At 38.5% G+C, this 288,358-nt stretch overlaps 1 protein-coding gene and 4 non-coding genes across 6 annotated transcripts; 3 read left to right on the plus strand and 2 right to left on the minus strand.

Moving 5' to 3' along the window:
* The first annotated feature begins 4,394 nt into the window (after nt 1–4,394).
* Nucleotides 4,395–4,466, plus strand: TRNAA-CGC. Its single transcript has one exon. It is a non-coding gene; the product is annotated as a tRNA-Ala (tRNA).
* A 299-nt stretch (nt 4,467–4,765) lies between these two features.
* Nucleotides 4,766–4,836, minus strand: TRNAG-GCC. Its single transcript has one exon. It is a non-coding gene; the product is annotated as a tRNA-Gly (tRNA).
* A 36,776-nt stretch (nt 4,837–41,612) lies between these two features.
* Nucleotides 41,613–193,385, plus strand: GPD2 (glycerol-3-phosphate dehydrogenase 2). Of its 2 annotated transcripts, none has more exons than XM_036254911.1 (17): nt 41,613–41,745; nt 83,442–83,551; nt 101,248–101,419; nt 121,400–121,524; nt 122,829–122,926; nt 123,944–124,107; nt 156,347–156,511; nt 157,352–157,496; nt 165,266–165,459; nt 177,671–177,805; nt 178,077–178,252; nt 178,862–178,993; nt 179,909–180,067; nt 187,482–187,594; nt 187,700–187,778; nt 187,962–188,060; nt 190,882–193,384. In XM_036254911.1, the coding sequence occupies exons 2-17, from the start codon at nt 83,450–83,452 to the stop codon at nt 191,005–191,007; spliced, it is 2,184 nt and encodes a 727-aa protein (XP_036110804.1). In that variant the 5' UTR covers nt 41,613–41,745; nt 83,442–83,449; the 3' UTR covers nt 191,008–193,384. The 2 variants fall into 2 exon arrangements, with proteins under 2 accessions (XP_036110804.1, XP_036110805.1); XM_036254912.1 differs by lacking the exon at nt 41,613–41,745 and adding an exon at nt 43,219–43,871 and having other exon boundaries at nt 190,882–193,385.
* LOC118625985 lies at nt 116,820–116,926 on the minus strand. Its single transcript, XR_004958818.1, has one exon. It is a non-coding gene; the product is annotated as a U6 spliceosomal RNA (small nuclear RNA).
* A 44,699-nt stretch (nt 193,386–238,084) lies between the features above and the next one.
* Nucleotides 238,085–238,271, plus strand: LOC118625955. Its single transcript, XR_004958799.1, has one exon. It is a non-coding gene; the product is annotated as a U2 spliceosomal RNA (small nuclear RNA).
* Nucleotides 238,272–288,358: the final 50,087 nt, after the last annotated feature.

Consider the following 288,358-nt stretch of genomic DNA (forward strand, 5'->3'; position numbering starts at 1 on the left):
AAAATCAATAAAGACAAAATATTGTTTTAAAAATGAAACTTTATCGAGGTATAACTTACAGATAAAATTCACCCATTTTAGCTGTATAATTAAGTAATTTTGGGTAATTTAACTGAGTTGTGAAAACACCACCATACTCCAGTTTTGGAGTATCTTCATCACCCTGATAGAATCTCTTATGCCCACTTACCTTTAAACACACTTTTTACCAATTTTCCACTTGAAATTGTAAGCCAGCATGTGTTAATGGTATACCAACTGAGAACTCAGTGGGTACCTGCTGCTATGGAGAATTCATATACAATAAAATACAATGCCTAATATCGGGCAGTTAGCTAGTTGGTAAAACAAGATTTCTGTGAGAGACCACCATGAGAAAGTGTGTATCCTATGTGTAGTTTTTGTGAATGGGCCAGTATTAGAAGACTACAGAAACTCCTGTGGTTGAGCAGAGCATCTAAACTTGGAAAAATTTTTGATACTCCATACAGATAAATATTTTTTTTCTCCTGCCAGTCTTTCTATTTATTTATTTTTTAAGAACTTAAGTATAGCTGGTTCCTTCCAGTCTTAAAACACCCTTTCTTAGACTGATGGACCATTGATAGCTTCCAGAAGTATGGGCTTTTGCACATATCTCCTGAATGCCACCTTAAATATGTACCTCCTTCTGTTTCCATCTATTTGTAACCAGAATCTAAATGATAGAATTTACAACTTCCCAAGTAGGATCTAACGTACTGTTCAAGAAATACTTCTAATTCTAAATCCAAATTATGATCACTACATTTTTTCACTTTGGGTACTTATTGAAAAGAGGAGTGCTTGTTAACTTTCTTTGAATTAAATGTGACCTATAGCTTTCTTTGGCCCCCACGTTAACTATTGTGATGGAGAACTGCTAGGCCCCAGCCAATGTAGCTCAGTTGGTTGAGCATTGTCCTGTGCACTGAAAGGTCACCAGTTCAATTCCTGGTCAGGGCACATGCCCAGGTTGTGGATTATATGTTTCTCTCTCTCTTCTTCTTCTCTCTAAAATCAATAAAAAACGTATTTTTTAAATGACTGATTATGACCCTGAGGAGTAAAATAATACATTTCAAAATGGCATCTCTTCCTTTAGGTGTTGAATAAAACAATCCCACCCTTTTTCATCCAGGGAACCACAGCACGGGGTGTTCCCAGCTACAAGTGCAGCATACTTTCCTCCTATCCTTTTCCTAATCTCTTCCTGAGTCTTTCTAATGAATGGTTTCACTGAGATATAATTGACATATAACATTGCATTAGTTAGGTGTATAGCATAATGATTTGATGTATGTACATATTGCAAAATGATTAACACAATAACAGCCACCACTAGACATCACTTGTTGATATGCAAATAACCTTCAAGCAGAGGCTCTCGGATTTAGCTGCACTTTGGAATAAACTGGAAGTTTAAAAAGATACTGATGCCTACACCCACTGCTAGAGCTTCTGATTTAATTGGCTGAGTTTGGGCTCATGTAAGCATAAGGGTTTTTAAAGGCTCTGCCAGTAATTCCAATGTGCTGTGGGGAGTAAGAAGTACAGCGTGGACTAGGAATAAGCATGTTGGCTCAGAGCAGCGCTGACATAAAGATGCTCTATACCTGCTGAACAAAGAGTGCCAAGAGCTGAAGCAAGAATGGGAAAGGTACGGTGACAGAGCCAGAGATAAACGTTACCTGCCTCAAAATGAGGGTCTAAGGTCAGTCATTGTGAACAATGTGTGTAACAGAAAGAGAGAGACAGACAATAGGGAAAGTTTGTCCTCAACCAAAAGAGATGTGAGGAGGGTAGAACATAGAATTCGAGTTTTAAAAAATTAAATATTATGTTTTTATCCTCACCAGAGGACATTTTTGCATTTATCTTCAGATAGAGGAGGGAAAGAGGGAGGAACAGAGAGAGAGAAACATAGATGTGAGAGAGACACATCGACTGGTTGCCACCCACACGACCCCAACCGGGGCTGAGGACAAACTGCAATCGAGGTACGTGCCTTTAGCAGGAACCGAACCTAGGACTCTTTGGCCCGCAGGCCGGACTCTCACCGCTGAGCCAATCCGGCCAGAGCAAAACATTAATTTATTTTTAATTATACGTGGCATATAGTATTGTATTGGTTTCAGGTGTACAATATAGTGATTCAACATTTATGTACCTTACAAAGTGATCACCACAAGTCTGGTAACCATCTGTCACCTGATACTTAGTTATTATGATGTTATTGACTCTGTTCCCTATGCCGTACCTTACATGGCCAGGACTTATTTTAAAACTGGAAGTTTGTACCTCTTAATCCTCTTTTCCCTTCCCCACCCCATCCCACAGCAATGATCAGAACTGGAATTATTAATACTACATAATTTTGGACATTAGTCAGCCTCTCCTCGTCCGTGAGCAGAGCTGGGATAGTTTTATATACATACAGAATAGTTGCAATCCAACAAATTTTCCTGGAAAGACCCCCTAATCCAAAAGTGTGCCTCCTATTTTATCTTTCCCATGAACCACAGTGGCTGAAGAAACCCAGGGTTTTCTTTTGGGTTAAGCCAGTCTAGTAAATGAACTTCATATCTTCTGTTGGCTTTCGAGCTTGACCTCATTTTCTTGATCAAATGCACCTAGTCAGACCTTGGACTGGTAGAAATGGAGGAGTATGCATTTAAAAGGGGCCTTCTCTGGCTTTAACTCTGACATTTCAGAATTGACAGAGAAAGAAGTCCCCCAAAGGAAGGGGGTCTCAGGTAATGAACAAATTAGCCACAAGAAAGGAAAGGATCCTACAGAGGATGTCAAGGTGACCAGAGGCAAACCTGCTTCTTTTCCAGTTAACTTAATATTAGTTATAATTTGCACTGGTGACAGTCTTGGGATGGAGAAATGGCTCTGTCCATTTCCTGATTCAGTGTTAACTGATGCTCTTATTCTAGGGCCTCAGGATGATATGCAGGGGTTGGTTTGATAATGTTCTGGCTTGGAGCAGAGCTCCTTAATGACTGTCCAATGACATGGCTTTTTTTTTTTTGGACATTCCATATTATTGTACTATTAGCTCAGCATGTGGTTTGTTCTAGTTAAAAACAAAATCTGATTAGGAGCCACTATTTGTTTAAATTACTGTAAGCAAACACAGTAACGTTTATTTTTAATCTAAGAGTTAATTATGAAGCTTGTGGTTTACCCAGGTTTTTGAAACTTCTACTTTCTGCTCCTGCTTTGGGCTTGCTGACCATCTGCCACGAAGGGGGTGGACATTCTAGGGCCTAGAGTCTAGGCCCTCACTGTGCTACTTGTTGAGGTCAACCTAACCCGTAGTTGTTGGAAGTGACCTTGACCCAACTCCCCCGACCACAGATCTCTCCCCTGCTCCTACACGGGGGTCCGAGGCTTCTATCACCCAGCCTTCTCTTGTGCGGGGTGGTATCAGTTTAAACTGCACCGGGAAGGACCAAACACACATCATCTAACTATACTGCAAGTTAGCTCATGCCATTTACCTAGCCGGCAAACGAATGGGAGAAGCAATTTCAGAGAAAGAAGACGCGGTACATTTAATCATTTGGGGCTGCGAGGGCCATTAGTGGTTTGGGAAGTTTCAGAGGACATCCAAGGTGTTCAGTGACTTACATTACTATCATATCAAACAGTCAGATGGGTCCAAGATAGAAATATCAGACAGAGAAAAATACATCTTAATCAGGTCCCCCGCCCTGACTTCATCTTCATTTAACTAAACTACAAAGAGAGTAGCGCTGTCATTTTTCTTTCTTTCAGTTTAGGCCCCACGAAAAAGAAGAGCATGTGGCGAAATCATTTTCTTCTCCAAGAGTGTTCTTTTCCAAATGTGCAGGGATTTGGCGTGAACCTCTTTTTCCAGGGATCAGGATTTATTTCGGGGGTGGAGGTTGTACAGATGAACTCACAAGGTGCGCCCAGAAGGTCCCCACCGCTCTTCAGAAACGGGTCTCCTGGGCCCCGGGGAGACGGTTGCCGGGCGTCCCGCGTGCTGGGTCCCCGGCTGGAGTCGGAGTCTCAGGCCGCGGTAATGAGGCACCCGACCTCGGCCTCCTAGCTCTGGTGGGTTTCGACATGCCGGCCGGGCGGCAAGGACTGCTGCCGAGCTCCCCTTCCCACGCTCCGGGCTCCGGGAGCAGTGCTCAGCGGCGGCTGGTCCTCGCTGCGTCCGGGCTGCCGGCTGCGCGGGGTCCAGACGCGCCACGGAAAGAAGACCCGAGTCAGAGGGGGAGAAACGTGCTATGCAGAAGCTCTCACCAGAGATCAACTCCAGAAATGTTGATGAAGAAATGTGACCAGTGCTAAATAGAATGAATGAAGGTCTGTACCAGGAGAGGGGCTAGTGGCTGGGGGATGTAGCTCAGTGGTAGAGCGCGCGCTTCGCATGTGTGAGGTCCCGGGTTCAATCCCCGGCATCTCCAGAACAGCCGGCGGACTTTTTTTGGCTATTCATTTCCTACGACACAACTCGTTCCACGACCGTACTTCACTTTCGCTCCCCTGCTTTAGAAGGACGCCCCAAAACAAGCTAAAAGGGAGGCCGAAAAAAAAACAAAAGCTTACAAAAACAGCCCTTTCGGATGTTCGAAATAAAAGTGAAACTGAAAATTTGCCTTCACTCGTATTTCTTTATTTGTACAACGTAAACATTTCAACAACATTATTGAACTGTTTTGAACACCTGTGACGTGCAAATGAAAATGAAAACAAAAGCACACACTGCATTGGCCGGGAATCGAACCCGGGCCTCCCGCGTGGCAGGCGAGAATTCTACCACTGAACCACCAATGCCTACGACTGTGAGATGTTTCCACATATTCCTAAAAGAGATATTTTCATATGAGTAATGTTTCTTGTTTTGTTTTTTTGGTAATTATATAGTATTTATATATTCAATGTTAGAGAATGCGATGTAATGCTTAATTGTAAAAAATCGAGAACACATTAAAATTTACAAAAAAATTCTCATTTATTTATGTTGAACTTTATGAGGAGATTCGTCTACAGCTGTCCTTGGTGTAGGCAACTGAAAGTTTCATTATGTATGTAACAACTACCTAGCTGTATTTTCAACATTTAGATAATTTATAACAACTTTCTTTAAAAAAAAAAAGAAAAAAGAAATCATTTAGCTATTAAGACAAATACATGATGTTATTGGCCAGGGATTAGGAGTAAGGACAAGGAAACAGTGAAGGGGAACTGAGATCCTGAACCAAAGTATAAGGGTCAATTTTGGAACTCTATGATGTGAACCGGGAACTTTGAAGCATTGGTGATTCTTGCCAAGTGACCTAATTCTGTAAACTGTCCCTTCTTGCATTGTGAGTGACTTTTCAACACTAACAGTATAAGTCTGATCCTTTATCCTTAGTTTCCATGGAAAGTAAAACTGGAAATCATTTAACAAGGATAGATGGGGGGGAGAAGGTAAAACAAAAATAAAAAACAAAAAAACATTTATGGAACTGAATCTAAGTATAAGATAGAAGGCTCTGGATTTAGACACCATTGGCCATTTATCTCTGGGAAGGAAATTTCCAACAATTTTCAGGATCACTAAAAGCCAAGAAGGTTTTGGGGGGAAAGTATGAGAAAATAACAGTAAACACATAGCAGTGTCTATGTGCTGGCTATGTAAATGCATTACACATGGACTTCAACCCAGTGAGGTAAGGATTATAATTACTTCAACTTAATAATAAGAAAATTGAGGCTCATGGAAAGATTGGAACACATGCAGTATCATATTTAACATCTAGATGCTTAGCCACCATCCTGTTCTGCCCACAACAGCATAAATCACCGAGTACTTGCACCAGAAATACTGCATGTAGTTCAGGACATTATATATCAAAAATTGTAGAGTTAGAAAAAGATCATAAAAGACGACTAAAATAATGTAAGAATTTCTGTTAAAATTTATTTTTAAGGAATTTTTTGTATATGGATGCAGAAAAAAATTGAAGACAAATACATTACAGGATTATAAAGACAGAATATATAAAGAGATCAGGCAAGCAGGAAATCTAGATTGTAATCCTAAATAACCTGCTGAAAAACAAATTCAAATCATTTTACCTCTCTCTAAAACTCGGTTCCTTAAAAGGAGAAATGTGGTGTTTAAATTGCATTCCGAAGGGCTCTAGCTTTCCAGAAGGGCCTCGGGGCCAGTGGCTGGCAAGGCCCCACCTCCTCTGGAGTGGAGGGGTGTCACTCCCACCAGCTCGATTTTAAACGCTCTCATTTATTTGCATTTGTTTGGTGGGTTGCAAGTCTGAAGTAAAAAAAAAAAAAAAAAAACACAACAAAAAAGCAAAAACTTTCAAATGACCTGAACTAAATGACCTAAGTTCCCTTGAACTCCAAAATATTATGGTTTGAAATAAAATAGCAACCTAAAAAAAAAAAAAGAAACCCTCAGTGTGAGAAACACTTCCAAAAGTTTAGAACAGGTGGAAGGAATCAAATAAGAAGTATGATGTAATGGCAAACATTATTAGTTGCCTACCAAAGATCATTTTACTTTCTTTCTCACTAAAAATTGGGACCTTTCTACCTAACATCAGGGACAAATGGAGTCTACTAAGCCAGTCATCCCATTTTTCTTTCCAAAGAGTTATCTGGGGTGGGTATCTGACAGTTCCTGCCAATGAGAGGGCAGTATAGTCAGCTAGGGACTTCTGGGGAAAGATGAGAGATTTCTTCTGCCTTTTCTTTCCTGCTTATAACACTGCCATATGAGCCATGATACTTTTGGAGCTACCCAGACACCTTGTGACTTGAAGGATTACAGAGGATGACCCAGCAGAGAGATGAAAAGAGACACTACACCATCCTGGGGTGCTCTCCTTTCAGACTTTTGGTTAGGTAAGATGATGGAAGATCTTTATTGGCTAAGACTCATTGAGTTAGGCATTTTGTTACATGTAGCCAAAATCATGCAGGGTGTGTATGTGTGAGTGTGTGTGTGTTGGGGGGCTGTCCAGCAGTTTACACACTTTCTGATACAAGTCTGAGACAAATTTTCTATTCTGTAGAAAATAAATACCTTGAGATTTGGGTAAGGCTGACTTTCCTCCAAATCTGTAGGTTTTTGTTTTTTTGTTTTGTCACAAAGGAAGAAATATGAAGCAGGTCTAGCCAAATATTTCCCTCACCACTGTGTTAATTTAGAGATGGATATGTGACCATACCAGGGACAATCAAATCCTTAGCAAAATGTTCTTGCCAGAGCTGTAAATAAAGACTACCTTTCATCTGGGTGAACAGTCAGGTTGATTTTTGGCTGAGATGGCTAGTGCCAGCTTGCTTGTCCAACAGAGAGACAAACAAACATCTCTAGCATGGCACTGAGTCCCAAGAAGCAGCCATGCCTAACTGGAACAAATTCTGAATTTTGGTTTATGTAAATCAGTAAGTTGTCCTCAGAAAATAAGTTGTCTTTATTTTTATTTTTTTTCTTTATTGATTTTACAGAGAGAAGAAAGGAGAGGGAGAGAGATAGAAACATCAATGAGAGAAAACATCAACTGGCTGCCTCCTGCATACCCCCCACTGGGGATCAGACCCACAACCTGGGCATGTGCCCTGATGGGGAATCACACCAGTGACCTCTTGGTGCATGGGTTGGTGCTCAACCACTGAGCCACACTGGCCAGGCTATTTTTCTTTTATAAGTTAGTTTAAGTAGCATTTATATTCCTTGTATCTGAACAACACAAATTGAGAAACTATATTAGCACAAACAGTAAATTTAGAGAACTCATTACCCCAGAATGTGATAGAGTCTGAAAATATAAAAGTACAAGAAAAGTTTAAAGACGTTCATCAGTGGTAGAATTACCAAGGGACAAAAAACCCATGAGAAACGTTTGAAGAACCCATCCCTAGTTTGTTGGAATAATGTTAATTCTGTAGCAAGGGAAGCCACTGAAGATATTTTCCATCGGGAGATGGATGGGAGCATTTGAAGGGATGATCGGGCAACAATGTGGTGAAAGAGGTAAAAGTTTAAAGTAGAGAAATTCACCAAGAGGTGGTTATAATGGGAGTGGAGAGGCCATGAGATCCTGAGCCAGGGCGAGGACTCAGACGAGGGTGAGGACTCCGGAATGGCGAGGCAGAATGAGGAAGAAAGATGAAAATAGGAATCAAGCTTAAGTGAATCAGAGAATAATGGAACGATGTTAGGAAGTCAGGAGGAGAAAGGATTGGAAGGAACAGGGTGAAGCAAAGTGTTGCTTTTGGAAATCTTGACACCACCAGTAAGGGGAGATGCCTACAGGACAGTTGACATCAACATCTGGAGAAATCAAGGCTGCAGAGGTGGAGCTGGGAGTCAACTGCCTAGAAGTGAAAGGTGAGAATGTAGACATGGAGGAAATCACAGAAAGAGAAGACAGCAGAGGGCAGAGCCTTGGGAAGATCTATTTTAGGGAATGGAAAGAGTGGAGAAGCCACAGGTGGAGAAACAGAAGAGTAGGGTGTCATGGCTTCAGGTAGGCAGAGCCTGCTCCCCTTTTCTAATTCTCAGTAGAGTAACACGCCAGGGCAGATACGTGTATTATTATATCTCTCTGCATTCCTTATGTTTCACGTCTTAGATGCTGTGGCAGGCAGTGATTTTGTCATTGGTATGGTCAAGCAGGGAAAGACCACAAGATGATCAACAGTGCCTTCTGGGTGGCCCACACTAATACTTGCCCTAGTCTGCTGTGACCGCATGCTCTGGTGAGGTTGGCAGAAAGGCAGAAAGGAAGAAGGCTGGGAGTTTCGTGACATGTTACACAATCATCTCTTTTAGGAAACCCGGTCATTGTGACAGCCCAATGGGCAGGCAGGTGATTGTCAGTTGCATCATAAGGTCTTGGAACACTTGTTCAGGGCACCTAGGTTTTGGTTAGTGTTGGCTCACTGTGCAAATGTGGCCAGATTTATATCATCTAAAGAAAGCAAACCATTAAGAAACAGAAATAGTTTATATAATACACAGCCGCCAAAGCAATGACTTTTTTTTTTTTTTTTTAACTTGTGAGTGATTGTATTGATTTAATACACACAGCTTATTTCTGTCCCAGGTTACAAACTAGCCCTGGGGAAATGGTGGAGCTAGTCATTCGGATTGCCCTTTACTGGCTGGGAATTAAATCATTACGTATTCCATTTTAGAATCACAAGTAGTACCCCAAGGCCTACTTTCCTAAGGATGAAAACCAAGGCATGGAAATGAAGAATCCAGGTGTGATGTGCAGATCTTGAGAAGGCAGTGATTTTTCCTTGAAAACTGTCACTGCAAAATCATCCTGCTCATGATATGTTCATTCCTAGTTCTCCAGCGTGGCTCAGCTGGTAAACAAGTCTGATTTTCCCCTTTCAAAATGGCACTGAAGTTTGCTCCTCCTCCTCACGACCATCCCTGCTACCTAGTGCAGAGCCTCACCAGCTCATTCCCGAAGCCACCTGGGAAACCTCCGGTTGATTCCCTTTGCCACCCTGCATGCTGCTACCAGCTGAATTTCCTTCCTCTCCTACTCCGTCCTTCCCTTCCTCCCTTTCCCTCTCTGTGTCTTATTTCCTTCATTTTTGAAAATCAATCATTCCTTTATTGCTGGTTCAAGAATTTATTTAATTTCAAATCCACAGAGGCCTCAGGGTGGAGGAAATGTAGGTGTAAATTTCTTTTCCCCTTTTCTTGATACCCATTTATTTAAATACTTTAGCTGTGTCTCTTGGCTACCCACTATCTAACTGCAGAAATGGCTATTCCCACCCTTCCCAAGGGTTCTCTCCTCTTCTTCACAAATCATTGATCTTTTAAAATCTACTTGTTTTTTGCCTGGCTGGTGGGGCTCAGTAGTTGAGCATTGACCCATGCACCAAGAGGTGGCTGGTTCGATTCCCAGTCAGGGTGCATGTCCAGGTTGTGGGCCAAATCCCCAGTGGGGGGGAATGCAGGAGGTGGCCAATCTATGTTCTCTCTCACTGATGTTTCTCTCTCTCTCTCCCCTCTCCTTTCCTCTCTCTCTAAAGTCAATAAAGAAAAAAATTTTTTTAAGTAAATAAATAAAATATACTTGTTTTTATAAATAACCCATGCATATGGGGCAAAATTCAAAAGATATAAGAGTATGTGTTCAAATTTTGATGGTTGCAAGATAAGAGGTGAGTTGAGAGATGAATAAAAAAGGGGACAAAATTAAGAAGTACAAATTGGTAGTTATAAAATAGTCATGGAGATGAAAAGTATAGCTTAGATATTACAGTTAATAATATTGTAATATCTATGTAGGGTGTCAGATGGGTACTAGAATTATTGGGGGGATAACTTCGTAAATTATATAAATGTCTAATCACCTGAAACTAATATAATATTGTATATCAGTTGTAAGTGAAAAATAAAAATATTGTTTAAAAAAAATTGTATTCGTAAAAAGTGTGTCTTAATCCCATCCACCTTGTTCCTGGCTCCTTTCCTAGAGGCAACTTGTCATCAGCTTCCTGTGTTTCCCTCCACAGACATTCTATGTGGGTACAAATACTGCATTTTACTTTTATGGAGAAGTGATACATATGTGTTGTGCTCATTGTCTTTGCTTTCTTTCTTCTCTCTGTCTTTTTTTTTCCCCAGAAAAACTGGTCTTAGAAAAGTTTTCTTCTGAGTACACTTAGAGTTACCTCTTTTTTGTTAATGGCTCTGTCTTTATTTGTAACTGCCCTTTACTGACTAGAAATTAAACTTTATTTATTCCACCCTATAATCACACATAGTGCCCCAAGGTCAAGTTTCCTCAGAATTTAGAATGAAGGCCTGGAAATAAAGAATCCAGGGCTGTAATTTTAAGACGCATGAAGATGGTGAGAATGTCCATTGTACGAAGGTATCATAACTACCTTCATCGGTTCCTTAGCAGAGGACATTTAGTTTGCTTATGATCTTTTGCTCTTACTACCCAGAGCGGTCTATATTTTTTTAAACATTGCTTTCATTATAATACTCTTCTGCTCACAAACCTTGTTGGATCCCAGTTCCAATCACATTTTCTAAACCTTGCAAGTTGCAGGGTGAACTTCATGAATGTGCCATCTCACAGAGCCTCCCACTTGGTTCAATGCTCTGCTGTCCGCCATGTTGTAATTCTTAATTTTTTAATAAGAGACCCTGCGTTTTCACCTGACACTGGGCCCTAAACACTAGCCAGTCCTGGTTAGATTCTCCAGACTGCCCAAGTCCTAAGCCCATGTGACCTGTTGCATGGAGTCAGGCATTCCAGCTGCTCTCGGTGAAGCACAAAACACAGCCTGCTCATCCCTCCAGACCACGGCTTTGCCTAAGTCACTTTCTCTACCTGGAAAAGTTCCCCTTTTTCTCTGTGTATCTTTCAAAGCGGCATTTCAACTTGATCTCCTTCTGGGAAGACTTATTCAACAATTCCAGCCATCTTAGTTTTATTTTTCTGTCTGACTCCAAAGCTGGGCCTGTTCCATCCTGCACCTTGCTGCTTATCAATTCTGGTCTGTCCCTCACACCCTTCGATATTGTTTACGAAGTGTCATGATGTATTCATATATTAATATTAATGATTTAATGGTATTTACTATTATTTGATAGTCTTTTTAAAATAACAATAATATGTATGCAATGTTATTTAATAAGTAATGATAATATTTATTTAACTTATTTTCATAAAATGAGTCAGTATTTTCTCTAGGCCTGAGTTTCCTTGGGTTTAAAATGAAGCTCTTGTTCTAGATCTTCAAGGTTCTTCTCAGCACTAATCATCTGTGAACTTTTTATACTGCTTTGAAAGATGACAAGTGTGAGGTGGTAGAGAAACTATACAAGTTTTGGTCAGTGAAAACGCAGAGTTCTATTCTAGAAGAAATCATAGCAAAATGAAAGAAAAGATATTATAGATTTAGATGGCAGGGACATTTTTTTAAAGTTATTAATAAAATTCAAGTAAAAAAGGAGATATCACCTGGCCAGTGTGGCTCAATGGTTGAGCATTGATCCATGTACCAAGAGGTTGTCTGTTCGATTCCCGGTCAGTACACATGCTCAGGTTGTTGGCCCAATCCCCAGTGGGGTCATACAGGAGGCAGCCAATTGATGTTTCTATCTCTCTCTCCCTCTTCCTTCCTCTCTCTGTAAAAATCAATAAAGAAAAAAATAATACCAAACTATATATAAAGGAGATATCACTTTATACCTACTAGACTAGACAACATTTTAAAACTACACAATGCTGAGTGTGAACAGTGACATTGGGACATGTGACCCTAATATATTGTACTTGTAATCAGATAAACTTTTATATAGTTTTTTTGTTTGTGTGATTGTTTTTTAGTAGTCTCAATACAATATTGGATAAAAAGTTGTGTTCCCATATTCTGATTGACATTGGGAATTGCATATGCAAAGTAACTTATCAGTACTCATCAATCTATATATTAATGTTAATCAATATTTTTTTTATAGAAAACTCCAACTGAGCTCTGGACATGTTTAAAAAGTCTCTCTCTCTTTCTTATATCCTGGAATGACAGCACTAAATATACCATATTCAAACATTAGAAAAGTACCCCAAAAATGTAATGGAAAATAATAATAGTAACTTTTGGTATAATTTATTTGTAAAATGTTATGTGTTGAATTGTGTCCTTCTAAAAATTTATATGTTGAAGTCCTAACTCCTAGTACCCGTGAATGTGACCTCTTTTTTTCTTTTAATTTTGAAATAAGGTCTTTGGAGATGGTTAAGATGAGGTTGTAGGGTGGCCCTTAATTCGATACAAATTTGAACTTATAAAAAGGGAAAATTTGGACACAGAAATAGACACAGACATAGGAAGAACTCTATGTGCAGATGAAGGCAGAGATTGGAGCAATGTTTCTACAAACCACCCCCAGGAGCCAGGAGAAAGGCATGGAACACCTTTATCTTACAATTCTAGCCTCCAGAACCGTGAGACAATAAACTTTTGTTTTTCCAACCACATAGTTCGTGGTACTTTGTTTTTTTTGTTTGTTTTTTGCATTTTCAGATAGAGCGGGAGGGAGAGAGGGAGAGAGAGAGAGAGAAACATCGATGTGAGAGATACACATTGAGTGGCTACCACCCACACGACCCCAACCGGGGCTGGGGACAAACTACAACCGAGGTACGAGCTCTTATCAGGAATCGAACCCAGGACTCTCTGGTCCTTGGGCCGATGTTCTAACCACTGAGAGAAACTGGCCAGAGCTTGTGGCACTTTGTTATTGGCAACCCTAGCCAACTAAAATGTCAGATATCAGGAAAAAGAAACTTAGCAATTAGAATATTATAGTCTTACATTTTATACTTGGCAGAGACCAGTATATTTATTTATTACTAACATTAACTTCGTCTGTAATGTGAATTCTCACCCTAATCATTTTCTTAAATAAATTACAGTGTAGCTTCTTTAGAAAGGCACATAAATAATAAAATAATTGACTACCCCTTTTTTTAAAAATTTGCTTTTTGCTTTGGATACATTTTTAGACTAATTTATAAACTAAATTATATTGTTCTATTTTCATGATTGTCTTGGGGGCTGGATGCATTACATAAAATTAGTTCTTGTGAAGGGCAGCAGAGACAGGTGTAACAGAACGAGGACACAAAACTTTAGGGAGGGGATGAAATATTTTTATTTTCACTTTCAATCATGTAAATATCATTGCAAAATCTGTACATTTGTTTTACCAAACACTTCATTAATCGTCCTAGCTTTGTGAATTTTCTGATGTGCCCTTAATATCGTGTTCATTTATGAATGTGAGCCAAGTTTCCACATACGTCATCAGCATTTACTTTTTTTGTTTGTTTGTTTCCCAAAAGGAAACATAAGAAGGAGAAATCTACAGCTGATGTTTGAGAATGAGGCAAATGAAAGTAAGACATCACTGAGTATTAATTTTATGTATTTTGAACCATTTAAACATACATGGATAATAATATCTAATAATTGATGAACAAATCAAATTGTAAAATACAGATGTAAACAAAAACCAAAGAGCCTAACTGCATATAAAACATAACCACACATAAACAAAAGAATAAACTCAAGTGACATTTAAACATAGTACTTTGACTAGATATACTTAGGGACATATATTCTAAGGGGGAAAAAATTGCAAAATTATCTAGAGCTTTACATGGTAGATGTGTCATTAATGATGGTATTGTGTATTGTTTCTGGAAACTATTTTATGGGTATTTAAGATAATGCCAATGAGTAATATACTGATGTTTTATGGAACTAAAACAAAGTCAGTTTCTTACTTTGGAGAGGAAGATAAAAATATAGATTGGGGAGTAATGGAAAAGAACCTAGCATTACTGAATTTGAACTGGAGGTTATCACTAAAAGTCATAATAAAAATGATTATTCTTGCCCTGGCCGGGCATCACAGTTAGAGCATTTCCCAATATTCTTAAGGTTAGGGCACATACAAGAATCAACTGATGAATGTATGAATAAGTGGAACAACAAATCATGTTTCTCTTTTTCTCTCCCTTCTTCTCTCTCTAAAATCAATAATTTGTTTAAAAAATTATTTTTCTTAGTTTTGTCAACTGAAAAGACATGGTATTCAATTATTATAGCTCATGTCTTTGTCTCTAAAGACCTTCATGATGTATTGTGCTATTGTGGGGGTGGAGTAAAGAAAAACCCATTATAGAAAAGTATGTGTACTATAATCACATTTTGCAAGGAAAATAATGTATCTAATTGTAGGGAGAAGACTGTATGAAAGAGGAGATTGTGGATCCAGAATAGTGCAGGCTAAGTGCACACGCTGCCACTTACCAATCAGGTGACTGTGCTGGGTTACTTAACCTTTCTGCCTTAATTTTTGAAATCTATTAAACAAGGATAAGAGTAGTTCCAACCTCACTAGGTTATTTTAAGAAGAGAATGAGTTAATACATTTAAGCATTTAGAACAGTTCTTGGAACATAGTAAGGAGCCGGTAATGGTTAATTATTAGTATAAGCAATTTAAAATTTTGAGTGTTTGTGCACCCATTCATATTTTTTTTTGTGTTAATCTTCACCCAAGAATATTTTTTCATTAATTCTTAGATAGAATGGATGGGAGGGAGAGGAGCGAAGAAAGAGAGAGAGAGAGAGAGAGAGAGAGAGATAGAGAGAGAGAGAGAGAGAGAGAGAGAGATATCAATTGGTTGCCTCCCGCACAACCTCGACAGGGGCCAGGGATCAAACTTGCAACCCAGGTACATGCCCTTGACCAGGAATCAAACCTGAGACCCTTCCTTCTGTCGTCCGGTCAATGCTCTAACCACTGAGCAAAACCAGCCAGGGCCATCATATTTTTAAATTACTTTTGTAATAAATAAAAGCAATGTAAATTATTTTTTGAAAAACACAATTATCTGAACATCTTTAGTGGGAAATTATTAGTCATTAGTTTGAAGTTTGATGAAGCAGGTCTCAAAGTCAAATTGGGCTAGATGCTCTCCAAGAGTGTTCACCACAAAGCATTTTCCTTGATTGCTTTCCCACAGCTCAGCATCTGGTCTTCAGTTATGCAAGTTTACAAACTTAATTTTTTGGAATGATCAGAATAAAATTGTTTCTCTGAGTCAGATGTACATAAAACAAGAAAGGCAATTATTTGGTTTCTAACTTAAACTATATTGTTCTCCTTGATTGGCATTATCATTTATACATGACAAGGATACATATATGTATCCTTTATATATGATAAAATTATAAAGGAAATGAGACTATACTTTGATAGATATTGGTAAACATGGAGTTACAGCATGGCAAAATTATTGTAAATTCAAATGTTCAGTGGCATTGTATAAAATACACAATGTTTCCATCTTTACAATGGATATATATCCTTGTTATAGAAATTGAATTGGGTCCATGGACCGAACCCTTCAAGCATTAAATGAGACTCCCATGCTTAAATTGTACCTCTCTATCTTAAACCAAAGATCCTCAACCCATTCCCAGAAACACATTGATATATTAATAGCATTGATAAAGTTATAGCTGGTTCTAGCACGTCCTCTTTTTGCTTAAGAGATCTTTTTTGACTTCCGGTCAAGATGGCAGCGTAGGTAAACATAGTATCGCGTCCTCCCACAACCACATCAAAATTACAACTAAACTACAGAACAACCGTCATTCAAAACTGCCTAAAATTGCATTGAATGGGAGTCCTACAACTACAGAATTGAAGAAGCAGCCACATGGAGACTGGTAGGAGGGGCGGAGGTGGAGGGGTTGGTCCCACACTCACGTGTGGCGGATAAAAATCAGGAGGACACCTTAGCTGGAAAGGTCCTCCCTGAGGACTGAGGGGTCCCTGTCCCACACCAGGCGCCCTGCTCAGGGTTCCAGTGCCAGGAAGAGAAGTCCCCATAACCTCTAGCTGGAAAAACCAGGAGGAACTGAGGCTCAGAGAGGTTGAGGTAGCTGGAGCCCCAGGCAGCTCCTCTTAAAAGGCCGGCACACGGACTTATCGGACTCTCTCCCTCTAAGCTTGGAGGGGAGGTAGCTCGAGAGGCGCCAGAGACTTATAGGGAAGACCTGAGCTGTTTGGCATTGGAGCGAGGGCTGGAGAGGGGCCTTTCTCCAGGACAAACGTGCTGTTAGAGGCCTTTGTTCCTTTGGTGAGCCCTTCCCTGGGGCAGCAGACAGTCACCATATCTGGGACTCCAGCAACCTGGCTCACACTGGTTGCCCTGCCCTGGTGACTCCCTGAGGCCCTGCCCCACCCAACTTTCAGGCCCACCCAAGCTGTTGCCAGTTGCTTAACCATAGGATTGGCCTGTCTTGGATCCTGCTTCAGGTTTTTCCTAAATTCTTTCAAACAAGCAGCATCTGGCCTCAGATAGCCCATACCTCTCGTTAAGTAATACATAGATACAAACACAGGGAGGCAGCCAAAATGAGGAGACAAAGAAACAGGTCCCAAATGAAAGAACAGAACAAAACCCCAGGAAAAGAACTAAGCGAAATGGAGATAAGCAATTTAACAGAAACTGAGTTCAAAATACTGCTTATAAGGATGCTCAATGAACTTAGTGAGAACCTCAGCGAACTTAGTGAGGGCCTCAAGAGCGTAAAAAAGGACCAGTCAGAAATGATGGATGCACAGTCAGAAATGAAAGAGGCATTAACTGAAATAAAGAATAATTTACATAGATTCAATAGTAGAGTAGGTAAAGTCAAGAAGCAAACCATTGATTTGGAATATAAGAAAGCAAAAAAACACCCAATCAGAACAGCAAAAAGAAAAAAGAAGCCAAAAAAATGAGGATAGTATAAGGAGTCTCTGGGACAACTTCAGGAGTCCCAACATTCACATCTTAGGCGTGCCAGAAGGAGAAGAGAGAGAACAAGAAATAGAAAACCTATTTGAAACAATAATGGCAGAAAACTTTCCTAACTTGGTGAAGGAAACAGACATACAAGTCCGAAAGTTCAGAGAGTTCCAAACACGATGAATCCCAAGAGGCCCACACCAAGGAACATCATTACCAAAATGAAAAAGGTTCAAGACAAAGAGAGAATCTTAAAAGCAGCAAGTAAAAAGCAGTTAGTTACCTACAAGGGAGTTCCCATAAGGCTGTCAGCTGATTTCTCAAAAGAAACTTTTCAGGCCAGAAGGGAGTGGCAAGAAATATTCAGAGTGATGAAAAGCAAGAACCTGCAACCAAGATCACTCTATCCTGAAAAGCTGTCATTTAGAATCGATGGCCATATAAAGAGTTTCCCAGACAAGGAAAAGTTAAAGAAGTTCATCACCACCAAACTATTATTATATGAAATGATGAAGGGTCTTTTTGAAGAAAAAGATAAAATATATCAACAAGCAAAATGGAATCTACAGACAAAATGAATAGGCAGAACAGAAACATTCTCATAGATACAGAGAACATTTTGTTGGTTGCCAGATGGGAGGGGGTTGGGGGAATGGGTGAAAAAGTGAAGGGATTAAGAAGCACAGATTGGTTGCTAGAAGAAATAAACCACAGAACTTATATGTATAACCAATGGACACAGACAACAGTGTGGGAAAAGGTGGGAGGTGGGCGGGAGGGCGGCGTGGGGGGGTCAATGGGAGAAAAATGAGGAACATCTGTAGTACATTCAATAGATAAAAAAAAAAAAAAGATAAAAAAGGAAAAGAGAGAGAGAGAGAGATCTTTTTTGTTGCCTCTAACACAATAAAACCTGTTGGATGGCCAGACTGTTGTTTCTAGGTAATGCTGAGAATGCACCACGGATGGTGCAAGCAACAAGCAAAGCCTCCCTGACCAGGGGTGAAATCTCTTCCAAATACCTGTTGTTTTTTCGCAAGTACAGAGTACTCATGAAAAATTACAGTATAGTTGGTCATAGAAAGATCTCATTTCCCTGTGCTCAAACCTGCCCACCCCGTGCCCACTCTGCTGCTGTTGGCACTCCCCAGCATCTGCTCTCCCAAGAGCTGAATTTTAGGGCTGTGAATTCTGTGGTTTCCTCTTCTCGATTGCCTTGGACGTGCTCTTGGGAACGCCTGTCAAATTCCTTGTTTCCTGACTCCCTCTTCTGCGCATTTCTCTTCTTCAACCCAATGCTCCCTAGTCTCAGTTCAACTCCCCTTCAAGGAATTTGATTGGATGCCACTGGCCTAAGAGAGTAGGGCCAAGGCAATGCTTTATACAACTTTCTGTTCCCTCAGCATCTTGCACAATTTTAGTTTTCTGTATATGCTAATATAATGGAAAAATCCATCCTCTGAATTATTTGTAAATGCCTTGAGCTTTTTTCATCCATTCAGTTATCCTTGCAGTGAAGTTGTAAAAGTAAGATATCTCAATAGAAAGTTACAGATTTAACTTTGGTTGAACACTTAGAACCATTAACACATGTTTTATTTTTTATTTACACTCATTTATTGCAAGGGGCTGTCCTGCAAAGTCATATACTGTTAGACTCTGTTTTGCTCACACTCATGGCCATCTTATCTTCAGTTTATGCTAAAAAGGTTAATATTACTATTAGTTACTTAGAGACCTCTTCACTCTTCCCCGTTCCTCTATTATATGTATACAATGTTTACCCAAAAAGGATACTGTGCTGGTGAAAGGAATATTCCATCTGGTCAATTAACTGACTCTCTAATGCAGACTAATTATTTCCAATTTAATGTGATTTTTACTCATTTCTAAGACTAATTCTATGTAGTGGAAGAAAAGTAATTAAGTTGATGAAAATAAGTAAAACTACACTTAGTGTTTTTTTTTTTATCCTCACCCGAGGACATTTTTCCATTTTTTTGTTCAGGTAGAGTGGGAGGGAGAGAGAGGAACAGAGAGAGAGAGAGAGAAACATCGATGTGAAAGGAACACATCGAGTGGCTGCCACCCACACGACCAACCAGGGCCGGGGACAAACTGCAACCGAGGCACATGCCCTTAGCGGGAACCGAACCTGGGTCTCTCAGGACCGCAGGTCGACGCTCTAACCACTGAGCCAAACCGGCCAGGGCGACACTTAGTGTTTTTAAGAAACCAATTTTTTCAGCTTGAACTAACTGCAAAATAATGACCTCAAACCAGAACACTTTTAGTTAACAAATGAAAAAACTAGGGCTTAAGTAACTTCCTTAAAATCCTTCAAAAAGTACATAGAAGGTTGATATTCTGACCCCAGAGCTTTTACTCTTGACAGCTAGTCTATACATCATACCAAATTTACTTTGATTTGTGCAACTTTCCAGTTGTACTAAGTTATGTATATTAAGGGGGGCAACAGACACTTCTAACAATATAGCAATAGACACTTCTACCAGTTTTTCCTTTAGCACCAAGTAGCTGGAAGACATTATTAAGCTAGTAGGATGTCTTCTACTATGACTTAAGGCTCATCGAAACTGAAGTTGTTCCTCAGAAAGGTAAGGAATTCTAAATATAATTGCCATATTTTGACTCTGTGATCTTATATTATAAAACCAAGACATATAAAAACATTTGTCTGTTTAACTCACGATAAGAATTCTTCCCATGGAATTCTTCATGAGCTTAAGGAGTATTATACCAGAAACATAAGTTGAGTGAAAAGCCAAGTCCACTCAGATACTAAGTAGTTCCCTTGACTCAATTTGCCATCCTGAGTGAAAGTGCTTGCCTGAGTCAGTTGAGAACACTGGTAACCACCCAAAGATTCTACTAGCAGTTCTGAGTAAGAAAGACGTAGGCTTTATCAGTCTACCTTAGAAAGTACTGCAGACAACTGTGACATGGTATAATGGTTAAAAGTACAGGATCCGGTCAGGCAACCAAGGTTTAAATCCATCTGCATCTCTAACTCTTTCAACTTAGGCAAGGCATTTAGCTGTCTCAGTTTCTTCCTTGGTAAAATGGGCAGACAGCTGTACTTAGCTCATAGGGTTGCTGTGAGAATTAAAGGGACTAATGCATATAAAGTTCTTTCAGTGTCACAAACAATCAGCTTAGCTCAATAAATGTTAGCTATTAATAATAACAAATGAGAATCAATATTTTAAACGTGCTTATAATCAGTATAAACATGAACAACATGGTTATAACGACAAATAAACATAGAACGAACAGAAGAAACTACATACAGGGGTAGGCAAAAGTAGGTTTACAGTTGTTTGTATGGAAAATAATGTGATAATAATAAATAATAAAAAAATAAACTCTATGTTTTGTGTACTCACCACTGTAAACCTACTTTTGCCAACTCTTGTAGTAGCCAAAATAATTTTGTTAATCTAGCAAAAATGGCAGTTTTTAATTTCATCAATATTTTATAATCTTTGTTTAGAGTTTTTGGGGCTATGTTGGTAGAGGTAAAGTCCAAATTAATAATCATGACGGTCCTTTGTATTTATAGTATACTTATGGTCACTAAGTACTTTCATAGACATTTTGCTTTGCAAAAACTGGTAATAACATTTTCCTTGTGTTATTAGTGTGGAAATTGAGGGTTAGAAAAATAAAGATACTATTTTAAAGAGGCAGAACTGGGGCTGAAACATAGTTTTTTTTTTCATTCTAAGTTCTTCCATGGGGCCCGGGGGGGGGGGAGCATGTAGATAAAGTGCTTTATATACTTTACACAATTAGTGAGTCAGCAGAGAGTATTCAATTGGATTGAGTTTGGTTCAATAACTCAGTCACGTCTCCTTAAATAATTTGCAATGTTAAATGTAAAAGTTTTTATTCAAATTCAAAAATCACTTGGAGACAAAGTTTGATTATCCTCTTAAGTGAAGAACAGGATCTTTAGTCATTCTTGCTATTACTTAAATTTAAAAATTGCAATACAATTACAGAGAACTTATTATTCACCTATTCTCATCCTATAAATAAAACTGCTTTCAGAATTGATGTTTTAAAACTGCTTTCAGAATTGATGTTGTTGAACATAAATGACCTACAGTTTACTACTTGCCTATGTTTTTTATTCTTCAGATTTTACATAAACTGACAGTGAAACCTAACATTTCTGTAATAATTGATGCTGAACCTGGAGAGAAAATCAATGTAAGGTCAAGCATTCATATTAAAATTTAAAGCATAGGTCTATTATGTGGAAGTATTCATAACACTTCTTAAAGATATATCTAAATGTGTTTCTATCCTAAGAAATACCTGGGCCCTGACTAGCATAGATATTCAATGCTTTATGGAAAAGGTGCGAAGCAAATGATCTCAAGTTATTTTCTAGCTCTGAGGCTCTGTGACATTTCAATGGCTCCAGTAGCATCATATTATTTAAAGAGAAATCAACTTTATTTAAAAAGAAATCAACTTTTTACGTTCAAAGTGAATGAGATCTGAAAACTTTTTCAAAAGTAATTATATTTTTTAGTACTAACATGACTTTAATGTGTACTTACCTTTTAAATGATTGTGATTCCAATGATATTTGCATTAAAAATGGGGAATGTCATCAGTTATTCCACATATATTCTAAGTAACAATGACGGTCCCAGAAGGGATCAATAGTCCCTTCATCTATCTTGTTCAATAAGGACATAAAGGTATTATATAACATCTCACTAGATTCAATAATTATATTATTAAAATGATGAGTGCTCTTATTTGCTCCATCTTTTAGATACAATGATGACATGTGCTGTTATGCAACTCTGGAGGAGTACACCAAGAAGGAAGTCTAATGCACACTTTTCATTAATTACTTTAGTTGTTCATTCAATATTTTTTGAGGCTTTTATGTGCCAGACACTCTTTGAGTCACATGGACAAAACAGACAAAAACTCCTTCCCTGCGGCACTAACAGGGGAGATCATCAAGACAAAAAAATAGGACAAAAAAAAAAAAATGTGTGGTACTCTAACTGGTGCTAAGTGCTGTGAAGGAGAATAAACCACAGAAAGGGTAGAAGGTGCTGTTTTTTTAAGAAACTGCAGAGGTCCTCGGGTTGGAATGGAATGAAGGAAGGGAAAGTGATGGTAGATGAGATTGGGGGATAGGTAGGGAGGTGGTGGCCGTGGAAAGGACAATGGCTTTGGCTCTGAATAACAAGGGAGGCCATTCAAAGATTTTAAACGGAAGAATGGCCTGATTTGACCTAGCAGGATTACACTGACAGCTGAGTTGAGAATAGATTGGATGGGGCAAGAAAGGAAGCAATGAGTCAGATTAAGAAGTTTGAAATGATGATAGAGGCTGAAAACCAAGATGGGTAGCAGTGATGATACTAAGAAGTAGACTCAGTATATTTCGCAACTGGAATCAGAAGCTGGATATCTCCAACGCTGAGAAAAAATCAGGCCCAGACGTGCTGTGGTTTGACTAAGAACAAGTGGCCTGTTACCAACAGAGCTGACATAGGATCACAGGTCTTGTACCTCATGTTATATTTTCCCCCAAAACTTCATTGTGTGAGAATTGAAATCACTCATCCTTTGAAATCACACTGGAAAATTTAAAAAGATATATATTACTTAAACAAATGTGTCAGAATTCATGGCTTAAAATTAAATGAATATATTTCAATATCTCCCCATGTTTCATATCATTTTATCCTAAAGTTCAAACTAATTTGCCTGACACACTGGACAGGTTTGGTCTGGATTGATTTTTTTCTGCTTATCCAAGTAGTTAACATCTGACTCTATTCCTTCACCTATGCGTTGTTTTAAAAATGAGTCTTGATTGCTCATTTAGGTGCCAAATCCTGGAGTTTAGCTACAACCTCACTCCGCTGAAACCTCAACTTGGCTGTCTTCAGGCACTGTTGGTCACTCCTATGACACGGATACATCTCTCTCCTGAAATGTGTATCACCCTGAGTTACTTTTACTGTATAACTGCCCGGTTTCCTCATAACATTTTAAGGAAATTGAGTGTAGGATTAAATCTTATTTATCTTTGCATTTTCAGAAACTAACAATGTCTCATACACAGTAAGTATTCACTGCAGGGTAGATTAATCAAAGTTACTCAGAAGAATCTGGCCTTGGACCACTTCCCGTTTTCTCTTTGATCTAATTCTTTGTCAGGTGAAAGATTGATGTAAGAGGATCACTGAAAAGTTACAAACTATTATTTTATTAATATAAGTAATTAGGTAAACTCTGAGACTGCATAAAATTAAACATATGCCATATGAAAAAAATTATTGTTGATTTGATGATTTGGGGCAAAGTCTTATAAACAGGCAATGATTTTCCATTTGTATCTGTGTATTCAAATTCCTAAACAAGATGCTAAAAATAAGTTAGGATTTACTCCTTAGTTTACCAACTATTTATTGAGTACCAATTATGTCAGAATTTGCCAAAGATAGATGCTTTTTTTTTATCCTCGCTGGAGGACATTTTTGCATTCATCTTCATATAGAGTGGGAGGGAGAAAGGGGGAGAGAAAGAGAAACTTTGATGTGAGAGAGACAAATCAACTGGTTGCCCCCCACACGACCCCAACTGGCAGAGACAAACCACAACCGAGGCATGTGCTCTTAGCGGGAACTGAACCTGGGACTCTCTGGTGTGCAGGTCAACACTTTAATGGTAAGAATCTAAGTGCTGAGCCAAACTGGCCAAGGCTAGATGATTTTTTATTTAATTATTTTTTTCTTTATTGAGTTTTAGAGAGAGAGAGGAAGGGAGAGAGAGATAGAAGCATCGATGAGAAAGAACATCGATTGGCTGCCTCCTGCATGCACCCCACTGGGGATCAGGCCCACAACATGGGCATGTGCCCTGACCAGGAATCGAACCTGTGACCTCTTGGTGCATGGGTCCTCTTGGTGCATGGGTCAAAGCTCAACAACTGAGCCATACCGGCCACCCAGGCTAGATGCTTTTTTTTTTTTTTTTTTTTTCCATATAGCGTGGGAGGGAGAGAGAAACATCAACATGAAAGGGGACACATCGAGTGGTTGCCACCTGCACGACCCAACCAGGGCTGGGGACAAACTGCAACCGAAGTACATGCCCTTAGCGGGAACTGAACCTGGGTCTCTGGACCGCAAGCTGAAGTTCTAACCACTGAGCCAAACCAGCCAGGGCAACTAGATGCTTTTTTAAAACACATTCATGAGATGCTTTCAGGTGGCACATAGACACTTAAAAGTTTTAATTTATATTAATTTGTTTATATTAATGTTTAATTTATAAAATTTATTTCCTAGAAAAAAGTTAGATTAAAAGTAAATTACTTCAAAAGTAAGTTAGATTAAAAAGTAAATTGCTTTGAAGAAAAAATATTAATAACAAAGGAAGCAAAAATAGTGAGATGATATTGTAGTGCATTTGTTTGTTTTCTTTTCGTAATGCAAATGTGACTTAAGCTTTGATTGCCCAGGCATCCTTTCAAAGAAGCATCTTCTTCCTTCACGATGGTTATCTGGAATAAACTCATTGCCAGCCACTGACCAGGCAAAACACCAGGTCACCTTCTCCAAGGGAGGCTCCTTCCGTTTTAGAGATCTTAGTTGATTTCAAGAACTGACTATGTGGACTACCTGTTTGCTTTCTCTTCCTGTGCTTTCAATTCCTGCTGCGTGTTAAATTTATCAATAAGGAGTGAGCCCAGGAAACCCCAAGCTCCCACCCAATAAAAACAGAACCCCAGGCCCTAAATGCTCTCTCTGTGTGGCCCCAGGTGTGCTGTATCATGTCCAGGTCCTGTAAGTAACAAACCTCTATCTTTTCAAAGTTTCCTGATAGTTAGTGCTGAAGGAGGTTTTGCAATCATAATAACCACAAGAGCTAGTCCAGCTGCAAGACTGGTTATTGATAGGCTTGTTATCAGTGAGGTGCTCTCTGAGTCTTCACCTGTTGCTGGTGGAAATGGGCTTCTCACGATGTCAAGAGAAAAGGAATTTCCTGAGACTTGCATGGGAGAATGAGTGGTAGTTATTTTGTGGAATTAAACCCCAGCATTTCTAAGATCCCATCTCCCTCCATCCTACCAAGGAAAAACTCCTGTTCTGTCTTCAGCAGAGCTAGGATTAAAGCCATTGCTCAGTTTCTGCTCCGGATATGCACAGTTCAGTCCAGCATCTGGCTAGGTTAACTTGTTTTCCCAGCTGCACTCCATTACGCATAAGGTCTGCGAGGCCATGGGTCATGGGCTTCTAGGGTACATGGTGGGCTAGCACTCGTCACAGAACAAGCAAGTGTAAGGAAGCAGGAGGGAAGCAAGAGGAACAAGAGAGAGAGAATTCCTTTGTCTGCAGATTTTAACCTAAGATTTTGTGCACTTGTAGTGGCTCCATCCATTCTGGCCAATCCATGGTTCCCCAGGCTAGATTGACAGGCAAGTATTTTCCCTATATCACCCTGACTTACTGTGTATGGGCCCATCTCCCCCTTTGTCCAGTCCCTTCCCCTAGCGATCAGCAGGGAATGGACTGGTGGCTCCCTGGGGAGTGTGAGCTGTTGCTTCCTGGTGAAGCTGCCCAGATGGCAATGCTTATAATGTCTGGCCTTCCCTTTGCTTTTTCCCTATTGTTAATATTAATAAGTAGCTAATTACAATGTTAACGGGCTGAGTCCAGTACAAAATTTGTACAAATATTAAAAATTTGAGAAATATTATACATGAATATAAAATGGCAAACAAGAGATTTCCACAGAGCCCTTTTTCTCTGACCAAACAAATGGACCCTGAAGTAGTATAGCTGATAAGGAAGCTTAGTTTCATGAAGAAATAGCATCTCTTTCCAGTTTTAAGAAGAAAAGAATCAGCATTCCAAATCTTTTTCTTGTTGTTACTGTTGGCATAAATTTATACACCTGAATGACCTAAAGCTCCCTAAAAGTTCCCTTTTGTTGTTTTTCTTTTTCTTGACCTCTTTTGTCTTTTTTTTTTTTTTCCCAATCCTTACCCAAGGATATGTTTTTTATTGATGAGAGAGAGAGAGAGAGAGAGAGAGAGAGAGAGAAAACATCGATTGGTTGGTTGCCTCCTGTACATGCCCTGACCAGGAATTGAACCCTCAACCTTTTGGTGTATGGGATGATGCTCTAACCAACTGAGCCATCTGGACAGGGTGCCCTCTTTTGTCTTTTATCATCATTATTTGCCTTATCATCAACAAGAACACATTTGAAGAGACAGAATGTGGTTAAATTTGTATTACCAGAAAGGGAGATTGATCTTCTACCATCTCCTTAAATATTACCTGAGTATTTTTATAGAGAAATAAGCATCAATGTACCAATAAAAACTTATAAGTGCTCTATGGCTCTTTCTGTGTCTTTTATGTTATTGTTAATCAAAATCAAAATAAAACTTAGAGAATGAAGACAACTAAAGTTACATTGCATCTAACAAACTTTGAATTTTTCCTATTTGTATAATTGAAACACAAGGAATTATGAGATACAAAATTGTTACTGGATTCAACATATATTTTTCCCTTCAGGTTTATTGTAAATCCCATCATAAGGATCTGAAATAATTATTTAACTATTTAATGAAACTTTTTGCATCCTAACACATGTTCAGATTTGATTACAAGACGGTTATCTTCAGCCAGATTTCTAAAGAGAGTAAGACGGTGAATAATGCAAAATAACTCAATAGGATGCATTTCTACCAAGTTTGCACCTCTTAAAACATCAACTAATAATGCTAAATAAAAGCTCCATCATTGCCGCTATTTACTTTTAGTTCCAGCTGCATAATTTTACAATTTAAAACATTGATCAATAGAAACTGACAAGAGGAATAAAACCAAAACCAATTTTATTTCATTTAGCATCTATTGATCATACTTCAAGCTGTTTCAGTATTTTTTTCTGCAACTACCCATAAAGTCACTTATACCTAGAAAAGAGTTAGAAATTGATATATAAGCAGAAGGGGATAACTAGGGAACTATTAACAGACCATTTAGATCTCATTTTCTCTTATTACTTTTCCTGGAATGTTTGTGAAGGAGTCTTAAATGCCACAGGTTTAACCTTCTGGGAATTTTTTTTTTCCACCCAGAGTACTCAATAGATGCTGGGAAAAAGTTGAGACACAAGGCTTCTTGCTACATCTTTCTAGTATCCAGAATTCTAGGTCCCCTCAAAACCAAATGGGTAGGATTTCAACTTTTCATGGGAAACTTTTGTGTTAGATCGACTCCCAGATTATTTATTAACAATTATCCTACAAAACCGGGTTTATCAAAATTTAATACATACAAATCATCCAAGAAACTTGTTAAAGTGCAAATCTGTATAGTAGGTCTGGGGTAAGTTCTGAGATTTTGCATTTCTATGTGGTGCTTTTTCTGCTTATATAGGAACAGCTCATTGCATAGCAAAGGTCAACAGCAGATTCGTTCGACACAGCCCAGTCTGTTCAACACAGTGTAGTCTGAGGACTACCTACATCTGAATTAGCTGGGGATTCTCATTAGAATGCAGATCCTTCATCCCCAAACTGTTTTTACAGAGACAAAATCTCTATTGGTACCCTGTACATCTAGAAACAAGAATGTTAAAACAAGTTCTCTAGGTTACTTTTACATACATTTATTAAAACACAACAATGGAGCATCAAGCAGCCTGTCATTCTGTACTTTTCATGGGAGCAGAAAGAAGGCTGAGTGGGTATTGGTAGAATGGGCTAAGAGGGAACCGTGGTTTGCCTATGTTGAAAATTCTGTCTGATCATGTGGATCATGGAACTGTGCATACTAGCATTTCAGAAGTGCTCTAACTAACTTACAGTAAGCTTGAGAGTTGAAAGAAAAAAACCAACCTGTATTCTTTATATCCTTTATTGTAGATTACCTGCAAACTTCTCTTTTAAAATTACTGGTCCTTAAAATCAATTTAATCCCAAAGATACTTTGCTTTAGAGCAGTGATTTTCCACCAGTATGGCACAGCACACAGGTATACCACAAGAGGCACACGGGTATGCTGCAAGAATTTCTAGAACATGCAATACCTGACTACTTAGTGGGGGGCACTGACCTCTTTTCCGTGTGATTGTCAAATTTAAAAAATGACAACAGCCAACACAACAATAGTCGTCTGGTGTGAATGCGTCAAAAGTAGACCTATTGTTCCTGTCAGATTGGCAAAAAATATATTCTTTGGTGTGCCACCGAATTTTAGTAATTAATGTATGTGTGCCATGAGATAAAAAAGGTTGAAAATTGCTGCTTTAGCATGTGAACCACTTGAAGAAAATGAACTCCTTGTTCGTATTTTCCTCTCACTCCTCTATACTGAGCTCAAAAGAGTTAGGAGGCTTTAGATAAAAAATGAATGACAAAAATTTCTTCAAGGGTCTTAGGATTTGCAAATCAAAAACACAACTGGGCAATACCCAACGCTGCAAAGGAGAAAGAGAAGTTCGAGAGGTTTTACAGTAAAAGGCACACGTTTGAAAAAGTCAGTTCTGCATCGTAGCCCACAGATTGGCTCAGGATGGTAATCATCCAGAGGTCAGGTGCTCTGGATAATAAAATATTCTTTCTTAAGCATGACAGGTGGTTATCTATAAGAGATATATGGGGTGGGAAAAGGTAGGTTTACAGCTGTTTGTATGGAAAATACAATAATTAATAAATAATAACATAAGAATAAACTGTGTTTTGCATACTCATAACTGTAAACCAAGTTTTGACCACCCCCGTATACATCTCCAGCACATGAACATTCGTTCTGACGTCCTTCAGAGGTTTATTTGTAGAATTTAGGTACATCCCAGCACTGGTGCACAGCTGGATGTTCAAAAATATAAGTTCTTGTCATTCCATGAACCAAATGGTTGCCTTTTCTACTCCAAATCAGGGCACGTACCCAGGTTGTGGGTTGGATTGTACGGGAAGCAACCGAATGAAGCTTTTCTTTCCCATCAGTGTTTTCTTCTCTCTCTGTTTTCCTTTCTCTGTCTCTCTAAAATCAATTGAAACACGTTTAAAAAACAAAACAACAACAACAAAAACCCTTGCTTAAAAAATAAAAAGTGTAATTTCCAGACTAAAGCAAGAATAGAATTGTTCCCTCATGCCTTGGCCTACTTGATTTTAATAATTCAGCAGCATGGCCATAGTGGCTCCATCTCATTTCTCCCCCTTTTCCTCACATGTCCCTTCTACTTCTCCTTCAACACCCAGCTCTGGTACCGTCCCACCGAAAGCTGTCCTCGGGCAGGCTAGTAACAGGTGTTACAAGTTTTTTACATGTTCCTCATCTTTGACTCAGTAATTCCACTCAAAAGATATATCCTTAAAATCAGTTAGACAAGAATATACAGATATTTAAAGCAATGTTATCTATAATACAGATTGGAAGCCATCTTTGTAGTCCTTTATATTGGCTATTGGTTGAATAAATCATGGTATATCTTCCCCTCAAAATGCTGTGCGGTCAGTAACAATGATGATATTAATCTATGTTTATTGTCATAGAAAGATATTCTTGATATTTTGTTAAATGAAAAGACTTATAGAACATTATATTAGTAATAGAAATATTTAAAAGCAGTAACATATTTAGTTCACTGATGTGGGCTAAACTCCTAGTATAAAGAGCTCTTAATAAACATGTGCTGGATAGATGAAGCTGTTAAGTACTTTATACTGCCCAGGTTTGTTCTCTAATAATTTTGCTTTTATTAAATCATTTATCTTTACAACACTCCACTAATGTAGGTATCATTACCATATATTATAGATGAAAAAACGGATGCTCAGAGAGATTAAGCAGATTGCCCGGTCATGAAGATAATACGTGGTAAGACCTGATTTTGAATGATCTGATTCAAAGCCCATGTCTTCACATATTTTTTTGGCTTTCATTATTTTAAAAAGTTGTGATTATATATCACAAAAACATTCTTATAATGTTTATAGCAAGTTAGTGCAATAGTTAATTGTGATCTGAATGGTGGGATGATAGAGACATTTTTATCTTTTTTGTCTATATATTTTCATGTTTCCAAAGTGAATATGGATTATTTCTGTAATAAAATACCTACAATACAATGGGCCTTTTGAGTTGGTTTCACTACCATTAATGACAAAAGGCCTTCTTGGCATTTGTCTTTCTAAAAAAGAAGGAATACTTTTGTTTACCACGCTATGTCAAAACCCAGCTCTACATCTGCTTTTTGTTTTTTTCACTCTCTTATAGAAATTAGTGTTTCAAAGTTGTTCCCTACAACTTGACAAAGTTGGAAAATGTGTTTTATTCATCTTTTTTTTTTTTTTTTTTAAGATTAATATGGTACCTGGTGCACCAGACATATATCCAAAGAAATTTCTCTAATTGAAAAAGAGCTTCGAAGTAGTAAAATCACTGTTCGTCATGCTATTTTTCTTTGTCCCTTTCCTTGTCAGTAACTATTATGTGTTTGTCCCTGCTCTCTGCCAGGGCAGAGCAAGTCTCCACTGCCCTTTATCTCCTACCGCTAAGAACAGTTGCCACTAAGTGTAAAAAATCAAAACAAAGCACTTTCCCATCTCCCTGATGGAGTAAAAGCAGTGAAGCCCAAATAATGCTTAGTTACCAAAAGCCACGCCAGGTGTCTAATCGAAAGCGTATTGATTTTAGCTAGTAAATAGCCCTTAATATAGTTGGAACCTGGGTTGAATATGCAGCCTGGTAATTAGCTAATAAAGCAAACAAGAGCTAGAGAGAACGTGGCACAGTTGGATAAGCAGCAGCCTGTCATCCAGGAAGCTTGCCTAGGTCTAATACCCCCTAATACCTCCTCATAGAGAGGACTGAAATCACCTTTAAGACTTCATGCCTAGTGTTTTCAGCCATTAAATAAGGAAAAACTATAACCCTATCATAGGGTCTGAGATATAACTAAAAGCAGTTGTAAATGTTTGGCAAATAGTACATGCAATAGAAATGCTTCCTGAAGACAGATGTTGCAATTTAATAATCTGAAGTGAGGAGGTTTAATAACTATTTTAGATCATTAGGATAATGTTTAGTGCCCTAGGATAATTATTAAACAATATTCAGTTTGCTAACTCATCTGATACTCCAAAGAAATCCATAGCCTCATTAATTTTCACATTATCTGTCAACTGCTCAGGGAAACAGTAAAGTGGCAGAGGCCAGTTGGGAAAAAAGAAAAGCAAGAGTGAGAAAGGACCAAGTTAGCTAGATGTCACTTTGAAAAAGCAGAAAAATCAGGGAGAGGGGGAGAGAGCTAAGGTGTAATGGAAAAGGGTTGAGGTGCAAAGGCTCTAAAGCAGAAATGGGAAATTAGAGACCTGCAGGTCAGCTTCAGCATCCAAATGCATGGTAACAGGCCTGTAGAGGTTTTTATGTTGCCAATTTTTGTTTTTAAATTTGAATGTTAATATTTTCTTAAGTGGAAAAAGCATTTTATATACAAATTCCAGATTTACATTTTTTAAATTTTAATTCACACTGTCTAGTTTCAGCAAGCCTAATTAACTCATGACAATAATGGACAAGAGCTACATAAAGGCTGCCCCTTTTATTTTTTCTAAAGATTTTGATTATGAAAATCTCAAGGCTTATGCAACAACAACAACAACAACAAAAATCTATTCACATACCTCCACATTCAACAATTGTTAATATTTTGCTATATTTATTATATAAGTAAATATTTATATCTGTGCATTTATATTTTGCTGAACCATCTTCAAGGGGATGCATTACTTTATCTCTAAATACTTTAGCATACATTTTAAAAAATTAACAATAGTTTCCTACATAACTGCAATATTATCATCACACTAAAAAAATTCAGTTGTAATTTCCTAACGTCCTCTTTACTCAGTCCATGATCAAATTTCTCCAGTGTCCCCAAAACGTTTTCTACATTCATTTTCTTTTCAAGCTGGGAGCCAATGAAAACACACGCGTTGCATTTGGTTATGTCACATTAGTCACTTTTACTCAGAATCAGGCACCTGTTTCCCCTTTTCTTCTATGAAACATCTTGTTGACATGATTAGTTGTCGTACGGACGAGAATGCATATGTAAAGGCTTGATTAATTCAGGATAAATATTTGGGGCAAACATAATTCAGGGGTCATGAGGCAGACTTTGTATTACATCACGTGTGGAGGTGCATAATATCTGTTGCCCTACTTGGTAACACAAAGTTTGACCACCGGGTTAAGGCAGTGGACCAATTGGTCTGCTCTCTTCGAGATGCCACAGACCACACTACTCCCTATTTGTTTTACATCTAGCCTAATCAACAGATTTTACCTCGCCTGGGAGGCGTATATAAATGTCGACCTGAATGACATCACATGCTACAATTTGGGCTGTGTTGTAAGAGCACATAGCACTGTATCCCTGGAACAATAGATTAGTGCCTGGTGCATAGGTGATGCTCCACAAATATCCATCGATTCATTAGAGTTAGAAACGCCTCAGTTAGAGAAACGTGAAAGGAAGCAGGATGTGCAGGAAATTTCAGCACCCACGCTCTTGAACAGTGGTTCAGAGAAGGCTGTGCCCTGAGATACGCAGCGCAGACGGCCGGAGCTCCTCACGCTAGGGAATGGTTCTTGATTTGAACTGGACAGAAATGGACAAGCCCAGTGCAGCTATCAGCACAAGAAGAAAGAATGAGTTCAGAATTTGGTGGAACGCAAGGGTGTTGGTTACCTGGATCTCACATGCATGAAGGGTCCTGTCACAGGTTGGGTTTTCTGGAGGCATGCTGGAGGCGGCCAATCCATGTTCTCTCTCAATTTCTCTCTCTCTCTCCCTCTCCCTTTCTCTCTCTCTCAAATCAGTAAAGAAAATAAATAAATAAAAATAAGTAAAATATTGCTCTTATCTCTAAACGAAGCTATATGGACAGTTTTCTTTCCGCTAAGCATTAGTTGGCTAATTGTAACATTTCAAATATACTTGAATTTTTTAACCTTGTTGTGGCATTTCTTTATTTAAAAAGCTGAAAAAAATAAAATAATTCAGGAATCTCTCAAATTTTAGTAGGCTCTGGTATTGCTTGACTCTCTCACACCATAGAAAATTGAGCCCATTTACATGGATGTATATTGCTTTGGCATTGTCAATGAAAAATACCCTATAAAGACTAATAATGTACTGGGGGGCTATCTCTACAAAGACAGGTTGGCATTAGTGCCAAAGGGAAGTAAATGGAGGAAGCTGTATCAGTTTCCTATTGCAGCTATAACAAATTACTGCAAAATTGGTAGTTCCCCCGGCTGGTGTGGCTCAGTGGTTGAGCATCTACCCATGCATCAAGAGGTCACTGGTTCGCTTCCTAGTCAGGGCATATGCCCAGGTTGTGGGCCTGATCCCCAATGGAAGGCATACAGGAGGCACCCCGTCGTTGTTCTCTCTCATTGATGTTTCTATCTCTCTCTAAAATCAATATAGAAAAAAAAATTGGTGGTTCAAACAACAGAAATATATTCTTCTAGAGTTCTGAAGGCCAGAGGTCCAAAATCAGTATCACTGGGCCAAAATGGGTGTCATTAGGGCCTTACTCCCTCTAGGATCCAGGGAAAAATCCATTCCTTGTTTCTTCCAGCTTTTGGTGGCTGCTGGCATTTCCTAGCTTGTGCCTGCATTATTCAAATCTCTGTGTTTATGGTCACATTGTCTTCTGCCGTCCACGTGAAATCACCCTGTTACTTCTCTCTTATAAGGATCTGTGTGATTGCATTTAGGGTCCACACTATCATCTCAGGATCTTTAATTCAATCATATCTGCAAAGTATCCCCCCCACCCCCAAATAAAGTAACATTCATGGGTTCCAGGGAGGCCATTCAGCCTACCACAAGGTAGATTTTAAGTCTTTGCTTTAGCTGTGTAAGCCTGGGGACAATTTGCCTTTCACTTAGCCCAAGAGGAGGAAGAGAGGTTGTGTCTAGGGTAAGCATAATGGCAGGAAAGCTACAATTTCACCCTCAGTACTTAGAGACCCACTTTAGGAAGACCATCTTTGGGAGTGTAGGATTCTGCTCTTATTGCAAGACCAGAGGAGAACCAAGTTGAGAGTGAAGAGCACATGCTCAGGAAACTTTGCCTTCCTCCATATTTGACTACTGAATATATTTTTAGAACACACATTACCGTACACTTAACCAGAAAAAAATATTTTTAGATGCCCTGACACAGGTTTCTGGCTTCTTATCACATATCAAGTTGTCTCAGTTCTCAGAGACTTGGCCGGGGTAAGAGTTAGGCAGAAGGAAAGGAGATTACTTACAGTGTGGTCTAGAGAATTTAAAAATATAGACACTCCATTAAATGATCAAATTTCTCCTAGACGAAGTTTTCATCAAATCATTCTCTCCTTCTCTTTTATACCAGCCAAAAACGTATACTTCCATATGTAACTCAAAGATAATAGAGAAAAGATTCTCTACTTTTCTGTTGTTGTTTTTTTTTTCCTGGTAGAAGAGGAATGAAGGAGATTTGCTTCTGAGGCCAAGGTATTTGCTGAGGGAACAGCACTGGTTACTCCTGGCCTATGTGCTCTGTGTGTAAAGTGTCTTCCTCTTGGCTTGGCGGAAACTAGGTCAGTGCCTACATGTTTCAAGGCTGCTGAATTAAGACACAACATTGTCATTTTAAAGCTAATCATGCACAGACACAAACCCTGTCCATTGCTATTGTTGTCCTATTTTTGCTCATCAGATTCACTTATTTAAAAACAAATCCTATTAGACCATTAACAAACAGTGGTCAAATTTATTTTGAGCATTTACTGCTGAGATTCAAGCCATCTTTAGGTTATATAACAGGCATTCAGAGGTAGAACTGAGCAAATCTCCAGTTTCTTGGGCTGTTTACCTTGGCTCACTCACCTTTCATGGAATCACAACCAGGTTTACTCTCAAGAGCCCAATTCTCTGTTTTATTTCAGCTCCCACCTCAGAACCTAATTCTTATTCATGTTCTCTGCATGGGTTTCTTGGGACATTTCTACTTATTCACAGCCTTTCTGTTGCTATTAAATAGGAGGCTATGATCCAGAGACAACATTATTCAGTTGACATCATCAGCGTTTGCTGCTGCTTGTTTTCTGTTTTAGGACCAAAGTAGATGCCTTCCTAAGGAAGTTCACATTTCCTCTCCCATCTAAGTGAGTTTCTTGGTGCCACTTTATAGTGACGCTTTAAAAATTTACTTTAGAAATTCTTTCCCAGATTCTTATAAGGCAGAAATAAAACTTCAAGTACCCATTAAAAAATATATTTAGTATTTTTATTTCATCTTTTCAAGGATCATATATTTTCACCTCATTCTTGATCCTACATCTTTGAGAGTCACTGATGTGGGAAGATTTTCTGTCAGATATTTTTAGACATCTGTAATTCTGCTTTTAAGAAGTAACAAGTAGGTGGAATCCTACTAAATGAGCTGTTCTCATTTCAATGCCCCAAAGTCACTGGTTAGGTCTTGCTCAAAGATACGGTTTAAGGTTTTCCTGGACAGCATTGTTAATCTCTTAGAAATTCTATATTATTATTATTTTTCTTTGTAAGTAGTAAGCTTATAATCTTTGTTCAACTTTTGGTAATCTTAATATTCACAGCTATTGTTAATAATAAATAAATAAGATTATAGGTGCATAGTACTTAAATTATGTAAACTACTAAAATGCACCAGAGTAAAAAAAATATAACAAACCCCCACTTAATTGAAGCTTGGAACAAAGGTGTCTTGCGTCAATACTGGACCAAGAGTCAGAATGTCTGGGGTTTAGGGAAGGAAACTGACATTGGTAAAACTATTATTGACAATCTATATGCCAAGCATTTCACATGGATTATCATACTCAGTCCTAGTTTGGTCACTTACTAGTTGTGTTATTTTAGGCATGTTACTTAACAATTTTGAACCTCAATTGACCCATTTGTAAAAACAAAACAAAAACCTCCCCAAGACTCACAGTTACTCTGAGGATTAAAGATTTTATGCACCTTGTTAGAATTACTGTCTAGCAGAGAGAACACTGTGTGAATGTTCACTATTAACATCCTCACCGATGAGGAAACTGAGGTTCAGGGAAGCTGGAGAATGCAGTTCCAGTTAAAGAAGTTAGAAGAGAGTGGATTTGAAGTCCACACACTGTTATGTCTACCAAATAGTTTCTCATTTTAGTCTTGGCTTTAGGTTTAGCTACCTAAATAACCTTAGATAAGTTACTTAATACCTCTCAGCCTTAATTACCGCACTTGTAAAACAAAAACGTAGGTGTAAATAACATTTATAGTCCCTTTCAACCATATATATACATATATGTATATATGTATATATATAAAATGTAATGTTTTTTTTTTTTTTATTGATTTTAGAGAGAGAAGGAGAGAGATAGAGACAATGATGAGAGAGAACATCGATTGGCCGCTTCCTGCATGCCTCCCATTGGGGATCAGGGGTCCACAACCTGGGCATGTGCCCTGACTGGGAATAGAACTGGCGACCTCTGGGTGCATGGGTAAATGCCCAACCACTAAGCCACACCAGCCAGGCTCAATCCTTTTATTACATAAATTTTATAATGAGTTTTGGTGGCTAATGAATACTTGGGGAAAATTTGTTTCTTTCTTGTGGACCCAAAAGGTGTTCTATGGAAAATAACCTCACAGGATGATCTGATTATAAATTCTTAATGTCACCTGTAATTGGAAAAAAAAAAAAAAATTGAAAGAAAAAAAGAAATTCATGGTGGGTAGTCACACCGAGGCACAAAATTTTTAGTAAAAGGTTTATGTTTGCCTAAGCAAGCCCTGTCCATTGTTTCGGTGCATCTTGGTCAACACGCCTTTTAAATGCCTCTTTGTCAGACCCCTCAAATAAAACCACCCTCAAGAGAGCGCACAGTCTTGCTAAATATTCTATAATCCAATCCGTCCTGTTTTCTCTCACCTTCATGTCTTTCTTATGTTCCCTCCTTAATTTCAAATGCATAAAAGAAACTGCGAACTGCCTTCCTAAGAAACATTTTCTCAGGCTGTTGAGATCTTGCTTCCAAGTGGATATATCATCCTCTGTTTGGCTCAAATACATTTTTATAGAAATTCTATACATAAGATGTTCTTATGTTGATGCTCTAGAAATGGGCAGGGACTAACACGGTGGACCTTGGCACATGGTGTTTGGACACTGAAGGTGCCTGGTAGAACCACCAGTGGATGGTTCTTCTGTGTTGGGGAAAGTTCATCCCCAACAGTTGGGTTTCAGACATTTTAGCAGCAGGTAGCTTACTCTCCAGGCTTATGAAAGGAAGGAATTCTCACTATTTTTGTCACACTAGAATATGAAAGATAACCTAAATCCACCTGACAACACTACAAAAGCAAGATAAATTAATTGTGGGCAAATTTAGTCTTTGGTAAGACAAGAACAAATGGAAAGATGAAGCTTTTTAGACGATGGTGTCCATGTGAGGCTGAAAACCCATGACTGCCCTGCAGTTTTCTTAGGCACAGGAGAAAAACTTAGGTGGCACCAATGGTATTTGACACCCGCGTTTTGAAAGACAGTAAACACAGTTTCATTCCAAATGCTAAGTCATGCCTAAGATGACAAGGAGAAACACTTAAGACTTTAACTTCCTGGTTTTCAGTAGATGGCTTCTGCTGAAGTAATTACTTCATGTTTTTAAATTGGATTATGGTAAGTGCTTCTCCTCCTACACCCTCCCTCCATTTTCCATGTTTTTAGCCCTCAACCTATTTATTTGTTTGGTTTTGTTTTAATTCCACGAGCAAAAAGAAGTGACGTAAGTTTGTAGCAAGTGTATGTGTGTATAGAAAAGTTTTTTTAAAAAAATATTGTTTGTGGATGCAGTGCAATACTTAATTCTGTTTAGTTCCCAAATTAATACTTATTCCCCCCTTCCCACAAAATTATCTTAGTAATAAAAATAAATTGCTTAGTCACCTGGGAAATTATGCTCCTGTTAGATACCCCAAATCAGTAACCAAACTCAGTGGAATTCTTGTCATAATATGCAAGATATAAAGGCAGAGGCTATTTTAGGTACTGAATAGTATCATAAATTTTAAAACACTATGTGTAAAGCTAAAAGGAAAAAAAATTATATTTTATTCTCTCTAGAAAATACTGATGGAGTAAATAAGGAATACTTTTTGATTTCATAAGTTTCGGAGGGTCTTAAAGTAGAAGTGTCTTAAACCTTTCCATTTTGAAATTATCTAGTGTTCATCTTGAAAAACTAACAACTTTTTAAAAACCATTTTTGTCTTAAACGAAAACGGGTGCCTAATTTCTGTTGAATAATTAAAGTCAGCTATGTTTTCACACAATAAATACTTTACATTTTACAATTAAAAATTTTTTTTCAAGGCTGTAGTTAAGATTAGGTGTGTGTATGGAGGGTGGAGGTGGGTTGTTTAGAAAACAAAGATTCAGAGTAAACCGTAGGCTGATCACCTTAAGTTTCCTTATCTTTCTTTCCTAACCTCTCCCCTACAGAACTTCTTCTTTTGGTGCCTTTCCCAAATTCCAATGAATGCCTAGTGTCCTCATGCTTTCCTTTAGTTGTTTTGGACCCCAACTTTGGCGAGAGAGATCATGTCCAATGCTTCTGACTTTTTTCACCTCCTCTAAATTCTCTACCTCCTCCCATGCCCTATTCCATCAGGGTCTGACTTGGGTTAGACCATCACAGATGGTCATGGGTTATTGATGAGAACTGAATTCTTGCTGGATTGTTAGCTGGCAAGGTGACCTGGACTTGTGGGGAAATTACAGAGTAGACATAATAGTCCCTGAGCAAACTGTTCACCTAAGCATTCATTTAAAACCAATAAACACTTATCAAATATCTATTATGTTACATGCAGTGTGGTAGGCTCCAGAGTACAAGAGTGAATAACAGATGGTCTCCATTTTCCAAGCACTGAACTGTTCTGGGTGTATTAGGGGGAAAGAAATCCAGGACTGGCACCTCAATTCAACTAGAGTATTCTTCTGTGTTACATGTTGCTCTTCTAAATAAATGTTTGGGATTTGAACAAATATAAAAGCACTGGTCTATTACATTGGTTCTCAACACTGGCTGCTCATTAGAGTCACCTGGGGAACCTTTCAAACAGTGTTTCTCAAGCTTCAGTGTGCATCAGAATCACTGGAAAGTCTTGTAAAATCAGCTAGAAAGGCCTCAGCCATAGGGTGTAGGAATCAGTTAATCTGGAATGAAGTCAAATCTGCATTTCTATGAAGTTTTTAGGTGATGTTGCTGGCTGCTGGATCCCAAGGCTCTCCTTTGAAAATCACTGTTTTAAATGATAAGGACTTCCAGGTTTCATCCACAGATTCAATCGATGTGGGGATGGGATCTTGGCACTGGTCATTTTACACCCCCACCCCCACTCTAATGTGTATTTCTGAGTAGGAACAAACTTTCCTCTACCCTTCCAAGTTCTTCTGGCTGGTCTAATAATCAAATGGACAAGAGAGATTTATAAGAGAGAAATAATCAAATGTAATTACATACGTACCTTTGGGAACCCCACATTCATAAGAGGTTCAGAGACAGAAAGGGAAAATGACATGAGGATGACATCAGGCCCTTGAGATTTCAGAGAGGAGGAAGGTCATTTGCAGGAAGATAAGAAGAGCAGATATTTAGTAATTAAATAGATGTTTGCCCCGCTCTATAGATAAGATATAAAACCTTATTTCTTGTAATAACTCTTACTTTTTGCAAGGCCCCCAATTTAGATTATTTAAGGGAGAGGTAAAAGTTTCTCCATGAGCCCCCCTAGGGTCTCTATTGCCTCAGCTCAAAATAATCGACATGCCCAGATGGCACATTTTGGTGAGGCCTGTTCTAAACCCCTTCAGTCGCCAAGGTTGACAACCACTGTTCCACCAGCTACACTATGCATTGGATAGACTGGTTTCCTGAAGCTACAATTTGGGATAAAATGAACCTACACATTCCTCAGGGTCAATTTGAATAATTCTGTGGTATTTAAAGAAATCAATCTGTAAGAAGACTGGAAAAATCCACCACTGCGATTTTGGTTCAAAGAAATTTGGCTGCCTTCCTTTGGAAGAAGGCCTTTCCAAACCTCCTCTGGATATTTTCCAACACCAGGGTAGAAAGGATACTTGTGAAACGCCAGAGGTCTTCGGAGGAAAGGTTTTAAAGAAACGGGGTCCATTTGAACCCCATCTGCACCTTCCTTGGGTCCACCCGGTCTGGCCTAACACTTGTAGTTCCAAGGGAGCTGGGCATGCTCAGTGGGCAGGGTCGGTTTTGGGGGGTGCAACTGGGAAGCCTGCTGCTCTACTGCGGGGCTCTCCGCCACCCCCAACCTGTTCGAGGCTCGGCCGGAGGAGCCGGTGCTCAGCATCCTACCCCCTGGTGCTGGGCTTGGAACCCCGCGGGCCCCCGCGCTGACATTTGGGCGGGTCGGGAGGCCAGGCGCGCCTCCAGGGCGCGGGGGAGGGGGTGGAGGAGCCTGGCCGGGGCCCGGGATCTGACGCCGGGCCCCAGGGGTTCGCCCGCTCCCACACGCGTTTCCAGGCCCAGGGCGGCCTGGCCTCAGAGCGGGGAAGCCAGATTCGTGGGCGGGTGACAGGAAACCAGGTAAGCCAGCCCGCCGGGTGCAGGCGGGAGAGTCTCCTCTCCGGGCAGATGGCGAGGGCGGCTCGCATGGCGGAGGACGGCGCAACCGGACACCTCCACCATCTTTCCCCGGCCTCGCCTCGCCCAGGCTTCCCTGCCGGGCAGCCGCCTGGCAAGGCGGGGCGGAGGGTCTGGAGTGGGGCAGGAGCCGCCGCCTGCCGCGCCGGGACCCCACCCGGCGGGCCTCGTGTCCCCGTGTCCCCGCGCGGTCACGTTCATTGGGCGGCGGAGGCCTCGCCAGCTCGCCGCCCGGCTCCCCTCCCCGCGCCCGGGCTCCCGCCTCACTTCCGCGTTCCCTGCTGGGCCCGAGGGCCGGGGCCGAGGGGCTGGGCCGCAGCTCGCGGCGGGCGGTGGCGGCCGCGCCACCGGGCCACCCCGGGGCAGGAGGAGGAGCGGGAGCGGGAGGAGGAAGTGGCCGGCGGGAGGGGGCGCGGCGCGGGCGCGTCGGGTTACACTGGCTCAACCTGCCCCACAGTGACATCCCCGCGCGCCGGCCGCGGCTCTGATTCCGAGGGACAGCGACTCCGCCCCGGCCGCAGGAACCAGGTGCTCCTGCCCTGTCCCCTCGCGCCACAGGACTGGTCTCAGGTGTGTGCTTCCCGGGAGACCCCGGCCCCTCGCCCCCGGGTTGCAGAGGTCCCTTTCGACCCCGGCCCGCCCGCTCATGACTCCAGTGTTGGGGTGGCTGGTGGCGGGAATCTGGGGAAAGATTTATCATTTCTCCCCAACAACAGAAGGTGGACCCATTCTTATCTAGGGCTTCACTGTGTACACTTGGGGGTGAGGTGAGAGGGGGTGTAGTAATCCATTCGCCTCCTTAGTTAAGTGGCACGACTTTGGGGGGAGAGTTGGTATCTAACTGAAAGTTTTCTGCAAACTTTTGGCTTGTGGATGTCGCTCCTCTGGTAAGGATTGTTGCTCCTTTCTGAAGCAAGGCAGGGAAAGATTCTGGAAGGGCGCTGAGGCTTCTTTGAGGACCTTAGCTTCTGGAGGTTGTTCTGGGAGGAAGTGGACGAGGTACACAGATGAACTCAAAACAGCCTCCACTCCCCAAGGAATAACTCCTACCGAGCAAAAAGATTTGCAAAGAATGCTTGGCCGGAAGGTGTAGCCTATGAATGAAGCCCTGCTCTTAGCAGCTGGTCTCTAGACTGCCTTCCACCTTATGAAGAGGACCGTTCGCTCTCGAACAGCCCTCCGTAGGAGTTGCAAAGTAATTTACAAACACAAACTCTCATAAAGTCTTCGTGGCACGAGCTAACCCAAATTACACAACACATTATAAATATCATGAGAGGCAGCTATAGAAATAGCTAACAGCTAATTTAGCCAACTTACCCTTGTATAACTGGGTGAGGGAAAGAAGGGTAAGTTTCATCTAAAACAAAGCTGTTAGAATTTTGCATGTGTTCCAAGTTTAAGAGATGTGAAGTTTCTTTTTGGAGTGTGGAGAGTAATGGCAACTGCCCAATTGGGGCCAAACACTTCCTGATAGCTACTGAGCAGTGCAGTCTGAGTCCTACAGTTTTGGCTGGCCATCTGATGAGAGCTGGATGCCATTGCCCAATGTATACCATGTGTAGTCTGGGACACCTTATGATGTTTTTCTCATTGGGGCATATGTCAAGTTATAACACTTCCTTGATTTTACAAATCAACTCTTCAAATAATGCCCCAGTTCCTTACTGAATTATGACTAAAATGTGGAATTTTGGGTTTGAGAGCCAATACTGATAGACCTGTCCACTCTGGTATTTCACATAGTCACTTGATTTTATGAAAAAATTCTGAGCAGCATTAAAGCTGGGCTTCCTTTTCTCTCCCTCTGATTTATTAATAGATGCAGTGGCCTGGCTCAGTAATTGATAGTAGGGCCACAATGCTACCAGTCATCAGTGGACTTTGCACCCTGCCTATCCATTTAGTTTTTGCAACCATTTAATCTCATTACGGATATTTAAAAAATTTGACCCTTATAGTACATAAGTCATATCCGTAAACTATTATAAGTTTGAAATTATCCTGTTTGGTTGTTTTCTTTCTTTCATCACTAGCATGTTAGTTCTGTGAGAGGACTTGGTCAGCCTCATACACTTGTATTTCTAATGCCTAGAGTGGTGACCAGCATGTAATAAGCGCTCAGTAAATGTTTCCACAGTGAGTGACTAAACTGTGGGACAAACTCTAGCTGAGTGTAGTGGGGGGAAGAAAAACCAAAGACTTTGACCTTAGGTAACCTATTCACACTCACTGAACCTCAGTTATCTCCTTGGCAAAAGATGGATAATAATATATAAGATAATACATGTAAAGCTGCTAGTGACGGAACTGTCAGGTAGTAAACTTAAAAATATTGGCTTCCTTCCTTATATTTTTTCTTTTTACATTCATAAAGGGAAGATTTAGGCAAGGAATATAGTTAGCTAGATAATTTAGTTCTTGCATATTGTGCATAAATTATCCAGGCTTTCTCCTCTTTAATTTGGTGTGAATGCCTGGGTCATGGAGAAGGTGGTTAGTGCCAGGTATGGTTGTTAGAAAAGGGAAGTAATATCCAGGTCACTATCTAATGTCTGCCTTTTTTTCTTTTTAATGGGATGATGTTTCTGCTTCGGTTTTACAAAACTTGCTTCTTTCTGCTTATCAACACCCAGACTCACTAGGTTGTCCTAAGTGCAGAAGTAACACTTCAGAAAGAGCATTAGAAATCAAAGGTATGTAGCACTTGGCTTTATGTAGCACTTGCAGTTTTCTGTGGGCTTGTGCAGGATTATTTAGTAACTGTGCTAGGAAAAGAAAAAACATGGTTATCCTGCTTTTGAGAAGTTGGAGTTTAACAAGATAAAACGTTTAGATGTAAAGCAATTAGAGACCAATAAAAGATCTTGCATAATCATTTTCCCAGTGGTAGAGTGTCAGCATATAACTCTTGTGGTTATGGAAGGGAGATGTTAACACGGGAGCAAGTGCTGGAGACAACTTTGCGGTGAAGAGAATGTCACTTTAGCAATAGAGAAACTTAAAGTTTCCTGAAGATTACAGCAAAAGAAGATCATCTTTGTTTCAAGAACGTTTGCTGTTGTGTACTTCAGTGTATTAAAAAGCCAGCACAGTCATATACTTTCAAAAATGAACTATCTGTGGAAAAGTATATTAGAAACCTATAGTAAAATTCTGTATGTGCACTAAATAATACTTTTCACTATGTCTCTTGAGTTTTTTCTCCTAACTTTTTCTTTATTGATTTTAGAAAGAGAGAAAGGAGAAGGAGAGAAATAGAAACATTGATTGGCTGCCTCCTGCATGCCCCCCACTGGGGATCAGGCCCACAACCTGGACATATGCCCTGACTGGGAATCAAACCAGTGACCTCCTGGTGCATGGGTTGATGCCCAACCCCTGAGCCACACCAGCCAGGCTGTCTCTGAAGTTTTAAAGCTCAGGAATAGAATTGCCACTTTTAACACACTTGCGTTAGATGGCCTGTTATTTAGTCCAATTGAGTACAATGGGCAGTAGTTTTCATCTGAAGTTTCAGAAGAAAATTACTAGTCATTAGGTTTGTCACCTCCACAACTGGCTAATTTCAGGATTGTTATTTTGGGAGATAGGGAAAGACTGATCGAAACCAAGAAGGTATTATCAAGGTGGTTTCCCATGTTCATTAAAATACTTAGATAATTCCATCAGGACTCATCACCTTTGAGATAAGAAGAAAACTTGAAAGATGTGCCATATAGGAAGAAGAATGTAATAAAGGGCGTGTTGTATATTTCTTTATTTAGAATTGATGACATGACGGGGGAAAGAAATGTAGAAGAGAGAGATGATCGGATTCATCTCAGGAACATTTAAGGAAAAAGAAACTCAGGGAGCTGATGGTTTAAATACCTGAGGATGTTTAGATAATGTTTGTGGTCAGAATCTGTCCAGAACTCAAATTTTGTGTCCTGACATGAATCATGTGACCGTGATTTTTTTCTTGTATTCCAGGATTTTTATTTTTTGTTGGTTCCTCGGTTTAAATATTTCTTTCTATATCATGTCTGTGCTTGTGTTTCCCATTTTTCAGTTGAAAATTTTATGTTGGTTCTTTCAAAATCAGAGTTCTGACTTATGCAACAGACAAAACATGGTTTCTGAATTTAATTAGGTCAACCTTTGGTCCTATTAGTTTACTAAAATTAGTTAATAAAAAATGTTTCCCTCCTAACTAAATATTTGTTGTGAGATATGTCTTAACAAAACTTTAGAACATTATTTGGGGATGCCTTAGATTTTTTTTAAGCTTCATATTTTTGTTATTTTATTTTTATTTATTTATTTTTGAAATTTTTATTAATTTATTTTTGTTACAGATGTTTCTCCTTTTTCCTCACTAGACACCCTCCTCCCCATCTTGCCACCCCTCCCTCCAGCATTGTTGTCTATGTCCACTGGTTATGCCTACGTGCATATAAGTTCTTTGGTTTGTCTCACCTCTGCCCCTACCCCCTCCTCTGAGCTTTGTCAGTCTGAACCGTACTCCGTTCTATGTCTCTGGTTCTATTTTGTTCATCAGCTGTTTTGTTCATTATATTACACAAATAAGTGTGGTATTTGTCTTTCTCTGACTGGCTTATTTCGCTTAGCATAATGCTCTCCAGGTACCTCCATGTCATCTCAAAGGATAAGAGATCTTTCTTTCTTAGAGCTGCATAGTATTCCATTGTGTAAATGTGCCACGGTTTTTTTTTATCCACTCATCTATTGATGGACACTTGGGCTGTTTTCAGATCTTAGCAGTTGTAAATAGTGCTGCTATGAACATAGGGGTGCAGATATTCTTTCTGATTGGTGTTTCAGGCAAGCCTCATATTTTTAAAATAGTGATGTGTCCTCTGGTGGAATCTCATATTTGATTACCTACCTATATTCTTCTGTAAAATAATTTTTTAAAATATTGATTTTAGAAAGAGAGGAAGGGAGAGGTAGAGAGAGATAGAAATATCAATGAGCGAGAACATCGATTGGCCACCTCCTGCATGCCCCCCACTGGGGATCAGGCCCACAATCTGGGCATGTGCCCTGACCAAGAATCGAACCAGTGACCTCTTGGTGCATGGGTGGACCAATCCACTGAGCCACAGCAGGTGGACCTTCTGTAAAATATTTTAATATAGAGGAGGAAACAAACCCCATAAATGAACAGAGTGGCTACTTCCTGAAAAGGAGATTTCTAGAAGCTGCCTCTGTCAAACAAGATGGCCTCTAAGTATGACTTGTTGACAAAAGCTAAGAAAGCTTTGTTACTTACCTTATATCCATCAGTGACCACTATGGCCAGTTGGTTATACAGAATAGGAACAAAAGTATATGTTCATGGTAAACATTTTAGAAAAATTTTGGTTAAGATTCTATGCCATTATTATTTCACTGAAATATAATAAACTTCTAAATGTATTTGAAAAGTGGTAAAAATAATGTAGCTCAGAGTACTAGATTTTCAGAAGTCATTTTCCTTATTTAAATGGAATAAAGAAAGGATGTTTTGTTTCATTGTGCTAATGTCAAAACTTCTTTGATCATATCACTCTCTGTTCCACGTTTCTGTGGCTCACTCTGCCCTATTGGATCAGGTTCTAAATATTTGTCTTGGAATTATGGACTTTTCTAATCTTTTTCCCCCCTTCATTTTATTTTATTTTTTTCCATCACCCCTATACCTTCTTCCACCTCCACCCCCCTCCACCCCCCTCCACCCCTCCCCAAATTCACTACACTGTTGTTTGGTCCATGAGGTTTTTCTCTATTTTTTTTTTCTCTGCTCAATCCCTCCACCTCAGTTTCTTGCCCTATAATACCTGTGGTTCAGCCCAATTGGACTACTTGGGATTCCCTTAATCTGTCTTGTTCTCACTGCTGGCCCTGTGCTAATGCTCTTCCTCCCATGTCACCCTTCTGAAATCCTACCAATCTCTGAGTCCCCGAGTGTCTAACCGTGGCTGCCAGTTTCATGGTGCTTTTCCTTACAGCCCATCAGAAGTGTTACATACATTTTCGTTTTTCGTCTTAAATTCTGTTAAAAAAAAAAAGTAAGTATAGTTGGCATATTAGTTTCAGGTGTGCAATGTAGTGATTTGACACACATATACCTTACAATGTGATCACCACACTGTCTTGTCATCGTCTGTCACCGTGCAGTTATCACAGTGTTATTGACTGTGTTCCCTCCCCTTTACTTTTTCTACCTATCCTCCCACCCCTCCAACCTCCCCTCCACCACCACCTCCACCGCAGCCACCATCAGATTGTTCTCTGTTTTTATGAGTCTGTTTTTTAGATTTTACATATAAGTGAAATCATATAGTATTTGTTTTTCTCTGTCTGACTTCTTTCACTTAGCGTAATACTCTCTCTGTCCATCCATGTTGTCACAAATGGCAAGATTTTATTCTTTTTTTATGGCTGAATAATATTCCATTGTAAATATATACCACATTTTTATCCATTTATCTATCAGTGGACACTTAGGTTGCTTCCATATCTTGGCTATTGTAAATAATGCTGCAGTGAATATGCACATTTTCTAAACCCTTCAACTACTCTTTCATGGCCACTCACAGTCATTTATTCCTATGTGTAATAATTAAACGTGCAGTATTTCCTCTCCTGCAGAAGATCCTGCATAATAAAGGGATCTTACACAATTTTGTAGACCTCACATGCCCAAACCATGTGCCTTGCTTGTGCAGGATACCTAGTAAATAGTTGTTGAATAAATGATTGCCTCATAATCCACTCATCACTTAATTACTCAAGAAATAAGTGATAGAAATGTGTTGAGTGTGATTAGACAGCAGATAACACACAAGCAGGAGCATCTTAGATAATCAGTTAAACTAATGGATACTTTATCTTTTTGAGGCCTCCTCTTTCTCCCTACACATTTGGCATTTTTAATATATAAAGGATATTTAGGAGGAGGAACGGAAAACTGCATTGGAACCAAAGTTATGAAAGCAATTCCTGAAAATTGGTGGAGGGCTATACAAATGATGAGGTCATTTACTAACCACTGAGGGCTCAGCCATCTCTGTCCGAGCTCTTAGGACTCCTTCTCTTCACGCATGTCTCCCTTCTCTCTCACCTGCCCACTTAATCCAGTCTCTTCAGAAAAAATCCTGAACATTAATTTATAACAAGATGATTGATAAAATTAACTTGTCGCCCTGGCCAGTTTGGCTCAGCGGTTAGAGCGTCGGCCTGCGGTCCGGAGAGACCCGGGTTTGGTTCCGGCTAAGGGCACGTACTTTGGTTGCAGTTTGTCCCCGGCCCTGGTTGGTCGTGCGGGTGGCAACCACTCGATGTGTCCCTTCACGTCGATGTTTCTCTCTCTCTCTCCCTTCCTCTCTCTCCCTCCCACTCTATCTGTACAAAAAATGGAAAAATATCCTCGGGTGAGGATAAAAATAAAAAAAAAATTGTCACCTCCTCAATGGTTTCTGGATTCTAAGGGGACAAAACCCTGGGCACAATTTGTGTAGGATAGGTGGAAGGAGCTTTGGGGGAGCAGTGTTTACTTCTGTTCATCCCTAAAGTCTCATTATAGCCACTTGAGTGTGGCTTTGGTCAGACTCTGACATTTTCAGTTTCTTCCTCTGTAAAATGAGGTGGAAGGACTGTATGGAATTTAAAGCCCATAAAAAAGTAGGGAGTGTTTTATTACTCTTGTCCTGCCTAAGTGGGAGACAGTCTTGGCCATGGGTTCTGTTCAGTGCTGGGCCCTGCCCTAACCTAACCTCTCCTTCTGCTTCCCTGAGTTTGGGATTTGCTTTCTCTCAGAGTTTCTAGATGTAGCATTTATATCTGGGAGATACTGTGTTCCTTGATCTCCCTCCTGGCTTATGCTAATAGGATCTATCATAACAAGTATACTTTCACTTATTTCTTTTATTAATATATGCTGATATTAACCCCTTTCTCTCACTCTAGCTCACCATTAAATTGTTGGCATATTTATCTAAAAATATATATTCACAGAATTTTAAAATAGATATCTAATCCAACTCCCTTATTATTATTTATAATAAATAGTAAAAAGTATTTACTGAGCAATTACCATGTTCCAGGCTCTGTGCTAAGCACTTTGCACACATCATTTCATATATCAACAGTGGACCTTTTTATATCATTAAGGAAACAGTTTCAGAGAACTTAGGTGAGTCACTCAAAGCCACATAGTTATTTTCTGGTATAACAGAAACTGACTGTATTAAGAAATAGAATTAAGAGATAATCCTACTTGCATATCTGTAATGTATTTCCTGCTTTTTGTTACTTTGTTTTTTGTTTGTTTTTAATCCTCACCTGAGGATATTTTTCTGTTTATCATCAGATAGAGTGGGAGGGAGAGAGAAAGAGAGAAACATTGATGTGAGAGAGACACATCGACTGGTTGCCTCTTGCACAACTGGACCAAGGATGGGGCAAACTGCAACCTAGGTACATGACCTTGACTGGAATCGAACCCAAGACTCATTGGTCCACAGGCGGACGCTCTAACTGCTGAGCCAAACTGGCCAGGGCTGCTTTTTGCTACTTTGGATTCCACTGAACTTTGCCTTTTAGCAATTTCACTTTCTAATATGTTACCCTTTGGTTCAACAGTTTCCACCCATGATATTCTTTTTGATTTGACTTCTAGGAGCCCATGACATTGTTAAAATCCTCTTTAGTCTTAGTGGATGAGGAAAGAACCTACAACTTGATATCAGTTTGCTTTTTGCACTCCGTCACCTGGGCTTATGAATGGTATTGGGAAAATGAACCCGGTCGTGCCATTTGGCAGTACATACACATTTATGTTTTCCAGCTGCAGCCACGAGGCAGTTCTTGCACCTGTTTCTAGATGGCACCTTCTTCCATTTCTTGCCATAGTTTTTCTGAATCTTCAGCATTTTCTTTGAGCCTTTTACTCTGCCTGTGTGTTTTTTAAAATCAGATAATTGATAGTGATTAAAACCGACTAAACTGTCCTAACAGAAAGAGCTGAAAATAGATAAAAGCACAAACACAACAGATCATGTCTTGGTTAGTGAATAGCTTTCCTCCACTGGGTGACTCATGCATCCTGGAACTTTCATTTTTGTGACTGCCATTCCTTAGGGCAGTGATTTTCAACCTTTTTTTTTATCTCATGGCACACATAAATTAATTACTGAAATTCTGTGGCATACTAAAGAAAATATTTTTTTGTCACTTTAACAAAAAAATAGATATACTTTTGATTCCTACACACCAGATGACTATTGTGTTGGCTGTTGTCATTTTTTTTATTTGACAACCTAAAGGAAAAGAGGTCATTGCCCCTCACTAAATAGTCAGGTATTATATTTCTAAAAATTCTTTTGGCATGTGGATGAAAATTGCTGCCTTAGGGCTTTATTTTCAGCTAGTGGAAGGTGAAAGAGAAGCATATCCACTTTCTGAATGCTTAGTCTTAAAATGAATGTATCAGTTCTATTTACGTCCTATTGGCCAAAAAAAACAGGTGCACAGACACACTTGTTAGCAAAGGGAGATTAGCAAATGCAGTCTAGCTGGGAGCCCAGGAAGAAGAGAATATTGGTTTTTAGTGAAGCGTTAGCTGTCCCTCTTACAGTGTCCTTGTATCCTATTATTCTGAGAAAACATGGATATGTCAACTTTTAATATTTTGCGCTCCTTTCCACATCTATATATCCGAGTCTACCAATTCCATCAATCGTTACCAGCGTTGAGGTAGAGTTATCCAAAGTTGATGCTTTTCTAAATACTTCCCATCCCATCAGATAGCTTTCTCCATGAAATTTCTCCATGTTCACCTGCATTTTAAATATTTATAAGCATGCTCAAGATTCTCCCATCACCAAAACAAACCAGACTGAAAACCAGAACTATTCTTCTATCCTGCACCACCCTCTTGATGCATGTTTACTTTCTCCTTCCTTTCAAGCTATGGTTCCTGAAAACATATTTTATATGTTGTTTTTCTACTTCTTCACCTTTCATTTACTCTACAACTGTTGGAAATTTGGCTTCTACCATAGATAAATCTTGTTATGATTACTGGTGTCCTCCAGACTGGCAAATCAATGGGACCTTATTACTTGAAATGTTTGTGGTACTGCTCATCTCCTCCTTTGTGGAATTGAGCTTTCACTAGCCTACTATGATTCCTTTTTCTTGTTTTGAACTACTCCTTATGCATATTTCTGAAGGATCTTCTTCTTTATACTAGAGTTCCCAGGGTCTGTTCCTCAATTCACTGTCTTCTCATTGTAGATGCTTTCTGTACCATCAAATGTATCTGCTATATTCCATTTTAATTATTCCCAAGTCAACATCCCCAGCTACAGCTTTTCCTTGAGTTCACACTCAGTGAACATTTCTACTTGGATGTCCCATAGTCAAGACAAGACTCACCTCTCTCCCTGCTCTCCAAATGCTGTCTCTCCTCAATAATTGAAGAGCACTACCATGTTTTCCCCACCTATGTCATCCATTCATTTGTTAAGTTTATCCATCATCTAATTATATGATAGATATTTTTCTTTCTTTTTTTAAAATTTTATTTTTGTTACAGATGTTTCTCCTTTTTTACCCCATTGACACCCTCCTCCCGATACCCCCCGCCCCGTCCCCAGCTTTGTTGTCCACGTCCATTGATTATGCATACATGCATATAAGATCTGTGGTTTATGTCTTCCCACACCCCACCAACCCCTCTTCTGAGGGTTGTCAGTCTGTACCCAACTTCCGTGTTTCTGGGTTTACCCTATTCCTCAGACTGTTATATTCATTATATTCCACAAATAAGTGAGATAATGTGGTATTTCTCTTTTTCTGCTTGGCTTGTTTCACTTAGGATAATACTTTCCAGGTCCCTCCATGTTGTCTCAAAGGATAAGAGATCTTTCTTACAGCTGCATAGTCCTCCATTGTGTATATGTACCACTTCCTTTTTATCCATTTGTCTACTGATGGACACATGGGCTGTTTCCAGATCTTAGCTATTGTAAATAGTACTGCTATGAACATGGGATTGGTGTTTCAGGTTTTAGGGTATATTCCTAGAAGTGGGATCACTGGGTCAAATGGAAGTTCAATTTTTAATTTTTTGAGGTAACACTGTATTGTTTTCCATAGTGGCTGAACCAGCCTGCATTCCCACCAGCAGTGTATTAGAGTCCCCTTTTCTCCACACCCTCGCCAACACTTGTTTGATGATTTGTTGATGGCGGCCATTCTGACAGGTATGAGGTGATACCTCATTGTTGTTTTAATTTGCATCTCTCTGATGATTAGTGATGTTGAGCATTTCTTCATATGTCTCTTGGCCATTTGTATGTCCTGTTTGGAGAGGTGTCTATTCAGCTCCGCTGCCCATTTATTAATTGGGTTCTTTGTCTTCCTTTTGTTGAGTTGTAAAAGTACTCTATATATTTTGAAAATTAACCCTCTATCTAATGTATCATTGGCAATGATGTTCTCCCATACAGTGGGTTGACTTTCCATTTTGATGATGGTTTCTTTCACTGTGCAGAAGCTTTTGAGTTTGATGTAGTCCCATGTGTTCATTTATTCCTTTGTTTCTGTTGCCTTAGGTGATGTATCAGTGAAAATTCTGCTGCGTGTGATGTCTGAAATTTTGTTGCCTACATTTTCTTCTAGAATTTTTATGGATTCACGAGTCATATTTAAGTATTTTATCCATTTTGAGTTTATTTTTGTGTATGGTGTAAGTTAATGGTCTAGTTTCATTTTTTTTGCATGTAGCTTTCCAATTTTCCCAACACCATTTATTAAAGAGGCTGTCTTTACTCCATTATATGCTCTTGCCACCTTTGTCAAATATTAATTGAGCATATTGCCTTGGGTCCATTTCTAGGTTCTCTATTCTGTTCTACTGGTCTATATGCCTGTTCTTGTGCCAGTACCAGGCTGTTTCGATGATAGTCGCTTTGTAGTATAACCTGATATCTGGAATTGTGATCCCACCTACTTTGTCCTTCTTTTTAAAAATTGCTGTGGCTATTCGGGGTCTTTTTTGGTTCCATATGAACTTTTGAAGTGCTTGTTCTAGTTCTTTGAAATATGTTGTTGATATTTTGATAGGGATAGCATTCAATCTATAGATTGCTTTGGGTAGTATGGATATTTTAATGATGTTAATTCTTCCAATCCATGAACAAGGTATGTGCTTCCACTTAATTAAATCTTCCTCTATTTCTTTTTTAAATGTCCTGTAATTTTCTGCAAATAGGTCCTTTACTTCTTTGGTTAAGTTTATTCCTACGTATCTTAAATTTTTTGCCACAATGGTAAATGGGATTGTTTTTTTAGTTTCTCTTTCTGTGAGTTTATCATTGGTGTATAAGAATGCCATTGATTTCTTGACAATAATTTTGTATCCTGCTACTTGGCCAAATTCATTTATTAAGTCTAGCAGATTTTTGATGGAGTCTTTAGGGTTTTCTATGTATAATATCATGTCATCTGCAAATAATGACAATTTTACTTCCTCTTTTCCAATTTGGATCCCTTTTATTTTTTCTTCATGTCTGATTGCTGTGGCTAAGACTTCCAGTGCAATGTTAAATAATAGTGCTTAAAGTGGACATCCCTGTCTTGTTCCTGTTCTTAAGTAAAATGTTTTAGTTTCTGCCCATTGAGTATGATTTTGGCTTTAGGTCTTTCATATATGGCCTTTATTATGTCGAGATATGATCCCTCTATTCCCACATTGCTGAGCGTTTTTATCAGAAATGGGTGCTGGATTTTGTTGAATGCTTTTTCAGCGTCTATTGATATGATCATATGGTTTTTATTCAACATTTTGTTTATGTGGTGTATCTCATTTATTGATTTGCGAATATTGTACCAGCCTTGCATTCCTGGAATGAATCACACTTGGTCATGGTGAATAATTTTTTTGATGTATTGCTGGATTCGATGTGCTAGTATTTTGTTCAGGATTTTGGCGTCTATGTTCATCAGGGATATTGGCCTGTAGTTTTCTTTCCTTGTAGTGTCTTTTTCTGGTTTTGGAGTTAGAATTATGCTGGCCTCATAGATCAAGTTTGGAAGTCTTCCTTCTTGAATTTTTTGAAATAGTTTGAGGAGAATGGGTGTTAGTTCTTTTTTGAATGTTCGGTAAAACTCCCCCGTGAAGCCATTTGGGCCTGGGCTTTTGTTTGCTGGGAGAGTCTTGATTACCTCTTCAATTTCCTTAGTTGTTATTGGTCTGTTCAAATTTTCTCTCTCTTCCCGGTCCAGTTTTGGGAGACTGTGTGTTTCTAGAAATTTGTCCATTTCACTTAGATTGTTGAATTTGTTGCCATATAATTGTTCATAGTAGCTGTTAACAATCTTTTGTATTTCTGTGGTGTCAGTTATTATTTCTCCTCTTTTATTTCTGATTTTGTGTACTTGGGTTGTCTCTCTTTGTTTCTTGGTGAGTCTAGTGAAGGGTCCATCAATCTTGTTTATCTTTTCAAAAAACCAGCTCTTTGTTTCATTGATCCTTTGAATTGTTTTTTTGGTCTCTATGTCATTTATTTCTGCTCTAATCTTACTATTTCCTTCCCTCTACTTAATCTGGGGTTTTCCTTTTGCTTATTTCTAATTCTTTAAGTTGTGAGGTTAGACAGTCAATTAGAAATTTTCCTTGTTTCTTGAGGTAGGCCTGTAGTGCTATGAACTTCCCTCTCAGAACTGCTTTTTGCTGCTTCCCATAGATTTTGTGTTGTTGTGTGTTCATTTTCATTGGTTTCCAGGGAGTTTTAAATTTCTTCCTTGATCTCTTTGGTAACTCATTCATTGTTTAATTACATGCTATTTAGCCTCCATGTGTTGAAATGTCTTTGCATGTTCTTGTTGCAATTGATTTCTAGTTTCATGCCATTGTGTTCTGAGAAAATGCTTGATATGATTTCAATCTTCTTGAACTTGTAGAGATTTAGTTTGTGTCCTATCACATGGTCTATCTTTGAGAATGTCCCATGTGCACTTAAGAAGAATGTGAATTCTGTAGTTTTGGGGTGTAATTCTCTGTAGATATCTATTAAATCCATTTGGTCTATTGTTTCATTCAGAGTGTCTGTTTCTTTGCTAATTTTTTGTCTAAAGGATCTATCCAGTGGTGTCAACAGGGTGTTGAAGTTCCCTGCTATGATTGTATTGCTGTCGATTTCTACTTGAAAGTCCTCCAGAAGATTTTTTAATATATTTTGGTGCTCCTATATTGGGTGCATATATGTTTATCAATGTTATATCTTCCTGTTGGATAGATCCTTTCAATATTATGTAGTGGTCTTCTTTGTCTCTAGATATGGCCTTCATTTTGAAATCTATTTGATCAGATATGAGTATTGCTACCCCAGCTTTTTTTTGCTTTCTGTTTTCTTGGAAAATTTTTTTCCATCCCTTCACTTTCAACCTCTGTGAGTCTTTTGTTGTGAGGTGGGTCTCTTGTAAACAACATATAGATGAGTCATGCTTTCTTATCCAATCAGCTACTCTGTCTTTCTATGGGAGCATTCAATCCATTTACATTTAAGGTGATTATTGATATGTACTTTTTTATTGCCATTTTTGTTTAGTGTGGTTCTGTTTTTCTTCCCATTTCTTCTGCTAATTACAGCAATCCTTTAAACATTTCTTGCAGTGCTGGTTTGGTGCTAATGTATTCCCTTAGCCTTTTTTTTTGTCTGGGAAGCTCTTTATTTGACCTTCTATTCTGAATGATAGCCTTGCTGGGTAGAGTAGTCTTGGATTCAGATCCTTGTTTTTCATGACCTTGATTACCTCATGCCATTTTCTTCTGGCTTGTAGTGTTTCTTGTGAGAAGTCAGCTGAGAGCCTTTTGGGGTTTCCTTTGTAGGTAACCTGTTGCTTATCTCTTGCTGCTTTTAGGATTCTCTCTTTGTCTTTAATTTTTGGCATTTTAATTACTATGTGTTTTGGTGTGGGCCTGTTTGGGTTCTTCTTACTTGGGGCTCTTTGTGCTTCTTGAACTTGAATGCCTTCTTCCTTCTCCAAATTAGGAAAGTTTTCTGTCACTATTTCTTCAAATGTGTTCTCTAACCCTTGCTCATTTTCTTCTTCCAGGACTCCTATGATGTGAATGTTATTTCCAGTTGTCCTGCAGTTCTCTTAAGCTGTCTTCCTGTTTTTTAATTGTTTTTTCCTTTTGGTTTTCTGATTGGTCGATTTTTTTCTACCGTGTCTTCTAATTCACTGATCTGGTCCTCCAGTTCCTCTACTCTGCTCTTTAGACCTTCCAATGTGTTCTTTATTTCTGATATGTCACTCTTGACCTCTTCTCGGTGGTTTTTAATTTCCAATTGGTTTATTTTCAGCATCTCTATGTCCTTTCTCATGCTGTTGAGCTTCCTCAAGATCATGGCTCTGAATTCTATCTCTGTTAACTTACCTAAGTGCTCCCCATTGATACCATCTTTGGTGGAGGTCTCTTGTTCTTTCATTTGGCTTTTGTTTCTGTGTTTCACCATTTTGGCTATCACAGTGGGCTTTGGAGCCTGTCAAGTTTTCCCTGTGGGTGTTGGTGTTCTGCTGTTTGTGGCTCCCTCTCCTGGGTTTAGATGAGCAAGGGAGGACCCACATTAAACACCACTGTCATGTCTTACTTTCCTGGTTAGAGTTGCCAGCCCAGGAAAGGTACTGTTATCCTCTAGCTTTTTGCCTGGAGGCTAGAGTCCAGGTTTTTTGAAGAGTTTTGGGTTGTTATTTGATTGAAAAACTCCCTCAGGTGCTCAGCATAAGGGGATTTCCCGAGGGTGGGGCAGATGTTGGTTGTTAGTAACCTCAATTTGCATTTCAATGGCCAACAGGGTGGGGTTTAATTTCTGAGGGAGCCCCCCCTCTCCTCCCCCCCCACCGCCCGCCTCTCCCAGAGCACTGGGAAGGAGCAATATGGCCACTGTCCTGCGTGGCTGCAACTTAGAAAAATCTGTGAGTGCCCTCCAAATCCCAAGTGTCCCCACACAGTTCCAGTCCAGTCTGCCCTCCCTCTGCCAGAGCCCAAGGTGAGTGGCTGTGGCTATTTTAGCGTCTGTCCCGGCTCTGTGCTGTGGAGCCACTTGGGAGTGTAACTCGAGGGCACTGCTCATAGCTAAGGCCGCTGCTGAGCTGCAGACCGTGGGCTCCCAGCACTCGTCTTGTGCCTTCACAATCCTACCAGGATGGAGTCAGTGTCCCTGGTTATATGGTTCTCGCAAGCTGCTTTTCTGTTGCTTTTTTCCATCGATTTGTCTGTGTTTTAGTTGTAATTCCAGTTTGGTCCTGGGAGATGGTCTGTGTAGCTTCTATTCATTCCGCCACCATTTTGGGATCTTGATAGACATTTTTCTACAAATTAAGATTATAGAGGCATATAGACAGACATGGTCCCTGCTTTTGTACAGTTTACATTATGGGCATTGGGGATGAAATAATAATGATTAAATAAAGAAGATATATGAGATGATGATAGCTATCAGATTGTTTTGGATTTGGTTGGTTTGGGCCTCTCCAAGGAGCTGACATTTGAGCTGTGTCCTGAATGACCAGAAGGGGCTAGTTATGCAAAGTTGAGCAGAGCATTCCAGAAGAAAAGACAGCTGGTGCCAAAACCCTAATTGTATTCCTGATGAATTTTTTGGGCAGAAGAAGGTAAATAAACCTGGAATTTAGTGAGAGAGAGTGAGTGGAGTCTGTATTAGTTTCCTGTGGCTGCTGTAACAAATTATCACAACCTTGGTGGCTTAAAACAATAAACACTGATTCTCTCATAGCTTAGGAGGTCAGAATTTCAAAATCAGTATCACTGGCCAAAATCAAGTTGTTGGCAGTCCGTGTTCTCTTCTTAGGCTCTAGGTGAGAATCTGTTTATTGCTTCTTCCAACTGCTGGTGGCTTCCAGCACTTATTAATTTATGGGCTGCATTACTCTAATCTCTGCCTCTATGGTCACAATGCCTTCTTCTCTTCTGTGTGTGTCAAATCTCCCTTTGCCTCCCTCTTACAGTGATGTATGTGATTGCATTTGGGTTCCACCCTAAAAATTTAGGATAATTTCTCCATCTCAAGATCCTTTATTTAATCACATTTGCAAAGGGTTTTTTAATTTTAATTAAAAATTTTGGTTATATAAAATAACATTCACAAGTTCTAGGGTTTAGGATATGTATATCTTTTGGGGGCCACTCTTCAGTCTACCACAATGTACAAGAGAATCTTTAAAAAGTAGGCAAGGGCCAAAAGACCCCATAGATTTTTTTTTTCAGTTTTCACATTTTTATTGGGGACCACAGGGAAGGGTATCTCCTCCCTGTCAATGTAGGAGTTTACAGTTTCTTCAGCTACTCCAGTCTTGGGCCCTGTGGGTCTTGGGGATGGCTGGGCTCGTGGGGCATGTTCCCATCATTTTGGAGGACATTGTGTACCTGTAGGGTGTGACCAGGTAGATAATGGGTGCTGTAGTTGGTGTAGGGGCTGAAGGCAGCAGAATTATAATCCTGGCCATCTTGGTCTCACCAGCTGATCCGGTAGAGAGAAAGCAAAGTAAGACACTTAGATTTCATTCTATAGTTATATAAGCCATTGGATGATTATGGGCCAGTAAATGAAATGCTGGTGTTGCTATAAGACAGTGTCTTGTTTAACTTTCTTCTTGTAATATCTCTCTTAAAAACATCAAATGGAATTAATATAAATTTTTAATTAATTTTTCCTTAGCAAGAGAATATTCCTTACATATGAAGGAATAAGATTTTGTTGAGTAGAGTTGAGTCTGGAAGAACAACAAATCATTGTTATGTATAATATCCCATCTCTAACCAAATTTGTCCCCCTCGTTGTGGGTATTATTACTGCCCCATTCAGAATGCTTGCTATCAAAGACTGCTCTGGCTGTTTAAAGTGGATTGGTTTAGGGTAGGTGGGGAGGGAAGATTGGAAACAGGACTTCAGTTAGGAGTCTATTTTAGTTGTCCAACTGAGAAATCATAGTTGTATGTACAAGCACTGTGTTAAAGATTGAAACAAGTGGGTGGATTTAGGATATCTTTTTGAGATAGAGTTAGTTGACTGTATTTGCTGATAGATTAATTATAAAGAGAAAGGAAACAAGAATCTATACAGAAGCTTACTTTTGTTACTTGAGGAACTGGGCCATAAACTGAGAAAGAGAGAACTGGGAGAGAAGTAAGTTTGACTGAAGATATAAAATTCTGTTTTGGGCTGTGTTAAGGTTGAGACTCTTATTACTCCTTTCTTTGGAGATGTCAGACAGTTGGATAAGTGGAGTTTGGAGATTGTGGGTGGAGTTTTGGCTGAAGATATAGAGTTAGGAGCAATTTACATATTGGTTGTATTTGATACTGGATGGAATTACCCATAGATAATGTATAGATATTGAAGGGAGACATTAGGAGCACTGCATTATTTAGAAGAGAAGGAAGAGTTGCTGGTGGGATAGAAAGGAAATAAAAAGAGTATGGTATCCCTGAAGTTAAGAGTTCAAATATTTTTTAAAGCAGATGTGTAGAGGTTGCATTTGGTGAAATGAGGCCATTTGTGATTTTGACAGTCTTATATACAATTTAAGTAGAAGCAAGGATAAAATATTATTGGGTTTGGTTGTGGAAGTAGAGACAGTGCTTACAGACAACTCCTTAAACAACTTTTGTTGTGAAGAAAATTAAAGAATTGGAAAAGTTCTTGGAAGGAGATTCTGGTTAAAGGAGGGTTAGTTAGAACCAGTGAGTAATAGAATGAGTAGAGGAGTGAGGAAAAACTGATGAAAACAGAAAAGAGTGATGGATAAATGTTGGCATATGATTCCTAAAAAGCCAGGAAGTCAGGAGATCTAGGGCACAAGTGAAGAGGTTGGTGGTTACTAGGAACAGGGACAGTTCATTCATAGTTAAAAGGACTGCAGAGAGAATGGGTAGAGGCTGAAAGGTCATGGTTTGGGTGGTGAGAAGAGGGAGTTCTTACTTGATTGCTTCTTCTTTCCCAAGGACGGTAATAATGTTGGGGTTGAGAGGAGTGATACAGGGTTGGGAAGAAAGATTTGAAATGGCTATTTGAAACCTATCCTGGAAATGCCTATTAGAGATATGCAGAATTTAAATTGAAGCTACTTGTGGTTGTGTGTTTTTCTCCAGGCATTTCTTCAGCTTTGAAGGTGGAGGCTTAGAGCAGGCAAATGGTTGGGCTTAATATGAATATTAGCTAGGTAACTGAGAAGCAGGAAGAGAGGACTAAGGGACTGAAGAGTGCTTACAAAGGACAGGTTATAATGATGGACCTTGACCCTAAACTGGGAAGAAATGGAAGTGAGGGTGTAACTAATAGTGGAAGAATTTATAGGGTCAATGGCTTGGAAAGCCAGATACTGCCAAGAACATGCTGGGATAGAAAGAAATACCAGAATAGATGAGCTGGAAAAAGAGAAGATGGTTTTCATATTGTGGAATGATGCTTGAAGTCTCAGAGTTGGTGTAAATAATCAAGATGCCAAGTCAGAGTTTATAACAAGAATGTGGGTGGCTGAGGTAGGGTCAAAGAGATCATCAGAGGTGAGGTGGTTTAGGAACTGCAGGCTTCATGGAAATGCAGAAGATGACAAGAATTAAAAGAGATACAAGTTTGAAAAGGGAAACAGCCAGATGCCCAGGTCATCATGAATGATGGCAAACAGCAATAGATGAGTAGATAACTGTAAGAAGGGATAATGGGTGGTAAAGTCTAATGACATGAACTTGAAAACAAGTAAGGTTTTTGAAAGAGGATAGAGGTGAAATTGGAAGGTGAAAGGAGAGACGCTTAATCTATTTCCAGGCTGGGGTTTTTGGGATAGGAGCTGGGGAAGTATTTACTACTCAAGTGGAATGGGAATCACAGATGCAAGATTTTGGTCTGGTACAGGGTCCCAGGTACCTTTTGGGAAGCTAGGCATTAATTCTTTAATCACTTGATCATTGGAAAGTTTCAGGCAAGGATCTACCTCCATCTGGTTTAGAGACATTTTGGTATTTCAACAACTGGTACAACCATTCCTATTTATACTGGCTGAACATTAGACTCAAATGTGAATGTATAAACAATCTCCCCTTAATGGAATGCTGGAAAAACAGTGTTAATAGGCTTTAAAATTCAGGTTAAACCTTGCTTTCTCCATGTTTCAGGGTTTTGCCTGGTGAAAGGAATGTTCAGAGAACATGATGGAGTTTGTAGAGGGTAGAGAATGAGTTTCAGAGGACAGAACGGGCAGGGGGGCGGGCTGAGAAGGTGAGAAATGGGGCGGGTTGGGCTTCTGGTGAAGACTGAGCTAACGAGGATTGTGAGGCATGCTGGAATTGGTCCTGAGATGTTTTGGAAGAAGCCGGAGTGAAGACTTTGTGGTAGGTCCTGTTGGCTTGGTAGCCAAGGGTAAGCAAAAGGCTCCTCAGAGTTTCTGTAGCTCTAGGCTTCTCCTATGGCCTGGTGGCCAATTGGAGTACAAAGGCCTCCTTGGGGACTCTCTCAAGTGGCAGGAGCAGCAGGTGTTCTGAGGGCCTCTTCCTAGCCACGATGGTGGTGTGATCCCTGGGGACGTGCTTTCTCCTGTGTGGCCGAAACTAAGGAGTGCTGCTTCTGGAGGCAATCATCAGCAATCTTCCCCCAGATGTATGTAAACTCTTGTGCTTTCTACTCCACTGTCACTGTCCTAGGCTTAGTATATCCGGAGGAGTTTATGTCTGGATGTTTACATCCAGTCTCCTGATTTCCCTGCTCCCAGACTTGTCTTTTCAGTTTATCTCCGGTCACCGGCTTCAGGGGACTGGAAATGGGACAATGGTCTTTTAAATTCAAATGTGATTCTATCTAATTCTACTAGGATTGTTGTAAGGGTTAATGTAACATGTATAAACTGACTTACACAGTCCTTATAACACAGTATGTTACCAACAAATATGGTTAAAAACCTTCCTTGGCAATTTGTTGTCTACTGGACAAAGGCCGAAGTCCTTGGGATGGCATATAAGATCTCCAGAGATGTACCCCTGCTGCCTGTTCAGTCTCCTCATCTCCTTCCTCAGTTAGGACTACCACCTAGAAGCCCATGCTCGAGGCACATCACCGCCCCTGTTCCCGAAAGTGAAATACTCAATCATGCTATCATGTCTTTGCTCATGTTCACCTTGTACCTGGTGAACCTTCAACATTAGAGTTAATTATTGCTTTCTCTACAAACCTGTCCTGATGATGATTCCTATCTTCCCTTTCCCCCAGGGGTAATTACTCCCTCAGCCCCTTTCCAAACCTTATTTGTATCACTTGTATTGGCTTTAGAATCTTCTCTAACCTATGATTTTCTTAGAGACAGAAATGATAAATTACTCATCTTTGTTTACTCACAATCTACCATACTAGGGGCCCAATTAATATTTGTTGAATAAATGAAAATTCAGTACATATTGGAGTTTACATATTGTCTTTTTGTTGTGAAATCTAAATTATATTTTGTTTATTCTTTTTTTCTTTACTTCAACAGTAGAGGAAAATTTTCTGATAAGGTAGAAGATGAATGTAGAAGAAAATTGGTGACCATGAGTTAGGATGGGAGGCACACTTAATCCTGTTATTTTTCTTTTACCGAGTGACTTCTATTTACTTGAGTTATGTAGTGATTTTGCTCACAGTTGTTATTGTTTTATGCTGAATTGGAACCGCTAACAAAATAATTTATTTAATTAAAGTATAATTGGCATACAATATTATATTAGTTTCAGGTTTACAGCATAGTGATTTGATATTTATATACCTTGTGATGTGATCACCATACTAAGTCTAGTAACCATCTGTCACCATGTACTTATTACAATATTTTTGACTATATTACCTGTGCTGTACACTACATCTCCATGGCTTATTTTTTATTTTTATTTTTTTTTATCCTTACCCAAGGACATTTTTCCATTTTTTTTTTTTTTTCAGATAGAGTAGGAGGGAGAGAGAGGAAGAGAGAGAGAGAGAGAAACATTGACATGAAAGGGACACATTGAGTGGCTGCCACCCGCATGGCCAACCAGGGTAGGGGACAAACTGCAACCGAGGTACGTGCCCTTAGTGGGAATCTAACCCAGGTCTCTCTGGACTGCAGGCCGATGATCTGACTGCTGAGCCAAACCGGCCAGGGCTCCATGGCTTATTTACTTATATGTATTTTATTGATTTTTTTTAGAGAGAGAAGGGAGAGAGAGATAGAAACATTGATGTGAGAGAGAAACATTGATCGGCTGCTTCCTGCACGCCCCCTACTTGGCATTGAGCCTGCAACTCAGGCATGTGCCCTGACCAGGAATTGAACCGGAACCTCTCAGTCCATGGGACAACACTCAATCCACTGAGCCACACTGGCTGGGCATTTTTTTATAACTAGAAGTTTATACCTTTTATTTTCCTTCACCTTTTTCCCCTATCCCCTTATCTTGCTCCCCTCTGGCAATCATCAGTTTGTTCTCTGTTTCTATGAGTCTGTTTTTGTTTGGTTTGTTAATTTTTTTTAGATTCCAACTATAAGAGAAATTATATCATATTTGTCTTTCTCTGATTTATTTCACTTAGCATAATACCCTTTAGGTCCATCCATGTTGTTGCAAATTGCAAGATTTTAATCTCTTTAATTGCTTAGTAATATTCCATATTGTGTGTATGTATGTGTGTGTGTCCATCTTTGTCCATTTGTCTATTGATGTACACCTAGGTTGTTTCCATATCTTGACTATTACTAGTAATGCTGCAGAGAACACAGGGGTGCATGTATCTTTTCAAATCAGTCTTTTTGTTTTCTTTGGATAGATACCCAGAAGTATAATGGTAGTTTTATTTCATTTTTTTTTAAGAATGAGAAAGAGGAAGAAAGAATTAGAGAGACAGATAAAAACATCAAAACAGACAGACAAAAACATTGATTTGTTGTTCTACTTATTTATGCATTCATTGGTTGATTCTTATGTGTGCCCTGACCAGGAATCAAACCCACAACGTTGATGTATTGGGGCAACACTCTAACCTACTGAGCTACCTGGCCAGGGCTGGTAGTCCTATTCTTAACTTTTTGAGGAACCTCTGTACTGTTTTCCATTGTGGCTACACCAATTTACAATTCCACCAATAGAGCATGAAGGCCCCCTTTTCTTCACATCCTTGCCAACACTTGTTATTGGTTGACTTTTTGATACTAGCCCTTCTGACTGGTATGAGGTGGTATCTTTTTGTGGTTTTGATTTCCATTTTCCTGATGATTAATGATGTTGAGCATCTTTTTATATTTCTGTTGGCCATCTGTATGTCTTTGGAGAAATGTTTATTCAGGTCCTCTGCCCATTTTTAAATTATATTGTCTGCTTTTTGATGTTGAATTGAATGAATTCCTTATATATTTTAGATATAAATCCCTATCTGGATATGTCATTTATAAATATATTTTCCTATTTAGTACATTGTCTTTTCATTTTGTTGATGGTTTTCTTCATCAGAAATTTGAGGTAGTCTCGTATTTTTGTTTTACTTTTATTTTTCCTGCCTGAAGAGACATATCCAAAAAGATATTGCTAAGACTGATGTCAGAGAGTTTACTGCCTATGTTTTCTTCTAGAATTAACTGGTTTCAGGTCTTACATTTAAGTCTTTAATTCACTGTGAATACATTTTTGTGTATGTTGTAAGGGAGTGGTCCAGTTTAATTATTTTGCATGTTTCTGACCAGTTTTCCCAGCACTACTTACTGAAGAATATATTCTTGTATATATTGCCCCTTTTGTCATATATTAATTGACCAAATAAGCAAAGGTTTATTTTTGGGCTCTCTGTTCTGTTCCATTGGTCTGTATGTCTGTTTTTATGTGTGTGTGTATGTGCCAGCACCATACTATTTTGATTACCGTAGCTTTGCAATATAGTTTGAAATCATGACGTGATTCCTCCAACTTTGTTCTTCTTTCTCAAGATTTCTTTGGCTAGTCAGTCTTTTGTGGTTCCATTTACATTTTAGGAGTATTTGTATTAGTTCTCAGAAGAATACCATCGGTATTTTGATAAGAATTGCTTGACTCTATAGATTCTTTGGGTAGTCTGGGCATTTTAATGATATTAAGCCTTCCAACCCATGAGCATGGTATATATACTTCCATTTATTTTTATCCATTTCAGTTTCTTTCTTCAATGTCTTATACTTTCAGAATATAGGTCTTTCATGTCCTGTAATAATTAACTTTTTAGTTACAAACCCTAAGAAATATAAACATCAAACAAATGTAGTTTTCTCATCGTGTTTAATTATGATGACGTGGCAGTTTCCACAGCCTAGTTATAATTGCAGGATTGTTGTGGGGGACCTTTGGAACCTTGGTTAAAATATACAGTTTCTTTTAGCTCTCTTCAAATCTTGGGTTTCTTGATCCTACATGAACTAACTGATTTATAACAAAGAATTGAGAAAGTGTACATCAGCAATAAGAACCTATTAAGAGAAGAGTGGGAAGGACACATGTGAAATGAATGGCAGGAGTGAGTAGCGTCTTAGTGTAGATGGCAAGGGAATGATCGATGTTTAGGGGAGGGCAAGGGTACATGGAGGGGAGGTGGAGGAGTCTGTGGGGAGTGAAGGGGATTCTATGGGTAAAGGTGATTTGGGAACACAGTAGAGTATTGGGCAGGGTGAATATGCACTGAATGAGGGACCAGACAAGACCCATTTGGGCACTTAAGATGGGTTTACTGACTCTTGTCCCCAGGTTAACCAAAGTCATGTTATATGTTTTGTACATCTGACATCAAGGTATTATAACATAAGGGACAGAATTTAAAGAAATATCTGATTTCTTTAAAAAATATTGAGTCAGAGCTGATTGTTTTGATGGCATTTTGGTTTTGTATTAGTATGTTCTTTAAGGTAAAGGGTGTTCAGGGTTTGTGATAGAGCCAGAAAGCAATTTCTCACCCTCTTTGAACTAAAAATAAATTCCAAAAAATATTCTGAATAGAGAGAAAAAAAAACACAAAGCACTCATGTGGGTCAGAGTTGACTCAGTGACTTGAGTTAACTAAGGCCACAAACCTTTGCTCAAGCTTCTTATGGGGAATGTTTTAAACCCATCAACTGGACTGCCAGGGATAGACGATAGATGTACAAACATTGGGCTCCATGTGACTGAAGCCTGACCTAATGTGACAGAGAGCCAGCTGCCTCGCTCTGACCTCTGTAACAGGTAACCTGTGGCCTGGAGCTAGATCTGTGTTAGATATTGGGTTTTATAGTTTTATTCCCTTGAGTTTTTTTTGTTTTGTTTTGTTTTTTGTAGAACAAATAACAGTATCCATTCTCTTTGAGAGGATGTTTATTTTGGGGAAAGATGCAAGAGAAATGCCGGAAGAGGCCTGCCTAATGTTTTTTCAGAGAAGTGGTAGGATTTATTTCCCCAGCCTGTGAGTCTTAAGTGAATTTGCTTGGTCAGAGTCAAATGCTGCTTAGGCTAAAGTGGGGTTATGGCCCTGTGCAGACTGACTGCTTTTGTTCTCTCCTCCGACCACCGCAGTTTCCCCCATCACTCCAGTTGATCAATGCAAATGTGGGAGCCCATTGTGGGTGCTCAGTAATGGGAGTGGTTGATAAGCAGATGCATTTTTACACCTTATTTATGTTATCTCAAATTCTCGATATAACTTGTAAAAAGATGAGATTTTATAGATGAGAAGACGAAAGCTCCTAGTCACACAGCTAGTAAGTGGCTAAATTGGAATTCAATCTGGGGCTGTCTGCGTTGATGGCTCCTACACTGACTGCCTCTTGCAGAGAATGTTCTATTAATTGGTCAGTTGTTATCATTTGAATATACCAAGGACAGCAAGCACCCCATGACCAGAGGATCCCACCTCTGCTTAGAGGCATAGCTGTGTTCGTGCACAAGAGCACGGATTGTCACAGCACGGGGGACAGAAGGAATGTTGGCCCTAGATCATCTAGGATGGCCTGTACTTTTCAGATTGGTGGGCTTCCTTCAGGGTCTGGCATAGTGGATAACCCCCCCCCCCCCCCAGGGTGTATTGTTGGCTGAAGAGATTCAATGCTTATGGAGTTAACCTTGGGGAACACCAAATTATAGTAAGTTCCATCAGCTTTGCAGTCACTGGTTTGAATAGTTGTTGAGATTTTTGATGTTGTGTTAAACTTTAAATCCCTCAGAGAGTGTAATATGAAATAACTAACAATCCAAGACTAGTTTAGGTATAGTCTAACTTGGGCTTAAATAGTTATTGGGTCGGTGCTCAAGGCAAATTCATCCTAGTTAGTGTACAGACTGTCCTTCAGAATACGGTAGAAAATTTTGTGACATTTTCCAGTTCTTGCTCCAAGATTCCTAATAAATTATAAAGGCAAGCTATCTTTTTCCTTTCTGCTATATGGGTCTTTTACTTTAGTTCATTAAAGATGAGAAAAGTTGTGTAACAGGAAAATCACTCAAGTAATGGTCAGATGATATGGGATTTAGTCAAATGTCAGCTATCTATCTGCATGATGCTCTTTAGAATTTTTACTTTTTTCACTTTCTCTCTCTCTCTCTCTCCCTCCCCTACACACACACACACACACACACACACACACACACACACGGAGGACATTTTTTATTGCAAGAATAATCCATGCTCATTTTAGAAATTTAAAAATGATGCACCGAAGGAAAAAAATGAAAGTGATTTACAACCCTACCATTCACAGTTGAAATAGATTTTAAACATTTTTGGGTATAACCTTCTAGCCTTCGGGTGTGTGTGTGTGTGTGTGTGTGTGTATTCACATATACTTAAAATTATATATATACACACACAGATGCTGATTTATCTACTTTTGTTTTCTTTATAGTTAATTTTCTACTTGCCTATCACCTCATCTGCATCCAGAGTGTAATTGACCCAGAAAGAATTACTTCCTAAGCTATTAAGAAATTCTAGAATGTCTAACTTATTTAAGGCTGTCCTCTTACTTCTATATCTATCTTCACTTTATTGTAATTATTGCCAACATAAGAGTGTTTGCTTTTTCAAGTCAGGGTGAGAGATGTTGATGGCAGTCATTTTGGTGGTGAATAACCTACATCCATTGACCGGTTTGGACAACAAGAAAAATGGCCAGAGACCTTAGAGAGCAAAAGGCCGGGGCTCTGGGATCTAGAAGTACCATAAGAAAGCAAACGTACTTATGATCTCAGTCATTTATGTGAGGAGACTGAAGTCCAGAGAAGTCTGGCTTTGTCAGGCTGAGATTGTCCTAGAGAGGGTGGGGTATCAAATACAGTCTGAAAACAAACTGCAAACTGTGCTGCTGGCGGCTGCCAAACTAATGACCCAGGGAGTAGGTACAAGTGCACTGGGTGAGGTCTGGCTTGAAGGTCACCGCACTGATATTGTAACCTGGAGTTTTGGCAGGAGTTCTATTAGAAAGAGTCACTTGCCTCCTGACTGCCTCATAGTAAGAACATAGGCTCAAACTACGGGCTACATTTCTTGGGTTAACTTTGGGTTTCACTAACCATCTCGAAATGTATGGTTGAGGAGAGGCTTTGAGGATAAATTGCTAATGTGCTCTGCTGATTTCCATCAGCTGTGTGATTTGACTGACAACAGTGTGAGCTTAGCCCACTGGGGTCTGGTGAATTACATCTGCTCAGCCAGAGTGTTTCTTGAGCTGGAATTGAAATGCATGGCCCTTTAGTTTCCAGTGTGATGCCAACACTCAGACAATTGACTTTTGCTCTTCAGTCTCCAATAGGGGGAAAATTATGAAATAAAATAGGGAGAGGCCAGGCATGCTCAAGATTCAAACCCATAAATATAAATAACTGCAATTAATCATTTGCAGTCTCTCTTGTCTATTAAATCTGTACTCAGTGGGTCACTAAGTTGCACATAGCTCTTTAGCTTCTCAGCCTGTGGTTGGTGAGAAATGTTTTGGGTGCGTCAGCTTGTTGAGATGTGACCCAGGGTTCTTTTCCAAGATGAGTCCAAAATCAGGGCAAACTATAATGAGTTGTGGGGGGAAAAGTCACTTGCAAACAACCGCTGCCCAAGGGGGAATAGAAATATTAAAAAGACTTCTGCTGTTGACATTTGAGAGGCTCTCTCAGTTGACACTTTCTCTTCTTTGTTACCAGCTTGTTAGGCTGAATGGGATGGAAAAGTCTTTCAAGTGTGTAAGTTCAATAGATATTTATATTCAAGATTATCCCTGAAGTCTTTGTTTTTCTATTATAGAATCCTGTTTTTGATTGTGGTTTACATTTTGACTATTTTCTCATGTGATTTGTTAACTCTTTCTCTCTCCTTGTTATGTCCTTTTTTCCTTCTTTCATCTACTCATTATGCACATAGTGAGTGGTGTCCTTAAGAAAAAAATGACTGATTTACTCTTATTACCTTAACTGATAATAAGGGGTGACCATCCCCCCCCTTTCGCTTTCTCCCTTCCCTCCTTTTCTTCCTTTCTACGAATTGAATCTTATCATTGCACTGATTAAGACTCACCATTGATTTTCTATCTCTAGCTTGTCAGAGTAAGTGCCTTGCTAGGAGGAAGTCATATGTGACTCAGCACCCGTCTTGCTGTCTGACCTCTGGAACCCATTGCCCATATCAATCATTGTGCTGCAGCTGGAGTGTCTCCCCATTTCCAAAGAGGCCAAGTGTACATACCCGTCTCCTCCTTGTGGAAGGCCCCTCTCAGATCCCCGTGTGGCTGGTTCTTCCTTCGCACTTACATTTTTGCCAAATCACCTCCATGAATATTCTATCTATAGTGGATCCCCACTACCCCCAGTCAATCTCCAGCCTAATATTTCATCTTGTTTTCTTCATAGCACTTGTCAGTTTCAAAATGCTCAATTTAAAAATTTGTTTACATGTTTAATTTTTGTTTCCCCCAATCTGTGAGAGCAGAGAAAGTGCCAGCCCCTAGAGCAGTGCTGAGGATACAGCCGACCACCAGTAAATCCCCGCGGGATGCGCGTTGCAGGACTGAAGGTCCTGCCTTTCATTTTCCTTGCTTGGGCAGGTCCTTCAGTGAGACTTTCCTGACTATTTGATTAAACTCTTGCTTTGGTTATTTTCTTAGAATGCATAATTGTTATCTTTCTGTCACCGATTGTGTGTTTTCCATAAGCCAGTCTCCAAACAAGAAATTTTGAAGTTTTTTAGGAGTGGCAGATAGATTATTTTTTGGCCCATTTATATGTACACTTTAAAAAAAAATCGAAGACAGCACAGAAAAAATCGTTCTAGTTGTTTCTAGATCAGAAGCAAACAGCTTTGCTGACCCCCCCCATCATTTTTCCCTCTAAGATAATTTGAGTCTGTTCAGATGAGACAGAATTGAAATAAGAATTTTCTTTGTCTCATCTTGGACCATGTGCTTGTGCCTGGTTTGAAGTTCTTAATCTTCATGCTCTTTTGAAGTTTATGTTGTTTCATCCATACGGTGTACAGCAAACTTCAGAAATGATCTGCCAAGCTCCTCTGACCTAGAACACAGGAAAGAAGGGAGAGAAGAAACTTTGAATAGATAGAGCCAGAATGTTAAACATCCAGCTGCTGAAATGCTATTAAGTTGCTCCTTCTGCCTTGCTCAGAATTATTTATTTGCATTTTAAGCACAGTTTTTGCTAACTCGGCTCTCATTCTTCTGACCACAGTGGTAACAAGTTGGAAGTGAGCTAGAGAGCTCAAAGATCAAAAGGGAAAATTACCACCAGCCTGATAGTTTGGAAGAAACAGGAAAACTTTGTAAAGCAGACAGAGGAAGAATTCAAATGGGAACAGTCTGTTGGTTGGGGCTACTTAGTAAAGGGGTTAATACTATTGTTCCCTGTACTGTTCCTGAGGGCATTGCCCTTTGATAGTATAGTCCGATGTTCATATGGATTATGGATGACTCCAAATCAGCAATAATTGAATTCGTGGGTAATATTCTTTATTTAAGAAGATAAATTATAACTTGCAGTTTTGAAATATTTTAATTGAAAATAGCTTAGATATTTTTTAAAAATGTAAATTTCACACACATGTAAACTCTTGCAAGGCAGGGTTTTTAAAATATTTGTTCTCAGTTGTATGTTCAGTGCCTAGCACACGTTAGATGATCTGTTAATAATGAATGAGTGAAAGAATAAATTTGAGCCTTAATTACCCAACACAGCCAAATATATTAGACATTAAGATAGTATCACCCTTAATGGGTAAGGTTATCTTTTTTTTCTTCTGTATCTAGTAAATGAAGAAAAATAATGAAATAATAAGAATTTAAAGTTAAAATAACTCTGTACATTTTCAGAGATACTTTATTTATAGGTGGTGTGAGGAACCACAGGTTGAAAAGATTTGCCTGAAATCACAAAGCAAGTTAGTGGTAGAAACAGAATTACAAGGCATGTCTCCTCAGTCCCTCCTTGCTGATGATTTTAAAAAATCTTGTGTTTTGACAATTAGAATACTATAGAGTGGTCTTGTTTTGTTTTTCTTTTTGCAGCAATGGCAGCTCTAGACAAAATATTTAGTAGAACCCTTTATCTTCTCATGTTTATGCTATTGAAATTTTATTTCTTATTTTTTTATTGCTTTTTAAAGAGAGAGGAAGGGGGGGCATTGATATGAGAAAGAAACATCAATCTGTTGCTTCCCATACACTCACCAACGTGGGCTTGAACCTGCAAACTAGGTATGTGCCTTAACTGGAAATCAAACCTGCAACATTTTGGTGCATGGGATGATGCTCCAACACACTGAGCAACTGGCCAAGGCATGCTGTTTAAATTTTAGGCTGTCAAATGCAAGGGTATTAGCTGAATAATGTTGGTACACAGCAATCTTCCTGCACACTGACTAGACTTGTTAACAGTCTAGTACTTGAATGCTTCCACTTAGAGTGTGTGCCAGTCCTTTTCAAGAAGAAAAGAAAAATCTAAAAGGAGAGGTTAGAAGAGGATGCATTGTTCAAGTGCGGGAGAATAAGATCTTATGACCAAGTTTGTTTTAGCTAAGATGACTGAAAAGATACAGCTTCACTTAGTATTTTTGCATAGGTGAAGGAAGACCTATTATTTTTTCTTTTCCTTTTTGGGAGATAAGGGGATGGAGTATTTACAAAATGTTGTATGATTTGTATTCCATAGTTTTGAATGCAATTTTTGTTAGAAATATAAATTACTGCAATCATTCTCTCTTGTTGCTTGATTCTTATTTCCTTAAGGGTCAGTCATTTTTAGGTCGTGTGATCCCTAAGCTAAAAATACCATACATGATTATTTTAACTCTGGTACATCTTAGGTTTGCTTTGCATGTGTCCTTTATGTGTGTAGTTTGGCCCTTTGTTGAGAGTTACATTTATACATGCAGTGGATTATTAGTTAGATGGGTAGGTGAGTGAATTTTAAATGCGAATTTCAGCAGGCTGCAGGGGGAAAAGGGTTGTGGGATGTAAAGTGTGGTAGCTTTATTTCCTGGGGAATCTTTTTAAGCTCAAGGCAATAGAACAATGTTCTCACACCTCAGCATACTTCTTGGTCTCTGTTGTAACTTTGATCCATGGTTTGTGCATTGATAGAGCTGCAATAACATTTAGAATGATTTTTTTTTTTTTTTTACAATGCAAGTAAATTAAATTAACTGAAATTATTGTGCTATAACTAATTATCATAAAAATTATCATAGTTTTTTTTTTTTATGAGCTCAGGATTTCATGAACTACGGTCAACAAGTATTTCTTGAAATGCATTTCTAATGACATAAATGTAATGCAATTGCAACTGGAATGTCTGAAAGAACTGGTACATTTTTCTCTCATTCACTGATAAAGATAATGAGCAAATGCTAAGTAAATCAATTGGCATCAGCATTTTGAAATTTTAAAAAGCCAGCTTTTCAAAGTTTTGTTTGTGCTTATTACATTGGAAGGCAGATTCTCCAACTTCTTCATCTGTGTTACTCAAAAAGTAAGGGATTTCAGAATAATGATCTTGAGTCTCTTTAAGGTTTTTTGAGTCTTCAAAGAAAGATTATTACATTCAGTAAATAGTTTTTCATAATTTATTATGCTATATTTTATAAAAATATAAGATATTGAAAAATATTAAAAGAGATCTGTCATTAATATCCAGGCAAATAGAAACTTAGTTATCTAAAGCACTTCCTTTTGTGAACATGCTATTTCATTAAATTTTCTTAGTTTTTTAATTTCTTACTATAAAGTTCATTATTACCTATATACAGGGCGGGGCTTCCAGTTGTACATGTGGAAAATAATACAATAATTAATAATAGTAATACAAGAATAAACTCTGTGCTTCGTGGACTCACCGCTGTACACCTGCTTTTGCCCTCACCCTGTATGTTAAAACCTTTTTCATTGATTCACTCCGCCTGCACACTGTTTTATAGCACCCAAGTACATTTATTTATATGGTGAAGTAGATTTTTTTATGAAACATTTTGTGATGTATATTCAGCAGCCATGATTGTTATAATTATAATAAATCTGGATGAGAGGCCTGATATATTTTAATGTAAAGAGATATTTTGAACTCTGTTGTTTGGTATGCAGTTTATTCTATAACAAAGTAAAGGATTTGTTCTTGTCTTAATTACTGAAGTAGATTCTATAACAGTATGAAAAATCTAAAAAAGGTTTTGTGCTGCCAAAGGAATGGAAACCATTTTTCTAACTCAACACTAGGGCTAGGAAAGGGGCAGACAGATTGCAAGATGCACAGACCAGTGTGGTCTTATTTCCTGAGGAACTTTTTGTATGTGATTCGTTGGTGACACTCCTTCTTTCTCAAGGCAGACTTCAAGTTTTTTCCAGTGTCTGCTGTACTTTTTCCTTAGTGAGGCATTTCTTATTAGCTGGTATGTTTTCCTTCATACTTAGCATCTTCTTAACTCAGTTGCTTAACCTGACTTGTGTCTTTGTGAGGCTACAGTAGGTGTTTTCAGGAAGGGGTGCTCCAAATTTTCAGTTATGAGGAGCATTTTATGTTAGGCCGTTCAGAATTACCTTAAATCTGAAAACATGTATGGTAAGCAAAGAAGGCAGAAATATATTTTTATAGAAAAATTAAAATATGACTTTACAACTTTAAACACAAATCCACTAACATATTCAGGATGATAGAGAATAATTTTGGTTTTAAAATAAATTTAAAAAGGAAAATAAGTTCACTTGCATGAACTAACTATAGTTTTTATGATTTTAAAATAGCAATTCAATGGAAGGTAAACACAATAGAAATCATTCCATTATGAATTAAAGTGGTTATTTGCATTTGATGAATGTAAATATATTATTAGTTCAGATAGGCATTCATTTCCTGTAATTTTACAGAGAACTGAATGAAAATAAGAGAAAGGGTCAAATTTGTGACTCTGTAGTACTGTGTGCATTTTAGAAATGGAAGAAAACAAATACATAATATGGAAGTTGCCTCAGAAACACTTTATGTTTTTAGTAAGTTGAGTCTTACATAACAAGTCATCACTAGAGCACTAGTATGCACCCTCATGTTCCTCTCTGGCCCTTTTCCCTTTCTGTATGTTTTCATTTTAGCGTTCTTTGTGAAATAAATCCTTTAATTGGTTATGGCATTGCATATTAAATTTTTAAAAAACTTGCACACCAAAAGAATTCATGTAAGAACATTTGAAACAATTTTTTTTTAAGGAACAAATAGAACCTTTTCATTGGCTCACTTGAAATGCTTGTTGACCTTATTTTCTCCTTTTTTTTTTCTTTTGGTGCCTTTTGCTTGCATGTGTTAAACTCTGATTTGAACCTCTGGAACCAGCTCAACCGTTCTCTGGGCCAACTCCTCCTTTGCCCTCTTTCAAGCCTGAGGAACAGTCCTGGGCTAACCTCTTTCCCCATTCTATGTAGCAGTGTGTTTGCTCCTGAAATGATATAACGGACCCAGTAGTGCTCAGAGGGACTAGACTAGTAGGAGGCTTTTCCAAAGTACTTTCTGGCTAGAAGCTATGTGAACCAATATAAATATAGTGTTTGTCTTTCATTTTCTCTTTGTTTCCTGGTTCTGTTTCTTTTTTGTTCCTATTAGAATACTCTTTCTTTGTTAAGATTTTTTTTTTCCATCTTTTGGGTTGGACCCTTCTGGCTTGGGGTTTCCTGGTGAAATTGCTCAGAAATCGAACATGTGAAAGGCAAGGGCAAAGCTAGAGTTCGCTGCTTGCAATGTGTGACTATGTGGTGGCTTTAACTTCCTACTCAGCCGGGGTCCAAAACCTGGACATCCAGAGTCTGGGGACTCACTGTATTTCTAACTTTTCTGCCGACTGTACTTGGTTCTTTCATTTATTTTGTTTCATCAGGAGAATACTTTTCTCAATAACTTCAGAATAACCCTTTTTGTTTGTCCTTTGATCTCCTGCTCAGCGTTTGTATTTTTTACAACTATAGGTTGTCATTGTTATTGTTGTGTTTGTGGCTCTAAAAAATGATTTATTTGTTTGCTTGTTTGTTTGTTTGTTTATTTATTTATTTATTTATTTATTCATAAGGAAAATGTGAGAAGAAGGCGATTAAATGATAAAAGTGTCACCCTGGCCGGTTTGGCTCAGCGATTAGAGTGTTGGCCTGTGGACCAGAGAGTCCTGGGTTCGGTTTCCGCTAAGGGCACGTACCTCGGTTGCAGTTTGTTCCCAGCCCTGGTTGGGGTCGTGTGGATGGCAGCCACTCGATGTGTCTCTCTCATGTCAATGTTTCTCTCTCTCTCCCTCTCACTCTATCTGAAGATGAATGCAAAAATGTTCTAGATGAGGATTAAAAAAAAAAAAGATAAAAGTGTCAACTGGTTTTCCAGGACTTAGTATATTCACTTGTTTCCATTGGGATAATCTTTTGCAGATAAACCTTGGGTCTATTTCTTATCCAGACTTGGCCTAAATTCTTTTTTTTTTTTAATCCTCACCCCCGAGGACATTTTTCAATATTTTTTGTTCAGATAGAGTGGGAGGGAGAGAAAGAGAGAGAAACATCGACGTGAAAGGGACACATTGAGTGGTTGTCACCCACACGACCCAACCAGGGCCAGGAACAAACTGTAACCAAGGCACATGCCCTCAGCGGGAACTGAACCTGGGTCTCTCCGGACCGCAGGCCGACGCTCCAACCACAGAGCCAAACCGGCCAGGGCTGGCCTAAATTCTTTTTAAAAATGTTTAAAACAACCAAAAAAAGGACAATTACTTTTCAATTTATGGACTTGGACTCCTCTCTTTTTCCAAAGAAGAGGCTGATAGGCCTCTGATGCTGACTGTTTTGTTCATGTACGTCTGACAAGTTTCAGAAAAGTTGGTTGAGGCTGGCTGTGTGTTTCTGCAGGGATCCCATGATGCTGTGTGAGATATATGTGTGTAGAAATGCCTCTGTGCTTGGCTAGGAATTCCTGTGCAGCTTTTTTCTCTTCTTGTTTTTTTTCTTTTTCTTTTCTTTTTAGAGAGAGAGGAAGGAGAGGGAGAGAAAGATAGAAACATTGATGAGAGCCCTGGCCGATTTGGCTCAGCGGTTAGAGCGTCGGCCTGTGGTCTGGAGAGACCCGGGTTCGGTTCCCGCTAAGGGCATGTACCTTGGTTGCAGTTTGTCCCCGGCCCTGGTTGGTCGTGCGGGTGGCGGCCACTCGATGTGTCCCTTCACGTCGATGTTTCTCACTCTCTCTCCCTTCCTCTCTCTCCCTTCCATTCTATCTGTACCAAAAATGGAAAAAATATCCTCGGGTGAGGATAAAAAAAAATAAAAATAATAAAAAAAGAAACATTGATGAGAGAACATCCATTGGCTGCCTCCTGCATGTCCCCCACAGGGGATTGTACCCACAACCTGGGCATGCTCCCTGACCAGGAATTGAACTGGCGACCTCTTGGTGCATGAGTTGATGCTCAACCACTGAGCCACACCGCCTGGGCATCCTGTGCAGTTTTGACACTGTAAAGTCAACCTTGGGGAAAGAGAAGGTAGTAAGTGGTATGCTTTGATTGCTGCTATGTTAAGTACTTTCTCACCATATGCTTGGTGTGCCTGAATCATGATATACTTTGTTGTAGAGAAGTGTACAAAATATTTGACATCTCATCAGTTGGAATGATAAAGGGTTTGCTGAACCCTTTATCATTGTTGAAGCATGTCTATTCAAAGCACCCAGAAAGCATGACTTTTATAGTTGAAATGGGGCTGCTGGGTGGGAAGGCACTTTTGAGCTCACTCCCTCTTGTTGCATTTTGCTGTGACTTGCTGTAAATTCCACGGTTGCCTAGGACTTCCTCTGATGAGGTCCTGCATCTTTATTTTGTGAGATGCACATAACCATCTGCTGTAAGTCACTGAATTTGTATACATGTGGACCTTTAGGCCTGGCCCTTTGAGTTGTACCTTCTGTGGGTCTGATAGTGTCATGACCAAAGTAGATGAGGGGGCAGTTTTCCATGCACAGCTGTAAGGTGAGCGACTGTGCAGTTGAAGTGTAAGGAGCTTTTTGCTACTTTGAATCTGCATATGCTTATGCAAAGGGCTGCATACATCTAGATCACATCTTGGTGTTTTCATTTTATGTTTTAAATTCCTCCTTCACCTGGGTTTCTCAGTGTATGTGATCAGGGTAGCATGGAACCCTTTCTGTCTTGTTTCGAGATCATAGGTCCCGTGGACTGCAAGGCTTATGATTGAAATTACTCTTCTGAAAATGATCTTCGAGCTGTATTTCCTCCCCACTCCCCTCTCCCCAGATATACACTGACTACTCTTGTAAGGAATAGGAAGAAATATGCCTATATCTATGCTGGCAAAAGGCTCAAAGCCCTGACTAGTCCCAGTTTTTCTTAAGTTAATGGAGAGCACAGTGATTGGAAAGGAAATTGCTATTTCCACACAAGAAGCCCAAAGATAGAATTTTTGTAAAGGTGAAGACCCTGCGTGGATATCCACAGAGGAGTGATAAATCCATATGGATGGATTTTCATTTATACTAAATTGAGAGAGGAGTTAAGACTGTAAGACAGGGAGAGGAGTTTGCAGACTCTATTTCAAGAATTCAGGGGCCAGGAAGTGTGCTCTTGTTCTGGAATAAATTTGCTTGTGGGTGGTTGCAGAGGGGACCCCTCAGCTGTTTTCAGTGGGTGGTTATTTCTTGTTTTTAAGTCTAAAATGTATGGTTAAGTTATTCAAATGCATGATTTTACTGGGAAAGCAGCCTTCCATCTGAATAGGAGGAGGCAGAAAGGATGAGCGTTCAAGGGCTATTTGAAGTAGGATCTGAGTGGTTGTTCTCATTGGAGTCACTCACTGTACTTTTAAAAAATATATTTTTTCTTTATTGGTTTTAAAGAGAGAGGAAGGGAGAGGGAGAGAGAAACATTGATGAAAGAGAACATCAATTGGCTGCCTTCTGCATGCCCCCCAATGGGGATTGAGCCCATAACCTGGGCAAGTTGCTCTGACTGGGAATCAAACTGGTGACCTCTTGGTGCATGGGTCAATGCTCAACTACTGAGCCACACTGGCCGGGCAAGTCACTGTATTTTTAATGGGACTCCTAAAAGGACAGCTAAGAATTAACTTCAGCCAGGTAAATTGCAGGGTTAGATAAAAACATGGGTCAACAGACTGAGAAGTGACAAACCCAGTTTTTATTTGCCCAAGGACATGTTACTGTGTAGTAGTTATACCTGTAGTTCTAGGCAAAAGATTCCCCAAACCATACCCTCACCTCTGACTACTCTGGTGAGTTTGAGATCCACCTGTTCATCTGTTTGCTGTTTTTTTTCTAAGTAGGTATTCTGTCTATATCTCAAATTTCCTTCATTCCAAACTAAGCTCTTCTCCCTTAAACCTGCTTCTCTTTCTAAATCTTAATGTTGCAATGTTGAGGCCAGTCCCCAGTTACCAGGGTAAAATCCCTTAAGGTGTTCAGTCTCTTCCTGCTTCCTTCTGTAATCGGTTGTCAGGTCTTGCCACGGTTTCTAATTTGGTGCTGTCATTAGAGATTTCTGCAAAGCATCGATCTCTGCATTTGCACTTTTCAAATAGTCCTAAACCAGGCTCTCATTCTCTCCCTTAGGGACTATTTCATTGCCTTCCATTGGCTCCGGTGTCTTGATTATAAACCTACTCTTATGTTTCCTTCTAGGGGTTTAATGATTTCAAGTCTTATGCTTAAGTCTTTAATCCATTTTGAGTTGATTTTGTGTATGATGTAAGATAATGGTCCAGTTCCAGTCTTTTGCATGTGGTTGTCTAGCTTTCCCACCATCATTTATTGAAGAGAATATCTTTTCCCAAAGGAATATTCTTGGCTCCTTTGTAAACATTAATTGACAGTATATGTGTGCATTTAATTTTGAGCTCTTTGTTTCATTGATCTGTTTGTGCTTTTATACCAATACCATACTGTTTTAATTAGTACAGCTATATCATATAGTCTGAAATCAGGAATTATAATACTTTCAACTGTGTTTTTATTTCACAGAATTGCTTTGGCTATTGATGTCTTTTGTCTATATTAATAACACTCAATATAGCAAAATTAGTTCTAAGACAGAGTTAAAAGACAAACTTTGATTTTTAGTCCTCCAAATTGATTGTAATCCCCTTGGGGGCAATTGATACACCCACGAATATATTTAATTGAGTACTTTTTCATATAGGGTTTTGTTTAGTTGGGCTGGTATTCTTTTTTTTTTTTTTTTTTTTTAATCCTTACTCGACATTTTTTTATTTTTTGTTCAGATAGAGTGGGAGGGAGGGAGAGAGAGAAAGACATTGACGTGAAAGGGACACATTGAGTGGCTGCCATTCGCATGACCCAACCAGGGCCTGGGACAAACTGCAACTGAGGTATGTGCCCTTAGGGGGAACCGAACCTGGGTCTCTCTGGACATCAGGCCGACGCTCTAACAGCTGAGCCAAACTGGCCAGGGCTGGGCTGGTATTCTTGCAAGAGTTGGAGGGCTGGTACTGCTCTATGCAAATGCAGTAAGCACTCCTGAGTATTTATGATTTAATTAATGGACTATTAAACATGGACATCAGGCTATGCTAACTAAACTAATTTTTTGGATGATTTTCTACTTTTGGTTTTCTCAGTTTTAGTTGCAAAAGGTAAAGATTTATTGATATTCTTGTTGCCCTTTGCAGGATTACTGGTTGCAACTTTTACTTAGCAAGAAACAATCTTTTCTCTTTTGGAAATCATTGTGCGAACTTTTTTGCCTCTAATGGAATGTAAATGGATACAAGTAGTTGCAGCATATGGTTTATATTTTTCTGGTTTTACATTTCTTTCTGCGTTGAAGTGAAATTCTTACATTATCTGGCAGAAGGTTACTTACAAATATTTTGTCAGAGGGTTCTTCACTGTCTTAGCAAAACCTTACTGCCAAGGGACTGTATACTTTGGGTGAGTTTTGAGAATAGGACTTTCTTTTGGGAGTAGCAAAACAAACATGGTGTGGTTCATGGGGAGAAGTTGCCTTTTGAGGACAAAGTCAGGGCAGAACTACCAGTGCTTAAGGGCACAGACTAAGTTGTGGCTTTGTCACTTACTAGGGAGTGACCTTGGGCAAGTCTCTACTGCCTCATTTATAAAATTAGGATGTTGTAAGGTTGATGTGAGCTGATATATAGAGAGAATTAAAAACATAATACTTATTATATTAGCAAATAATAAACAGTAAATATTGTCTTTATAACATTAATCATCATCATCATCGTCATCATCATCATCATCATCATCATCATCTTAGGTGAGCCAGGTCAAGTTGATTGATTCTGTGCTTTTTTGCGGGGTGCTTTTGATTTTGAATTACTTGTAAGAGTGATTTATTCTTTACAACTAGGTCGATGATCTTATGGATGAATTTGATCACAGTAGAAATAATGATCCCCTAAGTATAGGTTATTTTATGAGATTACTAAAAAGAGAAACTCTATTGATTATAGTCAATATTATTGCTAAATTTGAAAAATAATATATCGATGCAGTTTTTTGTTAGTATTAGTGACTCATTAAAAAACCCCATGAAAATATGCCCCTTAGCAAATTTTGGTTTCAGACAAATGAAATTTAATCAATATAATAAGGTGAAAAAGGAATACAAGAACCTAGAAAACTGAAAACAACTACCTCCAAACTTAACTGGCTGAGTGATCACCTTTGCTGAAACATTTTCATTGACTATATTATGTGACATCCCTGAGTTGGCTGTGTTGATGTGTGGTATCATTTCTGAGGTCATAAATGACATTATCAACAAGGCAGAAGCAATGATACTGAGCTAAAGTAAAAAAGCTATAAAATACATCCAAGGGATCACCAGGCTGCTGTCTGTATGGGGAGGACAGATACATTGTTTAGGTAAATAAAACTAGGTCTCTGTTCTCTCGGTGCCTAATTGTCAGGGGAACCCAGTTAGCCTGGAGATAGCATGCTATCATCTCTGGGCTCCTAGGGATTCTGTTGTGTGATAGACACCCACATGAGCATTTATAGCAGTGCTAGGAATGATGATGATGAGCTATAACAGATGGGTGCCTTCCAAATTGGCTAAATTGTGGTTTCTCTTATCAGAGCACCCTTGGACATTGGGTTTGGTTTATGGTTGGCTGAATGATGAATGGAAGTCCCTAGCCAGCATGTACCTACTGTTTTGTATAACTTGGGAGAGAGAGGACGATCGGTGTAGAGAAGGGACAGTTAAGAAGAGACCTCCAGCTGTAGAGAATATACGCATGTGAAATATTTTTCTGGTGAGAATCTTAATAATAAAGATGAGTCTTAGAATTTAGGAATTTGTCAGAAGGAATGAGATCACAGTAAAAATAAAGTTTTAAGAAATGCCAACTTCTATTTTAGTATAAAATTTATAGTATTCCAAAATAAATTTTCTGTAGAATTATAGTTACCAACTGCACTGCAATTCTTTGTTTTAGGACCCAAACATTTTAGCTATCATAATTTACATCAAGATACTATATGTTCTTTATTATCCTAAGTTAAAAATGACTTCATATTAAATACTTTCCCGAGTCATGAAATATCTGTAGAGTGTAAGATGTGTTGTCCAGACAGGTCAGACCTCCGCCCATTCAGGAGAATAGGGTGGTGACTTCCCAGAAGGATGTGGGTGTGCCACCTGCTGTTTTGAATAAAAGTCTTAGGCAGGTAGTATGGACTGTAGGTTAGAATTTTTTTTATGTGATTGTACAGTGTTATCTTTTTTTTTTTGTTTAGCAGAACAAAGGCTGGCATGAGACTTTTTGGTGGAATTTTTATGTTTTTGATTGTTTCTGAAAAGTAAAGAATATTTAAGTCTTCAAAAAAATCCTTAAAATAATTTCATGTGTCTAGTAGCAGAAATATTTTTACAAAAGGTGAGAAGAAAGACAGTTAAGAGCTAACACAATGCAAGACTGGAAGTATACAGGGAGCACAAAAGCGTACTTGGTCTGGGGGGTTTCCCTTGAAATTGGGGTGTCATGCAACTCTCGCTAGAGATAACTTTTTTTTTTAAAGTTTCTTCAATGAAAGGAGCTTCAGCAGTGTTACACGGTCACTTTGTGAAAGGATCAAGGCATGGTTTCCCGTGGCTTTTTGTCTGTAAAGTGTAGACTCTTTTAGGGATAGAAATGTAAGTGGGTGGGCTTTGGGCTCTAGTGAGAACTTCATTAGGAAGGGGAACACTCAGGGAGTTGTACCACAATTTGAATTAAACACTTGCCAAAGAGCCTGAAGCAGGCATGACATTCATTGTCATGTTGAGTGACAGAAGACTTCCACCAGTTCTCCTGTGGACAGGATTAGCGGTTGAATAAATCTGCAAGGACAGTGTGCAGTTTTGTCAGATATACAATGACATTTCTTTTCACAGCTCTCTTGACTTTATGCTGTTTAAATATCCTCGGTTGTCCCTTAATTTGCTTTTCTTTCTTTAATTCCTGTTGGAAGGGAACTTTCTGTAGAGTCAGTTCCCATGTCTAAGTTTTTTTTTGGTTTATTGTTTTTGAATGGTAATACTCAAAATGGCATGTTAGTTAGTAACTTCCTTATTTTTTCTTTTCTAGTTTAACATAGTTTCAGAATCTACATGTCTCTTTATTATTCGGACTGTTCATGCAATAAAAATCCTAATTAACCTTTTTTGTTTCCTTTTTCTTTTCTTTTTTTGTAGGCTAAGAAATGGCATTTAAGAAGGCAGTGAAAGGGACTATTCTTGCTGGAGGAGGTGCTCTTGCAACTGTTCTAGGCCTCTCTCAGTTTGCTCATTACAGAAGGAAGCAAGTAAGTCATGGTACCTGTATTGATCATACTTTGAAACTTAAATCCATTCAAGAACTGTGCATGGGGTGTGTGCATGCTGATGGTTTTGTGTAGAAATGACTGTCTCAGCTTGATCTGAAAGACACTAACTTAGAATACTGCCTTCATGACCCCCGAGAACATTGTGTGTCTTGTTTTTAAAAAGTAGATTTCTTTATCAGAAAGCATTATATAATTTAGCCTCTGTTTTGGTTTTAAAAAGCTGCTTCATTTCCGAGTGCCCTCGTTTGTTCATTTAGACTTTCCTCATTTAATCCTTCCAAATGTCTGGACACCTTCCACGTTCCTGCCAAGAGTTCGTCTTATTAGAAGGCAGGCAGCCGAGAAAGGAAGTGGAAAAGAAGGAGTCTATGTCAAAGGCCCAAATTGAATCTTGTTTCTGTTTCTGGAAGGTTTATGTGGTATTACTTTATATTTGGTAAAATTTTTATGGGGAAAGCCATGAAAATGAGATTGGTAATGAAGTTTCCAAATAATTTAAAGGGTTCAGTTTATTTTTATTTTATTTTTTCCCCCTTTGGAGAAAAAAATGTACTACAATTATGCCTTGCCATAGTTCAAATTAATGCCAGGAAATAATATTGGTGAATGGTTTTTTTTTTTTTTTCAGGATTGGTAGTCATGTCAATAGTCATTATAAGTCCCCCATGACCTAAGGATATTTTGTGATACCAGCTGGATGGTGTATTCTCTCTTTCTCTCTCTCTTTTTGGGTGGTGCATTCTCTAAGCAAAGATGGAAGTGAAGGAATTTGGGAAACTATTTGTAGCTGGGTTATCTATGAAATATCAATATTTTACATTTTTGTGAAAACCTTTAAGCCATGATTGTCTTACACTGGTTGTTTTGGTTGCTTTCAGCCACAGGGTATAGAGCCAGCCACTTGCTTGGAGTCCCATGTCCTGAATGGGAAATACCACTTTAAAAACTCATATTAGGAACAATCAATTTGCTGGCTTATAGTTTTTTTTTTTTTTTTAAGTTTATTTTTAGTGATTCTTCCTAAAGATGGATAATACTGAACAGGTTACACTAATCTTTTTCATTCTTAACTTGGAGCACATACCTTAAGGTTTCCCCAGGTATATATGTTGCAGGTATTATTAATTGCCTCGCTTGTTATTGAAACTTACCTGTACCTATCGATAAGTTTTGATGCACACTACTTTCTTTTAAAATGTCTTGGTTTCTTAAAACTGGGTGTGAAAAGACGTCACTTCTGTGAGGCTGTTTGTGAAGTGCAGTTTTATTCGGGGCTGGGGCTTTAGTGGGTTGGGTTTCTTCTGCCATCCCAAAGCAGTGCTCTCTGTAATGATACTGGAAAATGCCAGTGTCAAAGGTTATGGCATTTACTATGGTGCGTTGTTGCTAAATTTGTACATGGTTTATGACTTAACCACAGTAAGCGTGTTCTACCTCAGAGTTTGTAACTTAACTTTGTACCAGGGTAATGCTGGTTTTTTTTTTTTTTTTTAATGTTTGGTTTCTCTTTAATTTCAAAGAATAGAATTAACAGTTGACACTGTCTCCAATCAATCCAGTCAGAGGTGAATTTTAATAATTAAAATCAAAGGCAAACAAGGGACATTTTGTCATTTTCTTCTTCCTCTGTTAGACATACTGACCGCCCTAATAGCTAAAGTGAAACAGATACCAGCAGTTCGAGTCATTTATAATTTTAAGCTGACACGTGTTTTTGAGAAAAATCACCATAGGCAGATTCAATCAATGAGTTGCATAAGTTATGCAGCCAAGAATGTGTGCATTCTTTTGTGGTGATTCCTGTCCCTTTAAGCCACTGCCATGAGCATATTTTGGGTAGCAGGTTGAAATATAGCCATAGGATTGGCAAGAAGAGAGAGAGAGAGAGAGAGAGAGAGAGAGAGAGAGAGAGAGAGAGAGAGAGAGGTGGGCAAGGGAGAAGAGGAGACCAACTCATTTGAGCCATTGACATAAAATGACCACCGGCCTCAGCTGTCTGCTCTCGGAAAACATCTGCCAATCAGAACCATGCTAGGCAGGAAAATTTTCCTGACTTCAATAGTCAACAAAAATCTGCCCCTTGATATCCATTATATGGCAGAATTTTGCAGAAGTGTGACTTTAAAAAATGTTCCTTTAAGAAAAAAATGTTTTTAGAGAGAGCGGAAGGAGAAATACAAACACTGATTAAGAGACAGACATCAATCGGCTGCCTCCTGCACGCCCCCTACTGGGGATTGAGCCCACAATCCAGGCATGTGCCCTGACTGGACTCAAACCTAGACCTTTCAGGCCATGGGACAACACACTGCCCCACACCGGCTGGGCTCCATTTTTTTTTTTTTTAAACAGAGCAGTGCTTTATAGTATTAGCTTGTGTTTACATATTTTTTCCCCCAGTTTTCTAAGATAATTCCAATGGATAAACTCTCCTCCTTTAAGAATAAGTTGGTGTTGAAAGCCCAAGATACTGATATATGGGAAAGCTGTCTGTTGAATTTATGTTTCAGGCACATTTTGCTGGCATTTCTGTACCCACAGTTCTGTCTCCCCTGGCCCTCAGCTTGTGCTCAGTTGATATTCCCAGTACCAAGCTTCCTTCCTAAAATGCAGACAGCGGTTGTATGCAAAATACAAATGGGTTGATTCTAAAAGTTGAGCAGTCATTAAAGCACATTTGGTAATGGGATAGTGCTGTATGGGTTTAGGTGCCAAGTCAGTTAAATTAGCTTATATTTGCAAGGGGAAGAGGTTTTTGAAGGAAAACTATCATATACTTTTTTTTTTTTTTTTTAATGAAACAGGAAACAGTGCAATTAAGTAAGGGGTAGTATACTTCCCATGTACCCAGTTGTTTAAATAGGGGAAAAAGGCATTTGCGGAAATGCTGGCATTTCTGGAGGCAGGCGACACATGATTTTTGGTCTCACTTCACTTTGTAGTGTGGCTTTCCTCAGGCAAGCACATTGTTTTACATTTATAGTATGTTTTTCAATGGTGAATAGTGTCCACTGTTGATCCAAGTGAAGCCCATATATATATGTATTTTTTTTTTCTTTAAGATAAATGAAGTCGGATTTAGAAGGGATGGTCATGACCTAAGGAGAGAGCTGTTATTAGCGTTACTGTTTTCTTTTGGAGCCAGGCAAGCGGACTCTTCAGTTCCACGGCGGAAGCTGGCAGGGAAAGGAGACGATGTGGCTGCCTTCGACTGTGTCCACCTGAGGGCAGGAGGGGTCTGGCCACAGGGCACCCCCACTCCAGACCCCTTCCTTTACTCATGCAGGGCTTGAGTGGTCTTGAAGAGGTTTTCTGTTCATTTCATACCCCTCCCTTCGTTTATTTTCTCACCCACAAGTAGGTGACTAAGTTTCCTCAAAGGCTTTTTGATTTTTCCTTTCCTCTGCCCGGACTGGCCGTGTGTCAGGGGACAGGGGCTTGGTTGTAGGGTACACCAGGGATGTAGCAAGCAAGCAGCTTCTGCAGTGGTGTGCAGATTTTCAGGACCAAAGTATTTGTCACTTCCTATTTAGTGTAGGTCTGTTTACTAATACACTTTTAATGGGAAGACACTTAGAAGACATTGAATCTTCCTCTCAGGATAAGATGCTCTTCTTGTGATTCCTTAATATCTAGTGAAAGAACAATATTATTTTGTGAAAGACTCCACCCCCTTTATATCTAATTCCAAGCTGATAGGAGAATGGAGTAGTGAGAGGGGGTTAAAATGAGGAGAGAGGGCCTGGGTAATTTTAAGCTGCTGAACAACCTTAGTGAGGGGAAGCGTGTGAAAGTTGGGGCTCCAGGGGGCGGGAAGGTGGGGTTGGCCAGGGAGAGAGAATGGGCCAAAATAGGCGGTAGTGCAAAGATTCAATGAGGGGTCCCCCAGGCTTTTGTCTTTTTATAATAGACCAAGGGCATTTTTGGAAAAACAAATTTTGAAAACTCAGCATTTATTTCATACGTGCTATGTCCTAACTGGAAACATTGGTGTGCTAGTGTGGGTTTCTTTTCAACCCCAGTGGTATGGTTGATGTAACAAAGACCTATTTAGGGCTGAGGGTGGGCCCGCTCATGTAACACATGCTGGGTTTGTTCCATCGCCCACTCTGAGTGTGTGGTGGGCTTTGTGAACCACCGAGAGCTTTCTCAGAGCCCGGATGTGAAAGTCTTCTCTCTTTTTCTGCCCCAGACATAGGCAGGGAGCAGGCTTCAAAGTATGGAAATCAAGGTTTCTTTTCAGTGTGAGGAGTGATATTATTAGGATCAAGGAACATGGAGAAGAACATGGAGATTTCGTTGATTGATGTTGTGTTCCTGAGCAATGTAACAGAAAGAACATGAGCAAGATCTTTATTTTTCTTTTATTTACTTATTTTTATCCTCACCTGAGGACATTTTTCCATATTTTGATCAGATAGAGTGGGAGGGGGAGAGAGAGAAACATCGACGTGAAAGGGACACATCGAGTGGCTGCCACCCGCATGACCCCACCAGGGCCGGGGACAAACTGCAACCGAGGTACGTGCCCTCAGCAGGAACCGAACCCAGGTCTCTCTGGACCGCAGGTCGACGCTCTAACTGCTGAGCCAAACCGGCCAGGGCATGAGCATGATCTTTAAAGCAGTCTGCAGGCTGCCCGTGTCTAATACCTGGCTCTGTTCTTAAGAACTCAGCGACTATGGGGACATTTCTTAAATTCCCTCAGCCTCGTTTTCTCCCTTCTGTAAAATGAGGAGAAGAATGATACAGCAAGTCTTTGCTAGGTTTCATGAGTTTAAGTGAAAAGATGTATAAGGAAATCAATTTTTTCATAGGCTAATTGATATAAATAAGAGTTAAGTTCCTATGAATGAATCTTGAGAATAGTATGCTAAGTGAAATAAGTCAGATGGAAAAGCACAAGAACCATATAATTTCACTCCATATGTGGGATATAAAATAGAAAGCAACAAATGAAAACAAACAAAACCAACTCGTAGACTCAGATAACAGCAGATAACTCAGATAACAGCACGAAGGTTGCCAGAGGAAAAAGGGTGGGAGAGGTCGAAGAGGGTAAAGTGGGTCAGATGGTGATAAAAGGAGACTGGACTTTGGATGGAGAGCACACCATGCACCATACAGATGATGTGCTATAGAACTGTACACTTGAAACTTATGTTGTTAACCAGTGTAAGACCAATCAATTTAATTGCTTTATAAAAGAATTAAGTTCCTATGGCATCGCATCAATGTTGCAACAAAGTGACGTTATTTGAGGACCTGCTGTACTTCCCTCATAGGGCTGTGGAAGGGTATTCAAGCCTGGGAGAGATTCTGGAACATAGTAAGCTTTCAAAAACCGTTAGCTATTATTAGGTTCCCAGGTGATAGGAATATTAAGTGTGGCTGTCGTTGGCAAGAAAGTTGTTCTTGTCACCAGGAATTCTGGCATTCAGGGTTACTGGCAGGTTAGTGGCAAATGGTGTGCCCTTCGTCTGAGGTTGTGTGAGAATGGCTAGAGAACAGGTACACAAACACCCTTTTGTTTTCTCTTCTCCTTGCTTTCTGATCTGAAGATGAGCCAATAACCATGTGGACAATCCCAATTATTGACTTAAACTCTTTTCCAGAAGTTGTAACTTTCCTGAAGTTTCCACTTTTTTTTTTTCTTTATTGATTTAGAGAGAGAGGAAGGGAGAGAGCGGTAGAAAACATCAATGAGAGGGAACATCTATTGGCCACCTTCTGCATGCCCCCCACTGGGGATCAGCCCATAACCTGGGCATGTGCCCTGACCGGGAATCGAACCTGTGACCTCTTGGTGCATGAGTCAACGTTCAACCAGTGAGCTATACTGGCCGCGCACCGCATTTTTTTTTAAACTACTTAGGCTTATATGAGTTATAGCAGATTCGATTTATATTGGCTGATACATTCCTAATAAGTTATGTGAAAATATAATCTTTTTGATAAATTAGTTAATATATAATACAATGCTGTTTATTGAAATTCTATGGAGAAACATTTAAATAACAAACAATATTTTAAAAAGTTCTAACATTTTTCAGTAAATCAGAATTTTTCTATATCATTTTAGCTTGAAGTATAAATACAATTAAACTTTTTCTTTCCTAATGTAGTAATAGTTGTTGATGACAGGATCTGTGTGCTTTGCAAAACAGTGTCTCACTTTGTAAGAGACAGCAATTATACTTAGAGTGGCTTTCTAAATACTGCAGTTCATCTTGCTTTGTGTATTAATTAAGGGAATGTGGAAAAAATGATAGTGGCAATGTGTTAGGTGGGTTGAATTATAGGTAAACCTATGCCACCTTTGCTGTTAATGTCATCAAAACCTATGAGGAAAAACATTTATGCTAATACATAAATAGTTAAAATCCATAGGAATTTTGAGGACATTATTTTAATTTTAGTTTTTTTCAATTTATTACTTGTCAGAGAGTCTGATAAACCAGGCCTTGTGATTGGTAGTACCAATGACTCCAAGTTCAAAAGGTTGACAAAGCAACAAAGAATGGAATGATCATATCTAGTCAAAGAAAGATATACTCTGAGTCTTATTTTAATGGATCCCCAGATGAAAAGACATTTAGCTTCCTGAAGGTGTCTTTTATACAAGCGATGCTGGGTTTTGGTGAGCTTGTTACTGTGCACAGGTTATACAAGTTTTAGAAACTCTAGTTTCTTCATAAGGTAAGGATGATGTCACTTCACTCCCAGCTCTTTCCCCTGCCAAGCACGGACTGAGTGAGTATGCAGAAGCCAGTGATCACAGTGTCTGACACATAGGTCTTTAGTATCTATGGTACTTCTTCCCCTTTCCATGATATAGGATATGAACATTTGAAATAGACCTAGCCTTGTTAGGTATAATAAAAAAATATAACACCAGGTTTCTTTAAATAGCTGAGCTTTTTTGGTTGACATTAGATTGCGTATATTAATGGCTGGACAGAGAAACTGGTAGATGTCAGAGAATCTTAAAGTTCAAATGAGTAAGAATAGAAGGGAAACTAGCATCGTAAGTGTAACACCAAATGCTGGTGAGGATGTGGAGCAATAGGAAACCTCGTTGATTGCTGGTGAGGATGTAAAATGTTTGGCGGTTTCATACAAAGCTAAACATGTTCTTACCATATGATTCATCAAGTACAGTCATTGATAGTTACACAAGAAGAGCTGAAAACTCATGTCCACACACAAACCTGCACATGGATGTTTGCAGCTTTATTTACAACTGCCAAAAACTTGGAAGCGACCAAGATGTCCTTCAGGAGGTGAATGGATCAATAAGCTGTGGGTCATCCAGACAATGGAATATTATCCAGTGCTAACAAGAAATGAGCTACAAACCATGAAAAGACACGGAGGAACTTGAAATGATATTACTAAGTGAATAAAGTCACTGTGAAAAAGCTACACACTATATGGTTATAACTATATGACATCTGGAGAAGGAAAACTCTAGAGACAGTAAAAAGATCAGTGGTTGCCAGGGGAGTGTGTGGGCAGATGCACAGGGTGTGTGTGAGCAGAACACAGAGGATTTTAGGGCAGGGAAGCTACCCTGTGTGATATCATAATGATGAATATATGTCATTATATACTTGTCCAAACCCGCAGAATGTACACCACCAAGAGCGAACCCTAAGATAAACTATAGATGCAGATGATTGTGATGTGTCAGTGTGGGTTCATCCTTGGTGGAAAATGTGCCATTCTGGTGAGTGATGTTGACAATGGGGAGGCTATGCATATGTGGGGGCGAGAGGGATGTGAGAAATAACCTTGATTTTCCTCTGTTTTGTTGTAAACCTAAAACTGCCCTAAAAAAAATCTTTTGCAAAATATACTTAAAATCTTAAACATAGCCTCTGGAACACGATGTCAATTATGGAAATATAAATTATAAAAATTTCACTTTAGCATCACTTTTCAGTAGTATCTTGATGGAATACAACTGCATATATATATATATATATATATATATATATATATATTTTATCCTCACCTGAGGACATTCTTGCTTCAGATAGCAGAAAGGAGAGAGGAAGGGAGAGAAGAGAGAGAAATATTGATGTGAGAGAGACACATCGACTGATTGCCACCCACAGGACCCCACCAGGGTGGGGACAAACTGCAACCGAGATACGTGCCCTTAGTGGGAACCCAACCCGCGGGCTGATGCTCTAACCACTGAGCAAAACCGGCCAGTGCACAACTGCATATATTTTAAACACCCTTAATATCTTTAAGATTTTAGCCTTAGTTGTAAATATTGTTCTGTTTCCTAAGCTAAAGTATATCTGTGGTTCGAAATTAGTACAACTTTTCTTGAGCACTTATGTAGCTGAAATTATGTGACATGTTTGCTTACCAGATTGCTTTTAACTTCATGAGTCAATTCAGGCTCCCAGACTTGTTTGTTCTCTCTGAGTAAATAATCTTCCATCTCCAGAGGCAATTTTCATAGTCTCATAAACAGTCTTTGTCTTTAAAAAAAAAAAAAAAAAATCTTACAAAGTACTGTAATAGCAGCTGTTCTTAAATGGTCTTCATTTTTGTTGATTTTAACGTTTAGGTGGAAACTGTATTGTTAGATACCATATGAAGAATGTATGTTTAGGAGGAGAAAGGACTAGCGACTGAATAATAGGGTTCTGGGTTCTACTTGCCTGTTTAAGCGCCATCAGCATCAGTGCTTTGAAATATGAAGGAGGAAATATCTCTGCACCGTGGTTCGGAGGGTCTTGCATTTGATGACCTGTCCTTTTGAAGTTTTATCTCTATGGCTTTTTTCCCTCCTGTAAATGATGGGGCCTCATCCATCACAGGAAGATTCTGAACCATGTATGGAATACATGCAAAGTAGGCAAGTTGTGAATCTTTGAATGCTAAACATATCTCATATTTGTGTACGTAGTGGAGTAAGCTAATTGGTGTAATAAACAACGCCCAAAGCTCATCACAATGAAGCTTTATTTCGCCCCCACATTACAGTTTAGTGTGGCTAGGTTGGGGACTTGTTTCTTGCAATTATTGAGAAACACTGTTCCTTTAGTCTAGTGGCTTTTTGACCTACTGGATCATTTCCAGCCAACTGTAAAACACGGTGGGAATTGTGATCCAGTAGTGTTTTCTGGAAGAAGAAAAAAAGTTTGGTTAAGCATCCAGCCATTACATTCATGTCCTGACTTTAGTTTCTGATGTGTTTGACAAATGAGCTATATTTCTTTTGATGAGTTTTATTGTAAGAGTTTATGCCACAGACTCTATCATTCATTTACTTCTCTTGTTTAGAATCCCATGCATAGATTCGTGGAAGAACTGTGGTATTTTTTCCTCCTAGAAACACAACTAAATATATTGAGGCTATGTCTGATATATGAAGCTTGGTGAAGATTCTGAATACACTGTGTTTTCGATAAGGCCAGTCGAAACTATTCTTAACTACTCTATCTGGTTAACTGTTCCTTCAGAGGCATGTTTCATCAAAGCACTAAAATTATGCAGACAGAGTTGGAAATGTTCTCTGAAGAGCATCCTATCATCTTCCTTATAATTTTGGTTTTTGTTTAACACTTGGCTCCCAAAGTGGGGCCATGGCAATATCTTCGAGTTCTAACTCACACCAGGCCTTCAGGAGCTCGTGATGCTATTTTCCTGCTGTCATACATCAGCGAGGTTAACTGTATGCTACAGGTCACACCGTGAGTCAACGCCTGAGCTATGATTAGCGTTGACAGCTGGTGAGCTTCTAGGCTGTTGCTAACTGAGCAGCACTGACATTCATTTTGATTTGACTTTGCATTTCATTTTCAACTATTTATTCATTTTAAGGTCTCTTTAAGAAACTTTTTAGGGATATTGTGGGGCTGAGGAAACTTTCTATAAATGTCTTGGGGAGAGTCCTTTAGCTTTTCTCTCCTCCTCTTCCAGCCTAATAGTTAAGTTGTGTTTCTGTTAGAAAGGCTTCCTCTAGGTGGAGTTTTGCAAATTGAGAAGAAAATACATGCTTTAAGATAAGTTAGGCAATATTAATTTTACTTGCTTATTTTGCAGTTTGTGATTTTTCAACAATGAAGTGTTGAGATCTAATGATACGTTTGTGAGTACAAATTAGAGAAGTTATAAATATGTATATGTTTGATGAAATAATTCACAGAGAAATGGAAAGTGTGCATCACAAAGTTTGTCCCCAAACTGTTTTGAGCATCAGGTTCAAATGTAACCGGTGGCCATCTGGATTGTTTGGACATGGTCATTACTCATTGGGTCAGCATCTTATTCACCTGAGAGGCGGGGAGAGTGAGACTTCTTCAGTTCCATATCCACTTCCAGATACATGTGTTGGGAAAGTTTTAAAGGAAAAGTGCTGTTTCTTGGAACCCTGGTTGTCAACTCCACAGTCCAGTGTGGCTGGCTACAGGCTAGGCAGGGTCCCTGGGACTTTGATCACACCTGCTGCCACCAATACTCACCTGCATTGCTGGTGTCAAAGAGGCTAGGCTGGTGGATCTCGGTGCTCCGGTAGCCCACACATACAGACAAAGGTAACCTGAAGGAGCTAACACGTTAGAGGGTGCGGTCTAGCAGCAGGCAGACAAGAGACAGATTTCGTGTTCTTCCCTCCCTGCCCTCCTGGATCTCAGGTTCCTCTCCAGGTTGTCTAATTCTCAGTGAGCTACTGAAATGAAAGAACAATATCAAGTTTAGATATTGCCAAATACATGTCCTATGGTTTTGTTTAAAAAAATTTTTTTCTTTATTGATTTTTGAGAGAGAGGAAGGGAGAGGTAGAGAGAGATGGAAACATCGATGAGAGAGAACATTGATTGGCCGCCTCATGCAAACCCCTCCCTGGGGATCAGACCCACAACCTGGGCATGTGCCCTGTCCAGGAATTGAACCGGCGACCTCTTGGTGCATGGGTGGACGCTCAACCACTGAGCAACACCAGCTGGGCATATGTTTTAAAAATACTTATTTGAAAACCGATAAAACATATCCTTTAAACCTCAGACTATGTAGTCCATTATGATGTGAGTTTATTTGAAGTCGTTAGACAGAGACAAGAGGTTTTCCTGTTTTTCAGCTATAAAAAGTTCTGTAGTAATATATTATGATTGCAGTTAAAAGACTCTCTCTGTGCCTGGCTGGTGTGGCTCAGTGGATTGAGCATCGTCCTGTGGACTGAGAGGTCCTGGTTTGATTCCCGATCAGGGCATGTGCCTGAGTTTTGGGCTCAATCCCCAGCAGGGGGCATGCAGAAGGCAGCTGATTGCTGTTTCTCACATTGATGTTTCTCTCTCTCTCTCTCCCTCTCTTTCTAAAAAAAAAAAAAAAAAAAAGGACTTTCTCTGTGATTTCTCAAAAAAATCCCAGCCACTTCAACGTTGGATAGCACCTTCAAGGTGAACTAGAGCTCAGTTCTCAGCCATCCTGGAAAGATGGACTCGTCTTGTTTTCTCTTGTCTGGTCCCCCCTGGAGATGACAGTCTAACCATTTGCAAGCCTTCCTACAGAGTAATCATGAATCCATCACCAAGTATGTTTACATTGAGAAATGTTGCTTACTGTTAGGTAATTACAAGAAAAATATTATTGTTTAGAATCGCAAAGTGACTCAGGAGGTGAAGGCCATTAAAACGTCTTAAGGTTCACTATAAGGAGATACTTGTTGCATTTTACTTTCCAGGAATATGCAGATAGATATAGTCAGTCTATTTCAGTGACAACAAAACATGAAGCAATTTCCCTTACATTTAACAGTTCCATTTTCAATATGTGATTGAATCACATAATATGGGAGAGAATGATAGTGGCAGTATGAAGTAATTTGCATGAAACTCTACTTTATACTCCAATTATTACTGTACATGATTACAGGACAACCTGGTTGTTAATTGCCTGTGGCCTTTAAATACGCACTTCTTTCAGAAATAGACAGTAATTATTAGATCTTGTTTTCGGTCTCACCCGAAGTTGCAAATGTCTAGGATTTTTTTTTGTTGTTGTTAATTTGCAAGTCTAATGGTGCGCAGACATAGTGAAACTGATCTCATTCTGAATCCCATTCTGTTCTCTGGAATGTAAACTCTCAAAGACTATGAACTTGGCTTTCAATTTTATGTCGGTATTCCAATGTGCCAGTCTCTTCAAAGACTGTATGTTTTCTATCAGAATGCTGGAAGAATGTTATCTTTTTAAAAAAATGTTTTGATTTTTTTAGAGAGAGAGGAAGGGAGAGAGAGATAGAAGCATTGATGTGAGAGAAACATCAATCGGCTGTCTCCTGCACTCCTAAGGGCAATTGAGCCTACAACCTGGGCATGTGCCCTGACTGGGAATTGAACCGGGACCTCTCAGTCCATGGGATGACGCTCAATCCACTGAGCCACACTGGTGGGGCTCTTTTGAAAATGTATATAAAAATTTGTTTGCTCGTTAATAAAACACCTACTTCCTCATAGTCCATAATAATTATAGTCAGAAATAACAACATGAACATTGTATTATATATTATATATTCTTCTAATTCTTCCAAGGTAATTTCTTGTTTGGAAGCTGTGGTTAGAACTGTGCTAGGCAAAAAGCAGTTTGCTTTGTGTCTTGGGCTCTCCTTTCTTCAGGCATCAGTGGCTGAATTAGGACATAGATTCTGAATGTGGTTGTGCTGGGTCTGCCCTGTCTTTAGGCCAGGATTGGCCAACTTCCGTGCCTACAAGGGCCACACTGGTAATGGGGATGCTGGGCCCTGCCTACTGGGAGTACTGCTGTTCATTTTCAGCAGATTTATCTCAAATAGAAATTCTAATTTTTATGTGAAATACAGCAATTTTTAGGTATTGGATGTGTATGTAGTTCATGCTTGAGAAAGTAAAGTGCTGACTACGTCTCTCATGTGCCTTCTGGTTTTAGCACATGCTATTCCTCCTTACTTCCTGTTCCTCCACCCAGCTAATGCCTATTGGTATCTTGACCTGGTTTAGCTATAATTTCTTATCTTAAATACAGCTGGTAAGCAATATTATAATTTCCTTTTTAGCCTTTTGTTTTGTCCTCCAGTGTGTAGATTCCTTGAAGGCCTTCAGTACATACCAATCGAATGAGTGACAGTGGGTAAGATGTCATCTCAGGACACACATGAGAGTTTTGGTCTCTCTGGTGGTTTAGAAAAGGTTCCCTTTCCAACGCTTCTCCCGGAATCTCTGGATCAACCCTGTAATGGAGCTTGTCTCCCAGATTCCTGTTTTCTCAGACTGCCTTGGGAAGAAGGAGGGTGGGAAGAGGGCAGGTATGGGGAGATTTGGGGCACAGAGGCCTCTTTCTTAAATCATGCTGTTATTTACTGCTACTGCCTTAGTCCTGCCGTGTTCTCTTTATTTCCCCTCAGTCGACATATTTTAGCGAAGGTAGAGTGCAGATGTGTTTTTGTGACTCAAAGCCATATGAAGCCAAAATGAGGCTTTCTCTTGTCATAATTAGAAGTAGGGCCTTAGGCTGTTTACTGCCTCTAAAATAAACTTGGTGCTTAGCTTCTCAGTTGCAACACTTTCCAGCTTTTATGAAAAAAGTAAACAAAAATAAAATGTTATTTTAAATGTAGTGTCAAAAATTAAATAAATTACCCTCAATAGTGTCGTATATTTTTTTAAAAATTGTTTTGGAAGGACTCTTCAGCAAAAACTCCACAGCAAACCCATATCCCCAAAAAACAACAAAAAAAATTGCTTCATTTGGCAACTGGTGATAACTCATCCTATTATAACTATATAGTCTGTTTCTTTATTTTCTTTCTTGGATTATATGTGGAGTCAGTCTGGTGTAGCAATGTGAAACTTAGTTCCATTGCCAGGCTGTGTGGGTTCAATTCTCAGCTCTACCATATATCAGCTATATAATCATGGGCCAGTAGCATAACTTCTCTGTCTGTTACTTCTTCTGTAAAATGGAGACCATAATAGTGCCTAGCTCATAGGCTTATTGTGAGGATTAAATGAGAAAAGTAAAATCTTTATAATAGTGCCTGATATAGAATGACTGTATACATATTTACTTATTGTTTTTTAAAGTCAAGTTTATGAATGTATAATTTGGGGTGTAATTTTCATGCAATAAAATTCACCCTTTATGATGTACAATTCTGTGACTTTTGACAAGTACATGTAGTCATATAACCACCACTGCAACCAAGATATAGAACATTTCTATCATCCCCAGAAGTTCTGTCCTCTTTGCAGTGGATATTCCCTGCCCCCAACACCCAAACCCTGGCAATCACTGATCTGTTTTCTGACCCTATACATTTGTTTTTATAAAACAGCATATACACGAAATCATACCATATGTAGGCTTCTGGGTCTAGCTTCTTTCACTTGGCACAGAGATTGGCAAACTTTTCGGTAAAGGGCCAGGTAGCCAGTGTTTTAAGCTCGCAGGCTATTTGGTCTTTGTTGATGCTCATTCTGCTGTTGCATGCATGGACTGCACATGAATGATTATGTGTGTCCCAATAAGAGTTTATTTGTTAAAACAGTAGATGGTAGTCCTGACTGTTGCAGTTCAGTTGTTTGAGTGTCAACCTGTGCACTGAAAGGTTGTGGGTTTGATTCCCAGTCAGTGCACATGCCCGGGTTGTGGGTTTGGTCCCTGGTCAGTGTGTGTATTGGAGAAAGCGATCGATGTTTCTCTTTCACATCAATGTTTCTCTTCCCCTCTTATTTTAAAAAATTAAAAAACAAAACCAACCAAACAAACAAACAAAAAACAAGGGGGCAGCCGGATTTAGTTGGAAAACCATCATTTGCTGACTATGACTTAGCATGATGAATATGAGATTTATTCATGTCATTGCATCTATCAGTAGTTTGTTCTTTTTATTGTCAATTATTACTCCTTTCCATAGGTGTATGGCAGTTTGTTTAGTCAATTGAAGGATATTTGAGATTTTCCTAATTTTTGGCAATTATAAATAAAGCCACTGTAGACATGTGCCTGCAGGTTTTTGTATTAATATAGATTTTCATTTCTCTTGAGTAATTGCCTAAGAGGAGGATTGCTGCATTATATGGTACAAGTATGTTTCTCTTTATGAGAAACTCCCAAACTGTTTACCAACATGGCTGTGTCACTTGGTGTTTCTCCCAGCAGCGTAGGTCAGTTCCTGCCGTGTTGTGTCCTCACCAGCACTGGTTTTGTCTGCTCTAAAACACTAGGAAGCACCTTGGAAACCAGAGTACAGATGCATACATTTAACTGAAATTAAGTTTGAAGCTCTTGAAGGGTTTTTACACATGAGAATGACATTAGTTGGTTTTTAAATGATTACCCAGCTGCAGTGTAGAAATGACTTGCAAGGACACATGGTACATGTGTGAAGACCTGTGGGAGGATATCATACTAATATAAGGGTGAGGAAAGATAGTTTACTTGAAAGATGGCAGTGAAGATTAAGTGACTAGAGGTGAGATTTTTTTAGGAGGTAGAGTTGGTTGAATTCAGTGATTCATCAGATAGGGGAATTGAGAGAGTAGTACAAGCAACTAGATGTATAATGGTACCTTTACTGAGATGAGGAACACTGGCTGGGAAAACAAGTTTGGGGAGATGAAGTCATCAGTTCAATTTTGAAATATATGTGAGACATCCAAATGGAAGTACCAAGTAGGTAGTTTGATATCTGCTTCTGGAACAGGGGAACAACATTGGAAGCCAGTGTAGTCTAAAAGATTTCCGACAATATGGAGGTAGAAGAGATTCCCTAGAGTTTTTAGTGATCTGAGAATAGTGACTAGGATGTATCCAAGAGGAGCCTCAGTGTTTAATGTTGGGCAGTAGAGGGCTATCCAAGGAAAGTAGGAGAGAGTGGTAAAAAGGCAAGGGGTGAGGGGGAATCTCAATGCAGAAGGTTTTCTCCCAGGTGCCAAGGTGAGTGAACACTTATGTGTGTGCTGAGATAACAACTAAAATGAGGGATGCAACATGCCCATTAAATTTAGCACCATAGTGGACCTTAGCCCAGAACATGGGGAAATAATTTTTAGCAGACAACTGGAAGAAGTTATGTAAAGGAGAATAAGATTTTTGTGGTTTCGCATCTAAATTAATAGCCTAAAAATTATGGTACCCGATTATAACTTTTTGTTTTTATGACACTTAGTAAAATATGTTTTGAAAGTTCCCTTTTATATGCTATTAAGGAATCAACAACAATAGATCTTTGGTGGTACTTTATAGTTGACCAATTGCTTTCATAGCACTGTACCATTCAGACAGAGGAAGACTCAGAGAGGAAGAGATAGAAACATCACAGGGCTGTTATCCCATTCTGCAAGTGGAGAAACCAAGGTCCAGAGAAATAATGGGTCAAAAGTCACATTGCTGGTAAACAAGAGTGCTAAGACCTAAATAGCACCTTCTGACCCAAATCTAGTTTCTCAGTGTACTCCGTAGCTTCTAGATTTATTTTTATAGAAATACAATTGGCTTGATTATAATTAAATCTGACTATAAGGAGAACTGTGGTTTACTTTATTTAAATGAATAAAAATCACCAGAACAATCTCTTGGTTAGCCCTAAGGCCACCTTTTCTTGCGAACTGTGGCCTTCAAAGTGTCTTATGTGGCCCCGGCAACAGAATTGGGAACAACACTGCATAATAGCTTATGCAGATGCTGGGATTTAAAGAAAAGAACACAGAAGTGATATATATATCTGTGGATAATGATCTATTAGAGTCATGTTGGCCAGCACTGTTCAATGTAGTGAATGTACCTAGCATTAACATTTCAGGAAAAATACCAGATACTCATCTATTTGTCTAGGCTTTTAACTCTGACTTCTGGCAGCTGCTTTTTTTTTTTTTTTTTTTAACATCAGCATCATTCGGATTTAGGATGGTAAATTACATTCTAATGAGAGAAGGTCATTATTCTTTAGGGGGACTATGACTGGATTTAATTATATTACTGTTAAAGCTTTCAAAAATCAAAATAGTGTGTGTTAAATGTATACAATTTATAGTTTTATATCGAAACATTTAATGGGTAAACTGCTGACTAAAATCTTTGAAAAATATCATTCCCATTGGCCTTAGCTGATTATTTAAACTTGCGTTAATCAGATTCCGTTTCACTGTACTGGCTTAAATTTATAGACCCCCAAACTCTAGAATATATATTTATCAGGGGAATTAAAGAATGAAGAGCACATACTTTTAAGAGATTGCGGAAAGTCATAAAGTGCCTTTCCTCCTCCTTCCAAAACTTTTAAATATTGTTTGACTGAAATGCTGCTACTGGATAAAAACATATCCTTATGGTCTCTATAAATTGTCTTAGACAAGGTATTTGGGAATTGCCATACAGTGTGGGAAATAATTAAAGTTGTCTGCATATGAAACCCAAACAAGCAGCTGAGAGATTGAATCTGAAACCGAGTGTTCCATGGCTCAATAGTTGTGATTCATGGTGGGGGAAAGAAAAACACCAAGATTTTAAGGACCCCCTCCCCCAAGATAATTGGTCCTATAACTCCATGTGAACTGTGGACTGTGGTCTAGCTCTGGTATTCCTTATCTTCCTTCTAGATCTCATTTAGCATGTTGTAGAATGTATGAAGTGGGCATTCCAGATAAAGAACTGAAAATGGTCTCCTTTTCCATCAGATGACCCTGGCCTATGTTGAAGCAGCAGAGTGCCTTTCAGAACCTGTGAACAGGGAGCCTCCTTCCAGAGAAGCTCAGATACTGACTTTGCAGAACACGTCTGAGTTTGATGTCCTTGTCATTGGAGGCGGGGCAACAGGATGTGGCTGTGCGCTAGATGCTGTCACCAGAGGTGAGTCCTCCGTGTGTGAATGTTACATAGATAAGGAAGGGTTCCCTCTTGCTTCTGCAGTATAAACGCACAGTAGGCATTCTATGCCAGTGGTCACGTTTCTGTTGTATTTACTAGTTTTCCATCCATTGTAAAGCACCTTCATGCTTTTCAAATGTAGGTGTTTGTGCAATTTTAAGATTAAATATAATTCTTTTATACTAAAGTGAATTTAAAAAGGAAACTTTGTATTCCTGTGATCTTATTGATCTAACTTTCTTATTAATTTTTAATACATAGTAAAGTAAATACATCTGTATGAAATAAAAATATTTATATATGACCTGAAATCACATTTATGTCAGTAAAGAGTAGAAAAGATTTATTAAAGGAATTATTCTATTAAAATAATTATTTTTGTTTCTGTGTCCTTTTTTTATTTTTATTTTTAAAAATTATATTGAATTTTAGAGAGAAAGGAAGGGAGAGGGAGACAGATAGAAACATCGATGAGAGAGAACATCAATTGGCTACCTCCTGCACACTCCCCACTGGGGATTGGCCTACAACCTGGGCATGTGTTCTGACCAGGAATTAAACTGGCAACCTCTTGGTTAATGGGTCGATTCCCAACCACTGAGCCACACTGGCTAGTCTATTCCTGTGTTCCTGTATCTCGTAAAATCATTTCTTCTAGTGAAATATGGACTGCAGTTTGGGAAACTCCAGCATATGTGAATAGATAGACTGTTGCTAACCTATTCTCTCTTGGTCACTCTGTCAGTCAACGTTAAGAAAGATAAGAGGAAAAGTTCTTTACAAGTGGAAACATGACCTAGAAAGGAAATTTCTGTATGGAACACCAATGCTATTACATAAGATATATTTAATAAAATAATGTTTTCCCCTGTGGTTATGAGTGTGGAGTTATACACACAAACACAAGGTAAATTACTTACTTTCTCTAAAATTCCTCATCTTTCAAGTAAAAAAAAATGCCTTCTGTCAACGATGTTGAGAGGATTAAATGTGTAGTCATGAAGACTTGAAAACAGTGTATGTCATCCTGGCCGGATTGGCTTAGCAGTGTAGAAAGAAGGATTATAGGTTCAATTCCCAATCAAGGGCATGCACCTGGGTTGCAGGTTTGATCCCAGCCCTGGCCAACTCGGAGCCAACCAGTTGATGTTTCTCACTCACATTGATGTTCCCTCTCTCTCTCCCTCCCTCTCTTCCTTCAATTCTGTCTAAAAGTCAATGGAAAATTGTCCTTGAGTGAGGATTAAAACAAAAAGAAAATAAAAAACAGTACTTATTACACAAAGTAGAAATTCAATAAATTTTGGATAGTATTAGAGCTGTCATTATTAACATGAAGGCATGAGACTTTTAGAACCAATTGTCCTAGGAAAGAATGCTCCTTGGTGACCTTAGATGTATAGAATGGGGGGCTGTGTGCAGCTACAAGGAATTTTGACTGGATATTTCAGGTACTACCTGAGGTTCAATATTTATTGCTACCACAGCTATTCTAGATTTTGTTACTTACATACCTGATAGAATTTACTCTTATAGAAATGAATTATATTTAGGGAGATTTAGGTACACACAAACAAAAAAGTGCCCTAGATTTGCTATCATTGCACAGGATCCACACTTAAATTTGGATCTATGTGAATTTCAAGCCTATGTCCTTTCTGTCACTTCTAAATACTGGTAAATAAAAAATACAGGCCCCGAAAGCCGTTCTCTTGCCAGGCAGACCCCAATTTTCATATAATTCCCCATCTTCATGATTTATAATTTGAGTCAGATTATCCTTGGACATACTAAAGCAGAAGGAAAGAGTATTTACAGTTACCTCAGGGCATTTGAACTCAACTCTTTCCCGCGGAGGCCTGGGAAGGAGAGTGGGAAGAGAGCACATCCCAACACAGGATGCTCACGTTTCGTTAGTGTGTGTTTGTATATGCTGAATTACACTAGAGACGATGTATCTTTCAGAAAGTTTGGGGCATTATGGATGTATAAAGGCGGGCGAGAATGTCTGAAGAGAAAGGACAGGAGAAAGAAAGCTGTTATTTGCATAGGTAGAATTTTAATAGGCAAGCACTGCTGGCTGGAAGTGTTCCGGTCCGAAGGAACATGCAGGAGGAACAGCGTGTGTTTCAGTGCAGAGCATCCCAGCTGTGGTGGTGGTGGGGAGGGAGAGAAGGAGGGACAGGCAAAACTGGCCCTGGTGCTGCAGGCAATGTGCTCTGGACTTGACTTTGTGATCCGTAAGAGCATTCGGCTTGGTGAAGAGGAATGGATGGGTAGTAAGGAAGGAGTAGTCATGGGCATGCACTTTTGAGAGATCTAACTTGATAGTATAGTAGGATGTAAAGAAGGGAGGTAATATGTGCAAGAACTTTTCCTCCCTCCCTCCCCCCTCCCTCCCTTCCCCCTCCCTCCCTCCCTCCCTCCCTCCCTCCCTTCCTCCCTCCCTCTCTCCTCCCTTCCTTCCCACCTTTCTCTTTTTATTTTTAAAGATAGGAGCAATCTGACTATTTCTGTAGACTCAGAGGTAAAAGTCAGTGCAGGAGAACTTGAATATGCAAGTCGTAGAAGTCAGTATGTGGAAGAAGATCTGGTGAAAATATAAGGAATGGCATATCAGAGCTGTGTCCTAGCTTTGGCAAGGCAAAGGGCAGAAACAAAGGGCAAAGATTCTGAGATATAAAAGAGGAGAGTGTGTGACTAGGAAGAGCTGATCTTAAATGCTGTGTTCGACCGGTGGGTAGGATAAAGGACTTCCGTGTACAAAAGGTTCACAACTACCTTATGGAGAATGTGATAGGGTGTAGGGTTACTTTGCTGAGATTAGTAAATGTAAATTTGTTATCTACACGGGATATTTGTGTGTGTGTGTCTGTTCTCATATCTGTCTAGTGTTGCTCAGAGTGGAGGCAGAAAAAGTGCACAATTTGGTAGAATCCAGAATTGAGAACTGACTGGGTGTCAGTGATAGGAGGAGAACATGCAAAGAGAGTCTATGAAGACCTAGGACTGGTAGGAGGAGGTAAGGGAAGTCGGAATCAGCTTAATTTAAAGAGCTAGGGTTGTTAAAGGACTGGGAATGAAATAATTTTAAGCCAACCACTATTAAATACCTTTCATTCCTTTTGAAAATTCTCATCTATGCTTACTTTGTGTACTTTCTACATATGTCTTTTAAAAAATACAACATCATACTGTAGTTATTATTTTGCAGTGTCTAAATATCAGTATATTTAGCCAATGTTTAATTTTTATAGTTAGTAACAGCAAAGACAATGATATACTTTTAATATCTCTTGGCATATTGATTGTTGTCTTCTAGAATAGTCGACTGAATGTGTTATTTCATATATGTGAAATTATGATTTATAAAGGGGATGGTCGAACCTTAGTTTGTATTTCTTTTTTTATGCTGGTAGCTCTCTGGGGGTAGCCTGTATAATTAAAATATATAGAGATGCTGAAGTTAATCTATATTTATCCTTTTACTACAATTTCTGATCATATCAGTGGCTCTCTGAAGTGTGAAATAGTCATGGGCATTTGGTTAATGAATTGTGCATTGTTGCTGTTCATTCATGGAATTTGCTCTTTTATTATATTTGATGCTTCACTTAACAACAAATTTTGCTTTCTCTGCATTTGATATGTTTTTACCAAATTATTCCTGATTGTATCCATTAATCTTTAGTCACATATGACAAAAATAAATTACTGTGATCTTTTAAAGTTACCAGTAATAATTAGATTTTTCAGGACATCAAAGTTTTGGGGGAACACTAGATGTTTAAGGGCTTGTATAAAAATGTTTGCACAAGCTTTTTGATAAAATACGATGCCCCAGTGCAATTTGGGTAATGGATAAACAAAGAGTGCACACGGAAGAGTAAAAAGTTATGAAGTCTCATCATGAACATTTATTTGCATTCTTACCATCTGCATTTTCTGGGGAATCAACTTTCATTTTGGAATATTATGTTATAAACATAATATGTACAATTCTCCTCATGTTCTCCTGCAGGTCTCTAGGGTCAATAGAAATATTTCACTGTTTAACACTTCTGTGTCCAGTTCCTGGACAGAAGCACAGCCTTGAAACCCAGGTGTAGGCTCTTTGTCTCCAAAGACAGCTGGAACGAGGACATGCTGATAAATATATTTACTCCTTAGCGTTCTCCAAGGTGTTTTCTTCAGTTCATTTTGTTTGTTTGAAAATGTATACCTACTTTTAGTTTATGAGTAGATCTGACTAGCAGTTCCTGAATTCTCACCACAGTTCCTTCAAGTCTAAGGCAGTATGGCACAGTGATTAGGACTCAGGTTTTAGACTTAGAATGAACTGGGATCAAATTTTGGCTTCATCCTTTACTAGCGCCGTGACTTTCCACAGGTGTCTTAACCTACAGAGAGCCTCAGGTTTCTCAGACGTAAACGAAGGAGTGTAATAACACTCTCTGCATAAGTAAAGGTTTGCAAAAAGCAGGAGGTGTGTGCATTACAGAAAAAAAATGCAGAAAGGGAGAGCCTGGAAGATAGTGCATTGTGGGAATGACAGGCCTCTACCCCGCTCACCGTTTCTACCATCACCTTCTCCACCACAAGGGAACAGAAAGTCCTGGTTCAGGACAGTGAACTGCAGCAGATGAAAGTTTGCTGCTACTTAGACTAGACTACCAGTTGCTACTAAAGTTTATCTGGAAATTTAATGTAATTTTAATTGCCATAGTATTTTTCTTTGGCAAGAGTTGGGGAGGGGGGCTTGAGAAACTGCTAATGTTTATTGGTAAAAATAAGCCTATGAGATTTATTAGAGTAGTTTTGAAAAAGAATAATGATAAAGGAGGTGGAGAACTTTAATATCTATTAAAGTGTATTCTAAAGCTATTTTAACTAAAATAATTTGTTAAAGGAACAGAGAGATCAGTGGAATAAAAGTTAGAGTCTAAAATTTATCTAAATACATAAAATTTAGAATCTGGTAAAGACAGCATTTCAAATCTGTCATTACTGGTTATTAATAAGTGATGTTGGAGTATCAGCTTCCCCAAATCTATATCTATATCTATATCTATATCTATATCTATATCTATATCTATATCTATATCTATATCTATATCTATATCTATATCTATCTATCTATCTCTATCTCTATCTATAGTGATATAGATATAGATATATCATCTTCATACACACATATGTATATTTTGTTTCTCATAAGTCATGTGGATCAAGGATTTAACAAAATTCCAAAGAACTATTAGAAGAAAGTGCATGTTCATATTTTAAAAATGGAGTAGGAAAGATGCTTTTAAGCAAGACACCAATAAAACCATTTTTCTTTTGGAAAATCTTGCTAAATTTGATTTCATAAGAAGTAAAATTTATCTATGGCAGAAATATAACAAACACATGATACTGGGAAATATTTATAACATCAAACAGGGCTTGTGTCATAATTCTTTCCAACTTTTCTATATCTCATGTTTTAATATTTCTGTGATACACTGCATATACCTGGATTTTTATGCCTAAAAGATAGAATCCACCTTTTAATAGGTGAATTTGATCCATTTATTTGATTCTACATGCATTTATTTACTTATTTATTTATTTTACCTTCCATATTTTACTTTTTCTCCTCTTCCTTTCCTTCCTTTGTATTACTTCAATTTTGTATCACTTTCTGTTTCCATACCTGTACACCTATAGACACAGTTGCTACCACCATCCAGGCCCCTCAGAGACTTTCCCAGAACCAAAGTGAGGCTCCTGCTTTTGTGCTGACACCCAGGATCCTGCAGACCAAGCTCCGCAATGCACCCGTGGGTTGTGCTTTGCCTCAGTTGCTGCTCCCCGGCTGGGTTCCTGCCCACTGGGCCTGTCCTGGCAGACTGAGCACCGCCCCAGACAGTGGGTAGGAGGAGCCTTGCAACCTCCCTTCACAAGGGCTGGAGCCTTCTTCCATCCCTTCATTCAAGTGCTAGCTGGCATCTCGACATTGCTTTAAAGGGAGACTCGTATTTCTGCCACGCTGTAGGAACTGAAATCTTGGTTTCCTTTACCTGTTTCTAGACCCAGAGCTCAGCCAGACAGAGCCTGTGGGGCTTGAATACTCAGCCCTGAGTTTCTGCTACCTGCTATTTCTGGTCCATGGGTTTTTATATATACCTAACTTTGTGTTTGGAGGGGTTCAAAGCTGAACTTAACAATGCCCTATTGATCAAACTTTTATTGATAGCAATATTTATAACAGCAAAAAATTGTTACCTGGTTTAGAACGTTAGGTACCTTCCCTTATTGAAAAGTAATCTGTACGTATTAATAAGAAAAATGGCTAAAATATATTGTAAATTGCAAAACAAGTTACAAGAAAACACACACAAACTTTTGTGAAGAGTGAGTTTGTTAATTGTATATGTGTTTAAAACAAAACTGTATACACGTTGTATACTTTCATAAGCAGGAAAAGATTCTAGTAAGATACGGTGGGTATTTTTTTTTTTAATAAAGAAAAGCTTCATGGTATAATAAAAGTGTGTAAACAAAAATGCTTTGGTTTCTTGGGCAAGTTACTTAACCCACTTTGCCTTGGTTTCCTCATCTGTAAAATCAACACAGGAATAGAGCTCCGAGTGTTGTGGAGACCAAATACGAAATGCTTAGAAAAAAGGCCAGGCCCTGGTTGGTGGGCAATCAATTTAATTATTATTAATGCCATTATCACCATCAAAACAATGTTTTGTTTTTTTTCCTCAATTTTTATTAATTTATTTTTGTTACAGATGTTTCTCCTTTCCCCACCTAGACACTCTCCTCCGCATCTCATCCCCCCAAACCCCCAGCATTGTTGGCTATGTATAGTGGGCATTTTTTATAGTTCACATTGGTTATCTTTGGGCTGTGTAACTAGGGAGCCAGCGATGTATTAGTCGCTCTTTTCATCCTCCTATATTGTTTGTCTCTCCCTCCTCTCATTGAACATTAGTTAATTTTACAATGAGAAAGTAAAAAGTAAAAGCAACAACAGCAACTCCCCTGAAACTGTATTATTATAATTAATGTTATGGCTTAATACATTTTTGAGCCTGCTTTGTTTTTAAGGAAAACGAAGTATGTTAATGATCTATTCTAACTTCACATAGTATCTCCATCAATGGTTTCCTAATATACAGCTAGAAATAGGTATTAAATAATCGATCCAATATGCTAACATTTACTGTTAGAAAATACTAATCGAAAGCATAGGGTTCTGATCGGGAGGATTAAAAAGCCAGACTACTTTGCAGTTCTACAGTAGTGTTATTTTTTTAGAGAAACTGATTCTTCATATAAAATGTTCAGCCTTTGGGTCAGTCTGTTTTCTTATTAATGGCAATGGCTTTCTGAAATCCAAAGGTAAGTGCCCAGAGCTTTTCTAAAGAAAGATAAACTCCCCTTTCCTTAAATGATATCATTTTTCTTTCATGGGACATGTGGCATGAATACCTGTGTTATGGCACCAATGTACAGAATGTCTGAATGTTTTGATCTATGTGTTATTACATTGATGTCTCTGATGGTTATTTCATAGGGATTACTCTTTCCTTTCTATTGAAAAATATCTAAAAAATGCCATATCTGAAAATTTATTCTAATGAAATAATTAAAGATGCAGAGTTTAAACGAAAATGTAATCTTGCAGTTCTCTCTGTGACAGTGAAGGTAGGAAATAGCCGAAATGTTCAAAAACAGGAAATTGAATAAATAAGTCATTGTAAATGTTTAATGTAATACTATCTACACATTAAAAATGAAATAATAGTAATATATTTATTGACATGGAGAGTTGTTTACACTAAGTAATGTTGAATTTTAAAAAAGGAATATATCATATAATCCTGATTTGGAAGAATGCATGTATGTGATCATATACATGCATAGAAAATGTGAACATTTAAACACTCAAATGTCAGCTGTGGTTGTCTCAGCAGTGTGATTACAGGAGAGTTTTATTTTGTTCTCTTTACTTCTCCGCATTTGTTATATCGAGCATGTTTTCATGCATAATAAGATAATCAGTAAAAGGTATTAAAATATACTTCTGTTCTATTTCACGTTGTGAAAGTTAAATGTCGTACCATTCCTCCCCATAGATGCTAATCATCCTTCTGTATTCACCCAAGTGTCTTTTTTTTTTTTAATCAAAAATTTTTTTTCTATTACAGTTGACCTATAATATTCTAGTTTCAGATATACAACATAGTGATTAGACATTGATATAACTTATGAAGTGATCTCTATAACTAGACTTATTGGGGTGATCACTTCATCCAACTGTCCTGATCCATGAATTGGCTTAGTTGGAAGCACTTGGTAGCTAGACAGTCTCACTCGAGTTGGAAAAGGCAAAGCTCTAAGGGCTGTGTTTAGTTCACACCCTTTGCCCCACACGGAAGACCCCACTTTAACTTGCTAAGAGATAGGCTGAAGATGACTGAAAGGTAGATTTCAAATTGACTTCATTCTTCTAAGATAACAAATCTTGTTATTGTTTCACCTAAGAATTTCAAAGCAATTTCACTCGAATATTAATACTTCACTACTGTCATACAAGTCCTGGGAATACCTACTAAAAGCAAGCAATAACAAAAACAAAAAGTGATAATACCATCCTAAATGTTCTGGTTCATCTTAGCCATGATAGAGCTTATTGCTTTCCATATAAAGTAACTTCTCAAAAGAAAAGAAACAAAAACTATTTCTCATAAAATCTTGAGCTGGTTTAGTGAATTCCCGTAAGTGCAGAGAGGCCAGCCCTTCATTGCTGGCGAGTGGGGAGGTCATTTTCCCTGCCCTGAAGGAAGACATTTGAGCTCCCCAAATACAGCCAGGAGCAGTGACCTGGACCCTGGGGATGCTATTTCTGATGTCCTTCAAATTTAATTATTTTTCTTAAGAACACAACATGTTAGCATTGATTGTCACTTAAACATACTGTTCATTCTCTTTGAGAAGATAAAACAGCATCCTCTTTTTACTTCCTTGTTTTTTTATACTCAGTGTATCAGAAAACTATGCTCTTAATTTCAGATTGTATATATTTTTTTCATATCAGTAATTTTTGAGGGGAGGAAAAAATTTGCATTTTTGAGAGGTGAAACAGAAAGGAACATATTACATAACGGTTAATTAGTTAAATATATTTTTGAGAAATGGTTATAACTTCTTGTAATGTTTTGACTTTGCACTTCTTTCTTCCTTCCTCATTCTATTCTTGTGAACAAAGATGAGAAATTCAGAACATTTTGCCTATAGCAGCCATTGAAAATTTTAAAATAACTTATTTTTGTATAATATTTAGTTTTTTTGTGGTGCTATAAACTTTTGGTAATACTTTTAGATTACACAATGCTTTAATATGTCAATTTAGCTATAACTTGGGAGACTAAACTTTCATGTTTTTTTTTTTTTTTTTCTGGAGGGAACAGTACATTTCCAGAAATCCTGGCGGGTAGCTTGATGATATGACTGGAAATGATGGAACAAGAAAATCAGCATGGTTGACAGAGAAGCCCATTTTAACTTTTGTTGGTATTCACGAGGGTTTCTCACATACGTACATGCGAATAACTTTTTTAAATGTCCAATACTTGCAAAAGCAGTTTTGAGGCTTTAAAGTGTTAGCTCTCACTTAAATATCCTGAAATATCCTCCTAAGATGGCTTGCTAATTCCTAGAGTAGTTCCCTGCCTCACTGTCAGTTTGGGAAAGAAAAAAAAAAGGATTCTGTTAACACAAATCCGCAAAATTCTGCCTTCATCTCCCTCTGCAGTATCAGCCTGGGCCTGGAATCAGCAGTGCCCTGCCCCTGCCGTCTGGCTGGACCCCCGCAAGCTGTCCTGCCAGGTCCCCTCCAGCCCTGCCCCCCCCCACCTGCCATCCGAGAAATCTAGAAATCTTTCTAGAACCTTCAGCTGATTTCTCAGCAGCACAATAGTATTTCTCAAAACAATTTCTGAGAACCTCTGGAAAAATTATTCCTGTTTTTGTAATGATAAAAAATCAACAAGCACACCCTTGTTCTTCCAAACGGATGCCTCCTAACTGAGCACAGTGCTCAAGTTTGTGCTCCTGGGGCACTGGTACCAGGTCTTGTGCTTTCTAAGGAAGCATTTGCCTCCCAAACAGATCCAGGACATGCAGCCATGTTCACAGAGGCATTTTCCTTTCCAGGGGATCAGATATTACTTGACTTGTGAGAAGCAGTGGGCCCCAGGGCAGGGTCCGAGTGCCCCAAAGTGGACGAAAGGCCCTTTGTGATAGGCATTTGACCATTCCTCCGGGGTCCTTCCCATTGTCCCTTGCCTGCACTCCAGCCCCTGAGTGGGGTCGAGCAGCTCCTCTGTGAGTTGGGTCATTTCAAGCATTTGCTTTTCTCTGGCTTAAGCTGATCTTTGCCAGTGATAACTCTGAAACCAAGTGGTGGTGTTCAGGTCCGGGTTCGTTGTCTCGCAAAATTGAAGAATGAGTCCACAGACAAAGAGGCAAGCGGAAGGAAAGTTTTATTTTAAGGACAGACAGATTCCCTGCAGCGGGGAGGGGACCCAAGTGTGTTGCCCATAAAGCTCCTTTATCAAGGGGTAAATATATGCTTTTGATTGGTTCTTTCAAGGAATTCTGCCTTAGCAACATCCATACATTTTAAGGCTTGTGTCTTCCACCAAGCTAGGTCTACATCATCTTTTTTTTACACAGGGTGGTCTCCACAGGCAATCCTGTCAATGTTTACAATGTCCTCTATTTTATTTCCCTTCCTATGGTCTTGTCCCCAACTGCCCAGCCTGCCTCTGTCTCCCCAGCTTCTTGCCTCCCCTCCACCTGTCTGCAACACACACTGCTCTGTGGACTCAGCCTTTCTTGAAGACCCCATCCCCAGGGACAGTTAGAAACTCCTGCCTAGGCTGTAGTTCTTGTTCATACAGGGAATTGTGTCATCAATAAACAACCCCAAAACTCAGTGGCTTGAAACAACATTTGTTATCCCAGTTTCAGTGGGTCAAGGATCTGCGTGCGCCCTTGGCCTGCCTCTGGCTCGGAGGCTCACAGGAGCGGTGCTTCCTAGCGAGTCACATGGCTCTTGGCAGGATCAGCTCCTCACAGGTTGTTGGACGAAAGCCTCAGTCCCTTGTGACCTGTTGACTGGGACCTCTGCAAGTCTTCTGACCAAGTAAAAGAAGACAAGGGAAGGCAGTCTTCTGTAAGCTAACACGGGATGACATGCCATCATTCTTGCTGTGTGCCATTCATTAGAAGCAAGGCACTAGGTCCAGCCCACACACCAGGGTAGGAGCTAAGGTACTAGGAAGTGGGGATTATGGGGAACTACCACAGCCTCTGGGATATCTTTGGGCAGGCTCAGGTGGGAACCGTGGGCTGGACTAAAGGCTGGAATCTCCTGTCCCTGCCTCTCACGGTATGGGCATCTTGAAGCCATGACTGTGACGCCACAATTGAACAAGGGATGTATTTTATTTTTATTATTATTTTTAAATTTTAATTAATTAATTTATTATTGTTACAGATGTTTCTCCTTTTTCCCCCTGCACTGAAACCCCACTCCCCCACCCTTCCCACCCTGTCCCCAGCTTTGTTGTCCATGTCCATTGTTCATGCATACATGCATATAAGTTCTGTGGTTTATCTCTCTTCCCACACCCACTCTTCTGGGAATTGTCAGTCTGTACTCCACTTCCACGTCTCTGTTCCTTAGACTGTTATGTTCATTATATTCCACAAATAAGTGAGATCATGTGATATTTATCTTTCTCTGATTGGCTTGTTTCCTTTAGGATAATACTCTCCAGGTCCCTCCATGTCATCTCAAAGGATAAGAGATCTTTCTTTCTTTCTTTCTTAGAGCTGCATAGTACTCCATTGTGTATATGTACCACAGCTTTTTTATCCATTTGTCTACTGATGGACATTTGGGCTGTTTCCAGATCTTAGCTATTGTAAATAGTGCTGCTACGAACATGGGGGTACATATATTCTTTCTGATTGGTGTTTCAGGTTTCTTAGGGTATATTCCTAGAAGTGGGATCACTGGGTCAGATGGCAGTTCAATTTTCAATTTTTTGAGGTAACACCGTATTGTTTTCCATAGTGGCTGCACCAGTCTGCATTCCCACCAGCAGTGTACTAGAGTCTCCTTTTCTCCACACCCTCGCCAACACTTGCTGTTTGCTGATTTGTTGATGGCGGCCATTCTGACAGATGTGAGGAGATACCTCATTGTTGCTTTAATTTGCATCTCTCTGATGATTGGTGATGTGGAGCATTTCTTCATATGTCTCTTAACCATTTGTACGTCGTGTTTGGAGAGGCATCTATTTAGTTTCTCTGCCCGTTTTTCAATTGGGTTCTTTGTCTTCCTTTTGTTGGGCTGTATGAGCACTCTATATATATTGGAAGTTAACCCCTTATCTAATATATCATTGGCAATGATGTTCTCCCATACAGTGGGTTGTCTTTCCATTTTGGTGGTTGTTTCTTTTGCTGTGCAGAAGCTTTTTAGTTTGATGTAGTCCCATGTGTTCATTTTCTCCTTTGTTTCTGTTGCCTTAGGTGATGTATCAGTGAAAATTCTGCTGCATATGATGTCTGAAATTTTGTTGCCTACAGTTTCTTCTAGGATTTTTATGGATTCATGAGTCACATTTAAGTCTTTTATCCATTTTGAGTTTATTCTTGTGTACTGTGTAAGGTGATGGTCTAGTTTCATTTTTTTGCTTGTAGCTGTTCAATTTTCCCAATACCATTTATTATAGAGGTTGTCTTTACTTCACTGTATGCTCTTGTCCCTTTGTCAGATATTAATTGAGCATAATGTCTTGGGTCCATTCTGGGTTCTCTATTCTGTTTCATTGAACTATCTGCTTGTTCTTTTGCCAGTACCAGGCTGTTTTAATTACAGTCGCTTTGTAGTATAACCTGAAATCTGGTAATATGATTCCTTTGACTTTGTTCTTCATTTTCAAGATTGCTGTGGCTATTCGGGGTCTTTTTTGGTTCCATATGAACTTTTGAAGTATTTGTTCTAGTTCTGTGAAGTATGTCATTTATATTTTCATGGGAATTGCATTGAGTCTATAGATTGCTTTGGGTAGTATGGACATTTTAATGATGTTAATTCTTCCAATCCATGAACAAGGTATGTGCTTCCACTTATCTATATCTTCCTCTATTTCTATTTTCAATGGTCTGTAGTTTTCTGCGAATAGGTCCTTTATTTCTTTGGTTAAGTTTATTCCTAGGTACCTTAATTTTTTTGCCATGATGGTAAATAGAATTATTTTTTCAGTTTCTCTTTCTGTGAGTTCATCATTGGTATATAAGAATGCCATCAATTTCTTTTTTTTTTTTATCCTCATCCGAGGACATTTTTCCTTTTTTTTTTGTACAGACAGAGTGGGAGGGAGAGAGAGGAAGAGAGAGGGAAACGTCGATGTGAAAGGGACACATCGAGTGGCTGCCACCCGCACGACCAACCAGGGCCGGGGACAAACTGCAACCGAGGTACATGCCCTTAGCGGGAACCGAACCCGGGTCTCTCCAGACCGCAGGCGGACGCTCTAACCGCTGAGCCAAACCGGCCAGGGCTTGCCATCAATTTCTTGACGTTAATTTTGTATCCTGCTATTTTGCCAAATTAATTTATCAAGTCTAGTAAATTTTTGCTGGAATCTTTGGGGTTTTCTACATATAGTGTCATGTCATCTGAGAATAATGACAGTTTCACTTCCTCCTTTCCAATTTGGATCCCTTTTATTTTTTCTTCCTGTTTGATTGCTCTGGCTAAGACTTCCAGTATTATATTAAATAAGAGTGGTGAAAGTGGGCATTCTTGTCTTGTTACTGTTCTTAAAGAAAATGCTTTTAATTTTTGCCCATTGAGTATGATGTTGGCTATAGATCTTTTATATATGGCCTTTATTATGTTGAGGTATGATCCCTCTATTCCCAGATTGCTGAGTGTTTTTATCAGAAATGGGTGCTGGATTTTGTTGAGGACTTTTTCAGTGTCTGTTGATGTGATGATATGATTTTTATTTTTCATTTTGTTTATGTGGTATAGCACATTTATTGATTTGCAAATATTGTACCAGCCTTGCATCCCTGGGATGAATCCCACTTGGTCATGGTGAATAATTTTTTTGATGTATTGCTGGATTTGATTCGCTAGTATTTTGTTCAGGATTTTGACGTCTATGTTCATCAGGGATATTGGCCTGTAGTTTTCTTTCTTTGTAGTGTCTTTTTCTGGTTTTGGAATTAGAATTATGCTGGCCTCATAGAATGAGTTTGGAAGTCTTCCTTCCTCTTGAATTTTTTGAAGTAGTTTGAGGAGAATGGGTAGTAGTTCTTTGAATGTTCGGTTAAACTCCCTCATGAAACAGTCCGGTCCTGGACTTTTGTTTGCTGGGAGAGTCTTGATTACATCTTCAATTTCTTTTGTTGTTATTGGTCTGTTCAAGTTTTCTATCTCTCCTGGTTCTCTTTTGGGAGACTATTTGTTTCTAGAAATTTGTCCATTTTGCTTAGATTGTCGAATTTGTTGCCATATAATTGTTCATAATATTTGTTAATAATCCTTTGTTTTTCTGTGGTGTCAGTTATTATTTCTCCTCTTTTATTTCTGATTTTGTGCATTTGTGTTCTCTCTCTTTGTTTCTTGGTGAGTCTAGCTAAGGGTCCATCAATCTTGTTTATCTTTTCAAAGAACCAGCTCTTTGTTTCATTGATTCTTTGAATTGTTTTTTTTTGGTCTCCGTGTCATTTATCGGCTCTGATCTTTACTATTTCCTTCCTTCTACTTGCTCTGGGGTTTTCTTTCAATTTACTTTCTAGTTCTTTAAATTGTGAGATGAGATAGTCAGTTAGAAATTTTTCTTGCTTCTTGAATTAGGCCTATATTGCTATGAACTTCCTTCTCAGAACTGCTTTTTGCTGCATCCCATAGATTTTGTGTTGTTGTGTGTTCATTTTCATTGGTTTCCAGGAAGTTTTAAATTTCTTCCTTGATCTCCATGGTAACCCATTCATTGTTCAATAACATGCTATTTAGCCTCAATGTTTTCAAATGTCTTTGCATGTTTTTGTTGCAATTGATCTCTAGTTTCATGCCATTGTGATCTGAGAAGTTGCTTGATATGATTTTAATCTTCTTGAACTTGTAGAGACTTAGTTTTTGTCCTAACATGTGGTCTATCTTTGAGAATGTCCCATGTGCACTTGAGAAGAATGTGAATTCTGTGGTTTTGGGGTGTAATTCTCTGTATCTATTAAATCCATTTGATCTAGTGCTTCATTTACAGTCTGTGTGTCCTTGTTAATTTTTTTTTTTTTTAATATGGAATGCTTCACGTATTTGCATGTCTTCCTTGCACAGGGGCCATGCTAATCTTCTCTGTATCATTCCAATTTTAGTATATGTGCTGCCGAAGCGAGCACTAATTTTTGTCCAGAAGATCTATCCAGTGATGTCAGCGGGTTATTGAAGTCCCCTGCTATGATTGTACTGCTGTTGATTTCCTCTTTGAAGTCCTCCAAAAGATTTTTAATACATGTTGGTGCTCCTAAATTGGGTGCATATATCTTCACCAAGGTTATATCTTCCTGTTGGATAGATCCTTTCAATATTATGTAGTGGCCTTCTTTGTCTCTAGTTATGTGTCTTGGTGTAGGCCTGTTTGGGTTCTTCTTACTTGGGGCTCTCTGTGCTTCTTCAACTTGAATGCCTTCTTTCTTCACCAAGTTAGAAATGTTTTTCTTCAAATATATTCTCTAACTTTTGCCCATTTTCTTCCTCTTCGGGAACTCCTATGATGTGAATGTTATCACGTTTTCAGTTGTCCTATAGTTCTCTTAAGCTATCTTTCTGATTTTTTCATTGTTTTTTCCTTTTGGTTTTCTGATTGGTTGATTTTTTTTCTACCCTGTCTTCTAATTCACTGATTTGGTCCTCAGCTTTCTCTACTCTGCTGGTTAGTCCTTCCAGTGTGTTCTTTATTTCTGCTATGTTATTCTTCATTTCCACTTGGTTGGTTTTCAATGTTTCTATATCTTTACTTATGGTGCTGATGTCCTTAGTCATGCTGTTGAGCTTCCTCTAGATCATGGCTCTGAACTCTACTTCTGGTAATTTGCTTAACTGCATTTCATTGATCTCATCTTCGATAGAGTTCTCTTGTTCTTTCATTTGGGATTTGTTTCTTTGTTTCACTATTTTGGCTATCTCAGTGGGTTTTGGAGCCTGCCAAATTTTTCCTGTGGGTGTTGGTGTTCTGCTGTTTGTGGCTCCCTCTACTGGGTTTGGGTGGGCCTGGGCAGGTCCACGTCAAAGACCACTGTCAAGTCTTACTTTCCTGGGTAGATTTGCAAGCCCAGGAAAGGTTCAGTTATCCTCTAGCTTTTCCCTGGAGGCTAGTAGTTTTTGTTACTCAGTGCCTTGGAATGTAGCCCTGGTGTTCTGCATAAGAGGTTTCCCAGAGGGTGGGATAGATGCTGGATGTTAATGAGCCTCAGTTTGCATTTCTTTGCCTCACCTGGGAAAGGCTGGATCTTGGGGGGGTGGGGGGTTGCTGCTTTCCCCCACAGCTCACTGGCCACCATCCTTGGCTGCAACTCAGCAAAAACTCTGAGTGCCCTCCAAATCCTGGGTGTCCCCACAGAGTTCCAGCCCAGTCTGTCCTCACTCTGCTGTAGCCCCCAGGTGAGTGGCTAGGGCTATTTTAGTGCTCTGTCCCAGCTCTCTGCCCTGTGGAGTGGGCTTAGTCTTTATTCCCGAAGGGCGCTGCTCACAGCTAAGACTGCTGCTGTCCATGGGCTCCCAGCCTGCAACCCTCTTGCGCCTCCGCAGATCCTACCAGTGTCCCTGGTTATATGGTTCTGTCCTGCTGCTTTTCTGTTGCTTTTTTCGAGGATTTGTTTTTATTTTAGTTGTTATTCCTGTTTGGTTCTGGGAGATCATCTGTGTAGCTTCTATTCACTCTACCTCTATTTTCACATCCTTTATGCCTATCTTGTTGCAGCTGGGTTGCACAGACCTCTCTGGTGCTTCAGCACCTCACAAGTCCCGTGGGTAACTAGATTGTGCAGTCCCTGCGGTGTAGCACAGGCCTCTCTAGTGCTTCAGCACCCTGCAGGTCCCGTGGGAAACTGGATTGCACAGTCCCTGCTGGGTCGCACAGGCCTCTCTGGTGCCCCCATACCCTGCAGTTCCCACGCAGGCAGCTGGATTGCACCAGTCTCTCTAAGGCTCCGTCTTCCCACTGCTCTTGTGAGCTGCTGGACAGCACAGGTCTCTGGAGCCACAGGTCTGGCTGCTGGCAGCTGGGGAGTGCTGCTGCCCCGTGGGGCTCAACTCCTGCTCAGCTTTTGCTATAGGTTTTAGGGATGGGTCTCAGCTGCTGGTCTGTGCTTCTGTTGCCTGAGGATGGATGTCTGTTCCCCAGCCTCTGTTGCTGGGTGTATATCTTGACTCTGATTGGGCTGCTACTATGGGGGATGTTCTGGGCTTTGCGCTCTCTGAGGCTTCAGCAACAGGCACCTTGGCAGCTCCACTACTGTGCATTGGTCTGTGTTGGCACAGAGTGTCCGCTGGTCCGATGGTGCCAGGTGCACTGGTGGGCTCAGGTTGCTGGGCTCTAGCTGTTCCCACTGCCTCCTCCCAGGGAAGACCCAGAGTCTTCCAAAATGATGAAATCTCCCTGCAGTGCAAGGAGAAGCTCCCTGAAGAGCCGGTTGCCGTGGTAGCCAGCTGCTCCGTCCACAGCACAGGAACCTTCTGCTCTGCCTCTCTGCACTGCATGAGTTTGGTCGTCCACCTTCACGTCCACTCACACTCTCTCACACTCTAGCTCACTCTCTCACACACTCACCCTCCCTCCGCTCCTGCCTGCCACCATCTTCAAGGGATGTATTTTAAATAATCTGGTGCTTAAATGCTATTTGCACATCAGCCCCTTCATCTGATCTTCAACTGAAGAAAAATAGTCTCTTTTAGAGCTGGAAGAACTCTGTCTCTGTGTTGGACTCACTAAGAAAAGGTGATACAGCTCACTAAGACAGTGCGTTCTTAAGAGATTACAAATATAATCTTGACTACACAAATTTAGGCTTATGTCTGAATTTAGCTTCTAACCCAGTCCTCTGTATTTTCAAATGTAACACCTGTAAAACCCCTTGTACGTGCCTCTCTACGGGCTGGGAGCTACTTGGCAGCTCAGTTCATGCTTGATTCATTTCTAAAAATATGTTTTTATTCATTGTAGAGAGAGAGGAAGGGAGAGAGAGAAATATTGGTGTCAGAGAGATAAATTGATCAGTTGCCTCCTGTACACACCCCAACCAGGGATCGAACCCACAACCTGTGTGTGTGCTCTGACTGGGAATAAAATCAGCGACCTTTCGGTGCATGGGACTTTGCTCAGATAGCTGAACCACACCAGCCAGGGCATGCCTAATTCATTTCTGACATCATCCCTTTTGCCTGGCATTAAGCTCTCAACATTCTTATAAAAGTATGAACTAACTTGAATATGTATTTTTATTTTTTATAACACATCCAGGGCTAAATTTAGTAAGCACTGATAGGGTATTCATACCTGAGAATTTGACAGATCTCTCTCTGGCATATATGCTTAAAAAGAGTGACCTGGGTCTATGATACCTGTAATTTCTGTGTTATTTTGCCCCTTAGAGCATTAGCAGTTTTTGCCCTTGAATCAAAGTTCGCTCCTTTTCTCTCCAAGGCCTCCAAATATTTTGTCCTTTTGAGTCAAGGGAATTGGCCTGATTTTATGATGACATTTGGGTACGATATTTAAACTGTTAAAAGTTATAAAAACGACCCTTTGGTATTAAATGTAATAAATGGCTCTGAATTGAATACATGCACAGGTTCTCTTATATGAGCTTTGTGAGCCCAAACTGCTCCAGTTGCATATTCTCATTGTAATTGGATTCCATGACATTCTCTCGTCCCCCAAGAGCATGCCAGGCCATGAAAATTCCTCATGGCTTGGTGTTGATATATACTTTGGGTCTTTTGAAGTTTCAAATTTCATCTCTAACTAGTGTATGGGCCTCATAGTACTACTGCTGGTCCTACCCAATCCCGGAGAGGTAGGAGTGTCTGCAAGAAAACGGAACCAAACCAAACTAATTTCATCTCCAAGAGATTTATTGCAACCCTCAAAGAAAGGGGTGGGGAAGAGGGATGACTTCTGAAACTGACCTTTCTTTGCTCAGCCTCACCTTCACAAAGAATATTGTCTTTTCTGTTCTTGTGACACTGCACTGGGTTCATTTGTTCTGGCTTGCATTTTGTAATTCTACAATATTGTGCTTGGAGGTCTTCAGTTAGACCATGAACTCCTCAGTATCAGAGGTTAATTTTCTTTTTCTTCTTCTGTTGTGATATCTTTTACTTCTTTTCTTATTTTATACTCTCTAGAACACCATTGTAGAAATAGGAGCCAGATTTATAGATGATGCATTAGAGTACATTGAGATGTGGGGCTGGGTTGTGTCTGGACTCCTGGATCGAGGGATGAATGGGGGTTCCAGAAGGAGTCGTAAACAATCCTGGGTTAGCTCTCCTGGGAAGAGATGGGTACAGGCTCTCCTTGGACTCTCTAAAAGCACCAGAGTATGTTACTGCCATGAAATTGTGCTGTAATATTTTCTAGTTGTGATTCATTCACAGTTTAATATGCCTCTAGTTCTGCTTTGACTTTTCCCCCAGGAAGAGGCTAAAATCTCTTCATTATAATATAGACAGTGTACTGCACTTTGAATACAAATTTATCCATGTTCAGAGTAATTTTTCTTGTGATTGTCTCTACCCTGGAGAAGTGCCTTTAATGAATTACATACAAATTGTGTAATTTAAGAAGTTAATTTGGTTTTCTGGTTACACAGGACTAAAAACAGCCCTTGTAGAAAGAGATGATTTCTCATCGGGGACCAGCAGCAGAAGCACTAAATTGATCCATGGTGGTGTGAGATACCTTCAGAAGGCTATCATGAAGTTGGATATTGAGCAGGTAATTGTGTATGCTGGCTGTTAAACAAAAATTGCGACTATGCTTTTTTTCAACCCAATTAAATCAGTTTTATTTATTTTTTTTATGGCTTCTAACATTTCTTCCTGTTGGAAATACCTATTCAGTGTATTCTATTGGAGTATCTTTCAGGAGAGGTGTGCTGGTTCTTTCCTGGGGTATCGTGTTTATGGATAATGGGGCTTTTTCTACACAGGCATGTCAAAGTAGCCGATTTACAAAATCACTTTTGGATGTGTTGCTTTTTAATAACTGTGATTGTTTTTTTTTCGTTCTTCCTTTTATTTATGTTTTGCCAATAGCCACCAAATTGCTTCCTCCTAAGCAGATTCTGGGAGTTGTGCTGTGTAATACAGGGGGACTATTCAATCGATCCTCTTTACTGAAACCGCAGTCACACGTTAATCTTGTCACTGACATATTCTCAAGGAAAAGATGATCTGAGTCATGCTTTTCTAATGTCATACTTTATTGTGTCCAGTCTGCCACCATTTGAAAACTGCCAAGGCAGTGTGGAAGATGACATTTCCCAGAGGGGTAAAAAAATCAGCTGAACTCCGTATCTGCCTTTCGTGCAGGAACAAGTCAGCGGCACTAACTTGACAGTGTCACTTGTGAATCTGTCCTCCTTCCTTGGGTCTCTCTTCAATATCATGATGGCTGCAAGGAAAAGAGCATAAGATTTAGAATCAGATGACTTGGGATGTGTTCCAGCTTACTTATTAAATTTTTATGAGCCTCAGTTTTCTCATTTGTAAAATTAGTATCATACTCATAATGCTGGTTCTTTGGAGAGGCATAATGAGGACCAAAGGAGTTAAGAGATAAGCTCTTTTCTCTTTTATAATAATCTATAAAATACTGTGCAACTCTAAAGTATCATCTCTGCTTTGGTTAGTGGCGGCTAGAAAGGAATGTTGAGCATGCATTAGAACAAGCCATTATCTCTTACATGGGAAAATATTATAGGGGACTGAGAAAAGGGACAGTATAGAGAATGCAAGATAAATTGTTATAATAATCTTGTAACTCAAGTCAGAAAAGTATCTTACACCTGGGAGCTCTGACAGCATGTTTTTCTCCTATGCAAATACACTTAAAGTTTCTAAAAAATCTCTCAGGTTGACAGCATGATATATTATTAGAAATTTGATTAGGAGGGAGCTATCCTCGCTCAGAGGTAGAGAGGTTTCTGTGTATCAGTCAGTTGGCAGGGTGTCTATTTGCCATTTGAAAATATTATGATCTGTTACTGCCAAACTAATTTTCTCTGTTTTGCTTTTCAGTATAAGATGGTAAAAGAAGCCCTTCACGAGCGTGCCAACCTGCTAGAAATTGCTCCCCATTTATCAGCTCCATTGCCTATAATGCTTCCAGTTTACAAGTAAGCATTTTGATATCAACTATATACATTTGCTTATCTGAGATTAATAGAATAACACAGTTTTAATACTCCCTCAACTTGTATTTCTTAATGTAGTTTTAATTAATCCTAATCTTTAATTGTTCTCAAAAATTTTCCTTTGTTGTTTTTAAAAGTGTGGGTTTTCCTAATTTACTCACTACTGACCTACCTCTAAAGGCTACATCTTGAAAGCGAAGGAGGCTGTGTTCTGATTGTACAATTAATAGTTTCTCACTCCAGTTTCTGACAGTATGTAGAGGAGCAGCTGCATTTGCTTCAAGAGGCTCATTTGAAGACTGAAATGCAGAGCCCAAAAGTATCCTGCTGCAAAATCCGAGCCTAATGTGTGCCAACTCCAAGCCTAAGTCATTTTAAGTAATTTTCAATTTATGAGTTAACCCAAAGTTAACTTTGTTTAGAAGTGTCAGATTATAATTTATAAACCCCATTTTCCCAATATTGTTAGAGCTATCTGTGCAGTTGCCTTCCATTAGAGCACAGGGAACATGGAAAAGTGGATTCTGTAACTGTTAGCCATGAGTGTGGCGGGGGACCTAGAAACAGACTTTATAATTGTTGTCCATATTTTGTCCTAGATTGCTTAGGACATCTTAAGTTAGCAATTCTGTACGCTGGGGATCCAGTAGTCACTCAGGCCTCCTCCCTAGTTTAGTTAAATCAATCTCTAGACACATGAGGCCCAGGCATCTGTATTTTATTTTATTTTTTTAAGTTCCCCAGAGAATTATTCTAATATGCAAACAGTTCAAGAACCATCGCCTTATAGGTAATTCATTTAAAGGCTCTCCAATTCATTCACTTACATAATGCAGCTAGGCTGGTGTCAAAAACAGCAATGCAGTTCTTTTTCTTCTGGAGTACACTTTTAGACACACTTTGCTTTTCTTTAAATGAAAGTATCTGATAATTTAAAGTGATATTCTGTAATGTTGTTCACTATTTCTAAAGAAACCTTTTCCCCTGTTTATGCTGCAGGTGGTGGCAGTTACCTTACTACTGGGTAGGGATCAAGCTGTACGATCTGGTAGCAGGAAGTAATTGCCTGAAAAGCAGTTACATCCTCAGCAAATCGAGAGCCCTTGAGCATTTCCCAATGCTTCAGAAGGACAGACTGGTAGGAGCAATCGTCTACTATGATGGTATGCAATTTTTTTTTACAATATAATTGACTTTCACTTATGACCCTTACAGTATATTCTTAATGAGATAGTTTTGCATTTTTAATTCTGCTAATCTTACACAACACACATATAGACATGGACACACCCATTCACCATTTTCTCTAATACTAGCTAAAACAAACTCCACATAGTGTTTTGCTTTTCATATTGTTTAATTTTGCACATTTCTTTTCTGCTTTGATTTCTGCTTTGCATCTTATGGTTGGTTTGGTCCATTTTCCCTCACTGTGAATTTAGACCCCGCCTTCATGTCATTTAATTTGTTATATGTTTGCCAGTGACTACTTGCTTTATGAATACATTATAATGTGGAAAGGAGCTGAGGATCTGTTAGGTTTTCTAGATGAAACCTATTTTCAAGGGGTTATAAACCTAGAGAAAAATGCCCCCCGGGCTGAAATTGACATGTTTTATTTTGCACAAGACACAATTCCTGAACATATAATTTATGATGAAGATAGATGAACATTGCATTTGTTAAACCAAGCCCTCAGCTTTTATTGCTTACTGTGCTATTGTTAGATGTTTTCTCACAGTGACATTACCGAGTATCCATTCACCATGTGTTCAATGTTCATTTTGTGTGTAAGCAATATAATTTTGTATACTTCTACTTGAAGGAAACAACCACTTCATATATTTCCAGATGGACCTCAATATAATATAAAACAAAACAGGGAAAGCCATTTGTGAAATTTTACTATAGTTTTAAAGAGTGTGTAGAATTAGAAAATAGTCCAAAGATATTTATTTATAAAGAATTAACTGGATGTAGATAATTGTACATGTTCAAAAAGTCTTAGAAATTTTGTGATACAGAGGACAGCTTAGGCTCTATAGCTCAGGAGTTTTTGTTGTTTTTTAAAATCCTCACCTGAGGACATTTTTCCATTTATCTTCAGATAGAATGGGAGGGAGAAGGAGAGGGAGAGAAACATCCATGTGAGAGGGACACATCAACTGGTTGCCTCCCGGACAACCTCTACCAGGGCCAGGGATGAACAGCAACCGAGGTACGTGCCCTTGACTGGAGTTGAACCTGCAGTTCTTTGGTCTGTGGGCTAATATGCTAACCACCGAGCCAAACTGGCCAGAGCTAGCTCAGGAATTTTTAAATCTCCACTATGTGATTGTTTGTATTTCATGTTAAATATCTAAACTCTTAGCGTGAAGAAAAAACAAAACAAAACAATATATATATTCCCGCCCCCCTCTACCCCACCAAGACTTTGATATTAATATTACTTCATATTATGGGATATCCTCAAGGTCACCCCCCATCCCCCCGCCCCACCCCATGTTAAGTTTTTGAATCAACTTAGTTGTCTGTTAGGCTTTCATGTGGGAATACAGAAAGTATATATGCAGAGGGAGCAATGGGGACAAACTCAAGAAAATGTCCTAGGAGCAACAATATTGGGGAGATGTTAGGGTCTTAGACAAACATTAGAAGCTAGATAATTCACAGCTGACAGTGCTCATTAACATCTGAACGCCACAGGGCGGGGGCGCTTAACTACATATTTGGTGCCCTTGATTGAACCTGTATCGTAAAGGACAACCTTAGCTGTGAATTTGCTTTCTCTGCATCAGTCCCTTGGTGCTGATCCATTGTAGTTTACTGGATGATTATGTTGAAGAGGGTTTGGTCCAGGAGGAGTAAGAGGGTGTTCTGCAGATGGCATTCTACTGATCCTGACCTGGAGGTGGTATGCCCTTTGCCTCCTACTGCTAATCCCTCCTGCGCAAACCCTCTCAAATACTGGGTCATTTTCTCTGCCCTGTGATGGATCAGATGCTAACTACTTGTATTGTTTTTTTTAGCTTGTGCATATCTGAATCTCCTTAAGAGGATTACTAGTGGATATCATCTCTCAATTATAGATTCTTAAAGGGAAATCAGTCACATATGCAAAAGAAACATTATCCTATTATAATCAAGGAGATCAAGAATTTATTTAATTTAGAATTGGTTTTTAGAGCTTATTATAGGTTGCAAAATTGAGTTTAGCAAACGTTATTGAAAAATTTAAAGATTATTATTTAAAATAATTTTATATTGACATTTGAAAATGTATTGTCAAATCTTAAGTCTTAAATAAAAGGGTAAAAGTAATTATATTCTAGTCATTTGAAATAATTTTCTTTTAATCCTTATTCGGAAATGATACAGGTCCAACCATGTCATTCTTGAGGTAAGGTTAAACCAGAATACGCACCCTAGTTCTGTGGTTTCCCAGCTGTATTCACAGAGGGGGCAACTCCTGTTTTACCTAACGGTCTGATGATCAAACTAAATATTAACACAGAAGAAAGATACTACAGGGAGCACCTCGGTAAAGGAATAAAATCCAGTAATGTGTACTCAGAGAAAGGAAGGAAGGCCTTACCCCTTGACCAAAAGCATCACATCATCATCCTGTTACTGAAGTATTTCAGAGAGGAAAACGCAACTTCCTGAACATTTACTTCCGCAAATAAAGTCGAAACATTGTAACTTATAAGAAAAACCTTTCTTAACAAGGAAAAGAAAATGCATTCTTTATAAATAGCCACTATAAAAATGTAGTAAGTCACCCAGATGATTTCAAAATGCATTTGAGCTTCTTGCAAATAACTTTTTTTAACTTAGAAAATAATATATTGAGGTGAAAGTCACATAACATAAAATGACCATATTAAAGTGAACAGAAATAATTTTTTTTATAACTCTCATTTTGGGAGAATCTTGATTATGATTAAAAACAAGTGGCACAAGTAATTAAAAAAACTTTTAAATGCTACAAGAAGTTTTATGAACTAAAAATGCTTAGGAATACAGCCTTAATGGAAAGTAAAATGTAATCATGTGAAAACAGTCAGATGGACTAGAAAATATTGTCATTCACTTGGACTGGTGGCTGAGACCATTTTTAAGGTTCCATCAATATTGAGATGTTCGAGCTAGCTGAAAGATGTTCTCACTGAAGTATGAAATGTATACAGGGCAAACTTTTTTTTTTCTGAGTTACTCATAAGAACATTCTATCCTAAATAAACAGTGATGGCCATTGCATATGATTAAGGCAAAATCTATCCACAAAGGTTCATAAAGGCAATAAAGTAAATTTCATATACTTTTGTTTTTTTTCTCACCTAAGGACATTTTTGCATTTATCTTCAGACAGAGTGGGAGGGAGACAGGGGGAAGACAAAGAAACATTGATGTGAGAGACACACATCAACTGGCTGCCACCCACACGACCCCAACTGGGGCTGGAGACAAACTGCAACCGAGGTACCTGCCCTTAGCTGGAACCAAACCTGGGACTCTTTGGTCCGCAGGCCGATGCTCTAACTGCTGAGCCAAACCAGCCAGGACCATAGACTTTTAAATGTAGTAATTATAGTGGCTTTTCTGTGCTTAGCATAGGTATGATTGTTTGCCATATTTTATTGTTAACTGCTGAAAACAATACCACACATACAAAGGAATAACTAACTTTTTTTTTCAGTGCAAACAAGTAAATGTCAAATCTATCTGTAAAATCCATGTGAAATGCAAGTTGGAATAGAAAGTGACATACCAGGTTATATTTTCTTCTTCTATTCTGTTAGAGAAAACATACAGTTTAGCTCACTGATTTTCTGACTGAGACATAGCCTAGTGTTTCCTGTCTGCTCCTTGCCGTCTCCTGCCAGAGAGCCATCAGCTGACCCCTGGCTATGGCCATTGCCACTGATCAGGGGTTGACCAGATAGAGAGTATGTGACAGGTCCAGCTTTCCCAAGTCAGCAAGAGGTGTTTAAGGCATCGCAGGCTGGGGTGACTTGTCAGGCTGTGACGTTGTGTGAACCAGCTGTGGAGAGGAAGCCAGTCTCCTAGGACCTCCCTTTGTCTCCCTCTGTCAACTTTACTTCTATCTTCCTGTTCCCAGAGTAGATCTTTGGTGCCATTCCAGTTGGACTCCAGTCATCCAATCTAGTGCACAAAAAATGAGATATAATTAAAAATTATTAAACACTTAAAACCATTAAATGCCCCCATTAACCCTCTCAGACAAAACTGGAGAACAAAATTACAGCTTTAAATTCTTTCGTCTGAGAGTCCAGGCATTGGAAGAGAGAGACGTCTGTTATTTCCTACTCGATGTTGCTCTTAAATATTCCTTATGCATATATGAAAATAGCAACCCACAAGAAATTGCATTCGCTTTCCTCATGTAAATAAAAGTTGGTTATATCCATGTTTCAAAGGGGGAATTAAAAGCCCAGGTTTCACTAGCATATTCATTTTTATTCCAACCTAAAACTCACAGCATACAAATAGATGAATTCAGCTTGCGAGAGAGCAAAGCCAATTTAATCTCTGGCTCCCCCGAGGTAAATGTAGTTCACGGTCCTGCCCCCACCCCAACCTCAGCTATAATCCCTGGCTCCTGGAGGTAAAAATGCACTGGAGTGAAGAAAATTCTGCAGCAGGATATAATGATCCAAAATGACAGGGACAATAATGACAATGAATTTCATGTCTCCCAGTCATGAGCTGGAGATGCTTGACTAGGCTGACTTATACAATTAAATTGTTACAGGTACAGCAGGAGAGGCAGTTAGTTGTGTGCTTTGGGGAACGATGCCTCCGGCAAGGGGCATATTGTGGCATCCAGACTCTTTTGTTAGGAACAAACTATTACTCCTCGAGGCATGCACCTGCAGTTGTACACTTTAATAAAAGAAAGCCTGGGTGAAAGACATGTCTTCTAAGGTGTTGATTTTATCTACTTTAAAAGCTTGAAAAAATCAATTACCCAAGAACAGAAAGGTGATATTTTTTTGGTCTTACATTTTTCCTTTTTGTTTTTAGACTGAGATCCTGGAACATAAATCAAACTTAAAGATGGTGCCTTTAATCCTCATTTATATTATATGCAAACACCATTATTGAGCTTATTGGGTGTTATCTACTTTAAATCTCCAGACACATTAATTTCTTCAGAGGAGTAGAAAGAGGTTGAATAAGTTACTGAATGACATGGATTTACAAACAAAATAGCAATGTTATTATGCAAGTTTGGCTACCTGCTTCTTCAGTGATTCTCAACCTTCCTGATGCTGTGACCCTTTAATACAGTTCCTCATGTTGTGGTGACCCCCAACCATAAAATTATTTTTGTTGCTGCTTCATAACTGTAATTTTGCTACTGTTATGTCTTAGGCAACCCCATGTGAAAGGGTCATTCGACCCCCAAAGGGGTCGTGACCCACAGGTTGAGAACCGAAGAGTATTGTGGTGACCTCCAAGGTGGGTGTGGGAGCCTGAAGGGGTGCATGACACCATCTACTGGGTGTAGGAAGAACGTTTTAATATTCCTAGTTTGATCTATTTCTATCAAATTTCATATAAATGTCCTGTTATATATGGTTCAAATGTCTATAATATATAAGTATAGGGATGTATCTATAAGTACAATAGTACAGGTATGTATTTATAAATAAATATCCATACTGAGGTTATATGCTGACATTTACTAGACTTTTGTAACACTCGACTTAATATTTCTTTTTTGGACCACTGGGTTAGTAATTTGTCATCATGTTGTGTTTTCGTAACTGACTAATTTTACTGTTTTCAAGATAGATGTATTTAGTGAGAGGAAAAATTCCTCTGGAAGAGTAAACATCACCAAATCCCTTCCCTCATTTCTCAAGGTCTAATTTTTATGAACTTTGTTTGAGGGATCTAGGGAAAAACAAAACAAAAACCATTGACTAAGAAAAGGTTATTATCTTGGGAACCTCAAAAGGATCAAAATTTGACTTGATACATTAAGTCTTATTTGTTGTTTTTATTTTTATTTCCATCTTTTTTTTTTTTATTCTCACCCGAGGATATTTTTTCATTTTTTGTACAGATAGAGTGGGAGGGAGAGAGAGGAAGGGAGAGAGAGAGAGAAACATCGACGCGAAGGGACACATCGAGTGGCTGCCACCCGCATGACCAACCAGGGCCGGGGACAAACTGCAACCGAAGTACATGCCCTTAGCGGGAACCGAACCCAGGTCTCTCCGGACCGCAGGCCGACGCTCTAACCGCTGAGCCAAACCGGCCAGGGCTTTATTTCCATCTTAAAGTAAAAATATAATACATTTATTTTAAAATGTAAACTTCTATTTGCCAACAGTTTTCAAGGCTCCTTTTTAGGTCCTTATTATTGTGCATGCTGAGATTTAAAATTGTGTAAATACTGATACACAGAAAACACTACATATAACATATATGTGTTATATAGAGTCTTTTTATATTATGTAAATATTTAAAATAGTCTGGCCTGGCCGGTGTGGCTCAGTGGTTGAGCATCGACCCATGCACCTAGAGGTCGCCTGTTCAATTCCTGGTCAGGGCACATGCCCAAGTTGTGGGCCCAATCCCCAGTGGGGGGCATGCAAGAGGCGGCCAATTGATGTTCTCTCTCATCGATGTTTCCCTCTCTCTTTCCTTGTCCCTTCTTCTCTCTCTAAAATCAATAAAGAAGAAGAAAAATATTAAAAGTGTGTTGTTTAGTTTTGTTTTTAAACTTTGTAAAAGTATAATGTGATCAGTTATATAAGTTGATATAAACACTTTGGAAAACAATTAGACCCTCCTAGTAAAGTTGAGCGTGCATGTACCTTGTGAGTCAGTAATTCCTGCCCTAGAGAAACTTACAAAGTGTCCACCAGGAGCTAAGTACAGAAAATGTCCTTGCAGCACTGGGTATACTTTTAAAAAGGGAAATGATGAAAATATCTACCAAGAGACAAATGAATAAATAACCTATAGTATATTCACATAATAGAGTAAAACAGCACGGAAAGTGAGTGAATGAAGCTAAAGTGCACAACACGATGAGTTTTAGAAAAGCAGTGTTGAAAATGGCACGATAACTTGTCTCACAACTGTAAGCATCACAGTCATACTTGGAAACTGCTTTCCACAGTAGTGTAGTGCAGTTGAAACAAGAATATGGAAATAGAAGACGTAGGTTTACAAATTTTATTGAGTTTTTAGCCTCACATTCCACATCTGTGAATTTAGGTTCATAGTACCTAATTCACAGGGTGTTTTGTGATTTAAATGAATCAGTAAATGTAAAATAACATTATAAAACATTATTCAGATATTAATTGTTTTATTGGGGTCGATTTTATGGGTGTTCTACACTCTATCAGATTCTTCTTTTCATGAAAATGTTCCAAAGGGAAGCATCAGTTCCCAAAATGTCCCTTTATAAATTTACAATTTACAGATTTTCCCTGATAAGTTTGTAAAACATTCTTAGGAAAAAGAACATATTGTTCAGATAAACGTGTTCCACGTAAGTATATAATCTTTGAAATTTAAGAGTTAGAAAACACAGTTTAAAAGATCTTACTCTAAAATTATCCACCTCTTAGACACTGATTTATTTATTTATTTTTAAATGTTTTTATTGATATTTGGAGAGAGAGAGAAGGGGAGAGGGAGATAGAAACATCAGTGTGAGATAGATACATCAATTGGCTGCCTCCTGCACGCCCCCCACTTGGGATCGAGCCTGCAACTTGGACATGTGCCCTGACCAGGAATTGAACCAGGACTTCTCAGTCTATGGGACAACACTCAATCCACTGAGCCACACCAACAGGGGTTAGACACTGATTTAAAATGTATTTGTTTTGCCCTGACTTGTGGCTCAGTGATTGGAGCATTGGCCTGCACACCAAGAGGTCTCAGGTTTAATTCTCATCAAGGGCATGTATCTGGGTTACAGGTTCAATCCCTGGCCTTGGTCAGGGCACGTGTGGGAGGCAACTGATCATTGTGATGTGTCTCTCTCACATCAATGCTTCTCTCCCTTTCCTTCCCTTCCACTTGTTCTAAAAAAATATCCTGGGGTGAGGATTAACAACAATAAAAAAAAATTTTGTTTTAATAGTTCTCCTTGTCCGTATGTAGTTTTACACTTAAAATTAAATGGATAGTTTTTATCTTGATTTCCTACTATCAGTCTTCCATTGTATTTCTCCTCTTGTCTTCTGCAAGTTACATAAATGAAACTGACATTGCTCATATAGCAGGCATATTTTTTTGCCCCCAAATGCTGCCTTTTTGCTATTCAGTATATCTGGATACCAACTAATGCTAAATGAAGTTTGACATGTACCCCTAGAGAAACAAAACTTATAAATTGTGGCTTCAAAGGAAACCTTGAATAAATAGGACACATTTGTGTCCACCCAGGCTAACATCCAACATATGCTTTAGCTTCCTGATGATGAGACAGAGGAAAATAGCCCTTAGGAAAGTTTGCAGTTGTTTATTGCTCACTTGACCAGCGTGTATTAAATACCAGGCTTTTATTTCCTTATAATTAATTTAAGTAAAGAAAATAAAAATCACACAAGAGTAGATTGATCAGGTGCAGGATACTGAGATAGTAGTCATCCATAGTGTACTCTGTATATAAAAGCCTAAAAGCAGTGCTGAGATTTACCAGTAGTAGAGTTTGTATGCATATAAGTTGATGAGCATGTAGTTCTGGTGTGTTCACATACTTTGTCTACCTCATACACTGTTGCTAGTGACCCTTTATTAAAAGATGCAGGATCAAAGGCAAAAGCTCTTTTATAAAAAAAAAACATGATGCCCCCCCCCTAGTTTACTCATTCATCCGAAATTGTGTTTATGGATCTTCTATTTTCCGGACATTGTGCCTGGCATTAGGGTCAAATGCAGTAAGGACAGAGTTCTGAGCTTTCGGGTTCTGAGAGAGTTAACTGCGTATATGCCAGATACTGTGCCAAATACATGGTCTCCCCTGCTGATGATTGCTTTAAATTTGTGGAGCAGAGTACGGTTTTCAAAACATTTTTTTTCTCCATAAATTATTTTAGTGGACCCTGCTCAGTATGTATGCTGGGATGGAATATTATGACCCCCGTTTTAAAGGAGAAGGAGTGTCAAAGCTGAATAGTTGGATTAATATTTTGGACATGTGGGGATGTGAGAGTAAACTGTTTTCTGGGGTAGAAGGAAAAGTTTTCCAAAATATGGACTATAACATCATGGCCTCTTTCAATCTGTCACACACTTTAACAAAAAACAGCTGAATAGTTTAATAAAGTATGTACATTTACATTAAGGGAAATTTTAGACATATGTAAATGTAATGAGATTAATAAAATGAACTTCCCATTTCAACACAAAAACTCTTGGCTTAACTTCATCTATACCCTTATCTACCTCCCTATTCCCCTCAGATACTTTATCCATGAATATTATAGTTTGAATCTTTAAAGGACTTCTATTTTTTAAAATACAACCACATCTAAGATGTTTAACAATAATTGCTTACTATCAGATATCTGATCATGTGCACGAGTGCCCTGCAATCTCATAACCTTAATCGGCTCCTGATAAAAACAAAATCAACCCTTAAAACAAACAGAATCTTATTTAAGCTTCCTATATGTCAATTCATTATTTTTACCTAATAGGTTTTTCATGTTTTCCTTTGTTTCCTTATGGTTTTATTTACCATAAATATAGTTCCCCTATATTTCTTGTACATTGGTAATTAGGCTTGTTCCATTAATCTGTTGCTGCGTAAGACACAACTCCCAAGTTCAGTGGCTTAAAACCTCAATGGACTTTGACAGTTCTGAGGGTGGGTGGGCTCAGCTGGGTGTTTCTCACTTGGGATCCCTCTATGGTTGCAGTAAGACGGTGGCTAAGACTGGAGTCTTCTGAAAACTTTCTCTCACGTCTGGCTCCTGGGCCGAGGCGGCTGGAACAGTGTGGGGCTAGCTCTGCACACTGTCTCACTGTGGCTTTTCCACATGGCCGTCGGACTTTCACATAGTCAGACTTTTTATGTGGTAGCTGGTTTATCCCAGTGAGTATACCAAGAGACCAAGGCTTGAGTGCAAGTCTTCTTCTGACCTGGCCTTGAAAGTCATACAGTGTCACTTCTACCACGTTCTGTTAATTAAAATGAATGACAGAGGCAACCCAGGTTTAAGAGATAGGACAATACAAAAGTGCTCGGCCAGTGTGGCTCAGTGGGTGAGCATCAACCCATGTACCTAGAGGTCGTTGGTTCCCGGTCAAAGCAAATGCCCAGGTTGTGGGCCCGATCCCCAGTGGGGGGCATGCAGGAGGTGGCCAATGTTCTTCCTCATCAGTGTTTCCAACTCTTTCTCCTTCTCCCTTCCTCTCTCTCTAAAATCAATAAAGAAAATATATTTTTTTTAAAAAGTAAGGAAAATAGGAAGAATAGTTTTTTCAGGAGAGAAGGGACATCTTTGGTTACTAGCTACAAGGAGTCTGGATCAAATTGTTTTGTCAAAAATGCTTTATAGCCCTTGCTGGTTTGGCTCAGCAATTAGAGCGTCGGCCTGTGGTCCAGAGAGACCTGGATCTGGTTCCCGCTAAGGGCACGTACCTCGGTTGCAGTTTGTCCCTGGACCTGATTGGGTTGTGCGGGAGGCAGCCACTCGATGTGTCCCTTTCACGTCGATATCTCTCTCTCTCTCTCCCTCCCTCCCGCTCTATCTGAACAAAAAATGGAAAAATGTCCTCGGGTGAGGATTAAAAATAATAATAATAATAAAATAAAAAGTATAATTTCCATTTTATTTTTTTCCAGAGTACTATTCTTTAGTCCTTAAGGACTTAACTCCTTACATGGTTTGGTGGAGGTCGTGGGGCAGCACCCACAGGTCTAAATCAGAGTGGGGGTGCTGGGTCCTCCAGGCTTTGGGAGAAGGATTCCTGACTACCTTGCTGCGCATGGCACAGCTCACAGAGTCATGCAGTTCCAGCACAGCTTGGCAAGCATGTAGGCGTTGAAGACACTCGCTTCAGAAATATCGCTATTGGCTATGGCCTCTACTCTGTTTCGAATGATGAACTTGTTAATGGCCGTGTCCTAGGGCACCCATTGGGCGAAGTTGGTGCAGTGAATAGGCTGCACATTTCATGGCATTTTTTGGCACGACCGTGGTTCCTTCTTTTCCTGGTCATGTTGGAAGCAAGGACCTGAGGAAATTACTGTCTTTTAAAGCTACTTGACAGTTCCTATCAGTGTGGTTATGCCACCAACTCAGTATAACAAATCAATTTAATTTTGCCTTGGATATTTAGGAATTTATTATTTTTAAGCTGTGTTTCTTTGTATAATAATTATGTAAAGTACAAAGTTTCAAAATAAAAATAAAGACTATCCAACCTGGACGGTGTGACTAAGTGGGTTGAGTGTAGTCCTAGGACTGACAGGTCCCAGTTCAATTCCTGGTCAGGGCACATGCCTGGGTTGCAGGCTCAATCCCCAGTAGGGGGCAAGCAGGAAGCAGCAGATTGATGTTTCTCTCTCACATTGAGGTTTCTATCCCTCTTCCTTCCTCTCTCTCTCTAAAATATCGATAAAAACATATTTAAAAAAATAAAAAGAAACTATCAAGCTAGCTTCTCTCTCTCTGTTCCCTCTACCCTATGCCCTTCTTCTCCTTAAATATAAATGTTTTTGTTTGCTTGTTTGTTTTGTTTTTGTTTTCTAGAATTTTATTTATTTATTTACATATTTATTTTTGTTACAGAGGTTTCTCCTTTTCCCCCCATTGACAACCTCCTCCCCATTCCTCCCCACCCGTCCCCAGCTCTGTTGTCCATGTCCTTTGGTTATGCGGACATTCATATAAGTTCTGTGGTTTATCTCTCCCCCCACCCCTTCTTCTGAGGATTGTCAGTCTATACCCTACTTCCACATCTCTAAGACTACCCTGTTCCTCAGACTGTTATGTTCATTAGTTTTCTAGAATTTCGGTATATCTTTTATTGTGTGTGTGCATGTGTATATATATTTGTATATTATATGCATTTTTGTGTTTGCTTCCATTATTATTTCTTAGATAATGCTAGTGCTTTTATTATTCTTTTTTCAACTAATATAGTGGGTATTTCATTCCATAGTAGTGTAAAGATCCACAAAGTTTTGAAAAAATGAATTTAAAAGGCATCCAAGAGTGGATGGTGAGGCTCAGTGCTTGAGCATTGACCCATGCACCAAGAGGTCTCTGGTTTGATTCCTGGTCAGGGCACATGCCCAGGTTTCTGCTTGATTCCCAGTAGGGGGCATGCAGTAGGCAGCTGACTGATGTTTCTATTTCTCTCTCTCCCTTCCTCTCTCTTTCTCTTAAAAAAAAAAAAAAAAATCAATAAAGACATATTAAAAAACACCCAAGACCCCAATATCACAGAATTAAATTGAATCGCTATGTTAGCTACTTTGGTGAAAATATACCCATTAGTACAGCCTTAGCCGTCAATAAACTACATTTCCAAGTTATTTTTATTCTTATAAATAAAAATGAGATCTATCTTTCTTTGGACACTACAAAACAGTGGCATATCCACTAGTTTTATTGTATAGACTTTAAAATTAGGCTGTGAGTCACAAATGCATAATTTTATTATTATGTAAAGTATGCGCTGATTTGTTTAAATTTGCTAAAACCTAGTTCATATCATCTGCTTGTGTTGAATGCCAATCTGCTTAGTCAGACTAAAAGCTCACATTAATTATAGGTTTTTTAAAATACATGGGTCTGTTTTATATTAATACATGAGATTATATATTTCTTTGTAGAATTTTATTTTTATATTGATGGTACATTTTAAAAAATTGGACATGAAATGAATTAATTCTAGTTTACAGTCAAGATTTAAAACTTGGAGGGATTTTCTAATTTTGTTTCAGAGACATTAGGAAAACACATGCCCAAGAAATAGAAGCCATGTTTAAATGTGCTGCCCACTTAGACTAAGGTGACTATTCACTGTGTTTGTCTCAAGGTAATTCTCCTTCAGAAATTCGATCTCAGAGGTCGCATTTGAAAAATAGGGGAGTGAGAAATAATTGCCATTGGAATATGGGAAATAGGAGATAAAAAACTAGAATGATCTGTCTTTAGCAGCTGATTTTCTTGCTACTTTATTGTGTGACAATATAACGCCTCATGTATCTGTTGGCAGATGCTCTAGGCACCCACTGATCTACCCACTCGAGTATGTTTTCCAGCATTCTTTAAAGGAGATCAAGAGTCTTTGCTCAGATAAATGTTGAGAAAATGGAAGAAACAGAGAAAAAAACAAAACAAAACCAAACAGTAGTCAAATCCATTTGGAGTTGTTCTGTACCAAGCACAGCAGTTTTCTTAGTGTTCTGGAATTCCAGGCTGCTGTCTAACCTCACCAGAAATAACAGTCATAAAAACATCTCTTCAATAAAAATGCACCACACGTTAGAAGAACACCTATTCTACAACCACACCTTGGTAACGTTATATGGGAAAACTGAAAAAAGTCATTGCTATATAGTTCTTATAAATAAACATCACACCTTGGTAAGTTATATTCTCTGGAGCCAAATAGACCACTATTTTAGACTGCATTTTAAGCTGGTTTCATTATTACTATTAATACTCACTTGTGTTACACTTTATATTAATAAAACACTGCTTAGATCTATATCTGCCCACAGAAAACATGAACCACACAACACCTACTTTTAAAAAAACTCAGCTCTGGCCCTGGCCTGTTTGGCTCAGCGGTTAGAGCGTCGGCCTGCGGTCCTGAGAGACCCGGGTTTGGTTTCCGCTAAGGGCACGTACCTCGGTTGCAGTTTGTCCCCGGCCCTGGTTGGTTGTGCGGGTGGCAGCCACTCAATGTGTTCCTTTTACATCGATGTTTCTCTCTCTCTCTCTGTTCCTCTCTCTCCCTCCCACTCTACCTGAACAAAAAATGGAAAAATGTCCTCGGGTGAGGATAAAAAAACAAAAAAAACCACTCAGCTCTGCATATTAAAAGCACACACACGTAACTAACTTACCACACACCTTAAATAGCTACTGCTTTTTGACTACCTAAAATCAAATAGGTATTCTTGGATTCACTGAAAAACTATTACCAGGATATAATTTACTATCTATTGAGAAGAAGTCTTTTGAGCAGAAAATGATAAAAGAGCACAATAATTAGATGAGCAACTATTGCATTAAGAACAAAATCAAGTAACTTGTATTTTATGTCTTTATGTCAATGATGATTAATATATAACTCTAGATTAACTAGGGCTAGAAAACACCGAAGCCTCTCAGCAAACCAGAAACTTTCTATTATTCCGGGGTTTTCAATCCTTCTCATTTTAAACTACTGAATGCAATAATGAACGAGCTCGGTGATTCGTGCAGTTTCACTTCCCCCTACAGAGGACAGAGTCCGGCTGAAAGCAGCTGGGAGGGGGCTCCCGAGGCTTCTCTTTCTCTCTTGATAATTTCCTCTGTGCAAAGCCTTGTACATCAGTAGCTACCTCGTGTCTGTTTTGGTAAAAGAAGGGGTCTGAATGCATTACCATTACAAGGGTAATTGAATGAAGTTAGGTTTACAAATCGGAAAAATTCACTCTCTCTCCCTCAAGGGAATGAAATAAATTCATATTTTCTTTTCCAGTAGTTGTGTGTTCAAAATGCATTTTAAAAAATAAATAACAGTACATGCTATTTATAAGAAAAAAGTATCGTGTAAAGTAAGATTAATATATATTTTTACATTTCCTCTTCTATCTTTTACATGTATATTTCTTTTTCTAATCATACTTTTGGGTAAAACTGGTGTCTTCATGATCCTTAAGTGTGAACAAAGAGAAAAACCTATTTCTCCATTCAAGTATATCTATTTTTTTAATTTGCAAAAACCCCTATTTAAAAGGAGCTAAGCATAAACATCATTAACATTACCATAATGAAACATACAATTTAAAATAATATTTAAAGTGTATAAGCACCTAGAAACAATTAAATACCTCATTCGCATTTATTTTTAAAATTTGCTACTTAATGTAATCTTGGACCTTCTCTTTTCCCCCACCCCACCTCAAATGTGAATAGAATTAATTCACCCCATACATTGGAATTTAGACAACATTTGTCTAAAACTTAGCTTCTCCCCTGTTGGTTATTAACTATTCTGCAAGCCTTTGGCTGCCTCTAGGTGTTACTGAGGGTCTTCTGTGTGTCTATGTCCAAACTATCCCCCTTCTCTGCCTCTGTGCTGCTCTATATCAGATTTAGAGTACGTATGCCTTCCTCATTACATGTACTGTATGAGCTACACACTTCAGACTATTTTCATCTCTTAATTCCCTTTGAATTTTGGCATTTTAGCGATTTTTCACAGATACTGAACTTGAAATTTTAGAGGCACCAGAGGGCCCGATCCTATCAGCTCTCATTAAAATTATTCTGCTGGCTGCAGCAGCAGTTACTAGTGAGCAATGTCCCTTAGAAACCAGGTAAAACCTGGTTTTGAGCATAACCAACAAAGAGACAGGAATTTAGAAGGCTGGGGACAGCTTGGGGAAAACAATCCCTAATTTCCACCTGCCTTTGATATACAAATCGGGCCTTGTCGAGTATTGGACAGACACATATTAAAACAAGTTGCTGTAAAGTTTTTCAAACCCACGATGAGAAAGAGCTGCAGCACTTTGTGTCAGATAGGAGTGTGCACTAGAGCAGCTTGTCAGCAGGTGACCCCTGTAGTCAGCCTTGGTGTCACCCTGATCTTTAAGTGGATCCTCGGCCTCCCCAAGAAGGGGAGTTTCCCAGGGTCAAAGGCGGCAGCAGCCGCTGAGCAGAGTTCAGTAGGTGGTGAGCACTCTCATGCTTTCACTTGGCTCCTGTCCAGACAGGAGTCCTCCAGAAAACTGTGCCGTCGCAGCATCGAGGAGCTCTCAGATAGGTCCTGATGGTCTCTGCAAGTATATCTGGTTTATCTATGAAAAGGAGACAATGAACATCTGAGAGTGTTATTTCCCCCATCAGCTCCTGAGCTGTGAGATCTGAAGGAATGCTGGAGAATGGTGTGAACACGGCAATTGAATTTTAGCCTCAGTTGCTGCTGATGAGGGTGCTGCTCCCCAAATTACAGGGCTGTGTTTCACCTTTTAGTCTTTTAGTCCATTAAAGAATCTGATTCTGTTAGCTGGGACTCAGGTGTGGATCTTATCACCCCCGAGCTGGTTTTGTTGAATCTTCCCTCCAGAAGTTTGTGGAAGGTCCAGGGATGTGGAAAAACCATTTCCATGTGAACACTGCTGAACATCCTGATGTATGATTCTTGGGAAGAATTTAACTGAATGTCGACTTGCGTTACTTCTGAGTTAAGCTGTGCCTGCTGGAGGTCTAGGCTATGTTATATATTGCTTGGCAGTGTAGACTCTAAATGTTAATACTTTCTAAGGTTTTGTTTTCTATAGTTCTGTACTTTAGTCTTCTCAAGATTGGCCTTAATGTATTAGTCTTGGGAAGTTTGGAATCACTATAAGGGAAGCAACACTTTGCATAGCAAGATGAAATAATGTGTAGATTCATATCTATCTAGATGGGACAGTATTCTTTGTTTCTTATATATGACTAGCAATTTTATTTATTGATTGATCTCTTCAGGAACCATATATTAGCCGTGTGTATAAGTGATGTGACCTTGGCACAGAATAGCCCAATGTCTCCTTTCCTCACAAAGCTACTTGACTCTTAGAGGATACAGACTAGCAGACTGTTGATTTCCAGTCCTGTGTTAGTTCTGTGACAGGCACCTTTGGTGGGTGGGGGCAGATCTAGAAAAGTTCCCTAACTATGTAATATTTTGCTGAATTTTAAGAATGAGTAGTGTATCCAGGTGAAGTCATTGGAGAGGATGTGGAAGGGAACATTGTGGCCAGAGGCCAGCAGGCACATGGAACACAGAAAGCAGTTGTCGAGATCTTGAGCAGAGGGGGAGTGGAGAGTGTGGAGTCGCAAACAGGGCCTGGATTCCGGAGGATCAGGTGTGCCATACTAAGTCTATTTTAAATTCTGCAGGCAGTGGGCACCCAGTGAATGAAACAGTATGTAATGCAGGGAACTCAGAATCTAGGGAACATATTTGGGTGATTAATAGGAAGTATTTTGGATGAGATTTTATGCTGATTCACAAGAGCCCAGAATGAGAGAGAGGTGAAGACATAGGAAAGAAAAGGTGGAGGACACGGAGCAGTAGCATCTCGTAGCTCACATTCCCTGGTCAACTCTGGTGTCCACGAACTAGATTTTCTTATTTTTGTATAGTTGGTTTGGCCTTTTTATTTACATGTCTGCACATTCTAGTCCTTTGTTAAATCTTCCTCAGTTTGGAAGTGAATTAATACACTAATGTCATGTGTTTTTTTACATTTTGTTTTAAGAATCATCTAGATTTTAAAAACTTTAGTAATGTGGGCTTAAAAAAATCTGTACTTGCCCAACTGGTTTATGTCAACATTTTGGAAAGAATATCAGTCTTTAAAATGGCATTAGAGATATAAATCCTTGGGGGAGTGAAGAATGCCTGGTGCATGCTAATTTTGTACTTATCCAGGTGGAAGAGAGAGAGGAGTAGCCAAGGCTATAGATAGAACAAAGGGATGTCAGTTGCAACCTGGTCTCAGTTTTGGCTTAGCTCACCTCACTAATCCTGTCTCAGAAAGTTCGTGGTTTATTTATTTATTTCTAACCTGTATCATATTAAGATCTTACTTTGACAAATCACATTTTGATTTCTAGTCTGTGCTTTTGGCATGTGCTTTAATGGCATTAGCCAACTCTAGACACATACTGAATTCATTATGTACCTTATGCATATAAGTAGTAATACTTCCTTTTAATGAACATACGGTCACATCAAAGTGCTGTGAGGTTGATTTACAAAAGCATATTTGTGCAGTGCTCCTCGGAAGTTGGAGACGTGTGTTAAGTTGAAGACTAATATGCTGTATTTAAAGTTATATTTTAATGGAGTAATATATTATCATTTTGCCCTCTTTTTAAGGTGAATAGGCTCTTATAGTCTGAGTCTTTTATTCTTAGGCTTAGTTTTTTAATTATAACTTAACATTTTTTACATGTAAATATTTTATTTGTGACTAGATGAATTAAAAACTCATCAAGTAAATTGACTTTGAATTTGTATCCTGAACTATGATGTGGATAAAGGGTTAGATTTGTGTCTCTTTTTCTTATTGTCTATAGGCAGTGAGAAATTCACAGAATTTACTTTTTTTGCTGTTGTTAATCCTTACCTGAGGATATTTTTCCATTGATTTTTAGAAAAGAGTGGTGGTAGGATCTGTGGGGGAGAGAAAGAGAGACAGAAAGAGAGAGAGAAACATTGATGTGAGAGAGTCACATGGATTGTTTGCCTACTACATGACCCCAACCCAGGGCTGGGGATCGAATCTGAAAACCAGGTACATATACCCTTGACTGGGAATCGAACCCATGACCCTTTGGTCTGCAGGCCAGCGCTCTAACCAAAGCAGCCAGGGCAGACTCTGGTAGAGCTCTGTATGTGGCAATACTAAAGCTTGGCTATGTCTGCTAAAATTTTTTTGCCCTTACAATATGAACACTGTTCAATAACTTTCAAGGGCAGAGCTCTCCCAAGGCAGTTTGGTAGAAGAGAAGTGAGCCAGGAACTGGCGGACTCAAAGTCTAGCCTGGCTGTGAGCAGTCTTTAAAGGGGAGAGGCTAGCAGTCCAAACCACCTGTCTCAGCTGACTTGGCAATCTTAATACTCCTCATCTCAGTCCTCATCAGTACACCAGAGTTTGATGGTGGGTCTGAGCAGGACAGCAGTTTTCTTAGTGAAGTGATGATCCATAGGGTCAAGTGCATGACAACATCTTGGGGATTCTCTGGGAGAAGCGGGTTTCAGGTGCACAATTCCACAACACATCATTTGTACACTTTATTGTGTATTCACCACTAAGTCAAAGCTACTTCCATCACCCTTTATTTTCCCATTACCCTGTTCTACCCCCCCACCCCATCTCTCAACAATCACCACACTGTTGTCTGTGTCCATGAGTTTTTCTCTTTTTTTTCTTTGTTGCTCAATCCCTCCACCCATCCCATCCCCAGTTCCCCAGTAGCCTCCCTCCCCCTCCAGCTGTCAGCCTGCTCTGCATCTATGAGTCTGTCTCTGTTTTGCTTGTTAGTTTGTTTTGTTCATTAGATTCCACATACGGTACTTATCTTTCTCTGACTGGCTTTTTCCAATTAGCATAATGTTCTTCCATCCATGCTGTCGCAAAGGGTAAGATTGCTTTCCTTTTTCACGGCTGAGTAGTGTTCCATTGTGTAATGGCTGAGTAGTGTTCCATTGTGTAAATGTGCCACAGCATTTTTATCTATTCTTTGACTAATGGGCACTTGGGCTGCTTCCAAATCTTGGCTATTTTAAATAAAGGTGTATATATTCTTACAATTTAGTGATTTCAGGTTTCTTTGGATATATTTCCAGAAGTGGAATTGCTGGGTCACAAGACGGTTCCACTTTTAACTTTTTGAGGTTACTCCATACTGCTTTCCACAGTGGTTGTACCAATCTATATCCCCACCAACAGTGCATGAGGGTTCCCTTTTCTCCACATTCTCACCAAACAGCACTTGTTGTTTGTTGACTTATTGATGGTAGCCATTCTGACAGGTCTGAGGTAATATCTCATTGTGGTTTCAATTTGCATTTTTCTAATGATTAGTGATGTTGAGCATCCTTTCATATGTCTATTGGTATGTCCTCTTTGGAGAAGTGTTTATTTTAGTTATTTGCCCATTTTTAAATTGAATTGCTTGTGTTTTTGTTGTTGAGTTGTATAAGTTCTTTGTACATTTTGGCTATTAACTCCTTTTTAGATGTAATATTGGCGAAAATGTTCTCCCAGTCTTTCATTTTGTTGATGGTTTCCTTAGCTGTGAAAAAACTTTTTAGTTTAATGTAGTTTCATTTGTTTATTTTTTCGTTTGTTTGTTTCCCTTGCCCTAGGAGATATATCAGCAAAAAATATTGCTATGAGAAATGTATGAGAATTTACTGCCTGTTTTCTTCCAGGATTTTTATTTTAGTCTTGAGTCTAACATTTATGTCTTTAATCCATTTTGAATTTATTCTTCTGTATGATGTAGTTTCATTTTTTCCCACATATTTGTCCAATTTTCCCACCACCATTTATTTTTTTAAAGTTTTTTAAAGTTTTATCAATTAATTAATTTTTGTTACAGATGTTTCTCCTTTCCCCCATTGATACCCTTCTCTTGACCCCTTCTTCCCCCCAAAAAAACATTGTTGTGTATGTCCATTGGTTATGCATACATGCATATAAGTTCTTTGGTTTATCTCTTCCCTCCCCCCAACCTACCTCCTCTGAGGTTTGTCAGTCTGAACTCTACTTCTATGTCTCTGGGTCTATTTTGTTCATCACTTATTTTGTTCATTATATTTCACAAATAAGTGAGATCATGTGATATTTCTCTTTCTCTCATGGGCTTATTTTGCTTATCATAATACTCTCCAGGTCCCTCCACATTGTCTCAAAGGATAGGAGATCTTTCTTTCTTACAGCTGTATAGTATTCCATTGTGTAAACATACCACAGCTTTTATATCCACTCATCTATTGATGGACACTTGGGCTGTTTCCAGATCTTAGCTATTGTAAATAGTGCTTCTATGAACATAGGGTATGTATATTCTTTCTGATTGGTGTTTCAGGCTTCTTAGGATATATTCCTAGAAACCCAACACCATTATTGGAATAGACTTTCTTTATCCCATTGTATGTTTTTGCCTCTGTTGTCAAATATTAATTGACTATAAAGGCATGGGTTTATTTCTGTGCTCTCTATTCTGTTCCATTGATCTGTATTTCTGTTTTTATGCCAGTACCCAGGCTGTTTTGATTACTATGGCCTTGTAGTATAGTTTGATATCAGGTAGTGTGATTCCTCCAACTTTGTTCTTCTTCCTCAAGATTGCTGTTGCTATTTGAGGTCTTTTGTGATTCCACATAAATTTTTGAAATATTTGTTCTAGTTCTGTGAAATATGCCATTGGTATCTTGATAGGAATTGCATTAAATCTATAGATTGCTTAGGGTAGTATGAACATTTTAATGGTGTTAATTCTTCCTATCCATGAACTTGATATGCTTCCACTTATTTATATCTTCTTCAGTTTCTTTCTTCAGTGTCATAATTTTCCAAATATAGATCTTTTATGTCCTTGGTTCAATTTATTCTTAGGTATTATTTTTATGCAATTGTGAATGGGGTTGTTTTCTTAGTTTCCCTTTTTGATAGTTCATTATTGGTGTATAAAAGGCAACTAATCTCTGGACATTTATTTTGCATCCTGCTACTTTACTGTTCATTTATCAGTTCTAGTAGTTTTTTTGTGGAATCTTTTGTGTTCTTTATGTGGATTATCATGTCATCTGCAAATACTTTATTAACTTCATGAGAAACAAATATCCGTATGGATCAGATGACTCCTGATTGCTGTTTAAAAATTCCAGCAAAGCAAACTTTTTTGAATAACCAAATTAAGATCAGGATTTTGCTTAGTAAGTATCAAATTTGAGCAGAAGCAATTGGATGTTATTATAAGTTTGGAACAATATCAGTTTGAGACATATTTGTGAAGTGAGCCTGAATGTTTTATTTTGCATCTAAAAAGAATTAAATTCTTACTTTTCTTCCTCTTTTAGAGTTTCAGACTCCAAATAAAGTTTTGCAATAAACAGTTGAATCTGGATTGCTAAGAGAGATTATTCTGATAACCGAGAAATGTTTATGATTTAGATAACAGATTAAAGACTGTCTCAAACAAAAGGAGAAGAAAGTTAAATTAAGTAGAAGGGAATCGGCATGAACAACAATAGCTTCATTCTTACAGCGGCTCTCAGTTTATACGTGCTTCTAAGGCTGTTATAATTGGATTATTTCAGTGGCTCTAGAAGATTGGCAGAGAGGTTGGTGAAAACCCTACCTTGCAGATGAAGACCAGACTGCTGGGTAAAGGATGTGTCACTTTGTGGCATGTGTCCTGATGTTGGCGTCCTGAGTTTCCAGACCCAGTGCTCTCCCTGGGCTGCAGAGTTAGCTGGGTTTTCATGTTAATGTGATAGTACACATTCTTTTCAGACAATCGGGACAGCAGACTCTGGTCAGGCTGATTTGATAACAGTCTGATAAGGTGTGGAATCTTCCTGTGATTAGAGAGAGGAATTTGATAAGATACAGGATTGGCCTTGCAAAAGATAAAGGTTCTCAAAAGGCTGCTTCTACTTAGAATTCCCCTGCTGGTCCTTAGCACACGCTTCCACGTGTTTATTATGTAGCTCACACTCAGAATCACCCCTGGGGCAGGTTCAGCCTTTCCAGCGGGTTTGTAAAAAGTTGTGTGCATGTACTCACACACAAATGAGGAGAGGAGGACCGGAAGGTGGTTCTTTGTAAGTGAAAGGATTCACTTACTCTTGCCAGTCCTTTTATGAAAGGTGTATTACTTTCATAAAGGCTTCTTTTACTTTGTTATAGAAATAGATTCTCAAGTTTTCAGTTGGTTTATTTGAAATTTTGTGCTTGCAACTTATAAAATTGGTAGAGCTAGAAGGATCCTGAGAGATGATGAAGTTTTACTCTGTGGTTCAAGCAACAAGGAAACCGAGGCATAGGGTTTGGGGCTTGCCCAGGTTTTTAGTCTTAGGCAAAAAAATAAATCGGGCTGATGTAAGGAGAAAACTGTTTTTTGAGAGGACATTGAGCAAAAGGCAGAAATACTGGGAATGCTGAAGACAAAACTTGAAAAATAAGGGTCCAAAAATAATTTGTCACAACCAAAGCCACAGGCAATACCCTGTCCCAGAACTGGAGCATCACTGAAGACTTTAATGGTGATGACTGCACATGTCTCGTTCTGCTACCACTGTTGACATTTCTGCCACTGCTGCCGCCTCCTCCACCTTCAGATTGGATTCTCCATTCCCGGTTCTCTGGGTCACTAGCTCCAGATTGATGTCTGTGTTGAGATCATCCAATTGGTGGTGCCAGGTTAGAGGCCTGTGTTCCCTGAGCCTCTTTCTGTCCTGTGGGTGGGCAGACTGCCTTTCTGCAAGGATTATATGATGGGGGGATGGGGGTTTGATGCTGGGAAGCAAAACTAAACAAAACCCAGACAGTTATCTACTGCAAAAACATACCCAGTGAGTGACTGAAGGATTAGAACTTGGGTCTTTTTACTTCTCCCAATTTATAGCAAGTCTTGTTTTCCTTTGGGAAAACTGAAAGAGAGAATGAAGTCCCCTAGATTAAGATTTGGGGACTCTAATATTTTCCATCAATGCTGTCTTCCTCTGGGAGGAAAACCGTTCTCCTGACTTCCTACTTTGTGCTGCACACAAAGGAATACCTTGCTCGCCAGGGGTGAAAGTGGAGAGAAAGAAAGAGAAACAAAACCAGCGAGCAGCATTGCTGAAGTACAGAGATTAGAGATCACGTGACACATTTTCGGAGAATTTGCTACATTGATGAGCAATACATCATTTAGAACTAGAGAATATACAGGGCTTTTGTTCTGTTTGTATTTTTTAAATATTGTAGGCAACCATATTTTTTAATTAAGGTGTAAAGTGGTCTTGAATTTCCTATATATATATATATATATTTTACCTTTTAATAATAATAGTTAATATTTGTTGAGAACTATTATAGTGTAACCTACGTGGCCTGTCTCACTTATTCCTCACATTAGCCCTATGTCAGTCCCATTACTATTCCCCTTGTAGATGAGTGAAAAGATCCTCAGAAGCAGCAACTAGTGTGCGGTCTCACCGTTGGTGGTGTGGGACTTAAACCGAAGGACACCCTCTTTTGAAAGGAGCTTGCAACACTTCCTATAACATGAGAAAAAAGAAGATATGTCTGGAGCACTATGTTTGGTGATATTTTAGGAAAACTGCAGCATAAAGAAAAAGGAAATGTACTAAGAAGTAAAGAGACTTTTTGGAACTAGTGACTTTTCCAAGTGAGACTATAAACTTGTTCTTGTATCTCGCAGTCCTGGGGCAGCTGGGTCAATCCGGTTCCATTTTCGCTCCCCACAGTGATAGCTAGCTCAGTGCCTCGCACATAGGTGTTTAATAAACATTTGTAAAAGAAATAAATCTCAAGTCTTTGCAAGACAGTTACCTTGGAAAATGCTATGTGTTCCAGAGTGCAGTTCTCAGTAAAACAAGACCTTTACCCCCAAAGCTAGACATGCTCAAATGGCTTCTCAGTGCCTTTCCTGCATTTCACAAACCGCCAAGGAAGATGCCCGTGGCTTCAGGCCACATTGTTGTTGAACAGGCTGCAAATGAATCTCTCTATGCATCGAGCTTTCTGACTTTTCATTTTCATTTCAGTTAACTTTTGTCACATTGCTCTTTTTCCCTTGCTCTTAAAAGTATAAAAACCTATTTTGGGTTTGTGCTAGAGAGAGAATGAATTCTCTGGTAGGCATGGCAGGGGAGGGGTCTTCATTGTAAACTGACGTGTGGAACATTTTTGCACAGAAACAGCAATGAATACCCAAAGCGTTCTGTCATTTCCAGTTCAAATGTGGTTTCATATTTGTTCAACTCTAGCTGGATTTCTAAATGTCTGAGAAGTAGAAAACATACTCTTGATTAGATTCATTTAAAACTTTTTCAAGAAAGGAAAGTCATGAGGGAATAGAAACTTTATGTACTTAAAGATGTCAAGTGAAGGCACTTCACAATGTTTCGTTTACATGGGGCCAAAGACCACAGATCCATGCTGATTGCTAATTATTTAGATTGTAAATAGCTTATTTGAGAACTTAGGGAGAGACAAAAGAAACACGAAGGAACAAAAGGCCCATGATAATGAAAAGGATATTGAAGAGAAAGGCCGGGCAGAATTGTGATGCAGGTCACATCTTGTGCCTGTGTTTAATTGTACCTTTGTATTTAATAATAAAAATGATTACATGCTCAGTGCTAACACGTGTCCCTTCCTGAGAACTGTAGTATGGATAAATGACAGAAAATTACTCCAATTCATAAACTTAGAATATTCTGCTCCTATTTTGAGTTTTACTAGTATACCCTAGAAGGCATTTCCTGGAAAAATGTACATGAATCAAGGAAGATTTTAAAACTTAATTCCTGATAATCATATATAAAATATAGCTGAATATTTGAAAGGATGAATGACAAAAAACTCACTTTCCCGGCACTTTTTTCTGAAATGGAATTGTGCTAATACCATAGACACATTTCTGGTAGTTTATGCTAAATAAGAGCTTTGGCAATAATTGCAAATTAGCAGTGATTATAGTTTATAGGAGGTGGTCTTGCTTTTACGACTTACCTTCTTTGCATTTTCCCTTCTTGCTAATCTTCACTGCTTTCTCTAATTGCCATGTCTAAAATATAGTCCCTACCCCAGAGAGTTGCTCTCCCTGCCACCTATTTTTCCCCTCTATTGCCAATACTGCAATTCGTAATGATGTTATTGCTTTATTTTAGCTGATTTTATGTCTTCCCATTGGATTGTGGTTGCATAGAGCAGAGAGCAGGGTAGTTCTGTTCACCCTCCTCAGTGGACCCCTGGTGCCTAGCATCATGCCTGGCTCACAGTGTGTGCTCAGTCAATATTTGTTCACGGAATCTGCCCCTTGCTGTCCTAATCACACGTCAAACGCTGGCCTTAACTTTATCGGTGGCTTCCTTTTTACTTGTGTTTTCACCAGAGATTTTGTGATAGGAGACATCCTGTTTTCATTGTCTGCTGGGTAGCTAGGTAGACAGACCCCTTGGTTCAGTGGAGACCACAGCTAAAGTGAGGTGGGGCTGAGGGGTTGGGGCCTGTTCCTGGGATCTCTAAGGCTTGAGCACATTTCCCTTATTTGACTAGTGATTACGTTCCATATTCATGCACATTAACTCATTCATTCATTTGTTCAACAAATATTTGAATATCTACTAGGTAGCAAATGCTATCATAGGTATTGTGAAAACAAAATTAATAAGCTCTCTGTTTTTTTAGGAACATATTAGAATCAAGGTTCCCAAGGTCTGGAGTGACCGTTTGAGTGTCTGTTGTAAACCCGGTTCTCAGGACAATCCTGGTACATTAAAAGCATTGAGTACATGTTTGCTCAATGAATGAGTGTCAAACGCAAATGTAGAAATTAGTTTGTGCTGTGATACGTGTGTTTATAATGTGCCATAGAAGCACAGTGGAGAGAAGGCTCTGTGTCTGATAGGAGTCAGGGACGGAGGGATGAAAAGTTGAGTAGTTTATCAGGTAGGGTAAGGTGTTCTGTGGAGTAAGGACAACATGAGAAAAACGAGGTGTGAAAGATTAGGGCTGTGTTTGAGGATGGGCCCTGGGGTCAGCCTGGAGATTGATGGTCAGTAGGAGGGAGTAGTGAGCATTGAGACTGCGCAATAATTACCAGTTCTCTTATTCAAATACTTTAAGCACTAAATAGCTCTTGTGGCACAAACTAATCACCTCACCGCTGTCTGTTTATAGCATTTTTACAGGAAAATGAATTGTGTTCTAAATAGCCATCTTAGAATGCAGTTTTAAGGACAGAACAAGTTTTTCTGTTGGGATTAACTTTATAAGAAAGCTGGTTACATTGTTTGCATACGTTATCTATTGCCACGATTTCACACAAGAAACAACCATTAGTCCTCAGTAGCATAAAAATAATTAGGATTTATTGCTAGTACATTGGAGTGGTCAGGTTCTTCTGATCTTGTCTGGGGTTGGCTCAGAGATTCTTCTGCTCTCTGCTAAGTCTGCACTCAAGTCTGTCTGCTGGTGCAGGATGGCCTTGGCTGGAATGAATGGCTGCAACAACTTGCCACGTGCCTCTCATAGTCCTCCTGGTCCAGCGGGCCAACCTGGGGATGTCCTTTCCACAGCATCTGAAGAGTCTCATTTTTCTTTTTTTCTCACATCTGCTGACATTCTACTGGCCAGACCAATTTCACATGGCTGAGTCCAGAGTCAGAGTGGAAGAGGACCACCCTGTGAAGACTCATGGCAAAGAACATGGCTACAAGGAGGGGTGACGAATTGGGACAATGATTGTGATCTACCACATAGCTCCTAAAGGCTAATCAAACCATGATTTCATCATAACTCTAGATCTAATATAAAAACATGATTTCTGGCTCTGCTGGTGTGGCTCAGTGGTTGAGTGTAGACCCATGAACCAAGAGGTTGCCAGTTCAATTCCTGGTCAAGTCACATGCCCAGGTTGTGGGCCAAATCCCCAATGGGGGGCATGCAGGAGGTGGCCAATCGATGTTCTCTCTCATCGATGATTCCCTCTCTCTCTCCCTCTTTCTTCCTCTCTCTCAAATCAATAAAGAAAAAATATATATATATTTTTTTTATCCTCACCCGAGGATATTTTTCCATTTTTTGTACAGATAGAGTGGGAGGGAGAAAGAGGAAGAGAGAGAGAGAGAGAGAAACATCGACGTGAAGGGACACATTGAGTGGCTGCCACCCGCACGACCAACCAGGGCCAGGGACAAACTGCAACCGAAGTACGTGCCCTTAGCAGGAACCGAACCCGGGTCTCTCTGGACCACAGGCCGACGCTCTAACCGCTGAGCCAAACTGGCCAGGGCAAGAAAAAATATTTTTAATAATTTACTTTTGGAGATGCATTGTTGTCACAATTTACCATGAAATAGGTTCTCATTTTGAGTTTTTCTTTTTAAGTTTATTCATCATATGTACTTAAACCAGAATTTAGTAATGTCTTCACACACACACACTTCTTTTTACTCTGCCTCTATCTGAACTCTTCCCATTAGACAGGAAAATTTTAAATATAATGATTCTGTGAAATCAGCTTGAGTTTGATAGGCCATTAGCCCTTGAATTATTTTTGTCTGACTGCTAAGGAGAAGCTGCCTGAGAGGTTGTTGTGACACCATCATTCTGAGACAATGAAGCATGCCATGTGCATTTTGTCAGAAATAGGATTAAATCTTCACGGAAGTATTCTTTCTTCCATGTATTCTTTCCCTTCCTTCTAGAAGTAGGGTCAGGACACAGGCAGGTGGAAGGAAATAGTCTCAACACTTCAACGGTGGCAGTTTTAATTGATGATGAATTTTCGGACAGGTATTTTAATCAAGAACTTTTTTTCTCTAACACTTAGACTTTCTGTATGAAGTCCTGGGTCCATATAGATAGACGTGTGCACTGTAAATGGCCATTGAAAGTATGCTGTATTAAAAGGTTGTATGTAGAATTTCACAGCGGCACAGAATTTTAGATCTGAAGGGCCAGGAAAATGCCGGATGATTTGTTACCTAGGGGGTTTTTTTTGTTTGTTTTTTGTTTTGGTATTTACTCATTCTTCATACCGTTCGTTTACACATTCAATGATTATTTCTCTTTTCTCAACTGTTTTGCATGTTAACTTAGCTGCCAAACCTTGAAACCCTCTGAGGAGAGCAATATTGCTACGTCTCCAAAATATTTATAGTTGAGGCCTGTCCTACAATTATGTCCTACAGTATTTTACCTCCAAATCTCTCTCACTAGCCAGTGTGTGAGGCCATGGAGGATTAAGGCAAACTCCTTCTCTCCCACCACTGACCTACATTCTGTTCAGTGGGTTGATGCAACATTTTGTTTTTCTAAACAAGGGAAAACAGTTACAGTTCCACCTCTTCTGTGCTTCCTCTCAGATGAGTTGTAAGTTCAGAATGTGCACATATGTAAGATTTCAAGTGCAAAAGGAGAAGAGTAGGAAACAGATTTTCACAGTCCCCGTCTGGGTCCTTGTGTAAGTGCCAATGTAAAGCTGCTCACTGATTAGCGAATAGTATCATGTTGCCTGGCTCAGAGGAAACAGATTTGAAAATCCAAACTTAATAAGCAGATCAATTGGGTGGGGGAGTTGAGATTATTGTATCGCATTCCAATGACATGTAGTGTTGTCAAAAACTCTTTTCTCCAGAAATGAAATTACAGGAGGCATGCTGATACCTTGCAAAATGTCAGGAAAGGGGTGGGGGGTGGCTTGGAGGAATTCAGTTAAGAAGAGTGAAAATATACCACTCATCACAGGAAGCACACACTGCAAGCATCTGGGTGTCTTAGGGTGAAGGGTGAATTTAGTGTGGATAGAGGAGCAGGTCTGCCATGAACCCAAGGAGGTGAATGAATTAAGCTGAATGTCTGCACAGAAGTGAACTTCTGGGTGCAGGTGTGAGCTCCTGGGCCCAGGGGAAACTCAACTTACTCATCAATTTCTAGGAGCTTATAATAACTTTTGGCTTTCCCCTGCAGACTAAGGGGAAACTTGTGGGTAAATCTTGAAGGAATCATACATAACCGTTTCTCCTTTCATCCCACTTTGTGTTTAAGCTCAGATTTTACACATTTCTGGGGTTTCCTGCTCCCCTTAAATTTTTGGCCACTAACTTATTGATGTCTGCAATTTCCTTAACACCAGACAACACATTGCATTCCATAGAGATAAGACTATAAATCTCTATAGACTACAGAGTTTTATAAAATTTATAAAAATTGTGAAAAAATTGAATAAATCTTTACAACAATATATTTTTGACTAGAAATAATCTTTATTTAGTTATGGAATTTTGCTACACGTAACACTTACTGGATATGCTTGGTACTAATAAGAAAAAAGGAAGATGAACAAGTAAGGCTTCCTGACTGTCCGTGACTGGGATGAGAGACATGGCAAATCACAGTCACCACAATGGACAGAAGTTCTGCGAGACCGTAGATCACCTGTACGCTCCCACCATGATGGGTTCCCTGCACTTGCCACAGTGCCAGACTCATCATCAAGGCTTATTGTTTTTGAACCTGATGGGTACATGGATGACTGTAGTATCATAAAGACTATAAAGGCGGTATGCACAAGATGTAATGTTGACGCAGAAGAAAGAATGAACAACTTTGCCTTGGAGGGATGCAAATAAGGAGAGACTTCATGGGGAGATGTTCGAACCAGGTCATGAGAGATGATGGGCGTTGTCCAGAGGGCACAGTGGTATTCCAACCAGAAGAATGAATGTGGGCAAAGGCAAGAAGGTGTGAAATAACACGGGTGTTCAGGGATTTGCCAGTAATTTCACAATCCTAAATAGTGAGGCTAATGGGAGTAGAATGGTGGCGGATGAGAGTCATGCCATGACGGCCCTTCATAAGTAAGTGATTTACCTGGTTCCAGGCAAGGCAGATGCTGCTGGGTCTCAGGGCAGGTGTGGACAATAAGGACCGAAGGAACTTGTTTCCACCTCACACTTTCCACTGAGGTTGATCTTGTTTACCTTATTAGGATTTGAAAGCTTACTAGGGGGGATTTTCTTAATATAGAAGCTTCAGAGCATGATGAACTATACCAGTACTGCTCCAGTGAGATGTTATATTTTAAAAGGTATTAAAAGAAAGATTCTGTATTTTCAGAATTTAGAGTTTTATTACCAGATGCTTGTGTAATAGATATACCATTTTACAAAGGAATCTGTCATTTAATAAGTGGGATTTCTGTCTGGCTCCTTTGAAGTGACTCCATGTAGGATTTAAAACAATCGATTTACACATGGCTTTCCAGAGACTCGCCCTGTGTGTAAATCAAGGCACACCTGGATGGGAGAGTTTCCCTGCTGTACAAACAAGTCTGGAATTTTTTGAATGACCCATAGGGTGTTTCATTGTAATGTGCATATATCTACTAGAAAGATTGGATTCGATGGGTACTCTCTCTAGTTTAGATGCGTAATCTCTTTAAAGAGAAGATCTATATTGGATTTCTTATTTTGTTTCTTTGGACTCTTTGTATGCATTTAACTTTGTGGAGCATATTCCAATTTTAAGTAAAAGTTGATCTCTTGAAATTACTTTAAATACACCTACTGACTGCTTTAATAGCAACGTTAGGGTCATGCTAAGTTGAAATTGATGGAAATGTTACCCTTCTTCCTGCTTCTAGCTCAGGTCCTGCTGCTGCTGTTGTTTTCTTTCTTCTACTTTCCTTCTGCTAATTTCTTAGATAAAAAAAACTTTTCATTCTGCATGTTGAGGTTTAATGTGTGTTCTCCACTTGACAGAGGATTTAATTTTGAGGGAAAGGTTCTGGCCTGATTGTATGAGCCGAGCGGTTTTAGAATAAGATGTTGGTGGGGAGAGGCGGCAGCATCTTCAGTCATTGATTCTCTCTTTATAACTTTGCCCTTTTAGCTGGAACAGATTACTTGTGTTGTGCCTCTGGCCCTGCACAGACTGAATCACAAGGAAGAAACTTTACATAAACCATTTATACTAAATGTTTGGTATGCTGGCAACATAAATCAACAACAATATTCATTACAAATTCATCCCTTTATCGGTATTATCTTGATAGAACTGATCCCAAATGTGTGGGATTTGAACCCTGCTTCAATACATCTAGCCCTGGGTAATTAATTATTCAGGGCACAGAGAACCTGGCCCCTGCAATGTAGAGTAATTCTTCCTGGTCAGCGTTAACTCCACTGGCAATAATAAATAGAAAAAGTCTCTAGTGATGCCAGTATTTTAAAGTGATTAATCATCTTTCCCCCCTTCACCTCCCCCTCAGTTTTCTTTAACTAGGATTTTTTCAGCAATAAATCTTTAACAATACAGGTAGGAATTGTTCTGTAATTAAATTTTGCCCTGCTTAATTTCTTACCTTTTATGTGTGCGATTAAAAAAAAATGTTACATGTTAAGGAGCGCTGATCAAAATTCAAACCAAGAAAAATCCTTTTATAGAATACTGAGAGATTCTCTATGGAAGATTAAGCTCTTGATTTTGAATATTAGATAGAGCACATACTCATAAAAATTGTTCATCAACACCAGTTGGGGTGTCAAATATTCTGAAGTTTTGAATCGCTTCACTTTCATGCATACGGGTTGTCTGTATTAGGAAAAGTCTGACATATACATATGTTCCCAAGCTGAGAGAATAATTACTTATTGCTTAACTTTCACATCATTGCTATGAGCTCTGTATGGGTATCTTTCGCCCTTTCTGTGGTACAAAAGTGCACTTGCTGAAGTGGCAGGTAAATGCCTGACCGAGGATGACCATGTATTTTTAAATCTGCCCTCTAGAGCTGACCAGCCATCACGTATATTCCGGGTGACAGGGACAGATGTGACATATCTGTTGTGACACACTTCTGTACCACCAGCCTGTGGCTCGAGGTGACTCCTGTCCCTCCTATGCTTTCCCTGCTGCAGGACAACACAACGACGCACGGATGAACCTTGCCATTGCTCTGACTGCTGCCAGGTACGGGGCTGCCACGGCCAATTACATGGAAGTCCTGAGCCTGCTGAAGAGGACAGACCCCCAAACAGGCAAAGAGCATGTGAGCGGCGCGCGGTGCAAGGACGTGCTCACAGGTATGCCAGGGCTCTGGCAGGGAGCTGGTTCTTAGCATCTTGCCTTGCCTGTATAATGACTGAATTATAATTTTTCTGTCACTTCTCTTTTAAGCCAGATTTCAGAGTCACCTTAATTATATTCCTTGTTGTCAACAGTGACTGGTTTAACATGAAAATTTTCCCTTGTGGGACCTGGCAATTTTCCTCTAATAATGATGATCATAATAATAATAAATGCAATAATAATAAATGCCCACCAAGTTCCCACAGCTATGAAGCTATGAATGCATTTCGTTTTCTTTACAGAAACATGTTATTAATAAAATGAAATGAATGTGCCACATTTCAAAGTATCATTTAAGGGATATAAGCATTGCATTTACACATTGTTCAAGTCAATCACTTTACTGTGGTTAGGTTTTAATTCTTATCCTGAATCCATGGCATGTAGGCACAGTTTCAGAATTACATCGTATCTTTGAACAAAACCAGCAGTGTGAAATATACTGTCTCACCACAACACTGTTTACACATTTGAGTTTTAAAGAGAAAGCAGCTTATTTACTCATTTCACCTTTCTTCATATTTGGCATTTTGATGCCAGGCATTTTGCAAAATAACTGAGAGCTGAAATGAAAAACGTGGCATGCTTTTTCCCCTCCCCAGTTTGAACTTGGTTTTGGACAATGAACTCAGGTGGGAGCTTTTATGTGGGTTTTCAGTAACTCTGGCTGCTCATGTCACTTAGGGTGGTATACAACGCACTTCGCCATAGGTTAATAGATGAATTAATAATCTGAAGCATCCGTGAGCAGAGGAACGAAGGGGGTGTGTGATTGATGCCGCTTTCTTTCACAGGGCAGGAATTTGATGTGAGAGCCAAATGCGTTATCAATGCCACAGGACCTTTCACAGACACTGTGCGCAAAATGGATGATAAGGACGCCACAGTTATCTGCCAGCCGAGTGCGGGGGTCCACATTGTGATGCCCGGGTATTACAGGTACGCATTCCAGCCCCAGGACTGTCCCCAGAGAGTGAGAGCCACAGGAATCATCTGCATTTGTTCTTTTAGCTCACCTTTCTTGATAATAGATGAGGAGAAATCTGTCTAATTACTGTGTTTTACACTGGAAACTAATAGAATATTGCATTGTCAATTATAATTAAAATATAAACAAAAAATGAGGAGAAATAAGGCAAGGGATTCATCTAAAACACAAAATACAATTTCTTAGCTTTTATGGCAATACTCCTTTTTAGGAATGAATGATTTGGGATCCAGTTTTGTACTTTCTTTAGTGTGCTCATCTTCAGAGATTAAGCCTTCATGTGTTTGAATTTTAATTTTCAATAAAACATTAAAAATTAATTTTGCAAACATTTTTATAAAGGACATGTAAGTTAAAAAGTTAAAAAGTGAATGTTCTAAAATATCCAAATTTCCTTATGAAGAATTTGAAAATAAGGACCACTCAGGTATTTTTATGCTTCTAACTTCTGAACTATATTTTGAAAAATATTATAGCAAGTAAAAATCAGATATAATTTTTAACTTATCTTAGTAACAAAGATAATAAGAAACAGGGAAATCATTAGGGATAAAGATGAAAGAAAATATATTATTTGAAAACAGTTTAAGTTGAGTGTAGGGCATAAAAAATATTCTATTTTTGTATATGTTCAAAATTTAATAAATTAAAAAGTAAGCATTCAGTGGCTCTAGCTAAGAAATTAACAATGATTACCCCTTATCTACATTTCAAGACATCTGTGGAAAAAAATCTATGTGGTCATGCTAAGAGTATAGAACATGTATACCATTTTTATTTCCATATGTGGTAAATCTAGTAGGCAAACCAGTAATTCTATGTGAAATAGTGATTTATGCTTAAGATATTTCTTATGACATTATTTGTAGCTGAGAAATATTAGAAACCACTTCAGTTCTTAGCCTTAGGAAAACAGAGAAGTCAACTATGATATATTTGGAAAGGGTATATTACATAGTCATTAAAATTATAATTATAAATAATTTTCATGTCCTAGGAAAACATTAATGATCCAAACAATTTAAACCATGTTAATTTAGAATGCAGGACACAGATTATATGTGCAATATAATCTAAATATTACATAAGTTTATAAAGAAAAGACTAAAATATGTTAAATGTTTAAATAGTGATTGTCTCTAGGTAATGCAATTTGAGGTTAAAGGTGATAATTTCTAGGTTACCTGTTGAGGATGAGTGGTAGCTCTTCCATATTTTCATAATTTCCGTCAAGGACACATACATTTTTTAATAGTTGATAAAATGGATGTATAGATCTATGATATTTTGTTTAATATCTGCATTCTTTTAGAATGCTGTTCTGCTATGTAATAGATGCTGCTGCCTTATTATCAGTTTTCCCGTAATTAAATATTCCCAAAGAGAGTCCAAGATACACCTAATTTGTATCAAATACAATTATACCATGAAAAAATATCACACTTCTACCAAGAAAAATATTAGAGAATTTCTTACCCACCAACATTTAAAGTTTTGTTTCCATTTTCTTAATGTCTAAATGTATTTGGGTAGAAGTTGTCAGCATTTTTGCTTAGAAGTGGAGAAACCAAGGGGCTTCCATTTGTTTTTGTTTTTGTTTTGGTCAATAAAGATTAGTTTTTATTTTTATTTAGTTATTTATTTTTGTTACAGATGTTTCCCCTTTTCCCCCATTGACACCCTCCTCCTGAACCCACCCTGCCCCCCCCCCACACACACACACAGTATTGGTATCTGTGTTCACTGGTTATGCATATATGCATGTAAGTTCTTTGGTTTATCTTTCCCACCCTCCCATTCCCTCTCCCTCTAAGGTTTATCAGTCTGTTCCTTACTTTCATGTCTTTAGGTCTATTTTTTTCATCAGTTTATTTTGTTCATTATATTCCACAAATAAGTGAGATTATGTGGTACTTGTTTTTCTCTCGCTTAGCATAATACTCTCCAGGTCCCTCCATGCCATCTCAAAGGATAAGAGATCTTACTTTCTTACAGCTGCATAGTATTCCATTGTATAAATGTACCACAGCTTTTTTATCCACTCATTTATTGATTGACAGTTGGGCTGTTTCCAGATCTTAACAATTGTAAATAGTAGTGCTATGAACGTAGGGGTGCATATATTCTTTCTGATTGGTGTTTCAGGCTTTTTAGGATATACCCCTAGAAGTGGGATCACTGGGTCAAATGGCAGTTATATATTTAACTTTTTGAGGAAACTCCATATTGTTTTCCACAGTGGCTGCACCAGTCTGCATTCCCACCAGCAGTGTACTAGAGTCCCCTTTTCTCCACACCCTCGCCAACACTTGTTTGATGATTTGTTGATGGCAGCATTCTGGCAGGTGTGAGGTGATGGAGTTTTAAAAACTGCTAAGCACAAGTTTAGGTCAAATGAAAGGAGAGAAGTAAATATATATAAATGTTATAAATGTTTTCGTAAATGTTTCTTACATAACAAGAAGTTTTCAAAGGTTCCACACAATTATGTTCATTTATTTTGTATTGAATTAAAAATATGCAAGTTCAGCTGGTTTATAAGTTTTTTGGGGGGAGGGTGTTTTTTTTAACATCTCTTACAGTACAGACTCAATACCTAAACTATAAGACACACACATCATCGTAATCCTTATATTTGTTTAGATCTCACCAGATCCCGCATATTTCCTTGTGTATGTATTTTGTGTTTTCTTCACTACTGTCCCATGATTTCTGAGGACACTTATTATCCTCTATGTTACGTCTGCCACTTGATAATGACATCATTTGGGATCAGCCAGTTTATTGCATGAACCTTAGTTTGACATTATTAAAGTGGAAGACGTTCTGCTCCAGCAGGGTACATAGACAGGAGGCAGTCTGGAGAGGGTATTTTAGGGTGATAGCTCGGTGCAGAACTTCCCGAGCTAGTTCCTCACTGCACTTCTGTGAACCGTTTGGCCTTGGTTCTTTCCGCTGCTGCTTCCTTATCTCCTGACAGGACCTACTTTGTATACATTTTTACAACATCCTTTGGTTACTTTTAATCTGCTTTGTTGACTGCTGTATCCCAGCTCCTGGCACAATGTCTAGCAAATATTTCTACTAACTTACCTTTTTTTTTTTTTTTTTTTTTACTAACTTGCCCAAATTGAGAGTATTGCTTTTAAAATGGAAATTTTAGTATAACACGAGGGAATTTTTAAGTATAGAGAAGTTAAAGCAGGAAAACAAAATACAAGTCTTCAATGTACTGCCTGGATGAGTCCTATAATAGGCAAAAATAAATAAGAGTAATCTATGTAGAAAAACAAAAAGATACAAAATGAAAAGGGAAAGCCTCCCTCTTCTTCCTCATGCTCCCACATCACCCCTCCCCTTCAGTTCTTCTCTGGTAATCAATAACACTTTTAGAAAATTTATGTTTATGCTTGCACAAATGTATACTTGTTTAAAATTTTTACATGAAAGAGGTCATGCTACACATATTGTTCTGCACTATGCTTTATAATATGTTAATAATAGGGTAGATAGGTGTTTTTAAATATATATAAATATATACCACCTGCATGTAATATTTTCAAAACAGGATGCCTTTCTTTATCCTAAAAATGCGGCATTAGCTTAGGACCTCATAACCATAAATCATGAAAGCATTAGTCAGAGCTGGGTCTGAATCAGTCTAAGGTGCAGAAAGTGATCTCATTCTGCTTAGGGAGAAATGAGTGTTCCCATGTTTAGTTAGCACTGTGAACCACAGTCCTCCCTAGCCCGCTGGAACCCTTGGAGGAGTGGTCGGCATCCTCTTCCGGCTCTGTTGCAAATGAGCTTCTTGGTTTGGGATTGTGACTCGGATTAAGGGTTTATTCCCTCTTTTGGTACTGACCTTGAGCAGCTGTGGTTATGGCATCCCTGAGGAAAGTTTAGCTCTCCATATCAAGTCATTCTCTTGGCTGGGGTGAAGAGATCTCAGACGGAAACATCTCTCTGGGTTCATCAGTCAATCATACTCAGCAATTATAACTCAAGGCTTTAACTAGGTCCTCAGGGATGAGTCAGGCCATCTGGGGCTGCCCTGGAAACTGCCTGATTATAATTTAAGACCTAACATTTCAAGCAGAACCTGCTCCATTTGGAAATGCAGTGAGTTCAGTAGCCACTGACCTGTTGTGTGTAGGCTGCTAAATGGAGAGCAAGGGACATGTGTGGGTATATCTTGTTGGGCTGTTTTCAGAGTATCTTAATGGCATTTATTAAACTTGTTATAAGCCTAACATTCCACATGTGGAATTCTCTTGGGCCATGGTAACAGCTTTTTAAAAATTATTTTAATTTCAGAAAACCCAACACACAGAAATTATTTATTTTTATATTTTATTTAATTTATTTTTTTTTTTAGAGAGAGGGGAAGGGAGAAGTAGATAGAAACATCTATCAGCTGACTCCTGCACACCGCCTTCTGGGGATTGAGCCCCAAACCTGGGCATGAGCCCTGGCTGGGAATCGAACGGGCACCTTTCAAACCATGAGAACAAACTCAATCCACTGAGCCAGGCGAAATCATTTATTTTTAAAGATACTCTTTTGTTGAGAACAGATCTGGAATTTTTGTCAGAGTTGTGGTTATGCTCAACAAAAGCACCAGCAATCCACCAAGTGGCTGAAATACATGACAATCATCTCCTCCTTGTAGCCTACAGATGCTTTTACCACTGACAACAGGTCACTTTTTTTCTGTAATCTGTGTACATACTCTTAGCTCTACCACTGATTGCTAAGTAGTTAACGATAAATTGATTTCAGTTTAAATAAAGGGACTTCAGGAAGGCAATGGTCTGAATGAGAAAATTGTTCATTATATTTCTCCTACACACACAAATTAGCAGTAAGCTTTTTTGCTCCTGATGTCAAGTGAATCACACATACTGAAAATGACCAGTGCCTCGCTCTATTGTGTACACCATCACTATAGTTGATATCCCTTTTCAAACTTTAGTGTAACCTTGCAGAATTAATTCTTTATAAGAAAACAAACGTTTCCCCAAGGGAGAGTATGAATTAGGTAATTTAGAACTGATGAAAGGTATTTCCAAATGGATTCTTAAATTTTTATACCAGACATTAATAGCTTTGTCTTCCCTCTGTGCTTGTTAATTTTATGTTTGACACATATGTCTTCACTTAAGCAGTTGATTCTCTCCAGGTTCCAGTTACGTGTGTTGGTAACCATCACCTTCACCCTTTAAACTGCTTTTATTGCATTGAAAGGTTTTAAAAGATTCAGTAGTTGTGCTTTTCTAACAGCATTTCATGTCTAGGTTGCTGAATATTATAATTTTATGCTGAAGTTGATGGGGTTTATTGAGTTATTTAGGCATACGATATCTGGTCCATAAAATGATCGTATGTAAGAGAGACCAACACTTAATTTGTTGGAATATGAAATTTCTCTTTTTGTTTCAGTATAGTACCATTTATCAAGTTGAAAGCTTGAACTCCGAATGAGTTAATTTCCAGTCCCAAAGTGACTGATTTAATCTAAGGGAACATTAACCCAGGATCAAATTAGGTGCTTACAGAACACATCATGAACTAGTTTGTTTTAAGATTTTTAGAGTCTTATGACAAATACAAAGAAAAAAATATAGTCATGTAGAGACTGAAAATACTCTACACTTATATTTTTCAATATATAAAAATGAACGTAAAAATATTTTCTCACAGTAGCCCTGAGTGAAGATGAAATTTTAGCTGAAGGTTTAAATGACTGACATACTTCTGTGGTGCTTTTTTGCTTGTGCTAAGTACAACCGTGGACCAGTCTCTCCTGGGTCTTTCAAGTAGTCTGTAGACAGTGATTTCTTTCTCCAAAGGCTGTGTAGACATGACAGGCATTTCATGAGGCTAATGGGTTTTGCAAAGAGAGACTAATATTCCTTGTGGTTTAAATAAAGAAAATGCATTAGCTAAGCTGACTGTATTTTCATTTTCATAAAACAATTTCTTAATTAATTTTAGAGTGAGGAAGGGAGGAAAAGAGAGAGAGAGAGATCTGAGAGAGAAATAGCAATTGGTTGCCTCCCACATGCACCCCAACCAGGGATCGAACGTACAACCCAGGTATGTGCTCTGACTGGGAATCGAACCCGCCACATTTTGGTGTACGAGACTACACTCCAACCAACTGAGCATAATACTGCCGGCCAGGGCAAAACAATTATTTTTTACTTGCTCTTTACAGTTGTTAGATTCTAATCTTTATACATGTAAATCAATCAGAGTTAAAAATAATTTTTTTAAGGGAACAATACACATAAAAATTGACTATATGCCCTTTTAAGTTTGTGGGTATAAGAGATTTCTTAAAATGTATTTAAACCAAATAAAATTGTGTTTCTTATTGCAGAAGTTGCATTCATACAAACTGAAAATCCCTCACGGTTAACCCTGGCTTGCTCTGAGAATCTAGTCAAACAGAAACAGCCATCTGAAGATTATAGTGTTCTGTTTGAAAACGTTACTTTCAGGTTCCTCCCACTCCTTCATCAACTCAAAATGACTTTGATTGCTTAACGAACACATTAAAACCACAGCTTCTAGTGATTAAAAACACATTTTTTTTTTTAACACTTGCCTATTCTTTCAAGTGTGTTTTATAATTTGGTTTTCGAATATGAAGGCTGTGTTAGTGAAAATCCTTGGTTGATGTTTTGGAAGGCTGCATGTGATCTGTCCGGGGAGGCATCCTCAAACCTTGATTTGACAGTATATGCACTAGTGCTGCCGGTCTGTATACGGAGTTTCACTGCATTCTCCTTTCTGACCTTATCCAAGTACATTGTTATTTAGGTGATAGTAGAAAACTGAGCCCTTTTCTTATGGATGTACTTCTTGAGATTTCTGTCAAATTGAAATAAAGTAAGACATCTCATTTCTGGTGAAGTGGTACAAGTTCATCTAGGCACAAAGGAGTAGAGAACTTTTTGATTACATTTTAGTTTCTAGAAAGTTAGACCCTTCACTTTTCTCATGTGCTTCTGAGACCTTCTACTAAAAGATGTACCAAATGTCAAATGTCCCAGGAAAATACTTTTCATAGACTTGAAAAAAGGTTGAAGAGCTATTCTTAATTGACCATCATAAAAGAAATTATAGACATTTATCTCGCTGACATTATCTGATGTGAATGGTCCAAGGAATATAAAAACCCAAACAATCGTAAGTTGAAGTCCACTTTCATAATTAATCTTGCATTTTTGAGATGAGGAGGGCTGGTTCTGCTGTGGAATATTGTCATTATCACACTTGCTCCATTCCTTTTGGTTACCAAATTGTTTTTTTTTACTTATTTATTTTTATTCTCACTTGAGGATATGTTTTTAATTGATTTTTAGAGAGAGAGGAAAGAAGAGAGAGAGAGAGAGAGAGATCGGTGTGAGAGACAAACATTGATTGGTTGCCTCCCAGATGCACCCCAACCAGGGATTGAACCCACAACCTAATATATGCCCTGACCAAAAATAGAACCTATAGCATTTTGCATATGGGATACACTCCAACCAACTGAGCCACCTAGCCAGGGCCAATTTTTTTTAAAAGGAATTTTCAGACTAAGTTAGTGGCAGTAAAAAGAATAGCTCTTGTTGTTCTTGTTTATTGATAATGAAAATTGGTCAATGACATAAATTGTAGATTAAGATTAAACTTTTGCTAATTTCAAAAAATATCTTTTTTATCTCAGCCCAGAGAGTATGGGACTTCTTGACCCAGCGACCAGTGATGGGCGAGTTATTTTCTTCTTACCCTGGCAAAAGATGACTATAGCTGGTACTACCGACACCCCAACCAATATCACCAATCATCCTATTCCTTCAGAAGATGACATCAACTTCATTTTGAATGAAGTGCGTAACTACCTGAGTTGTGATGTTGAAGGTAATGTTTACATTCCTTTAAGCTTGCCTTGTCTCTTTTATAAAAGTCTCCCAAACCATTCCAGCTTTTTCTAGGTAACTGCCAAGTTCCCTGGTCGGACTCATCTTCATACCTGGCTGCTTGAATTCTGATGGGCTCACCACTTCTTCCAGAAGGTTTATGAGGACCAAAGTATAACCCAATGGCGAGAAGTTGCCTTTTTTTCCTTCTCCTTTCCACATCTGCATGAAACTTATACAGCCCTTTTCTGATAATCTTTAATGGCAGATTGGAGTGTCATACATGAACTCTAAACATGCATGCTCTTCAAGAACAGTATGAAATGTTTGTACCGCTATTTAATTTCTAGAGTTTGGGAAGATCTGATTGACAAATACAGCATAGCCATAGGAAATAATTAGATAAATGAGAGAATAGAGGTACATTCAAAGAAGTTTAGTGAGCTGTTACTGTGTGAAAAGTAGCATGTTTAGCTAAGAAGGATAAGTATGTTTGCTTGAATCGAAAAAGCCAAAGTTTACTTCTTTCCAGTGATAACTTGGACATACTTTCATTTAACTTGCATTTTATAAAATCCAAGTTTCTCCAATGAATGTATGTAATAATTTTATTTTTAATCCAGGAGAACTTTAGAAGTTTCTAAACATTATCGTTTGGTATTTCCTGTTGCAGTTAATAGACTCCTCTTTCTTCTGGTCACCCAAGCTAGAAATGGCATACTTAGCCTTGGTGATCCTTCTCTTTCCACATCCAGTCCAATTTCTATCGATGCTCACTCTTTCAGTCCCCTTTCACCTTATTGCCCTGGTTCACACCTGTCATTTCTCACTTGAACGGTTACATTGGCCCCTAACTGGCTTCCCTGTGTCAGGTCTCCATGCCCACCTACTCTGACCTTTCCATCAGAACTGTCTTTCGAAGACACAATTCTGAAGCACTTCCCTGCACTAACATGTCCCTTGGATGTCTCCTTATTGAATTTTGGAAACGTTCCAAACTATCTTGCCTGGGATCTAAGGCCTTTCACAGTTTGTCTTTGCAGGTTTATATTCAACTACTCCACCTCGATGCATTCTATGGTCTAATCACATCGTATTACTTCCATATCTTCAGGTCATGCACTTTTAAACCTCCTTGTTCAGACTGAAAGCTTGCTCTGCGATGCCCTCTCCCCCAACTTTTCATCTTTGTATTCCTGTAGCAGGTTGGTCTACTATATCACATTCTATTATAGGCAATGGTCTGAGATATATTTTCACTTGGAGCTCCCTAAGAGTAAGGATTATTTATTCAGCTACAAAGCTTGCTGTCTGGTATACCACTCATGGTTGTTTTAAATTAAAATGTATTTGTAATAGGTGTTTTCAGGGTTTTTGATACTGTTAGCAGTTTGAAAATCTTTTTATTTTTATTTATTTTTTTATCCTCACCCGAGGACATTTTTCCATTTTTTGTACAGACAGAGTGGGAGGGAGAGAGAGGAAGAGAGAGAGTGAGAAACATCGATGTGAAAGGGACACATCGAGTGGCTGCCACCCGCACGACCAACCAGGGCCGGGGACAAACTGCAACCAAGGTACATGCCCTTAGCGGGAACCGAACCCGGGTCTCTCCGGACCGCAGGCGAGCGCTCTAACCGCTGAGCCAAACCGGCCAGGGCTTGAAAATCTTTTTATATGAAGGTAGAAGATTTAAGATTTTTGAAAAATAGTTTTGTCTGTTTATATCAGGAATCTTCTATAATGCCAGCTTCAGTGGAGGACATGGGAAGGCTTTGTCTTGATACGACTCATCAGCATCTATGGATTCTTTTTCTATAGAGGGTTTTTTCCATTGTGTGATCTCATATTTACAAATAAACAAAAGAAATGAACCACTTTTAAAAATGGTTTAAGGTCACTCTCCTAGTATAATTGATTGATCCATATTTTATAGTTTTAGTTTCTTCTGTTTTTTTTTTCTTCTCTCATTTTTTAACATCCTCACCTGAGGACATGCCCAAAGAGAGAAAGAGAGAAAGAAACATTCATGTACGAAACATTCATTGGTTGTCTTCCTGGCTGGGGATCAAACCCGAAACCCAGGTATGTACCCTGATTGGACATCGAACCAGCAATGTTTTGCTGCTCAAGACAACATTCAACCAACTGTCCACTCTGGCCAGACAGTTTCTCCTAATTTCAAGTAATGGATTTCGTTTTGAGTAGAGTCTCTTTGGATATCCACAATAATAGTATAAATATATTGAATACATGTTAAGTGAAATCTATGTGGCCAATAATTATGCTCACACAGTTTTATTTGAGAAAAAAAATCATGCTTTCTTTAATACCCATGTTTAAATACTCAGCATGCATTGCAATTTTAGCTTGATATACTTTATTTCCCTTTGGTAATCTAGGAGGAGCTTCCTCTAGGCATGATTGTATTTTAATACATTGATTATTATTAATGGATTCTGCTTAATTTCAAATTTACCTGGGAGAACAAGTAAAAAGAAGGTTTATATTTTGGCCCTACAAGCAGGAAGTGTGATTGTTGGAGCAAGAAATAAAATTAATTCAAGAGCAGAGAGCTCTGTGTTGACAGTTTCCAAATTCTTAAAGTTCAATTGCAGTAACGATGAGAAATCTAACTGCTTATAGCGCTGAGAGGCTGCATGTGCGGGAAACAGATTTGGTTCCAAAAGGCCGCCATGCCCATAATGTAGGTGGGGTTTTCCACCAGTGAAATACACTTTGGACTGTAGCAGGGACTGGACCTTATACCCTTCTCTTTCATTCTGCCTATAAATAAATGGAAGACTTTTGCAGTACCTTGTAGGACCTGGTTGATCTACAAAGCTTGTTTCAGTTAGCATACCTTTTGGTAGTCAGGGAATTGGTGAAATTAACAAAGTGTTTGTCAATTCTGATTTTTAATAAAAGTGGTTGATTGAAATTAATATCTAAGAACTGAAAATCAAGCCTTTCTTCTGGTTGTCTAAGGACTCTTAAGATTAAGAGGTCTCCAGACAGCAAATACCTGGGATAAAAGCAGAGATCACAGCTCTTTCATATACTGCATTCATTTTCCTATGCATCCCCTCTGTCACACCTTCCTACTTATAAACTTAGCCTTTTAAACAATAAACAATGAATGATTCTTTATAGTTGCTTTTCATTTTTATTTCTAATTGACCTGGAACCTCATATTTGAGGAATTACTCTCAGTCTTGATAGAGTGTCAGCTGAAGAATGTCTATATCTTAAAGTAAGACATTCAAATTTGTATTTTTTCCAAGGAATTTTTCTTCTATACTGATGAAATATGAGAGAAAAACGCAGCTTTGGGCACCCCTGAGTTATTTGATTACATATTGTTGCAACACATATTTTAATTTTTTCATTTGTGTGTAATGAGTAACATGTTTTATTATTTTTAAAAATAGTTTACTGTTATTTTTAGAGAGAGAGAGTGAGACAGTGATGTGAGAGAGAAACATCCATCTGCTGCCTCCAGCAAACCCCACCACCACCACCACCACCACCAGGAATTGAGCCCACTACCCAGGCACATGCCCCAGCTGAGAACTGAACTGGCAACCCCTTGGTGCATGGGAGGACCTCCAGCCAACTGAGCCACACCAGCCAGGGCCATGCTTTATTTTTTAAAAGTCTACTTTTTATGCTAGATGCTCTGCTAATCATATTTCCTGTATTATCTGTCTGATTCCTCAGGGCAGCCTTATGAGGTATATTTTAATTCCCACTTTACAGATGAAGAAACTGAGTCCCAGCAGTCTTAAGTTTCTTGCCAATAACTCTTTTGCGTTAGAGCCATGATGTGAGTATAAGTCAGTCTGGCCTTAATACTTGTGCTTCTGAAACCTATACAAAACTCTGATTGGTAGTTTCGGGTTTCATGATGTGACATTATATTTACTAGGGAGTGGATTAAGTCTCAACTCATTTCACAGAAGCTGCTAGACACCTTCAGAATGATAGCAACCTTTGCTCTCAACTGGCCTTATTTGAATTTGTATTTTAAACTAGAAGAGATTTCATGTTTCCTAACTAAACCCTTAGGCCAAGCAGTCTTCTCTAAAGATTCAAAAATTTTAAAGTTTGATTTAGATCCTAAAGTAATAATCATTTAAAAAGGATTTATTAAATGGATGAATAGTAAAATTCTGACAACAATTTTGAGCCTCCCCAAATGGCTATATTCTTAGGAGAGAGAAAAAAAGTGTCAAATCTTAACACTCCATGCTGTTCACAGCAGCTGCCCCACTTCTGCAAAATGCATCGGAACAATTCTGAAAAGCATTTTGCCTGTTGGGAATAAGACCATGTCTTCTTTTACGATTTAGAAAGCTTTCCATTCACAGGCTGAATTTTCTAGATTACTTGTTTGTTCTTTTCTGAAATGAATGGGTAATTGATAGTTGTGCAGTGTATATCTGGTTAGGAAGAAAAATGATCTTTTGAAAAATGTATCATTAAGTCTGCTGGGTGGAGGTTAATCAGAGGGAAGCAGTGGTAAGACTAAGCTATGACTTAAAGGGATTGAGAGAGACAGAAGATTTGCCGGGTGCTTTATCCACGCAGTTTTTCTGGAGTGCTTCTCTAGGCAGCTTCTCTAGTTGTGCACAGGTTTTCACATATGCAATTAGTAGTGTTTATAGATTGCCTGCTATTCAATTAACAACTGCGCTGGCCATATCAACTCACTGCAGACCTGCCTTTTCACTGCCAGAGATTGTACCAGGGTTATCAACTTACACAGGCTTGGATGTCTTCCAGCTGTTTAATTATAGTGTCACATGTTTTGCTTTTTCTAGTTTCATTAGTTTATAAATGTAATATGGTATCTTATTTCTGTGATTAACACTTCATTTCAGCAGGTTAAACGTGCTGGTAGAGAAGTATTGATTTCTGACACTGTTTCCCCTGTGTTCATTTAGATATTTCACATGCTTTTTATTGATTTTTCAAAAGTGACACACATGAGAAAGAACACCCCCAAACGTATGGCTAAGTAGCTGATGTGAAACAAAACCACACATTTAGCTTTTAATTGTCACTTCCCGTGGGCTTCATTTTCCATTAATTTTTAAAACAAACACTTGTCTTGCCAAGTTTTTAAGAGTAAAAATATTAATTATAATTTGAAAAATTACATAGTATTTAGTCTTTTCAACCAGCTATGAAAAATGTCTGTTCAACTTTACTATTTATATGGTATTTTATTCTTTATATGTTATATATACTAAAACCTGAATTAGTTATTTATCAGCGTTGAAATAAAAATACTTCTTAAACATGATGGTAGGACAATCTTATTTTCTCACTGTTCTTTAGAAAATATTGCCAAGGACTTGTATACAATCTGGAGGTACTTGTTTTTGTTTATTTATTTATTTATTTTTTAACATCTGGACAGTTGGCACTTAAAAAATCAAATAGGTGCCATCTGGGTGAGCTACTCTAAAAAGTGGTGTTTAATGAGGATTTTTCTCAACTTTATTACTATTATTTTAATTTTTAAATAGATTTTAGAGAGAGAGGGGAAGGGAGAAAGGAGAAGAGAGAGAGAGGTGAAAGCAAAACCCACAACACAGGTATGTACCCTGACCAGGAATTGAACCCTGACTGAGAATTGAACCAGAAACCTTTTTGTGCAAGGGACAGTGCACACCCAACTGACCCACACCAGCCAGGGCATCAACTTTAATAGTAATGTTGTTTTCTGTCATCTTGTTTTGTTTAAAGTGTTCATTTATTTTGAAAAGAAATGCCCAATTCTTTAAATATATAGTCATTAGAAATCTTATATAAAGAGACCCACATATTCTTGCTTTTGATTTGGTAATGTCAACACTTCTTGTTTGATATAGAATGTTTTTCTATGTCACTTAATATTTATTGATCATATACATGAGCACTATACATATTATACAGCAATACAGTACATAGAGTCCCGAGAAACATCAGAATTGACATTGCTGAAGTCTTTCAACATGGTGAGGGAGATGAGACAGGAGTGAAATCTTGTATAGCTATCCTGACAGTATGAGGACCAGAAAAAGCAAGACGAATCTTTGAGCTCTGAAGCACAAAAGCCTTGAGCTGAGTTGTTGGCTTCACACATTATACCATGAAGGGTTGAAGTACATGATGTTCACTACCCACTCGTGGCTGTAACCTGAACGATAGAGCTGACATCCGGGTAAGAAGTTGAGGGTAGGAGTACTATACTGAGTAAAAGTATATTTTATTTTTTTTAATTTGTGAGATTAGTAGGAGAGGATAGTTTGAAATAATAAATATGGAACATGTTATGACAGTAAGGTATTTGGATGAAAAGGGTGTTATTACAACAAGTAATCTCATGGGCAAAGGAAGTGCGAGCAAGTTTCACTGAAAAGATGCTCCATTAGAGCCCTGTCCGGTTCGGCTCAGTGGTTAGAAAGTCAGCCTGAGGACCAATGAGTCTCAGGTTCGATTCTAGTCAAGGGCACCTACCTCAGTTGCGGTTCATCCCCGATCCTGGTCTGGGTTGTGCAGGAGGCAACCAGTCAATGTGTCCCTCTCATATCGATGTTTCTCTGTCTCCTTCTCTCCCTCTCTCCCTCTCTCCTTCTCTCTCTCCCTCCCTCCCACTCTATCTGAAGATAAATAGAAAAATAATCTCGGGTGAGGGTTAAAAAAATAAAAGATGCTCCATTAGAGATATGGGTGAGGGGACCATGGTAGCAGTAACCAGCTTGGTGATCTAGCAAGACAAATCTGAGGTCTACTGCATGGCAGCTTTTACTCTAGAACTATGCAATATTGTTGCCACATGTGGCTATTTAAATTTAAGTTAGTTTTCCGGCCAGCATGGCTTAGTGGATTGAGTGTGGTCCCATGGACTGAGAGGTCCTGGTTGAATTCCTGGTCAGGACACATGCCCAGGTTTTGGGCTCGATCCCCAGTAGGGGGCATGCAGGAGGCAGCCAATTATGTTTTTCTCTCACATGGATGTTTCTATCTCTCTCTCCCGTCCCCTCTCTCTAAAAAAAAATCAATAAAAACATATAAAACCTAAAAAAATAAAAATTAAAAAATATAAGTTAGTTAAAATTAAATAAAATTTGAAATCCATTTTACATAAACTACATTTTAAGTGCTTTATAGCGGCTTCTGTAAGTGGCTAGTGGGTTGGATGTTAGCGGTGTGGGACATTTTCATCATGCAGAAAGGTCTGTGGAACAGTGTTGCTCAGCCGAATCTGGAGGGATTTATGTATACCTTTAGAGAAGGAAATAATTTAATAGAGTCACTGAATCTGTATTTTTTTTGCTATATTAAATAATGTGTTATCTTGTAAAAGAAGAACTCCAGATATGAGAAGGATCAAGAGGTGATTACTTGAATGACTCAGCAGTATCTTAGGTGCATGGCCCTTGTTTCTCTTCATTTTGCTATCCTGCAAGTTGGCTTCATGAGCATTGTTTTCCTCTTGGCTACAACATGGCTGCAGCAGTTCCAAGCAATAATAAAAGGTTCTCTGTGCTGTCTGTCTACTGCATTTGAGTTTCTTTTCTTCAGAGAACTTTAATTCATGTTTGTTTAACGGTTTACAGGGTTTCCACTGTGGGCGAATATTACTGTGGGTGATAAGGAGAAAAAGCGGTTTTGTTCAGTTAGTTGCTGTCTTTTATACAAGAGGTTAGAATTCACGTTTCATGTACTTAGCTATGCTCTGCCTCACAGCCATAGATTATACCTGAGGCCTGACTGGTCATTACCAAATTTGGGTGGTGAAGAGATACAAGCCCTTCTTTATTTTTCAGCAGTAAATAGCATTTTGAGTAATCTATAAAAATTATTAAATCTCCAGGTTGAGAGAAAACTGGTAGAGAAATAACCTGATCCAACCACCTCTGGTTTGATAATGTAAAAAGTTCTGCAGGCCATAAAGACTGATTCATATTTTATTTTATTTTTTTTATTTTTTTATTTTTTATCCTCACCCGAGGACATTTTTCCATTTTTTTGTACAGATAGAGTGGGAGGGAGAGAGAGGAAGAGAGAGAGAGGGAAACATCGATGTGAAGGGACACATCGAGTGGCTGCCACCTGCTCGACCAACCAGGGCCGGGGACAAACTGCAACCGAGGTACGTGCCCTTAGCGGGAACCGAACCCGGGTCTCTCCGGACTGCAGGCGGACGCTCTAACCGCTGAGCCAAACCGGCCAGGGCTGATTCATATTTTAAATGTGATTTAAAACTTGATTGCCCTTAAATGTATCTTTGAAAAATAAATTTAATCACAAAATTTCCTGATATAATTCTTAGGCTAAAAGCTGAATGTTAAGTTATCGAGCAACATAAATGTAAGTTCCTAACACACTATGCACGCTTCTTGGTAGTGTTTTCTTTTATTGTGTCAGTTTTAAGAGTGGGATTAAAAATGGTGTCAGTATACATAGTGTTTTATTTAATGTTCCTCTATGAATGAAAAACTGAAATGTTTTAGTTCGGTCTTTTTTTTTCAGACAACACAGTTTCATAGATGTGTCTTTCTTCCTGTTATACCAGAAAAGGTAAAGCATTTGCTGCAAAGATTTTTTGCATATGCTTCAGGTTTACTCTAGAAAGCCTAATTTTCCATCAAATAACTTAAAAATCAGTCAGAGGGCTTTAAAAGTTGAAACCAAATTCCTGGTCAGCGTGGCTACCGAAGGAATTTCACAGACACACTCTGCAGACTTTGTGGAGACCACAGTGACGTTCTAAGTGGTTGGCTAAGTTTTATTTTTAACTCAGAGGGTGATTTGAACTCTAATGGAAAATAGTGGTAATTTCCTAGTTAGGCTTTTTGTAAAGATTAAGACATTGCATGATCTGTGTTGAGATTTTACAAGACTTCTGTGTAATCCTGTGAAGCAAGAATTAACCTCTATTCCATGTGAGCCACTGGACTTAAACCTGTGTGAGAGAATGCACCCCTCAGAGGGGCAGCCCTCCGACAAGAATCCCAGCACCAAGACTCCCTTGGTCTCCAGTTAAGAAGCCTGAAGCCTGAGGCTCTCCTCACCAGCTATGTTTCTTCTGCCTTTGTTTCAGACTTGGCACTTAGATATGGGTTTGACTAGATACCCCTGTAGAGGTATATGGGTATCTCTTCTTTCAGAATCCGATCATGTTAACAATGTGGCTAGATTTACTTTAGTTCCAATATAACTTCTTTTTGGAGTCTTTTCCCTGTATTTGGTTAGGCACTTTTTTTTTCTTTTTTTTTTTTTTTGGTGGACTGTTCCAATCATTCCAAGGAGTCTTTGTGACTCTACAGAGACTCTGCTAGATATATATCTAAATACTTTTCAGGGGCTGCTGTGTATAAATGTCTAAGAGGGTCACTGTATGAAGGCACCTGACCATGGAGTAGTGTGATCTGAAATCCACTACTTTATGTAAAATACTTCTTTATCTTCTCAAACTTGAATTATGTCAAATTTTCCTTTTTTCTTGGATTTCTACAATTGTCATTAAATCATATTTACTATTTTTACAATTTTTAAGTATACAATTCTGTAGCATTAAATATATTCACATGCTTTGTGCTACCACCTATATCCAGAATATTTTTATTTTCCCCAACTCTGTGCCCATTAAACACTAACTCCCCATTTCTCCTGCACCCCTCCCTCTGGTGACCACTGTTTCACTTTCTGTCTCTATGAATTTAACTACTCTAGAGATATCATATAAATGGAATCATACAATATTTATCCTTTTGTGTCTGATTTATTTCACAGCATAATGTCTTTAGTGTTCTTCCATGCTATAGTGTGTGTCAGAATTTCCTTATTTTTTAAGGCTAAATAATATTTCTTTGCATGCAGATAATACATTTTGTTTATCCATTTGGACAGCTGAGTTGTTTTCACATTTTGGCTATTATGAACGATGCTGCTATGGATTGAGATTTTCTCTGCTTTCTGTTCTTTTTGGTATGAACCCAGAAGTATAATTGCTAGATCATCTGCTAGTTATATGTTTAATTTTTTGAGGAACTTCCATGCACTTCCATAGTAGCTGCATCATTTTACCTTCCTATCTAAAATTTAAGAATATTCCAATTTCTCCACTTTCTTGCTAATATTTGTTCTTTTCTGTTTTTTGTTTTTTTTAAATTTTTATAATAACATCCTAATGGGTATGAAGCTGTGTATCATTGTGGTTTTCATTTGTATTTTTCTCATGATTAGTGATATGGAGCATCCTTTCCTGTACTTATTGGCCATTTGTACATCTTTAGATAAATATTTGTTCAGATCTTTTTAAATATTTTTCCTTTATTGATTTTAGAGAGGGAGAGGAAGGGAGAGGGAGAAAGATAGAAATATAGATGAGAGGGAACATTTATTGGCCGTCTTCTGCCTGCCTCCAGCTGGGGATCAGGCACACAACCTGGGCATGTGTCCTGAGCAGGAATCAAACCGGTGACCCTTTGGTGCATGGGTTTAGCGCTCAACCACTGAGCCACACCAGCTGGACCTTTTGCCCATTTCTCAATTGAGTTGTTTGTTTTTTTAGTTATTGAGTTTTAGGAGTTCCTATATATTCTAGATATTAACCTCTTTTCAGATACATGATTTGAAAATATTTTCTCCCATTACATGGCTTACTTTTTCATTCTGTTGATAATGTCTTTGAGTACAAACATTTTAAATTTTGATAGAGTTTATTTTATCTATATTTGTGTATAGCAGGTGTCTTTGGTGTTATATGCAAGAAATAATTGCCAAATCCAATGTCATGATCTTTCCATATATTTTCTTCTAAATGTTTTATAGTTTTAGCTCTTAGGTATAGGTCTTTGATGCATTTTGAGTTACTTTTTATATATGGTAGAGAGCAAGGGCATAACTTTATGTTTTTACATGTGGATATTCAGTTTTCCCATTTTCTTGATGTTTTTAAGACTATATATAGTCAGTTTTTGTTTTTGTTTTTTATCACTGTGGGTAATGGCTGGGAGTAAGATGGAAAATGACCCTAAGTTATGGTTGAAGCAAAATTGCATTTTTCTGTTATCCAGGGATGGATTAACTAGTTTACCAAAGTAAGTGTAACAGGACCAGGTAAGCAATCACCTTCTCAGAGTCTGCATCATTAGGCAGCTGTTGAATTGGTGCACAGGCTCAGCTCCTTGATGTGGAGAGTGGAGAGGAAAAACCTAAGCCACCCCAAAGCTGATCTGGCTAAAGAAGAGTAGATTCTGAAAGCTCTGCTATAGATCTTGCCCTTCTCCTCCCTGATGGTGTATCAGAACCACTATTGGGCGACTCTTCAGAACCATTTTTAGGTCAATAAAGAGTGCTTTGCAACTGCTGTCCAATTTTGTTTTAAATATTATCAATTTTTGGTATGGGAGGGGTAATTATGTTTTGGCAGAGATAGTAAGAAAATTTTCATAGTATCTTGAATTTTCAAAGAATGTACATACACTATAACACAAGTATTGTGTACCTATTGAGAGGAGACTGTATGCCTGTTTTTGTGGCAATTATAAAGATAATGGGATGAAAAAAGAAAAGAAGAGTATGGAAAGTGTCAGCAGTTGAGAGACAGTGCAGTTCCATGGGCAAGACTGTGCTGCTCTATCATTTATAAGGTGTTTGCTTTGGGCCAGTTAGTTAAACATTTCCCATCCCTTTTTTCATCTGTACAGTGGGGATAATAGTAGCCGATGGTATGGGGCTTTGTGAGGTTGAGATGAAATGTGTGTGCCAAGTGCTTTGGCGAGGTTAGGTCTGCTGTAAATGCTCAATTAAGGATCTTTGTCTTCCCTGAGAAGAGATAGCAAGACATATTCTAGGAGAAAATACAGTAAGTTGTAAGTCTATTGGTTTGTTTTTATTTTGTTTCTGACTTTTTTGTTGTCCCCAGCTGAAGGTTGCTAACATTTGTTTCTTTTGTTTCCTCTTTGGTACCAGTGTCAGTGACTTCCAAGTTTTTTACTTTTTTCTTTCTCATGGATATTATCTTTGTAACAAAATAACTGAGTTTTTCTTGTACTTACCTACTCAGTTCTTACATTTGGCTTTCTCTTCCTTTTGAAGTGCATATTCATGTGTTCCCTTTGCTGTACTCTTCCCTGCTTATTAACGATTTCATAGTTTTGATGAGATGTCTCTGAATAATCCTCTTAACCCTTGTCATTGATCCTTCCCAGTGAGAAGAGGGGACGTCCTGGCAGCGTGGAGTGGCATTCGTCCCCTTGTTATAGACCCCAACTCTGCAGACACTCAGTCCATCTCCCGAAATCATGTTGTGGACATCAGTGAGAGCGGCCTCATCACTATAGCAGGTATGGAGTGTTACCTTGTGATTTGGGAAAGCTTTAGATAGGGCTTGAGTCCAGTGGTCACACTAGCATCTCTTTTAACTCTAATCAACAGATACTTATTAATTAATTAATTAATTTACTTATTTTATGATTCTAAATACAACACATCGTTTTGCCATATTTGTTGTAAACAATAGGTGGGTTTGTTATTCGTAAGCGGATAAGTGGTTAATTATTTTTTAAAAAAATAAGGGGTAGTAACCTACTGAATTATTGATTGGCTTACTTGTAGGAGGCAAGTGGACAACCTATCGATCTATGGCAGAAGATACCATAAATGCTGCTATCAAGGCGCATAATTTGAAAGCAGGACCGAGTAGAACAGTTGGGCTTTTTCTTCAAGGGGGCAAAGATTGGAGCCCCACACTCTACATCAGGCTTGTCCAGGATTATGGACTTGAAAGCGAGGTGCGTGTTCATGGCCGTATCATCCTACCCTGTACCTGACCTCACTGTTCCCAGGAGCAGAATCGGCAGCCGTGTGGCCTCCCTAACTTAGAATTTCCTTTTGCTGGGTTCCTATTGCAAGGCACTGAACTTGGGTGATCGGTGGGCATTTCTGTCTTTGTACTATGGACGTGAATAATGGAAGAAAGGGAAAAAAAGAGGGGGTTTGTTTCCTTTAGTAGCCTAAAAAAACAATGCACATTTTAGTTCCAGTTTTAAAATCTGGGGTCTGTTTGCTTTGTTCCTAGCAGACAGGGCATCCCAAATGCTTCCTATCACGAGCATCAGGAGAGCTGTTCTCCAGAAGTGCTGCCGGGAGCAGAATGAAGCTGAAGCTCCATCAGTCACTGATACAGTGATACATGTGCAGCAGAGTTAGTGCTGGCCTAAGCATTCGGCCCCAGTGGTGTCCTCCCACAAAACAAAATCGAATGCTTTCCCAGAACTGGTAGTGACAGGCTCTGCAAAGCTGACAGGATAAGCTTGTACATTTTTTTTTTTTTTTTTTACTTTGTACCTAGAAGCTCTTGATATCCAGAGTACTAGCCTAATGCAGTTTTGTTTCCCCAGGTGGCACAGCATCTTGCCGCCACCTATGGTGACAAGGCTTTTGAGGTGGCCAAAATGGCGAGTGTGACTGGAAAAAGGTGGCCCATTGTCGGAGTGCGTCTTGTGTCAGAATTTCCATACATTGAAGCAGAGGTATGTGAGTGGCCATGTGGAATCTCCTGTCTGCATGGGATACCATTCACCTGTGTTGTTTTGTTTTGTTTTTTATCTTCTTTAAAATTTAAAACATAGCTAAGTTATAATGCACATATGTGAGCTAAAACCTGGAGTAAATTTGTCTGTTGAGCCTAGCTTTTTTCATTTATACATTCTTATTTTAACTCTAAATCAATATTGATAATGGTAACAATAATAATAGAAAATGAAGAGTTTCTTTCTCCTCCACAGAGCTGTCCCAAGTCTTGTTAATTCACACTTGTTGGCTTTTTGTGTGAATTTGCTACTCTTGTACCACTCGTGATGACGTATCTTGATACGACACTTAACTTCTCAGAGATTTAAGCTTTGTTTCTCTTTGAGGTTTCACATTTTATGAAACCAGAGACCATGCTTTATATTTACTTATAATTCACTTCACCTTGAAACCTGGGCATCCAGTAAATGTTTGTTTATTGATTGAAGGCGAGACTTCTGTCATTTGGCTACTGAGACCGAAATCTTTGGACAGCCTGAAGAGATGCAACCATAACTTCTTAATATGCGTTCTTTGCCTACTCAGCTATGTAAATTAGCATCCATATTATGTATAAGCAAAGGGGTACGCGATTACTGTGGATGGTAAATGAGAAGCGATTTTCCAGTGTGTGTGCCAGGCTCTATTCAGAAAGAAGGCAGTAACTCCTATCCAATTTGTCTCAGTTTCCAAACTCCTTTGGCAGGCAGACGGGAACTTGCATGATGTCACTGTCTCGTGCCTGCTACAGCACCAGAGTTTATAAAGAGAAATGTCACTTTTCCGAAGCACGGTTTTTTTTCGGCGAAATTGTATTTCCTTTTTTTTAAAAAAAAAAAGCCTAAATTAGTAATGTTACTTTAATTCAAACTCAGGTGAAGTACGGGATTAAGGAGTATGCCTGCACCGCAGTGGACATGATTTCCCGCCGCACTCGCCTGGCCTTTCTGAACGTGCAGGCGGCCGAGGAGGCCCTGCCCAGGATTGTCGAACTCATGGGCAGAGAACTGAATTGGGATGATTCTAAAAAAGAGGTACTATATGGAAGTCTTTAAACCCACAGTAACCATTACAAACACGCAATGTCCCAATCTGTTAGTAGAGGCTAGCATCGTTTTCGTGGTGACTTTGGATTGCTTGCCAATGTCTGTGTGTGTGTTTCATGCTGCCAGGTTTTAGGAAAGTGGAAAGATGTTCTTGTACCAACATTTCTGGAAAAACTCTTACAGAAAAGTGCTCTCAAATTCATGATTATAATTCTTAAAAGAGAAGATAATGGTTGTGGGCAGACCTGTTTCTGGTTTTCATTGAAAACACTCTTAGAATGTAAACGACAGTGAAATTCACACTCCTGAAAATCTGCCTTTGGTAGGAAACCAATCGCCTTTGGTTTGATTGCTTGACCACCAAATGCGTATTGACTTGTGTCATTTGAAATTTTATATTTATATCCAAGTTAAAAAAAGATAACCAGCGATGTTCAGATGCCCACATATACAGCCCTGGGTTTGTTGTAATAAACAGAAGATCTTCATGTTTTTGTTTTTTTTTAAAAACTAAACTGCTGTGTTATGCAGTCATTTTCATGTATTCATTCAGAAGTTACTTTTGTACACACTGGTTCTGTGCTTTCCCACATTGTCTTTTTCAATCCCGTTCCCTTTAGGCCCTTTGCTGCCACTTTGTTGTAGTAGCTCTGGTCGCACTCACCAGTAACCATGTCGCTCAATATACTTGCCAACCCTCCACCTTCTCTCTACTCAGCTGATTAGTGGCATTGACACACTTGATTCCTCCTTACTCCGTGAGCTACTTTCTGGAACACCACCTGTCCCAGTCTACTCAGGCTGCAATGCCAGAATGCTGCAGGTGGGGAGGCTAGACATCTGGAATCAGGGTGCAAGCACTGTTGGGTTCTGGTGAGAATCCTCTTCCTGGCTTTCAGACAGCTGCCTTCTTGCTGTGTCCTGTGTGGAGGAGAAAGAGAGGGAGAGGGGGACCCTACCCTCAAGACTCACCTGAACCTAATCACCCCCCGAAAGCTCCATCTCTGAATACCACCACATTGGGGTTAGGACTTCAGAATATGAATTTTGGAGGCATAATTCAGTCCACAGCAACACCTCTTTTGTGTCTCCTTGTACCTTCCCCAAACTACTAACGCCACTATGACCAACCTCAGGATGCTATACATAGCTATTCCTTATTTGGTTGAATAGAACTAAATCTTGGTATGAGAATCTGATCTACATCCATTAGCAGACCTCATCATATTTACCTTCAAATCATGGTTTGAATTTGACTCTTAACACAATTTCACTGCTCTCACCCTGATTCAGCATATCTTACGTGGATTATTGTAATAGCTTCCCTCCCCTAAACCAAGGTCCCTGCTTTAACAACTTCAGTGATCCTATTAAAACATAAGCCAGATCATTGGATATGCCAGTCTGAAGTTCAGAGGAACAGCTGAGTTGGTATTTAAGCCATCAGACTGGATGAGATGCAGGGAGTTCATGTGGTTGGGTATCAGTAGGCAGTCCAAGGACAGAGCCCTGAGCACTCCAGAGTTTGGAAGCTGGAGAGAAAAGGAAGAACCCAGGAGAAAGGGAAAGTGATAGCTAGTGAGGCTGGAGAAAGTGTGGGAAGACTCAAGAGAAAGTTATGACCAGAAAGGATTTCAAGAAGAAGAAAGTAATCTATTGTATCAAATGCTGCTGAAAGGTTTAGTAAGACGAGGATGGAAACTTAACAATTCCTTTGCTAAAACATCCTTTTACTCACAGTAAAGCCAAAGCCATTACAGCGGCTTACAAGGCCTTCATGATCTGGCCACCATCTTTCCGATCCCTGGTGTTTCCACTTCCCTCCAACCCACAGGTCAAGTTGTTGTTGTTTTTTATTTGTGTCCTGGTGATGCTTCTGCTTGGAATGCTCTTCCCTAGATATCCTCATGGCCTTCTCCCTCACTTCCTACTGGTCTCTGCTTCAGAGAGACCTTCCTTCACTGGGTTGAGTAAAAGGAGCCCCTTCCCCCATCTAAAGGACGTGGTCTACCTCTTTCTCTAGTTTACTTTTCTCTTTAGTGTCTGTTTCTGTTTGACATACCATGTGTTTACTTGTTGTCAGCCTCTCCGCCAGGAAATAGCTCCTCGAAGAAGACATGACCTGTTTGTTTCCATGTACTCAGTGTCCAACAAATAGAGGGGACCCTACATAAATGTCCACCGAATGAGTGAATGAACGTTACTGCGCATCTATGTCATATGTGTAAGGGATGGCTGGGTATAGGTCCTGTCCTTAAATTGTTCTCATTCTGGTGTAGATTTCCCAAAGATGGTTACCTATCAGAGTCACCTGGGAAATGTCGGGGAAAAGGGCATATTTCAAGGGTTGTCTTTTAGACAGCCAGAGTCCGAGTCCTCAGAGATGAAACCATGGCCCTCCATTTAAAAAATTCTCTTGTAATGTCAATGCAATGTATGTAGTATGCTGCTGATCAAATTCACCGGTTGAAAGAGCTCCTTAACATTGACCGCAACTCTGTCAGGCATAAACCTTTACCCCCTTTCAGAGTTGAGGAAATAGGCTAGGGGAGTAAGTCCCAGTCAGAGTTCATACAACTAGTGGATTGGAAGTGGCACTCTGAGCCCGGAGCGAGTGCTCTCCCCGCCCTGCCCATTTGCCTCCGCTTCGGTGGGGCTGGGTTAGAGTTCTTCCTGTTTTCAGGTTCGGTGTGATCAGCTGAAGCTACGTACAGAGGCAACACAGAATGGAACGCCCTCCTGTGCCACTGCCAATCACGTTCAGCATATAGAAGGACCGAGGATGATGTGTTCCTGTAAAGATGATGGTTGGAATGATTTGAATATGCAGGAAGAAATTTTGTGCCAGGAATTCAGGCTGTAGGAGGTAGAAAGGAGGAAGAAAATTCTGTAAACTGGTGTGTTCAGCCCTCCTGAGGAAACTAGATTTAACTTCAGTTCAAATTTTATGAGCAGATTTATGTACTCGGGAATATTCTCCCATCCCCCTCAACAAAGTAACAGAAATAAAAGACCTGAAGTTATTACTAAGTATCCGAGACACCGGAGTGTTAATGAGGTCTGTGGATAGTCTGGAGAGAACAAAGGAGAAGGGGGAAAAAGAATTAAAGGTTAGAAAGCTGGACTTCTGAGAAAAGGTTAAAAGCATTGGGATTATTTAACCTGCAAAAGTGAAAGAGGAACAAGGTGATAAATAACTCTCTGTAGATGAATTGTGCTTGTTTTTACCAGTCAATACTTAATGAGTGACTTGTATACTGAGCATTATACCAAATATTTTAGGGGAATAATAAGTAGCTTCATGGTTTCAAGGATCTTGAAATCTAATTGAGTGGTTATAACACAGATATACCCAAGAAATGTGTGTATGTTTTTCAAAGAAAGAAAGATTTAGAGAACTGTCATTCAAGACTAAATTCAACCAACCTGGAAGAACGAGTTAGGGAGGAAAGCATTGTGTAAAGGTATTGAGGCTTGAGAGGAGTTGCCGGGGATATTTGAAAAATAGAACACTGCCAAACTGGGTTCCACAGGGTATGAATAGTAGAAGTCAAAAGATGACTACATGGTCAAAAGAGTTTGGAAAATTCTGAGTTAAATAAATCTGTACTGGAAATAATTTGGTGCCTTTAAAATGCTTATGCGCATGTCAGTCTCCAAAAGGAGAACTTCGGAGACAGACTGGACTCTCACGTTTTGGAAGGGCTGGGGAAGGAGACCGGCGCTGCCTAGGAAATCTTTGGGGAAATGCTGCCATAGTATGTGGTGAGGAGGTTTTATAACTTTCAGGCAAAGCATGCATTTCATTGAGTGATTTTAAAGAGAGGACAACTTAAATAGATTGAGCGAATCTCCCAAAAAGAAATTCTTTCAAAGTTGATTTCAATGAGGAGGAAGCAAGTGAAGAAATGGAGTGACCGAAACAAGGAAGCTGATAAACAGCGAATTTAAAACAGATGGAAGACACGTGCTCACAATGAAAAGGTATCCAGGAATAGAATGGATGTATATAGTGTCAGGGATTGGCTGAATGTTGGAAAAAAATGCCAAGGACATAAAATAACTTTTAAAAATGGAAAAGAAACAGGTCAGTATGGCTCACTGGTTGAGCATTGTTCCATACACCAAGAGGTCGTGGGTTCGATTCCCGTCAGGGAACATGCCCAGGTTGTGGGCCTGATCCCCAGTGTGGGACATGCAGGAGGCGGCCAGTTGATGTTCTCTGTCATTGATGTTTCTATTTCTCTCCCTCTCCCTTCCTCTGTCTCTAAAATCAATAAAGAAAAAAATTAAAAATACAACATTAAAACTGGAAAAGAATGCAAGCGAGGCCTAACCAAGGTCATTGCTTGAGGAGACTGGCACCGCATTCCTGAATGCCAGAGAGAAGAAAGAGCTTTTCAACTTGTAGTTTAATACCAAGTTGTGTCTCTTTTTGGTCAAGGAGAATGATTTTCAGGGTGAAAAGAGCAAAATAAACATTGGTAAGAGGAAATAGATATTCAAATAGGAGGTTGCTGTAAATGAGTTTGTATGCCAACCCAGAAAAATTATACCTCAGGGTACTCAGAGAATTTGCAGATGGAATTTATTTAACCATTGTTGAGCTTTAAAATATTGTGGCAAATAGAAGCAGAACCTGAAGACAGAAGATGGGCAAATGTAGCACTGAATTCCAAAAAGGGAGAAGAGAAAAATATAGTTTGTAACTTACAAACCCATGGTCTTTGCACTGTTCTTGGAAAGTTGTCTAGATTATGGCATTTTAAGTATGTTATCAGCATTTAGCAAGACATGTAGGGACCACTGCAAGCTAGTGATGAAGTATTTAGGAAAAAATCTCTCCAGATATCTCATTTTCTTTTCATAAAGATGAGCGAGACTGTTCGGTCAGGGAAATGGTCTAGACATAATGTATTTGAATTCCTTACAGCATTTTATGAAGGTCCATGTGATAATTTTTTTTAAATCAGTCAATTTTTAATCAGCCAAATGATCACTGTTTGCCTCAGAAGAGGTCTCAGGTAGCAAGCAGGTCACGAGGACTCTGTCCTCTGTTTGACCTAGTCTGCCTTGCTTCAAGTGCTGAGGTTGTGATGTTGATGGCATGCATCTTTGGTACACCAATAACAAGAAACTGGAGGGAGCGTGAATGTTTGATGACAAATTGAAGCAAGGGATGAAATTTTATTAGGTATAATTTAATAGAGATAAATGGCAAACCTTGCCATAGATAGCAAAACAACTCCATTCATGATAGATCTGACAAGGCTTAACAACAGCACATGCAAAAATGAAATATGGTTTCTGTTATCTGTGAATGCATAGCAGTTAACAGTGGATCATGGCTGCCCCCAAATGCAATTGCAATCTTAAGCTGCATTCATAGAAATCATATCTCTAGATCGATGAAGCGGATAGTTACTCCTTTCTAGGTACTTGCCAATCCCCCCAAAATGGCAGGGATTGCAAAGGGATGGGTTTGATCTCAACATAACACTTTCCATCAATTGGAACCAACCCTGTATGGGCTACTTTCAGTGGTATTGAGTCATCGGCCTATGGTTAGAATTCTTTAGATGCAGATCTCATGCTTCCATTTTTTGGAATATTGTAAAGAAAATGTGGGTTTAGGGAAGCACATTGGTTGACTTCTAGGGGAAAATCTTTTCCAACTTTGAAATTTCATGATTCCTTGCTTGAACGAGTATAAATAAATTACATAGGTGATGCAGGGAGATGAATCAAAGAAGAACTTGTTGGAGGGAAGCATCAGAGAGAAATAGATCTTGAATCAGTTTTGTAGAATATGACCAGGTAAAATTGCTGCTATGGAAAAATATTGTTTTTTATAGCTGCTGTATTTTCTTGTGTGAAGAGAGTAATATGCCAGTAAAGAATGTCTTTTGTGACTTTACAGACAAGTTTTATATATACCTTATATATTGTGTATGATATATATATAAAATAGTATATTTTGATAACAGTGTATTATATATTTTATATATGTATATTAGCTGAGATAATATTTTAGCATTCCCAATTTTATCTATACTATAGTTATTTTGCTTTTTTGCATATGCACATACATATCCTAAGAGAAAGGAAAGGAGGAAGGGAATAATTTCAGAAAAATAGTTTGTCTTCCCAAGAAAAAGGAGCAAATGTTCTTGTCATCTACCTAAGATCCTTTGATAGGAATGATGGGAAGTCCGGGGAATTTAAGACTTGTATTAGTAAGCTTTCTCTAGGTTATGTATATGACAAACAACTTCAAAATCTTATTAGTTTACCATGGCAAGCACTTACTTTTTCCTCATATTACACAAAGGCTGCATGTTAGCTCTTTTCCATGTCCTGGATTATTTCAGATGTCTCTGATGTATGCCCTGCTCCTGGCGCAGGAGCAAGAGAGGTGAAGCCAAGCTGTGCAGTTGCTTTTAAACTTTTATTCAGAAGTGGTAGATATTATATCTATCCATGTTCTACTGGCCAGCGTGAACCATATGCCCAAGCTCACACCAATGGGGTTAAAGAGTGTTCTTATGGGGGGAGTATGCATGATATACTATGTATAGCTAAATGGGAGAAAAGAGATATTTGTGAACATTATACAGTACAATAGAGTCTTTTTGAAAATTCTTAGATGGAAGACAGACATGATGATAAGTGTTCTCAGCAATCATATCAATTGAGGCCAGGACATTGAAAACGGGAAGAAGAACTAGTCAGGATAGTGTGTTTCTCCTCATTACTCTGCAGCTTCCATCCAACTATCAGAATCCTAGGGACAGAACTTCAGAAGAGCTAAACTCATGGTGCCTGGTCATGGCACACTGCACGCCGCGTTGTAAGTGGTTGTTCAAGTCCTAGGTTTCTTCTTCCCTTTTAATTGCTTTTTTGCCACCAACACCACAAGGATTTGGTCCCGTAGATTTTGATAGTGAAAGAATATTCAGCATTAAAAGGAAACAAAATAATAAAACTTGCAACAACCTGAATGAAGCTTAGAATCCATTATGCTGTGGAAGCAGTCAAATGCAAAAGACTGCCTCCTGTATGAACCCTTTACATGAAATGCTAGAAAAGGCAAAACTCTAGTGACAAAAAACACATCAGTGGTTGCCTGAGGAAGAGATGAGTTACAAATGGGCAGAAAGAAGCTTTTTAGGGTGATAGAAATGTTCTATATATTGATCACAGTACAGTATACATCAAACCGCATATCTAAAATAGGTGGGTTTTATTGACTATAAATTATACTCCAATAAAACTGGAAGAAATAAAAAAGTATGCTGGTCTGTTAAGTGAGGATGAGCCAGCTTCCTTTTAGAAAATCAAAAGAAAAAGATCAATACATTTTTCCGTCAGTCTTTGAACTTTCTGTGTGTCTGTGTTTTAGGAAGAACTTGAAACAGCCAGGAAGTTTCTATATTATGAAATGGGCTACAAATCTCGATCAGAACAGCTAACAGATCGCTCTGAAATCAGTCTGCTGCCTTCAGACATTGACAGGTACTTCTAACCAGTCTCTCTCTCTCTCTCTCTCTCTCTCTCTCTCTCTCTCTCTTCCTTCACCTCCATGAGATTATTTTCCCATTATTCAATGTTATATTCCAGGTACAAGAAGAGATTTCATAAGTTTGATGCAGACCAAAAGGGCTTTATTACCATTGTTGATGTTCAGCGTGTATTAGAGGTAATATTTTTTTGATTCAATATCTTGGAGAACAAAAGAATGTAAATATTATATTAGATGATTTTTTCTTATCTAGCGATTTCTATGAATCATATTTCTCTTAATTTTTGAAAAGTTGGTAACTATATTAAAAGGATTTGCATAATATTTAGTTAAACCTCATTATTTTTTGCTTTTATTTAGAATATCAATATCCAAATGGACGAGAATACACTACATGAAATTCTGAATGAAGTAGATTTGAACAAAAATGGACAAGTTGAACTCAATGAATTTTTGCAGGTGAGTTGTCCTGAAAGGAAACAAGTGTATTTGCTTTTCATCTTTTGGTTGTCAGTGGGTGTTCGCGATTGAGTTTGATATCCACACATCATTCTGAAAAAGAAGACAGCTTGAAGCCAGGGAAGGTTGATCTCTGTGCCCTCAAGGATAAGGCTGTATGTGGTGCATGTTCTTTTTCCTTTTTATAAGACACATTCTGCTGTGTCGGGCAATTTAGATTAAGTTCAAGTTAATTATGGCTTAAAGGGGTGAATAAGAAGTTTGCTTTTTAAAGAGGTAGGCCATGGAATACCACTGCTGGACCATTCTTGATCTGCTTCGAAGAGGTAACACAGTATTTCTAATGTGGAAAGTAATTGTTTTTAAAGAAAACTTTTACAAATCATAGTTGCATTCATTTGAGAATCATATCACCTGAGAACCTGGAATGTAATTATTATATTCATACATTATAAAGAATCTGAAAATCAAAAGAAAGGGAACATACATTCTGGGGTCAAGACCAAATAATTCAAGCATTTCTGTTTTTACTTATCAAGGCTCAATTGTTTAAGTGTCACCATGAAGGAAACACATTTTATTACTTTAACTTCAAACTAGATGCTGCACATGATTCCTTAAAAGAGAGAAATTTAACAAACCCCTACATGATTGTGGCTGTCCATAGCCCTCTGATCACATGAAGAGTGTATTGGTTTCCAAGCAGCCAGGTTTTTTTCTGTAGTGCTGCTTGGGCAGGTATTTCAAATGAATGCCAGGTCTTGCTTGCACCATGGCAATGATGAATGCTGAACATGAAATAAATTAATGCTGGGGATTTTGGTCAATGTCAGCCCTTTCTTCACTGTGTCAAGTTAAACAAACAAGATCAAGGCAAAGGAAATGGTAATTGTCTCTCTGGAGATGAGCTGCAGATAAGAGCATTGTTGAATCTAAATGCAGAAAATTTTCACAGGTTGTGTCCAGCATTACAAAAAAGAATGTTTAGTTCTTTAGCTTACCGTTTAACTAAGCGCACATTTTAAATTGAGTTTAAAATTTACACTTGGCAATTAGAAACCAATACATTTTTATCCAGTTTTTTTTTGTTTTGTTTTTTTTTTAAGAATATTTTATTGTTTGTCTCAGGATTTTAGAAGACTTTAAATAAACAACAATACTTAGGGTTGGAAGACCTGGGTTTTAGAAACAATAAGAATCTCATTTTATGAATAGGCTATGTAGTTTGGGTTTAAAGTCATTTTCTTGAATGCAATACAGTTAAACACATACAAAGTAATTTAAAACATCTACAGGTTTTCTTGTACAGTTTTTAATAATAGAGTATTTCTTATTTTTTGTCCAGTACCTAATGAAAGAAACTATTCATGTAAGAGCTAAGTACAAATACAGAGTGTAATTTTCAACCTCAAAAATGCTAATCATATTTCTCATGAAATATATTCACACCCAAATGTTATTTTTGTTCTTGTAATATGGTTTTGAGATATGTAATGTTTAAAGAAACTTTGAATTTATAAAGGTTGGTACATCATGTAAGGTTTATGGATAAAAGAAAAACTCCAGCTCTGTCAGATTTGTTAGCTCTGATAAACTTTGAAGGTCTTTATGGAATCAGACAAAACAATAGACAATAAATTGTTCTGTCTTTAGATGTCAGCATCCATTATGTTACATCACTCATCATATGTGAAGTATGTTTTCAGGGGGATTTTTTTTTAATATAGTATTTTTTTTCTCAAAGCTAAGAGCCCATGTTTACCTCATTAACACTCTATTCAGTATAGGTTTTGTGTTTCAGTCATCCTCATGGAAGGATCACTACAGGTGTTACATGGTTACGTGACTTTATTTTTAGGTTTGGGCTCTGATGCCACTTTGCATGTAGGAGTCAATCTCTAATAAGCACTAGCTTGTGAATCAGCTTTTAATAAGGTCATGAATTCTGATCTGCACTGTGGCAGGTGCCTCTGACTCATATTCAGAGTTGTTTAAAGAAATGTATCTCTGTAAGCTAGAAACTAGAATCCTGGAAAATATGTTATATATTTATCTGGTGAATGGCTAAATCAGCTCTTTAAAAATAAATAAATTAGAAGCTTGGGGAAGTGATATCAAGAAAAGCAAATAGTTAAAACCACATAAACTTAAAAAGGAAAAAAAAAGAAAATCCCCGTGCTCATAATTGCAAAATGCCTTTAAGATGAAAGGCCTTTGCCCGCTGACTGCATGTCATTTCAAAACTAATTCTGATTTTATCCATTGGATCAAAATGAATTAGCTAAAATCTCAGCTGCGGAGTGCTTTTAATTCTTAAGGTAGATCTCTAGGTCCATTTTCAAGGACTTAAATGTAAATTACTTTATCGAGTCTTTAAGGAATTTGGATTTAGGAGACTTGAAGTTGTCAAGTACAGTAACTTAAAAAAAGAGTAGTTAAATATAGATCATGGTTTGTCTTTGTTCAATCCCTGAGATTCATCTTTAAGATTTTTAAATAGACCTCAAGATCCAATATTTGAGTTGCTGAAAAATGTATGTGTCCTGAGCATGTTAAGGGGCAAAAGAGTGGTGTGTTCAATTTGCATTTAAAGGCAGGCTGATTTCGCGAGGTGGGCATGGTTCTTGCAGCAACGGTGAAACACCTGCCCCTACCTTCATTTCTGAAATATTCAAGCTTCTTCTTCGAGCTGTAGGACCTGCTAGGGCTCTTGGTGGAGCACTTACTGACCTCCGCCTGTACAAAGGTGAGCATTCAAATGCCGTGAAGGCGGGAGTAAGCCAGGCTGCCTTCTGAATGCCGTGCATGTGTTCTCTTTAAGCTGATGAGTGCCATTCAGAAAGGAAGGGTGTCTGGGAGCCGCCTGGCGATACTGATGAAAACGGCCGAAGAGAACCTGGACCGAAGAGTTCCCATTCCAGTGGACCGAAGTTGTGGAGGGTTGTGAGTGTGAGCAGTGACTCCTCGGCCGGCAAGCACAGAACAACAGATCGTCCTGTAACAACAGTTACAAAATACAACACTCCAAAATAGTGGATATGGATAGCTGCCTTTTTTTTTTCTTTTTCTTTTTAACACTGGGAAACATTCCAAAGCTTTAGGATGTTGATGTATACCCTTTATCTGCATTTGCCATTCACTCTAGCTTCTAGAAAGTGTATTTTATCTTTTTTCTCATTTCCGATGCACCCTGACTTAATGTTTTGTATCCATTTTGTGACCTGTTAGCCTGGACATGCTCCCTTTTTGTGTATTTGTTCATTTATTCCAATTCAGTTCTAGAGACAGAATATTTTGGCTGAAATTGAAAGAAGAAGCTGGAAAAATTTTGTGACATACACAAAGCTCTGGACATTCAGCTTGTAGATAGTATTGTTAAAAGAAATGAAGTGGGGAGTGGCCTATTGAAGTAATAGTTTCTGGAGACCTCCCAGCCCCTTCCTCCAGCTCGTCTGCCTTCCCGCCCGAACTGTCCTGCAGGTGCATATCTGGAGCACGCCTGGCACCCTGGGGAGGGGAGGAATGTAGATCTGGTTCCAGAAGCAAGTCTGAAAGAGAAACTCTGAACGCTTCCGGAATCGCAGGTGTAAGATAAGGATGGCAGTGGCATTTGCTGGGAGTTACAGTGATAATTTCATCTCAGCAATTCATTTTTTTCCTCAGTCACTGCTGGTTTTTCTTTGACTACTATAGTTGCCAGGAAAATTCTTCCTTTTTTTTTTTACTTTAAAACCAGCATTTCAATGGCAAGTTGGATGTAACGGGATGAGACTAAATTTCTCAAATCTTTACAGTAGTAATAATTTAAGGGTTAAAACCTGTGTTAATAAGCATCTACATAGGATAGCACAGTTTTTAGCCCCCTAAATCTTAAAGCATGTAATATTTTGCTTTGTTTATTGCATATCTCTTGGGGGTAGTATTTGTAAACAGGTAGAAACGAGAATACAAATAGCCCTTTGGTAACTTTATTTATAATTATTTGTAGAAAGGTCTAACACTCAAGGTCTGTTGGTTACTACAAAGCCGCTCCCATTCTGGACTCAATGGAAAAGTTCTCGATCTACCAAAAAGAAAAAGAGAAAAATAAAATCACACACAAATCACACTCTCACACGTTCTCCCCCAACACTCACACAGGCACAAAACACAAACAAGAATCAGTCTGTATTGCATTTAACAATGAGTTGAATTTAAAGGGCCATTTTGGTACGCTTTTGCAATATTTTGGTGGCATTTTAGCCAGTCATCTGAATATTTATTTATTGTGCTGCCTCTTGTGAAGTTAGCTACCTACTTCTTGTGTCTCAAGATCAGGTTGTGCATGTGATAGGAAATCTAACCCTTTATTTAATGTCAGGTTTTCATTGCACAGACTTAAGATCTTAGTTTTTAAAACTGGTAGCAATCATTATTCATAGCTGTGTTCTGTGCTGTTATTTCTGTTTATGTCAGCATAGAATATCTGTATGCCTCATTCTAGTGGGCCGTGAGCCTGGATGTCATAATATAAACACTGGAAATTCACTCACTTAAGCACCACCCTCACCTCTGAAGCAAATAGCCTCTTAACTCATTTTGTTTTTAAAGAATGTTTTAGACTTGCCACTTGGAAAGGTAAACCGAAAATAGAGCAAGTGACGCTCCCAGGTACCACTGTGAAGTTTTTCTTCCAAGGCATGAATTTTTTACAATGGCTATTTTTCTCTTTTTTTTTTTAATAATGAAAGCTCGTGGCTTTGTAATTTAGTGTTTTTCTATCAAGACAATAAATTTCACTGTTTAGAATCCAGTGACATTTCATAGAGAGAGGAGCTGTCCTTTAACACATTACAGAGGATGCACCACAATATGGTCCATGTGTGCGCTCGCTCTTTCTTTCTCTTGTTCTGGTTAGAAAGGTGGAAAGGATGGCTTGTACCTTCCCTGAATCCGCTGCAGTAGGGACCCTCTGCAAACCTGCCTGGCCTGGCAGAGCTGTCTTTGTAACACAGGCCTCGCTGTGCGCACTTCACTGTGAGTGAAGTTCCTTTAAGGACAAAGAAAAGCACACTTTTCTTCTTTTGAGCATATTTGCTTTTGCTTAAAATCTGCTAATTCTAAAACATACGCTCCTTCATCGATCCCAGAGACTCGTCTTGGAAATGAGCTGGTTCCAAGTCTTTACTGTGAATAAAGCACCCCACATTTTTGTGTAAGTTCTTAATTAAACCTGTACAGCCTCTCTACCTGATTTCAGAAAAGGAGAAAAGAAATAGGGGGATACGTTCCTTCAAAACCTACTCCAAGAGCAGAAGCATTTTTTTTTCCTTTTCATATAAATGTGATGTAGATGATGCTGTTGGGGTGGGGGTGGGGTGGGCCTAGATTGTCTTTTATCAATTAAGTGATTTCTTTCAAGAGCCTTAAGGGGATTCGGGTGAAGGAACCCCCCTCTGTGGTGGGGGGCCGGAGGCTCCTGTAGCCCGTGCCACAGTCGGTCAGTAGTCATCATGCTGGATTATTTGCTAAGCCAAGGTTGCCTGCCTCATATCCGTCATGCTGTTGGCAATATTCTTGCTTTCAGTTTATAGTGAGTGTAACTTTAGGGTTTCTGCTGTGCAAGGCATGCTCCTGGTTCTGCTTTAGCGTCTAGCTTCTTTTTGTCTTTTCCAAATTATGTACCTTACTCTTTTGCACAATGAAAATTTTATTCTGACTTTTACTAAACATACTGTAAGAATGATCCTTGATCTTACTTCCTTCTTTTTTATGTATTTGTAAAGATTTGGGGCGTATAGATGTAATACTATTGATGTCAATGGCGCTATAACCTGCACTGTTTTGCATATGTCAACCCATTTTTAGGGAGGAAAAGAGCCCTACTGTGTTTTTAAAGAAGATCAGGTATAAGCCCAGCACCGAAGTGGATGTACACACTGCATGTTTCATGTGTGGCACTTTTATGTATCATGTTGGGTTATTGTTCTAGACTGGACTGTTAAATACTGTGTTGGAGGCTGGGTTGTCATTTTTATAACTGTCTTGGTGTTTTATCGCCATTATTTATTACTTTTGATATACAGAATGAGCTGCATGCATTGATAGAGCGATAAGAGGATGTATTTAATGTGCCTTGTTTTTAACAGAATAAGAACTGAAAGCATGAATCAATAAAACTGATTAAAATGGTCCGTTTGCTGGCATTTTGATGTTACTTGCAGTCAGAGAAATAACTTGGATTACTGTTGAAGTTTCTAGAAAGTTTGAAAATATTTTTGCAAACTGTGTTTTTAATGGCACTTACATACTCATTCTTTTAGCTTGAAATTTTGTAATTTGATCTCAAAAGTAAATCTCTGCATAGACAGATGTAATTTTGAGGCTGCCAGGATTATTTGTATTAATTTGTTGCCGGAGCCTTTAGGGCATGACGTCTGTATTTGTGCAATCCTATTCTAAAATTACATTCATCCTATTACAACTCAGCTGAATTCTTTTTTTCCTTTCCCTTTTTTTTTGTGTCTGCCATTGCCTTTCAGCCTGAGGGTTCCCAGGCACACTGATGAATTTTATCATAACTAAAATCAATAGAAATGAATGGGAAAGATTACATAATCCATTTTGATCATCTCACATGTCAAGTTAGTACAGGGTTGCCAAGTGTTGATAAATGCTCCGACAGAAAAAACGCTATATATTTTCATTGTCAGTAAATCAGTAAAGCTGTTATCAGTTTTAACACAAGTTTTATAACGCCCATGTTGTTTTATAGGTTTTAATCCACACGCGGGTGTGGAGCACGCGCGCCATTTGTGGGCTCGAGGCGCTGCTGGTTCTGCGAGCCCGGCCTCGCCTGGAGTGCCCAACGCCGGGTTCCCACACAGACTGGCAACAACGAACTGTTTGTTCAGTGCCTGGGAAAAAATACATGGCAGCTCAAAACATTGTCCATTGATCCAGCTCATCACATTGTATAGCACTTTAAAATTTGTCAACATAAAATTTGTCAAAATAGATGGCTCCCCGTTTTTGAAATGTACAGAGTTTGTGATAGTCCGTGAGAAATGGGCACTGGCATCAATATCTGCCGTCTTTGTCAGCGCCACGTTATCACTGGTGTCAGCTTTCATCCGATGACATTTGACTTATGAAGGAAGGACACAACGGAAGTTTTAAATTGATATGGCACCCTCATAATGAGAGGATGTCGGTGGAGGAGATGGAGTTGATGAGCCTTTTGCGCTGTACTTTTTATTTTAGGTCTCTAATTAGCTACCAAACTTGTGAAAAACACGCACTTAACATGATATATGTGAGCCATGATGACACCAGGGATCGTTCTGCAGATCCCACGCAAAGAAGGCTGTGGGCCCTTTGCAAAAAGCAATAAATATCAGCGCATTTTGTTAAACACCTCACCCAGAATAATCAGATTTATTTGACCTACGCAAAACCACTTCAGCAAAATCATCAGGGCCATCTTTGTTCTCCACATTGGGCATCGAATTGCATTGCTTAGCAAACCCTGCCATGGGTTCCTTGTGAGTTAACTGCATTCACATTGGAGTTGTTTGAAACTGGGAGCCGAGGTGTGTCTCTTACAGTCACAGGTGATGTCATGTTTCAGTGGAAGAGACAGGAGGATTGAGTCTCAGCGCCCACCGTGGGGGTTGGAGCATAGCACATGCCACCAGGGGTTCCACCAGCTTCGGAGCCATCCAAGCCCACTGTTCTGTGTCTCAAGCAGAGTGTCTGCTCTCATTTCCCAGGTGCAGTGACTCCTGTAGGGTCCAGGTTCACGTCTTCAGTGGCTGCTGCCAGCTTTCCTTCAGTGTGGTGTCTCAAGGAGGTGGGAGGTGTAAAAAGAAAAAAATTTTTTTCTTTTTTTTTGGCCCTGGTACCTATTAAAAAAAAAGTTTTGGTGAAAGAGAATCTTGAATTGGAGTCTGTGTTTTCCATCGCCAGATTTCTTTATTTGTTTTAACCTTATACTGTAAAACTGGGTATAACTTTTTTGGGATTTTTAAAAATCCAATGTAGGCATATCTGATGTTGCTTGAAAAGCTTCCTCCTCGTGTGTGTCTCAGCAGTCTGAATGCAAGGCACTGGATCGACATGTCACTTTTCCCTGACTTGACCTCACTGCCCTGTTTGGAGTGAGGTCTCTCTCACCACCTCCTTCCTTCAAAGGTCTTAAAGTAAAGAGCTGCTGCTTCTCCCTTTTAATTTGTCTCTTGTTAGATTTTTTTTTCTTTAGTTAAAATCAAATTTTGTTGTTGTTTTTGATCTCCATCATTAATTGATGTACAATTCATTTTTATGCACACAGAGTTTTTCCTAAGAAGCTGTAAATCTTAGATCCATTGAAATGACAGTGAGAAATATTTCATTTTCTCCCATGAATCATTTGCCATCCTTATTGCAGAAAAATGGCAAAATTATGGTGTACCATGTTTTTATAAATTGCTCTGCCCCCCACCCCCCACTCCAGTTTATTTCATTATTTGTTTGGAAAGACAGTAAGAGTCAGAATCCAGACACTTGTGGTAAACAATTCTGATTTTACAGCGGGCTAATCAAAATTTCATAACATCACAAATTAATTCCTCTGCTACCGTGAGGAATTTAATTCATGTACAAATAGATCATCTATTTTATAACTCAAAAATAGCTTGATATTAAAGTATATTCTGTGATTTGCCAGTATAACAAAAGGGGAAGTGTGCCGAGTTCCTTAAATAATGTATATAATTTTCATTGGGTTTCATATGTCAAAGTAGTCATTTATACCTCAAAGGTGTATGCTTTGCACTATGTGTTTGAACACTATTAAAAAATCATGGCTTCTTCCAAAAAGGACAAATCATAGGTTTGCATTTCACATATGACCTAGAATGAAATATCTTATATGGAGATTCCTTCTCCCTTTGGAATATCCTCAAAAGCAGAGATTGAAAATATGTCTACAGATAAATATTTTTTAAAGCAATCAATTAAGTCAGTTACTATAATGTTATAATATTGCTAAATGGACAAATGTGTCAGTTGCCCTTAATCTCTGTTTTATTATCAAGTCTTTTCAGGAACCCGGTCTGTTATTTATACAGTTGAAAAAAAGTCAAGTTTATCCTGATAAATATATTCGTCATAGCGAGCTGCTAAACTGGTTTCAAAATGGGCCATTTTTTAAATGGAGCTTATCCAGCTTGATCCATGCTTTAAGCAGCACTGAACCATTAAATAAAAACCTGGGACAAAATGCCTTTGAAAAGGGTTAATTAGCTTTAATATTGATTTATTCCATATAGGACGCTAATAGACTAGAACATTTATTTCTGTTTTGGATCATTAAAAACTGGCTTTAGTTCTAGAACAATTTGTTTCTAATAAATAAAAATTAGACCAATTAGAGTAATTTCAGTATAACCCACAATACATGATGATTCACTTTTTAAGAAAACAATAATCTGATCACTATTACAATTCATTGTGATTCCATCAGAAACACCGTCAGAAAAATACAGGATCATTAAGCTCAAGACAAGAAGTATTCTCACTTTAGCTCTGAAAAGGGGGATTACAGTGAGTTAATGTAGGCACTCCAAACTCCCCAAGGCTGAGTTGGCCCGCGGACCCTGTGTCCTTTTTCTCTAACAGTAAGAGTTGCTCCCATCTTCTCCATTACTTAGCTTTCTTCATTCACTGGCTTTACCCTTATAAAATATTACTGCATTAAAAAAGTTTACCTCGGCCAAGGTGCTTGTCTCTGCAGGGGATAGCTCCCTTGCTGTGCTTAGTTTTTGTTCTAATGCTGCCCTCTAATGGATACCAAATTATTTCATTAGACCCAGAACAAAAGTAAATTTACAGCTTCTTCGAGCTCTCCTGCCCTAGCCCATCACTCCGAAACTGGGATCTGATCACTTTCCCTCTGTACACGTGTTGGCATAGGAGACACTCATGTTCACTGTGTGGAGTCGCCCTGGTCAGACCTGGATTCCCCCCTGGGCAGTAGAGGGGCAGCGATGCTAATGTGTGCTCTATTGAACTTTCTTTTCTTCTCGACCAACAATTGGAAAGAATTGATGTTCTGGGGGACTTAAAAATGAGGAATAAAAACAGTGTAAGTGCTGTATTAAGATGATATGCTGTATGTTTTATCAGCCACTGGCACCTAGTTCAAAAGACAAAAAAATTAGCAGCAGTGGTTTGGGAATAGGCCTGTGCACAGGGTGGATATCAAATCCATACATGAAGAATATCAGCACTTTTCACATGCTGCGTTCTGACACCCATTGCTAGAGCTGAAAACTATCTCTATTGTCCAGTTTGATTGCTTGAATCAAACTGATTTACAGCAAATCCATCTGAGCTTTGATAAATCTATTACAGTTTCATTTCACTGATTTCATTAACGTGAATAAAACCAGCCATGCTTTCTGCATAACTGCCTTTTAATGGCTTGGCCCTGTCACCTGCCTGAATATTAATCCCCCTGACTTATTGCTCCACAGAGGGAATGAGTAATGGGTATTTGAATGTGATCAGCACAGTACAATGCAATTAAGGAAGCAGTACTGTTCTGTGCCTTTAATCCTGAACTAATTTGAATTGCAGTTTGATAGCACAGTGAATCCTGCATAATTATGTAGGGTGCATATTAAACTCTGTGACAAACCGGAGAAGCTTTTAACCATCACAGCTATGGTAGACAGGGGAAGGCCAGAGGCAGAGAGCCCACTATTGGACTGAGAGCTCAATTAATAGAAACCTTCAGCTTGGCAAGCTTGGAGAGCAACAGATCTTGGAACAAAAATACAAAGTTGTGTTGTTCCGAATAGATTTTATTTTACAGGTATTTGAGCTTTCGGGGCTTCCTTTGAGTTTGCAGGTAGCCAGGGGTGAACTGTTCCTTACCTGTGTATTCTCTTAGGTGCTTGCAGCAGTTAGAAAAGTAGCAATCAGCATTCATAGCTCTGGGCCATTCCTTGCATCCTCTCCAGTTCTGCAAAGGGTGCAGCTCGTCAAACCAAGACCAAAGCGTAGACTTGGTCAGTTAAATACACACGTGTGCATACATACAAATAAAACTGTTTAGAATGTCCTCCCCTTAAAATATCCTCTCTCCCAGAAGTTTGAAATTGTTTTAGCAGAAGATAGGCTTCCCTGAAATATATATATTATATTATGGTAGATTACTTACTGTTGCCATATAGAAGCTTTTATTTTTCCATATGAGTGCTAAGGATTTAAAAAAACCCTCTTTAAAACAACGTAAAACAAATATTCTGTATATGTTAGATCTTCTGTGAATATATTGGCAATTGATTTGCATGATCATTAGGGAGGTTTTTGTTTTCTTTCATTTTGTTTTATCTGAAATATATCTGACTCCTGGCTGTGGAAGAAAATGAAGGGTCAGAAATAAAGCTCACTCCTGTCCTGTGGGTTCTCTTGCTACTGTTACTTTCACACTTGAGTAGAACTAAGAAAATGAGATGTATTAACTTATGTCTTGGGCTGGTCCTGCAGAGGGAAATAGCCATTAAAGGTCAGAAATAACTAATTTGCTGCCGTTAGGGCATTTAAAGTAAACAATCAATATCATACTTTTAATGCACATTATTATTCGAATAAAAATGACATCCTGTTTCTATGGAACTATTTGTACATAACATTCTAACATGACTTTGCTATTGCAGCTCTGGTACTTCAGTGCCTATTGGTGGACTAGATAAATAAGGGGTTGGCTTTAACCTAAATAGTAAGAGATAGGACAGGTACATGCAGAGGAAATACATGCTAGAAAACCCCATAACTATTTATACTACAATCCAGTCAATACTTGTTTAAACTTAGGAATTTATTTTTGTGTCACCTACTTACTTATTAATGATACAGGTGCCGGTAAATACACTTACGGAAGCTTGAAGAAATTTGGGTACATGGAGACATACATTTGAGGAAAACACCTAGCACTATATATTCCACAATAATAAGTAAGTAAAAAGGCTTTTTTTCTTGCTCCCCAATTGGGAGTGTAGGTTTAATCTGACAAATTGTTATTCAAAATAAACTAAACACAAAATGCGCCAACAAAATCGGAGCTGGGGGAGGGAGCGACTTCCCTAAGGGTGTACAATAATATTAGCAGATTACAGACCTTTAATTTTTTCAATCTAATTGAATTCAATAGAATTACTGTAGGTTCTTAAGAGTCACCATATCCTGCTGGGCTACTCTAATCTAAATATTGCTAGTTAACCTTGTTTTTCAAAAATACATTGGAAAAAGCTAAATGGAGCCTCTTTCCATAATCAGTTTACATTATGTCACACACTAACTGTTGATTACATTTTCCAGAGATGGATTATTTCCCTCATGCTACCTGAAGTGATTTTTTTCAACAATGGTATTCAACTCTGGCTTAAATAAAGTAATTTTGTTTTAATGCCTCCAAAACATCTAAATCAGAAGTGAGGATGTAGATAAGAGTATAAAGACACTGGAAAAAGTACCCTAGAATGAATATTAAAACACTTTCTAATAGACTGTTTTTTAAAATAAATCAAAGCAAGTCACTGAATGGATGCTACTCCAGAAAAGCGAAGTATCTGAAAGGCTGTGGTAAATGCAGCATATGTTCTGTTATTGAAACTGCAGTGAATCAGTGAAGAAAAAAATACAGATTATGTTTGAAGTCATACTCTTAAGAATTCAGCATTCAATTTATATCTTAATATGTTACTTTTCACATGAAAATATTTTTCTAATTTTGGTTTTACAAAGACTTCTGAGATGCTCATTTTATTGCATCCATTTATGTTAAAAATGTAACAATAAGCTTTAAGAGCCTGTTGGTGGGGTTGGCCATATCAAAAATGTCATAACAATCTTTGTTCACTGATCTAGAGTTTTGTTTTTTGTTTTTAAAGATGTCAATTATGGCGTCTCCTTTGTAGCAGAACAGGTACTTTTTTTATTAATCCAGCACTATGAAAATAATAATTTAAAAAGCCCTGCTTTACCCTTAGCTCTACTTTCCCCACCCTCATTATTGTTGTTGTTGTTTTTAATCATAAAACAATTCTAGGCAGCAAGAGTGGTATGTTGCTTGAGCTAAGGCTGGGCTGTTAGCTAAATTAAGCCATTGTGACTCAAAATCCTCCTTTAATAAGGTTCATGCTGTCTACAACTTCATCATTTTCTGCTGAATGATAATTACTTTATTCAATCATGTTCAAGGTTTTAGTGAAAGCTAGCATTGATTGATTAACTTCAATTACCATGCTTACATTTGCATAGATAAAAACTGCTTTTCAATTTGTGAGTGGCACGCCAGTGGAAACCCTGCACTGATATTTGCATTTCAATGTGAACAGTGAAGAATAAAGGTGGAAGAGAGGTCTGATCAGTGCTAAGCCCTTTCTGCTTCAGTGCTTAAGCATTTTTCCATAAACACTCTTGTTATGATGTTAGTTTGTTCAGACCACTCGGAGGTAACTGATGGAGCTCCTGTTTACAAGCTTTCGTGACAATTGAACAGTATGGATTAGGGGGAAGGGACTCCCATCGTCGCTGGCAGGTCGTCCACCAAGTTAGAGAAGGAGGAAATCTCTTCCTGCAGCCTGTCACAGACACTCCCAAGTGCCAGCCACGCTTTGAGGACCAGCCTGCTCCGCAGCCCCTTGACTGGAACCTGGTCGGACTTGACAATAGCTAGCGATTTTTCCCTTGAGCCGTCTGCTGGTCTGGGACCAAATGTTGAACTTGTATTAGTCCAATTTTCTGTTTAAATGCAGAGGGAGGGTCCAAAGTGAAATGAATAAGCACTTTTCATTCTTTCTGAATAGGCCCCATAACAAATATTTACTTACACTCTACTCATCGGATGTTATCACCTCATGTGGTTTGAGGAACCTGATGTTTTGCGTATGTATTGGACAAGGCCTGCCCTGTTTGCCTTACCTTTGGCGGTTTGGAGATACAGATGTTTGCTGTAGTTTTCTTTGACGTTTCTGTGTATTGCAGTTTAATCAGAGCCATGTTATTCTCACACCCATCCTGAGAAGTTCAACCTTTATAAAATCACAAAAGCGCATAACCGGAGAGCTGTTTCTTAAATCAGTTAGGTCCTCTTTTTTCCGTCCTCTTCGTGGTAGGCAACTACAGGGAGCACTTGGTCAATAAAACGCTTAATAACTTCTTTTGTGGGTTAATATTTTGATTCTAAGTAGTTTTGAGCTTGGTGGAACTCAATACATCATTTTGGTTATGATATCTTTAAAAACAGAAGCGCCTACACGCTCTGGTATGTTTCTACTTGAGGACTAGTTAGATTTTCCTAAGAGAATAATTTCAATCCTTCCCTGGCCGGCGTGGCTCAGTTGGTTGGGCGTCGTCCCATGTACCTGGGGGTTGCCAATTTGATTCCCAGTCAGGGCACATGCCCAGGTTGCCGGCTCCATCCCTGGTAGGGGGCATGCAGGAGGCAGCCAATCAGTGTTGTGCTCTCACATCAATATTTCTCTCTCTCCCTTCCTCTCTCTCTAAAAATCAATAAACTATTCTTTAGAAAAATAATTTCAATCTTTAGATTGTTAGGACAAGGAAGTAATGCCATTAAAAATATACCATCAGATTTAACTGCAGAGTTTATATTGGCATTGAGACTTCCATTAGGTAAGGTTTTATGTGCATAGAAAATTGGTTATTTAACTTGCAACCTATAAACTAATGCATGTATTGTTTCTATGATAAAGTTTAAAATAATTTGAAAGCCAAATTGCATTTTTTTTTTTTTTACAAAAAATTTTTTTCCTTTGGCAAGTAAAAAGAAATTCTCTGGGAACTTTATGTAACTTTTAAAGAATATTTAAAAATAAAGGGATTTCAAGACAGGATGATATTTTGCCCAAATCTTACTTGTACTTGTTATCACTTTCATTCTGACCTGAAGCTAAAGATAATTATTCTTTTGTTGTTGTTCAATCCTTCCCAAACAATAAAAAGAATAATTATCTTTGGCTTCACCTGAGGATATTTTTTCATTGATTTTTTAGATTGAGTGGAAGGGAAGGAAAAAGGAAGGGAGAGAGAAAGAGAGTGAGAGGGAAACATCAATTAGTTGCCTCCTGCACGACCCTGACTGGGGCCAGGATCGAACATGCAACCCAGGGACATGCCCTTGATCAGGAATAAAACTCAAGATCCTTCAGTCCTCGGGCTGATGCTCTAACCGCTGAGCCAAACTGGCCAGGGCAATAATTATTCTTTAATTCAATTAGGCTATGCATTATACAACATTGCACCAGTCGCCCACACTCAAGCTAGAAGTACTGAGGAGTACTGCCGTGGGCTACATGCTTGAAGATCGGTCCTGTCTTGATAGAGACCCATGGCCCCAACTTAAGTGTAACACTAAGCAGATGAGCAGCTGTGCTTCCTAAGTACAGAACCCAGGGTCACTCCCCTTAATGTTGGCCTCCTCACAATAGCAAAGAAAAGCCATGCTCCTGAGTTGATAACCTCTGCCAAAGGTGTAAATATTGCTTGTTAGCCCTGGGCTAATATGTTAAATGGGTAAGTCAAATTGGTGATTTCTCAATAGATACGGGAATAACTTTCTAAAATTTCTTCATTAAAGAAATTCCTTAGGCCCAGCTAGTGTGGCTCAGTGGTTGAGCATCGACCCATGTACCAGTAGGTCACTGGTTCGATTCCCCATCAGGGCATATGCTCAGGTTGTGGGCCCAGTTCCCGGTGAGGGGCATGTAGGAAGCAGCCAATAGATGTTCTCTCTCATCAATGTTTCTATCTCTCTCTCCCTCTCCCTTCCTCTCTCTCTAAAAGTCAATAAATAAAATGAAAAAAAACAACAACAACAAAACCTTAGAATGCAAAGGAAATCAAGCAGAGATGAACAAAGCAAGATTTGGACCGGCACCTGTGACAAGCAAGGGGCTTGTATTTCAGCTGAAGTTGCTTTGAACCAGATGAAGGTAGAGATGGTAGCATGGGAATAACACAAATAGATTCCACTGAGAATAAAGAAATCAAGATAAGAAGACAAATTGGGGGGGGGGGGAATCTCAGAAACTTAAATATAATTGTAAATATGTTCCATCAATTCTGTTTGGTCCAAAATATATAGAACTTTCTTTGTAGTCAGTTTTGTAGCTGGCATATTGAAAAAAAAAAAAAAAAAAAAGCTATTTTGAAAAGTTAATTTTAGTTGGATTGGATAATTAAGTGTAGAAAAATGAAGCAGTCTTGGAAGTCAGTGAAATAGTATTGTCAAACCAGCAAGACACATACGGGCATAATAGAAGTCAAAAATCCTTTTCTGTAAGATTTTAAATGGGCAAAATGAATCATTAATAATAATATTTTAAACTTTAAAAATTTTATCTTAGTAGATGGAAGTGAGCAAATCACAGATATTGTTGTCAGATGTTTGTGGGTTAAACACATGGGAATTACAATGTGCCACGGGCTTGGGTTCGAGGAAACCGCGACAGAAACAAGTCAACAGTCCAGGATGAATGATATCATTTCCATCCTGAAAACAACAGTGAGTAATTTGCTCTGTGAAGAACTCACCCTTTTGCCATTTTTCTTAAATTGGTGTCCTATTAATATTTAAAATTGGAAAAGCGTATAATTTTAAATTAAGTGTACCTTCACATTCCAAAATGTGAGCACGTCTTTCTCCCCGGGGTGGCTCTGTGATCTTTATTTCTTCCAGTCCATTCTCAGAGCCTGATAGGACTCAGACCTTGTCCCATAAAACACTTGCAGCCTCGTGGGTAACCCTGTGACATATTCCAGAACTGTCCAGAGTTTGTCCGTGTTGAGAGTCAGAGGCATGAATTCCAGTGTGTGTGTATACCCACTGCCTACATTCTGGCAACTCCTTCTGGAAATCTAGGAATGGAATTCACTAGAATCCTTTTCATTCTTTCCTTCTCTTCAGTTGCTAGTTTCCATCTTTTCTTTGTGTCCAGCCTTCTCTTCCTTCTCCCTTTGTTTCCCTGTCCTTTCATCAGTACCACAGTCTCCTCAGAATGTTCTTTTCTTTATCTGGCTCATTTTACTAGGAACCAGCTTTATTGGCACAGAGCAATTTTTCTTTCCTTAGTGTCACAAGTTAAAAAAAAAATGTCCATAAAAGCCAGATATTTCTAGTCCTCTCTTTGAAACATTTAAAATTTTGCATGATTATTTGAAGTGATCTATTTTAAACAAATAGTGTCAAGGTCTTAAAGAAACTTAGTAACAGTTTTAATTGAAACAAAGCTTTAAAAACATCTGGGTGGTTTCTTGACAATGATGTAACACCTGCAAACTGCTCAAGATGTGGGCAGACCAAGCAGTTACGACAGGTCGAAGTCATCCTAGAAATGCCTCTGAATTCAAAGTCCAGTTCTGTGAAATAGAATAAACATTCTTAACATCTGTACTTACAGACACCTAACAAGGAAACAAAAGACAGAGGGGGGAAACCCTTCCCACAAAGCTCCAGAATGGATGTTAAAATTGTTCTACTTCTCCCTGGTCACCCAAATGAAAACAATGTGATCACTTAAAATGAATTCAATAGAAATGTAAATTGTTATCGGTTTTATTTATTTATTTTTTTAATCCTCACCTGAGGACATTTTTCCATTTTTTTTTTTTTTTTGTTCAGATAGAGTGGGAGGGAGAGAGAGGAAGAGAGAGAAACATCGATGTGAAAGGGACACATCGAGTGGCTGCCACCCACATGACCCAACCAGGGCCAGGGACAAACTGCAACCGAGGTACATGCCCTTAGCAGGAACCGAACCCGGGTCTCTCGGGACCGCAGGCCGATGCTCTAACCGCTGAGCCAAACCGGCCAGGGCTGTTATCTGTATTAATGAGGGCTTAGGGGAAACACAGTCCGCTGCTAGCCCTCCCTCCCTTCCCTCCACCCCATTTTTTGATATTTTCCTTCTCCATACCTAATGTTAAGAGGACACAAGGTGAGGTGGATATTTACAGCAATAGCTCAGAGGTAGGAAAATAGGGTTAAAACGGATGGGATAAAGGAGTCTTGTCTCCTCCAATTTCATGAGCATCAAGGTATTAAATGGACGGACTTGGCCATCTGATTTCTGTTTCTTATTTGGGCTTCCTGTGCTCTCTGCTCCAGCAGCGCACTCTGCAGCCATAAAGTCATGAGACTGCTGAAAAGTTAAAATCGGAGATAATTGTTCTTGGAAAAAAACCCAAAACTCTGGTTTCTTTATCTGGAGCATGGAAACGTCACTTTCTGGTTGGGTCCCCTGCTTCTCAGGGTCACTGTTAATGATTCATCAGATATTTTAAAGCAATTTTCTCGGGTGTTTTAATAATTTCACTCTTTTTGTGAAATATACTTTTTGGTTCATTTACCCAGAATTCAAACTGTTATTTTCTTCTTATCCTTGGAAGAATGCAAGCTTTTAAGAGAGAAATCCAAAAAACCACGGGATAGTCAAATGAAGGAATTTTTATGGCAGTGCCAGAAAAAAATTTCCTCCTTCTGTCCATATACCAGATCATTTTTTAAAAATGACATTCAAATGACAATCACATGGCACTGTCTTTGCTGGAGTTGCTATGCACGATGGTGCTAAACTCTGTATTATAATATATGTTGCAGATGGTACCTACAATGCATTTATGTAGAGATTTCGTCCACCCCTCCAAAAAGATATATTTACTTACAATGATTCAAAACAGATGGATAGACAAGACTGCCTTCGATATTTAATACTAATATATTAATGTGCAAATAACTTATAACAATAGGTTTGTTTTCTAGAGCTTAATGCAATGGTTGCCATAAGAACACAAATTATGTGTACATTTTAATGCAACTATGCTTCATAATTATGCATGGTTGTGTGCTGTTATAATTGACATAAAATATAAAACAGGTCAAAGAGCAGCTATTAAAACTATTTTTCATTTTGCTTCTTGACAGCCGGCAACATTGGTGCCTGGTACATTTAATAGGACCATACATGAAATGCACAGATAGTTATGGAATTGCAGCCACATTAAAGGGCTCCTGAATGTGTGACCTAATTATTTCAAACATTGTTTTAAGGCTGATGATTTTATTTGGAAGGTTTCTATTTTAAGACCACATAGGCAAAGTACTTTAAAATAAAAACGAATGAGAGAATGAGGAATAGGTGTTGTGTGTGGGAGTGGGGGGTTGCATTTGATTTGAAAATAATGTGTTCTGAAATAATTTGTTTTCTGCTTAGGTAAAATGAAGAGGTAATCTCCCCCAATCTTCTGCACAGATAACTACATTTCTGCTCTGTGTGGCTTTCACTCTGTTTTCTTTGTTGTTTTGTTTTCTAGCACACTTAAGAATCTTTTGGTAAAATTCTCATCTCCTAAAGGGTTACATAAGAAGAAACTCATTTTCTAATTAGTTAATCCACTTGCCACCCCATAAGGGAACTGAGCATTAATAGCTTCACCTTAGCAGTGAGGGAAGAGAGGCCAAGGGAGGTTAAGTGACTTGCCCAAGGGCACACAGCAAGCCTGGCTAAGGCTGGATGGAACTCTGGACACCTGCAATTCAGGCGTGAGCTCAGGCCCTGTTCCTGCTGCCTCAAATACTTGTGATTCTTCTGAGGGCCAAAATCATCTTCATTTTCCTGTCATAAAACTCCAGGGAGCTCTGGGTGAAAGAAATATAACCTGTACAAAATCAACCAATGGCAATGCAGATTCAACTTGACTTACCAGAAGTTTCCGTTACTGTACTAGTCAACTGCACAGAGTTTTGGAACTGTGAAGCAAAAACGTGAAACTTACACCCAGCAAATAATGATTCCTCACTGCCATCGTGATATGCCAACATAGCAGGTATAATTATTTCTCGTTTCCGAATTTTTATTTTAGAAAGATAATTCTTTTTAAACTGGTGGGGAACGACACTTTTTCCTTAGTTACAAAAGCTAAAATCTCATACTTTTTAAAGGTGATTGAAGGATGTGTCCTTTCTATAAAGATTTTGAATAATTACAATGCGAAATAATGAAGCGAGTAGGAAATTGAGAGAAACTGAAATGGAATAAGGGGTTGGGGAAAGCACGTCTTACTCTGTGGGCTACCATGTAACTCCATCTGAGTCTCCTCAGTTCCACGCTGTCCTCTCTCAAAGTGACCACCCACCCCAGGAAAAATCCTCTAGGCACTCAGTTCCCCAGGGACCACCAGGCCCTATGGATTTCCAAAGCCCTTATGCCCATTGGACATTTGCTACTTCCTTTATTTAGGCTGCTTTAAAGTGCTTGCCTGTACTGAGTTGTTGTCCCCTCCAAGGGCCAAGGTGTATAAAGATAGAAACCAGGCATCAATGGATGAAGTAAAAATTAAGAGGATGTATCTTTGTAAAAAACTGCTAGTAATTTATTCTTCATTTATTCCAAATTATACATTTAAATGCAACTGATCTATTGCTCACACCAGGGAGAAAATTACAGAATAAAGAAGCAACATCATCCTGGCCAGTTTGGCTCAGTGGTTAGAGTGTCCGTCTGCAGACGGAAGGGTCATGGGTTTGATTCTGGTCAAAGGCACATACCAGGGTTGCAGGTTCGATCCCCGTCAAGGTTGTATGTGAGGCAACCGACCAATGTGTCTCTCTCACATCGATGTCTCTCTCTCTAAAATATCAATGGAAAAATATCCTCAGCTGAGGATTAACAACAACAACAACAAACAAAGAGAAAAGAAGCAACACCAATAATAGTCACAACAGCAACTGTTATTTGTGGCTTAATACATGTCAGACACTGGTCTAAGTGTTTTATATATATTAACTTTTAAATCTTCACAACAAATCTACAATTAGATACTGTGACTATCCCTTTTTATTGGTGAAGAAACTGAGGTACCAAGAGACTGGGTGGCTTTGCTCAGGGTCACACCTGAGCTCAGTGGAGGAATTGGGATTATGCACAGTGGAGAGCTGGAGTGTTTCTTGTTCTTCCCAGTACAGAGAGAGGAGGCATCGGGTGGTGGTCCAGAGCCTGCTTGACCCAAGGCAAAAAATTCTAGTTCATTCTTTGTTTAGCACTACCCACCAATTTATTCAACAAAACCAATTTATTATTATATCCAAATAATAAAAATGATAGTAGCAAGGCATCAGATGAAAATGAAAGCAGAACCATTGTGACATAATAAGGAATTTAAACCTCTAAGTGCTTAGGATCTATTGCTGTTCTCCTATCAGAAATTTCTAGTCATGATTATTATTATTATTTTAAATGTTTATTGTTGAAAGTTTTACATGTGTCCACCCTTTCCCCCCATTGACCCTGTCCACGCTGCGCCCCCCAACCCCCCACCCATATATGCATGTAATTGCTTTGGTTAATCTCTTCCTGCCTCACCCTCTTCCATCTGAGATTCATTAGTCTGTTCTCTGTTTCCATGTCTCTGGATCTGTTTTGTTCACCAAATTCCACATAGAAGTGAGTTCATGTGATACTTGTCTTTGACTGGCTTGTTTCACTTAGCATAATACTCTCCAGGTCCCTCCATGTTGTCTCAAACAGTAAGAAAACCTTTTTTTTTATAGCTGCATAATATTCCATTGTGTATATGTATCACAGCTTTTTTATCCACTCATTCGCTGATTGACACTTGGGCTGTCTCCAGATCTTAGCTATTGTAAATAGTGCTGCTGTGTTCACAAGGGTGCAAATATTCACGATGGAAAACAGTATGTAGTTTCCTCAAAAATTAAAAGTGGAACTGCCATTTGACCCAGTGATCCCACTTCTAGGACTATATCTAGTCATTATTTTTAGTTATATATAGTCCCTTTAGATGCCTTTTTACTATAAAGGTACAAAGGAATCAAGAAACAAGACATGGTTTGTGTTTGGTTTGGTGGTTCATTGGTTCTCTCCCCTTTCAATATGTTGTGGTTACATGAAGGATTTTAGGTGCCAGAGTTCTATGTTTATTTTGGCATTGTTATGGTTCTATACCTGCTGTGTTTATCCTAACACATGATGATGACTTATTTCTGGCTTATTTCTGTATGAGTAATGGGAATCTTGACTCGGTATCTCAAGCAGTCCTGAAAATGTATGCTACTGCTTGGAGATGATCGAATTTGGGACTGTTACAGTTGTGTCAATTGGACACACCGTCTTCATACTAAGGTACAGTTTTCCATAAAATAGTTCCATTCATTATAATGCAAAATGACAAAAGTTATAAATATCATCTACATCAACTAAGGAGTGTGTCGGGGGTCATGACGGAATCATCAAAATAAATCTAACTCAGTTTAACAGTCTCCCAGTTCCCCAAGATATCTACAGCACAAACCTTGCTAAAGAAATTATCATAGTGTTTTGCAAACATTGGCAATTCAACAAAGGCAATAAAGCTGCTTTGTTCCCCCACTTTTTTTTTACCCTTAGTTGCCAAGTTAAGCCTCTTCTATCTACAAATATTTTTCCTACCTGTCCCATTATCTTTACCCAGGGTTGATTCAGGCTCCCATCCTTTCCACTGATAGACTTCTGCTATCTCCTCAACTATTTTCTCTACTCCAGCTGACACCAGTACTCAGCCCCACACCCCACGGTCATTCTGATGGGGTCTCCCCATTGTGTCCATTCTTTTATTTCTAAAAATCTGCTTATGTCTGTCCCTTCCTAAAAAGCCCATGGTGGCTCTTTAACAAGCTGAGGGGACGACTCACAAGGTGGAGCTGTCTCCAGTTCCAGGCTCTTCTCATGTTTGCCCTACAACCTCGTGACACAAAACTACTCACCAACGCCCACGTCATGCCCTGGCAAGCTGCTCATCCCTTCGCACGAGGTGTTCCTGCAGCAGAGACAGCCCTCTTCGAGCTCCACTTCTCTGCTTCCAAAACTCCTGCTTTTTTATTTTATTTTCTATTTTTATTAAAAAAATTTTTTAAAAATTGATTTTAGAGAAAGAGAGGAAGAGAGGAGAGAGAGACAGAAACATCGATTGGCTGCCTCCTGTATGCCACCCACTGGAGATTGGGCCTACAGGCTGGGCATGTGCCCTGACCAGGAACTGAACTGGCGACCTCTAGGTGTGTGGGTCAATGCCCAACCACTGAGCTACACCAACCAGGTGAAAATTCCTGTATTTTAAACATGGCTCTAAAGTTACCTCTCTCCAAAGTTCTTCTCTATTTCTTTTTCTCAACTTCCTGTTTCAGAAAGAATTAATTTGCCTCTTAATCTCCATCAAGACTTGATTGTAACTCTGTTATAGTTATAGTAATTATTATGTCTTATTATTTTAATCTTTATCTGACTATGCTGATAGAAAACCATCGGGTCCTGGGCAGGGACATTGGCTTACTCATATATTTATCTCCAGTCAAGAACCTTGCATGCAGTGAACATGCAATAAATGTGTACTAAACAAGGACAATTTCTGGTAGCCTCTGGATCGCCCAGTTTCTGTTCAACAGCACGACTGCACAGAGTCTGTTGTGTGCTTGGGCTTCTCGTCTGTACAATGAGGAAAGAGGCCAGCGGGTCAAATTCTGGGCATAGTAAAAGGTATCCGTGGAGACCAGCGGGATTCGCTCCTGGGAACAGTTGGCTGGAGAGGGGGCATGCTTCCCGGTTCTCTGTGTACTCCCAACACTCCTCAAAACGCCTTTGGAATGTGCACGCAGGATGTTCTGGAGGATCTGCAGAGTGTTTCTGCTGCTCAGCTTTGCACGATGAGAGTGCGGGGGCAGGGCTGGGAAGCAAGCAAGCATCCCTCCTCGTGCATAAGCATATGCTGGGAACCCTCCCTGGCCCCTAGACAAAGGAAAGAGCCAGGCTAAATGTGTGATGCGAAAAGACTCGAGGGAGAAGAAAGAAAATAGATGGCACATTTTATAAAACTGAAGTTCGTAGGATGTCTAGGAATCCAAAACACTTTTATTGCCTTAAAAAACTTAACATGGCACTGGCTCTATGTGTGTCTATTTTTCCGGTAACGTAAATGGGAATAAAGGGCGCTTCTTGTCTCTCAGTGCTGCACAACCCACTTGTTATTAGTAACACAGGCTTATATTGTAGCCCACATTGTGCCTAATTACAACTAGTCTTTATAAGCAAGCTGGGTAGATGGTGTCAGACCAGATTTCAGCTTGGGATGATACCGGGGTGGGGTGGGGGACCCATAAATCTAAACTACAACAAGCGCGATGAATCTTAAATAAAAGGTCCAAGAGAAGACTCACTTGTCGCCGCATTGTGTGGTCTTCTTTCGGACTCGGAGCGAGGAGAGAGGAGGCAGGTTAGAGGCTGTTATTGCTTTCAATGGTACAAATATGCTCTGGCAATTGTTGTATAAGGCTCGAAATGACTGTAGGCTTTTGTTCCTCCAAATGTCAAAGGTTACTAAAATAGGAATGAGAAGGGATGAAATGGAAACTTTTAGTGCTGTATTATGTCATTCTGTCTGAATCTCATTCAGGGACATCCAATCGGCCCTTGTTCCTCGGTGAGCACGTTTGCTCATTCCTGATCCCCCTCCACGCTCCCGCAACCCCGTGAAAATAAACCAAAGCAACTAAACTTCAGTTAGACAGGACATCAGGGAAGGGAGGGTTGAGAGATATGTATATTTGAATGTTTTTGAGTTTCATAAGAATTTATTTTTCACAAATTTTAATTGATGATGTGCATCATATAAATTGAAAAAAATATTGGAAAAGTATAAGAAGAATACTAAACTCATCTGAAATCTCAATATTTGGAGAAAACTGTAATTAACATTTTGGTGACCATCTTTCAATATATCCATATATTTGGATATATATATATATATATATATATATAAAATAGAATATCACACATGCTGATCTTATCATGGGCATTTACTATTAGCTTTAATGGGTTTTCACTAACTCTGTGCCCTACATGTCTACTGCAGTGTATGAGGCTATCTATTACCATATATTTCTCAAGAAATACTTGTTTTCACTCTTTAGTATCAGCTAATTAATAGCTTATTGGTTCTTTACATTGAATGTAAATCATCTTTTATTCACTTGTTGATCATTTGGATTAACTCCTGTTTGAGTTGCCTATTTATATTCTTTGCCTGCCCCTCCTTTTTAAATTGGAATTGGTTGGTTTATAAAGATAATGACGTGTGTCAGATTATATTTTATATGCATTCAAGTATTGTCTTTTTGTCTCTATTTTTTTTTTTTTTTTGCAATAGAGATATATTTTAATTCTTTGAAGTCAAATATATCTTTTATAGTTTATAGTTCTCCTGTTTTTGTTATATAGGTCTCCAACCCTTAGTTAATAAATGTACTAATTTTCTATAACTTGTTAATGTTTCATGGCTTACATTTAAGTCTTGAGTCCATTTGGAGTTCATTATTGTACATGTGGTGAGGTAGAGATCCACCTTTATTTTTGTCAGATGAGTGACCCCTTTCAACAGCTCCACTTGTAACACATTTTTCACACTGAAATGAAATATATGTCAAGTGTATTGGGATTTATTTCTTCACTCTTGTTCAATTCCAGTGATCTATTTTTTTCTTTCTTCTCAAGTCAAGAAAATACTCTTTTGAATATAAAGGCTTTATAGTATGTTTTATTATCTAGAAAAACAGATCCTCCTTCCCTATTCTACTTCTTTTAAATAATTAACTCAAATATTCTCAGACAGCTGCTCTTCTGAAAGAAATTTAGTTAAAAGAAGCTCTTTGGAGATTCTAACTGAAATTGCATGACATGTATAAATTAACTTTGGGAGAATTGATATTTCTATGGTATGTATTTTTTTCTTTCAAAATAATTTTAATAATATAAGTCCTTGTGAAGTTATATAACATTTTTCTGGCCTATATTTATATACTTTTGCATGAAATAATTAAAACTAGAAAAATAAGTGGTCTCTCTCCCACAGCATTGAACACTAAGGAAAAACTCTGACCCCTGTGACATGTCAGCTAGGACAACAGTCTGGTCAGGGGAAATTAGGCCAGATAGAGTACAAAGAAGGGATGCTCAGATGTTAAGCACAATCTTGTCTATATCTCTTGTAAGTCTAGCTTCAAGCTTATACTAAAAATCTTAATTTTCTTTTTTTAGCAAAAACCACAGTCCCTCAAAACTATATTGGGTGTTGTGACATTTATTTCAGCATTCCTAACAGTGAAAGGCAGTTTTATATACTCTACTTCATATGAATTCTGCATTGGAAAAATATTTTTATGCTTCTTTTCTATTACAAAAGTAACATGTGGTTACTACAAAAATCTAAACATGAAAATATCCCAGTTATAGAAAAAAATTAATCACAATTTGATCTTTTCTCTAATGATTTGTTCATTCAAAATAAGATTAGACTGTATTTATATAACTTGCATTTTCATTTACCTACACACTTTATATATTTTTATGTCAATACATATAAATTTAATTTCTTTTTAATGGCTATATACTACTTTGTTTTATGTAAGAAAGCATAGTTTGTTTGTTTTTTTATCCTCACCCGAGGACATTTTTGCATTTATTTTCAGATAGAGCAGGAAGGAAAGAGGGAGGAAGAGAGAGAGAGAGAGAAACATCGACATGAGAGAGACACATTGAGTGGTCGCCACCCACTGGGGCTGGGGCCAAACTTCAACTGAGGTATGTGCCCTTAGTGGAAACCGAACCCAGGACTCTCCAGTCTGAGGGCCGACGCTCTAACCGCTGAGCAAAACCGCCCAGGGCAAGAAAGCATACTTTATTTACTCAATCTTCAAGTTATATAGATTAGAATTGTTTTTAAATCAACATTAAAATAAATGTCATTATGCACATGTTCAAGTAAATTTTGGCTAAATTAATAGAACTGATTATACTTTGCCAAAGTACTGACACAATTCAATTTTAATTAAATTAAGTTGTAGTACCAGTTGACAGGCATCTCTACCAGTGATGGTTTAGAGTGCTATTTTATAGCACCATTATTTGTTCTAGGTTTTGAAAAACTCCAGAATCTTTCACTCAGCAATCATCCAGAAAGTTGGAAATGTTTTGACACATGACAGAACAGTGGCGTGATGGGTACGTTCCGTCTTCATTCACTTCTTGTAGTATGCGCTGTCTTAAGACTTCAACAGGATGACATTGCAAATACCCCAGATTCTTAGAATTCTGTCCTCATTATTCAAAGACAATACAATTGGCCCACCATTTTTAGGCATAAACTTGAAGCTGTTTTTTCACTTTAATGATGACTTTGAGCTTCTTCAAGTCACACTATTTCATCTGTCAAAGTCAAGTGTGTTCATTTGTGATATGGCTAAAATGTAGCTCAAAACTCCATCTGTCCCAGATGAACTCATATTTTCATCACATTTATTAATTCTCCGGTCTCCTTCATTTTGGTGAATGGCAGCATCATGACTAAAACAAAGCAGTTACTTTTCATTTCTCATTTTCTCTCTTCTCCACCATTTAATCTATACACGTTGGATCAGTTCTACCTCCAACTATTTAACTTCTTAATCTGTATTATCCCTTCCCTGAAAACTCTCCAATGGTTCGTCATTGTATTTAGAACTAAATTCAAACTCTTCAAAATGGTATCCAAATTGTGGTTTTTATCTCATGCTATTTTCCTGCTAGTTGTTCCCTGGCCTATTTTGTGTCTATCAGACATGTTAAACTGTTTCCTTTCCTCCAGGACTGAGGCTTGCTGCTCTCTCTGTGTGGTCAGAGTTTTCCTGCTTTTGGCTTGGCTAGCTCAGTTCATCCTTCAGGTCACTGATCAAATGTCTCATCTTCGGAGAGGCCTTCTCTGACCACACCTTCTGAAGCGGGCCCTCCTAGCTAGACTTACCATTAGCTGAGAGTATTTTGCATGTTTGTGTTCAAGTTGTTTGTCTTCTTCTCATCCCTAATCCTAAGTGCAAGGTCTACGGCAGCAGAGACCTTGTGTTAGTAGTTCACCAACGTATCTCCTGGGCCTACAATAGCATCACGCCCACAGAAGGCACCCAGTAGATACTTATTTCACAAATGAATTTCTGAGGCCAAGCTCGTGGACCTGGCCTCATGAAAGAACAAGCTCCCCTACTTCTCCGCACAAAATGCACCTGAAATGATGAGACATGGGAACTTGAGTGTGTTACATTTGCTCAGATAACCTGGGCCTTGATGCCTTTGCTGAATTCGTACAGAAGAGAAGGCAGGTTAGATCAAGGATCAAGAGTTCATACCCCTTATGACAGTCAAATGATAGATAGAGAAGATGAAAGCATTTGGGGCCTTTGACCAACAAATCTAGACTTGTACATTTCTAATCAGTTTAAATTTAATTAGGTACCTGTGAAGAATTCTTCTGATTTTCATTGAGGTATAACTTTCATAATAGCAAATTGTACAAAGTGTATGGTTCAATGAATTTTATAGACATATATCCCAAGTCACCATTCTAGATCAAGATATAGAAAATGTTCATGCTCCTCCTCTGTCAATACCCATTTCCCATTCTAGATTCTATCAGTGTGAATTAAATGTGTGTGTTCTTTTGCTTCATATAAGTAGAATCATAACTACCTACTGTTTATGTCTATGTTCTTTCACTTACTATCTGAGATCCATCCTTGCTGTTGCTCCAGATACATCCTCCTCTTTGCTAATGGTAGCCTGGGATTCCTTTGGGTTCATTCCAAAACACAACTTTAACTTTTGCACTTCAAGCTTCTTAAAATCCTGCAGTGGTGATTTTGTAACAGTCTCAGTTAAGGGCTTGGAATGCCATTCTTCTGGAATGTATCAACACAGGGTTGAGTTAGGCAATTATCTCAATCCAACTAAAATAGTTGGTCACAGTATACATTAAATGAGCATTTTGAGTCAAACTTGAACATGCAGTCAACCTGAACAAAATGAGCTCAGTCACAGAGGGCCAAATTTCTTAATTAGTTCTCAGTGGCAAGAACATTTTATGTTCCCAAAAGTCAAGCACAAATTCTACCAGTGACACGATTCAAGAAGACTTCATAAGGGTGAATTAAACCTCGCCTCCCACTGTCCTCTGCAGCATCTGAAGCCATATTCATTTATTTCTCACTGTTAGTGTTCTTAGAAGCACCAATATGCTATAATAAAAAAGGAATGGCTAACTTTATTGTGGTGTTATTGAATTAAGTAATACAGTGCAGCCCCCTTGACCTTTGGCAGGTGGTTGTTTCCTCGTTTTATCTCTTTCTTCATTCTTCCTCTCCCTATTTCTGGCAAAAGAAGCATATTAATTACATGAATTTTTCTTAAGACATCTTATTCGATCAATCCTTTTATACACACATAATTTTTTAAAGTAGGAAGGATTTTAAAAGGCAAGAAATAAAATATAAATAATTGTTTGTTTTTATTTGTTTGGTTTAGTTTCATTTGATGTAAGATAAATTATTTGCAGTTTAGAGACTGTATTTATAAATGTTAGGAACAGAATGTGGTGATACAATGTGTTGACACTTTTTTTTTAAATTACTATTGCTGTTAATAATGAATGCAAGCCGCCTCTTCCAAGACTCAAACATACATTCCTGAAACTTCGCTGGGGAGATAATAATCCACTGATGGTCAATGCTGTAAAGGACCAAGTCCTTCCATCTTTAATTATACCCATGAGGACCTTTTTTCTTAGATTTCCTTCACCCCATTCTTATATTGGTGAGTTGGAAAATTGCCATTATTTACTGTAACAAGTTATCATAATAGTAGTGGCATCTCTTATGCTTAATAAAAGAAGAAACATAAGTAAAAGAAATTTAATGAACATTAAACATTATTTCCCATTTTATATTTCTCTTAAGGTTAGGATATTTTAGTTTCAGTCTTATTATTTACTGGAATTGTGCAGACAAGTTGCATTTCTTTGCACTGAACATGTCCACTCCTCTAATACTGATCAAATGACCCAAATAGTTTGATTTCCTTCTAAGTATTGAAAATTAATCATTCATGGTAGAGGGTTTGAAACCAAACATAAATACATTTTTTAGTGAGAAACAAAACGTTGTCATTATATTTTCATTAACATTTATTTGACAATACATTTATAAAACACTTTGGAATTTGTTAGAACATGATCAAGACTATCTTCAGATATTTTCCCATTGCAAAGCATCTTACTTTGAGAAACAAAAATCTTATCAGATTGCCTACGACTCGCTGCTTCCTTCAATCCAGATTGAAATGTTAACGAAAAAGTTGAGTTCCAGGAAGCTCTTCCCCACTTAATAGTTGGCAGAAAAAAATTATTATAGGTATTCATTAAAAATCCTACTTAGCATCTAGAAAAGAAAGTAGCATGTCAAAATGAAGCTGCATGTTTCCCTTCTGGTTTAATCTCAGCTTTCTCTTCTTGCCATCTGTTTGGTAAGTGACTGTGTTTGATGTCACTCAACCTCGGAGCCTTCACTGCACGCCCAATTCCCACTCCCGGTGACGGCAGCCCCCCGGCAAACCATGCCTGCCACCCAGGAGAGACAGATCGTCTGGCCAAAAGAAAATTGGTGAGCTACCATTGCCCCAAGTTGAACAATTCAAGCATTAAAAAGAATAACGGTAATTGATTTATACAATTTAATATATAAAAACTGATGAGCCTATAATAATGGTTAAAAAAAAGCAAACAAGCCCTAGCCGGTTTGGCTCAGCGGTTGGAGCGTCGGCCTGCGGTCCGGAGAGGCCCGGGTTCGGTTCCCGCTAAGGGCACGTACTTCGGTTGCAGTTTGTCCCCGACCCTGGTTGGTCGTGCGGGTGGCAGCCACTCGATGTGTCCCTTCACGTCGATGTTTCTCTCTCTCTGTACAAAAAATGGAAAAATATCCTCGGGTGAGGATAAAAAAAAAAAAAAAAAAGCAAACAAACGAAAAAAATCCCCTTATTCCTACTTTTGGAAGTGAATTTAACACTAACTCCTTACTCAAAAATGTGGTAATTTAAGGAAAATGTTCATGCATTTATCTCTCTTTTCCAGTAGAAAACTGTCTTTTGGGGTAACCAGGTAGCTACAGCTGACGAGGCAATACTTCTCCTTATAAACAGCACCAGCTAACAAGTTTGCAAGGAATGATATGAAATGTGTCAACAACAAGAAAAGCAGAATATAATAAATTCTAGGATACATTAGATTATGGATATGTGGGTGTTCATAATATGATTGGCTTTTATTTTTATGTTAGAAGATTTTTATAATTAGCAAAAATTACCAACAAGCAGAAAATAAACCTATAAGATCACTACTTGGGTTAAAGAGACACACTTTTCTAAAACATCCTCTTGATATTCAGAAACCACATTCAAAATCATCAGCCCCTTAAGGAAAGTTTCTTCAGTGGAGGAGGGAATAAAGGCTGACACAAAACCAATTTTCCTCCTAATCCAGTAAATCAAGGAAATATCCATTTCCAATTGCAATCCCTTCAAAAAAATGTGTTTCTGCAGGGAAGGACAAATACATTTCTACAGGCTTGATATTTTAAAGACATAGCCATCTTATATGATGAAGATGCCAAACCCAGGACCTGCTTTCTTGTTTTTCTTTATTTATTTGAGAGAGAGAAAGGGAGAAAGAGAGAGAGAGAGATCGATGGAAAGAACATTAATTGGCTGTCTCCCGCATGCCCCCAACTGGGGATCAGGCCCACATCCTGGGCATGTGTCCTGATCGGGAATCGAACTGGCAACCTCTTGGCGCATGGGTCGATGCTCAACCACTGAGCCACACCAGCTAGGCAGTACCTGCTTTCTTTCACCCCTGCTTTGTGTGTATCCGTAGCAGGGATGAAGGACACAGCCAGATGTCTAGGGTCTTACAAAGTGTTTGGCAGATGGTTGTCATAAATTTAATACTGTTTACCAACACTCCAATTTCGAACAGACTTTCCTCTACAAAAACAGCAGAAGTAGCCCTCCTACTGTAATAAAGTATCAGAAGGAATAAGGGCAACAGATATGCATATTTTAATATATGTTTATATATAATTATATATATTTCTAGATATATGTAAAATTAAAGGCTATTGCAAATGAAACAAATTATAATGTATGCTTTTAAATACTTCTTAATTCTTATATAAACAGCATTGTTTGATGAGTCCAAGATTTATGCAGAATACTAGATTAAGTGCACTAATGAAATTTATTTACCAAGAAACATGTAGAGCTGTAGTCTTTCATGAACAATTTAATCAACTTTGTAATTATTAAAAATGTTTTCACCATATTTTATTAATCTTTTCTGAATTTTCTAATCTCATTATATCTTTGAAAATGCAACAGTTTAGTTAACTTAATTTTTTCCCACAAGTATTTTATTTTCTCTGTATTATTTAATAAATAATCTATGTCCTTTTTATTGCTATATGGCATTTTTTATCATATATTTTGTGCACATGAAATGACTGCTACCTATTTTTTTCACTGATCTGTGTCATCAAATTATCTAAGCTTTATAATATATATATTTTTTGTTAATCCTCACCTGAGGATATTTTCCATTAATTCTTAGATGGAGTGGAAGGGAGGGAGAAAGAGATAGAAAGATAGAAATATTGACATGAAGGAGAAACATCAATTGGTTGCCTTCTGCATGGCCCTTCAGGGATCAAACTTGTAACCCAGGTTCATGACCTTGACCAGGAATCAAATCTGAGACCCTTCGGTCCGTGGGCTGCCACTCTAACAACAGAGCAAAACTGACCTGGACAAAAGCTTTATAATAGTTTAATGTCTAATTAAACAAGCTATCTCTGTCTTATTGTTTATTTATGTAGATGAAATGTTAAATCATTTTTATGATTTCTCAAAATTTTGTTGTATTTTTAAAACTTGGTTTGCATTAAATCTATTCTTTGATTTGGGAACTGACAGATATAAAAGATGTAAAAACTTTTTCACATATAAATGTATGTATTTATCTGTAAGTGTATCTTTACCTATATTTCTCTACATGTATTTATCTAAATGTATGTGTAGATATTTATATAAATGTATTTATATTTAAAAATATATGTAGATATTTATATGCTCATATGACATTTTTCAAGGCTAAAATCCTAGCTAAATGTCTTCATTAGGGAAAATGAATGTGGGGAAAAACTACAAAATATACTTCTGCTCACACTGTACAAATTAACTACTAGTTTAATTAGGAGTTTGTGCTTTAATGGAATCAATTGGTGTTTATTAGTAAATGAAATTTGCACTTGTATTATAAAGGCATATTTGAATTTCACTAATCTTGCAGTTTCAGTGGCTTAGAGATTTAAGAGCTTTGGATTTAAAGAAAAATGAATATAAAGTCATGCCTCAGCCATTTAAACTAGCTACATGACCTTACCATGTACCAAGTTAAGTAACATCTCTAAGCCCCATAAAATAGGGATAATATTACTGCCCATCTCTTATAGTTGTTGTGAGAATTAAATGACATGATGTGTGTAAAATAATGATCCTGGTGCCTGGTTCATAATAAACTTCCCTAAAATGTCAGCTATTATTCCAATCTGAAATAAGCAATCACCAAAATTTCAGTGTAAGTCACAGGTTTTCTCTTAAATAGCAAGCTTTGGTGAAATACAAACAGAAAAAAAAAAAAAAAAACCACAATTTGAATTGTGTAACTTCTTTCCTACTTTGAATATTCACTAGAAATTACTGTCACCTTCTCTGCCATTCTCTTTGTGTTTTATCTGTGGCCTTTGCCTAATTCTTCTTGCATTCTCTTTTCTTTTATTCTTGGACTCAGCCTCGTGTCTTCTTCTGGTCTTCTTTGTATCTTTCACCCAGTCCAATTTTGCCTAAGTATTTTTACTTCTGACTTAATTTTTATTCTTTATATTTTTTATCCTCACCTGAGGACATTTTTCTATTTTTTGTTCAGATAGAGTGGGAGGGAGAGAGAGGAAGAGAGAGAGAGAGAGAGAGAAACATTGACGTGAAATGGACACATCAAGTGGCTGCCTCCAGAGAGACCCAACCAGGGACGGGGACAAGCCACAGCCGAGCTATGTGCCCTTAGCAGGAACCAAACCCAGGACTCTCTGGACCACAGGCTGACGCTCTAACCGATGAACCAAACCGGCCAGGGCCTGACTTAATTTTTAAATTTACTTAATTTTTTGCAACAGTATCAAACACCACGATACTGGCTGAAGCATCAATCACCAGACTGTGGTGGAAATTCTGACTTCTCTTCCCTTCTCCATATTTTATTTTCATTTCATAAAATCCTATAGCATCAGTTCACTTGAAGCTCTGCCTTTAGCGTCTACTGAATTTTGCCACCCCATTTTTGATGTGTATATAACAGCTATAGACTAAATAGGCTAATGAGCTGGAAAATAATTTATTAATTTTTTTTTTAAATTGAGAGACTACTATGTATCACGCATGTGATTCCTAAATAACAGATTCATGAAACAAGGTTCCATTTATATATCTGTTCAGGAAACAGTGCATAAGTGTTAATCCCATGTCTTTATTACAATTATAGTGAATGGGATTTATTGACTGAGCTTGAATTCTTGTCTATTAATATACTGCATTTTAAATTCATACACATATAGGAAATAAAACACATACTTCTTTTCTTTGTAAAAACAAATTTTGTTTCTTTATTGATTTTAGAGAGAGAGGAAGGGAAAGAGAGATAGAAACATCAATTGGCTGCCTCCTGAACGCCCCCCACTAAGGATCAGGCCCACAACCTGGGCATGTGCCCTGACGGGGAATTGAACCAGTGACCTCTTGGTGCATGGGCTGATGCTCAACCAGTAAGCCACACCGTCTGGGCCACATTATTCTTTTCTGATTGGCATTGGAAGACTTTAGTACAGACAACCATTTAGCCCATGCTATCAATATATTAAGAGGATTCTCCTAAGTGGATGTGTAAAATTGAAATGATATGGAAAGACCATCCCTGATTACAACGTTGTTTGCTTTTCCTGCTGCTGAAGACAGTAGACTATTTTCCTTTTAAAGTCATCATACAATTTCATTTAGGATGTTAGACTCAATAAAGTTTTCACTGGGTTATATCTGCAAAACAATATTCTAAATATATATATTCCTGACCAAAAAATAACAAAACAACTAAAAATTAGCTTAATTTCTTAATTTACATTTCTGAGTTTTCAGTTCTTTAAATCAAATTGGTAAAAACGATACCATTTTTCTCTAAACTGGTAGAAACATTTAAGTGCCATGAAATTCAGAATTCTTGACCACCCTTTTATTGAGCAATGGCTCTTAAGTGATGGCATCCATTGTCAAAGGCATCATTCAAAAAATACAGCAATTTTTGAAAGAGAAACGAGATTGTCTTTTAAAGTAATATAACCCCTGTGCAATTTTCTCTCTCTTTTTTTGACCCTTTTTATTTCCTGAGGGTTTTAAGTAAAGATCTCCAATTTAAAACCTATTATTCTGGAGGAACAGCTTTTCCCCTGCCCCCAATGTAACCTTGCTGTAATCTCTGCCCTGTTATTTTCTGACTTTTTCACTTTGCTTAGCACTGAGCTGTGCTCAGGATATAACCAGAATGTGTGTGTGTGTGTGTGTTGTACATAAAATAGAGCTGACAAGTAATTTTAAATATATTCAATATCAATCTATTTTTGCTTTAACATTGTCACAATCCAAAGGATTCTTCCTTACTTTTTTTTTTTTTTTGACTGTGTAGATTTTTCATGAAGCTAAATTTTTAAATACTGAGGTTATCACAGAAATAATTATTAGTGAATAGTTTTTTCATATTCACAAGGTGCATGGCCTTGTATTAACAGTGTGCAAGAATCCTAACAATGAAGAGAAGACATGTTACTTGGAGAACATGTTCATCTTATCCAAATAGGTACATGGAATAAAAAAGTAAACTGATCGCATCACATTCTAGTCATTGTCTGGCTGAGGAGGCTATTGGAGAACTGTCAATGTTTTATAGCAGTGGACTTCCAACCAGGGTGCACAAAGGCTTTCCAAGGGTTACATGGTTATAAATAAGTTTAACTGAATCTATTTCTAGTTCTTAGTATGCTGTCTTTCCCCAAACTGCCTGAGAAAGTGTGAATGGTCGGGTTTGCCCTTGCCCACCTTCCTCTTTTCCCTCTCAGACTTCCTGAGAGAACATCTCAGCACCTTCCGGCCCTTTGCGTTGGTGCACTGCCACCGTGCGAACCCCGATACCAAACAGGTTGGTGGAACAATGCCCCTAGCCAAGGCCTCATAAGCAACGCACATTAATTTATTAAGAGATGGACTTATAATAAAGTTTTACTTCTTAGGATCACTGTTTGTCAACACTTAAAATATATTTTTGAAATTTTGATCAATTGTTTACCAAAAATAAAAGAAATGGCAACCAAATTCAGAAGAAATATTTTAACCTTATGTATTATGTGCATTATAATAATGTTGTTATTTTAACAAGAGCACATGGTCACAGAAAACTTCTTAAAATAAATTATGTGTATATGTACAAATATACTGTATTTACTTGCAGACAATTATAATAGGCAATCAAAAAGAGATTTTCAAACATAAAATATATTATTTTAGAATACCATTCTATAGGGGAAGTAGAATAAAACTACTATTTCAGGAGAAAAAAGTACAACATAAATTTTCCAAATGTTTATATTTTTTTAAAATGAAGATTATAGGTCTGAAATTGTTATGGCCTTTGTGTTTCATTAAAAACATATAAAAGAGTGGTAGAACATTTCATTTTTAAATATCAATATTTATAACATGCCAGAAATGACATCTTTTGCAATTAATTAATCATATGAAAAAAATTATATTTAAAAAATGTTCTAGAGTGTGCATAATTAAATAAAATTTATTTGGCAAAACTAGAACGAACTGTTTTGTAAACCTCTGTTCTAAAAGATAGTTGCTGCTTGATATTGAACTCAATTATTCTAATATTTAATAAAATCTGGCTCTAGTAATACTGCAGTAAACTCATGATAAAACAAAAGAAAGTTCTATCATGGAATGCTTAGGGAGTCCACAGCTGATCTAAGCCTGTATCAAAGGATTCAAAAGAATGATTCATCAATGAGTTTGGAGGATATGGATCTGTTTTCTGCTTTTGGTCATTTTAGCAGGATGTAATAAACTGCTTTCTTTCTAAATACATGTTTATTCAGTTGTTTCTTTCTACTTATGGGTTGTTAGTTGCCAGTTTCCTGTTGCCACTTTTAGTTTGAAAGTGACAGCCTCAGTCAATTCAGCAATCACAACATTGCCACCCTTTGGAATCAAAAGGGCAGGCACTGTGGACAAGCCTGAAAACAGGGTGTTACTAGAGTCATGCTGTGAACTAGAAAATGTAACTTTCCAAACCTTTCCATTCAAAACAAAAGGTATTTTAAACCTGCTGGTCAACATCCTATCATGTCAATTTGTAGAAACAAACGAAACATCGTAGATGCTTGCTGAGAAGAAAATTAACAAGAAAAGATGTTTCAACAATAATTGGTATATATGCTTATACATATACTTCCTTCTTAGCCATCTTGAACAATGGGTGTAATTCTAATGTTTCAGAAGAAGAATTAAAATTTATAGTGTTATGTGAAAATGTTATGAGATAGCCCTGGCCGGTGTAGCTCAGTGGTTAGAACGTCGGCCTGCAGACCAGAGAGTCCTGGGTTTGGTCTCTCTCACATTGATGTTTCTCCCTCTCTCCCCCTCCCTCTCTCCCTCCCACTCTATCTGAAGATAAATGCAAAAATGTAAAAATGTCTCCGGTGAGGATAAGAAAAAAAGAAAAGAAAAGAAAATGTTACGAGATTAGCAACACTTTAAAGTTCAAGAGAAATAAATCAGCCTCAACATCAATGGTAGAGTCAGTTGCCTGAGTTAACATTCCCCATAGAGTGAACACCCCAAAATTTCCCAGTAACTGAAATCTCTGGAGCTTGGCACAACATGATGTACTTTTCCTGACTCTTGATTTGGGTACAAATGAAACATTCAGGAACTTGTTTGTAAATGTGGGGAACAAGACCAGGTCAAAAATTGAAATTTGTGAAATACATGAAAAGAAATGAAGAGCTCTTATTGTTGAAAGAATACAATAAATTGATAATGTTACAAAAGATTATGTTAGCTGCAGGGTGGAGAATGAACTAGAAGGGACCCCAGGAGAAAGAAGATCTCTGGGAGTCACTGTTGTGGTCCAGCGAGGGCAGACCACAGGTTGGTCTAGGATGGTGGTGGTGAACAAGGAGAGAAGGCCAAAGCTTCGAGAGCTATTTGCAGGGGAAGATGGAAGGAAATTGTCGATGAATAGGGAAAGGGCTATGAGGAGGAACACATCCAAAGTTAATCTTAGGACTTGGGCCTGAGAATCTCTAAAGTGGTCAAGAATGCTTTTAAAAAATACTTTCCCAAAGAATGGTTAGATTTTTAGGTGTATTCTTTCTGGGTGAAGATAACTTTAGGGGACAGGCATCTACATTTTTGCAAAGTATGTCACCTTTCCTCAAAAGGTGGTTTTACGGTGTACTCACTGCCTGATGAAGTAGAAAGGTGATGAAATTGTCAAGTTAAAAAATAAAATTTGTGCCAGGCCAGTGTGGCTCAGTGGTTGAGTGTCAACCCATGCACCAAGAGACGCTGGTTCGATTCCTGGTCAGGGCACATGCCCAGGTTGTGGGCTGGATCCCCCAGTGGGGGGCATGCAGGAGGTGGCCAATTGATGTTCTCTCTCTCATTGATGTTTCTATCTCTCTCTCCTTCTTCTTTCTCACTAAAATCAATTTAAAAAAAATTTTTTTACATAGAAGTTGCCATAAAATTTCTGTAATATGACCACTCTATATTTGTATACAAATATATATATAATGTCTATAACTGAATAGAAAAATTCTTAAAGAAGACTCCAAAGTGTTCAGAGTGATCATACTGGGGAGAAGAGAGGAATGGGAGTTAGTAAAGGGGAAATGCTTTATATCTTTTATTTCTCTGTATTGTTTAAATTTTTGATAATGAAAACATGTATATCTGTAGTTAAACAATGTTAGAACTAAAACGTGATGTAAAATTGCCTTATTAGTTTTGGTGGAAAGTGTTACGCTAAATGCCTTGAATGACCGGTAGAAGTAACCTTGCACATTGGTAAGGTCAGAGGAGGTATGCAAGTGGTGGAATCATTCCTTATTACCAGCAACCAGGGATGGTGGGAAGAGGTCTGTGTGCTCAAGCAGGTGACCTGGATTCTTACTTTTCCTCTATTGCTTGGTATCATAGGATTTGGGCCATTCGAATTATCCTTCGGGTCGTCTTCTTATCTGTACATTAGGAGGTTAGGTTAAATCAGGAATGGCAAGCAATTAGCATTTGGCCCTTAATCTCCAAACCCTCGCTCTTGGCAGGCAGTTGTTAATTCATCATGGCTGTGTTTCTTCTGAGACCAGATCTACTGCCAGTCAGAGCTGGTATCCAAGAGGGAAGGTCTTTGTCATCACGGATGACCTGGAGCAGCATCGTAGACTGTTAGAAAGAGCTCTGGGGTCCCCTTGGAGCCATGGACCTTGGAGAGAGTCATACTTGATTTCAAACCCTGCACTGCTACTAGCTGCAGTGTGCAATATTAGGCAAAGGAATGGTTCTCTCCGAGTTTCAGTTCCTTCATTTGTAAAATGGGAACAATAATCCTACCCTTGGGCTGGCTCATAGTCAGCTTGCAGTCTCATAGCTATTATTTCCTCTACGGCTTTTACACTTCCAGGATTGTATAATTGCAATCTGAGAATAAATGATGACAAACTTGACCCTAATTTGCCTATGATTCTCTAATCCTTCTTGTGATTTGCCAGTAAAGACCCGCCTCTCCCCTCAGCTCCCCAAACTGAAGACGCCTACATTGGCCCAAATCCGCGTCCCACGCCGGTCGGTGCAGCAGAGATGGACTGTGTCGCGCAGAGCATCGTGTGTCAGGGCAGCCCCAAAGCCTGTCCAGGGCCTTGCACTCCCTCCTCTGTGCGCTCAGCTCAGCGATTCTGGCCGTTCCGAGAGGCAATCGAAGCGGAGTGGTTTTAGCCTGAAGAGCAATTGAACTGCTCTGCGTTGATCTTCAGCCACGAACCAGCGTGGTCTTTTGCATGAACCGAGAACCCGGTTAAGTGGCCGAGTCTCTGTTCCCGTCGCTCACTTCGGTAACCCTGCTAGTGCGACGAGGTGGGGTGTGTGATGTAATGTGATTTGTTAGAGGGTGAGTGGTTTATAACCATCATTTGCGAGTAAATTACTTAGCCGTATTCTTCTTTATGACTGGCTGAAGAAACTTACTTGATGGTATAATATAATTTATGCCTGTGAATAAATGAGTGACCTTCACTTCTCAGTCTGCCTCTTGTGACTTATGGGCCCTTTTTCACTCAGGGAAATGGCCTGTGTCTTACCACTGGCCACCACTTTCCACATTCTGTTCCACTAATTGTGTACATAAATAAGCTGGCCTTCCAAGATGCTGATGAAAATTATATTAACATACTAAATATCGAAATAATGCTGCTGGGTTGTAAGAAAGCATCTTTCTTCTAAAGGTCTGCAAGCCACAGTCAAATTTATTTTTCCTGTATTGACAGTCCTGTTTGGTGTTGAATCAAGGACAACTAGCCCTATCTTACAGATGGGAAAACTGAGGCTCACATAGGCGGGCCAGAGAACATAGCAGGAAAAGCAGTGCTTAGAGGGATGTGTGGCATATTTGTCATGTTGGATGTCAGTGTGTGTAGGCAGGTGTGTCATGCTTTGCTTAATAAACAATAAGCAGTGATATTTGTCGAGTTATATATTTGTTCCAGGCATTGTTCTAAGTATTGACATAAATTAGATCACATAGTCCTGGAGACAGTTCTTTGAGGTGGGTATTATTACGGATGTCCTCATTTTCTAGGGGAGAACAGAGGAAGTGAGATAATGGTCCAGGGTCGCACAGGACATGTACCAGGTGGAGCTCCAGTCAGGGTATGCACTGTGTTTTTTCTTGGCTTATAACTGAAGGTAGTTGAAGAGACTTCAGAGTGCACTCGGTTTGGTGTGTCTCAGGATGTGATCATTGTACTGTTCCACATCTCTGATCCTCAGTAGAAATGGTAAATGGCAAATTCCTCAGCTTTTTATTTTTGCAAGGGGGACTGCACAATAATTTGCTATTTTAGCAAGTTCCTGGGGGATTCCTGCACACACTGGCGTGAGAACCTCGGATTTTTTTTTGAAACTGTTCCATGTGCAGCTGGAGAAACACTTCGATGGCACTGAGCAGCGGCAGAGTGGAGCGGGATGGGGAGGTCAGCACCTGGGACCCTGAGGCTCACCTCTACTGCGACCTCGATTCCTCTGATTTTCTCTTTCAGACTTCAAGACTTTCAATAAGATTTCATGTGATGGGTCCTAAAGATTTAAAAAAGACTAGAAAACCCAGCCTAGTTCAAACCCTCTTCCCTCATTTCACAGATACATACACCAAGGCTCAAAGATATTAGAATGGTTTTCCCAAGATAATCCAGTTTAATAGGAATGGTGGGACTCAAAACCTTGACCTTCTGAACTTTGGGCTATTGCTCTATCACCATACTGTAGACACTAATGAATTTAAGCTAATTGCTAACTCCAAGAATAACGGTTAATGCAAGTCAATATGTACACGTATATTCAATAAATGTTTCAGAAAGGCTTGGTACAACCAGAGGATATAGGGTCTCAGGCAGTTACTGTGTATATGGCAAGCAAGGGGAGAGGTGCAATTTGCTAGACAGCACACAAATGTCCTTCTAGATCCCCAAGGGATTTGTACACCAAGGGTATTGTTCTGTGCTTTCTGAATTTTACAGAAAAAGAAGAATTTGGGGAGGAAAAAAAAAAAAAGTATGAAAACAATTTTGAGGATGTAAGTGTAGCTCAAAACTGGAATTTTAAAGTTTACAAATGGAAGTGTGAGAAAGAAATAGAAAATGTGAGCACATGGGTTAGAGGATCTTCCTAGGAGGAAAATCAAACCCTGGGAAGAAAGGAGAATCTAAACAGCCAGGGTGATGGACGGTGACTCTCAGGGAAGACTTCTCTTCACCAGCACGAGGACCTCACTGTGTTGGTTGGTAACTGTTAACAGCATAGAGTGGGCGCCTTAGCAAGGACACATCAGGAAGCGCGTTACTTTCCTCCCTGGAAGAAAATCTGCTCGGACTCATCCAATCCATCCACTATTCCTCATTTCTGCTCCTTCACAGGGAAATCAATGAGAGAGCCACAGGGAATGTGGAAAGCATGGATTTTGAAGGATTTTGCGGACTTTTAAATAGCTGGATATAGAGGGTTTGGCGTCATTTGCTCTTTTATTTGGGGGGTCACACTCTTAAAGAGAAAAGCAGACATGTTATTTGAGTAGCTGGTTATCTAGATGTCAAGAAGAGGAGGGTGTTTTCTAGGTATAGGGTAAATTTCCAAACTAATAGGCTCCTGAGAAAGTACGGAATTATTCTCAGAATGGTGCGCATAATCGAATAAAAAAGGATTTAACATGGAACTCTAAGGGAGGTAGAATATTGCCCAGATGGAGTTGCAGAACAAAATAGAGAGAATTACATATGTGAAGGGATTTTATAAATTTCAAACTGTCATTTAGAATCTTCCCATGGTGCAAGTGGACCCAGCATTTTTAAAGAGAAAATGCAGAAGTAGAATTAGAAATCATGCTTGTGGAGTAGGATCTTGGTAAAGTTTTAAATTATTTTTGCAACCCAAGGACCTGGAAGCATAGGCTATTACTTAGGTGTAAGTTAACAAATGATGAAAAGTAAAACCTCTTAACTTGGATTTTACTTTTATCTTTTGAATTATTGAGAGGAAGCTTTAAGGAAAAAATAAAGAACAAAGAGATCGAAACTTAGGGAAAGAGAGTGGATGGTAAAAGAACATGCAAGAGTCTGAAATGAATTTAAGCCAGGACTAGATCACTGGTTCTCAACCCTGGTTGCATATTAAAATCACCAGAGGAGCTTTTAAAAATACTTGCAGAGATTCTGATTTAATTGATACGAGGTAAGGACCTAGGCAAAAAGAGAACAAAAAACACAACTGTCCAGGTGATTCTAACATACAGTCATCTTTGAGAACCACTGCCCTGGATAAGTTAATTATACACCAGAATTCACAAAGAACTTACAGGTGTTACAGGTGGAGAACAGAAGAGGTGTCAGAGACTGGAGATATTTTATGTAAAAATGCAGAAAATGTGGACTCTGGAAGCTATAGAACAAAAAAAAAAAACCTGACACTCTTTCTTAATATACTCGGAAAAAAATGTTGTGTGAACACTTACAAAAGAAAGTGATGACTACTTGGAATCAGCATGGGTTTACTGCGGATAAATTATGAGAAACTCTGTGTGTGTGTGTGAGAGAGAGAGAGAGAGATTATATGAGTAAATCAGCAGAAAGTCAATGCCTTGGTTTTGTTTTACATTCAATGTTATTTTGTATTAGTTTCAGATGTACAGCGTAGTGACCAGACAATCATATACTTTACAAAGTGATTCTGTGATATTTCTTAAAAAAAAAAACTTTCTTTTTCTTTCTTTATTGATTTTATAGAGAGAGAGGAAGGGAGAGGGAGAGAGATAGAAACATTGATGGAGAGAACATTAATTGGCCACCTCCTGCATGCCCCCCACTGGGGATTGGGCCCACAACCTGGGCATGTGTCCTGACCAGAAATCGAACAGGCAATTTCTTGGTGCATGGGTCAATGCTCAACAACTGAGCCACACCTGCCGGGTGATCCTGTGATATTTCAAGTACCTACCTGGCACCATACATAGTTATTACAATATTATTGACTTTATTTCCTATGCTTTACTCCACGAATTAGTTCTTAATCCTGTCACCTTTTGCACCCAGCCCTCAATTCTCCTTCACTCTGGTAACCCCCAATCTGTCCTTTGTCTATGAGTCTGCTTCTTTTTAGTTTGTTCATTATTTTTGTTGTTTTTTAGATCCCACATATAAGTGAAATCATATGGTACTTGTCTCTTTCTTTCTGACTTATATCACTTAGCATCATAATACCCTTCAGGTCCATCTGTGCTGTTGTAAATTGTAATATCTTATTCTTTTTTATTGCAGAGTAATATTTTATTGTGTATATGTACCACAACTTTTAAATCCACTTGTCTGTTGATGGGCACTTGGATTGCCTCCATCATTGCCTTGATTTTGGCTAGTCATTGGACAAAGTGCCTCACAATACTTTTGCACAGTGATTTTTTTTGGGTGCAACCTACAAAGCTATAGGTTTCCATGCAGATACCTCAGGAGTCTCTAAAAAGCTGTTACTCTCCAGGAAAGCAAAGCAAGTAGATCCCGGGCTCCTCATTCCACCACCCAATTGAACCAGAGAGACTCTGCTTTCTTTTTTTTTTTTCTTTTTTCTTTTAATTTTATTATTTTAAAGGAGAGTTTACTTGAATAAAGTTTTCTTGCTAAAAACAATTTGGAAATTACTATTTTAGATGGCAAGATGCAGACATCAAAGTAACACGTTATTAGGCAATGTGTATTAAACAGATATGACCCTTGGTTGTTTGCAAACTAAAGGGGAATCTTCATAACTCACTGTTCTCTCTTTAAAAACCTAATGAAAACATTGAAAGTGGGCTTACAACAGTGTGCTTGGAATGCAGCTAGGAACAGATATCAGAATCAAAAATAAAATAACCTCATCAGAAGAAAATCACAGACCCAAACCATGAGATGATGATTTTGGGGGATGTATTAGGCTGCTCAGGCTGCAATAACAAGATACCATGAACGGATGGCTCAAACAGCAGACATTTCATTTCTTACGATTCTGGTGGCTGGGATCTCCGAGATAAAGGTGCCGCACATTCAGTTCTTGGCATGGGCTGTGTTCCTGGTTTGCAGTCCGCTGCCTTCCTGCTGCATTCATACGAGGAGGAGAGAGCTCCGATGTCTCCTTCTCTCCTTGTAAGGGCGATGATCTCATCACGAGGGGCTCACCATGGCGTCCTCTAAACCCCATCACCTCCCAGAGGTCCCCACTCCAGATAAGATCACATTGGGAATTAGGGTTTGCACATATGAGCTTTGGGGGTACACGAGCATTCAGTTCATCACAAGGGATAAATATAAACATTCTGCTGATAGATTGCAGAATGAATATGGGTCGTGTTAACAAAGGACTTTACGACCATTCGTAAAATTCTGAGGCTTTATATGATCATAATCTAAAATAAGAAGAGTGAGGTGACTGTTAGAAAAAAAGTGAACACAATATTATCGCAATTTCATTTTTTAGGTTACAACCGGTCGAGGGAAATAGTGATCACAATAGTAGTAATCGCCAACAGTTTATCACTGATTCACTCAGCATATAATTGGGAGAATCCAGGTCTTCCTCCACACTCCCAGACTTTCAAATTATTTCCATGGATTCTGGGAGCCCCTCACAAGCACCTTACACATGCTTATAAAGCTCGCCTGCCAGCTACTGTTTAGAAGTGACGATAGGTGTGATATAGAACTGGCCGTCCCTGTGCCGTAGCTGCTGGGCTGCCCTGCCCTCATCTACTCCGCGCTCACATTATAAATCCCATCTCCCCTCGGTTCCTGGCCCTCAACTGTCATCCCTCTCTGGGAATTGCCCTTGGAGAACTTTGCTCAAGATCATCCCCCCTGCAGGTGGACAGCCCAAATCCGATGACTGGTTGTGTGGAAAGGTAGGAGGAGGGTATGAACCTTGGAACTCCTTGCCCCTACTTAGAACAACTATTCTAAGGGCTCATCCCAGATCTAGGTCTTCATCGGAGACTGGCAGACCACTCTGTGGAGACTGCATCAGCCCATCTTCTTTCTCCCTCTGCTTGTCCTACTTCCTCCCCTTCACCCAAAGATACTATTAATCCCAAGAACACGTCCTAGTATGCTTTCTTCACCTAATCTTTGTCTCAGAATCTGGTTCCTGGGAAACCCAGTGACATTTCTCAATCAGACAAAGGAGGAGCAAGCTATTCAGAAGGAATTTCTCCTTCTTGATCTTTAAATAGTTAGGGTGTGTGAATGCAAGAGAATGTAACATTTTATTTATTCATTTCCCCAATTAGTATTTATTTCACATGTACTATTACATCCTCTGGACAAATAAAACACTTGAGCCTGATAATGAGTTTCTGATCAGTTTTTTGGAGAAAGAATCTAGTGAAACATTCAAATATTTCAAAAATCAGCCTCATGGTAAGTTGCAAGTTGCTGGCAGTAAGTGCTTTGAGAGCCCTAGACAGGTGTTAATAGTGTGACCTGCAATGTTTGGTAAAGTTTTTGAAATTGAGACTCAGAGAATTTCAGAATTGGACACAATCTCAGAAATGTTTTAGTCTTATATCTCCATTAGAGGGTGAGGAAATCGAGTCCCAGAAAGACCAAATGACTTTCCCCCAAAACACAAAGCTAAAGTAATAGCTGAACCTTGAAGGAGGTGAGAACATTTAGATAACAGAGAAGTCATTTCAGGTTTTGATGGTCTTCTTATTCTTCAGAGTAATCGTTAAACCTGGAGCAATCCACACTCTGCAGAGATCTGATTTTCATCTTGTCCAAGGTGTCAGCTCTTGGACACAGTTACTGGTGTATGCTCAGCATTGTCCACGCAGGCACTCCGGGTTCTGTGCATGTTTGAACAAAGTACCCCAGGAACGGGGTCTGTGGGCCCTGGCATTGCTTTCCGCATTTACCTCCCATGACTATGGAGCTGGTGCTTCCCGCCCATGAATCTGACACCTGTCTCTCAGTTGTCAGCTCCTGGGGCTCAGCTAAAGCTGCTCTGAAGCAAAAGCCACAAATCACCTCTTGACATCATCTTAATGTCATTTGAAACATTACATTATAGTTCCGCTCTTCCTTCCTCTGGTATGGCGTAATTTCAATATCTCCGACAGCTCCCTAATACGGTTTACAACAGTATTTCTAGCTGACTTTTCTCAGAAGCTTAAAAGGTGACTCGAAAATGTAGTGACCATTCCCTTCCAGCTGAGATTCAGAAATACCAAGCAAAGGCTATAGAGGACCAATAGCCCTGGCCAATCTTGTGTACTGAGATACAATGGCAAAAGTCAAGAATCCAGGTCTTCCTCCACACTCCCAGCCTTTCAAATTATTTCCATGGATTCAGGGAGCCCCTCACAAGCACCTTACACATGCTTATAAAGCTCGCCTGCCAGCTACTGTTTAGAAGTGACAATATGTGTGATATAGAACTGGCCGTCCCTGTGCCGTAGCTGCTGGGCTGCCCTGCCCTCATCTACTCCTGACTGACCAATAGCCCTGGCCAATCTTGTGTACTGAGATACAATGGCAAAAGTCAAGAAATTGAGCAGGATCCTTGAAAGACACTCAGCCAGACTTCAGTGATGCTACCTTAGGAACAATTAGAACTTTTTATGACAAGGCTAACCTTAGTGGGAACTTATACAATTTCTTTAATTAGGAAAAAAACAAACAAACAAACAAAAAAACAACATGGATGGCGAGGAAGGTGTCAATGGGGGGGAAAAGGAGAAACATTGTAACAAAAACAAATTCATAAAAATAATTACAATAAAAAAGATCATGTGTTTCCGGTCAAGAAGGCAGCATAGGTAAATATGGTACTTGAAACCTCCCAAACCACATCAAAACTACAACTAACTACAGAACATCCATCATTCAGAACTGCCTGAAATATAGCTGAACAGAAGTCTTATAACAAGGACATAAAGAAAAGACAAAAAAAAAAAAACTGGTAGGAGGGGCAGAGGTGTAGAAGGGCTGGTCCCACACCCACGTGTGGTGGTAAAAATTGGGAGGCATATCTTGGCTGTGGAAGCCCCCATCAGGAGCCAGAAGTTCCAGTCCCACACCAGACCCCCTAGCCCAGGGGTGGGGAGAAGAGAAGTCCCCATAACTTCTGGCTGGGAAAACCAGTGGGAAGTGTGGCTGAGTGAGACGGAGGCTCTGGAGCCCAGGCATTCCTCTTCAAGGGCCCATGCACAGACTTACTCCATCTGTCTCATTCTGAGCTCCAGCACAGGAGCAGCAGCTCAAAAGGCTCCAGAGAAATACAGGGAACACCTAAATTGTCTGGTATCAGAATGAGAGCTGGAGAGGCAGCTTTCTCCAAGATATAAGTGTTGGCAGAGGCCATTGTTCCTTTGCTGAGCCCACCCCACTCCCCAGAGCCAGCAGGTGGGTGCCATATCTGAATCTTCATCAACCTGGCTAACACTGCTCACCCCACCCTGGTGATTCCTTGAGACCCTGCCCTACTCAACTTTTGGGCCCACTCAAGCCATTCCCAGTGGCTTTTCCATATGAATGGCCTGTCTTGGCTCATGCTGTGGATAGACTTTTCCTAAAATCTCTCAAATAAGCAGCATCTGGTCTCAGCAAGCCTGTACCTCTCACTAAGTGGCCCCAGGCCTGGCACTAGTGGCAGCCAGTGTTGGTTTTCAGCTTGGCCTCTCCTGAACATCTTTAAGCCCAGCACAGTTAGCAGCCATCTATAGAGCGCTTTATAGTTCATACTGGGTTGTCCTGGGAAGGGCACAGGTTATGGAAAATTTTGATCTGCAGCTCCCAGGAGGCCCCAGAGCCAGCACACCCAGTGAACAGCTTCAGACCCAACCACCTGTACATGCAACACACTCAAGGGGTAGATTCAGCGAGTACCTGAGCCCCACTGAAGTTAGTTCTGCTCCATGGGGTCAGACCCTGTACATCAGATGCACAAACATGGTCATGGCCAGTCCTCCAAGCTGGTTGGCTTGGAGATAAATCCCAAGCCAAAGCAATCAAGGCTCAACTGCAACATGAGTGTGCACACAGCCTACAAGAGGTGTGGGGCATACTTGAGGTGCTCAGCTTGGGTGACTGGGGAGGCTGTGCCACTGGGACTTGTAGCACACCTATTATATAAGGCCACTCTACCAAGACTGGGAGATATAGCAGCCATACGTAATACATAGAAACAAATAGAGGGAGGCAGCCAAAATGAGGAGACAAAGATGTATGTCCCAAATGAAAGAACAGAACACAACTACAGAAGAGAACTAAATAAAATGGAAAGAAACAATCTACTAGATGCAGAGTTCAAAACACTGGTCATAAGGATGCTCAATGAACTTAGGGAAAGAGTAGATGATCTTAGTAAGACCTTCAATAAAGAGATGTGAAACATAAAAATGGAGATAGGAAACATAAAGTAGAACCAGGCAGAAATAAAGAATACACTACCTGACAGAAGAATACATTATAGGGAATCAACAGTAGAGCAGATAAAGCAGAAGATCAAATCAGCAATTTGGAAGAGAAGAAAGCAGAGAACACTTTATCAGAACAGCAAAAAGAAAAAGAGAATTCAAAATAATTAGGATAGATTAAGGAGCCTCTGGGACAACATTAAGCATACCAATATTTGCATTATGGGGGTGCCAGAAGAAGACAGAGAGCACAAAATTGAAAACCTATTTGAAAAAATAATGACAGAAAACTTCCCTAACCTGGTGAAGGAAACAGACTAATAAGTCCAGGAAACGCAGAGTCCCAAACAAGACGAATGCAAAGAGGTCCACCCAAAGACACATCATAATTAAAATGTCAAAGGTTAAAGACAAGGAGAAAAATCTTTAAAGCATCAAGAGAAAGACAGTTAGTTACGTACAAGGGAGCTCCATAAGATTGTCAGCTGATTTCTCAACAGAAACTTTGTCTATCAGAAGGGTTTGGTAAGAAATATTCAAATTGATAAAAAGCAGGGACCTACAACCAAGATTACTCTACCCAGCAGAGCTATAATTTAGACTCAAAGGACAGATGAAGTGCTTCCCAGATATGACAAAGCTAAAGAAGTTCATTGCTACCAAACAAGTATTACATGAAATGTTAAAGGGTCTTCTTCAAAGAGAAGAAAAATGCTTCCCAGCATTTTGGCTAAGATCAACTGCAGTATCTGTCTTATCAGTTTAATATCTGATAGGTCCTTTATCTGAGGACATTATATTAAATGTGTTTTTGGAACAGGGAGATGAAATAGAAGCTTGCGCCATCCACTCTGTACATTGATCTGGTATTGCAGTGCTTTCAGGAATGAAAAAGAAGGAAGAGGAGGAGGAGGAGGAAAAGGGGAAAAGGGGGAGGAGGAAGAAAGGGAAAGAGGAGGAGGAGGAGAAAAAGAAAGTATTGTTAAAATGGCAATAAATAATGGATTGAGTGCTCCACTCAAACGCATACAGTGGCCAAATGTAACAAAACCAGACTCTATTACAGACAAGCATGGTGATTGTGGGAAGATGGGGGTGTGTGGAGGTGGAAGAGGTTATGGGGGGATAAATAGTGATAGAAAAAAAAATTAAAAACAAAACAGAAAAACAAGACCCTTATATATTCTGTCTATAAGAGATTCACTTCAGATTGAAAGATACACACAAGACTGAAAGTAAAGGAATGAAATGTTCATGAAAATGAAAACAAAAAAGCTAGGGTAGCAATACTTATACTAGACAAAATAGACTAAAACACAGACTATAACAAAAGACAAAGAAGGACTCAGCAATTTCACTTCTGGATATTTATCTGAAGAAACTCAAAACACTAAATCAAGAAGACATACACATCCATATGTTTGTTGCAAAATTATTACAATAGCCAAGATATGGAAGCAACCTAAGTGTCCATCAATAGATAAATGGATAAAGAAGAATCAGTGCATATATACAATGAAATATGACTGAGCCATAAAAATAAGAAAAGAAATCTTGCTATGATCAACAACACATATGGACCTAGAAAGTAGTATGCTGAGTGAAATAAGTCGGACAGAGAAAGACAAATGCCAGATAATTTCTTTTATAGGTGGAATCTAAAAACAAACGAACAAGCAGAACAGAAACAGACTCATAGATACAGAGAACATTTCGATGGTTGCCAGATTGGGGGTTGGAGGTTGCAGAAAAGGTGAATAAGGTGAAGGAATTAAGAACTACAAATTGAAATGTAAATAAAGTATAGCACAGGTAATAATCAGTAATATTGAAATAACTTTGTATGTTATCAGACAGGGGCTAGATTTGAGGTGATCACTTTCTAAGTCATATAAATGTCTAATCACAAGGTTTACAACTGAAACTAATATAATATTCTATCAACTGTTTAAAAATAAAAGAAATTAGAAAGATCATAAGTAATCATTTATTAATTTATCCTTCACCTTATTTTTAAATCAGAGTTTAGAGGAAAAAATGGCGGCGGAGTGAACGGAAGCTACACAGACCGTCTCCCAGAACCAAACTGGAATTACAACTATAACACAGACATATCGACGGGAAAAAGCAACAGAAAAGCAGCCTGGAGGACCATATAATGAGGGACACTAACTCCATCCCGGTAGCCTTGCGAAGGCGCGAGACGGGGCTGGGAGCCCTCGGTCGGCAGCTCGGCAGTGGCCTTAGCTGGGAGCAGCGCCCTCGGGTTACACTCCCAGGCGGCTCCACAGCGCAGCCGGGACAGAGGCTGAAACAGCCACAGCCACTCACCTTGGGCTCCGGCAGAGGGAGGGCAGACTGGACTGGAGCTGTGTCAGGACACTCAGGATCTGGAGGGCTCTCAGAGCTTTGGCTGAGTGCAGCCATTCAGGACGTTGGCCACATTGCTCCTTCCCAGGGCTCTGAGAGAGGCAGCAGCCCCTCCCACGGAGATCCAACCCCACCCTGTGGGCCATTGAAGTGCTAATTGAGGCTCACTAACGACCAGCATCTGCCCCACCCTCATGAAAGCCCCTTGTGCTGAGCACCTGAGGGAGCTTTTCAATCAACTGAAAACCCAAAACTCATCAAGTAACCTAGACTGCTAGCCTCCAGGCAAAAAGCTAGAGGATAACAGTACCTTTCCTGGGCTGGCAACTTTAACCAGGAAAGTAAGACTTGACAGTGGTGTTCAACGTGGGTCCTCCCTCGCTCATCTAAACACAGGAGAGGGAGCCACAAACAGCAGAACACCAACACCCACAGGGAAAACTTGACAGGCTCCAAAGCCCACAGTGATAGCCAAAATGGTGAAACACAGAAACAGAAGCCAAATGAAAGAGCAAGAGACCTCCACCGAAGATGAGATCAATGTGGAGCAATTAGGCATGTTAACAGAGCTAGAATTCAGAGCCATGATCTTGAGGAAGCTGAACAGCATGAGTAAGGACATAGAGACACAGAAAATAAGCCAATTGGAAATTAAAAAGCAACAAGAAGAGATAAAAAATGACATATCAGAAATGAAAAACACATTGGAAGGTTTAAAAAGCAGAGTAGAGGAATCTGAGGACTGGATCAGTGAATTAGAAGACAGGGTAGAAAAAATCAACCAATCAGAAAAACAAAAGGAAAAAACGATTAAAAAAACAGGAAGACAGCTTAAGAGAACTATGGGACAACTGGAAACGTAATAATATTCGCATCATAGGAGTCCCTGAAGAAGAAGAAAATGAGCAAGGGATAGAGAATATATTCAAAAAAATAGTGAGAGAAAACTTCCCTAATTTGGTGAAGGAAAAAGGCATTCCAGTTCAAGAAGCATGGAGAGTCCCAAGTAAGAAGAACCCAAACAGGCCCACACCAAGACACATAGTAATTAAAATGCCACAAATTAAAGACAATGAGAGAATCCTAAAAGCAGCAAGAGATAAGCAACAGGTTACCTACAAAGGGAACCCCATAAGGCTCTCAGCTGACTTCTCACAAGAAACATTACAGGCCAGAAGAGAATGGCATGAAGTAATCAAAGTCATGAAAAACAAGAATCTGAATCCAAGACTACTCTACCCAGCAAGGCTATCATTCAAAATAGAAGATCAAATAAAGAGCTCCCCAGACAAAAAAAGGCTAAGGGAATACATTAGCACCAAACCAGCACTGCAAGAAATGTTAAAAGGACTGCTGTAATTAGCAGTAGAAATGGGAAGAAAAATAGAACCACACTAAACAAAAATGGCAATAAATAAGTACATATCAATAATCACCTTAAACGTAAATGGATTGAATGCTCCCATAAAAAGACACAGAGTAGCTGATTGGATAAGAAAGCATGACTCATCTATATGTTGTTTATAAGAGACCCACCTCTCAACAAAAGACTCACATAGGTTGAAAGTGAAAGGATGGGAAAAAATTTTCCAAGCAAATGGACAGCAAAAAAAAAAAAAAGCTGGGGTAGCAATTCTCATATCTGATAAAATAGATTTCAAAATGAAGACCATAACTAGAGACAAAGACGGCCACTACATAATATTGAAAGGATCTATCCAACAGGAAGATATAACCTTGATAAACATATATGCACCCAATATAGAAGCACCAAAATATATTAAAAATCTTCTGGAGGACTTCCAAGGAGAAATCGACAACAATACAATCATAGCAGGGGACTTCAACACTCCGATTACAGCACTGGATAGATCCTCTAGGCAAAAAGTTAGCAAGGAAACAGAGACTCTAAATGAAGCACTAGACCAAATGGATTTAATAGATATCTACAGAGAATTACACCCCAAAACTACAGAATACACATTCTTCTCAAGTGTACATGGGACATTCTCAAAGATAGACCACATGATAGGACACAAACTAAATCTCTATAAGTTCAAGAAGATTGAAATCATATCAAGCATCTTCTCAGATCACAATGGCATGAAACTAGAGATCAATTGCAACAAGAACATGCAAAGACATTTCAACACATGGAGGCTAAATAGCATGTTATTAAACAATGAATGGGTCACCGAGGAGATCACGGAAGAAATTAAAAACTTTCTGGAAACCAATGAAAATGAACACACAACAACACAAAATCTATGGGATGCAGCGAATGCAGTTCTGAGAGGGAAGTTCATAGCACTACAGGCCTACCTCAGAAAACAAGAAAAATTTCTAATTGACTGTCTAACCTCACAACATAAAGAATTGGAAAGCAAACAAAAAGAAAACCCCAGAGCAAGTACAAGGAAGGAAATAGTAAAGATCAGAGCAGAAATAAATGACATAGAGACCAAAAAAACAATTCAAAGGATCAATGAAACAAAAAGATGGTTTTTCGAAAAGATAAACAAGATTGATGGACCCTTAGCTCGACTCTCCAAGAAACAAAGAGAGAGAACCCAAATACACAAAATCAGAAATGAAAGAGGAGAAGTAACAACCAACACCACGGAAATACAAAAGATCATTAACAACTACTATGAACAACTATATGGCAACAAATTCGACAATCTAAGAGAAATGGACAAATTTCTAAAAACACACAGTCTCCCAAAACTATTCCCGGAAGAGATAGAAAACTTGAACAGACCAATAACAACTAAGGAAATTGAAGAGGTAATCAAGACTCTCCCAGCAAACAAAAGCCCAGGCCCAGATGGCTTCACGGGGGAGTTTTACCGAACATTCAAAAAAGAACTAACACCCATTCTCCTCAAACTATTTCAAAAAATTCAAGAAGAAGGAAGACTTCTAAACACGTTCTATGAGGCCAGCATAATTCTAATTCCAAAACCAGAAAAAGACACTACGAAGAAAGAAAACTACAGGCCAATATCCCTCATGAACATAGACGCCAAAATCCTAAACAAAATACTAGCAAATCGGATCCAGCAACACATCAAAAAAAGTATTCACCATGACCAAGTGGGATTCATCCCAGGGATGCAAGGCTGGTACAATATTCGCAAATCAATAAATGTGATACACCACATAAACAAAATGAAGAATAAAAACCACATGATCATATCAATAGATGCTGAAAAAGCATTCGACAAAATCCAGCATTCATTTCTGATAAAAACGCTCAGCAATGTAGGAATAGAGGGATCATATCTCGACATAATAAAGGCCATATATGAAAGACCTACAGCCAACATCATACTCAATGGACAGAAACTAAAAACATTTCCATTAAGAACAGGAACAAGACAGGGATGTCCACTTTCGCCACTGTTATTTAACATTGTACTGGAAGTCTTAGCCACAGCAATCACACATTAAGAAAAAATAAAAGGGATCCAAATTGGAAAGGAGGAAGTGAAACTGTCATTATTTGCAGATGACATGATATTATACATAGAAAACCCTAAAGACTCCATCAAAAATCTACTAGACTTAATAAATGAATTTGGCAAAGTAGCAGGATAAAAAATTAACATCAAGAAATCGACGGCATTCTTGTACACCAATGATGAATTCACAGAAAGAGAAACTGAAAAAACAATCCCATTTACCATTGTGCCAAAAAAATTACGATACCTAGGAATAACCTTAACCAAAGAAGTAAAGGACCTATTTGCAGAAAACTACAGGTCATTGAAAAAAGAAATAGAGGAAGATATAAAAAAGTGGAAGCACATACCCTGTTCATGGATTGGAAGAATTAACATCATTAAAATGTCCATACTACCTAAAGCAATCTATAGATTCAATGCAATCCCCATTAAAATACCAACGACATATTTCATAGAACTAGAACAAATACTTCAAAAGTTCATATGGAACCAAAAAAGACCCCGAATAGCCACAGCAATCTTGAAAAAAAAAAAACAAAGTAGGTGGGATCACAATACCAGATATCAGGTTATACTACAAAGCGACTGTAACCAAAACAGCCTGGTACTGGCACAAGAACAGGCATATAGACCAGTGGAACAGAACTGAAAACCCAGAAATGGACCCAAGGCAATACGCTCAATTAATATTTGACAAAGGTGGCAAGAGCATACAGTGGAGTAAAGACAGCCTCTTTAATAAATGGTGTTGGGAAAATTGGACAGCTACATGCCAAAAAATGAAACTAGACCATCAACTTACACCATACACAAAAATAAACTCAAAATGGATAAAAGACTTAAATGTGACCTGTGAATCCATAAAAATTCTAGAAGAAAATGTAGGCAACAAAATTTCGGACATCATACGAAGCAGAATTTTCACTGATACATCACCTAAGGCAACAGAAATAAAGGAGAAAATGAACACATGGGACTACATCAAACTAAAAAGCTTCTGCACAGCAAAAGAAACAACCACCAAAATGGAAAGGCAACCCACTGTATGGGAGAACATCATTGCCAATGATGTATCAGATAAGGGGTTAATTTCCAATAGGTATAGAGTGCTCATAAAACTCAACAAAAGGAAGACAAAGAACCCAATTAAAAAATGGGCAGAGGAACTAAATAGACACCTCTCCAAACAGGACATACAAATGGCCAAAAGACATATGAAGAAATGCTCAACCTCACTAATCATCAGAGAGATGCAAATTAAAACAACAATGAGGTATCACCTCACACCTGTCAGAATGGCCGCCATCAACAAATCATCAAACAACAAGTGTTGGCGAGGGTGTGGAGAAAAGGGGACTCTAATACACTGCTGGTGGGAATGCAGACTGGTGCAGCCGCTATGGAAAACAATATGGTGCTACCTCAAATAATTAAAAATTGATCTTCCATTTGATCCCACTGCTGGGAATATACCCTAAGAAGCCTGAAACACTAATCAGGAAGAATATATGTACCCCCATGTTTATAGCAGCACTATTTACAATAGCTAAGATCTGGAAACAGCCCAAGTGTCCACCAGTAGACGAATGGATAAAAAAGCTGTGGTACATATACACAATGGAGTACTATGCAGCGGTAAGAAAGAAAGATCTCTTATCCTTTGAGACAACATGGAGGGACCTGTAAAGTATTATCCTAAGTGAAAGAAGCCAAGCAGAAAAAGACAAATACCACATGATCTCACTTATATACGGAATATAATGGACATAACAGTCTGAGGAATACAGTAGATCCAGAAACATGGAAGTACGGCACAGACTGACATCCCTCAGAAGAGGGGGTGGGGGGTGGGGGGTGGGAAGAGATAAACCACAGAACTTATATGCATGTATGCATGACCAATGGACATGGACAGCTAAGCCGGGGACCGGGCGGAGGTGGGGTAGGGTGGGGGGTGCCAATGGGGTAAAAAGGTAAAATATCTGTAACAAAAAAATAAATAAATAATTCATAAAAAAAAAAAACTCCAAAAAAATAAAAATAAATCAGAGTTTACAAAGTAAAATAGCAATTTTCACAAATCTAAGAATAGAGGAAAAAATTATTCCTACAATCCTATTATTATAATAAATATACTTTTCATATATTCATGTGGAGAATAATAGAGACACACTTTTATTTATTTTCTTCAGTCATATATGTGCATTTTCTATATTTATCTTTCTATTAAATGCCCATGCTATAATTAACTTAATTATTCAGTCAGAGTTAACATAACCATTCTCCTGTTTTTGAGCATTTAGTTTGTTTTTACTTTTGACAATAATAAAAAATATTGTCACAAGCCTCCTCATTATACAACCTTTCCCATGTATTGCATTATTTCTTCAGGAGTAATTCTCCAAAGTGGAATTACTGGTTTAAAAAAAACAAATGTTGTGATTCTTCAAATATATTTGGGAAAAGAGATGCATCAATTTATAATTCCATTGAGTATCTTTATTAGGTAAAACAAACAAACAACAAAAAAACTTATTTTTGTTTTTCTTTCCATTTTTCATTAATTCTACAGAGATTTGATCACTAGTAAAAATAATTTCCTCACAAATCTATGATGTGCTGAATGTACACTCAAGGTAGTATGAATAATGCAGTAGTGTGGTTAAAGGTTGCAGGAGACATTCTTGCAACTTCTGCCTGCACAGTGCTGGTGCTCTGTGACCTGAGGCAGCAGCAGTACCAGCTTGGAAATGGTGAAACCAGCACTGGTCAGTGATGGTGAATCTGGCATCATCATGAGTTGCCATGGGCAACAGGACCCCCAGCATCAAAGGCAGAAACACTGAGGAGACGTCCATGCCTACTGAGAGTGGCCTGTGGGTGCAAGTCCAGGAGGCACAGAAGTAGAATGGGGCTGGTCCATACATGACTGACTGGTCGACAGTGGGTGCAACCAACAGGTGGGTAGACCTTGATAATCACCAAAGTCAAAACACATGCCATACCCACAGATAGGAGAAGTATGGGGGACTTTAGATGGGGGATGAAGTGAAGCATTACTGCATGGGATGAAGCAGAAATGGATTTATTACTTTAAATATGACCTATTTTTGTTTGATCACCCCAAGCTAGTTCAGTTTAAGAAAATTTAGTTTAAGGAAGAAATACTTCTAGAAATTTTGCATTGAACATGATGACAATTTTTGCTTTAGAACAGATATTTTAAGTTATATTATAAGGAAACCATGCCATATGCAGTTTCATTTAAACAAAATAAGGAATGTATTTTTTAAAGAAATTTTAAGCATATATTGAAGAGATTATATAATTTTCTTGTTTTTTTTTTTTGTTTTTTTTTTTTTTAGCCTATTGGTATATCATGCACACAGATTTTTCTATATTGAATTAGAATAATAAAATATGTACTAAAAGTTCATTCTGTGTAAGACTTTAGGTGGGTTAGGCCAAGGAAAGAATAATGCACTTGTAAAGTCTTAATTCTTCACTTTACTTACGTATAAATGTAAATATTTTTTGTGGGTTTATTCTATACAAGCTGAGGTGTACTTCTTAGGAATACTCATCAGAGAATTTCTAATTTTCATGACATGCTGATAAAGCTGAGCTGGCCATTGATCTCTTCGTTTCAATAATTTCCATCCTTGTTAAAATTGCTAAGTGGAGCCCAGTGACCAGAGGACTCCGATATCAAAGCAGTTACACAAAGGGGTGATACTAGCATAATCCAGACTCAGTTTTAACCTTTTTATTTTTCTAGTCTCTGTTTAATTTGTATGCTTAAATTCTTAATGATAAACCAGTGGTAGAATTTCTCCAAGAAAAAGAGGTTTGAAAGCACTCTCCAGACCTTTTTTGGTGTCGAGGATCAGGAACAATCTGAGAATGAATTCAATTACTTAGGTCTCATTTCTAGATTACAAGGCTTACCAAAATAAGGGTCGCAAAGGGCCCCTTAAGTCCGATGCTGAAATGTACTCACCTACTGAAGCTCAGAATTTTCTCTTACAGGACATGGAAAACATCCACATATTCCTTTGCCTATATTACCTGGTATTAACATTCCCCCAGAGCAAATTGAACTTAGTGTTTTAATTTAGATCGTGTAACATAGCACATGAATATTACTTCTTATGAATTAGTAATTAAAATTTTCTTTTAAAATGTATACTATTGTGACTTTCAATATTCTTCTTTCTGAAGAGAGAAAAATGTAAATCAGATGAGGAGCAGTTACAATGCAACATGAGAGAGCAATGAAGAGGAAAATGAAAAAATGGTACCAAGACTTCTAGCCCTTAGATTTAATTAAAAGCTGCTCTTTTTGTTTGCCTTTTTGGCATGGCTGAAGATTAATTTTTTTCCACTTTTCTATAAAATTAAAAATGCCCATTGTTGCTTTTTAGTGGATAAAAGTTAAATCATTCTCTGAAATAATACTTTAAACCAATAACCAGTCATTAAAAAAAAAAACACACACTTAAAGAACTTTGAAATGAAATTCCCTAAAAAGATTTCATTTGATTTGTTTTTTTTTACCAGTTATTGAGACTATTTTCTAGTGACTGATTCTTTCATTTTATAAATATCCAATTTATTTATTAGCATAAATGTTTGGACTAAATGTCTCAATGTAGAGTTTTCTTATTCAAGGCTACAGTTAAAATACTGGTTTTCTTTATTCTGTTTCTATATCCACCTATTTCCACCCCCTATATATTGTATATACTTAAATTCAGTCAATTATTGTGTTTGCTGTGGTTGCTGAGCTTCTTCTGTTGGATACATACCATGATAGGCTTCAGAAACAGAAGAGTTAATAAAACACGTACCTACCATGGGGAACTCATGTTTGGTGGCAAAATTAACCATAGACAAAATAATATTACCATGATGTTTAGATAGGTGAAGTTATACTAACTAAGGATATTTTGTTAACAAAAATATATTAGCGGAAACACTGAGACATTATACCGAATATTTGGAAGGATTTATAGAGAGTATATCAAGGTCACATTTCTTTCTTCACAAATAAGGACATTGAAGCTGAGATCTGAGAGGCAGTGAGAGCTGAACAGGTTGGGGATCCAAATTTTTATACCTTCTAATTTTTCATGACAGTAAGAGTTACTTGTACAAAGTGAATGATTCAACCAACATCTATAGATACAGATCTCACCCTCTGTTATTTCTAGGCATTCTGAATTGGAAATTAAACAACATCATGTGTTCACCCACTGGCATGAATTTAAAGTTTTTGTTTTAAAATGTAGGCTTTATTATTTTTCAGGTATAAGGAGACCAGTTGTTGAGAAGATGATTGTCATTGGAAGTACAGTTTGTTACAAGAAGAGAGGGTATACCACACCATGCAGGGCACACGGAGAGGCGGCAGGTACAGCAGGAGGCAGGGGGTCAGAAGAAAAGCACAGCAGGAGCCTGTAGTGTGGTTTCCTTGGGAAGGAATGAGTGAGGCAGGTCAACAAGCGTAGGATTGGCTGGTGGGAATAGTTTCAGCAGGTTCTGGGGCATAGAGGCTCTGTCCAGTTATACAGTCTGGTCCTGAGATGATGAGCACAGAGAAGTATTGATCTGGAGTATCAAAGCTCAGTAAAGGAGGTATGAGAGTATATGAGCCCTGGAATGGTTAGTTTGTATATAAAAGTCATACTAAAAAATTGTGGTTCTAGGAGATTCATTTGTTATCTCTACAAATTTACTAGCCTTGTGGGAAGGGCAGGCTGTCTTTCCCCAGTTTTCAAAATACTAGATACTAGAACATGAAGAATACACAAAACAGGAAAATATAGTTAATAGTTTTTCTATCAAGAAACATGTGTTTTATTCTTTTGGGGGATAGGGCTGCCCTTTCAGAGAACCAGCTCTGATGATAAACATCATAGCTTCCTATAATGAAGTTTTAGTTTAGTTTGTTTTCACTTAAGCCAGAGTATCATTATATAATTTTGTTTCTCTTTAGACAACATACTAAATACTTCTGGAGCTAAGTGTCATTTGAAATTTGGCAATAACTTGAGCTCTCCAAATTAATAATATAAACTTCCAAAATAGACATATTTTTATGACTAGTAATTAAATTTCCACAGATAGAAAGATGACTTTGTTAATTTTTTTTAGAAAAAATGAATCCTTGAGTGGAAAAACCCTAGGAAGATTACATATTACAACAGGTTAAATGTTAAAAGTACAACTATAGGACTTCCGGTCAAGATGGCGGCGTAGGTAAACGCGATATCGTGTCCTCCCACAACCACATCAAAGTTAAAACTAAACTACAGAACAACCATTATTCAAAACCGCCTGAAATCGAGCTGAATGGAAGTCCTACAACTACAGAATTAAAGAAGCTGCATCGAGACTGGTAGGAGGGGCAAAGGCAGATGGGCTGGTCCCACACCCAGGTGAGGCGGATAAAAATCAGGAGGACACCTCGGCTGGGAAGGTCCTTCCTGAGGACTGAGGGGTCCCCGTCCCACACCAGACGCCCGCTCAGGGTTCCAGTGCCAGGAAGAGAATCCCCATAACTTCTGGCTGGAAAAACCAGCGGGAACTGAGGCTCAGGGAAGCTGACCTGGCTGGAGCCCCAGGCAGCTCCCTAAAGGGCCGGCGCACGGACTTATCGGACTCTCTCCCTCTAAGCTCGGAGGGGAGGCAGCTCAAGGGGTGCCAGAGACATACAGGGAAGAACTGAGCTGTTTGGCACTGGAGCGAGGGCTGGAGAGGGGGCTTTCCTGGGACAAACGTGCTGTCAGAGGCCTTTGTTCCTTAGGTGAGCCCTTCCCGGGAGCGGCAGACAGTTGCCATACCTGGGACTCCAGCAACCTGGCTCACACTGGTAGCCCCGCCACGCCCCACCCAACTTTCAGGCCCACCCAAGCTGTTGCCAGTTGCTTCACCATAGGATTGGCCTGTCTTAGATCCTGCCTCAGGTTTTTCCTAAGTTCTTTCAAACAAGCAGCATCTGATCTCAGCGAGCCCCATACCTCTCGTTAAGTAATACACAGAAACAAACACAGGGAGGCAGCCAAAATGAGGAGACAAAGAAACAGGTCCCAAATGAAAGAACAGAACAAAACCCCAAGAAAAGAACTAAGCGAAATGGAGATAAGCAACCTAACAGATGCTAAGTTCAAAATACTGCTTATAAGGATGCTCAGTGAACTTAGTGAGGGCCTCAAGAGCATAAAAAAGGACCAGTCAGAAATGATGGATGTATAGTTAGAGACGAAGGAGGCTTTAACTGAAATAAAGAATAATTTACAAAGATTCAATAGTAGAGTACGTAAATTCAAGAAGCAAACCATTAATTTGGAATATAAGGAAGCAAAAAACACCCAATCAGAACAGCAAAAAGAAAAAGGAATCCAAAAAAATGAGGATAGTGTAAGGAGCTACTGGGGCAACTTCAAGCATGCCAACATTTGCATCTTGGGGGTGCCGGAAGGAGAAGAGAGAGAACAAGAAATCGAAAACCTGTTTGAAACAATAATGGCAGAAGACTTTCCTAACTTGGTGAAGGAAACAGACATACAAGTCTAGGAAGCACAGAGAGTCCCAAGCAAGATGAACCCCAAGAGGCCCACACCAAGACACATCATCATCAAAATGCAAAAGGTTCAAGACAAAGAGAATCTTAAAAGCATCAAGAGAAAAGCAGTTAGCTACCTACAAGGGAATTCCCATAAGGCTGTCAGCTGATTTCTCAAAAGAAACTTTGCAGGCCAGAAGGGAGTGGCAAGAAATATTCAGAGTGATGAAAAGCAAGAACCTACAACCAAGATTACTCTATCCTGTAAAGCTGTCATTTAGAATCGATGGCCATATAGTTTCCCAGACAAGAAAAAGTTAAAGGAGTTCATCACCACCGAACCATTATTATATGAAATGATGAAGGGTCTTTTTGAAGAAAAAGATAAAATATATGAACAAACAAAATGGCAATGAATACATATCTATCAACAATGGAATCTACAAACAAAATGAACTGGCAGAACAGAAACATTCTCATAGATACAGAGAACATTTTGTTGGTTGCCAGATGGTAGGGGGGTTGGGGGAATGGGTGAAAAAGGTGAAAGGATTAAGAAGTACAAATTCATCGCTAGACTGACAAACCTCAAAGGAAAAGGGGTTGGGGGGTGAGAAGAAAGAAACCAAAGAACTTATATGCATAACCAATGGACACAGACAATAGTGTGGGAAAAGGTGGGAGGGGGGCAGGAGGGGGGAGAAGGGAGTCAATGGGGGAAAAATGAGGAACATCTGTAATACATACAACAATAAAGATTAAAAAAAAAAAAAACACCCAAAAATAAATAAAAAATAAAAGTACAACTATAAGTTTATGTTTTGAAACTTGGAAAAATCATTGTTATAGAAATAGTTTCAATAAGTGGAAAGCGAGGTCACCTTTATTGTATTTAACCCAAACATGGTTAAACTTGAATTCAGGTCTACCAACATTTAATTAAAATTTTGAGAGTAGGAATGTTTCTCATGTGAGAGAAAGATGGATGTATTTGTGAAAATATACCTATTTGTAAAATAGGCATCATTAGGTTTTATACTGACTTGATTATCCCTTCCCCCACAAACTCCAATCCAACTCAGTGTAACCCAACCCCAACTGAACTGTGCACAGACTTCTCCTCACATCCCCAGTCATCCACACCTCCTGCTACTCCCCACCCTCAGAAATGTACCCATCCAGTTGCACAATGCTGTAAAATCATATTCCTCCTTTTCTTCTAAATCAATACGAATGTAATTTAGCACAACTAGATGCTAGGGGAAAAGCAAACTTCTCAAACCAGATCACATGAACATATCAAGAATTACTATTCAATCTTATTCTCCCAAAGTATTTGGGTTTTAAAAAGAGGATTCTTGCATCCCAAACGAAACCCTAATGAAAGTCAGTAACGAGATGCGTAACTTTAGCAATATGACAATGTGAAGTGTATAATTTTTAGCAGAGAACAATCAGGAGGACGTATCAACTCACTATGAATGAATGGGTCCTCCCTTGAGACCTTCTTACAATAACTTTAAACATTAATTGTTAAAGGCTCTGAGATGTTCTGTAGTAAAGAAACCAGTTTATAATTAAGTCAGCTCTCTAATACTACTTCTATTTTTCACAATGACTTCTCTTTTTCTACTAAATATACACAGCTCTAAGAAAGGCAGGTTTTTCCACAATAGTTCTCATGATAGGGACAGGAGTTCTCAGGGAGGGGCAAAGAGGATAATAGCTAGTATTTTTTTGTGTGTGTAATTGAGTGCTTTATAAAGGAAATACCATGAAGTTGTGAGAACAATAAACTTAACATGTGTCTAGTACGGATTTTTTCCTATGAGGATGACATTAACCAGTGCCAACATAGATACAGGGAGAAGATGGGACATCTCAATATATAAATTGAAATATGCAAAGTCTGACTGGTGTGGTGCAGTGGTTGAGCATAGAGGTTGAGCATACCAAGAGGTCGTCGGTTTGATTCCCAGTCAGGACATATGCCCAGGTTGTGGGCCAAATCTCCAATTGGGGGCATGCAGGAAGCGGCCAATTGATGTTCTATCTCATCGATGTGTCTGTCTCTTTCTCCTTCTCCCTTTCCTTTCTCTCTAAAATAACTAAAAATAAGAATAATAAAAAAGAAATATGGAGAGTTGGTTGTTTTAGGTAACAACAAAATATCAAATACATCTTCCAGGTTTGCTAGAGATAATCTGTAGGCAGCTGAGGCATTCAAGGGTTCTCACTGTGGAATACAGTGATGTGAAGAGATTCTGGTAGGAAGTTGTCCTGTTAGGGTGCCCTTTCTTCTCTCACCATCTGGGTGCTAATTATTTGTTGTTTATTGCTGTGAACTCAGTGGCTGGTTAGGTGGCAGCTAGAATTTGCCTTTCTCCTGAAGAAAGTAGGCTTGGAAACTAGCTTACTCATCATTCATGTGTGGGCTCCCACTTGCTATGAAGATGAGAAAGCCACTGGAAAAATTCATGCCTTTCTGTAATTTTAATTTTCTTGATTCATATGATTGCCAAATAGAAAAAGTAGTATAGTGGGTGAGAGAGCTCTTGGTTTGGATTTATTCCTTAAAATGAAACAAAAAAAAATTATACACAGGTTAATTTGATGATTCATTAACTTGACAATTATTAATTGTCTTCTGTTCTCAATGCTCATAGTTTTCCTATTGCCTGCATCCTATAAACTTCCTGTAGTAAAGAAACAAATAACAAACAATGCTGGGGTGGGGCAGGATCGAGAGGAGGGTGTCTGGGGTGGGGGAGAGGAGAAACATTTGTAACAAAAATAAATTAATAAAAATTGAAAAGAAAAAAAAAGAAACAAATAACAACAACAAAAATAATACCAACCCCCACTGCACAAACTACCTATGCATTCTGAAACATAAGATTTCTACCTAATTTGAGATTTCTGCCAATAATTTTACCAGAAGAATGAATGTGCCAAGTAAGTGAATATTTTTAGTTCCATGAGCTAAACAGCAGATACAGATCTATGGTTGAAGATAAACAATCTGTTAGCTAAATATTTTAAAATCATGAATACAGTTTCCTCCTAATACACAGCATTAAATTATTTTCTGGAGTGAGATTGATTTTATCAATACATTTTTTCCTTCTAGCAAAGAGTTAACCAGTTTATTTAAAAGGATGTTAACCTTTTTAACCAGCCACTGGACACTGGTGGGAAACCCTGCTTCTGTAGACATCCTTCTGATAGCTTCTTTACAGTAGTCTGTTCTGACCTGAGTGTCTGGCTGCTACCATATGAATCATGGGTCTTGTCAGAAAAGTATATTTTATTATTTATTATTATTTTTTTTTTAATTGTTACCCGAGGACATTTTTTCATTTACCTTCAGAAAAAGTGGGAGGAAGGGAAAGAGAGAAAAACGTTGATGTGAGAGAGACACATCAATTGGTTGCCTCCCGCAAGACCCCAACCAGGGGTGGGGGCCGGGGATGAACCACAATCGAGGTACGTGACCTTAACCAGAATCGAACCCTCAACTCTTTGGTCCATGGGCCAACGCTCTAACAGCTGAGCCAAACTGACCAGGGCAAAGAAATGCATTTGAAAAGAAAGCTGCTTGTAACTCCAAAACAAAATTAATTCCTTGTCTTCATCATTATCATTCTCTATATGATGCAGATATTCCTTATTTGGCATAATATCATAAATATTTCTAAATATTTTCTAAAAATCATAAATACTTTTATATGAATAGATATTGCATTCTATGGAGTCACTTGATCATTTTTATATTTGTTTGACAAAATGGGTCACTGATTAAATACTATGATTCAGCTATTTCTAAAAAAAATAATAAAATAGACATTCTTCCCTAGGTTTGCTTAATAAGAATCATTTTAAATTGCAAAAGAGGTATCACCTCACACCTGTCAGAATGGTCACCATCAACAAATCATCAAACAACAAGTGTTGGCGAGGGCGTGGAGAAAAGGGGACCCTAGTACACTGCTGCTGGTGGGAATGCAGACTGGTGCAGCCACTATGGAAAACGATATGTGTTACCTCAAAAAATTAAAAATTGATCTGCCATTTGACCCAGTGATCCCACTTCTAGGAATATACCCCAAGAAGCCTGAAACAATGATCAGAAAGAATATATGTACCCCCATGTTTGTAGCAACACTATTTACAATAGCTAAGATCTGGAAACAGCCCAAATGTCCATCAGTAGATAAATGGATTAAAAACTGTGGTACATATACACAATGGAGTACTATGCAGCTGTAAAAAAGAAAGATCTCTTATCCTTTGAGACGACATGGAGGGAACTGGAGAATGTTACCCTAAGTGAAATAAGACAAACAGAGAAAGACAAATATCACATGATCTCACTTATTTGGGGGATATAATGAACATAACAGTCTGAGGAATGGGGTAGTGCCAGAGACGTAGAAGTGGGGTACAGACTGACACTCCCTAGAAAAGGGAGTAGTGGGGGAGAGATAAACCACAGAACTTATATGCATGTATGCATGAACAATGGACATGGACAACAAAGCTGGGGACAGGGCGGGGAGGGAGGGGGAGGAGGTATCAGTGGGGGAAAAGGAGAAACAGAGAAACATCTGTAACAAAAATAAATAAATTAATTTAAAAAATAAATAAATTGCAAAAAAGTTACTCTCAAGAGACTCCTGAAGTGTCCTTTCTTTTTTTAATGAGAACACAAAACAATATTGAAGAAAACTAAGATAAATTTTAGGAGGATTTCCACAGAATCATAAAATTATCAAATAACATCTTATTAAGCTTGAGCTTTTATGACAAAATACGGTAGATGGTGGCTTATAAACAACAGAAATTGATTTCTCACATATCTGACAACTGGGATGTCCAAGATCAAAGCAATGGCAGATTTCCTGTCTGGTGAGACCCCACTTCCTGGTTCATAGATGGCCTTTTTCCTGTGTCCTCGTTTGGGGGAAGGGACAAGGGAGCTCTCTGGGGTCTCTTTTATAAGGGCACAAAACCCTTCATGATAAGTAGACTCTTCTGACCTAATCATCTCCCAAAGGTTCTATCTCCAAACACCATCATATTGAAGATTAGCTTTCAATATATGAATTTTGGGAACTACAGCATTCAGTCTATGGCAATGCAAAATAAAAAAGTTGCGTAAATCATATTGTCAATCACCAGTCTTTTTCTTTAAAGCCATCTACGACTTTTCAATTCATTTAAGAATACTTTCTTTTAGTTTTCTGTAATAAAGATGAAAACATCTTTTATAGGGATCCTTGGGCTCAAGAAGCTTATAATTGGGTGTTTTGTTTCATTAAAGTTTTAGTGTATGTGTGTGTGTGTGTGTGTTTAGCTCCACACATTCTTACCCTGAAAAGGAGAAGTTCCTACCTTGTAGTTTATTCCATTATGTGTCCTAGAGTATGGCCGGGTGGCTTCAACTGAATTTTGTGATCTCAGAATTTGGAGAAGATGCTATAATATGGGCATTGACATTTACACTCTGTACCATATGTTCATTTTACACTCAGTTTGTGGAAAGCGTTTGAGAATGCACCATTTTGGGGCTCATCGTTGTAGCTCTGCCTCTCACATTAAACATGTGCTTACAACTGCCTTGCCCAAAAGAGGCAAGTGACTGAGGTTAAGAACTCGGGCTATGAAGTCAGTGTATCCGGGCTCAAGCCCTAAATCTTCAGCTGTCCAGTTATGCACTTAGGCAGGTTATTTAACCTAGCTCTGTCTAAGATTTCTCATCTGCAAAATGGAAGTATGGTAAACCTTCTTCATTACACTGTAAATGTATTAAAAATTTAAAACAAATAAAATGCAAGGGCCTGTCTTTGTGAGATTAATAAAATGAAAATGAGGGCAGGTGCAGGAAGAGTTCCTTAGACAGGCAGGGTAGAGCTTATTCTTCCTTTGAGCTTATCCTCACCCTCAGTCTCTGGGTACATGTCCTCTCATTGCCCACGTTGAGAACACACTGAGAAGTGTACGGTTGTTCTCTAAGGACTTGAGAGGCTATTCACAGCCTATTGAGTTAACAGCTTCTCAGAGAAGCAGAAACATATTTTACCAGCCGCCCTCAGGTCGCCGTTTGTGACCTCAAGCATGGCTGCATGAAATAGACTGAATAAGGGGTAACCAAGAGTGGAAATTTTCTTTTTACACATCATTGACTATTTCCTTCTCTTCCCACTCTGTCTTTTCAGGAATAAATGATAGGTTTTGGTGCTTTAATTATTACATCTATTAGAATATTCTGGCCTTCTCCAATGCTCAGTAATTTAAAAACATTTTTTATTCATCATATTTAGTTTCTAATTCTTGAAATTATTTTTGGCAAAGATCAGGTAGCAGGAGGTCTGTATTGAAAGCATTCCAAAGGTAAATTAGATTCTTAAAATGCTAGTAGTAATAATGGCAATTATAATGAAATGAAAACTATAATTTAATACTTGTATGCCTGGTACTTAACATATTTATTATTATTTGATATTCCAAACATCCTCATAGGTATTAATACATTTTCGTGAACAAACTGAGTTTCAGATTGTTGCATCAATATCTCAATTTGCACAAGTGTGCTTGACCCCACACTGGCATTCTTCCTGTTCCTGACCCTGGATGATGGTCCAGTCATACACTTTAACTTTCTTAGTTCTTCATGTGAGGCTGATATGAAGACAGCCTAGTAAATATCTCTAAAAAAAAAAAAAAAAAGAAAAATTATTATTATTTATTTGCTTATTCGGTCTCAAGGCTTCCAGATTTGGGTCAAGTGGACTCATGAATAGATACAAAGGTTTTCCAAATGTGATTTCAGGAGCACATTCATAGGCTACTGAAGACAGTGTTAGTTTGCAGGGGCGGGGAATGTCCAGCCCTCCAGCTGTATGAAGCCCGTGAAATCAATACCAGCTAACATCACACACCTCCCCAAATTAGCCTCACCAAATATAGCAGGTTAATTTTTAAGCTGATAATTTTGTATGGCCCTCGAATGATGTTATAAATTTCCAAATGGCCTTTGGCAGGAAAAAGTTTCCCCACCCGTGATACATGCAAGATTGTAATTTGATGACAGTAATGTCACCAAACAGTCCCTTCTGGTCAAAAGAAGGGCAACATCCCTGGCCAGTTTGGCTCAGCGGTTAGAGTGTCCGCCTGCGGTCCAGAGAGACCCGGGTTCGGTTCCGCTAAGGGCATGTACCTCAGTTGCAGTTTGTCCCCGGCCCTGGTTGGTCGTGCGGGTGGCAGCCACTCGATGTGTCCCTTTCACATCGATGTTTCCCTCTCTCTCTCTTCCTCTCTCTCCCTCCCACTCTGTCTGTACAAAAAATGGAAAAATGTCCTCGAATGAGGATAAAAAATAATAAAAAATAAAAAGAAGGGCAACAATTTGCCGTGACTATTTGAACATGTTTTTGCCAAACTGGAATTGTTTGGGGCTCTTACCTGATAGGATTATGGTCCAATTTTAGAGTCATCGGAGCTAATCCTTTAAAACGCTTTTTACTTTTGCAATTAAAATACATTCTTGGGAGACACTTCATGCAGTCATTTTCCGTGGGGCTGGAGCACTGTCCCCACATTCCTGTTTCCTGCCTTGACTACTAAAGCTCTGTGAAAAACAAGCGCAGATGAGAGGACACAGTGACATCTGTCTTCCTGCTTACGGTTCCGTGACACTTCTGGGAGATGCAGTTGTACTGATATCGGTGGGAAGGGTAATCCACATTTTATTATTGAAAACAGCTTTTTCTCCTCCCCCTTCATCAAAAATGACAATTGTACATCACCGGACAGTGGGAGCTTGGAATGAAGAAAGTGCTGGGACAAATTTAGCTTTTGTCCTTGTGATCGCAATTTGGATATTGTTTGCAAGATAAGTACTGTTCAACCCTCAGGACCAAGGAGATTTTGAAGGGGGTTGGAAACAACACAGGTGCACTGGGCAGTGAACAATCAGATACAATCCAATCAGTGGCTGGTTTTGTCTCTCCTTGCAGGAGGGCCTTTGATTGCCTTCCTCTCCCGCCCCTCCCTATTTTTTGGTCACGCTGTGTGATGAAAAGATCAAAGGACCGGACACCAAAATTCTGGCCTCAGTTTAGTCTGATAAATTATTGCTCTAAATGTACTATTTCTTGCCTTCCTGCTGTGCTTTTTAAACTTCATTTTTCTTTTTAGCAGTTATACGTAGAAAACAAAGATGTACTTTATTCTGGGATTCAAGGAGTATTTAATATATATTTATATATGAATTTAATATATGGTTATACACAGATACAAACTTAATCATTAATATTTGTGCAGGGGATTTGGGTATTTAGGGAGAAATGCTTAGCCTTTGACAGATCAAGATCAAATACTTCATGATCTGTAAATCACTGAGTTTGAGGAAAGTTTAGTGCAGATAAAGATGGTTTCAAGATATATGGTCAATACTCTGAATTGTTTTTTCAAATTCATTGTTGACCCTATTGCACATGTCCTCTATTCCCCCTTACTCCCTTGACCCACCTCCACCCAGCCCCCCCCTCCCTCTGGCCATCACCACACTGTTGTCTGTGTCCACGGGCTGTGCATGTACGCTCTTTGGCTAATCTCTTCACCTTCTTTCATCCAGTCCCCTCCACCACCCTCCCCTCTGACATCTCTCAGTCTATCCAATGTTCCATGCCTCTGGTTCTATTTTGTTCGTCAGTTTATTTTGTTCATTATATTCTATATATAAGTGAGATCACATGGTATTTGTCTTTCTCTGACTGGCTTATTTTGCTTAGCATAATACTCTCCAGGTTACAGGCTTGTCACAGACTTGGAAAAAAACGGGGACCATGTAGCTATAGTCCATTGTCACAGCACTGGCAACTCTAGAGATAGAGCTACTATTAACTACTTTAACACTTATATTTGTGTGTAGAAATCATTGCAATATTAAGGCACATATATTGTTCTAAAAAGCATTTTTGGTTAATAACTATCAACCTTCAGGCTTTCATAAGAACCTCTTTTAGTGAACAGCAATCTTCGCTTTAAAAATATCTACTTTTTTGTATAATGTTTTTATGTTTAACTAAAATATAGCATGCTATATTGTACATTGGAAATGGATAAAAAATGGATCATTTGAATAAAAATAATTATGGTTTCTTAAATAAAATCTCCCAGAGATTTAATAATAATTTTCATTTGAAGAGCACTTTCAATTAATGTGAATACCCAGCAATCTGCTCAGTTGGGGAGCATGTTGAACTTACCAGTGGGACGCTGTGGCCTGGGAAAATGAAGTGACTAAGGTCCAAAAGTGAGTCAGAGTCAGGACGAAGTCCCTCTAGTCTTAGCTCCATCCCTAAAAATGAACCAACGAAAAGTCACCCTTGAATAATGACTTTCCAATTAACTTCCCATAAAACAGTTCATTTAAAATTCACAGCTATTCAGTGAGAGAAAGATTGTCTCTATTTTACAGATAAGGAAACACAGACTCAAGAATTAACCTTCCAGGGTCACTGGAGTGGAAAGTGTTGACAGGCAAATGTTAAGGATAGTTTTCTGATTCTTAGCCTTTGGAATAGTGTAGAATAATAGAAACTTTTCACCTTTCAAAGAAGACTGCTTTACAAGCCTTTGCTCCTTGTGTCAGGATATGATACAGTTTTTGTTCGGGTCCAAGGCATGTGGTAATAAAGCCATCTTAGTTTGTCTGTTAAGGGGAAGATTAAAAAGAATGTATACTTACAATTGCTAAGAAGATGATATAATTGAAGCTGGAGTTTGGCACAAGACTTGGGTAGGGAAATGTGAGAAACCAATATTGTAACATCAAAATACTTCTGAGAAGATGCAGTGGTGTGAATGTAGCCACTCTTAAAGATGCAATAATAGCTACATGACTTGTGTCTGAAGATTTGGGAAGGAAGGGTCTTTTCTCCTGGATAGCTTACATGGAGACCTGCGCATACCTAGAGAGAAAGCAACTGATTTGTTTTTGTTTCAATTGTATCTTCAGAACGTTAGTAGTTTCTAGTTTCATTGTATTTGAAAAAAAAAATGTATTATCTGCTAAAGTTTTAGTTTGTTTATTGTATTTATTTATTCCTTCCCTTTTCCCACATGGTATTTGAGTAGATAAAGAGGACCAAGGGAAATAATGGAACATAAGTTTGTAAACTCAATGAATAACTTTACAACACAGTTCATCTTTGGTTTTGAGATTCTTTATAGCCTGGGCAAAAGGTGAGTTGTTCACTGAACTTTAATACCAATATTTTCCAGAGCTATACCAAAGGAATGCTCAACAAGCTACTGAAAATAATATTCAAAAGCATTTCTCAAGAATACAGTCATATTTCTGACTCTCCCAGTTATTTTTAATGAGAGCAAAATATTTAATATTAAAGTGCAGCTCAGTGCAAGCAAATCCCTGAGGGCCTAAGTGAAGTGATCCAAAAGTCTAATGGCCTTCTAGAGTCCATGGACAAAGTTCAAGTACCAACTGGGGATTGTGGGCTAGGATGCTCCTAACAATCTGACCTCAATTTCATGTGTCTCAGACAAGCTTTTGTTAAGGAAGAGCTAGAGAGCAGATAGGAAGGTTGTGCTAACTGTTGAGAGTGGAGAGATAGCACTAAGGTGTAATAAGAAAGAGCCAGGACACAAAACTCCTGGCCTCCTGACAGCAGCTCCGGGCAGAGTGGTTATCCAGCAGAACCGAGCCAGCGTGCCCCATGGCCTGCAGCCAAGCTCCAGTCACTGCACCTGCTTTCCAAGTCACCAGTCCTTGGCTCTAGCTTGGCTGTGTCTCTGCCACCCCCACTTGAGAACTTCACAAGCTTTTTGGCCCTTGCTGCCCTTCACAGTGCTGCCTCTTGGATCACAGACCGAAACAAGAGCCAATTCCTATTTCTCCAGTACCAACACTCACTGGAACTTGGCTGATTCAATCTTGCCAAGCTCTGTGAAGGGCCAGGCAGGACAAAAATCAGGCCAGGTTGTGATTCAGTATATCACACTGGCCATTGATTGAAGTAATATGCTGTAGAAACAGAATGAGTTATTTAGCACTGCGGTGCTCTTGTGAAGGGTGAGAAGGCCATGTTTGGGGACAATGTCTACATAATATTGGGACACGGATGGTAGAAGGGCTGGCTCACTCTGCGTATATATAGCTGATCCAGATCCCACATCCCCCGGAGCTCAAAGTTTTTTCCAACTAAACAAAATCAACCTATTAGCCTTTTGCCTTTTAAAATTCACACTGTCATAAATCCATAGAAGTTTAGAACATTTTTGGGATAATTCTGTCTAATGGCTATTGACATGTTCAAATAGCCTATGAATTGGATATGCCCAGTGGATGTGTACAGACTACTTAAAAAAAAAATAAGCAAAAGTTGACTTGATGACTGGTTTGTAAAATTCATGAGATTTCACATTCAAAGCTGGATTTCCAGGTTTTCTTTAGAATTAGATGTGTCACATTTAGACTCACCTTCCCATATGCCACAAACAGCTGGAGCTGAGTGGCATTGGCCCTTCTTAGACCAGGCATACACTCTCCAGTTTCTTCTGCCCACCACCTACTCTCCCAGACATGGGGTCCAAGTGTCAGTTGCTATTTATCACACTGTCTTTAATTTCACTCAGCTCAGTCCCTGACACCATTGAATGTGAACCACCTGAAGTCATTCATGGTGCATACTTTACCTCTGAGGGACCTAAGGCTCACAGAAGTGGTCCCAACCTTGGTCATCATAATTAGGCCCAACTTATTCAACTGCACATTCAGGAATATTTTTTTTCTTTTTTCTTTTTCTTTTCTGATATATTATACCCTCTGCATGTTGATAGATTCATCAATGAATATAAAATGAATACCATATATTAAATATTTACCTGTGATATCAAATTAAATACATTCATATGCCTGATTTTTGTCATAGATAAATGATCTGGTGTAAACAGTTTCAAGAATCTTGATATGTGTAATGTTTTCCCTAGAATACCATCCCTCAAAATTGTCTTTCCTTTTTATCCATAGCTATTATAAATTTACTCTCCAATTACAACTTTTTAGTAGTTATTTTAGCGGGGGGATTAATAAAGGTTCAGGGCATACCTTGAACTGATGTGTTTTGATGAGACAAAGTCTTATCTATCTATAAAGTCCACATGATTTAAAATAAATCAGACATTTTATTTAAATATTTAATTTTATTACAAAGTCAGGGGAATGAATCAACATCATTTGTACAAAACATACACTGTGTTACATTTATAGATTACTTTGCTAGCATTGCTCAGTTGTTCATTTGTCAGTGCCTGAACTGGGCAGTAGCCTTGAAGGTGTGTTATGCAAAGGTAATCTGGAATACACCCAAAGAGAAGAGCCATAAAATTCAGTATATAGAGTTGGGGCTGGGGATTAAATAAGATTTTCAAAAGATGTATCAAGGTGGGGTTAGGAATTTGAGTGCCTAATCAAAAGACTAAGTAGACTTGGAATGAGTCCTGTTCATATTTCCCCTCCTCTCCCTTTCTCTGTCTCTCTCTGTCTCTTTCTCTCTCCTTTTACACACACAGAAATAAGAAATAAGGTACGGGTTCTTTTAAATACGTAAAACAAGGAAAGGCTCATTCATAAAACATATACCATTACCCACATTGGTATTTCTCTCTCTCACATTTTTGTCGTTAAGTAGAGGCAGTCTCAAGCTCTTTCCAAAATGGCCCCAAGCAAAAAAGGGAATGTATTTTAAGCTATTTTTTTGTCAAGCATTAACTTTTATATTTTTCCTTTTTTTTTGAAATAACATTTTTTAAATAGAATACTTAGGAAAGAAGAAATGCTAAAGAAAATTATTATTGGAAAAAAAATCTGCAAAAATATCTCAATCTATATGCTCTTGCTGGTGGAATCAGCCCCGCTGCAGACTTCCCAGCGCATATTGGCTGCGGGGTTCTGGGGGAAGGTGCTCTGGATCTCTACAAAGCACACATGCTGCTCCATGTGGTGCGGCAGCTGCTAAGGTAATGATGCATTTTTAGTGAAAAAAAAAAATACCATAAATAAACATACAAAAATTCATATGAAACTCTCTCCAACTAAGCATGAAATTTGGCAGCAAATTAAAAATCTAAAACAAAAATCATAACTGATAAGATAATGTACCAGTCCAGGCTTTCCAAATCTTATTTCTACCTACATATTTATATAACACATATCACCATTATATTTACCTTTCCAATATGCCCAAGAATTTAATCCATGATTTCCAATGCTAATATATTCCAAGGGTGTGGAGGACTCAAGATTAAATGCCTTTGCCACTGTATAAAACAAGTTAGTAATATGTCAACTAATTATATAGTTAAGTACTTTATTTTTTTTTAAACTAAATTAAATGAAGACTTTACTTTTTGTTTTATGAGTGATGACCACAAGTCATTATTAAATAAAGGTATTTTTCTAGTTTCTTCTGACTACTAGCTATTTCTAAAGCACACCAAAAAGGATCTGGAATGACTTACTTACATGTAGGGAGGAATCTGAATCTCTGTGCTGATCCCTTCCTATCTGAAATGACTCCACTAAAGTTAGTTATTCATTCATAAGGGAGTTCAAAGCCATATTAACTGCCTACTGCAGAGGAAAACAATTAAGAATTATCTGTCTGAACAGAAGTACTAAAAAACAATCTCACAACTGACCAGGTTCACAAAAATTAATATCATACAATACACACTAATATCTAGATTGAAAAGCTCAACATACTGCCCTGGCTGGTTTGGCTCAGTAGTTAGAGTTCAACCCATGAATCAAAGAGTCATAGGTTTGATTCCTAGTCGAGGGCACATACATGGGTTGCAGGTTTGATCCTTGCCCAGGTCGGGGTGATAAGACAGGCAATCTATCAATGTGTCTCTCTCACATTGATGTTTCTCTCTCACTCTCTCCCTTTCTCCTTTCCACTCTATCTAAAAATCAATGGGAAAATATCCTCAGGTGAGGATTAACAACAACAACAAAAAGATCAACATACTAAATTTAACAGGTAGTATTACTAAGGTGAAAATTATTTTCTTAAATAATGAAGAGAACACATTAAAAAAAAACTGTATATTGATCAATTTAACAGAACTGTAAGTGGTAGAGCAATTGGATTGACTTCAAAATTGGGTGATGCATACAAGGTATAAAATGGTTACTCAAAATTTCAACTAGAAATTATTTTTTAATCTAGTTTGCCATCTTTGTGAGAACTGCTTTAGTAAGTACAATGGCAATTCATGAACTCTGAAAGTTGCTAAGACTATTTGTCCAAAGGAAGGATGTGGATGAATGAAAACAGAAAAGGCAAATGAACAGTAGAATGAGTTGAAGAATTAGAGGTAAAAAAGAAGAGCAAATTCTGTTTGGTTGTATCCCTATCCTTCTCTTTTTCTTTCTTTCTATTCAACCTCTTTGTTCTTCCCCTTTCTCACCTTCCCAGTAGCTATGATTGTGCCAGATATGAAGTCTGCCTGTGTACAAATGCACTAGTATGTCATGTGTATACATGGGCATGTACTAGTATTTCATGTGTACATATGGACATGAATTCTAAGGTGGTAGAATACCCAGCTGGCTGGCTAATATGTATTTAAGACACCAACATTTTCAGAAAATTCCAACTTTAATCAACTTATCTAAAATTTTACAGTCAGAAAATTTGGGAAAAGCAATTTTATATCAGTATCTATAGAAATTTTTCTATAATGACCTAATATTGTGCTTACTTTGATTTGCATTTGAAGGCATACCATAATTTTTTCAATGTTCAGGGCTTGTAAAATCTAGATGTAATCCTATTTTATGTTCTATTTGTGACACATCCTGAAATATCTCATTCTAGATAATGCTGGGCTACGATAGTTAAGTCTTTTCAATGTTTCTGATAACAAATCTGTTGTTATTAAATAAATCAGACTTATTAAAAAGGGAGTCACAGTATCGTAGGTTTGGGTTTACATATATACCCAAATTCACAGGAAAAATCTTTTTGCAGATGGTTTTAAAATAGTTTTCTATAACTTTGTAGGTTTTGACTTCTCAAATTGGGCTGTGATTCCTATGGATTGAATAAAGTGAAATAAAACTGTTTCAAGGAATAAGATGATGCTTCCAGTGGTGAAATAAATACTAGAAACTAACACAATAATTCTCTGTTTAGCTTAGGACTAATTAGTATGTGACCGCAACATGATATTTATTCTGTCAATGTACTATTAAAAAACCCAAACGAAAATCTTTATTATAGCATGCTTAAATATGGAACTCTGGTCTTATGTTGTGGTTTTGTTTCCTGACTTCAGTTTCATTCTCAAATGTGGGCATTATAGAATTTATTCTTTGAAATCCTCAGTGCTCAGGTCTCACCTCCAGAGAATTTAATTAGTCAGAGGTGGGACCTGACCACTGGGTTTTTTAAAAAGCTCTGCAGGTGATTTTTATGTGTGGCAAGGGTTGAAAACCACTGCCTTGGAATTTGAACATCACCCCTGAGGTCAAGTGCACTATGAGCCAGCCGAGTGACATACATGATTTAAGTCTTAAGGTTTATGCTTCCTACACTTCTCTATCCCTCTTCCATTTTTTACTTATAATATTTTTGTTGTGATTCAAACTTTAAACTGGAGAAGATCATTAATCATACATATAATTTAGTGACAGCAGGGTCATGTCCCACTAACTAAGTACACCTTGTTTACCTCTAAATGCTAATCGTTTCTCTGCAACATTAATGAGGGACAATTGCTATTGAGCCTAACAATCATGTATGGTCTTGTTGCTATTCTATTGAAGTAAAGTACTTTATTAAATTATAGCAGAATATAGCAAGGTATAAATATGCAAATTCCTGAATCATACAACACCATACTTATGGAACTTGTGCACCGAGAAAGAGAATAACTTTACTGATTTTCAAGATTTTCTGGAATCATCACATTGCCTCCTCTCTGCAACTGGACGTCTCATTCTCAGAGGGAGACTAATAGCTCAGCTTCCTCTGCATTCAGCTGTGAGGTTATCGAAAGAGGGATCCTCTTTTTTCTTCTCTGAACTTCTGCTGTTGCTTCCATTCATTCCTTCATTCATTTAGTGCTGCCTATTTTAAAAGAGAAGGCCTCAAATTCTCAGAAAAACCTGACAAGTGTGTAGTTAGCTTGTGTTTAATGTCATCATCTCTAAAGATGGCTTCCCTGAATCACCATTTGAACAACTGAAACAACTTACAGAAGTTTCCTTTATTAAGTATTTTTTAAACACACTTATGAAATATGCTCTTGGAACCAGTTGTTGGACATTATGAGACACTGGATTATGTTATAACTTCCTCTGCTTGGCCCACTTGTCTCTGTTGGCACCTATTTCAATCCTGATAGAAATGATTTCTAATTTTTATACTATTTACCAAGATTGTTTAAGAATAGCAATCATGAATTCCTTAGTGCATTTCAGTTCCAAGAAATATGATACCTTTAAGAAGATGGTATAAAATGTATTGGTTTAGTTCAGTCTCAAAAATCAATTAATAAATAATAGATGATAAAAATCCATTTGAGAGTAGGTGCAAGGATCAGGTCATAATTTATTGAGAAATTCCCCATTCACAGCTGAAATAAACTTGAATTATCTTAATTGTAGAAGTAACTTTCAGTTGGCATCTGTTCATTAGTTGGTGGGTGTGCATGATATGTGTGTGTGAAATTGGTTGATCAGATTATAAAGTTTTCATAGGTGGGGACCTCATCCTATTAACCTATGTATCTCCAGTGCCAAGTACTGAACATGGTACATGATAGTAGATATTCAGTAGAAGTCTATTAAATTATTTATAATGGAATAAATGAAAACATAGACAAAACACTTTTAGAGTAGCAAATTATAATATTTGCTTTCTAAATTAGCCCCGGCCCTAAGTGAGAATGTGCAGTCATAGATTTTTAATCTATACAGTACTAATTAAATTCAAATATCCAATAAGAAAATCTATTTAAAATTTTTAAAGCTAGAATCTTTGGTAGTTTGGAGAATCTTGGAAGAAGGTAAATATATGCTTTTAGTATGTTTATTCAGGTAAGAAATAATTGTCTGCGATATATAAAAATGTATACATATAGACTATTGAACTCTGAATTTTCCCTTCCACTTTCTGTGTTGATCTATTCTATAGGAAAATTGTCGAGAGGAAGAGAAAGGGATGAAGTCAAATACACAGGGAGAAGGAAGGGTTTTCTGAAGGGCTCTGAATGATGGCTGTGTTTGAAAGGACCACTTTCAAATCAGACAAGACCATCTTTTGAGCTCCACAGGATGCCGCTGTCAGCTGCTATTGAAAACGCGTTTGAAACCAGTGGATCAATCTGGTGTTTTTCAGCTCTAGTTTGAATGAAGCTATTTATTTCTAAGTGTGTTTCATCATCTTCACTAAAGACGAGAACTTGTGGGGGCAGCTTTTACTATCTTTTTTGATAGGCTTTAAAATGGCCAGCATGTCTAACAGGAAAATGCAGGGTTTGCGCTTTGACGTCAATGACTTGGGCTTAACACAAGTCTACACAATGCACCAAGAAACAGTCTCCGAACAAGAGAAACACCATGCTCAAGATGTTCAGATGGGAGCCAGCAATGTGAGTTATATAAGACTTGAGCTCTGTAAGAATATTTCACATTTTAAGGATGCTGGGAGCCCATGACCAATCGTCTCTTATGTTGATACAAAATTAAGAAAAAGCTAAAAAAAAAAAAAATTAAGAAAAAGCTAATTATGAAACAAATCTGATTTTTATTTCATGGTAAATATGATATCAAATGTAAGAGATCAAACTGGGAGACAGTTTGGGGGAACTATAGAATTTGTCCTCTATACCTACAATTGTGCAAATCTTTGAGATTCCTTATGTAATAGGAATTTTAGGTAGTGTTTTTCATTGCTTTCTTGGTCTTATTTAGCTAAAAAACACTTCTGATGTTTAAAATTTTAATGTATAGTTATGGAAAAAGAATATTGCAAATGTCATATTTATTTAGTCTCCAGCATCTGATATATTTTAATTTTTCCCAATGAGTTCTAGATTTTCTGAATTCACGTAAGTTATTTAGAAAATGATACTATAAACAAGATCCCCAAAGTAAATAATTTCTATTTCTTTATCTACTGAAGCAACACATGATTCCTTCTCTACTTCATTAATTCATCCCCTTATATTGAGCTGTGTCTGAACTTGGATCTTCACATATAGAACAATAAAGCGAATCTCTTAGAAGAATAAGACAGTCTTTGTTCTCAGTGAAATTTTAGGCAATACAGTATTAAATGTTTTATCTTCCATGTGTCTTTGTTTTTTATTACTGCCTTAAAAAAGTACCACAATGTTAGCAGCTTAAAACAACACCCATTTATTATCTCACAGTTTTGAGTTCAGGAGTCTGAACAAATGAGTTTCAGAAGGTTCTGTTTTCCAAGTTTCACAGGCTAAAATCAAGGTGCCAGGGCTGCATTCCGTTCTGAAGGCCCCTGGGAGAAATCCACTTCCAAATTCATGCGGTTGTTGGCAGAATTCAGTTGCATGTTGTTGCAGGTATGGACTAGGGTCTCTGTTTTCTAACTGGCTACTGGCCTGAGTTTTTCTCAGCTTCTAACCAGTGCCGGCAGGAACCCTTTTTTTCCATCTTGAAAGCCAGCAATAGCAGGTCGAGTTCTTCTCTTGCTTTGAATCTTTCTGATCTTTCCCTGCATTTGACTCTCCTGTCTTCCTCTTTGCTTTTAAGGTCTCATGTTGTTACATTAGACCCACCCAGATAATCCTAGATCATTTCTTCATTTTAAGTTCAGGTGATAGTAACCTTAATTTTATCTGCAAAGTCCTTCATAGAAGACCAAACTTAGTATTGGGAAACCAGAGGATGGGAATCTTGAAAGACTTCTTTAGGATTCTGCCTACCAAGATATACGTACAAAAAAATAAAAATGTATTTTCTCTAAGAAAGCCAACCATAGAAACTATGTCAACACCTTGCTCCATTGCAACAAAAGACTAGAATTCTTGCAACTCTACTTGGAAACCTCTTAATATCTCACTGGGAAAAAAAGGCAAAGTCCCCACGGTGCATTATCTGGTCAAGACTGCCTCTGACCTCCAGTTCGACTCTTAGTGACTCCTGTCCGTTCTCCTCATTCAGCAAGTAGGCTCCTACCCTTGGCTTTGTATTTGCTGTAGTCTCTGCCTGGGACCTCTCCTCCCTCCAATGTCTGCATGGTTTCTCCCTACCCTCTTTGAAGTCATGGCTTAAATGTAACTTGCTCAGTGAGGGTTTTCCTGATATTCCTTTTATAGTTTCAGCCACTGCTCACCCCATACACTTCCTATCCATTGCCCCTGCCTTTTCCCCCTTCACTCCAGCAATTGTCAACTATTTATCAGTTAGTTATGTATTCAGCAAGCTTTACAAAAGCAGAAATTATCATCCGTCTTGTTCACTGGTTTATCCCAGCACCTAGAATAGTGTCTGGCATATGTTAAGCACTCAATAAAAATTTGTTAAAATAATGCTGAATTAATTAAAATAATGAGCCAGATTCTCATTCTCTGAATTGTTAAGTTAATTTTTATCAAGTTATGAATTAAGTTCATTCCTCTTTCTCTTATCTACTCTACCACGTTTAGCAGTAAGATCATGAAATAAGACAGATTTAAAAAGAAAATTAAAACATAACTTGTTTACTTCTTTTCATTTGGGGGTATTTCCCCCTTTATATAATTTTTCTTTTAATTTATCATGAATAATTATTAACCTCAAGTTACAGAAAACTTATAAAATATTTAATCATTGGGCCAAAAAAGTAATGGCATACATACTTTCATATTCAATGCAACCCAACTGTCACCTGCTTTTTCTCCTTTTAATTTAATAATATCTATGTCCTTCATTAAGGACATTAAATGTTACATATTTTTAATAAAATCTTCTATTAGCATGTTACACACATGCTGTTTTCCAATCAGAAGAAAAAAAGATGTTATCATCAATTACTACTCTAAGCTTTGGTAATTTAAGCAGTTCTGTACCTTCATATAATTTTAGCATTTTTTGGCTCATATTAACTAGATGCATAAAATCTCCTGTCTCTTTTTATCATAGGTTATTTTCATAATGTCTATCATCATGAAATACATGCTGATATTCTCTAGTTTCTGTCCTCAACGCTCTTATACTTTGACTTGCCACTGGGCAGTTCTATGGACTTCGATCATTTCAGTTATTAACTTGACACTGATGTCTTCCACATCTCCATGCCTTGACCCACATTATCAGGAGCTTCAAATCACTGGATCAATGCAAGCACTTCAAACTCCACATGTCACAAAGCAAGCTCATTCACCCCACTCTTCTCCTGTTCCTTTGTTGATCTATCTCTATTAATTATAGCTCCAGTTTCTTAGTCATCAAATCTAGAAATCACAGAAATATCTTCAACATTTCCTCTAGGCCTTTTATTTCTACACATCATATCATTAATTAACCCCTTTGCTGCTGAAACAACTCTCCAATCTAGTTCCTTCTTACCATTGCGAGTGCTTTTATACTAATTCAGGTGCTCACATCAACTACACCAGTCTCCTGACCAACGTATTAGCTACTGAGTTCTACCTCAACTCTACTTTTCATATTTGTTCTAGAGAAACTTTTCAAAATGTAGATTAAAGCCTGCCATCACAATGAATTAAAAATTATCTTAAGTTTTAGCATGGCATTTAAAACCTTTCCAATTTGAGCCAAAATTTATTTTGCAAACTCATATTCCATCTTTCTCTCTAAACACGGAATAATAATCTATTGTTTCCTAAAGAGATGGTACCATTTTAAATTTGTATTTCTTTGTTTAGGCTTCTCCTCTTCCTGGAATATTTTTCACACCCCTGTTGGCCTTCTCTGCTCGCTCTCCTTCTCGAGCACAACACAACTTCTGAGATCGGGATCCAGCATCACCCCTTTGGTAAACCCTCCTTGACTTCATCACCAAATGTGAGCAAGTTGCTTTCTTTTCTGTGGTGTTACATCACGTCATTTATAACTGTTTTAGTACCTACAGTGAGTAGGGTATATTAACTACTTTCACCAAACTTTTGAGTTTTTTGAGGAGAGCAACTGTGACTTTTTAAAATCTTAGTATCCCATGCATAAAACACAATTCCTGGCATTTAGAAGATTAAGCAAATATTTGATGGGGAAAAAAGGGGGGGAGGAGAAAGCAACTTTATAGAAATGGAACTAGAATCAACATAGTGAAATATTGCAGATGAATAACAGAAAGCAGCAAAGTAAGGAAGCTAATTCTGGGAATCTCCTGTGAAATAGCTTCCCTTTCCTTTCTAAATAACTTTTCTAAATATACCATCCTGTTTCATTGTATGCAATTAAATGATCACATTTCAGAGTGAAAGAAATATCCTTCTGTTTGTTATTATCTAGACAGAGTTGTTTTTACTAGAAACTACGGACAATTTTATTCAAAAGGCAGATCATACATTGTAATTTTATTCTTTTTTAAATGACAACAAAAACTTAAGAAAGCAAACAGATTAGTCCTCTTACAGACACAGAAAATGTCATACAATCTAGAGATGTAGTTAATGGAATCATGTTTGAGCTTCAAAGATTAACATAAGAAGAGGGTATTTAAGGTCTGGTATACTCTATAACTGGATTCAAATGGTACACACAAATTCATGAAGGAGTTGTTAACATGTATCTTGTTAGCCTGGTCAATGCATGCTAACTCTGTAGGTATGCTGTGTGGTGCAGGAATCCGCATTTGTTGTGAGTACCTCTACATGATTTTGATGCAGGAGACCTAAGGACTACATTAGAAAAATATTGATCTAGCTCCAAACGCTCATTTTAGAGGTGAGGTGACTGAATCACATAGAAGTGGTAATTTATGCCCGAGCTAAGTCTCAAACTCAGTGTTCTAGACTCTCATCTTATGACATGTTCAGAAGGCTTCTACCATTTGAGCTTCATGTTGGCCACTTCAGAAATCTATTATTGCTACTCTTTTTGTCTTATTCTTTTGTTATTGAATTTATTGGAATGACATTGTCAATAAAATTATACAGATTTCAGGTGTAAAATTTTATAACACACCATCTGTATATTGTATTATGTGTTCGCCACCCCAAGTCATTGTCTTATTCTTATTTTTTGTTCAATTTGGTCTCTATCTACTGAAATAAGGAAAGAAAGGGAATAAAAAAAAAGATTCTCATATTTATCTCTATTCTTTTTCTTTCTTTTTTTCTTTTTTACTTTAGACATGAGTGGATTACCTCTTTGGAGAAAAGCCAAATCCAACCCTAAATCTCAGAAAGATCTACAATCTCTGTATCCTCAACTCAGCTGAGTGTTTTTTATTTGCTTTTCCAGTTAATCAGTATGCACATAAACTTCTCACATCACACAACATCCACACTCCCCCTGGTAATTGCAGACAGCACTATCAACTCACTTTCCTATCAGCACAGTGCAGCTGTGCAGTACAACAGGTTTATTTAACACCTGAATAGGTGCGTCAAACAATGTTGGAGGAGTGGGCAGAGAGAGAAACAAAGCTTTCCCTCTCCTTTTAGGCTTTGCTCATGATGACAGCTCAGCTGATAGTGTTTTCTGAAAACAAGGGATGTCCTGATAGAGGAAACCCTCCCATTCCCATCAAACCATCACAGGTGGTGATTTGGGACAGCTTTCCTTGTTGGGAACAGTTGGGGTATTAGGGCTTCTGACCCTGTCACCACCGCTAATTTTAGGCATTATTCTCTTCTCTCTGTGTTTATGACAGCTAAGTCTATCACAGTCTCCTGAGCCGAGCCCACTGGCATTATATTATGATGGTGGTGGTTCTTAATAGGTCATTGTCTCAACCAACAGCTTTCATTCAGTTTCTCGTTTTCATTTGCAAGATAAACATTATGGACCTGGTTTATTATATACACATTGTTTTACCATTTTGTGCACATGTCAAATCCTCCAGGAGGCATTCCAGCAAATGTGGTTATTATGTTGAATGACATGCAAAAATTCTAACAAACTGCATCTTGTCAAAATGAATGTTTCAGTCTACACACCTAAAAGCAGTGTGTGAGAGGTCCTTCTGCTTTCGTCTCACCATCACTTGAAATTCTTCAACTTTTCAATGTTGACCAGTGAGAATTATTATGTCAATTTTGTGATTGTTTTAAGTACTGCAGTTGAGTTCCATTGGTAGGTTGGCCATTTTGGTTTCTTTTCTGTGAATTTCCTGTTCATTGTTCCTCCTCCTTTTTAAAATATGATAGTTTTTCTAATTGATTTGTTATGGTTTTCTAAATATGTTGGATATTAATCACTGTGAGTTACAAGATATGCAAATATCTTCTCCTAGTTGTGTTTGTCTTTCACCTTTTTAAGAATATTTTTTTTTTTTTTAGCATTTTTAGGTTTATAGAAAAATAGCACAAAAATTAAAAAGTTTCTATTTACCCATCTCTGCTATTATAGGTTTCCCTATTATTAGTATCTTGCATCATTATGGTACATTTGTTACAAATGATGAACCAATATTGATACAACTTAAAGTCTATAATATTCATTAGGTTTTACTCTTTGTGTTGTACATTCTTCAGGTTTTGAAAAATGCCTAATAGCATGTACCTACCTTTAAAGTCTCATACTAAATAATTTCACTGCCCTAAAATGTGTTTTCGACCTATTTATTCTTCCCTTCCTTCCTAACCCTGAATCCTTGACAACAACCAATCTTTTTAATGTCTCCATAGTTGTGCCTTTTCTAGAATGTCATATTGTTAGAATCTCACAATACATTGTCTTTTCAGATTAGTTCTTTCACTTAGCATGTATATCTTTTTCTTGCTTCATAGCTCATTTCTTTTTATCACTAAATAATGTTCTATTTTATGAATGGACCATATTTTGTTTATCCATTTACTCAATGAAGGACATGTTGGTTGCTTTCAATTTTTGCCAATTTTGAATACATGAGCTATAAATACTCATGCGTTAGGTTTTGCATGGTTCTAAATTTTCAATTCATTTGAGTAAATACCTAGGAGTGCAATGACTGGCTCAAATGGTAAACCTATGTTTAATTTTGTAAGAACTGTCAGACTCTTCCAAAGTGAGTGCACCATTTTTCCATTCCCACCAGAAATGAATGAGAGTTTCTGTTGCTCTATCATGTTTCTTGTATTCTGTACTTTATCAGGGTTGGACATCTTGGGCCCTTGCTGAGAGTGAGAGTGATCCTTCTAGGACTAGCTAATTCTAGAGATAGTAAATGATGACCTATGAGCCTGACTTTTTATGTAAAACAAAATGCAAACTCCCAACCATCACCTATATGTAACTCTCACAGGCCAAGTCAATATTCTCCTGCCCTGATCAACCCAGGTTCACATCGCAGAGCCTGCTGAAATTATTCAAAGTGGCCAATCCTAACCCAGTTTACTTTGCCTCACCTATTCATTCGCATGAAAACTATAATAAAGGCTATTGCCCATGATTTTCCCTTGTTCTTTTTGTCTCCTGACTGACCCTGATGTTCTGCAAATGGTCCTGTGTGGGGTACTGTGCTATGCCTGCTGTTTCTAGGGATCTGTGAGGATAGAAACTTCTTCCTTTATTACAGTCATTTCTGTGTGCTAATTCCTATTATAGCGTATTAAACAAATCCTGAGTATATTTCAAAATATGTATACTGGTATCTCCTTATTTCAATTTGCAGTTCCCTAATGATATACAATGTTGAGCATATTTTCATATGCTTACTTGTCATCTGTATATTTTCTTTGGTGTAGTGTGTTCAGATATTTTGCCCATTTAAAAAATTGAATTGTTTTCTGATTGTTGAGTTTTACAAGTTCTTTCTATATTTTGATTATAAGTCTTTTATCAGATATGTGTGTTTGCACAGACCCCTAGTCTGTGGCTCGTCTTTCAATTCTTTAAACAGGACCTTTCATAGAACAGAGCTTTTTAAGTTTAATAAAGTCAAATTTATTGATTTTTAAAAATGTTTTGTGCTTTTATTGCTGTATCTAAAATGTTATTGCCCAACCTAGATGATCTCTTCTGTTATCTTCTAGAAGTTTTACATGTTGTATTTAAGTCTATGATTTGTTTTGAAATAATTTTTGTGAGAGGTGCAAGGTCTGTGTCTAAATTACTTTTTTTTTTTTTTTTTTTGCATATGAATGTTCTGTTTTTCCAGCACAATTTGCTGAAAAGACTATCCTTTGTCCATTGAAATGCCTTTACTCCTTTGCCAAAAATAATTGACAGTGTTTGTGTGGCTCTATTTCTGGGCTTTCTAGTCTGTTTTATTAATCTATTAGTCTATTTTTTTCACCAAGACCACACCATCAGGACCACTGCAGCTTTATATTAAGTCTTAGAGTTGGGTAGTGTCAATTGTCTAACTTTTTATTTTTCAATATTATGTTGGCTATTTTTTTTTTGTCCTTTCTTTATAAACTTTAGAATTTGCAAGTATCTACAAAATAGGTGTATGGGATTTTCATTCTGACTGTAATGAATGTATAGGTCAAATAAAGAATAAATGACATTTACTAAATTGAAATGTTCCTATTCATGAGTATAGAGTATCTCTCCATTTACTTAGATCTTGTTTGATTTATTAGAGTTTTGCAGGTTTCCTCCTATAGACCTGGTGCATATTTTGTCAGATAAATGCCTAAGTATTTCATTTTGGCCAATATAATGTTGTTGTGTTATCATTTCAAATTGAAAATGTTCGTTACTGGCATATAGTAAAATAATTGATTTTTTTGTTAATCCTCATCAGAGGATATTTTTTCTACTGATTTTTAGAGAGAGTAGAAGGGGGCAGGGGAGAGGGAAAGAGAGAAACATTGATATGAGAGAGACACATCAACTGGTTGCTTCCTTCATGTTCCCTGACTGGGGCCTGGGATCAAACCTGCAACCCAGGTACAAGCAGTAGACCGGAAATCAAACCTGTGACCCTTTGGTGTATGGGCCGATGCTCTAACCACTGAGAAACACCAGCCAGGGCAGTAATTGATTTATATATATTAACCTGATATCCTGAAGCTTTGCAATGATTATTTATTAGCTCCAAAACCTTTTTGTTGAGCTTTTGAAATTTTCTATATTGACAATTATATCATCTGCAAACAAAATGGTTTTATTTCTTTCATCTGAATTTGTATACTTTTTACTTCCTTTTCTTGTCTTACTGCATTAGCAAGGACTTCCAGTATGATGCCAAAGAGAAGTGGTGAGGAGACACATTCTTTTCTAGTTTTTGATCTTAAGAACAAAGTATTTGTTTTCTCACAATGAAATATGATTTTAGCTGTAAATTTTTTTTTTTTGGTAGATGTTCTTTATCAAGCTGAGGAAGTACCCCTTTATTTCTAGTTAGCTGTGATAGTTTATCATAAATGAATATAAATGAATGTGGGATTTTTCTAAAGCTTTTTCTGCCTTTATTGACATGATCATACAATTTTTCTTCTTAGGCCATCACTGTGATGCTGCACCAGACTTGCACAGCTGGAATGAAGTCCACTTGGTCGTGGTGTCTAATTCTTTTTATACATTGTTAAATTCAGCTTTTTAAAAGGATTTCTCCATTTATATTCATGAGAGACAGTGGTCTGTAATTTTATTTTCTTATATTATCTTCGTCTGGTTTTGATAAGTATTTCTTTTGCTTCTATTTTCTGGAAGAGACTGTAGATAACTGGTGTCAGTCATGTCTTTTTTTAATGTTAGGTAGAATTTACCTGTGAAACTATCTGCAGTGAGTGCCTTCTGTTTTAGAAGGCTATTAATTGTTAATTCAATTTCTTCAATAAATATAGGCCTATTTAGGTTATTTATTTATTGTATTGTCTTGTGTGTGTTTCAAGAAATTTTTCCATTTTTACCTTAGTTATAAATTTTATGGGCATAGATTTGTTCATGATATTCCTTTATTATCCTATCAGGCTTCATGGAACCAGTGACAGCTCCTCTTTCTTTTTGGTACGAGTAATTTGATATTAGTAATTAATAATTTTTTTTGTTAGTGTGGCTAGCAATTTACCAATGTTATTGATTTTTTCCAATGAAATGTATCAGTAGTTATGTTAAGACTTCTAGTTCAATTATAATTATACCTTAATATTCTGTGACCTAAAAACTAAAGTATAAAGATCACCGGCAGCTACACACCTTGTATAGTATAGCATGGGAAAGGCAGAGTTAAAGGCAAACAAAAACATTTAATACATGAAACTATTATCATGCTCATTCTGCAGCTAGTCACGGGGCCATAGTTAGTAGTTAATACATTATTCTTCGTCTTCCTCCTGTTTCCTTTGCCATTAGCCAACACCTCAGCAGGTCTCTATTCTTTACCTGGGGTGTTACCTAACTGTTCACTCTGGAAGTGTCTTTGCCAATTAGAGATCTTACCAGTATTAAACTGCTATAAACATCCATTAATTTCCTTGATGGCTATCAAAGTATTAGTTGATACCCCAGAGACACCCTTGGATTCTTGATACTTCTGTCTGCTTCATTATATACCAACTACTAAATTTCCCCTTGATAATCAGAATCAGTCTTCCCATCTGTGATGGTTTTAAAGTGTCTGCAAATTCTTCTAAGTGACACAGTCTAATTCTGCACTCTTTGAATGTGGCTGGTTTTAGTGACTCACTTTTATGAATGGAATGTTGCAGACATGACATACAGATCAAGAAAGCTGCCCTGGACGGTTTTGTTCAGTGGTTAGAGTGTCAACCTGCAGACCAGAGAGTCCCAGGTTTGTTTCCTGCTAAGGGCATGTACCTCGGTTGCAGTTTGTCCCCGGCCCCAGTTGGGGTCGTGTGAGTGGCAACCAGTCGATGTGTCTCTTTCACGTTGATGTTTCTCTCTCTCTGTCTCTTCCCCCCTCTCTCCCTCCTGCTCTGTCTGAAGATAAATGTCCTCGGGTGAGGATTAAAAAAAAAGAAAAGAAAAGAAAGGTAATGTAACTCCCATCCGAATTCCAGCCCGCAGTTTTTGGGCCACACTGATATTGAGCAGTGCAGAGATACATGCCCTAGTGGAGACCCGCTTGAATTTCAGATTTGTGAGCAAAATAAGTGTTGGGTTTATGCTACTAAATGTTGCGGTGGTTTATTACTCAGCAATAGAGGACATGTTTGGTACTTGGAAGTAGGTTGCTGTCATAATGCAAACTTAAAACATGTGGCAGTGGCTTTGGAACTGGGTTGAGTGAGATCTGGAAGGACCAGGACGATAATGTCAGTGAAAGCTTAAGCACCTTGAAGACATTGTTGGCAGAAACCTGATGGCCCATGAAAGAGCTACAGGTGAAGGCTTAGTGGAAACTGAGGAAAATGTTCTTGCAATGGAAAAAGGTGGTTCTTGCTCTGTGGTGATGCAAAGTGTAGCAATACTGTCACCTGCAGAAATATAAAACATAGAACATATATTCAATGAAGTGGATGATCTAGCTACGGTTAGTTTTAGGCATAGTATTGAAAGTATGTCCTGGCTTCTTCTAGTTGCCTACAGTAAAAAGTTAGAAGTAAAAGGTAAAAAGGAGATGTAAGTTGAAGAAAAAATGTTGAGGATCTCACATTTGTTTTCACTTAAAACATAAAAACAAACGTCTTTATTCCCATTCTTTCCAGAGGATAAATAATGCTAACTTAAAAACAAAACAAAAACCTTTTGAGGAGATATGAAATCTAGGTTTCTGTCAGGAATACAGTCTAAAAATTAAACCTAGGGCATGAGTTTAAAATGTTTTGATAAAACTTGAAAATGATTGAATTTGATGCTCAAACATATAACGGTCCATCTATTAATATTACAGGCATGCCTTCCAAATTCTTTCCAATAAAAAACAGAGTTCCCAAGAATCTAAAGGTGTTGTCTCACTACAACCTTATAGCAAGCCCAATTTAGAGAAAGGCTTTATCTCCAAGAGATTTATAAGTGTGACTTTTATCTAATGGAATGAACCCAAGAAGACTAAAAAAAAGTCTCAAAGAGTTTAAGAAAATTGTTTTGGTAGAAAAGATTCGACAAAAAGAGACAATACAAAATTAAAAGAGGTCTTTGGCCCCTAAACGACTGTGGCCAGGAAACAGGTTGGAGAATCTACTTAGCTACAAACATTGGCGATTTCTAACGAACAAAGGCACAATGGATCAGAGGGTGAATCGGGAGTTCAGAGGGCAGAGCCAATACCCATGGAGAATCATTTCCAGCCATTAGAGCCATGCCCTAACCAAAATTATGGAAATGTACCAGTTAGATTCTAGAATTGCTATGAACTAGAAACTCTTGAATATCTCTAATTTCCTCCATTTTGAACAGGAAGGTTTATAGCAGTTATCATCTTCATGTTCTTCCATTGTATATTGGATATATGGAGGGCAGATAACTTGTCTCTTCAGTTTATAGGTCTTCAAATGAAGAGGGAATGTATTGGGGGAGAGTCTACACTTGAAGAGTGACAAGACAGAAGCCTCATTAGTACGTAGATCTGGTTTAGATGATTAAGTTCTATACCTAAGATCTGAGCCTGCTGTCACAATAAATACAAATTCTGGATGATGTTAAGGAGGGGTGAGTGTAATCTGAAAGTGGGAGAAACATAAATCATTTGTGCACAGAGGGTAGATTTTGGTCATTTAAATATGACTTTAAATTATATGACAGACTTCCTATCAAATGATAGGATCTAATTCTTCTCTTGAATTTAAGCCAGCCTTGGTAACTTGTGCTTAACAAACAGGATGTGGCAGAAGTGATCCTGCATGATGTTCAAAGCTGGGTTAGAAAGGCAACACAATTTTTACCTGCTTTTCTCTCTTGAGATATTTGACCTCTTGAAACCCCGCCACCACAAGGAAAGACTGGTATAGGTGTTCCAATCCCAGACTCAGCTGAGGCATCAGCGTACAACCAGCATCAACCACCAGACCTAGGAGTGAGTGAACTCTCTGTTGATTCCATCCCCCAGCCTTTGAGCCATCCTAGCTGAGTGGAGCCAAGATAAAATGCTTGCACTGAGCCTGAACAATTGAACATTTCTGAACAAATTAAATGCTTGTGTTCTTTGAAGTCACTGATTTTGGGGTAGTTTGTTAAAAAGTAGTACATAATCAATTTGTTTCACAGTAATACATAACAAGTACAGTAATCCTGTTCTTGGCTTGTTGAGTTCTTGGCACCAGGAGCTTCAGCTTTTGGTTCCATGTAACCATGATCATGCATTTCGGTGGGAACATTCCTTTATTGGTAACGATAACTTCTAAACTAGAAACAACCAAGTTGTGGGGATGAGAAGCCAGGTATTTTCTACTGTTCTGTTTGGTGTAATCAGTGCTTCTCCTACATGTATCTCTTGGTAATTAGGCTCATGTACACTGGTACTGTGAGAAATGGCATCACATATTTGTTGATGGCACAGAATGTGAGTTTTATCCATGGCACTAGGATTGCCAGATTTCGCAAAGAAAAATACAGAAACTCCAGTTAAATTTAAATTTTACATAAACCAATAATACTTTTTAGTATATACATATCCCATGCAATATTTGATGTATACTTAAGTTAAAAATTATATTTGTTATTTGAAATTCAAATTTAACACGGTGTCCGGTATTTTATCTGATAATTCTATGTAGAATAAATACCCAAATTCACAAAATATTACTCCCAGCTGATAATTCCATCATTCTGCAAAGCCAACTGCTCTGGACAATGAAGTACACGTTAAATGTAGTGAAATCTAACAGTACATGCCAACTGCCTCACTTTTTTTACTATAAAATATATTATTAGTCAAAGTAGTAGTGTAAAATATATTTGTCAAAGAATAAAATTTTTAGTAAGTAGATAGGTAGAGATGAGCTTAGAAGAATTGTGAGTAGTCAAAGAAAAACCTTATTTGGGAATACTTGCTCCAGGAAAGATAAATAACTTCCTTTTTAGGATGATTCTGATCCAACATAATGAAACTGATCCTCCTGGGTTATGGCTCCATATCTGCAGCTCAGGCAGGACCCAAAAGCTCAAGTAAATTGAGAGAGTAGATGGCTCAGACTCAATGCATCTCCTCAGGTTGCATTACCTCCTCTCCCTCAAACAAATCCTGTGCCCTCATGGGTAGTTTCCTACAAAAAGTTCACTGAAGAAGAGGGGGGAAAAAAAGCCCAGTTTAAAGAGGACCATGTCCAGAGTGGACTATGGTAGCATTACAGTCCCACCCAAGATTGGACTCTGAGAAAGGGAAAGCCTCTCTAAAGTCCAGAGCTAAAGCAGGGACTTTAAATGAATAAGACTGTAGAAGAGGAGGTGATTTGTAGAAGGTATGAGGAAGAAGTATGGGGATGTTTCTATGAGGAAGGCTCTTAATGATCAGGTAGAGAAGAGAGCTATTTTGTGAACATTAATCAACTAATTAATTAACTATTAATTAATTATTCCTGTGACTTCTTAGTGCTTGCTTGAGCAAGCATGACTAAAGTAGCAAAACTGAAGTGACAGAGGGTTATAGATATTGTATTGGTTACAGTAGGTTAGGCAGTGGTTACAAACAGACCCCCAAGTTGGCAGCGGCTCAAATGTAATGAAGATGTGTTTGTCATGTTCATCACCATCCAAAGGACATGTTTCTGGTAGGTAGGTGGCTCAGTCCCATAAAAGACTTCCATGTTTACTGAAATGTATGCTAACTTTTTTCTAGTGAATATGTAAGAGAATATGGTCAGGGCAGTCTATTTAAACAGCAACAGAATGCTGTGGTTACCAAATAGAGAGAGAATCAAATATTGCCTAGAGTCCTACAAAATTGTTATTTAGTAGGAGTGACACTTTGGAAATTATTTCTGACACCTTTTGAGTCTTTCATTTCAAATATTCCAAATGACTATAGTATTTAAAGTATTTCCAGAATCTTGAGAGATTGATAAACATTGATTTATTTGTTTATATACCCATCGTATCTGCTAGACTGTATGCTTCCCTACAAGAAGAATCATTTTATTTGTCTTTGATTTCCATTCTTTAGGTAGAGCTGAATAGAGTGAATATTTGATAAATGAAGTAAATCTGCCTTAAAGAAATTATGTATTCTTTTTAAAGAATGTAATGGTCACAGTGTTAAATCATCTGACTGAGGAGATGAGAACTAACATTGAAAACAGAATCCGGAAGTTTTAACTTCTGTGCCTTTAACACTTCAGAAAAGCAGGTCTGCATTCATTTCTCAGCTCAGTTAAATCTGGTCAAGGCATAGAAGACTTTGCTTCCTGATGAATATGTAGTTCATGGTTAGGAAATCACTCCAGTCTCTGGGTGGGGTATATAGAGAGCAATAAGAAAAACAAAATAAATAAATAAATGTAGTTGGAACATATGTCAAATTCCAAAATGGTGGCAGAGTGAATAGAAGCTACACAGACCATCTCCCAGTACCAAAATGGAATTACAACTAAAATAAAGACAAATTGTTGGGAGAAAGAAACAGAAAAGCAGCTAGAGGGGACCCATATAACCAGGGACAGTAAAAAGGACACTGAATCTAGCCTGGTAGGAACTGTGGAGGCACAAAAGGGTGGACTGGGAGCCCATGGACAGCAGCTGCTTTAGCTGTGAGCAACTCCCTCAGAGTTAAAATCCCAAGCTGGCTCCACAGTGCAGAGGGCTGGGACAGAGCAGTAAATTAGTTACAGCCACTCAGGGCTCTGGCAGAGGAAGGGCAGCCTGGACTGGAACTGTGTGGAGACTTGAGAGCTTGGAGAGATGAGAGGGCAATGGGAGTTTTTTGCTGAATCACTCCCTCATAGGACAGTAGCCATCTTACTCAAAGAGCCCCAGAGCCCCAGGGAGAAGCAACAGCCCCTCCCTCAGAAATTTAGCACTACCCAGCCAGGACAGAGAAATGCAAATTGAGACTCATTAACAGCCAGTATTTGCCCCACCCTCTGGAAATCCTCTTACCCTGAACACCTGAAAAAGTTTTTCATTCAGTTGAGAGCTACAACCTAAGGTTCATCAAGTAACTGAGACTAATAGCTTCCAGGTAAAAAAGCTAGAGGATAACTGAACTTTTCCTGGGCTTGAAAATCTACCCAGGAAAGTAAGACTTAACAGGGGTGTATAACATGAGTCCTCCCATACTCATCCAAACTCAGTAGAAGGAGCCACAATCAGTGGAACATTAACACCCACAGGAAAAAATTGGCAGGATACAAAACCCACTGAGATAATCAAAATGGTGAAATAAAGACACAAATCCCAAATGAAAGAACAAAGAACTCTACTGAAGATTAGATAAATGAAATGCAGGTAAGCAAGTTATCAGAGGTAGAGTTCAGAGCGATGATAATGAGGAAGCTCAACAGCATGAGTATAAAGCTCAACACCATGAGTAAAGATATAAAAACATTGAAAACCAACCAATTGAAAATGAAGAATGACATAGCAGAAATAAAGAACACATTGGAAGGACTAACTAGCAGAGCAGAGGAATCCAAAGACTGGATCAGTGAATTAGAAGACAAGGTAGAAAAAAATCAACCAATCAGAAATCCAGAAAGAAAAAATAATTAAAAAACAGGAAGATAGCTTAAGAGAAATGTGGAACAACTAGAAAAGTAACAACATCCACATCAAAAGAGTTCCAAAAAAGAAAGAAATGAGCAAGGGTTAGAGAATATATTTGAAGAAATAGTGACAGAAATCTTTCCTAATTTGGTGAAGGAAAAAGGCATTCAAGTTCAAGAAGCACAGAGAGCCCCAAGTAAGAAGAACCAAAACAGGCACACACCAAGACACATAATAATTAAAATTCCAAAAATTAAAGACAATCAAAGAATCCTAAAGGTAGTAGGAGACAAGCAACAGGTTACCTCCAAAGGAACCCCCATAAGGCTAACAGTTGACTTCTTAACAGAAACACTACAGGCCAGAAGGGAATGGCATGAAGTAATCAAGGTAATAAAAAACCAAGGGTCTGAATCCAAGACTACTCTATCCAGCAAGACTATCATTCAAAATAAAAGGTGAAATAAAGAGCTTCCCAGCCCAAAAAGAGAGAGAGAGAGAGAGAGAGAGAGAGAGAGACTAGGAAATGTGTTGGCACTGAACCAGCACTAAAGAAATGTTAAAAGGACTGCTGTAATTAGTAGAAGAAAGGAAAAAAATATATAACCACAGTAAACAAAAATGGCAATAAATAAGTACATATTAAGGATAACCTTATATGTAAGTGAACTGAACACTCCATCCAAATACACAGAGTAGCTGAATGAATAAGAAAACATGACTCATATATATGTTGTTTACAAGAGACCCACCTCACAACAAAAGACTCACATAGGTTGAAAGTGAAAAGATGGAAAAAAATCTTCCAAGCAAAGAGAAAGTAAAAAAACCCCAAAAAACAGCAATACCCATATCTAACAAAACAGATTTAAAAATGAAGGTCATAACTACAGACAAAGAAGCTCACTACATAATATTGAAATAATCTATCCAACATGAATATATAACTTTGGTAAACATATATGCACCCAATACAAGAGCACCAAAATATATTCAAAAACTTCTGGAGGACTTCAAAGGAAAAATTTACAGCAATACAATCATAGCAGGGGACTTCAACACCCCACTGATATCAATGGATAGATCTTCTAGACAAAAAGTTAACAAGGAAACACAGAGTCTAAATGATGCAGTAGATCAAATGGATTTAATAGATATCTACAGAGAATTACACCCCAAAACTGCAGAATTCACATTCTTCTCAAGTGCACAAGAGACTTTCTCAAAAAACAGACCACATGTTAGAACACAAACTAAGTCTCTACAAGTTCAAGGTGGTTGAAATCATGTCAAGCATCTACTCAGATCACAATGTCATGAAACTAGAAATCAATTACAACAAAAATATGCAAAGATATTTGAACACATGGATGCTAAATATCACGTTATTAAACAATGGATGGGTTACCAAGGAGATCAAGAAAAAATTAAAAACTTCCTGGAAACCAATGAAAATAAACACACAACAACATAAAATTTATGGGACACAGCGAAAGCAGTCCTGAGAGAGAAGTTCATAGCACTACAGGCCTACCTCAAGAAACAAGAAAAATTTCTAACTGACTATCTAACCTCACATCTTAACGAACTAGAAATCAAACAAAAAGAAAAACCCAGAGCAAGTAGAAGGAAATAAATAGTAAGGATCTGAACAGAAATAAAGGACATAGAGACAAAGAAAACAGTTAAAAGATCAATGAAACAAAGAGCTGGTTCTTTGAAAAGATAAACAAGATTGAAGGACCTTTAGCTAGAATCACCAAGAAACAAAAAGAGAGGACCCAAATAAACAAAATCAGAAACAAAAGAGGAGTATTAGCAAGTGACACCACAGAAATACAAAGAATTGTTAACAAATACTATGAACAATTATATGGCAACAAATTGAACAATCTAAGTAAAATGAACAAATTTCTAGAAACACATAGTCTCCCCAAAACTGGGAAGAGATAGAAAACTTGAACAAACTAATAACAGCTGAGGAAATTGAAAATGTAATCAAGACTCTCCTGAGCACAAAAGCCAGGGCCAAGATGGCTTCACAGGGTAGTTTTACCGAACATTCAAAGAAGTAACACCCAGTTTCCTCAAACTAGTCCAACAAATTCAAGAAGACTTCCAAACTCATTTTATGAGGCCAGCATTATTCTAATTCCAAAACCAGAAAAAGACACTACAAACAAAGAAAACTACAGGCCAATATGCCTGAAGAACATAGACACCAAAATCTTTAACAAAATATTAGCAAATCAGATCCAACAATACATTAAAACAATTATTCACCATGACCAAGTGGGATTCATCCCAGGGATGCAAAGATGGTACAATATTCACAAATCAATAAATGTGACACACCACATAAACAAAATGAAAGATAAACACTATATGATCATATCAATAGATGCTAAAAAAGCATTCGACAAAATCCAGTACCCATTTCTGATAAAAAAAAAAAAGCTCAGCAATGTGGGACTAGAGGGATCATATCTTGACATAATAAAGGCCATGTATGAAAAACATATAGCCAACATTGTACTCAATGGGCAAAAACTAAAGCATTTCCCTTAAGAACAGGAACAAGGCAAGGATACCCACTTTTGCCATTCTTATTTAACATAGTACTGGAAGTCTTAGCCACAACCATTAGACATGAAGAAAAAATAAAAGGGATCCAAATTGGAAAGGAGGAAGTAAAACTCTCATTATTTGCAGATGACATGATATTGTACATAAAAAACCCTAAAGACTCCATCAAAAATCTACCAGACTTAATAAACAGATTTGTCCAGGTAGTAGGATACAAAATTAACATAAAGAAATTGAAGGCATTCTTATACATTAATAATGAACTCACAGAAAGAAAAACTAAAAGAAATCCCATTTACCATTGCGGCAAAAAAATTAAGATACCTAGGAATAAACTTAACCAAAGAAGTAAAGGACTTACTGCAGAAAACGACAGGACATTGAAAAAAGAAATAGAGGAAGATATAAAAAAGTGGAAGCACATACCTTGTTCATGGATTGGAAGAATTAACATCATTAAAATGTTCATACTGCCCAAAGCAATCCATAGATTCAATGCAATTCCATTCAAAATACCAATGACATATTTCACAGACCTAAAACAAATTCTTCAAAAGTTCTTATAGAATCAAAAAAGACCCCAAATAGCCACAGCAATATTGAAAAAAGACAAAATAGGTGAGATCACAATACCTGATATCAGGTTATACTACAAAGCGATTGTAATCAAACAGCCTGGCACTGGCACAAGAACAGGCAGATTGATCAATGGAACAGAACAGAAAACCCCGGAAATTGATCCAAGACATTATGCTCTATTAATATTTGACAAAGTTGACAAGAGCATACAATGGAGTAAAGACAGCTTTTTAAATAAATAGTGTTGGGAAAACGACAGCTACATGCAAAAAAAAAAAAAAAAAAAAAAAAATCAAACTAGACCACCAATTATACCATACACAAGAATAAACTCAAAATGGATAAAAGACTTCAATGTGACTTGTGAAATCCTAGAAAAAAATGTAGGTAACAAAATTTCAGACATCATATGCCGCAGAATTTTCTCTGATGCAATGCCTAAGACAAGAGAAACAAAGGAAAAAATACATAGGACTAAATCAAACTATAAAGCTTCTGCACAGCTAAGGAAACAAGCATCAAAATAGAAAGAGAACCCACTATATGGGAGAGCATAATTGTCAACAATACACCAGATAAGGAGTTAATTTCTAAAATATATAGAGTGCTCATACAACTCAACAAAAGGAAGACAAAGTATCCAATTAAAAAATGGCAGAGGACCTAAATAGACACCTCTCCAAAAAGGACATACAAA

Source organism: Molossus molossus, unplaced genomic scaffold, assembly GCF_014108415.1.
Source record: "Molossus molossus isolate mMolMol1 unplaced genomic scaffold, mMolMol1.p scaffold_m16_p_11, whole genome shotgun sequence".
Taxonomy (NCBI): domain Eukaryota; kingdom Metazoa; phylum Chordata; class Mammalia; order Chiroptera; family Molossidae; genus Molossus; species Molossus molossus.

What these genes read in the sequence shown, in the direction of transcription:
- GPD2 (XM_036254911.1), top strand. Translation starts at nt 83,450, where the DNA reads ATGGCATTTAAGAAGGCAGTGAAAGGGACTATTCTTGCTGGAGGAGGT. An exon ending in CTCATTACAGAAGGAAGCAA is followed by an intron (nt 83,552 to 101,247) that starts GTAAGTCATGGT and finishes CTTTTCCATCAG; the next exon opens with ATGACCCTGGCCTATGTTGA. An exon ending in ATGTTCAGCGTGTATTAGAG is followed by an intron (nt 187,779 to 187,961) that starts GTAATATTTTTT and finishes GCTTTTATTTAG; the next exon opens with AATATCAATATCCAAATGGA.